This window comes from Pleurodeles waltl, chromosome 6, assembly GCF_031143425.1.
Source record: "Pleurodeles waltl isolate 20211129_DDA chromosome 6, aPleWal1.hap1.20221129, whole genome shotgun sequence".
NCBI lineage: Eukaryota > Metazoa > Chordata > Amphibia > Caudata > Salamandridae > Pleurodeles > Pleurodeles waltl.
In genome coordinates, this window is record NC_090445.1 from 1,090,272,438 (window position 1) to 1,090,560,795 (window position 288,358).

Consider the following 288,358-nt stretch of genomic DNA (forward strand, 5'->3'; position numbering starts at 1 on the left):
CTGCCACATAATAAATACCAAAGGCCCTAACCATAAGGAATTGCTGTTTAGAACTAACACCCTAAATACGCCTCTCCCTAATTGTAATTCCTAATGGTTTCCTAAACCCATTCTGTAACATGTTATTGGATCTCTAAATGGGCTTAGTACATTCAAAAAACCAATATTATTATGCCCAGCCCTTCAATTTACCAAATCGCAGGGTTTGCAATGAGAAAATACATTGGTGCATCTGGCCCAGGGGTTCCAAGACAAGGGTATGACTAGGGTGTTTTTTCTTTTGTGCCTTGTTAGAAAGCCATGAGAGGCAATTAATACAATCCGGTGTAATGGTCCACAAATAGGTTACAGATTAGTTTGAGATTTTGAAACATAAAATGATCTATTCGCCAGATTTGTGGCAATTCAATTCAAATCAAGCTCCCACAGGTCAACAGGATTCATCAAACACCACAAAAGTAATTAACAAAACAAAAAATGCTTCATCTATGGGAAAAGCTGCTCCTAACTCTATCTGGGTAAGATAGATAGATGGATAGATATATAAATATAGATAGATAGATAGATAGATGGATAGATAGATGATAGATAGATACCACTCTGTAGTTATAACTTTGCACTCATTTGACGGATATGCATGAAACTTTGCAGACCTGCTGCCCCCATTTAAATTTGGGAAAACGAAACGTTTTGCAGCGATTGGTCAAAGCAGTGCAAACAAAAACAGGAGCCCCAAAACAGGCTTCAGATCTGATTCATTTTCCTTAGACTTTTGTATTTTGCATAGCACAAAAACAGTCAGCTAGATTTTATGAAATTTGGCAGTATCACATATTAGGGGGTGCAGATGATTCTGTGGGGTACTGCAGGTAAGTAGATCAAGTGATGTTACGTTGTAAGGTTTTCACCTTGGTGATATCTTGTAGCACAATACTACTAAAAGTATAAAGGAAGCCCCAAAATATACTAGACTGCATGTGCAATGTTTCAGATTTACTACATGAACAACTGAAAGACCCATTTATGGTCACATGGTTATGGAAATCTATAAAGAAATCCATAACAAATAGTATACATCCTAATTAGGGCTCCCAGTTTTCTGTTTTTACTGATTTTTACAGATAAATACAGACAGAAAACTATTTATTATCCTGTCTTTATCTATTTTTAAATACAGAAAAATATGGAAAATAGGCCTTCTTTGGATGATTTTGTTTTTTCATGTATGCTTTCCTACAACGCAAGTGTTTTCAGATAACGCTAACGCACTGTAAACTAATTAAACCTTTTGGACATTCAAATGAGAGTATACATTTATCAGTTAAATAAATGTGGGAAAATACATAGCTTCATTAATACAGTAAACACAAAATAAAAATGAACAAATACAGAAAGAGTGAGCAGAAAACAAACATGGATAAATACAGACAGAAACGTAAAAAAAATAAAAATACCAGGAAACCGGGAGCTCTAATCTTAATATACATAATTTTTCTTTGTATGCTGTCTGCTCACAAAATAAAAATGGCCCAATAAGCCAAACAAAAACATCTGTCTGATTCACCCAAAATGAAAAATTGACCTAGCAGTGAACACACAAACTACAATTTGAGGACATGATTATTGGCTACTTGGAAAAAAATAATCCCAATTTTTATAACAATACCAATTATTACCTTTCATTCACTTTTGCATTTAAATGTAGCGCAATCTACTAAAAGTAGCAAGGAAGCACAAAAAATGAACTAGACTACATATGTAAAGTTTCAGATTTAGTACATAAACAACTGAAAGACCCATTTATGGTCACATGATAACAAAAACCTATAAACAAATACATAAGAAATATAATACATCTTAATCTAATACGTTTTCTCTGCATGCTCTTTGGCTCATGAAATAAAAGTGATCAACAAGCCAAACAAAAACTATCGGTGCAACAAAATGAAAAAATTGCCCCAGCAGTGAGCCACACAAACTACTATTTGGAGGACATGATAATTGGACATTAGGAAAAAAAGTCATATTCTTAGACCCAGATTTAAGAAAAATGACGCCCAAGTGCCCTAGTGCAGTTATGCATCAAAAATTTGAACGCTGGCTAATGACATTCCTTTGTGCCATCCATGCGTCGTATTTATAAAACAACGCACCATGGCGCAAAGGAAAGGTTAACATAAAAAAAAAGATGCTAACCTTTGCGACACGCCGTAAGGAAAAACTACACTGTGCTGCAAAAGGGTCGTTAGCATGATTAGTGGCACTTTTCTTATGCTAATCGTGTTAGTGCCAACATTGCAGCCTTAGCGTAAAAAAAAGCCCGTAAGCAACAAAAAAACATAAAGGGAGCCAAGATGGAGAATGCAGGCCATGAGAGATCCCTGAGAGATTGCAATCAGCCCAGGACAAGCCAGGATCGAGCAGGAAAATCACAGGAGGAGGAGAAAAGGAAGCAGAAGTGTCCCTTTAGTCAGGAGGAGAATTACATCTTCATGAGAGAGGTGACAGAGCACCAGCACCATCTCTTCGTTACCTCAAAATTGCCAATAGGTAAGAAGGAGGCCACATAGCAGTGAATAGTAAATAAAGTCAACAGTGTGGCAGAGGTGAAGAGGACTGTCACCAATTGTAAGAAGCGTAGGCATGATTACAAGCGCAGAACTAAAGAGAAACTGGCCAGGAACCGAAAGGTAGCACTGCAGACTGGAGGTGGAAGTCCCGCACCCCTGGAGGACCTGGATGAGCTGGAGGAGATGGTGGCAGTGGTCATCACGGAGGAGATGGAATTGCAGGAAAGGGCGTTGCAGACTTCCAAGACCTACCACAAATGTATGGTAAGTTGCAGTGGGGGATAATCTGGAACTTAACAAATGGCAGAAGGGGAGGCACATAGGACACACTGAATGCCTGCAAAAGGGTCACATCGGTACACATAGGGGGGTTATTCTAACTTTGGAGGAGGTGTTAATCCGTCCCAAAAGTGACGGAAAAGTGACGGATTTACCACCAGCCGTATTACGAGTCCATTATATCCTATGGAACTCGTTATACGGCTGGTGGTATATCCGTCACTTTACCGTCACTTTTGGGACGGATTAACACTCCTCCAAAGTTAGAATAACCCCCATAGTGCCAGAGTCAAAAGGCCTATCACCACCGGAGCCTCCCTGTTAGTGATGCTCCTGTGGAGCTATGCACTCTGCCATCTTTAAAAGGTGACATTAAGCCACTTTTTGTGGCGTAACATCACCTTGTAAATATGGCCTCTTCACCCGCAGCACTTTGCCTGCAAGGGGTGTGCAATTGCTGTTGCTGTGGGCGTGCCACAACAACTCCCATTGCATTTTGATGTTGCCCCAGATTTATGAGTTCATGTAAACCTGAGGCTGAGCCAAAATCTAACACAGCCCCATGGGTGGTGTTAGCATTGTTCAGCAAGGAGAAATACTTTAATTCCTCCTCGTTTCTTAGCTCTTCCTATGTGTGCTGCATCTTGCAGCACACATAGAAAGTGCAAATGACCATAGTAGATTGTTTTTGTGCACAAAGGCATCCCTTCCTGCACTAAAACAATCTTCCTTGCAGCGCAGCCATCCTTGGACTATGGTGCAAGGTTGTCAGCATTGGGGCTCTGCTGCAAAACTATCACCGGTGCAGGGGCCAACACAGGGGAGTGCTGTATAAGTTTTAAAATGATGCATCCCCGCATATTGCAGCTGATGGAGTGCGGCGCTGCCAAATGTGGTGCAGCATTGTGCTTCATCATTTTCCCTGAAACCTGGGACATAATGGTCAAACACTTCAGATGGCCACAGACCTTCCCCTCCCAATATGCACCAACCATTTCTCAACCATCCCAGCAATCTCTTTATTTTTGCCATTGATCCACCTGCCCATGTGTAACACTTAGGGGCAACTTATAGTACGCTTGATGCAGAGATTGGCCCAACAAGAACTGTTACACAACTCCATGCACCATTTGGTAATGGGCAGACATCTGAGCATATATAACATGTCTGTGATCATCATTTGTGCTGCTGTAGAAGTAGCTTCCATTTCACCATGTAGCAAGGTTGCCTGTGTTGTGGGAATTGTTGGTGTTGTGCACAAAGGGCACCTTCAAGCTACAAGTTGTATCAATGCAAACTGCCCATGTCCGTTGTGCTACTTCAACAAAGTCACACAGTGCATGCATTGATCCACTTTATACATCCTTCCACCACTATATGCCTGTGGCAGATATGATGTATTCAAGGAAATCTTCCTTACGCAGGGAGTGAAGAAGTAATGGGGCAGGCAATCCATAAAGGTTGCACTGTGCTATCTAATAACCTCATGTGTGAGGCCTGCCAAAGACAGATGACAAAGCAACGCAAGCATTGTAAGCAATGACCCTCCTCGTGCTTTGCTGCACAAGTGCCATACTTTATGGTGCCAATGCAGTTAAGCACCAATATAGTGACAAAACTCATAAGACTACTGTGGGAATGTCCACCATGGTGACCAGTAATGTCAATGACGTGCTTTCATGCTGTCGCTGGATGTGGCAAGGGGCCAGCATGGAAAATGGTGGTGTGGAATCAATGCACCAAATACATTGAAAGTTTGCCCGATGTGTGATGCACAATGCAGCACACAATAAACCACTACAATCTGCAGCATAACAAACTTTTCACACACCCACTTGTCACTGCCACACCACCCTAAGTTCTTGGACTACACTTAACCAATTCCAGATGTGCTGACCTTTTCAAAGGCATCAGAAGCTGGTTGGGTCATACATCTGTTGCATTGTTGCATGGGAATATCACAAATATACACATGGAATGCCTATTACATGCAGTGTCAGGTGTGAGGGGGAACATTGAAAATACACCACTATAAGGTGTGCAAGGAGCCTCACCTTGACATGTTAATTATGACCTATCACTATCCACTACTCAAGTAGAAGTCAATAAACTAATATGGTTGGCCAGAGCACTATGCTGTCTGTGTCTGGATATACTGGCACATAATTACCCATTTATGAAGAAACACGCAGTGCAACAGCTCAGCATTCTCCGCTGTGCAGCATCAATTCAAATGTACAGGGATGTGTACTTGTCACAGAAAGTCAATGCATCCTTCTACTAACCTTGGTAATGTCTAAATATATGACGGACCTCACCAACAGTGCCACACAGCCTGCATGGTGTAGGGGTGTCCCTCTTGCTGGTCCTAATGAACATCTGCAAGAAGGAACACATCCTGCTGAATCTACTAAGAGGAATGCTGTTTGCCACTTACAATATTTGAAAATGATTGCAACGCACATTGAAACTAGTTCACTATAGGATTACTACCATGTCTATCCTTAGTACCAAAACTGCATTGCCACCCCTGAAGTCATGTCCCAACATGATGCATCCACACATCAACAATCCTCAAAATGTATCAGGTCCATCTCCCACCACACGTGTGTTGACAGAGTGATGGAACTGAGTGGGCTTTTCACCTGCATCCTCCGAGCCACTTAGACCCAGATTAATGGCATAGTAAAACAGCACAGGGCAGCTCCAAAAATAGCAGTGCCACACTGTGCCACTTTTGAAATGCAGGGATGCACTATATTTACAGGAAAATGGCTCACCCCTGTGTTTCCCCCGTGCTGGTGATAAATGAAGCTTCATGTGCCAATGCAAGCATCCATGCACCATAGTGCAAGGGTGCCTGCGTTGAGGAGATAGATTGTTCATGTGCAGGAAGGGACACCTTCCTGTACAGAAACAACCATCCATGGCATTTTGCTAATGCTTTGCATGCTTCCAAATGCAGCACACATAGAAAAAGCAAAAAACATAGAGGTACAAAAGCATTTCTCCTCATTTTGCCATGCTAACGCGTCCCTGCCGTGGCATTAGTAATTGTCGCTGCCACAGATGCACAATTTTCTGCAAATCTGGGGCAGCATCAAAAGCAATGGAGTTTGTGCTGGAACAGCCACTGCAACACCCATTACACGCCCCTCTGATGCAGAAAATTGCATCAGAGGGGCCTATATTTACAAGGAGGCATAACACCACGAATAGTGGAATCACACGTCCTTGAAATATAGAGCAGTGAAAAGCACCTCCGGAGCATTGCAAAAAGTGATGCTCCAGTGGTGATAGGGCCTTGTAAATCTGGCCCATAGTCATGCGTTCTGCATCCTGCAACACACAACATAACAATGAACCATCTCGTGTGTATGTGTGCAAACAGAAAGGTCTACCTTCCACCAAAACCACACTCAGTCCAGCAATGCAAACATGCTTGCAGCTTAGCAACAAGGAAACCTGAGATGCACGGATGAGTATTGTCCAGCAGGAAGGGAGAAAATCCTGTTTGCTCAAATACACACATTTTGGTTGAATCTCACAATGGGTGGTGCAGGATGATGGGTACACCACCCAAAGTGCTAGGAGGATGCATGTGGACAGCTCACTCTCTACCATCCCTCCAGAAACACACGTAGGGTGGCAGATGAAACAGTTACTTACTCAAATATCTGTAAGAACAATTTCCAAGTCTCTCTGTACATCTCCACTTGCAATGTGGGCATGCATCCTGAACAACGTCCATGGCTTGCAAAGTAAACACAGACAAGTCTATGAAAGGGGTACATATGTTGAAGACCATGATCAAACAATCAAGGTAGGTGTAACACACTGGGAACTGTGGAATGGCACATTGTGCAAATGGTGACCATACACAAATGATGTTCATGTGGCACAGTGCGCCATAAAGGGGCCACAAATGTGTGGCTTGATGTGGGGGTCTGTACCATGTCACTGAGCCACCAGTAGAGAGTAAATAATGAGCCATGTCAACAGCCACCTTCAGTCAAATATTGACCTTTCACTATCCCATTGCAAAGGATGATGCCTTACCTCCTGTGGAAACTGCCTGTCCTGGATTTTATAGATGATATGGATGACCAGCTGCCGACCATCAATGCTGACACTCTCCAGGATGTTTTGGGTTCCTTCCAGACACCACCTCCAGTCACAGGGAGGACACACAGCTTTGCAGGGTCTCCATATGAACCACCCCCTACCAGAACACAGCACTAATGAGTCCGGCCACTGCCCAGGACTCTGAGCACCCAGACATTACCTCTCAGAGGACAGCCGTAGGAGTCCTGCGGTAGCTGGCATAGCAGGCACAGGTGGGGATGGAGACCATGGTGAGCAGCCTGAGGGGAATGCAGAGGTGCCTCAGTCCTAATAAGGACAACCCAGTTGCTTTCAAAGGTACCCATTCCCTACAACGTGGACTCCAGCAGTCTCTGGCCGACATAGCTTCTGTCATAAGTCAGAGGCTTCACCAATTCGCCCTCCCAAAGTGCCAGCAGCATGATTGATACCAGGCTACACAAAATGCCCTGGATTTCATACAGCGAGATATGGCCTCCCTCAGTGAAAACAAGGCTGCCTACCACTGTGATGTAGAAGCTGTTTTGCAACACCAGCAGATCCACCTTGCTGCAGTGAGTCCTTATGCATTCCCACAAATGGCAGCTGCCAGGACCTTTAATTCCACATCTCTATCCCCTGATGTGTGTGTGCCCCCCTCAACTTCAACAACAGCACCACCCCTGGCACAGGAGGTACCATACACATCAGAGGATGAAGATGTGCAAGGAACAATATTCACACAAAAAAACACACAGTAGCTCCAGTCTATGCCACACAGACAGTATCTCTTTAGTTCTGTGCTTAAGATCATGCCAATGTTCGGACAGCTGGAAATGTGCCATCTTCACTCTACTACTGTTGCCTTTTCATGTATGGACTGTCATTGTGTCAATTCCTACCTACTGTCAATTTGGACACCTCCTCACTAATGCACTCCCCTCCTACACATGTTTCATGACATGTCCTTCACTTTTGGACTCTGACTAAACATTCAATGGCTTGGGATCCCTCATGGGGTCAGTGAACAGTACATTGGACGTCATTGGAAACAAAACTTGCAGATGTAAATAAATCACCATAATCAAATGTGTTCTGCTTTTTCAGTGGTCTATCAACTCCTATGAATGTATGCATTGTGTGAAGCTATTTCAATGAGTAGAGAACCAAATGACATGTGTGGCTTACTGTCAAACACAAAGGCACACACTAGGATTCAAACATGATAAAGGTGACAATAGTATTGTGGACTACAACCAACTATCTGAGGCTTCAAAGCATGTTTCAAACAAAAATCCATGCAAGTTGACATATGGCATGTGTGGTTCAGAACACAAGTGACTGGAAATGACCCTAAAGATTGTATCTTTACAACAAATATGTGAGAAACAAAAGAGGCATATGTAGGACTGTGTGGGGCAGCTGTTAGTGTGCCAGTATCCATTCCCCAAATAAGGTGGAGTTTAATGTGCTAACTCTTTCTAGAATGATTGTCACAGACCTTATTGATGACAATTTATGTTGCATTATTACCTGTCAAAGAATTTGTATCCATACACAATCCCAGTGTCAGGAACTGCGCTGAAAACTATAGTAGCTGAAGTCATGCCGCTGCCAATCAGACAGTTCCTTGGTCATTGGGGATGTAAATCAAAACTGATTGCATACCCTAAGGCACTTCTCCAACATGGCCACTGCATGAGAAAATCCAGACAGTCAATCAGCATAGACACCTCATTGTTTAGAACTAACAGGATTTATTGTCACTTAAAAACACAACCGATTAAAAATCTAAACTATACACTAACCTACACTAAGCTAACCTATACTAACTTATCTTACCTCTACAGGTATCTATCCTAATCTAAACTTACCTTATACATGTAACGCCCCACAATAAACATTGTCCCCTCACCCCCTTAAGAGACAATGGACAAGTGGGACAACATGAACTACAGCTACAAATAGATTAACTAAACCTATTGCCTAAACAAATATATATATATTTTGTATTTTTATTTTATTTATTTATGTATTTATTTTACATAGAGCCCCATAAATAACTCCCACCCAAAAAAAAAAAAACAATAAATTACCAAAAGCCAACCCCCACCATTTATACTAACTATGTCTTAAAACTAACCTAATCTATGCTACCTGACCTACAACTACCCACCTAAAAAACACTAAAACTATATACAATAAGATAGTTTAAGGGAAAGAACTGGGAAAGTCACCATTTTCAAATTCATAGCTTTTTCAGCTTTTTCTTAAAGTACTTTAAAAGCTTGTAGTTGCGGGCATTGTCTTGCTCCAGTTTTGCCAACCTGGCCTTTACATCATCCATGTTCCGTCTCATGTCAGCCTCAAAGATGGAGACAGTGACAGCTGGTGGTGGCTGTTGCTGGGCTGCTGTCAATGGTTGTGCAGTGGATGTGATGTTGGGGGGACCTGCTGAGGCATCCCTGACCCTTGACCTAGAGCTTGAGGTTTTCTTGCTGCTGGCTGCTGCCTGTTGAGGTGGCCCCCCCATGTGGGAATGCCAGCCAAGACCCAGATGACTTCCCCCCATGATACCTCTTGGCCATCTTGCGGTAATCTGCTTACACTTCCAATATGTGGCGAAACGCTCGGCCCTCTTCTCTAATTCACACTTCTATGCTTGGGTCATTGTGGCTGCTAAAACACTTGGGAAACATGACGTCAAAACCTGCACTGGGTTGAGTAAAAACAACCATGAAATGTATACAGCATCTTCAGATGACACATGCTGTCCACCAGACATACTACAGCAATGTCCAGAACCAAATCAACACAAATATGCCTAACAGGCTTCTACGGTATCATGTCCATGTCACAGGGATAACAGCTATCTAATGTTGCACATTAGGGCCCAGAATTAAGTTGGACTAGTGCCTCCTTGCGCTGCATTAGCATTATCATTATTGTGAGGCTGATGTGGGCCAACAAGGTTAAAATCCCTGTGCCATAATAACAAGGTGGCTCAATGGATGCATTGTACCACTTTGTCACCACTTGTGCTACATTATGTCTTGGCCAGGCATCATGTATGCAAGGTGGGGTTCTTCAGGTGGGGGGGGGGGGCTTGAAAAATGGCACTGGGGATTCTAAGAGATTTCAAAGCATAATTTATTTTTTCTCCTTTTAACATCTGCTCACAGTAGGCATTAAAAGGGGGAACACCATTGGTTATAATTGGTGCCTATGTACTGTTCAGGGCTAGTGCCAATATATTTAGCACTAAGCCTGAACAGTACATCAATAGTGTCAAACATTTTACCCTATTCCCGCCTACCTTGTGGCATGGTATGCTGAATTTCTAATACGGCGCACTCATGGTGGGGGTAGGGGTGTGCTAAGGGGCACAAGAAAAGTGGTACTACACTGGGTGCAGCATCACTTTTCTTAAATATTGACCTATCTGTGCACAAGCCTTTTTGCATCTACGAATTACCAGGTAAACACTCACCATGCATATCTCATACACACATGCAGTGACCACGCGCGTTCACAATTATCATGATGAGTATATCATGTAGGTTAAACTGCACACATCTTGTTTGCTTCAATCTATTGACATGTCCCACATCCATCTGGAGACGAGCTGAAATCTCTCTGTGTACTCAACTAACTGTTGTCCATCAAAAAAAAGCTCCTTGCACTGCCGGTGCCTCACTTCATTTCTGAAGAGCAGTGAAGCACTGGTGGTGCAAGTATCTCATTGATAAGCCCTTTAGAGGCCTCAACGCATGCACATAAATTGTACCATGTCCAAAGTAAATTAGTGCAATCTGTGGAACACAGTGCAGCAACATTTGCTGTGACAAATATGTTGGCAACATCCATGCACTTCTAAAAGTCAGCACCTCTGACATATATCTTGAATAACATCACTGTGATTGTGGGTATAATTACCTTTTCCTAAGACCCACAGTTCCATTGCAGCACACGTTGGCACCAGTGCATCAACCAACTCAGACGTGATGTCGATACTCAAGCATAGATGACGATTTCTTAACTGTCACACATGCCATTTCAACATGGCGTTGCACACATCATGCCCTCTCACACACAACCCAGGATCTAGACATGTGACATACAAGGTGGCACTTACTGGCTGCATCAGGGTCTTCAAACCAGGAAACCTCTCCAACAGTGTAGGGCTGAGGTCCACCTGCAAGACATAACAGGAAAACCTAGCGTTGTGATTGTTAAACACATAAAAGTATGGACAACTGTTACAAATTCAGCTTGTTAAGCTGAGTGAGCTAGTCAAGTTAGTGTTAGAAATGAACAACTACTGACTATTACATGTCTGTCAGAAAGACAAAGAGCCATATTTAAAAGGCCCTAGAGCCACCGGAGCATCACTTTCAGTGATGCTCCCGTTGCGCTTTTCACTGCACCATATGTACAAGGAGCTGTAATGCCTGTTTTTGTGCCGTAAGCCCCCATGTAAATATGGGCCACTATGATGCAGTTTTCTGCATCAGAAGGGCCTGCAGTGGGTGTTGGAGTGGGCGTCCCGTCGCAACAACCATTACTTTTGACGCTGCCCCAGATTTACAAGATATTGTAAATTGATGGCAGCGCCACCAGAAATACCATCCCAGGGGTGGCGTTAGCATGTCAAAATGATGAGAAATGCTTGTATTCCTCATCCTTTCTAGCTTTTTCTATGTGTCCTGCATTCTGCAGCAAACACAGAAGAACAAAAATGCTATGAATGATTGCTTATGTGAAGGAAGTATCCCTTTCTGCACATAAAAACAAACACTCCCCTAAGGTGCAAGTATGCCTGTGTTGGCACAGACAGCTTAATCAGCCACCGGAGCAGGCACGGACAGCGCCATACTCTTGTAAATACGGTGCAGCCCTGCATTTAAAAATTGGCACAGTGTGGCACTTCTGATGTTGACCGCGCTGCGCCTGTTACCTTAATATCTGGCCCATAGTTAGCCCACAAAAACGTGTCAGATATGGAATGCAGACATATATACATGTATCAAATACATATGTTACACATTTTTGGGGGACAGGATTCTGTCCATTGGCAGAAACGTAGAATTTTGTAGTGAATCTATGTGAAAAAGCAACAAGCACTCAGATACTTGACTCTTTTAAACCCGTACTACCACCACATAACTCCATCCTGTGTGCGCCATATGTGACATATGGCACACCACAACAGATGTCAGGACACTGACATTGGGAACTATGCCATTATGCTTGCTCTTAGCATGTTTTTCACCATACATGCAGGTGCTATACCTGAAAAGTGATAAATAGGCATTTTGATAGCAATGCCTTAGTCACAAATACAAGTTAACTCCAAAAAAGGCACAGTGTAACCAATTTCATTTAAAGGCTCTTTTTTCATTTGCCACCTATGGCAGGAATAGACACCTTGCATTATTCAGGCCTGGGGCTGCCATCATGTGGCACCAGGCTTTCAAACTGCCACAAGTCTTGCAATGGACAAATTTTAACATATGGTTAGGTATTACTTACCTCGATCAGCAACATTACCTTCAAACACTAAGAGACAGATGTTGCATTATGAGGCAATCACTCCTTCTTACATTTGTGTTCTTGCCATGCCACTCTGCACATACATGACTCAAGGCACACACACACCCATGACTAACAATACTCCTGCATCACATGTGTCATCACTCAAACATTACTTGTCACATTTCCACAGTTGTGAAGCCCATGATGGATATGTACATTTGTGCCTGCGAAACATGAACCCTTGCATTGCACAATAGGTGATCCTGGAGATCTCCTTCCCAGGCAATGTGGTCTGCTCACTGGTGTTTGAGCTGGTGGTCTGTCTGCTACACTGAAAAGATCCTGCACAGCTGGTAGAGCACCTTGCCCCACTGCAGCTTTCTTGTCTCCGTTGGGTAGCCCTTGATGACCCAGCCACCCATAGGCACCATTATGGGGAGGTAGTGGCACATTAGCCAGATGAACCCTCCCAGTTCATCACCACTCATGCGATGGGCTCTCCCCTCCCTCGACATTTTGCAGGTTCCCTTCACTGCAAAAATAATGGCCCCCAAATAAATATAACAATACCCATCTAAATATATCATGTCAAGTGATGCATGATATGGTGGTGTGGTCAGGGATTAGACAAATACCAATTCTCAATTCCAGCTGTGCCATATGTAGGCCATTGTCTCAAGGCTGTGTACACATATCAGTGTAAAATATGTTTCACAATCTGGGGACATTTGTACTGCTCATGGTAAGTTGTAAGGTATAGTGTGACACCTACACATTTTATCATGTAAATTGTACTCATTTGTCCATCCACAAATAGACAGCACAACGCTTGGTCCACCTAGCTGGGACATGTGTAAAAAACTTTAGGTCTTATGTGTTGGTGTGTTGACAACATAAAATGTGAATGTTCAATGAGCCAAACTTTGTTGTTATTGCCAGATTGATAAAATGTGATACAATCTGTATGGCAGGGCTGCTCTCATGCAGTGACTCATTGCTCCTGTGTCACTTTAAATGGCCACACAGCCCTATTGTTGCATGTAGTAACTGTGGTTTACTGTGGTCACCTCAGCTCAGATCACTGTGCACAATCAGGAGGCGCCTGACTGTGTCAAGGGTCAATGTAGCCTCCTTTATGGGTTGGTGGGGGGGGAGTTGGGTGATGATCTGCCATCCTCCTAGTGGATCATCTGCAGTGTGATGCACAGTCCCCTGCAGACATACACCTGGACATTTGTGATCCCATGGCCAAGTATGTTTTCTTACCTTTGTAGTTCTTGATGCCAGGCATGCCCTATCATGAACTGGGGACAGGCCGCTTGTTTGTGTAGGACATGTCTTATCAATTCCCATGGTATTACATGACTAGCCATAAATAGTTGAGATTATTCCTAGGATGCTTGGTTAGGTCATCGATAGGTTGTGGACCTGGGTCAGGTATGTAGACCCCGGGTACAGTTACTGTCTTCCCTGGGATTTCCTTCTTTGTTGATGAACACTATTGAAGCCTGGCACTGGTCGAATGGCTCTCCTAATAGATCTGCTTCAGATGTCAGGCAAGCTTAGTTTCTGTCAACTTATGGAGATCTATTGGTACCCCACAGGGCCCTGGTGCTTTGCCTGGCTTCACATCCCTGATGGCTCGAACAATTTCCTCCTGGGAAAGTTCATCTTCTAAGGCTTTCCTATTCTCTTTGGGGAGGGTTGAGAGGGGGATGTCACCCAGGAGCTCACCTGCTTTGCCCTGAGTGGCAAAACACCTTGCATAATAGATTTTCCTACAGTAGTGGGCAAACGTTTGGGCTATGGATTCTCGACTACTTACAAGTTCCCCAGAATCGTTCTGGATCCCAGGAGGATCTGCTGCCTCCTACCTGTCCAGCTAGGCCAATATTTTTCCTGTCTTGTCCCCCATTTACTTGATGTGGTGCTGTGTTGCCCTACGTTTCATTTTAGCAGCTTTCTGGGCCACATCTCAGTATTCTTTTAGCTTAAGGGCTAGGTATGGGCTCCCTCTGATCCCTCCTCATCTAGTAAGCCAGCCTCAAGGGACAATAACTCATGTACAAGAGCCTTCAATTTGGCCCTTTTTGACTACTGTCTTACAGGCCGCCCACAACATGAGTGCAGACTCGACCGAAGTGCTGTATTTTTTTTAGAAAATAATGGTTTATTGCGGCTTACATCCCTTCTCTTTATTTTGGCACTTTAAGGTATCAAGAGCTCAATATAATGTGGCTAGTGTTCATCCTCCCATCCCGACCATTCACCAGACACAGGGGAGAATGGTCATCAATACCACTGGCTAAGTTGGTAATCTCCCTGACTATTAACAGCTGGAGAGTTGGCATGAGACAGTGATCAAACCAGGAGAGACTGTCATGCACCCCCCAAGTAAAAGGATAAAGTGCTGGGTTGCTGAGTCAAGGGTACACCATTCATCAGCCAATCCCTGGGCAGTTAGGAAGTCTTCACATGGTGATCTAACTGAGTCTAGGGGCCTGTGGGGTGTTGTTGAACGCTATAACTCAGCATTGGGTTAAAGTCACCTCACAGGAACAGTTCCCCATCTGGAAGACTGTGTACCAGAGCGGTCAGGGCTGGTAGTACCAAGTCATGAAGTCATATTGTAAAAATACTGGAAGTATGTTTAAGATTCCCCCCTCCCAGGTCCCAGAGTGCATCACATAGCGACCCAGCCGATGGGGCCATATTTGCCAAATGACCAGGGGCAGCTTTCTCCACACCAAGATTATTATTCCTCTGGGGAGGTGCTATGGGCCACATGAGCAGCCTTTTGTTATCCCCAGTGGTCAAGGGTGTGACACCTATTACCCAGGAGGAGAGTCTCTTGTAGGTGAATTATATCAGTTTAGTCTGGTTTGATGTGCTGGAGCACCACTCCCCGTTTGAATTTTTTGCGCAGGCCCTTGACATTTCAGGAAAGCATCCCTAGGGTGGAAATACTGACTTTAGACATCCCACTGCATGGTTAATGGACCACACCCAGGGGGGTGCCGGGCCAACGCAGGGTCGGATTTAGACTGTGAGAGTGAATATCCTGTGTGCCTCAACTATGTTGACCCTCTATATATATTTTGCCTGGACATATACTACAACAATAATCCCATTACCCCTCTTCAATCATGAATCTGCCCTCCCTGTTACAATGAGCTGTAGAATCCAAACTGCCCACCTCGGCAACTGCGCATAGCGCCTGTTGCCCCAACTAAACATACTACTAACTATGAATCGTCACTACCACCTTCTGGTCCCCACCCAGCCCCTTACTGAAATGTATTTACCAAGTTTGTTTCTCATATTTTCTGCCTCAATCTTGCCCCAATCATCGATTTAGGACCATCGGGGGCAGCTCCTAGCCCACCTGCAAGATTCTCCGGGTGCATCCCCAGTGCCACATTTGGAATCCCACGAGACCCTCTCATGTCCCCATGGGTCCAAAGATCCGTTCCAGTGATCAGGACAAGGACTCAGGCTAGGCCTTTTTTTTACCCCACATATCCACTTCAAGAGTATCACAATTCCCCTTTGCAGTGCTGCCAACCCGGCGCCTCTTAGGACAGTCTTGACCCTCCTGCCACCTGACATCCATCCAGCCAATCCCAAACAGCTTCTGGGCTTGATAAACAGTGTGTTTTACACGCTGCGACTAATCAAAGCTGCGCCGGATTAATCATTGAATACTTGTGGTCCCGTTCCCTCAGAGCCTTCTTCACCTAGAGAAAACTGCGGCACAGCCTTTGGACTCAAAGACTTAAATTGGGGAAGAAATTAACCCGAGTGTTACGTATATGCAATGGAGGGGCACTGCAAGCTGCTTGGAGAATCACATCCTGGAATCGGAAGTTGATGAGTCTTGCTATGATAGGATAAGGGTGTGCTCCAGGCTTTGATGGTGCACCTGGGATGCGGTGGGCTCTCTCCACCTAAATGATTTTGGAAAGTCCACGTGTTCGCAGCTGTTACAGGATGAGATCCTCCACAAACAGGTCCATGGCTGGACCTTGGTATTTAAAGGTTATTTTATCAGGAACAGCCCGCCAAGTCTTCCAAATTCGATCTCAACTGTTCTACCATAGATTCACATCATTTGTGATACATGGCTACATTCTCACATTTGCATTCCAAAACCTATGTCACATTCACAATGAGTGTTTTTTGGTACTGTGATTACTCATGTCAGCTATGAGTAGAGGGACTGACACAATCAAACTTTCTGTGTCATTCTTCACATAAAATTTGCCAAGGGTCTGTGACTTGTTTGTACATTGCTTGACTTACATGCACATTCCTAAATGATTGGGTGTGATACAACTAGACATTTACGTGTATTGGGCCATGTATGTCACTGTCTTGCTAAAACATGGGAATGACACTGAGAAGTATGCTCTCAGTACTCACATGTGATATTGTAATTCATACTTTGCCAGGGTACGTAGCAGACACTAACCTGCCATTGTAGGCAATTGCTAGCCTTTCCCTACCTAGCCCATACATCTGTACAGCAGTCTTCATGTATATTTCCAGAATTGACACAGGCATATGTCAAGCCAACACACTTATGTGATATGTGTGAGGCAATGTAACATGTATTTGCTACAGACTATGCCTACATTCCACCCACACATTCATGTGGAAGTGAATTCTTTTAAATTGTTTTTTGTTCCTGACAATGGGGCAGATTCAAGAAAAGTGGTGCTGGAACCAGTGCAGGGCGACTTTTCTTTTGGCCCTCAGCAACCCCCTACTGCCACCATGTGCACACATATTTTAAAGACTGCCCCGCATGGCACAGGGTAGGGGGCAATAGCATCAAAGTATTTGATGCAATTGATATACTGTTCTGGGTTAGAGCTAACATTTTGGCCCTAACCCTGAACAGTACTTAGGGGCCCATTTGGTACCAATGGTGTGCCACCTTTAAACAGCTGCTCAGTGCAGGTAGGAGCAAACTATGACACAGTTGATGTTCTTATATTCCACTGCACCATTTTGGCACCCCCCCTCCACTGGCTATACAACCCCCCCTTTTGCATACTTAGGCCCTGATTTATACTTTTTTTGCGCTGCATTTGCATCATTTTGTTTACGCTTGTTCATCCTAGGGGTCATTTGTGCATAGACAAATGTTATGCAATATGGCACACACAAGGATCATTTGGCAGACAATGGGTGGTGCATATAACTGCCCTCCTCTTGTAAGAAGTAGGCACCTGAATCCTTATTTGAGAAGGCCAAATGTCCTCTCCTCCACATTTCTGGTCCTTCTGTGGCCTTCATTGTAGGCCCGCTCTGCATCCATTGTAGGATTTCCAAAAGGTGTCATGACCCATGGCTGGATGCTGCAACCTTGGCTGTTGCAAATTAATGTGTGAACATGTGCCAATCATGCATATTAGTTATTTGCTAGGTCCCATGGCATGTATTTGTTTTGAGTGGGGTGGTATTTCAGACTTGTGTCTTGTATTGTGTGTGTTCCTGTTTGGATGGATGGTTGCATAGGTGTGTGGTGGTGCACTTTCCTATCATGGGTTGTGCCTTAGGTACCTGGTGATTGTACTTTAAATTCTTGTCTGACAGTTCACACATGCCAAATGTGTGTAGTGTTGTCTAAATTTGAACCTAGGGCCCACATTTAAGAGGACCTAGCACCTCCTTGCACCACATTAGACTAATTGTACACATACTATTGTGGGCCAATGGGGCAAAAAACACAGCGCCATGTTTACAAAGTGGCACCATCCATGCAGTGCAACACTTAGTGACCCTTTGTGCCACATCATGCCTGTGCAAGGCATCATGTATGCAAGGGGTGTGTTCCCCCTCGGGACAAATGCAAAAATGGTGCAGAGAAATATAAAAGGTTCCAGTCATTTTTATCCAGTACTTTTGACGCATGCATAGAACAGGCGTAAGTAGGGGGCACACGATTGCTTTCAATGGCCCCCTATGTACTGTGCAGGATTTGCACCATAAATTTGGCAATATTCCTACACAGTCCATCAATAGCATCCATTATTTTGACACTATTACACCTACTCTGCTCCATGGTGTGGCATCAATTCAATATGGCACACACATGTTGGGAGTAGGGCTAAGGGGCGCAAGTAAAGTGGCACTGCTTTAGTTGCTGCCCAACTTTTCTGACATGTGGCCCTTAGTGCCTTCACTTTAGACCTGCAGAAGAGTGATGTTGTGGAAATGTGTACCTATTTTGTGTTTTGTGTGTTGTGTGCCATGTAACATGTGTAGGGCCCTGTGTTGCATGTGTATCAGACCTCTTTGTCCTTGAAACACCTCCCTTGCACAAAGTGTTGTTGTTGGCAATTGCTGGCTGGCATCCTTATGTTCACGAGGTTCATATGCCTAGTGTGGCACAGTCATATGGGATGTATTGTGATGTATGCAAGATTTTTCAGACAGCTGTGGGACAGGAAAGCACAGGTCATGCTGTGCTTTTCAGCACTGCCCTGCATCTTCAGTCCAGCCCTGCTAAATTCCATCTATCCTCATTCATATGCATTTCTGGCCTCTCCTTGTACATTGTCAGTAGCTTGTCTGCCACATTCCACTGTTGGTACCTTTGTATCATGGTATGGAGATGTGGGATTTACGGGTATTTTTGCTGGTGTGCTGTGAGGTGCCCATTCCTGCCCATCATCTTTCATTGATGGCGATGTTGTATTTCAATGCGTGCTGCACTATGCACCACACAAGGGAAAGTTGAACACAATAAGTATATCTGTAATGTTTTGCTGATATGTAGATAATGATGGGACCACTCAGCTGGCACTTAATATAGGTTCTGCCTGAGGTTTCTATAGCATGGTAAATGGGGGGCAGTGCCATGTATGAGTTGTTTGACGGTGGAATGGCCGATGCAATTCATACTGCAGAACGATTCCTTGGTAAGTCTTATGTGTGAAATATCTGTGTTTTGTTGTCAACCTGTAGACACTTGTAGGTGTTTGAGGGCTGCTTTTGTATTCAAAGGGGACATTGCTCTACCTGTCCATCCTGTGATGTGTCATTCAGGTGGTGGCAGGGACTTGTAGATGTGGGCGTAAGTGAGGGTGATGTGCATTGAAAGTGGTGTAGTGTGGCATGTTGCATATGTGTTGTGGTCTATACATCTGGGTTTCCCTGTCCATGTGTGTTTAGTATGATGTATGTATTGTTTGTACTACCAGTTTAGTGTGTTACCTGTGTTATGATTTGAATGCTATCTTACTCCAAGTAGGCCATTGCCATATTGTCCATCCCAGAATCGTTGGTTTATAGTTTAGTGCCTGAAGAAGTACGCATCATGGACGCTGCCAGGATATTTAGCTAGGATGTTTGAGATAATTCCACGTTGGATCATGATGGCATGCACATTGATGGAGTGTATTTGTTTTCGGTTCCTGTAGAGGTGTTCGGTTGCAACAGGAGGAACAAGTTCAACATGGGTGCAGTCCATTGCACCTAGCACATGTGGGAAGCCAGCATTTTGATAGAAACCTGGCTTGGTTTCCTACTGCAGTTCCTGGGTGTTGGGGAACTGGATGTGGTGGGGGTGTGAGTCTGATGATGGCATCCAGGACCTTCAGGAGGAAGGCAGAAAGGGACGGTTGGGTGATCCCACCCACTTGTGACGCAGTCGTCTGGAATGAACCTGATGCCAGCAGGTGAAGGACAGCCAGTAGTTTGGTCATGGGTGGTAATGCAATGTGACTAAGCGCTCCTGCTGTGAGGCCTGACGCAATCTGATAGAGCAGTTGTACAATGGACTCCCCCCTCAGATGGTAGAGTATGATCCCCTCTTCTTCCCTGAAGGCCAGGATGGTTGCATACTGGCGAAAGATCCTCTCCCGCATTCTACACAGCCTTTGTGGCTGTTGTGTGGTGTTTGCAGTTTCTGCGGTGGTGCTGGTGGCACTTGGCATCATTGCTGTTGTCCTTTACGTGTGCTAGACTGTAGCAATAATAGGTCCATGTTGTCCAGTTGCTTGGAAATGTTCCTTTTGTGTGTTTAGCTTATGTAGTAGTGTACGGGACTCATTTTAACGGCTGGTCTAACTAAGCGTTAAAATTTTGACGCTAACCGGACTTAGTGTCATTTTTTGGACCCGATGTTTACGTGTGTCATTTTTTCCGCCAGGTTCTAAATAGGGCTCTAGCGCCCTAGCATCATTTTTTAGGAGGGAATGCCTACCTTGCATATCATTGCCTTTAAATGATTCAAGGGGAGGTGGCGCCCACAAAAAATTACGCTAAATCAAAAATTTGGATGCTAGGCTGCTCTAGTGACAAAATATAAATATAGTGTTGTGCTAATGCCACTTTTGCATAACAAATGGCACAAATGCAGTGCTAAGTTTTCATAAATCTGGGCCTTAATTTTTACAACAATGATTGGCTTCCATTCACTTTAGGCTTCATATGTAGCACAACCCTACTAAAAGTAGGAAGGAAGCCCAAAAAATAAGCTAGACAGCATATGTAAAGTTTCAGTCCTGTTTACTAAAGACACAATTATAGTGCACTAATTATGTGACTGGATGTCACCCTGCTAAAGGCCTACTCCAGTATATGCCATTCCATGCTACACCATTCCATTCTATGCTGTTCCACTATGTGACACGCTACTGTACGCTATTCCACTTTATGCCACTCCACTGCATGGCATTCCACTCTATGCCACGTCATTCTATGCCATTCGATTCAACCCCACTCCAATGTACAGCACTCCACTATATGCTGTTACACTCTACCCCACACCACTGCATTCCACTCTAGTCTAGACCACTTCACTGTATGCCACTGCCCTGTACGCTACTCCACTATGCAGTATTTAGTATATGCCAATTTACTGTACACCACTCTACTCTACGCTATTCCACTGTATGACACCCTACTATACACAACGCCACTTTATGCCACTCTGTTGTACACCACACAACTCTACACTACTCCATTCCATACTAGTCCATTGGACACCACTCCACTCTACCCCACTCCACTATAGGCTATTACACTCCACCCAGCTTCGCTGTGTGCTACTCCACTCTACACTACTCCACTATACAACACTGCATTCCATGCTATTCTTCTCAACTCTATTCCACTTTATGTTATTCTACTCTATGCCACAACATTCTACGCTATTCCACTATACGTCACTCTATTCTACGCTATTACACTGTATGCATCTTCAACCTTTGCCTCTCTACTGTATGGCATTCCACTCTACCCCGCTGCACTGTATTCCACTGCACTATAAGCTATTAAATCTTACCCCACCCCACAATACACCACTCTAATCTAAACCACTTCACTGTATGCAACTCCACTGTAAGCTACTACACTATATGCTATTACACTTTACGCCACTCCACTGTACTCTACTACACTATACGCTATTGCATTCTACATCACTCTACTGTTGGCCACTTCAGTCTATGCTATTCCACTCTATACTATTCTTCTTTACCCTGCTTCACTGTACACTACTCCACTCTATGCCACTCCAATGTACTCTCTCCACTCTATCCCCGTACACTCCACTGTCCAAATTTGCACTCAACTCTATGCCTGTATACTCTATTGTACATCACTCTACCCAACTCTAAGACAGTTTCCAACACTGTACAAACCATCACTCCATCCTACTGTATGAGATGCTATTCCAATTTATGACAGTTTCCTCTACTTTACGCTATGATACTTCAATGTATGCCACCCAAATGTACACTCATATACTATACCCTACTCCACTTTGCCACTCCACTGTACAGCACTCCGCTTTACATTATTCCACTCTATGCCACTCCTGTTTTCTATACTCCACTGAACAGTATTCCACTGTATGCTAATCAACTCTATGGTAATCCACTCTATGTCACTACAGTGTATGCCAATCCACTCTATGGGTCTCTGTTGTATGGCACTCTCCTCCACTCTATATAACTCCACTCTATAAAAGTCTACCACACTTCATAGCACTCTATGACATTCTACGCCACTCTATCCTGTACACTCCGCTGTCCAACTCTATAGTCCACTCTATGCCCATACACTCCAATGTGCAACACTCTATTCCACTATATATCACTTTTCTATAACGCACAGCATTCCAGCCTACTTTAGAAGCCCTACTCCAATTAGTAACAGTTTACTTCCTATGCTATGCCAGTACACTCCACTCCATGCCACTCTACTCTACGACGCACTTATACCCCCATAGTGTACTTTACTGCACTCTACCTTACACCAATCCACTCAACTCTACTCCACTGTACATGACTTTACCTCACTCTGTGCTACTATACAACAAATCACTCTATGCAGCTCCACTGTTTCACACACTAATGTACACTATGCAGATCAATTATACAGCGCTCTACTACACTGTATGCCACTCCCTATGCACTTTATCATCTCTATGCACTAAACTGTATACTTCACTCCAATGCACTATACTGTATGCCACTGTACAACACTCTGCTCCATTCTACTCTAAAATACTCTAGTCCACTATGCAGCAGTGTACACAACACGTTCTATGCCACTGCACCCCACCTAATGCCACTCTACTCTGAGACAGTATTCCACTATTCCATTGTACGCCTCTGCACTCTACACCACTCAATGATATTGTACGCTATAACACTGTATGCCAATCCATTGTACCACACTCTATAACACTGTACTGTACTCCACTCCACTCAAAATCAACTTGACTGTATGCCACTCTACTGCAGGGTACATCACTTTACAATACTGTACAACACCTCACTACACTCTACTGTACAACACAGTACTTCAATTTATGACACTATCCTTGACTGTATTCTACACCATTCCACTCTATTGCACTCCATGCCACTATAGTCTACAACATATCACTCCACTCTATGACACTTTGGGCCAGATGTAGGTAGCCGTTTGCATGGTGCAAACTGCGAAAACCGCAGTTTGCGCCATGCAAACAGTGTAACGCGATGCTCATTCACAAATTGCGAGTCGGTACCGACTCGCAATTTGGGAATGCGACTCGCAAATAGGAAGGGGTGTTCCCTTCCTATTTGCGACTCGCATCGCAATTCAGAATTGCTTTGTGACCGCGAATGCGGTCGCAAAGCAACTCGCAGTTACCACCAGTGTCACACTGGTGGTAACTCATTCGCAAAAGGGAAGGGGTCCCCATGGGACCCCTTCCCCTTTGTGAATGTCGACAAAAATATTATTTCAGAGCAGGCAGTGGTCCTATGGACCACTGCCTACTCTGAAAAAACGAAACCAAATGGTTTCGGTATTTTTTTCATTTTGCAACTCGTTTTCCTTTAAGGAAAACGGGCTGCAAAATGAAAAAAAAATAACTGCTTTATTTAAAAAGCAGTAACAGACATGGAGGTCTGCTGACTTCAGCAGGCCACCATCCCTGTGAGTGCAGGGACTCGCTAAGGGGTGGCAAAAAGTGACCCACCTCATTAATATTAATGAGGTGGGTCTTTGCGACCCCATAGCGAGTCGCAGAAGGTGTCTGAGACACCATTCTGCATATGCTTTTGCGATTCTGAAATTGCGAGTCGCACCAACTCGCAATTTCAGAATCGCAAAAGCATATCTTGCTACATCTGGCCCTTTATTCCACTCTACTTCCAGTGTACTTCACTCCACTATACTCCACTGACCACACTTTATCCCACTCTACGCCACTGTTCTATACTCTGCTCTACTCCGCTCCGTTGTCCAACACTCTATTCCACAGTATGCAACTACACTCTACAACACTGTACTGCACTGTACTCTACTCAAGTCCACTCTAGCAAGCTGAAAAGATTGTATAATGAGGTTTGCTACTTATAATAATTTGAAGTTGGTGGATAAATTGTAAATTAAAGTTATAAGTATAACCTTGGATGTGCAAAATTTGTAAAGTTTAAACTTGGTTTGTAGAGGCAAAATACGTTGTCCCCACTATAACCAAGCTTTGACCTATCTAGTGGCTTTATTTTTGAGTATTTTAGTTCCATGCTTCAATTGACTGTATTCTAGTGAGAGCCCAATCAGTCAATTAAAATGACAATTGTATCTGATCCTTTGCTGTTCTGCCTGCTATTTTCCAGTAATCCCTCTAGGCTTCTCAAGTTTATGTGTTTTGTTTTTAGTAATAGGTTTTGATATACTTCGAAACAAATGTCTGCTTGTGTGGTCCCTTCACCCCCAGGAAATTAACTGCCAAATATGTTGTGCAAATAAAACAATAGTATAAGAAGTTTGTACCAATAATATATGAAGATTTCAATGTTTCTTCTACAACCCATTAGTCATCTTTGCTGGCAAATAGAGAATGATTTTACAAATCTTGGGCCTGATTTAGGACTTGGCAGACGCGTTTATCCTCTACAATGGTGACAGATTTCCCGCCCGCTCAAATATACATCCCATTATATCCTATGGGTTTTATATTTCGGCGGACGGGAAATCCGTCAGCATTGTGATGGAGTAACTCGTCCACCAAGTTCTAAATCAGGCCCTTTGTTCTCTATGCAATGTGAATTTAATGTCCAAGGTTTAAAGATTCCTTAGTCCTTCAGTGTCAGAGTCCTAATCAAAGTTTTCGACTCTATAAGTAACTATCTTCCATTGGGAACTCCTTGAGGACTGGAGGACATTCTATGATGCTGTACCACTGCTTTGAAGTGGTGTAAGAAACTGTATTATCTTCTTTTAAATATCTTTGCCTTTAGTTTCTTATTATTATTCTAGAGCCTGGTTCTTGAAGATGGCACCAGTCCCAGTGTATATTCCTTTGTATCTTGGTTCAGGCCCGTCATGAACGTTGTTTCATCAAAATGTCAGGGTTAGTGACAGTGACATCAAACACCCTTTGACTTTCATAACATCACACAAAGTGACATTGTATAACCTTTGCTTGTGAATCTGGCCTGTAAGTGATGTTACATGACCTTAATTCTAATTGAATCAGAAGCGCGATCAGCTGGTGGAGGCTTCGGCGGCGGCAGCATTGTTCAGGGCAGGAGCCCTTGATCAGCTGGTGGAGGCGGCGGCAGCAGCATTGTCCAGGGCAGGAGCCCTTTAAATCTTTCTTCACGCTCCCGCCCCGTGGGAAGCGCGATCAGCTGGTGGAGGCGGCGGCGGCGGCGCAGCATTGTCCAGGGCAGGAGCCCTTTAAATCTTTCTTCGCGCTCCCACCCCGTGGGAAGCGCGATCAGCTGGTGGAGGCGGCGGCGGCAGCATTGTCCAGGGCAGGAGCCCTTTAAATCTTTCTTCGCGCTCCTGCCCCGCGGGAAGCGCCATCAGCTGGTGGAGGCGGCGGCAGCATTGTCCAGGGCAGGAGCCCTTTAAATCTTTCTTCGCACTCCCGCCCCGCGGGACGCACGCGGGCGGGGCCCGGGGAAAGCCCGGGCCAAGGTCAGGCACGTCCTGCGCCCGTCGGCGACCAAAGGAGGCTGGGCTGTGCCATACTATTTTCTTCCTGTTACTGGCATGGGGGTTGGTGACCAGCGATTGAACCCACTGCAGCCGTGAGGATAACACACTGCTATAGGTGAGCAGTATTTGTACTTTTCTGACGTTTCAGCTTTTTCAACAAGGCCCCAGGCCCCAGTGGGGTGGAAACAGGGTGGGAACAGGGGAGGCAAAGTGCCTACAGTAAAAGGCTGACTAAAAAACACATGCTAGATAAAAGGAGTCCAAAGAGCCAAGATGGGTAGACGGAAGGGGGGGCACCTTTGGAAAAGGTTTGCAATAACAAGACCCTAGACGGATTTCTCCAAAAAGCGGTTGGAGCACTAGAAAAGGAAATTGAAATGGTGGAGTGCCGTCTAACTCCCCCCCCACTGACGGTAGTCAATTGCCCATCCCTATCCCCACCGCAAATTCCAATACATCTCCATCCACTCGATTCACAGTCTCCCCCGGCTATCTCTCCTTTAACTACCCAAGAGTCTATTGTGGAGACCCAGGATAATGCCACACAGCCACCAGAATTTACACAGCCACTCTTAGATAGGCCTCTACCCAATTCAGAGCACAACACAAAAGGTAAAAGAAAATGAGGCGACGTAAATCTAAGGAACAAACGGGCCCGCATTTTGAGTTCCCCCAATCGCGGTGCACCAACTCGGAACAAGGACTCTATATTAACTCAAACATCTATCGGTGACCGTTCAGCAATTGATTGTATAATTGAATACATAAAAGATGAGTTTTCCAAAAGGCTACACCCTATAGCAACTCGCCTACAAGCCATTGAAGAGAAACTGGAAAGTCTTATCAAGTCCAAGCAGATGACCCCCCCCCTTTCACCGGATTTGCAGTTTCCCCGCCAAATTCTCCCCTCGAGCCTCCCAGGCAACAGCGCCAGTAACCTCCCCCTATCATTGGGTACGGACCACAACCCTTCAATGAATTGCCCTGATCCTCTGTACCAACCAGTGAGGGCTCCAACTGCTAGGCTGGCTACCGCCTCAAAGGACAAGTGTACCAAGACTGCCACCCTCTTTCTGAGGGGGAATGGAGGAGCTGCTTCTTCCAATAACATGGGATCAAAATCCTACAAAGATATCCTTGATCAGAACCATCCACCAACAGACCGGATGCATAGGGATGAAGGAACCAACCTGAGAACTTTACATCTGCCACCGGAATCCTGCCCATACGTTCTTGTTATCACGAGCGTCACTAAACTTAAAACTGACATTTCCGAATCATTCACAAAATTGAAAAATAAGGTCATACATTGGCTACATAGCAACGCCACATTTGCATTCCATATGGTACCCTCAATATTAATGGGGAGGAGGGTGGGTTGGGTGGGTCCACTTAAGAACCCCGGTACATGGGATTGTATTGTTATCAATTTTGACTCACCCACCCTTGTCCAGCAGCTCTCTCTGAATGTGTGCAAATCCAACCCTCTAGGGGGAGAAGTATCTTTGTGCAGACTCCAGGCTTTCTACCCTCATATAGTTTCATCAACTATTAAGGGGGCGCCAATGCCACTTAGAGGTTCCACTAGCTCTCAGATGCAGCCTGCCCTCCAGTCAGGACGTAGCTCCCTTTCACCTTCTCTTTCTGAAATTGACTGACTAAAAATCAGTCCCGCGCATGGCCCACCTAAGCCTCAAGGAACTAGAAATGGGGATAAGAATCATTTTATAACCGGAACTATCGAAATACAAGGAATAGGAATAGGCAGTCCTGAGGCTGATCAGACTCCTACTGCAGACATCAGAGGCTCCACACTAATCCTTTCACCAGCCCAGATAGAACTCTCTAGGATGGAAAACAGCTCCTCTCTTCTCCTTTGTGATCAGAGCATGGAGACCCGCACTTGGGGAGCTAGTAAGGAGGGCATGGCTTATGAGATCAACCCAGCCCCGGATTTAACAGGCACTAGCAACCACAGGTCCACTCCGCCTGTCCGGGCATTTGAACCGACTATGCCAGGCCCCGATCTAAATGGGGCGAGTAACACCATGGGCGACAATGTAGTAGAAAACCTAACTGAGGCCAGTCTAGCTATGATCGAAAGGGGTATTAAACCTCCCCATGGCACTTCATTTGCAAGAGGGTACTCCACGGCCAAAGCTTCTCAAAATAAGATAGATGGTTTAGACACAGTTCTTAGTTGGAACATTGCAGGGCTGAAGAATAAAATGGGTATCCCTGAATTGGGCAAATTTATAAATAAACACAAAATATGCCTCTTTCAAGAAACTTGGTCATTGGAGCCCAAATATAGAATTGGTTTCAAAAGCTACTGGGTCCCAGCAAGCAAGGCGACCTCCGGGAGACCCTCAGGCGGGCTGCTCATATGGCTTAGCTGCTCCCTCAAATGCCGGGTTGAAATAGTAGATATGGGCTGTCCCGATCTGATGGGTTTATCAATACCATCTCTTAAGGAGAAACCGCTCCTAATAATCAACATCTACAACAGGAGCCTGGGCAGTAAATATGAGTCAGACGCTTTGACTATTTTGGACAGTTTTCTTTCCTGCAAAACCTCCTCCCACTTTATTATTTTCGCAGGGGATTTTAATATTACCTTTGAGCCCTACTCGTTGGCCCAGGAACTATATAAAGAAGAGGACGCTTATTGGGGTATCCCCCAATTGGTGTCAAGAAAAAAAACGAGAATTAATAGATTAACACACCAAGTCGTGGACATTACACTGGCACATGGTCTTCGAGCCTGTAACGGTCGCTCCCGTTCAGACGTTGACCTTCATCCTACATTTAGACGTGGAGCCCAGAAGAGCCAGATAGATTATATTTTGCTTGACATTCGGTTGTGGGGTCACATGGCTGACATGAAGATTTTAGAACATGAGGAAAGTGATCATGAGCCACTGATTTTATCGGTTAGGAGCCTATTACCTCTACTTGAAGCTCCCTGCCCCAAGATTTACAAACAGCAGCTTGCACTGACAAACAATAGACAAAATGTTAAATGGGAATTCGTGAGCACTGATTCAGGTACCATGATATCCTTGTATAGCCAGCTGGCTGACCATATGGAGCGTATGCCCCTGCTTGTAGAAGATGGTGAAGGGCTTATAGCAGCCCACACACTATCATTTAACTCTTTAAAATATCTTCTCACCAAAGAGATTACTAGTAAAGCAACAAAAATAAAAGTGTAATGCAGGGTGGTTTAGTGCCGCATGTAGGGAAGCACAGCACAAACTACTGAGAGCTCTAAGAGGGGGCCAGACAGAGCATATCAGGCAAGCAAGGAAAAATTACAAACAGGAACTTAGTAGAGCCCACAGGAGATGGGATGAGCTTAGATGGGCTTCTCTTCTGGAGTCTGCAAAAGCTAACGATACCTCGAAATTCTGGAAACTGGTGGCCTACGCTAGTGAAGAACCTAACTGTTTGCCGGTGCCTCAATACTCCCTGTAGAGTGGACACATCATTTTGGCCGATTATATTCAGGGCCTACAGATGTTACTACCAGGGAATTGAACCATATTATGACCTTCGAGACCTCCCCAATCAAATTCACCCTGGCAGAAACCAATGCTGCGATTGTTTCACTGAAATGGGGAAAGGCCCCAGGCCTTGACAAAATCCCAGGTGACCTGTACAAGACAAGTCCGGATATATGGGCCCCATACCTGAACTTGGTCTCTAATGCAGTAGCTGCAGGAGCGCCTGTCCCGAGCTCCTGGAAGGGAGAGGAGATAGTTCCTATCTTCAAGAAAGGTAGCCCCTCTGACCCTGCCAACTACCGTCCAATCTCCTTACTTGATAATTTCCCAATTTTTTTTGCAAAGCAAGTCCTGTTTCATCTCGAAGAATGGATTTTAGAAATCAATGCCATCTCCAACTTGCAAGCAGGGTTTAGGCCAGCAGTCAGTACCATAGATCAAGTCTTAAGATTTTTTACAATCAAATGGAAGACTGTGGAAACAGGAGGGGGTAACCTGTTTGTGGTCTTCATTGACCTTAGAGCCACATTTGATCTGGTCCCCAGGAACCAGTTATGGCTGACATTAGCCAACATGGGCATCCCTAATGGTCTTTTGAAACTTATGGCCCGACTACACAAGAACACCTATGCACAAATTAGGAGTGGCAAGGATGGTGATCTAACAGATCCAGTTGCCATCGAAAGAGGAGTTAGACAGGGCTGTGTCCTAGCCCCCACCCTTTTCCTCCTATATATAAATAATTGCATTAACTATCTAGCAAACTGCACCAATGACTCCCCTAAGTTGGTCGGGAATAAAGTGCCATGCCTGCTCTATGCGGATTACACTATCTTGCTGGCCAAAACACCCATGGGAATCCAAAATCTGGTTAACCAGTTCTGTGCATTTTGCAGAGATTTTGGGCTGGACATCAATGCCAAGAAAACCAAACTCATGATATGTAGTACCCCGAATAAGAAGTTAAAAGCAAATATAATGATGGATTCAGCCCCTTTGGAGAGGGTAACAGAGTATGATTATCTGGGCATTAGACTATCAGATAAGGGCAGCTGGGATGCAGCCATAAGAAAAAGGGCACTCATTATCAGCCAAAGAAGCGGAGTGCTAGAACGAAAGGCTAATACTGTAGCAAGTCCCCCTCTGATTCCTATCTCCGAAATGTATAAAGTCCAAATCTGTGCTGCTGCCCTGTACGGAGCGGAACTCTGGGGTTCACACAGACAATTGGATACCCTCCAAACCAAAGAAAACAATCTTTTTAGACACATATCTAGGCTAGGGAAGGGCACGCCTATGATCCCCCTAAGATTAGACCTGGGTATAAATAGCATCAAAGATACAGCATGCTTAAGGCCGCTTCTATACTGGGTTCGACTTTGGAAAACGGAAGAACTTGAGCCCTTCAGCACAGCAATCAAAGATCTTATACCACCATTCCAGGGATGGGAAAAAGTTTGTTGGCTGAGGGAGATGAAATCTGCCTGGGTTAAGCTGGGCTTCTCCCATTATTGGGAAAATCCTGAGATGATTCCTGCTAATGCTAGATTGCTGATCAAAGAACGATACTGGGGAAAAATCCACGAGGAGTCCTTTCATTGTAATGGACCAGGTCAGCTGACAGCAGAGTTTCTGCTGGTCAAACACGAACCTTGGCCCAAAAATTTCCTGGACCTCCCCATACCAGCACGTGCCCGAGCCTTATTCCTTCAGTTCAGGTACGGAACACTAGCAGTGAACAGCTTTACGGCCTGTTGGCCGACTAATAGTCCCTTGTCTGACAAATGCATAAACTGCCACTCATGCAAGGAAACTCCTGAGCATGTTCTATTTTTCTGCCCCTTGTATAAATGTCCTAGAGGAAGGTGGATTATTCCCTTGTGTAAGGTATTGCTATTACAAAATCGAACTAGTGCCTACAGACTATGCAAATACGACACTTCCACGCTGATAGTAAGCTCTGTTTCTAAATATCTGTCAGCAGCATGGACAATTCGTAGCAGGACTATTTTAGACCCTATTCTACTGGCTGAAGAGAGGTCCAACAGCCAGTCGACGAGGATTTTTAGACAGTCAGGGAATTCAAATATAATTATCCGTGTTGATTTATCTATGATACCAGATTTTATTCTTGTCTGTATTTTTAGTGGATTTTCTCATCTAAACTGATTCACAGTATCTTAGCACATAGCACTTTGCAAATGGTAAGATTTAATCCCCCTGATTAATTTACTTAAGACCCAAGGCTAACCCTATGGTACCTTTTTAAATGCCCGGTTTCTAATTTTCACAAGTACGAAGTATTTTACGAAGTATTACGAATCATTTTTTATGTATAACTTGCTCTAGAACAGTCTATATAGGTATCATTAGAAATGATTTGGTGTACTATCTGTTTTAAACCGATTCATAGTATCTTAGCACATAGCACTTTGGAAATGGTAAGATTAAATTCCCCTGAATAATTTACTTAAGACATGAGGCTAATTTTATGGCACCCTTTTAAATGCTTGGTTTTTAAATTTCACAAGCCCGAAGTATTTTACGAAGTATCATGAACCACTTTTCAAGTATAATTTGTTCTAGAATAGTCTTTATAGGTAACATCAGAAAAGATTTGGTATACTATCTGTTTCTCTTTTAAGCTGTCCTGGTAAATGGTATTCATAAAGCTAGGAGGCACCAACTGAGGAGTACAATTTAACATTTGGTCCGTTGGACAAGCAGTGTATTAATTGTTATTGCTTTTCTCTTTCCGGGATGGTTATGATCTCTGTATTTTCTTGTATGTAAGGCTCATTTTTATGCTTTTTAATGGTCTAACTCTAGACCGAATAAACTAATAAAAAAAATTGAATCATACTAATTGACATCCCTGAAGCTCATTAACAACTGCATGGTTGATATAACACAACACAGAGAAATGTGTCTTTTTGGTACTACCTTTCTTAGGGTGCTGACATGACATGTCAGGGTAACATTACTTGTTTATCTTTGTATTAAATGAAAAACAGCCCTCCAAGCCTGAATTATTTATACTACAAACTGTAATGATTTAGAGTTTTCCTGCCGTGTGCATTAACAAGAAATGTATTGATATATCATAGGGGGAGGAAATAAACGTATTTAAAAATCAATAGTAGTTATGTCCACCTCCCTTATATAATATATAGACCATATATTGATGATGAATTATGTTACTAGCTCAAATTATTCTTTATTGTTAATGCAATTTTTGTTATGATCATTTCCAAACACTTTGACTTGTATGAAGAACAACGGTGATGGTTTATTCAAACACATCACTTGTGATGTAGTCACAATAATTCACAGTAATTAAGCATGGCAATAACTTGTGTGAACATGTGTTTTTTTGTTTTGTAAATTAATTAGAAGAGTGTGCAATATATGTTTGAACTTATTTTATAAAACATAAATTGTAATGTCACTGCCCCTTTGAAAACTCTGGAAAGTAAATAGTGTGTAAGTATGTGGCATTTTCATGGGATGAACCTAGCCAAAAGATAGGGGAGTGCTGCGCAGGTTATAGACAAGCATAGTCAATGAGCGAAAGGAAAGGTGACTAGTTTGTGGACTGCTAATGCACTCTGATGAGGTGATCTTTAAAGAGGTGCATCTTCATCCCTCCTAAATTGGAGCACCACTGGGGCAGATCTGATGCCTGATAGATAGTAGAATGATGTTCCCAATCCCTCAGGATGCATTGATGGAAGAGGCCTACTGCCTTGTGTTTTTTCACACTTCTTGGATTGCAGGCTGATGGTTTCATGGCTGCAGGCATGCCGAGAACCACCAGAGATGGTGATCTTGTCTGTAAGATATTCAGGGGTGATTGTTATGAGGGCTTTGTAAAAGATGCTGCTGGTTTTGAAGAAGGTGCTCACAAGGGGAGCCATTGGAGTTCCATTAAGATAGAGGAGATGTGTTCATAGTTCTTCAGGCCCTGGATGAGATGTGCTCATCAAGACACTGTTAACCTTCTTTTCTTGCTGTGGCAGAGGGTGACCTTAGAAAGTGGTGTAGCATAATAATTGCCTTTAATTATAGTGAGCAAGAGCAGTCCTAATTTCTTCTAACAAGGGATTTAGAGAGTTGTCCATGGAGAAAAGTTTGAAAAAAATGGGGTCAAATAGGACATTGAAAGCAAACGTTTCCGATAGATTTTTTTTAAAAAGCCATGGGCTCTGAAAGTGCATCAATTAAATATTAAAGTCTGTTCATGGTATGTCAATCCAATGAATCCTGGTGCTCCCCATGAGTTGACCCCATTTTTTCAACAAATATGCTATAGAATCCACCATATGTCAGAAATTACTTTTATTGTGCAAGGCTCAGCATTTTGTCATGGTTGCCCTCCATATGCCATGGGAACAATGTTAGGCCAAAACACATAATTTAGCCATTACTGAAATCCATATATCTTGATGACATTTATCTCAAAACATTCTGATAGCATCTCATGGTCAGCATTTTGTCATGGTTGCCCTGTCCCATATGCTACGGTTGTCCTCTCTTATGCCAACATTACATCCCGTCTTCCCTTACCAGTATTTTGCCATGAGTAACCCAAAGACAAAAATGTCCTTCAGTATGGCAGAGCCAGCATTTTACCTCATGTGTTCCTATGCCAAGAATTATCTCCAAGATGCAAGCACCAGCATTTTTTTTATCAGTGCCCCATAAGCAAATTATTGGCCTCTAGTATGTCAGTGGCAAGTTTTTGTCACAATTACCTGTCATACAAAAATTACCACAGGTATGTTAGTGCAGGCATTTTGCCATGTAAGTCAACATTTGCCTTCAGTACACCACAGCCAATATCAGGATTGCAAGCATAACACCATATTCTCACACTTACTTACATTTAATCACTCAAACACATTCTCTTGCATTCTTGCTTAGTCACATTCATTCTCACGCAATTCCACACACTTATTCATTCTCACTCACTTTGTTCCACTCACTCCTACTTCAACTCCCTCATTCTCACCCATTAGCCCTCACTCACTCTCACTGATTTACTCATACTTCCTCACTTGCACTCACTTTTACTTTCACTCATTTTCACTCAGTCTTAATTATATTCATTCATCCACTATTTCCATTTGTACTCATTCATGCACTCTTGCTCTCACTCATACTTTCTCACTTATTCATATTCACTTACACTCACTCTTATTCTCACTCATTCTAACTCAGTCTGATTCACTCATTCTCACTCATATTTATTCACTGACATTCAATTTTGCTCAGACTTATTCTTGCTCACATGCCCTCACACTCAGTAACAATCCCTCACACTTTTTAATACTCATTATTCCCACACTTGCAATCACTCTTTCGCTCAGTCACTCATTGTCACTCGCTCTGACTCTCAATGAGCTGAAGCTCACTCATTCTCACTTGCTACTTGTCACTCTCACTCACTACCATTCACACGCACACACATGCTCACGAACACAAACTGACCCCCCCACTCACATACACAAACACTCTTTCTCACAAGACAAACCCACACCCACATTCATTTACACACCATATATTTAAAACTATGTTATTTTAATTACCCCCTTGACACTGTTGTTCTTGTTCCAGCTACTTGTGCTTCATTTTTTATTATTACAACAACAGTAAATAATGGACTATAATTCACTATAAAATAATTTTAAAAGGGAAGAGTTAGATTCCCACTATGTTCCTGGCCTGATTTTGTCACCTCTGATCTCAAAGGTGTGACCCCTAAATGACTTCCATGAGATCTCTTTCACAAAATGTTTGGCGATCCGCTGGACAACATCTCAGTGTTTTGAGTCTGATTTAGAATTTTAGAAAACACTATTCAAATACTCCATATACCATGATAATCTATAGCCTGGTCCTCTTCATCTGTTGATAAACGTTCTGTCTTGATGCAGAGTGCTCATGAATGACTATGAGGTCCACAGAGTTCAAGGCTAGATTGGCCATATGGGACAAAGAGAAGCCACCCGTCCCGCCACCACCATAAGCTGAGAATTAGAGGGTAGCTTTTATGGATGTCAGAACAAGAGGGATCACCAAATATCCAGCCTAACAAACAGCCCTGCAGGAACTTTTCTTATAGACACATATAATTTACCTCTTGCACCTACAGCTCCTCCTGGACACACCTGAACTCACTGGAATCACTCATTCAGCACAATATGGGGCTAGTACATGCACATTTTGAAGAGCTGCTTTTCGGGCCCAGTCCGACACTGATTGTATTCTCCTTAAATGCAATAAAACATCTAATAAAAATGCATATCAATATTGCATTTAGTGTGAGGGTTTTTAAAGTCTAGCCTACCAGACAGTGGAGCTGTCTGGTTGTAAAAGACATATTGCAGGCTTAACCAGAGCATATGTGGCTTGAGCCCACCCATTGCTTACCATTGGTTGAATTTACTGTCACTCACATTTCCCTCTTTCTTATTGAATGGCTTACCTTGCAATACTTGTCTTTGTCTGTCTTCTGGAGTATTGCCAATATACTTGTGTCATTCCATTGTTCACTGTTAGGGAAGTACTTTCTTCTTTTATCTTAAGCACCACACAAGAGTGCATGTGTTTTCCGGCTTCCTCCCTAGTGTTCTTCTCTTCTCTCTCTGTGCTCGTACAATTGCTTCTCATCTGCCACCCTTCCCCTCAGTGAGGTGCTCATTCTAATGTGCTTGTTTCCTGCATTGCTTTCTCACTGATATTCTTCTCACCTTCTCTCCATTGGTCTCTCTCCTGCACATTTGTTTTCCCCAGGCTCTTTGTTACTCTCTCTCTTGCCTGTTTTCTTTTATATGTCCCTCACCCCACCTTCTTCTTTGTTTTCCACAGCCTGCTCCCCTCAGTATTGATGCCCATGCCCAAGCCCCCAATGTTGCTTTTGCCCCAACCCTTCTGTTTTGTTTCCATTCCCAGGGTTGGCTCTACCACCCGCTTCAACTCAGATCTGTAAATAAAAAGTAAAAAAAAAAGCTTCTGACTCATTTTGTGGTTACATGCATGCATGGTGAGCATGCCTACAAAATGAACCGAGTGTAATGTCTTTGATAATAAGCATGCTAGAACTCTCATCGTCCTGCGTGGAGTCTAGACAGGAATTATGTAATCTTATGGAAGGTGTTAAGGTGTGGTTATAAAAGTTATGATACAATGCAAGCAGAGTGCAATCCTGTGTTGAAGAATACAGATGTCTGATACAGAGTTCCGTGTGTGGCCTATTCACTTGCCTGCTCCCGGGCTGGGGAAGATGCTACAACTGGCAATGAATAGGGAATACATTCCCCAAAGAAACAAAGCTGCTCTCCCAAAGGGTTTGCCAAGGAGCAGCAAACTGCTCGAGCATGCCACGTACACCCCAAATTGTTGACGCGTCATCTGTGATTGGCATATGTGGAGTCAAAGCCCTACTCCTTTCCATGCACAGCCATTGAAGGTGACAGCCCGGCAGAAAAGCACATTCAAAAAGCCCACCAAAACTCTTTGATAAGGCTGAAAGAAGAGATAATACTCTGTCCCATAACACAGAGCCATCATCAATATGAAGCAAATGCTAAACAGGGTAACAACCAGATACAAAAACAGAAACTTACTTACCAGAAAAAGCGAGTGAAGTGCTATACAACCTCAAAAATCCGATGTGTCGACCAGGCCCAGGCAATGTGATGTTGTGTGAAGAGGTTGCCAATCCTGGTGTGTGAGAGGAATGCTGCCTGAATAGCACTTGCTCTCAATGGTGACAAAGTATGACGCAACCACATTCTTGAAGCCACAACCTTTGTTTGATACAATGAAGGAATAGAACATTGGTGCCAGGTGGACTGCATCGATCGAAACGTTAGTTGACTTCATAGATGCATTAAGAGAAGAAGACAATAAGAAAATCATTAAATATTTGAAAAACCGTACCGGTGATGAAGAGTAAGAAGTGCTAAAGAAAGTCTTACAAGCTGATGCAACATCATACCAAAAGATAAAAGAAGCGTTGAATGCCATTTTCAATCCAGTGTTAAATGTCAACTATAAGAGGTACATCTCCAAATAAGCTGGTGAAACGATGGATGAATTTGTTGAGAGACTTGATGCCCTCCTCAAACGCTGTACTTTCTGTGACTGTAATGCTGAAGACGACATGTGCCTCAGAGTTATTGATGGCTGCCTTTCCGAATCCTTCAGAAGACGCATGTTGAGAGAGTCACTCAGTTTAGAGAAAATACTAATAGCTGCTAGGGAAGAAGAGTGAGCAGATCGACAAGCTGCTGATATGAAGCAGGAACAGCGCATAGTGAATCAGCGTTTATCATGAAAAGCAAGCAAAAGCACAAAATAGATGTACACAAGTCGGTGTCGCCGAAGAAGATAACGTTATGTTTCCATTGTTGTTATTCATCTCCCCATGAAGGTAAATGTCCAGCCATAGAACAGGTTGCAGGAAACAAAAACATTTCCTAACGATTTGCAAGGCAAAAGAGAAACCAAATGCGTCACTGCGAGAGAAAATGGATGTCAGAAGGTGCCAGAAACTCTCCCAGCACGCCCACAAGGTCAAAAGGCAACATCAAGTACGACAAGTAGGAAACCAGTTGATCGTAGTCAAATTCATCATCTAATGGTTCTTAAATGTCATTATCAAGCACTAGTGAAGAAGACGACAAGTAGGAAACCAGTTGATCGTAGTCAAATTCATCATCTAATGGTTCTTAAATGTCATTATCAAGCACTAGTGAAGAAGACAAATGTGTGTTGATGGTATCGGCTAAGGAACAATATGCACATGTAGGATTAGCAGCTTGCAAAAAAGATCAAAAGTCTAAAAGGAATCCCCAAACAAAGCAGCAAAATTAATTTGGACACAGTCCTAAAATTACATTAAAGGTGAACGGTGCCACATAACCTTCATTATAGACAGTGGTGCATCGATTAACATCATGCCAGTAGAGAAGTTCAACAGTCTGTCTCCTGTGCCATGCCTTTCTCCGTCAAACATGAAGATATACACGTGGTGTGCTTCTAAACCGGTGCGGAGTCAATGGTCATTACAGCAACCTTACAACATAAATTGACATCAGTACAAGAGATAATTCATTTCCTTCAGGCAATTTCATGTAATGCATGCCTACTTAGCTTTGCCACTGCTGCTGACATGGGACTGATATCGCTCAACCACAGTATCTATGCTCAGACTGAAAATGGGAATCAGTTCCTGTCTTTGTTTCATGGTTTAGGAAGACTCAATAAGATGATAGTACAACTTCATATTATTGAGAAGATTCAACCTGTTGCCCAACGGCACCGCAGAGTCCCTTTTCACTTACAAGCAGCTGCTTAGGAGGAACTAGGAACATTGTTGCAGCATCACATAATTGAATGCTCCATCGATCCTATGCTGTGGGTTACACCCATAGTTGTGGTGCCAAAAAAAGGACAGTGGAGATGCAGTGCGCATTTGTGTTGATATGCGCCAGGCCAATAAAGCAATTGAGAGAGAAATACATTTTGGTCCCCACATAGCTGATATGATCATGCAGCTGAATGAAGCGAAAATCTTATCCCGCCTTGACCTGAACAAAGGATACCATCAACTTCAGCAGGAAGAGAACCGTAGGTACATTACTACCTTTTTGACTCGTGTTACTTCAACTGAGGTTTGGAGTATCTTTGTCTGCGGAGATATTTCAAGATGTTATTCACCGAGTAATTCAACCTGTAATCCATGCTTTCAATTACAGTGATGCCATACTGGTATTTGGGACAAAACAAATGGAGCATGACGAGGCGTTTTTGCAAGTGTGCCAGTTACTTGCTGAAGAAGGTCTCACTCTGAATGCAGCACAGTGTTAGTTTCACAAAACCAAACTTAAATTTGGCACATATTCTCTGATGGGGGAATGACTCCTGACCTGGATAAGGTGCAAGCACTGTCATTTACCTGCCCCCCACAGTATGGAACCATGCACCGATCCTTCATAGTCATGGCCAGTTATAGCTATAGATACATTTGCAATTTTGCCCTGTTGAGAAACTTAACAAAGTGGGTTCTCCCATTTCAGTGGTTTCCTGAATGTGAGCACAGTTTCAAATAAATAAAACATGCAACTGAGAATGGCCTAGTTTGACCTCAAGTTACATGCTGAGATCATAGTAGATGTGAACCCAGTGGGCTTTGGGGAAATTCTTGCTCAACACAATGGCCAGCCGAATGTCCAGAGACACATTGTTGCCTATGCCAGTAGAAGCCTGTCTGAAACAGAATGTGCTTACTCTCAGTCAAAGAAGAAGAGTTTGGCTGTAGTGTAGGGCAGCAAATATTTTGATGTGTTTTTAAATGGGAAACTTTTCATTATCATCACACACCACCGGACGTTGCTCACCATCTTTGGAAAACCAAAAGCATCAAGAGGTGGGGGTTGCAACTGCAAGAGTATGACTACGTGATTTACACAAGCCAGGGAAATACAGAAACCCTGAAGATTACTTTTCATGAGTGCTGCTACATCGCCAAAGTTCTACATCAAAAGCGGTTGAAGAGTATCTCAACTTCATTGTTAGGTCCAGCACGCTAACAGCTCCCTCCATTGAGCAGATTATTACTGCTACCAAAGCAGATAAAGACATTCTCTTAGTCAAAGACCTTGTTACAATACATTCTTGGAAGACAGGAATTCAACCTTTTGCTGATGATGTTGAATTCCAATAATTAAACAAAGTAGGGAATGCGCTATCCGTCACCCGAGAGGGAATTGTATTGAGAGGCTCAAGAATTGTCATACCTGACAGCCTGAGACAGCAGGTCATTGAACTAGCCCATTAAGGACATTGTGGCATTGTAGCCACCAAAAGAGCCCTAAGAGACTGAGGTGGTGGTTTTGACTTTGGCTGTCTTTTACACAGACCGCCGAAGCCGCAGGCACCAGAAGACCGCCATATTATGAGTACTGAAGGATTTCTGCCACAATTTGGGTGGAAATCCTTCAGCAGTCGTGCTGGTGGTCGGCGGCGCAGAGGCGGTTCCACAGCTGTCACTGCTACTCTAAAAGGACTCTGCCCGCCATATTCCGAACAGTAATACAGCGTAGCAGTGTCCTGATGGCAGGGCACTGCCGGCAGTGGAAGTGCCACGTCCCGTTTCCTGGCAGACAACCTCCTAGCCAGACAAGGTAAGTCGATCGTCCGACAGAGGAGGAGGTGGGAGGGTGGGGTGCTGTGTGTGCATGTATGAGTAGGTTTATGTTTGCGTGTGTAAATGTAAATGTGAATGCGTGTGTGATTGTTGAAGTGAGTGTTGGTATGTTTGAGTGAATGCGTATCTGTTGGTATGAGTGAATGCGTGTATGTATGCATGTTGGTGAATGTGTGTCTGTTGGTGTGAGTGAATGCGTGTATGTATGAGTGTTGGTGAATGTGTGTATGTGGGGTGCGTGTGTGTGTGTGTATATGGGGAGGATGGAGTGGGGGTGCTTTCTTGGATGGGGTGGTGTCTTGGAAGGGGGGTACTGTCATGGAAAGGGGGAGGGGAGGGGTATTGTAATTGCAGGAGAGGGTTGGGGGAGTCATCTGCTGGCGACAGGAAAGGAAGTTCCTGTCGCCGGCAGCCTTTCTGACAGGGTTTTCTTGGAGGTGCTACTGCCGTGGAAATCCGGGCAGAAAGCTGAATCATTACACTGGCAGTGGTCTGCAGTGGACAGCCGGCCCGGTGGTTCTATCCTCCGGCCTGGCTGTCCTACCACCATGGCGGCACCAGTGGCGATGTGGCGGTTTGGCTCAAGCCAAACCGCCACACTCATATTGTGGAGGCCTTCACTGCCAGCTCGTCAGCGGAGGGACTGCCACCTCCAGGGTGAAAATGACCACCTAAATGTGGTTCCCTTTTCTAGATGAATGAGGTGAGAGAGAGTTAAACGCATGCCAACTTTGTAACTGTTTATCCCCCAAAGTGATTTACCATCCATTGACATGTGCGTGCATGGAAGAGAGTTGCAGTTGATTTCCATAGGCCTCTAGAAAGTGGACATCATCTCATGGCAGTCATTGAGGAATATTTGTGTTTTCCTTTGGTAGAAGACTTGTCATTGACAACCCATGAAAAGGTGATCGAGCGGCTTGATGACATCCTTTTCAGTGTTGGGCCATCACCGCTTCTCTAAAATCTGACAATAGCCTGCATCCAATAGAAAAGAATTCAAGGAGTTTCTTTGTCGCGTAGGCTCTCATTATTCTAACGAGATTACTGGATTTGAGTGGCAGAATCGCATGCAGTGTGGGAGACAGAGTCTAACCCACTACAGGTGACACCTGTCACCCCAATCTGGGTTTTGCTCCAGCTAACTAGCAGTGCCTCATCACTACCCAAGAGCAGGGATTATTGGACAGCCAAGCGCATGACACAAATGACTCCTCAGGGAAATCGTGGTCACTCAGATCTCATCCGTTTCTCTCAGTTACATTAGTCTCACATATACAATGACACGCAGAGGCAGTATATGTTTCAATAAGGTTTTAATGAAGCAACTGCATCTTAGATAACAAAGCATGTACTTCAATAACCAGGATGATAAAGCATGACAGGATTAAAATTGTGACAAGGAGAGTGAAGCATAGAAATAACGCTATCTTATTGTCACTAGATTCAGTAGACTAATTCCTACCTAGGCTATTTTAGAGCACAGCATGTTCAGCTGTAGTTCTGCTTCTCAGGTTCCCCCGGGAAGACATCATCCCCCATACCTGAGCAAAGGCCTGAAGTCTGCATAAGCGGCTGTAGTGAAGCGTTCAGCAATCAGCATACAGCCGTGGTCATCTGGCTGGATTCTCCCTCTTACGTGTATGGGATAGGGAAGTGTTTTTATAATAAAACAACTGATGTTCTGAGAAAATGTCTGTACGCAAGGATGTGTTTGTTTCTATGAATACCAGAGACAAAACTTTTACTACATTTACCGGCAACCTATCTTACTGTAGCCTTGAGAGAAGCACAGAGTGAAAGAAATGTCTTGTTTAAGAACACAGTGCTGGCCTAGTCAAAGAACAACTAGATAGAGAGAAATAAAACAAGCCCGCAAATGTGGCTATTGTTAAAATAATAAACAAAGCTGAATAAAATATATCTAGGTTAAAGTGCACAGCTGCAGGCCTAGTGCGCAAAAATAACGTGCATGGAGCTATAACTAAGATGGCTACACAACACCCTCCCCTTGCCGGTTGACGTGGTTTAAAAGCCTAATTTATGTATAATGTTACTATAATTCAACCTAAGATAAGTATAAAAAATGTCACTAATGACAATTTAAAAGATACTTGAGCATATCAAAGGACAATTTAAAATGTTAACTTGTGGCGTAAAAAGGGCGAATTTCAAGAGTCATTTTGGAAGTTGCCAATTGAATCCAGGTCAATTGAAGACAGGAAATCTTCCACTTCGGCAGGTGGTAAAGTAGGAAATGCATCACCAAGAAGGACCAAGGAGCATTCGTGTTGCATAGCCTGAGCTTCAGCCAAGGCTGCAGCATTCCGTGGTGTGTCCAATAATGAGTTCAAAGCTGCATCCTCCATGAAGGCCAACTCATAAGCAGCTTCCTGTAACAAACGCACCCTCAAAGCGCATTTCTGGTAATGAGCCCTCACCGAGAACATCAACAGATCAGCGTCCAATGAAAGCAAGCGCTGTGTAGTAAGAGAAACTTTCAGTGCATATTCTAATGAGCACCAGAGGCATCGAAACACAGGCTGCACACAATGCAAAACCAGTCTGAATGACAAAGACCAGTCACACTCCAACTGCTCCAGGAGTGTTGCTCCGAAGTACTGCATCATGCGTTCATGACAGCTGCGCTGGTGGGAGCGCTTTTATTCCTCCTTGTTGCAGCGGGACAGCCATTGTGCAGAAAAAGTGGCAATAGCAAAATGCAGCCTCTTACAGCCAAAGTTATTGGAAATCCCCTGAAAATACTGGAGAATATTGAGTGGATGGCTGGTGGTATTAAACCAGATATGGAGGAGAAGGTGTTAACGAAACCAGAACCAACAGCCTTAAAGAAATTTGTGATTCCAGTAGTACTGGACGCATTAAATATTCGTCCCACAAGTTCACCAAAGTGTCTCGGAAAGTTGATACTTAAAAGGGGCTGTATCTCGGCTGATGACCTTGCCACTTGAAGTGCTTAGGTCTTGTGTGCAGATGTGAGTGCTATTTGTTTTTGGAACAATAAAGCCTTGAATCTGCTCAACTTGTCAAAATTCACATTTGAAGTAGCAATATGGGGCCAGATGTCAGCTACCTCTTTTTGTCTAGTGGGAGGAAAGAGTATGTTCCCGCAGCATGTAACAATCTTAGAGACCGAAACAACATAAACTATTCTGGCTCGCATCCCACAACAGTCTTCACTATTGAAGAGAACATAGCTGCCATTTGAAAGCACCTGGAACCCAAGTCTAATCAAGGGGAAAGGAACTACCTTCACACAACAAGCCAAATTCGCTGCCGAAGCGTTACACACCCCGTGCAAGGACATCTATTTACAAACCATCAAATGGCTGACAGAAGTCTCACATTCACTACCGCTAAGAAAGACCTCTTCCATGCCACTGAGACATTTGTACAAGAAGGGTAGCTGCCACAACTCATGGATGTAACTATCTCCCAGACTTTCATATCTTCCTACCGGAATGTGTTTTAAACAGGACGTGAATTGGAGTGTTGAACTAGGCAGATTACTGACCCCGTGTATTACCTACTCAGCAGATGGTATTTCAGCCACAGTAAAAGGCAACTTTTCTAGCTTTTCGCTGTTTAACATAACATAAGTTGCTTCTTTCTTAGCCATTAATTGTTGTTGTTGCGTCAAATTAAATTTCGAAAATATGTCTCTTGCTCTAACGCAAAGGTCTTCAAACTGGGGGGCGTGCCCCCCTAGGGGGGCCTCAAGTGATCCCAGGGGGGCCCCAGACTCTGGCCAAAATAAATATTATACAGATAACAGGCCTTTGTTTTAAGCAGAAGCATGTTATTGCAGTTTTAAAAAGGTAACAGTACTTAACTGCAATGTTTAAATAGGTTTAGACATATTTAAGCATTGCCATGTTTATAAAATAATTGTGAAAAATTCTGAGGGGTGGCCCAATGATTTTTATTTTTTAACTGGGGGGGGCGTGGCATTAAAAAGTTTGGAGACCTCTGCTCTAACGTGTTCCCAGGGAACGCAACCTGCCTTCAATGTTTGAAGGGTCCAACCCAACTGCACCATGGACCTTAGTTGACTCTGTCCATGGTGTAAAGAAGACATATCACTTTGTAGTATGTCTATTGCAGAAGAGACAATGTTATTTAGGGTGTATATCCGGTCGGACAGGGTATTAATCCCATTATCTACAACAGCTAATGCCTTCTTTAAGTTTTCCTGGTCTATTTGCCTTTACCGGGCAGCAACTTCTTGATGGGAAAGCTTACAAATTTCATGATATACTTCATATAAGAAGCGCTTTCTGTGTTGTTTTCTGGGGCCTAACAGGAAGTCCTGTAAGTCTGCGTCATTAGACAGGAGACTGAGGTGTTCTCTAACCGCATCTAGTGAGGAACTCTTCAACCATTGCTGGCATGGTTTCCCTACACTGTGTGTTGTTACTATACTCACATGTTCGGATGATACATAACGAGGGTCCGCCCTACTAGTTCTAAAACCCCCTGTAGAGTTTATAAACCGTTTATGACACCCATTGGTATCTCTTGGCCACAATAACCACCCGCCAGGACGTGACAGTGAAGCATTAAATGTGCCATTCTGGACCCATTCATCGAGCTGATCTTCAGTTGCATTTATATATTTTTGCCATTTATGAAATTTTGCAGGTGCAGGAATACCGGGCGCATTCAATTTCTTAATTTTTTGCTAAGCCTAAACAACTTGTTTGTTGTACAGGTTCATTTAAAAATATCATTTGAACAGGTATCAGGCATGCTCTAAACAAAACTTTCTTCCCTCTTATTTGCCATATTCGTGTTCCCTATACACTTTTTAAGTCAATCAACTTCAGCCAATATTCATAGCCTTCTATAGTCAACCGGGAAACAAAGGAATCCGAATAAATAAATGTCAATAATATGTGTACATTTTCCATTGATGGTAATTTAAAATATTCTGACTCAGCATTCTTAATATGGTGCCCAGAAAAATATGCAAACTTTGCAGAGTATGTTTTAGAACTCCCTTGTGGTGGAGTTGGACAATGTTCTCATTGTGTGAAGTTAAAAATAGTCTTTGGGGTACTTGCTCTGTGAGCAAAATGGTGTCCATAATAATTAAAGCAAAACATATCACCATAATTCTCTTTAGATTGATATACATCTTCACTTTCAAATTCAGTATAATACTGCAATTCAATCATAGAATCAACTTTTTTCACATCCCAGTCATCAGAAACAACTCCGGGTATTATTAAATTGGTCATTGAAAGTTTAAATACATATGGTATTTGAATGACCTCTGTCGGGCCGTATATATCAAATGTGACTTTATCCCAAACAATCCCGTCAGGAATTGGTATAGCAGAAATGTTCACGAAAGACAAGTCTCTGCGGACCTTATGAGTAGAAAAATTGGGTTTTAGGACCTCATCCACCAGTTCAACTGCTGATCTTTCTGGAAGCAAATGACTATGTATTAATAGAAAGAATGTTATGACAAAACGAATCCAAAGGAGGAAAGCTAATATAGTCAAAGAAAGCCACAGATAGTTCCATGGGAAAATAAAGTAATTTGTTTTAAGCCAGTTTATTAGCTTACATGTTTTTGACAGTTCAGATGTAGAAGAGGTGAATGAGTCTGAAAAGGTGTCGTTGACGACAGCAAAGTATCCAGAAGCAGTTCGTGCAAAAACTGGAGCCATGTCTGTAGATGGGCAACCGGTGGGGGTTTCCCGTTGTGGTTCAGAATAAATGACACCATCCGTCTGTGTTGAAGTTGTGTCAAATCCATCAGTTATTTCTGTATTATTTGTTAAAACAGATGTTGGCAGAACTAATGCAAGATCATTTCCCACCCTCCCCAAGCTCGGGAGGTGTCAGTGTTGCTGCTCACAACTTGTAAAGGGACTTCTTGACCATTAGTGAGAGGGATTCAGGAACTACTTGCTGTTCCTATTGGTCTGTTGTGCAGGATCGGCCACATGGTGTAATTTGACATTGTCAATAGATACAAAGCGATTTTCTTTACCATCAGCTAATAGTGGTAGAATGACAGTTCTGGTACCGTGTATTCCCAAGACTGGGACCGGTGCACGATAAGAAGGACCAAACTCCTTTTTCACAGCAACCTTTTCACGTACCATATCCCCAACTTTAGGAATCCAGCCGGTAGGTGTTACTGGCACATCCTTAATTCCTGTGGAGGCAGCACTGGCAGAAGCGTTGTCATCACACAACTGTTGTAATTCCTGCAAGACAGTGACACGTTCATTTATGTCAAAGGGTGTTTCTGCTGCCTCCATGCCAGGACTATCAAGATCTGGAGCATACCTTCGAGTTCCGAACAGGCACTCATATGAAGTACGACCCCCCAGGGACTTTCTAGGCAGATTTGTTAAGTTCTCTTTGGACTCCATACAGGTGGTTAAGTCAACTACGACCCCTACCTAAGACTCTGGTTGTTAAGGACTGCTCTAAATCACAGTTTCTTCGCTCCACTACAATATTTTCCTCAGATGAAATGGAGACAAGTAATGGAGTTGGATCCCTAACGAAGCCATGGCGTCCCTGAATGTCCTTGAGGCGAAAGCAAAGCCCTGGTCCGAGTGGAAAGCCGCAACCAAATATGTGCTGATGAAGACTTTCAAATCTTTAATAACCGTCCGAGCGTCAGCCGAACATTGTGGCCACACCCATGGAAATCTGGAGTAGGAGTCAACAGCAACTAAAATATATTTGTATGCACTATCCGGTGTTAGGGGACCACAATGGTCCAAGTACACACATTGTAATGGTTTGTTGGAAACTAGGAGGGGTGTCTGCGGTGGGCGTTTAGCGGTGGAACCCTTAATTTGTTGGCAGATGTCACAACAAAGGACATACTGCTTGGCCTGTTTGTATAGACTTGGACACCGATAACGCGCTTGCAAAAATGATATTGTAGCCGCCACACCAGGATGGGCAGACGCTACCCCCTCATGCGCTGCTTTATTCAACTCTGATCTTATGTCTGTTGGGAATTACTTGAACCCCCACGCCTGGTATTTTTACTTCAGCGTCTAGGCAGCCTCCCATTCGGGAGGAATATTTAGCAGGGAATGCTTTTGGATAAGGCGTGCCTTCTGCCGTAGCTTTCACGGCAGCCCTTAGGTCATAGTCCGGTTTCGCTCCTGAGAGGGTTACTGCAGCAATATTAGCCGTAGCTATTGCTGATTTGACAGCTTTATCAGCCAGTGTATTTCCAGCAACGTGTATTCCAACGCGCTGAAATCCAAGTGTGTGTACAACATGGATGTTTGGTAGCGTTTCCTTCAGATCCGCTACTTTCCCCCATAGAAGTCTGTGTTTAATGGTGTTGCCTTTAGAATCTCTGAACCCATTCTGGCACCAGTAATGCAGGTATTCATTGAAGTACTGGACACAGTAGTACGAATCACAATCAGTGTTAACTGTGCAGGATCCGTATGTTCCAGTGCCATCACCAGAGCTTTTAGCTCTACTAGTTGTGCTGTGCAATCCCCTAGGGTTTGTGTGAATGTATTCTGGGGACAGAACTTATTATCCTCCATGTAACACTTGCAACTGCGCAAGCAGCTGAGTATTGATGTTTCGTGCCTACTGGAGGTTGTGCTGAGCCATTGGTATACATGACTCTTTTATATTGATCAATAGGCAGTGTGTTTGCTGGAGCTGGGTATTCCAGTTCATATTGCAAAAACTTTTGAGTTTGTAACTTTCGGTCAAAAATGTAGTCTACATCAGTGGCCGTCAAAGACGTTGCCCATTAAATCCAACGTGGATGTAATGCCTTAGTGTTTGGAACGCTGGCTTTGGTAACAGCCTCAAGGGCTGGAATAGGAGAAACAACAATAATGCGTTTGCCCTGGGCTAGAGGTCTTTCCATAATGACAGCCATCTGAACAGCAGTAAGAATTTTCTGAGTGGGAGCAAAGCGTTGTTCTGCTGCTGAGTACAAATGTGATTTGCATGCTATCGGGACTGTCTCATCCTCGTTGAAAGTTACATAGGTGAACCCAATGGCACCAGCAATTACGCTGATGACCAAATGTGTTTTGTTGTCCCTCGTGTGTAAGTATTGTGCTATAAGCATGTCTGTTAGCAAGGCTCTGAGAATGCGTGTGTGTTTGAGTGTCCAAAATTTACTTGAAAAGTCAGGACGTATTAAGTCATATAAAGGTTTTATCCGTGATGCATACTCAGGAATGTATGTTCTGCCAAAATTTAGGAAACCCAATAGGGATTGGAGTTTTTTAATTGTATTTGGAGGTTGTAACTGTGCACAATTTTCCAAGAATTGTGGCGCTAGGCTCTTTCCTTCACTGGATAGCTCATATTCCAGAAACAGGACACTGAGGAAGGCTATATTTTTTTTTTTTAAATTGAATTTGTAGCTGGGACTCATCGGAAAAACGCAGTGAGAGATGAGTGCTCATGTCATACTTTAATGTTCTTCAGCTACTGAGATCACAAGTGAGGCAATCCCGCCTGAACATCCAGATCGCACATCTGAGCCTTTGTCATTGATAAAAAAAATGATGGTCCACCTCTTCTACCTCATACCATCCGATCTGGCAGACCAGTGCGATCGCCTCGGTGACTTATTGAGGAAAAATTAGGCTAATTGTAGTATCTTTGAAATCATGCTTGCTAAGATCCTTGAGGTCCTGGGAGGACCCTAGACAGGAATTACGTAATCTGTTGGGAGGTGTTAAGGTACAGTTTTAAAACTTATGATGCAGTGCAATAGAATAAAGATGTTTGTTGTGCGTGGCTTATTCACTTGCATGCTTCTGGGCTGGGGAAGATGCTACAGCAGGTAGCACCATCACAGGCTTTTTTAAAATTCTTTGTTAGCTATGCTGCACAGCATTGGAGACCTATGGCCGGTGCCAGTGTTTGTTTAAAAAGTGATTATAAAATGAATTACAAATTTGATCTTGCAAAAATAAGAAATAATTTTCAATACGTAAAACTTGAGTTTAATTTCAATACTCCTTTACACGAAAGAAACAAAGCGCTTAAGACAGATTAGGCTTAGGTTGGTTTGGCCTTTATACCACTTACACTTAAAGTTTGATTTTAACCCTGCCCTGGGCTGAGTTTCTCTATGTACTCTACATATATAAACACGTTGCCCCACTAGACAAATATCTATGTAAGAAACGTACTGCAGTGACAATCGGATGAAAAATAGAAAAACGCAAAACAATGCCTTGCAGAAAATGTTGTTCGCTCTCATTGATATTCTGCATCTTTTCCACACTCAGTGGTTCATACCACAGCAAGAATTATGAATTTCCTCTGCCGCCACCACTCCAGTCTCCCCCTCAGACAGCATGCATGAATGTTTAATAGAAAAAGGCCCCAGGATAATCTTTTGTGAAAACACTCAACTGACATTCCGTGCCAAAAATATGGCGCTGACGTAACACGGAGAAGCTGTAAACAGGAACGTACCTTGGTCGGTGAGATTTTCCAACAATCACGCTGGCATTTAATGTTAAAATAAATTATACAACAAGGAGGGTGCATGATATGGGTTAAGGGGCTGTGCAGAGGGAGAGGAATGCAGATTGGTAGGGTTATCAAATAAGAGAAAACAAGATTTTTGTAAAAATAACCAACAGAAAGCGGGACAGTATGTGTGTGCGTTTTATCTGTGTATGTCAGACACCTAACCATACCTGACTGGAAGCACCTGTATCCAACTATTTATCATAAAATCTACTTATTGGGGTGTGGGGGGTATAACACCCCAAGCGCCCCCACTAAAGCTGGGCCCCTGGCTGTAAGAGGCTCGCTCGGAGCCCTTTGGAAGGCCTGGGTGTCGGAGCTACAGTGGGAATTACTTTGTGCTTGTGTGCATGATCTGATCACAGTTTGAACACAGGCAAGCACCTGGTAAGCCACACTAGGGCACTCTCCAAGATTAATTTAATCAATTTGCTCCGGACAACAATGGTTCACAAACTTAATATGAACTATGGTGCTAGAAAGATACATTTGGATCCCCTCATCCTCACAACTGTAGATTACCCAGCTCATTGCAGTCAATGTAAGCGACATTGGAGGGTCCCACGGAGAGCAGACACGGTCTAGTCTCTCTGCAGGAACATTCAGGAGAGGAAGTGATGGGAAGCGGACAGGATTGGTCTAAGGTAAGTGTGGGGTGGGAGGTAGGGAGGGGGTTTACTAGGGCTGAGGGTGAGGGACCGGCCTCTTCCCCACTAGCTCATCGCGCAGTTCGGAAGTTGGCCGGTCCCCGGGGAAACTTAGTGGCAGGCAAGTTTATTTTTGTTGTAGCCTCGGCGCCATGGCAACAGGTCACGACGGGGAGGTTGTTGTGTTTTGGGCAAAGCCGGCTGAGCTGACCTTCTCAGGCCTGGTTTTTTGGACCAGGCCTGGGTCTGCATGACACGCCTGACGCAGGCCGCGTCTGGGAGAGTGGCAGCGGTAATTGCCACGTGTCGGTCGCCAGAGCGGCCCGAAAAGAAAAAAAATCAACAGGGGGGAGGGCGCACAGCGAGTCCACCCACCAATTTTTTAAATATGAAGTTATGGAAGAGCAGGATGGGGGGGATGCAGCTGGGGAGGAGGAGGGGAGGCCTACACGGGAGAGCCAGAACAAGGCCCGACGAGCAGGCAGAGGTACTGGAGGCCATGGGGGAAGCAGGTAGACAGGTGGAGGAGGAAGCAGGGCCCAGTACTGGCTTTTTGCCACTGGACCTTTCATTGCCCAAGAGTGGGAATAACATGGGCAAGGCAGGGGGGACCTACAGGGGAAAAAGCAAAAGTGCAGGTAGAGCAGCAGGAGGGACAGCTAAGAGCAAGGTACATGAGGTTGGGGGGATGGTGCAACCTAGGGTTTTGAGTGGGCAGGCAGGGCAGGTTGGGGGCATGCCGGGGGCAGCACAGGAGGGCACAGTGGATAGCAGGGCAGCACATGTTTGCAAATGGGGATGCTTGGGATTTGGAGGCCAGGATACAGGAACAGAGGCGCATAGTGGCAGAAACAGAGGAGAGGTGGGCACAGTTGTGCAGAGACAGGGAAGGGTCATGGGGAAGAGGAAGGCAGCTGAAGAGGCCATCGGTGGTAAGGGACATGGCGGGACCATCAATCTAGGCACTAGGGTGAGGCAGCTGGGTATGGGTGCCCCTGGTAGAGGCAGGGAGGGGGCAAAAGGGTTGTGCGGCCGGGGGGTCTGGTGGCGCGATGAGCACGAGTGGTGCACACGGCCATGAGGGGCGCGGAGAGTCAATGGCAGTAAACGAGACTGGCAGAAAGAAGGTGATGCCAACGGGGCGCAACACGGCCTGAGGATGTTGGTCTAAAGCATTAGAGAGGTCGGCGGCGGCCTTCTCTATGATGCAGGAATGGGGTCTTCGCAGAGATGGTTTGCGTCATGGGGGACAAGCGGCGGATCCATTATCCAATGTGCTGCTGACCGGTGGAGATGACAGCAGGTGGGAGATGGATGAGGTTGATGTGGTGGAGCTCGATTATGAGGAAAAGATGGATGAGTGGGAGGACGGGGAGATTCATGATGCTGAGGTGAGCGGGAGTAGAGGGAGGGGGAAAGGGTGCAGGAGCGGCGCAACCCCCTCTTCTGTTTCTGTATTGCAGGAAAACCAGTCTGGTGGGAGACAAAGGATGTGTTTCGTGGACTGGCGCGTGTTCACGGGGCAAGGAGACGAACGCGGCCTTTGGTGTCACGTGGCAAAGGTAAGGGCGATTGGTTGTCAGTGTGGGGGGAAGGAACAGGAGCTGTCGGGGCTAGCACACACAAGTCCATTGGGGTAGTAGATTTTTCAGTCCATGAGACTCCTGCGGCAGGGGCATCGCAGGAGGGTGACAGCACACAGACGAAGGACTCAGGTGCGACCGTGACGAACGTGACTAGGGGCAAGGCAATTGGGGATGGTACGGGGATGGAGGACAAGGAGGGGAGGGGCAGAAAAAACAGCTCCCCTGCATGGGATGGGCAATTGTTCTGGGCTCTCATGTAGCAGAGAAGATGAAGGCAAGGATATGAAGGCACAAGTATGTAGATGTTTTTAAACTTTTACATAGAGACATACAGGCCAAGGAAGGCTCTAAGGAGTAGGAGTGGGAGTTAGCTTGCCGACCACGGGTACCAACAACTATGGATAATTGGACCTCGGCTTTTTTTATATTTGCAAGTATCTATTACAAGAAGTTCCCGGAGAGGGCCATAGCACTGTTTAAATGTATGGACATTATTCGGAAGGCCCAGATGCATTTTGGGGGTTTTGCTTGGCTGAGCTACGATGAAGAGTTGAGGGTGAGAGAGAGTGTCAATCCGGATAAGCCATGGGGGGATGTAGATCCAGAATTATGGATGCAGTGGATGGTGTCTTCACAGTCCACTGCATCTACACACACCGCAAGTGGTTTTCCAGTAGTATACAAGCCATTTCAGGCTCGTCCCGTCCAAAGAGGGGTGGGTGTTGGACAACGGGCCCAGTACTGACGCCAGGAGCATGTTGGAACTTCAACAAGGGTTTTTGTTCCAGACATCCCTGCAAATTCAAGCATGACTGCTCTAAATGCGGGGGTCAGCACCCAATCACTCAATGTTTCGCACTCTCTAGTCCAGCTAAGCAGTGGAGAACGACCAAGGGTAGGGGCCTGCAAGACACACCTGCTCCAAAGGGCTCCTACACCAATCAGGCTGGATGCTCTTTTGCCCTGGCTGCACGGTTATCAGGATAAGGACATGGCGTGCAAGTTGGAATGGGGATTCAGAGAGGGTTTTCGTATAAACTACCAGGGCCCGAGAATGAAGAGATGGGTAGACAATTTGCGGTCTGAGAGAGACATACCAAAGGCTGTGAGGGACAAACTAGACAAAGAAGTGTCATTGGGCAGAATTGTGGGCCCCTTTTATGAATGGGCAACAGAGGATCTCATGATTTCACAGCTAGGTGTGGTTCCAAAAAAGACTGAAGGTGAGTTTTGCCTTATACATCACTTGTCATGGCCGGTGGGGGCTGTGGTAAACATTTCCATGCACCAGAAGATACTAGGGTGGTGTACGCATCTGTGGACGATGCCATTAGGCTAATTTGTGGGTGCGGCAGGGGATCAGAGTTGGCAAAATGCGACATACAATCGGCTTTCAGGCTGCTGCCCATACACCCTGATGATTTTGCGTTACTGGGAATGCAGCTTGATGGGGCTATCCATGTTGACAGAGTACTCCCAATGGGGTAAACCATCACATGTGCGCTGTTTGAAGCATTTAGTACCTTCTTACAGTGGGTTTTTGTCAAAGTAAGTGGGCATCGGGAGGTGACTCATCATTTGGATGATTTCCTTTTTGTGGGAGCGACAGGATCTGGGTCTTGTGGGCAGGCCCTGAATTCCTTTCAGAGGTTGACTCAGCATTTGGGGTACCTTTGGCTCCTGAGAAGACGGAAGGACCAAATTGTGTGTTGACATTCTTGGATATTGAACTGGATGCAGAATCCTTAATGGCAAGACTACCAGCTGGTAAAGTGGATGAGATCTTGGAGTTTCTGGGACACATAGCGAGCCCCGTCATCGCCCCCCAACTCCGCATGATCATCAATAGCTCCTCCGAGACCACCACCTTCCCGGAGAGCTGGAAGCACGTCGAAGTCAACGCCCTACTAAAGAAACCTAAAACGGACCCCGAAGATCTCAGAATTACCGACCCATCGCCCTCCTTCCTTTTCCCGGCGAAGGTCATGGAGAAGATCGTCAATGCCAACTGACCCACTTCCTAGAGGACAACAACAGGCTGGACAACTCCCAATCCGGATTCCGTAGGAACCACAGCACCGAGACCGCCCTCATCGCCGCAACCGACGACATCAGGACCATGCTCGACAAAGGCGAAACTGAGGCCCTCATCCTCCTGGACTTCTCGGCTGCTTTTGACACTGTCTGCCACCACAACCTCTGCGCTCGCCTTTACGACGCTGGGATCTGCCACAAGGCCCTGGACTGGATCACATCCTTCCTCTCCGGCAGAACTCAGAGAGTCTGCCTCCCTCCCTTCCTGTCGGAAGCCACCAAGACCATCTGCGACGTTCCCCAAGGATCTTCTCTCAGCCCAACTCTTTTTAATATCTACATGGCACCGCTAGCTAACATCGTCTGATCACACAACCTCAACATCGTCTTCTACGCTGACGACACCCAGCTGATCCTCTCACTCACCAAGGACCCCACCACCGCTGAAACCAACCTCCACGACGGACTGCATGCCATCGCCAACTGGATGGAGAAGAGCTGCCTCAAACTGAACTCAGACTAAACAGAGATCCTTATCCTCGGGCTCCAACCGCTCTACATGGGATGACTCCTGGTGGCCTGCCACCCTGGGACCCGCACCAACTCCCACCACCCACACACGCAATCTGGGCTTCTTCCTGGACTCATCGCTCACCATGACCCAGCAAGTCAACGCCATCTCATCTTCCTGCTTCAACACCCTCCGGATGCTCCAAAAGATATTCAGATGGATCTCCACCAAAACTAGAAGGACGGTCACTAACTACCATGTCAGCAGCAGACTGGGCTATGGCAACGCGCTCTACGCAGGAACCACAGCCAAGCTCCAGAGGAAACAGCAGCGTATACAGAATGCCTCTGCACCCCTCATCCTCAACATCCAACGCCGCTACCACATCTCAGCCCACCTCAGAGGCCTACACTGACTTCCTGTCACCAAGAGGATCACCTTCAAACTTCTCATCCATGCCCACAAAGCTCTTCACAACACGGGCCCTGCCTACCTCAACGAGCGACTCACCTTCCACACTCCCACCCGCCAACTCTGCTCCGGCAACCTTGCACTTGCCGCCGTCCCCCGCATCCATCGGACTACAGCCGGAGGTAGATCCTTTTCCCACCTCGCCGCCAAGACCTGGAACACTGTCCCCGCCCACCCACGACAGACCCAGGACCTCCTGACCTTCAGGAAATGCCTCAAGACCTGGTTATTCGAGCAGTAGAAGTCCTCCCCCCCTCCCTTTCAGTGCCTTGAACCCTAGCGGGTGAGTAGCGCGAGTTAAAATGATTGATTGATTGATAGGTCCTTGCACAAGATTGATATGCGAACAGCACAGAAGCTTTTTGGTTACCTCAATTTCACTTGTAGGGTTGTTCGGGGGGGCATGACTTTTTGTAGACGACTCGGTCTAGCCATGCCTGGAGTTGCTCTTCCGCACCACAAGATTCGCGTGTCAGTGGGGATGAGAGAAGACATCAGGATGTGGGAAACCTTTCTGACACGTTTCAATGGTGTTTCCTTGTGCTTCCGGGAGGAAGACATGGTCTGGCAGGTTCAGATATTCTCGAATGCAGAAGGGGCCACAGGTTTTGGGCTCTTTTGGGATGGGAGATGGTGTGTGGAGACATGGCAAAGAAAATGGCTTCAGCAAGGTAGGAGCATTGCTTTTCTGGAGTTTTTTTTTCTACTTCTGGTGGCAATGGCAGTGTAGGGAGATGAACTCATGAACAGGACTGTGGTTTTTCATGAAGACAACTTGACAGTTGTAGAACTTGTGAACAGGCAGAGAGCAAAAGACCTCAGGGTGCTGCGTTTGTTGCCGCATTTCACGCTTAGATGCTTATCATTGAATGTTATTTTCAAAGCTGCACACATACCTGGGGTGTACAACGAGATTGCAGATTCCCTGTCACGTTCACAGTGGCAGCGATTTCGCAGCCTGGCATCAGGAGCAGAGCAGACCAAGACAGCAGTCCCTGCAGACATTTGGGAGTGGGCGGCGTGATGACCACTAGGCTGGTGAAGATGTCTTTAGCGGAATCCACTCGGTAGAGCTACCGACTGGCATGGTTGGAGATTCAGAGTTATGAAAGTTTTGTGGGCAATTTCTGGTTACAGAGCAACAGAGAGCTTGAGTTACGCGCTTTGGGGCATATTTATACTCTGTTTGCGCCGGATTTGCGTTGTGTTTTTTGACACAAATCCGACGCAAAGCTAACTCCATATTTATACTTTGGCGTTAGACCCGTCTAGCGCCAAAGATCTTGGAGTTTGCGTAATTTTTTAGCATGGACACCTACCTTGCGTTAATGATATGCAAGGTAGGCGTTCCCTTCTAAAAAATGACTCTAAGGCATGTGCGCCTTATTTAAACTCCCGTGCAAAAATGACGCACGGGAGTGGACGGGCCTTAAAAAATGACGTCCAGCCGCTTTTGCGTCATTTTTTAACGCCTGGTCAGGGCAGGCATTAAGGGACCTGTGGGCTCGGAAGGAGCCCAGAGGTGCCCTCCCATGCCCCCAGGGACACCTCCTGCCATCCTTGCCCACCCCAGGAGGACGCCCAAGGATGGAGGGACCCATCCCAGGGAACTTAAGGTAAGTTCAGGTAAGTATTTTTTTTTTTTTTTTTTTGTGGCATAGGGGGGCCTGATTTGTGCCCCCCTACATGCCACTATGCCCAATGACCATGCCCCTGGGCATGGCCATTGGGCAAGGGGGCATGACTCCTGTCTGTGCTAAGACAGGAGTCATTTCAATGGGGGTTGGGCGTCAAAAAAAATGGCGCAAATCGGGTCGAGGCCAAAATTTTGCCTCAGACCTGACTTGCCCCATTTTTTGACGCCCAAGCTCCATTTTCCCCTACGCCGCCGCTGCCTGGTGTGAGTCATTTTTTTTGACGCACACCAGTCAGCTGCGCCGGCTAACGTCATTCAATAAATAAGGCGCCCGCATGGCGCTTTGGAATGGCGTTAGCCGGCATTAAAACTTTTTATGCACAACTGCGTTGGCACAGTTGTGCGTCAAAAAGTATAAATATGGCCCTTTGTGTTTTGTGCTTTTTCTGATACAGAAGGGTTTTTCGCTCGCCACGATTGGGGGCAAGTTGGAAGGGGTTTCTTTTTATGGGAAGTTATTCTTTGGTTGCGATCCAGCTAGGGATGACCTGTTGGGGAAGATGCTGAAAGGTTGGAGACGGGTCAGAGCAGGGTCAGTCAAGTCAGTCAGGGAACCGATTACATTTGATCTGTTATTGGAAATACTGCATGTTTTGCCAGTATGCTGTGCAGATGCGTACAAGCTGGCTCTTTTACGTTTATGTATGGTGTGGATGTTTTTAGTGCCTTTCAAGTGTCTGAACTTTTGGGAGTAGGAAAATCTGTGGGGGTGAAAGTTGGAGAGGTTTGTATGTATGGGGAGCGTTTAGGCATATGGCTTAGACGCTCAAAGACTGATCAGCTAGGGAAAGGGAAATAGGTGTGGTTGCAAAAAGGGGGAGATGCAGCGGCATGCTTGGCTTTGGAACGGATCAGCTTTCAGGTTTTGAGGAGGTTCTTTTGGGGGATGAGGAGGGGTTAATCATGCTGATGGAACAAGGCTTACAACTTTCCAGTTGTTGCAGGTGTTAAGGATGGTGTTGCGACAGACAGGACGTCAGGTGCAAGGTTATGGCACACATTCATTCAGAATAGGAGCAGCTACAGCTGCGGTGTATCCGGGATGGGACTAGGCACAGATTAAGAGAATTGAGAGGTGGAAATCTAGGTGCTGTGAGCGATACGTTAGGCCTTGATTTTCAGGTGTCAATCTTTTGGGTGTAGATTTGCTGGGGGGTGGGGCGTTTTGGAGTCTGATATATGAAGGGTGGTAAAGGCGATATTACAGTTTGTTTTCTTTGGAGGTTGTGTGTCTGGTCCCAGGAGAGAAAAAATAGTCACATGGCTGGTCCGGCATTCGTTTATCCACTGCGCTGCGAAATTTGCGGAGAAGCATATTGGCAGACGAGCCTTAGGACTGCCTAGTAATCAGCATGAAGTAGTCTGGTGGGGAAAGAGTGGCATGAGGTGGGGTAATTTGCTCCCTTTTATAATATCTGTCATGACGAATTGGGGTTGTCCTGATCTGCTAGTGATCCATTTTGGGGAGAATGATCTGGTGAAGCTGTCTGGGCTCACCCTACTGCAACATATGCAGCAAGACTTGGAACTGCTCAGACAGAAATTGCACGGCACATGCTTACTATAGACGGAGTTTGTGCCTAGACAAACATGGAGAGGCGCTATGAAACAGGGAGTCATGGAACGGGCTCGAAGGAAGCTCAATCGGGCTATGCGGGTTTTCTGTTGGGCTCATGATATCAAGGTTTTAAGACATGAGGACATCACGGAGCAAGATTAAATGCTTTTCAGGCCGCATGGTGTGCACCTGTCCGAATTGGGAAATGCTTATTACCTTACGGACCTCAGGTTACTCGTGGGTGACTTGAGGGGTGAGAAGATGTAGCTCAAAGAAAAGGTTTAAATATGTTATGTTGCAGTAGTGTTTGCTGGTGGGGCAGCAAAATGCCAATGGGATTTGTGCTGGGTGGCAGTAGATGGTGGAGAGTCAGATGCGGGCCTGGCCACCCTTCCAGTGGGAAAAAGAAGCAGGTGAAGGATGAGAGTGTGGGGGATGCCCTAAGCAGGTAGGCCATGAAAGGAAAAGGGGGATGTGTGGAGGAATGGAAGTGAAAAGTAAAGGGATGAGTGAAAAGGATGATCAAGGAGAAATTAAAAGGGTGGGGTTCCTAAAGTTGGATTTTGTTGGAAAGTTAAAAGGTATGTACAAGTTACAATCCTGTCCTAAATAAATGGCCTTTTACACTAAACAGATTGTGTCACTGAATGTGTCCCAAAGGACCTCTACAACCAGACACTTCTAATAAAACACCAATGACAGACGAGATGCAGGACATGCTGTAGCTTAGAATATCCTATATCAACTCAATGTAATCATCCATTCGGTACCAAATAAGAAGTGGCGACCAATGCCTGAAGAGATCTCTAGGTGAATCCTGGAGAACTCTGGTATCTTTGTATATCCTGGCTTCCATATTGTCTCCAACCAATCTCACTCATCTCATAGTCAAATTAAAGATGAGCATAATCCAGGCATTGCTGATTGATCTCTGGCTGTTTGCCTTTCCTTCCTCTCTCCACATGTCTGTCCTTTCCAGATTCACAAGACCTTACAGACTGGTGCATCCACTTGCTGCAGGCAGCATTGGAACTTATTTTTAAAATATTATGGAAATCCTAAACATAATACAATAACTGCAGACTAAAAAACAGCCCACAGCTAATCACAAGTGTAATTTGCGTTGTCTCTGTCCCTCTCACACAGTATTTCATCCACCACACCAACGTGCGAAGTAAAAAGACAAAATAATAGCACTTTTGTTTACTCATGAAGGACACTAAAACATTTCCAACACAGACCAATATCAAATACAACACACTTCCTGCCATGCACACTCCCACAGTCTTGGCTATCTGTCCAATTTAGCTCTCTATTCGTTACCATGCAGTAAGAAGTGGTATTTAAAAGCTGCAGTACAATACAATGTGCACAAGGATGAGAGCGACCAGCCATTACACTGCACAAAAATGTGAAAACCTAGTTTAAATATGATTACCACTGGTGCAAACATATCTAAATCAGAGGTAATACCACAAGTTCCAATTGTGTTAACGTAATAATTGAATTACAGTTTACCCATGTTAAAAAAAATGTACTCACATTCCAACCGAAGCCGAAAGGATTTATTAACAAAAGAAAAATTAATAGCCCGTGAATTACATATTCAGTCAGCCAGAGAGTCCACTAACAAACTGTCTGGCAAACTGTGTCAGTGCAAGGTTGACAAGAAAGGCAAAATTCACATTTACAGGATGGAATTCACTGGGTTGCAATGGGGAACAATTCATAAATAAAACAAAATGGAGCATACAGTTGTCCGAAGACAGAGGTCGTGCGAAAGGAAGACAATGACCTTCAGATATGTAGACAATTTGGCTGACCAAGTAAATCAACACTATCTCGTTCCGAGAGCCAAGATGTGAAAAAATAGGCTTGAGACTACTGGAAGACAGTGGCTAACATGCGCAGAAAGACATGGGTGAATCAAGTTACAGTTCTATGGTATTCAATACCCATGGTCATGATTTGGCATGAGGCTTTAAATGGTGGCTGGAATGAATTAAATTCAAAACTATGGCATTTGGGTGATAGTTAAGTGCCATAGAATGCTGGTAAGCAGGGTGGCTGTCACACGTTTGCTACCTGATTTTATGCTTTGGCACAAATTAAGCCCACGTAAATACCATTAGCAAAGTGAGGTGTGAGACAATTAAAACAATTGAAAAAATTAAAACTCAGTATGAGTGGCCTGATGAAAGGGCTAGATTTGTCCCACCCTTGGAATTACCAAAGCTGGGGTTGGGAAAATTTCTTCACATTACATATTGGACCCTGAATTAAGTATTTATACATAATTGGAAGTTCCTGGTCCAGTTTTACTGGTAATTCCTCATTTTGGGGGCAGACTTTCACTCAAAGATTTCGGTTGCTTTTATAGATCAAATCTGTTTATTAAGTTTTCAGTTTTAGACCATCGCACATATATATACTACATCACTATATTGCGAACAGGCGCAACATTAGCTTATTACATGCGAAACAATGAAAAAAAAAAACAAGAAAAAAATTATGCAGTTAACACAACTATGTTTCCCCACTGCTGGTTGGATATACATTGATCAAACGAGCTCAGGCTCTAATACAATGTGTTGCAAGTCCAGATTTAACCTCTCTTCGAAGGTGACCTCCCAGGCAATCAATTCAAGTTAAGAACCCTCAGATAGGTTGGGCATGTCAACTCTGAAAACTCCCCAGATAGAATACGTAGAAATGGTTGCCAAAGTTCCCTAAAGTCCCCGCCCCACAACTGTGAAGCCAAGGATAGCTTTTCCATGGCGAGAATAAACCATAGCTTGTGCAGCCAAGAGACTATTGACGGGATCTGCTCTGTCCCCCACACTGATAGCAAAAGTTGTAAGGCCGCATTCAAGGCCAAGGCCATCTGCCGACCCTTCAACGATCTTAGGGGAAAAGTGAGCGGGTTGGGGAGACCAAGCTAAAAAAAATGTATGCGGGGAATCTGGGGATCTGGGTATCAAAAGCCCTGTCCACGGTGTCTATTATGTCCTTCCAATACCTGTGCAACTTGGGGCAATGCCATAGTAGGTGCACAAGCGTGCCCCCCCCCACACCCTCTCCAACAGCTACTAGATTTATCATGATTCCAAGCATGGATCCTGATAGGGGTGTAATACCAGTAGGAGGCTACCTTATAAGCTGTCTCTGCACCTGCTGCGTTATAAGCTGTGTGATGCACCCTATAAAAAACACTCTCCCACTCATCCTCAGATAGTTCCCTCTCAAGCTCCTTCTCCCATCTCAATTGACCCCTAGTTTTGATTGGACAGGTCTCTCCCCGCAGGAGGGCATAGAGTTCTGAGACCACGCGCCTTTCGTCCTTTTTCATTAGAATCCATTTTTCAAATGGGTTAACGTCCTGTCGATTAATATCCTATTGTCTAGAAGCAGTGCCCAGTGTCTTAATTGGTAGTACATCATCCTATCGGCCTCAGCCAGGCCATATTGCTCCCTCAATCGATCAAAGGGGATAACCCCATGCTCATCGAATAAATATCCTACCCTTTTGCATCTCCCCTCATACCACCGACGCAATGCCTCCGGCTGTAAGCCCGGGCCAAAGTCAGGGTTCGCGCCCAGTGGAGTCAGTGGGGACGGGAAAGTCATCAAGCCCGCCCTGCCGGCCACCCGATCCCACACTCTCATCGTAACCTCTGTAATCGGGGATATACACAGCCCCTGCGCCCTATGACGGCGCCTAAGCCAGGGTTCCTTCCATATGTGAGAGCCCGCCACTGCTTGATCCATGAAACACCAATGCTTCTCCGAAGCTGGCCGGCTCCATTCCAAAAGAAAGCGCAGCTGCGCTGCCTGAAAGTATCGAAGGAGGCAGGGGACCGCCAGCCCCCCCTCCCTCTTAGGACGGTACAGAACCTGCCATGATATCCGCGCCGCCTTCCCTTCCCAAATAAATCTTAAGACCGCTGTTTGGAGGGACGCTATCGTTCTCGGGGGCAGTTCCATCGGGAGTACCTGGAACAGATAAAGTATACGCGGAAGAATTGTCATCTTCACCGCCGCAACCCTGCCCAGCCAAGAAAGTTTAAGCCTCCCCATGACTCCAAGTCGCGCTGCACCTCCCGCGTTAGTTTTGAATAGTTTAACCTTACCGTACTGGTAACCGTGGCGCCCAGCTCAATCCCCAGATATGGGAGCCCCGAGGAGATCCATGTAAAATGTAAATGGGCCCTCAAGTCCCTTTCATGCTCCGCAGGGATAAACCTGCCCAGGGCCTGCGATTTAAGCATGTTCATTCGGAACCCCGAAACCCGCCCAAATTCCTCAATAACACCCATTAGTGTCGGCAGTGAGTTCATGGGCTCCGCCAGAGTAAAAATAACGTTGTCCGCATATAGCAAGATGAGGTGTTCATACCCCCCGAACCTCATGCCCGTGATCAGAGGATTGTCCCGGAGCCTCTGCGCCAGTGGCTCCATGTAAAGCGCAAACAAGAGGGGCGAAAGAGGGCACCCCTGCCTGGTGCCTCTTTGGACGGCGAATGGCAAAGAAAGAGTCCCATTAACCCGGACCGCTGCCCGAGGTTCTTGATAAATGCATCAAATCCATGTTGGAAAACCTGAACCCAATCCATAGCGTTCGAGCACCCTGAACAGGTATGGCCAGTGGACCCTGTCAAAGGCTTTCCTCAGCGTCAACTGACAGGAAGAGCGCTGCCCTACGGGAACGCTCCGTTTTATCCAAGAGATGGAGCAATCGCTTGGTATTATCGCTGCACTGCCTATGAAGTATAAATCCCGATTGGTCGGGGTCCACAAGCCCCGGCATATAATAGTTGAGACGGCGTGCCAAAATGCCGGTAAACAGTTTGGCATCAATATTCAGAAGGGAGATCGGCCTAAACGAAGCGCATTCCTCGGGATCCTTCCCCGGTTTCGGAATAACAACGATAGTGGCGTCTAACATACTAGGCAAAAGCACACCCGTCTGCCAAAAAGAGTTAAAAAGTCGCACAAGGACGGGAACAAGTTCCGCACAGAAGGATTTATAGAAAAGCGCAGAAAAGCCGCCGGGGCCAGGTGACTTCCCGATCTGCAAGCGAGCAATCGCAGATATAACCTACTCAGCCCTTATAGGATGATCTAGCGAGGCAGAGTCCATCGCCAACATAGGTGTGATTGCTATGCCCTCTAAGAAGGATTCTGGGGCTACGTCACCGGGCTTCTCAGCCATATACAGACTTCGATAGAATTCCGCAAAAGCCTGCTCTATTTGGTCGCTCGTACGTGCCTCCGCCCCAGAAGGGGATCGTATCATTTTTATCAAAGACGCTGCACACTGTGCTCTCAATCTATGCGCCAGTAGCTTGCCGGCCTTATTGCTTCCTACATAATACTTTTGTTTGAGTCGGACTACTGCATACTCTGCCCTGTCCCAGTCCAACCGCCTCAGCTGCTTCCGGACCCTCTCGAGCTCTAGCCATATTCTGGGAGCGCCGGTGCATTTATTTGAGCACTCTAACACCCTCACCCGCTGCTCCAGGTCTCCCCGGAGTCGAGTCCTCGCCTTGTTATCCCTAGAAGAAAGCGACATCACCTCACCCCTCAGGACAGCCTTAAGTGCCTCCCACAATGTTGCAATGCTTGTTGTCCAGTTGTCATTAAAGCTAAGGTAATCTATTATTGCCCTTCGAATCGCCTCAACCGTTTCGCCATTCTGAAGCATCGAGTCTCTAAATCTCCATCCTGATGGGCCAACCCTTTCCATGTCTGTGTGAATCTCGACTGTTATCGGAGCATGATCCGACAAGGCCCGCGGCTCAATCGCCGGATCTCTAACTCTGGGGAGAAGCTCCTGGGATGCCAAAAAAAGGTCTAGTCTAGCGTATGTTTTGGTTGCCAGTGAGAAGAAGGAGTAGTCCCTGAACGTGGGGTGCGCCCTCCTCCACACATCCACCAGCCCACACTCCTTAAGCCACTGCCGCCAAGAATCCGACAAGAACCCAGTCTGACCATACCGTTGACCTGAGCGATCCAGGTCCCCATCCATCACCAAATTAAAATCACCTCCCAGCAATATGGCACCATCCGGGGCCTGCAAAATCGGTGTCAAAGACTGTTTCAAGAAGGCCTCCTGACGGGAATTGGGTGCATATAGGGAAGCGATCGTGAGAGTGAAACCCCCCAATCGGATCCGCAAGGACAAGAGCCTCCCCGGGACCTCATTCAATTTGGATATAAATTCCCCAGGGAATGTGCGTGAAAAAAGTATCGCCACCCCTGCATGCTTTGACGGCAGGGAGGACCAAAACTGCCTGGGAAACCACTTGGAACGCATACGGAAGGTATCTTTAAGGACAAGGTACGTCTATTGCAGGAGGCATACATGACTCCCGGATCTCTCTAAAGCTGAGAGAATAGCTAGCCTCTTAGTAGGGTTATTTAACCCCCTAACATTTAAGCTTATACATTTGATGGTCATAGCCTAGACTGAAGAAAGCAAGCTGGGGAGACAAGAGCACAGCCCAGGACTACCCTCCACAGTATCATCTAGACCGCCTAGTTCAAGCAGGCCTGAGGATGCCTTCTCAGAAGACCAGCATCATGGGGAAACCAACAGCAAAAAAAACAAACAGCACAACAGGTGCATGTGACAGAAAACTCCTTGATCGTCCATCCTCGCGAGGTAAAATCTCCACGGGGCAGTAAATTCCGCACTATCAGTAACTCAATCCATTGCCCACGCCGCCCCGACCCTCTGCAAACGTCAACATACTATGACAACTGTGGTTCGCAGTACTCCCGGGCGCCCCCGGACGCCCAGACTAGGCCGACGTGCCGGCCGCCACGCTGCTCAAAGCGGCTTCTCTCTCCGATCTCAACTCCAAGGCCGTCGGGCGTTGCAACTTCCTTTTCTTCTCTCTTCTCCGCCACCGAGGAGGGCCCCCCGCTGATAGAGCCGCCCCCTCACTCACCTCCCGGCATGAGTCCTCAAGGCCCAGGACGCGGCCAGTCACCGCAACTGATTTCACCTGCCGAAGCTGATCCTCCCAGCGGAAGACCAGGCGAAACGGATGGCCCCATTAATAGGACACATTGTGTGCCCTCAAGTGATCCGTGATCGGCCTGAACTCTCTCCGTCTCTGCAAAGTCCGCACTGATAGATCCTGGAAGAGCTGGAGTTCATGCCCTCGAAAGAGGACCGACGGGAGTTTAGGGGCCCGCTGTAGAATCTTTTCTTTGAGGACAAAATTGTGGAGACAGGCTAAAATGTCTGGGGGGCGGTCTCCAGGGGCCCCCGCGCGCCCAGCACGATGTACCCGGTCCAAGACTACCTCCTGTGTCTCTTCTGTGCCAAGCAGGGAGCGAAACAAATCCATCACGTAGCCCCCAATGTCCCCTTTTTCGGCACCCACCGGGGCCCCCCGAATACGGATATTTTGTCTCCTCAAGCGATTTTCCAAGTCCTCAACCGCCATCTGGAGGAGGTCCTGTTGCTCTCGGAGGCGGACTACCTCCTGTTGCAGGCCCGCAACCTCTTCGCCACGAGGGATCTCACTATCTTCTAGCTGCGATACCCGTTCACCCAGGGAGGCGACCTCTCCTCGTATCTCCTTTACCTCCCGTGAGATGTCCCTTCGCAGCTCCTGTATATCCCCTCGGAGCGACTCAAACAGGGAGGTCAGAAAACCCTTCGTCACTGAAGAACTCTCCTCTGGCTCCGTCTCAACTCGACTTTCCAAGGCCCTCGTCTCAGGTAAGTCCTCCATCATAGGCCCAGGCGTAGAGCGCGCCCCTGCCAACATGTCCCGCACTGAGCGCTCGCGTTTGGGCTTCGATGTCGCCATGGCGCGTAGGACTGATCTCAACTCACCAGCTCAACTCCGTGGGACCACCAAGATCACTTTACCAAAGCCGGTCTGCGTGCACCACTCCCTTCGAGACTACGCCAGGGCACAGCTTCCAACCGCCACCAGTTACTATGGTCCTCTCCTTTCGCCCAGGCGCAGAACTGCAGGCCAGCCCAAGCAAAAAAATTCAGGTGTTTGGGGTGTACAACCCAAAAGTCCGGGAACCAGATCCCCGCCATCCACCAGCTCCCGCGCCTCACCAATCTCACTCCAGGGCGCCCGGTAGTGGAGTCTCCGCCAGTCACCGCCAGTCTAGAAGGGCTCCAGAAACACCTCTCACCGCTCAGGCTCCACAAGCATCCAGCGCCAGGCCCCACAGCACACTCCGGTCATCAGGGGGCCACAGGAGGGCTCCCAGGCTCTCAAACCCCAGAGCCCCGGCTCCAGGGGGCCCCAGGGGGAAGGCCCGTCTCGCTGCCCAGGCAGCGCCCCATGCCGCGCCGCGGCCGCATCCAGACTGTCGGGCCGAGCCTCGCTCCTCCCGCCGACGCGGCACAACCCGGCTCCGACCGGCACCACCGCGTCCAGGGCACCCGAGGAAAGCCACACAACACAGGGAAAGCCTCCAGGCCTCCCCCAGGCAGGCCACAGGTCGCTTCTTCGGGCCGAGGCGGCGGAGCGCAATAAGGAACGTCTTAGCGCTCCGCCATCTTGACCACACCCCCTTCGGTTGCTTTTAGCAGCAAAATCTTCAGGTGAAAATTAAGAGAGTTATGGATTTCCAATGCATTTCATAGTTCTGTTAGCTCAATAACTGTTATGAATGTCCCCATTGGAATTAGGAGGCCACCCATAATAATGGTCGGAGTGAGAAGATCAGTAATGGAATTGCTTTCACCAGGATTTTCAAATGATGAAAATGGCTTGACCACTACCGAGATTTATAGATCGACAGATTGCTATAGATCAAACCACCCTGAGGATGACTCACAAATATTTTGCTGAGACTTACTCTTGCAGTACTTATGGCTTTCTGGTGGAATGCAGGAGTAGGCACTGAGTATTACAAGAGTAAGTCACACCTACTCACCTCAAAATCCTTCTGAATTGAATCCAATTCACAAAAACTTCGCTGTGACTTATACTTATGGTACTCTTTACATACTCAAGGGATTCAGGAGCAAGCCAGGAGTAATACAAGAGTAAGTTACACTTCCTCATAGCAAAATGCTTGTGAATAAGACCATCAGATTTTTGACTTACAACATAAATTCAAAGCATAGTTTCAAACCAATAGGCTACACATATAATGAAGGAACCAGGTCCTCAGGTTCAGATGACTGCCAACCTATATGTTACATGCTGGAATATGCACGTATTCCTGATTACCCATATGCGAGTGAAATTGGAATGAGGTACTGATGAAGATCGGGGTGCAGAGACAACTCTGCTGAAACCTAGAAAAAGAACATTCTTAAAGGCATCCTGTGACAAAAACATTTACCATCTCTGTCTGTCTTGAACAGGTGCCCAGCGAGTCCATGCAATGATCTCCGGTAATAATACATGTGAATTGCCTTTTGGTAAAAATTAATCACTAATATTTTCACTCAAATCTGTGGTGCACACTTTACTCACGTCTGTAGTGGCCCTCAATTTATCCACTTCTGGTGTGAAAGGATAAGTTGGCGTCATCCAAATTTATGCTTACTATTGACATTTGACATCTGATATCTCACCAAAGGTCATTGCCTCTAGAAATGCAATGTGCTGTGAACCTATTCTGTGGCGTGTTTCATAGTTATAGCACCTTTAATATTGCTAAGATTTTAAGTAACAAAGCCACAGAAATGCGTGGGGGTGACCTCAAAAACCCCTGAAACATTGCCGCTATCTTTTGCTGTGGGTAAACATTCAAATCTCTACTCTCAATCAACAATCCATACAGTTTCAGGTATTTTCTAAACAAAAGCTTGTGAATTTCCAGAACTTCTGCCTCTGTGTTAAGAAAATGGAATGTTCGATTAATTGTGAAACTCGTTTTCTAATCTTCTAGAGCTTTGCAAAGACAGATCCGTGCAGGAGCTGGCACACTATCCAGTATTAGTCCCCAACTACTGAGGGCGTTGGAGGTAAGCTAAACTGATTGTTCCTGTACTCCAAAGGTATTATTGCATTCTATTGCAGTCTGGTTTTCCACCAAACGTTCTAGCCTTCTAAATTGTTAGTAAGACATCAGAGCAACTGATAATGAACAATCTACATTGTGGCTACCAGGCTAAACCAATGTGTAGCCAACACAATTCTCATTGACTCTCATCAATCACAAGCATGGTCACTGAAACTATGCCATTATGTGGTTGAGGCGTTTTTTGCATATTTATAAATTCGCCATATTTGCCAAATAATCCATCATCGACTGCAAAATTCTCAGAATAAGAAAAATGCTTTTAGCTTAAACGGGTCAAAAGTTGCTATAAATGAGACAACATTTGTTACCCTTTCACAAAAGTTAACTGGCCAATTTTCAGTTGTTTATTTCTGTATTTGGGTGCTACAATGTTATAAGAGAGCCATTTGTCCATTCAATGTTTGCTTGTGTAAAAATGACAAAATAATGAAGCACTACTATCACAAAATGTAGTGCGATATGCCACATAATTTTCCTTGTCCTGCTGCATAATTTAATCAACCCTGCCGCACAATGTGGTCCTCACTTGTTGTGTAATTCGAGTGCCCCTGCTCATAAGACAGACCACCATTAAGTTTACCGTGATAAACCCCATGTACATTCCTGAACGGGTCACACTAGATGTTGAGAAATACCAATCAGGGCCAATGCCATGCAGCACAGCCTTTCCATGCCCTAGCTGAAATAAACCCACTGTCAGCTTGCATCTCGACTGAATACTATATTGAAAAGATTCTGCACAGGAAAGGCTTTAGAAAGGTTGTCCTACAAAGGTGGCTTGATTGCATTACACTTCTGAGACTATACATGTAAGGATAACACACTGCAGCAGGTATTTAATAATATAACATCTGAGAGTTGATTGAAGGTTATTGTGAGGTGTTGCATGTTTTCTGCGTCGTGACAGGCGATCAGTACACACTGCTGCAATAATTTGTGAGTCAAGTTAAAAGAGTTAGGGCCTAATCACGAATGGTCAGTTGATTCCGACTGTGTATAAGCCATTGTTTACTCATAGGTCAGAACTACGTGTTTGAAGGACGTTTCGTTTCAAATTTTATTATTATTATTATACAGAAAGTTCACTATAGTAAAGTACAATGACAATAGTGCTTACTATAAATAACGTAAGACAGAACACTGGTGAAATCATTGTGCTAAAAGATGCATGTGTTAAAAACATTATATGCTGAAAATCTTAAAATCTCTGAGACGAAGAGAGGGGGGAAAGCAGTAGAAAAAGAAGAAAAAAAGAAAAAAGAAGAGTAGAAGAAAAAGAGGAGGATGCAGATGATATGAATGAGCCATAATTAACAACAAACACTTGCAGAGAGTTAATCTTTTGTAAATATAAATCCAGTTTCGACCATAAAAGGCAGGGGGATTTGTTATTGACATTAACATATTGTAATGTGTTATACACACTCCTAATAAAACCCATACATGCCCACCAGAGATTTGAGATCCACTACTCTAGCTTTAGTAAAATAAAGAAAGCTAGATGGGGTGGGTCCTCTCTGAAGTTTTTAGGAGCCAAACTGTGGAACTCGCTGCCCCTTAATCTTCCACTGATGGTGCAAGAACTGGAATTTCGAAAGGCCTTGAAAACTTGGTTATTTTAGGTCAGTTTTTTTTTCCCTCTCTTGCTGTGTATCATTCTCATCCTCTCTGTGGTTAGGGTCTACTAGCGCTGGGAAACCCGAGGGTAGCCATGCGCTCTATAAATTGTGTAACATAACATAACATGTGTGATTGGAGATATTATTATAATTCGTCCAGTTGAAAAGAATTGTTTTTATGTCTCTTGATAGAAAAATATCAGTAAGAAAACAGTTCCATGAAGACAACGAATCCACTAAAGATCTATCAGAACAGGGGTAAACAAGTAATAATACTGACAAGTGAGTAAGAGAAATGTAATATCAAAAACATTAAAAAGCAAGTCCCTATATCCTTCCTGAAAGGTTGCATATGTTTGCAATAAAATAATAAATGTTCCCAGTCACCTGTAGGGTGGTCACAGTGCCAACAAGCAGCTGATGGCAATAGCCCTTGTCTGTGTAATCATTCATGGGTTCATTAAGATCTGTAGGCAGTCCAGAATTTACATTCCAATAGAAAAGGATATATTTTATGATGTAAGAGAGAATTCCATATGTCATCCCATGGAGTGGAAGAGATGGGCTCAGTATTTTATTTGAAGCAAGAATGATCCCATGCTCACTTAGTTAGAAACGTTTGCCGTTTGTGAATTTTTTGTAAGGTTTATAGATTATTGAAGCAGTATGTGTTTTGAACAAGAGTATTCCAAGCAATTGTAAACAGTCTGCCACATGTGGTTTATCAATGTCTCTTAGAACAACTTTTAGATTATAAAAATCCAGTTGCTGAAGGCTGAATCTTTGAGACAATATCGCAAAAGATATGGGATTGTGAGGTTGAACAATATCTCTAATAAAAAGTATACCCAAGAAGGCCCAATCTTTCCCGAAGGATAGGAGAGGATCTAATTTTATGGCAGAATTGAACCACAAGGAGGTGAGTTCTGAGCTTTCAATCTTCTGAGGCAAACACCCTCCCCAGATGTTTTACAGCTAAAACTGAATCTAATAATCTGAAAGAAATGAGAGACTTTCATATGATTAGTTGTAAAGCGTTAATGAGAGATACAGGGTAAACAGTAAACCAGATCTGATTCAATATTCACCAAGGCCAGGAGATTGATAGCTTGTGGATGAAGCCACCAAAGGTGGGCCAAATATGCTATTTGATACTTTTTGAAATTAGGAAGGTTTAAGCCACCCTGGCTTTTATTTGACTGTAGTTTTTGGAGCAAGATACTCTCTCTTTTACTCTTTCATATAAAAGATGTGATTAGCGCGTTCAGTGAATTATGGAAAATAAAAGAGAGGCTGGCTGGGAACATAGTTAAGTAAATGTTAATTTTAGGTGCAAACATCTTTTTGAAGTTTCAACCCGGCTCCACCACGTAATGAATTTTGGTGACCGCGTATCACTTAACTTTTTAAGTTTGGCAAATAGGGTTTCCTCTATATGTATTCAGGTTGCTTCAATTGATTTCGCAAATTCAAGACCACAATATTTTAATCAAAGAGGTTGCCACTTTAGATTGAAAATTGTAGGTATACGAGGAAGACAAAGAAAATTGAAAGGGAAAATGTCTGTTTTTTCTTTATTCGAAGAATATCCCAAGAGTCTGCGTAATTTGAAATGATCTTAAGAATTTCTGGAACCACTTTGTCAGCTTCCTAGAGAATATGAAAACATCCTCAGCGGTTAATTTATGGGCATCACTATTGAAAGGGACAACTTTGATTGTATCATTACATCTGACGGTGTGTAAAAGCGTTTCTACGAAATGCAGAAAAAGGAGAGGGGACAAAGGGCACCCTTGTTTGGTACCCCATGATATAAAAAATGTATCAGACAATTGCCATTAAGTTTTATTCGTGTGGAAGGTTGCTGATAAACCACAATAGATAATTGTATAAAACAAGGATCCAAATAAAATGTTCTATCATAGATCTGAGGAAAGTCCAAGAGACCTTCTCAAAGGCCTTCTCTGCATCCAAGGCCATGGCCAAAATGGGAGAAGGAAAATGTTTAGCTTTCTCAATTACTTGACAAAAATGTCTGATATTATCCTTTAACCAAGCAAGTCGGTGAACATTGAACAACAGATGGAAGAATCTTTTCTAGTCTAACAGCTAGGAGCTTAGCATATATTTATACTCTGTATTTTATCATTTGCAATAAGTAAAGAGATAGGACAGACATTTTTCATATCTGATGGACCTTTGCCCTCTTTTGGTATCACCACTATATTAGTTTCTGAAATAGAGTCTGTGAGTTGTTCTCGCTGAGTTGATCTCGCTTTTCAAAGGAACTGAAAAGACCTGTCAAATGGGGTAGTAAAATGTGTTGGAAACTCTTGTAAAAAGAGGCAGGGAAGTCACCTAGACTCGAAATCAGGCCCTTAGTGCACTGATTTCTTCTGATTGTATATTTTCAAATTACCATTAACCTGAGTTACAAAACTTCCAGGCATAGGTGAACAGAACACTTGATATGAAAAATTTCTCTGCAAGGGGCATGTTATAGATGTAGGTTATTAGCATACTTATTTTTTCTCACACCTTTGTATTGAATATCTGCACTGGGTAAATTTCACACATGCAGAGTTCTGAAATTAAAACTGCAACTGCATATTCAATTTCTTTTTTTTTCATAGAAAATATGTTTTGTTTCCTCATGAAATATTGTTCCTCTGTGAAAATCGTAAATTCTCCTGCTCTTTGACTAAACTGAATTACTTATCCACATCGATAATTTAGATCTTTCTACCTCTGTAAGTTTACACTATGAGTAGGCATGACTACCTACTCAAGGATCGAAATCCTAACTAGGTCTGTTGTTAGCCAAGATCTTTAGATTTTACTAAAATTACAAGTGTAATATACTTACTTGGAGGGGCTTTCATGCATCCCTCTTCCTCTATTTATCTGTTGTGGTGTCATTCACATTTTATTTCCGTCACTACAGCTTACAGCACGGGGCAATGGGTTACCCCACCACAGCCATTGGCTAACTTCATGGTGAGTGACAGCATTCTACCATTTCTCAAGAAGCACATCAACACACAATGTGGTGCCCTTCATTGTCAGTGTCTGTTGTGGCACTCTGTGCTTTTTTAGACCCAGAAATGTTTTGCTTTTAGGCACTGTCTTTTTAAAATTGTGATAAAACAACACAAACAGTGTGCAAAGTAAGGTGCTGACAGAAAACACTAGACCATTTGGCTTTGGCGAAGCTTGTTTTAAGCATGCTTTCTAAAAGGAAGTTGTATATTACTGGTCAGGTGAGCCTTTAATACAACATTTTGTGTGAAAGGTAGGGTTTGATTCTATAGGTGAAAGCATGAATGTGTGGGTGGGAAGTACTCCAAAACTCTATCTTAACCAAAATGCCCACATTCACTGGAATAGAGACTGTGTTAAACCTAAATTTAATGAGGTAATATGTCCCCACATTAAGGCACCACCCAAATACATTAACAACACAGGAAAATAAAATATTTTATGTAAATGGGACCACTCAATAACTGAGTCAAAGATCAATAGAAGAGTTGATAGGTTTTATAAAACATATTTTTATTAGTTTTATTTATTCCATGTAGATTTTTTAATACACTGCATGTACTCCGGTATTTGAGACTTATCACGGTCTCACATAACTGCCACTTTTCTTCCTTGTGACTACCATGAAAGAGTTACTCATAACCATATTCTGAAGCATACTCCATCTTCTTTCTACATACATTTGGTACTTTCCGGACCGCGCCTTTGCTTTGAGCCTTGAAAAAGCCACTTGTTGTGACAAAACACATGTTGGCTTGCTTATGCAAAGATGTTCATTCAGCTGAGTACAATGGCTGTGGTTAAGGAACGTTTATCACTCAATGGACCTATGCTGATGCCTTCAAATAAAGGATCATTTCGCAACTGTTTTCAACTGAAAGACTGATTTATATATTGACTTTCTGAGTGTGGCGGTGTCTGTTATTAAATTTGTTGAAGTGTTTGCTCTGAACACAAAAAATACACTCTAGGGTAGTGGAGTGTACTCAACCACATTGCACCTGCAGTTTTCTATCTAAAATGCCACATTCATACTGTCACCACATTTGGAAAGTCCATCTTACTTGCCACCACTACCCGGCTTGCTTTGTATAGACTTAAGGGGTCTGACTGTGGCGGTGATATTACTGTCCCCCAAGTACACTCCCAATGGCTGCAAGCTTTACAAAGTCAAAGGGCCTTGATGGGGTAACGATAGTACAGCTGTCTGGTACACCGCCTGGAGCAACCTTTGTGTAGTCAAGGTGCTCAGTAATGGAGGGCTAGTGCTGCCTGCTTGGTACACCACCACCTGGTGTAGGCTTCACACACTCAAAGAGACTGATTGCGAAGGGCGTAGCTCCACCATAAAGATACTGATTGCAGAGAGTCTACTCCCACCCATCTGGTACACCACAATGAGATGAAAGCTTCATGTTCTCAAGGTGACCCACTGTGATCGACTAGCACTGCCCATTCAGTGCATCACCACAAGTTGCTAGTTTCAGGGACACAAAGGGACTAAAAGGGGTTCAAATTGACCATGTGCCTCTTTGGTACACCACTACCAGGTGTAAGCTTCATGGTTGTGCATGTCCCAGAGGCATAGTATAAAGTGGTTTCAGCCAACGGATGCCCTCTGATGTGAATGTTTAAAGGCTGTGAATACTGAAGGCAGGAGACATCTACAAGGTGGGGCGAAGGGCTTGACAAGATGCCAGGCCCTGCAGGCAGGCCCTGCTGTGCAGTGCTGAAGGATGTCTGCAATGGGTGTCGAAATACAAAACAATAAACAGCCTAGGGTGCAGGATATAGCCAACATCCAGGCACTGCACCCACCACCTTGGCAATGCAGTGTACATCTTTGAGACCAAAGGTCTTTTCACCACTGAAGATAATCAAAGACCGTCCTTTGCACTGCCTATTATGTTATGTTATGGGTATTTGTAAAGCAATATATTATTCATCAAGGGCATCCTGGTGCTTAGCAGGTGAGGGTGTGCCTAGACCTTTCGAAGGTTGGTTGGTTAATTCAAAAGCCAGGTCAAGAAGATAGGAGGGGCTCTGATGTGGTGTGGGAGGTTGTTTCTCATTTTAGGAGTGATGTATTAGATGCTGTCCTCCTGATTCTGTGTATGCGTGGGATAGGGGTGAGTAGGAGTCCTGTGGAGCAGAGGTTTCTAGATAATGGGGGGAAGAAGATGCGACAGATAAGATAGCTGGAGCCTGAGTTGTGTAGTTCCTTGAATGTGTGTGTGAGGAGTTTTAAATGAGCACGTTTGTGCATCAGGAGTCAGTGGAGCTCTCTAAGGTGTGGTGTGATGCAAGTTCTGTGTGAGAGGTTGAGGATGAGTCTGGCTGCTCTTCAGGATGTTTTGTAGTCTTCTAATGGGTTCCTTGGTGATCCTGGTGTAGAAGTTGTTCTCATAGCCCAACTTGGTGGTGACTAGACCATAAATGGCATTTTTTCTGGTGTTGCTTGGGATGCATTTCAAGATCTTCTTCAGTATATTCAAGATTTGGAAACAAGATGCACTGAAGATGTTGACTTGTGCTGTCCTAGCCAGTTTACTATCAAAGATGATTTTGAGGTTCCTGCCGTATTTGATGGGATTGAGTGAGGGTCCAAGTTTGCTGGCCGTAGTAAGGTGTTCTTGCTGGTGTTGACCATGAGATAGTTGTATTTCTTCCAGTTAGTGACTTGTGTTGATCTTGTTTCCTTAGGGTTTTGTCAGAGAGAAGAGTATCTGTTGCTTGTCATCAGCCTAGGGAAGGATATTGATTTCATGTGCCGATAACTCTGGTAAGAGGGATCCTGTATGCATTGAAGAGGGTGGGTCTGAGCGATGAACCTTGAGGCACTCCGCAGAAGAGTATGCGGGCTTCTGAGGATTAAAGTGCCAGGCTAACAGCTTGCGTTCTACTCTTTAAGACGGAGCAGATCCAGTGGAAAGCAAGACTCGGATGTCAATCTTGTGCAGGCTCCTTGTTTGACCTGGCATCCTTGGCATGGTCTCCCCTAACTTTTTGCCTCTGCTTCCCAGGTTGTTGACTGTGTGTTGGACTCTGTTTTTACTGTTTTTGTTACTCTGGGCACTCTACCACTGCTGACCAGTGCTAAAGTGCAAGTGCTCCCTTTTTGAAATTATACGTGTCATTGACTTTTCCCCGATTGGCATATTTGTTTTACTAGTAAGTCCCTAGTAAAGTTCTCTAGAGGGGCCTAAGGCCTGTAAATCAAATGCTACTAGTGGGCCTGCAACACTGATTATGCCACCTACATGAGTAGCCCTGTAACCATGTCTCAGACCTGCCACTGCAGGGTCTGTGTGTGCAGTTTTGTACTGCCAATTCGAGCTGGCAAGTGTACCCACTTGCCAGGCCCAAACCTTCCCCTTTCATACATGTAAGGCACTCCTAAGGTAGGCCCTATGTAGTTCCATGGGCAGGGTGCGGTGTATGTTAATGGTGGGACATGTACTTATGTGTATTACGTGTCCGAACAGTGAAACACTGCTAAATTCGGTTTTCACTGTTGCAAGCCTATTTCTCTGATAGGTTAACATGGTGGCTGCCTTTAAATATCCTTAAAGTGCAGTTTCCCTTTGAGAGCAGATAGAAAAATTGAGTTTGGGGTCTCTGACCTCACAATTTAAAAATACATCTGTTAGTGAAGTTGTTTTTTAGATTGTTAGTTTGAAAATGCCACTTTTAGAAAGCAGACATTTTCTTTCTTAAACCATTCTGTGACTCTGTCTGTTTGTGGATTCCCTGTCTGGGTCAGACTGACAGTTGGGCTGTTTGTGAATCTCCTGTAGACAGTGACACAAAGGGATCTGGGGTGTAGCCTGCATACCCCGATGAGCCAACTTGGCTAGCATGGAGGGAGGAGTGGTCACTTACACCTGAATGGGCTGTGCGTGCCCTCACACAATCGAGTCTCCAACCCCCTGGTGTGTGTCTGGGGCCTGGCCTGGGCAAGGCAGGATCCTGTAAACAACAGAGACTTTCCTTTGAAGCTTGCCTATTTCAAAGGTAGAAAGGGGTATTAGTATTGGACCCAAAACCTCAGACTTTAGATCACTTCTGAAACGAAGAGGAACTTGTGCCAAGGAGAAGAGCTGAAGAGCTGAGGAGAAGTGCTGCTCCTGCCTGTGACTGTGCTTGTTGGGCTATCCTGCAGTTGCTGCTTCTGCCTGTGAAAGGGGACAAAGACTGGACTTTGTTGTACATTCCTGCTTGAGAAGAACTCTCAAGGGCTTGAACTGGGCTTGCCTCCTGTTTTGAAGTCTGAGGGCCATCAAAGACTTCCTCTGCCAGCACCTGGACACTCTGCTGAGACGCCTGCCCTGCCAAGTGGTGCCCTATCCAGTCCCTGGGCCCTTGAAAGGTGAAGTTGGCAGAACAAGGGCTGAAATCCACAGTCAGAACACCATGCAGGGAAATCTTCAACGCACCACCTGCAATGCAGCTAAAAAACGACACGCCACCTGCTTCGCGGCTGAAACCGATGCCCCACCTTCATCGAGGCTAGGAAATCAATGTATAGTGGCTGGAGAAACGGCAGAACACCCACTCGTGGCTGCTGATAATGATAGAAACCCCACGCAGTGCAGCTTTCTAACACCATGCAACCGGATTTTTCACGCATCGTCGCTGGGCATCAAAGTCATCATGAAACTGCGCAGAACAGAGGTCCCCTGTCTGGAAATCGAGCATTGCTCTCTTGCGGGGGAGAAAAAACAATGCATCGCCAACCCGACTAGAGAAGAAAATTACGCACTGCCTCACTTGCGAGTAAGGAATCGACGCATCACTGCGATCATGCATGCTTGCCCGTGCAGCTTTATTTTTGACGCAAACCAGATACTTTGTGTAAAATCAATGTTTCCATTGTTTTCTATGGAGTGAGACTCTTATTCTTTTGAAAATTCATATTTTGACTTGTGTATGTTGAATTTCTGTCGTTTTGATCATGATTGATTTAATAAATATTGCCTATTTTTCTAAACTGGTGTGGTGTCCATTTTGTATTGTTTTCACTGTATTAGTGTCTGTGTTGGGACAAATACTTTACACATTGCTTCTGGGTTGAGCCTTTCTGCTCATGCCAAGCTGTCAATGGGGTGAGTGGGGGTTAACCAGGTGTATTTTTCCTTTGCCCTGACTAGAGTGAGAGTTCTTGCTTGGACAGGGGTTAACCTGACAGCCAACCTAAGACCCCATTTCTAACACTCCTGATGAGAATAGCATGTAAAATGCTGCAGTGAGGTACAGGAGAACTAGGGCGACTGTGTCTCCTCTGTGAAGGATCATGTGGAATTCATCTATGATGGTGGGAGGGTTGGGATTACATCCAGACTATGTGGCATCAAGGAACTGGTAGCTGCAGAGGTGGTTGATGAAGTATCATTTGATTCAATTCTGTAAGACCTTGACTCGATATGGTAGGAAGAAGATGGATCTGTTTGAGTAATTAGGTTTCTTTTTTACCAGGGTTGGAACTGTGGCGTCTTTCTAGGTGTCTAAAAATGCAGCTGAGTGATGGAGGTATTGAGGATGGGCATTAGTGCTTCGCTGATTTGTGGGAGTCCTTTGGTGAAAGTGTGGAGGGTGAAAGGGTTAGACTGGGCCGCCGAGCATATGGTAGCAGTAGTTTCTATTGTGGCGACAGTGAACCACAAGGTCAGGGTTCAATCTTCAACTGTGATGGGAAATTGAATTGTGATTGTGGAAGGGTCTGGTTGAGGGGTGAACAATTTTGTTACAGAAGAATTCCAAGAGCTTGCTGCAAAGGTGGAGATGTTGCTGGAGATGGTAGGAGGCATGTTAAAATCTTTGATGATGACAAAGATTTCCTTCTACTGTTTGTGTCAGCATTATTGAGGTCTGCAAGAGTTGTGCACTTGGTGTTCTATATTTGTTGGTAGTAGTGTCGTAGGGCAGATTTGAAGATGTCTTTATCCATGGTGTCTTGAATTGTTCTCTATTTGCGCTCTATGCTTGCAGTGGTATTTTCTCATCCTGAGTTCCTCTGTGTACTTGCTGACCGGTGGTTGGGCTCTTGCCATTGGTTTGCACTTGAGGGGAGCCAGGGAGTTGGTACATGCAGTGATCCAGCTGTTCTTGATGGCTTTCAGCAAATTGCTCATGTGCTCAAGCTGGTGAGTGGAGAGGGAGGGCTCCCAGTCCTCTTCTGTGACGCTTTTCCAGTTGTGGGTCTGGTAGTGATAGGTTTGTGGTGGTGTAGGATAGGTATGCTGAAACAACCGTTTGATAATAAGGCAGATCATGAGCGGTTAATAGCAAAACCATTGTGATACTAAAATTGTGTTTATTAAAAATTATGCATATGACTTCATAAAACTAAACACATCAGGTCAAGTGATAATAAAAACTCTTGTATCTTACAATATTTTACTACACATGAACGCACTTTCATTGTATATTGTTTAACATGCCATTCTTGCTTGCACCACAGTGGTAGCATCGTCAGAAAATTTTAATCAAGTATTTCTAAGGATTCATGCTCTATCATGACAGGTGCAGCTACTTTCTTCAGAAAGATAAAGAAAACAGTTACCAGTGTAATGCATCGGATAGAAAAACAGAACAATGATAGGCCTACGAAAAAAGTGACAAATGGAAACGTGAAGGCTAAGATTTAGAAATGAGGTGGACTCAAGAGGCATGACGTCAAGAAGGAGATTACATGGGAAACGTTCCTGGGCTACATAAGCAGAACTGACTAGCAACTTCTTGTTTCATGGTCCATGTTTGTTCTTGTATTTTATTTTTTTCTTCTGTTTCCATCCCTTTTAGTTTTAAGTTGTTTGCCTGCACCTTATATCTTCCTTCTTTTGTACTGCAGTGTTCCATTCTGTTTCTCCCACATTTTAGGGTTATAAACCAGTCAAATTTAAGCTTCTCAGCATCCATACCATAGGGAAGAAAGTAAGATCACAAAGAACTGTTTGCCTAGTATTCCGAGTGGGGTTAATGGTCCAGTATAGATTTAATTTGAGGGCAAGGCATGTTTTGTAGTTGTAAGGCCTGCAGGGCTTATAAAATCTATGTGATCAAACATCATTATCACCCACCACACTCCCTCAGCTGTGAAGAAGATAATCTGATTACTGTTGAAACAAACCAGTCTGAATCTTCTTTTTTTCTCCCTACCGCCTCTATTCCCCTCTCAGTATATACTTGGGGGCAGGTTTATATTCATTGTTTTGGGTATTCTAAGGAGGATGTTAGAGTCTGCCATTTTATCCATCTGTGCAATCTCTAATTCCTGACAGTATTGGGGCACGTAGAGCAAATGAACTGTCTCATGTAGGTACACAAATTATACAGCATTTTGAGAAGTATTCAGAATTAATGTAAGCCTGTCAGTGTTTTGAACTGACATTAGAATGTTGTAATGCAGGCTATATCAGGCTTCTCCAACGAGAAGCTTGTGAGCTATTGGTAGCTCCCCAGTTACCTACCAGTTTTTCTCTTGTGTACAGCGCAGACTACTAAACTAGGAGCTTTTGCTTGATTGAATTGACATATGTATATCGAAATAGAAAAGTATATATATATATATATAAATATATAATGACAATTTGTGAATTTTCAGAAATTATAAACTTTTGTTTGGAGAAAAATTGTTACATTTCAAAAATATGTTCAAAGCTGATAATATAATCCATACTCATGTGGCTGTTATTTATTAGCATTTAGAGGCATTTCACATTGACAAACACGTTTTTACATCACTGCTGGCAAACGTGTCTGATGGACAGAGGTGACCACTGCTGGAAATCTTGTGTATGGTAGCCACCCATGTAATCTTGTCTGTAATGCTCAATATTTCAACACTAATAATATTAGTAGCTCCTGATAATGTTCATTGACCATAAACAGATCATATTACAGAAAAGAATCTATACGCGGAGTTGTTTTTCAGGGATGTTGTGTAAGGGTGATTTTGTGAAACAATCACATTATGCTATTGTGCTACCTAGGATTTACCCATTTATTAATTTGATATAATAATGTAGGATCAGTAGATAATTATTAGTGTAGGTAAGAAGCAATAAGTAGATGTAATAGTTGTTCTCCACATAATTAGATTTATTTTAAGTAGAATGGCACAAGTCAAAAGTTATCATTATGTGTCAGCTATTTTCCCTTTATTGGGCCAGGGAATACAGTACAGTGTAGTAGGGAATGGAACATGTAATTGAGGAAAATGTATATGAAGATGTGTACTAGATTGCGTTATAGTTTGATTGGTAGAAGAAGCCCAGGCACTTGAGCGAAACATCGGTACTAGGAAACAATTTCTGTTGTTTTGCATGGCTTTGAACATGTTTGCATGAATAACGCTGATTTTTAAGCATTGAAAAGTATTTGAAATAATACCTGAGTTTGAATGTATGTGGGAAGGCGCTGAGAGGGTAGCACAACATTGCTCTATGATTACGATTAAGTAGTTTCTTTCCATCCCAGGACGAGCATATGTGCGTGTGCTATTTAGTATGAGATGAGGGGTGGGGACAGGCCTAGTGGTTAGTAGGCTGCTGGCCTGGGCTGCCGAATCTTCTGTGGAGGCCAGTGTCAGTTCAGGATGGTACATAAATCAGATCTGAGTCAATTGCTTGACATTGGCTGCAGGGGTCCAATTGGAGGTAAGAATCTTATAAAATGAATTTCTTTGTTCGAACCACGAGCCAATCATGGGTGGCTTTAGGAGTTAATTACTGCAAGATGGTAGCACTTCTCTTGAACAAGAGTCCTTATAAGGCTGAAGGATTGATTGAAAGACTTTAAATTACTCTATGACATCTGCACTATAATCTCGGCAACTGGCGTAAATAGAAAAAGTAGATAGGTTACAGTAAGAAATCCTTCGGATGTAGAGAACTAGCCTGTTTAATTGCTTCTGCCCAGTGATGTAGATTTGTTGGCAGAAATTAGTTTAGAAACACCTGAAAATGTACACGGCTGGAGCTCAGCAAATAGGATTTCTGTTTTTTGTAGGAGGCTAGCCCTTCAAGTTTTCCAAGTCTTTTTCATTTCTCACCTGGAGCAGATTCCATCTGAATTCAAGAGCCAATGTTACCGGCAGACTGAAAATGTGTTTCTGGGTTCCACTATAAGGAAGGACATTTGGCACACTACAGAGAAAGAGAATTATCTACCTTTGTTCCTCCGTTCCATGCTTAGGAGACCTTGGCCCAGGTTTACAAAGGTGTATATTCCTGTGCAATCATCCATGGATTTTGACAAAAAACCCAATTTACTAATAATAATAGACAGGGATTTCCCCCAAAATTAACGCCACTTAAAAACAGGTGTTAAAAAGAAATACCTTTATTTCTCCTAACTTTTCCAACTTGCTATGCACATGACACAGCCTAAGTGGGAACAGTTTTAAAGTTTGTCCTTACATAGTATTTTGCACTAGAGGGTACCCTTCCACTACAAAACCTATGCTAGATTGATGCTGACACCTTTGCACTATGGTGAAAAGGTGTGTGTATGGTGCTTGCAGCCTGATTGTGCGGCAGCACTAAGAAGAGAGCAGGATAGTGCCTATGCACAAATGGTACTTTCCTGCTCTTTCCCAAAACACAGAACAGCAACTTGGGTGCTGCACTGGGTTGTGTGACAGGTTTGGAAGTCTGGGGCTGTGTGTTCCTTCGCATCCTTTTTACCCCTGTATAATTTCTGTATTTTCATGTTAGCTTCGTAGCTAATTGGTGGTATGTACTATTGAGAATCAGTTAATCCCCTGAAGGTTTGTTCATAGTGCACCATACCCACGTAGCATATTTATGGCTCTCTGCACTTCGTGAGAACAAGCACTAATTATTACTGTATCTTCTTTGTAAGGATATGAATTTGATTATAGAATCCCTGATAAAAAGTCAGAATTCCGATATTTCTCTTCTAGCCTTTATTTTCTCTGTCTAGATATTGCTCATGTAATGAGCAGCAGGCGTGGGAATAAATCCTCCATTTTGAAATCTCTTTATTTTCAAGTACTTAAAGATGGGGCACAATTAGTATTTTTTCAGGCAACGCAGAGCAGCAAGAAAAGTTGTTGTGCTGCATTGAGTTAAAGGGAGAGACAGAAATGCTCCATTTTTACAAATATATAGAGTATTTAAACTCTCTTTGTGCTGTGCGCTGTGTGCTGCCCCACAAGGAAACGCAGGCACCCTTGCACTATTACAGGCAGGGTTGTTTTGTGCAGGAAAGGACACCTTTCTGCACAAAAACAACTCTTAGAGGCATATTCCTCTTTCGATGTGTGCCACAGAATGCAGCATGCATGGAAAGAGGAAGTAATCAAGAGACATTAAGATATTTGTCCTTGTTACATCTCTGTTGGGTAGGTGCACCATGTTGGTGCAAACCCAGATTCAGAATTCTTTGTAAATCTGGGTTTGCATCAAAGTACATGGATAGATTAATGGGAACAGCCATTTAACACCTCCCGATAAAAAGTAATTCAACATTTCGCTGTATTTACTAACCACGTAAAGATACATTGCATGGCTCAGTAAATGCCCAAAAGGATTTTTTGTTGGGTCTGTGCCACAAAGTGACGCAGCCTGATGCAAAATCATAGTAAATCTGGGCAGAACTACAAAAGCTCTAATGTTATTGAGAAATGTGTTCTGTGCTTGAACGGTATGTTGAGCACCCTATGCACACCCTGAACTATAAAGAGGTGTATTACCAAAAGTCCTCTAGCTCCTCCTCTGTGTATTGATTGTCAACCACTAAACTTTCTTCAATCTGATATCATAGTGACCGATGATGATAGTACTATTGTTTGTGATCAATCAGAAGGACATGTCTAATCCTGACAAGTTTCCAAAATTTGTCTAACTGTTGCAGTGCAACTTTCGCTTTGTTGAACCTTTGCATATGCATTCAGACAAGCTTACATTAAGTTCTTGACAGACATTTGATGATGCAAGCTTGTTTAAGTTATGTAAATTGTGATAATATCACTGAGATGTTTCTTGACAATAACCAGCTATTATGTGTTGTAGAGGAGAGTGGTTTGACGTAGGGCCCTGGTTTGGCCACGCATTTTCTGAAGCCACAAGGTAGGACTAGGATTGCTGCAGGAGGAAACTTTCAGAGTGCATTTAGTCTGGTATTCAGGAAACAGCAGAGCTCTTGTCCACCATGGAAACCAAAGAACTCAAGAAGTCAAGAAACCTATACTCCAAGGGAAGGCACAGAGGGCACCCAGGCAGTCACACACAGCCACACTAAAATGATCGAGGGAACATCTATGAATTTGATTGGTGTGAAAACCAGTATCAGAAATTGTGAAATGTACAGTAAACAAAACTCATGTACTCTACAAACCCTGGGCCACACTTAGAATATTGGAAGTTAACTTGGTCATCGCACAATGAGGACTCACTAAAATATAGTACATTTAGGGTGTTATCTCTGGACTGAAAAGTGTGTAGACAATGGACTGATGCAGGTCTGGCTGGTCATGAACTGTGTGAGGACATCTTTAGAAGGAGACACTGTAATGGAGGGAACGTGTGGCAAGATGTAGATGCAAGGACTGAAAACCAGAATAAACATACCAGCAGCTGTCCTCTAAAACTGAAGGAAAGTATGTAATCCCATGTGGAGAAAATATTTTTCTGCAGTGCACTAGTATGCCTCTGGAGAACTCTAATCCTTTTCAGAAGACTCTCTTTCCTGAAGTAATGCTGAACAAGTAACCCCAAATGAAGATTTTTTTTCCTTCTGAAAATACAAATTGGAATAAAACATTTCCTGCCAAACAAGTGCCTCTACAGTTTTCCTGAAAAGAAGCTGTAAAATATACCCTTGCGAGATTAGATAACTTTAAAAAGTGTCCTTCCTTATTAGGAGTATTCGTCCCTCCATAGCTTCCCAAAACTTCATAAGTCCTGACTCTCTGTAACCTCTACATAGGTTCAGCTAAAGGACCATAGTGTAGTAGTTTAACCCGAGAGATATTCAAAATTCTAGGGTTCATATTAATATTTATAGAAATGTTTTCTAAGGAAAGGAGTTCGCCAGATCTACTGGCTCATTTGCTGACAGGATGATTTAGTTTGGACACACCACATACTTAATGAGCAAATCATATTGCCCTTCTTTTAGGTATATTCAAAACTATACACATTTTTACAAATCTAAAGCAAATATAAAGTAAAGGTTTGTGGTGGCAGGCTACATAAAGAAAATTAGGGGTGAGTGAAGAATTCTGCTCCGCTGGTGGAGTTTGTGGAGGTTTCCTCACTCTTCTTTCTGCACGGAGTTGGGAAAAACTCCACAAAGAGATGCAGATCTGAGATTTTTCTCTCAGCTGGTTTGCCATTGTTACGTTGGCTAGCATGAGCGAGAGAAAGTGCTAAGTTGGTGAGAGAGATTTCTCTCGCTCGCAATGAGAAAGCTGCTGCTCACGTTGAGGAAGCTGCCGCTTGAGTAGAAAATCTATTAGAGCAGCAGAAAGAAGTTAGCACCCTCTGGCACTCTGCGTGATGTAGTTTGAGCTGATTTTACAGCGTAGAAGAAAATCCTGGTGCTGAAAATCAGTGCAAACAGTGTGAATGATCGAAACTCAGCCGCATGCGGAACTCCGCGTAGCGAGGCAGAGTTTTTATGGGACTTTGCGAAGTTCCGCCTAGTGGACTTCAGGGAACTCAGCACAGGCCTAAAACAAATCCCTAGAAGAAAAGCACTTTTTTCATATAGTTGCCCAATACTAGTGAGCTTAAATTAGCTCCAATTGATGGCTAGCAATAAATGTGAAAATGCTGATAGTTTAGGATTTTTGCAAAGTGACCTTCACTTTCTGAATTTTGGGACATGGAGTCGACTATATATGTCTTGCCAAATTCTAACATAAACAGCCAAGGTTTTCAGCTTAGTCTGTTGGAAATAGGCATTGTCAGAGAAGCCCGCTGAAGGCATGAAGCCAGGATATAAACCTTATAAAAGTTGTGATTCATGTCACAGAGCATCAACCTGGCCATTTGTTTGGAAAAAGTTGCCCTAAAATACATCTTGATAAATGGAAGAGCTCATCACCCCTTACAAAGAGGTAGTTGTAGATAAAGGATTGCTCTCTGAGGCTGTCTAAATTGCTATATAAATCGTGACCAGGAAGCCAGCTGAAAAAAAAAATCAGGGCTCGAAAGAGATCTATGAAGCGAGGAAGAATGGTCATTTTTATATAAAATTAGAGCAATTTATTAACCGTTAGCGTACATTATCCTATTTCTATTTAAAAAGAACAGTATTCATATCAGTCAATAGGGCATCAACATTTAAAATAAAATATGTCTGAGGTTTCAGTAGAAAGTTTGACACATAAATTAGTAGCTGAAGATATCTATTTTTGCCCTCCCTGTCAGTTGATCGGTTTGTTAATATCTGAGTCCTTTTAGGATCGAAACGATAGTCAAATACTTGTCCGAACCTTAAGTATAGCATCTCATCACATTAATAGCTGAGGAAGGATCAGGTAGTAAAATAAGAATGTCATCAGCATAAGTTATAATTTTGAGCTCCACCCTATGGATTATTAATGGGAGAATTAAAGAAGTATTTTTGATTGGTTGCAAGAAAGGTTCCAGATGCAGGGTAAATAATTGTGGGGAAAGGAGACAAAACTGTCTAGGTTCTGCAGTGATTTGTAATTTGTCTGATTCTGCTCTCATACAAGAAATTCGGGCCCTAAGTCTTAATAAAGAGCTTGAAATTATTGAAGAAAAAGGTGCTAAATTCCGTATATTTCCAAAAGTGCAGGTCTAGAAGATCCCTTTGAGTATTCTTTTGATATGGGTCTATATGGTGCACAAAGCTTAGGGTCTTTTCCTTTCTTCTTGAAAATATCAACACAGGTCTCTCTCCAAGAACTAGGGCTACTGGTCACCTACTCAAATGAATTTGTGAAGGTAAGGAAGAATAATCTGTGAGAAATCCAGATCTGCTGCCTTTCCACCTGGCAAGTGAGAGATATCATTACCTAAATCAGAGATGGGACCTTATTAGGAGTTTGGCGATCTTGCGACTGGCATTGTTGTGTATGCACATAGACAATCATTAAATAATGACGATTTGCTACTTCTGCATTCTGCAGCACACATAAGATTAACAAATCACCAGTATTGGTTGTTTATGTGCCTGCGTTGCAGGGAATGACTGTCTATGTGCAGGAAGGTGTCCTTTCCTGCACATAAACAACCAATACTGGTGATTTGTTAATCCTATGTGTGCTGCAGAATGCAGAAGTAGCAAATCGTCATTATTTAATGATTGTCTTTGTGCATACACAACAATGCCAGTCAGTGTGTTCTAGTATAACTATTAGTCAACATCTGCGGACTATGGCATGTGTCCACAGAGCTAGCAGTGTCCTATTGGTGATTGTAGAGCACATGCCTTTCACTTTCAGTGCAGGTGTCAGCTGTTTGTCTTGAATGAGGCCTGCTACACTATTCTCTTTTCTTGGATGTCTAATCTTGGTGCGTCTTGAGTTTAAGGTGATGTCGAGGCTAGAGGCTAGGCAGTTATTTATTCCAGTGGAGTATCCAACGTGCTTGTACGTCATGATGTCACTCATTAATTTTCTTTAGTACTTCTGGAAAAAAACTGGTAAACATGGCACTCACCTTGCAATAGTTGTTTCATACAGCATAAGAAATAGCACTCCAAGATGGTTGATATGCATACAAACATGCACTCACAGGACGCCGTCTTATACTGGTTTAAGGATCATTCCAAGATGGTTTTCATCACTGTATTAGCAACAGATGAAGGGCAGTCCACTGAGGTGCACGCACACAGACCACTGAGGGGCAAGCACACTGTAATAATTACCCCAACATGGTATATTTAGATCAACTTCAAGCTTTAATTGAGTCCTGGTATGGATATGGCAAGAAGTGCTCCCAACACTGGTAAATCTCCTCTGCCTCGTAACAGTCCACCCCCGTAATATTCATATCATAATCCTTTAACTAATTATATCTTGCAATAGCAGTATACTTTCCCAATAGTGCAATTCCAAAAAAAATGGAAACTAAACATCATTCTACAAAAACTAAGAAACAAAAACATTAAGGTAATTTGGTCGCATGTCTCTATGTCCACTTCTACTCACACTACCTTCCCCAATTCTTCTTCCTTTCTCTTCATTGACATCATGTTGTCCATTCAGTTCTTTTCCTCCGCAAACATTCCTGTCTGCTCTTTTTTGAGAAACATTCTCTTCCAATCAAAAGTAACACTTCTTTTGGACATCATCTCCCTCCAGATCATTAAACATAGATCCACACTCTGATTTAGATATTTTACTTATATGCCATGCCCTGCCATCACTAAGTTTGACAGAATTATAAAACACATCAACAATTCTCAATGGAATTGAAAGTACACGTTCCCCTTTTCTGTTACATACAGGTTTCTTTACCTGAACTATTTGACCAACTTCCAATTTCACTTCCTTGGATCCATGTCTTCTATCAAACACCTTTTTATAAACATACTGAGCCTTAGAAATATTTTCCCTAACAACATTAGGTGACCATTCTTGCAACAAGGATCTACTGTGCCAAGCGTGATTATGTTTGCTAAAGGGCACTCTCCCCCTCATAATGATAAAAGGACTATATCCTGTCACCGTAGGTGTTATCCTACACTTCGAACCCCGTTTTTTAATTTCATTTTTCGATTGTAAGGTGCCTTAAATCATTCCACTTCTCCATTGCCTCCGGGATGGTACACTGAAGTCATATTATGCTGCACACCATTTATAGTAAAAAATTCCTTCACCTCATCAGCCCTGAATTGCACACCATTACCTGTAATTATCTTGTTAGGTAGTCCTTCTCTTTGAAACCTTTCATTCATGAATCTTACTACAGCCTGTGCATCTGCTCTTTCAAAAAAGTTAACCTTTGGCCACTTAAAGAAATAATCTATATTAACCAATACAAAGGTATTAGATCCATCTTCATTTATAACTGGTCCCATAATATCCAATCCAACGACTTCCGAAGCCATTCCAGGAATGGGGAGAGAGACCAATGAAGGCTTACACAACTCCTGTGACTTATCAGCATTGTTACAGTCCAAGCATTCTCTCACCACTCTTTCAATTTCACTATCCATAGCTGGCCACCAATAGTATTCTTTAACTCTTCTTTTACTCTTGACGATTCCTATGACCCTCATGGCATAGACACAGAATGTGGTTCCTCAAAACATCTGGTGGTACCACCTTCGCCCCCCTCATTAAGCTATTACCAATCACTGATATTTCATCCTGAATTTCCCAGAAGCCAAAACAATTCTTGTTTAAAGAGCCTTTCACTGGACAACCCATTTACTAATTAATTTCAATTCTTCACCCTCCCTCATGGCATCACACCATTCATTCTAATTTACTTCCAATCCACCCTTATACTTCATCCAGGTTATACTCAACTCTTCTTCCTCGTAAAGGGACACTTTTGTCAAAGGTAATGGCAATCTACTCAGGCAACCTGCCACTTTGTTTTTAACTCCTGGCATATACTGTAATGTATAATTGTAATCAAATAATCTCATTGACATGCAGGCTATTCTAGGGTTAGGCTCTAATAGTCCCTCAGACGTAAGAAACTTTAGCAAAGGTTTGTGATCACACCGTACCAAAATCTCAAAACACCATATGTACTGTCGGAACATTTCCAAATCTATACCACCGCAATCATTTTGTTTTTCTACTACAGAAAAGCACTCCTCAGTCGAAGTTAATGCCCTGGAAGCATATGCAACTGTCACTTATTCTCCATCCTTTGCGACCTGTGATAATACTACTCTCAGGCCTTTACAACTCGCATCAGTAGTCACAATGCATTTCAATTTTGGATCAAAACCCTGAAGTACTTTTGTAGAACAAATTTCACATTTAATATGATCAAACTCTGTGTGTAAACATGTATCCCATTTAAATTCAATTTTGTTCCTCAACAGTTGTCTCAGATTATACGTTTTTTCAGCAAAATTCCTTGACGAACTTTAAATAAAATTCAACTAGTCCTAAAAAGGACCTTAATTCTTCCTTACTAGTTGGTTTGAGTGCATCCTTCACTAACTCCTATTTAGGTTTTACACCTTCCTTAGTAATTGCATGTCCAAGGTAATTTAACAATTGTACTGCACATTTACATTTTGAGGCTTCAGCAGTTAACCACAATTTTCTACCTTTCCCAAGACTTTTCTCACTCTCTCATCATGCTCCTGTTTTGTCGCTCCCATGACCAAAATATCGTCTTAAAAGAACAACGCTCCCTCATTCCTGTCAAACAATTGGAACATAAAGTTTTGTAAAACAACCGCTGCAGAGGCTAGGCCAAACGCCATTCTAACAAAGCAGAAACATCCCAAAGGTGTCATGAATGCAGTCAAATCTCTACTCTTCTGGTGCAAAGGGCCTTGATGATATGCAGGGGAGAGGTCTATTGATGTAAACCACTGCATACCTTTGGTCAATGACAATATTCCATTTATTTTTGGAAGGGGAAACCTTTCCACAATGATGCTCCTATTCATACCCTTCAAATCTACGCATAGACATATTTTATCATTCGGTTGTCTTGCCAAAACTAATGGTGCAATCTATTCGGTTGCCTCCACACACTCAATAATACCAGCCTTCAAAAGTTTTTCTGTTTCACATTTTACTTCTTCTCTTTCAATCACAGGTAAGTCACACATTTTGTTAATTTTTGGTTGGGCATCTTTTTTAAAATTATTTCACCGCAAAATCCTTTTAACATTTCAATTTTTCCTGAAAACTGTTTTGGAGCTCTCTCTTCATGCACTTTTCAATGTCATCAAATAAGTCATCATTCATTACTAAGACTTGTTCTTTGCCATTAGGATTCAATATTACATAAAGTTATCTTAGGTCTTTCCATCCCAAAACACAGAGACCATCCTTCGCCACCTATAACTTTCCTGTGGCCCTCCTAGTTTTAAATTCAAATGTGAGTACCCTGAACTCCAACATAGAATGCATTCCCCCGTACAACTTTCTGGGGAAATATCTAGGGGATTGAGTTCCCTTCCTAGTTTCCCCACAAACGTCTGCTTCCAAATACTCTCATTGACAACAGTGAACTCGGACTCAGAGTCTGCAACAATCAACATTTCAACTCCACCTAACTTTATTTCACACACCGGATTATTTTGTGTATCTCTTGTCAACAGACATACAGGATTTTCTTTCACACAAAGAATGCTATCTCTCCTATCATCACTTTTCTCATTTTCTGATTTGCTAGAATTCTTTTTCTGAAGATTTACCATTAGATTCTTTAATTCATTTGACTTTTTCACCACGCTTATGTTTCATGCAACTCTTGCAAAGTGCCCTTTAATGCCACACTGCACATTTCTGGTTAATCGCTGGTCAGGTTTTACTATAAGCAAGATGAGTAAACTTACAAGGGGACATGTATAGGCCGATTAACCTTTTGGCTCGCATGGAGTATCCTAGCTATGTAGTAATCGATTACCATCAATAATCAATGTACGAATCAATAAGCAAATCATCAATCAATAATTAATAAATCACACCATGACCTTTAGTCATGAATAACCACAACGCAATGTAAGTTTTAGCTATTTTATTTCCCTACTTGTTACAATGCTAAGTCATAAGGTTAATTTAAACTTTATTCAATTCACTCAGTATTAATTCATTAGTGACCACCAATAACATAATCTAATCAGAACTTGAGAAAATATACATTCTAATGCCTCAACATAAGTCAATAACGATGCATGTGTTAACATAAGTAACAGAGTTCTGCAAATCAGTCCGTCAATCATTTGTCACTGTATATGTCAACGCCTCAGAATAGGAACCCTTCCTAACCCAGATTAGCATTAGCATGTGGGACTTCATGCAAAACCAGTTTAGAACATGGATTTAGAAAAACATATAGCTAAGAGAAAAAACTATTTAAACAGTGCAGTTGGTACCTAGAAAGAAAAGTTACAAAAGTCAATCAGTCACATTGTCATAGCTACCTATCCACAGAATGGATCAGCAACAAAATCAGTCTTCGTCTTCAGGTCATCAGTCGATCAGCAACGCATCAGGCTCTCAAGAGCATGAGCCCAATGACAGAATCTCGAATCTCTTTGAATGTCCACGCCTAACCTCAATCATCTCGCATCTCATCTCATCTGAAGTTTGTGTCCCTTGTCATGTCATTTTATTAAGGTTACCCAGTCCATTCCCCTAATTCCTAATTGGTCAGTTGATCACCATATGTGACGCTAGCCAATGTCTTTTATTTTACAAATCTATGAATTCTAATATTTTGTCGCTCTCAGTTTGTCAATTGGTTCACTGTACGATGTCCTCATCATCCGGCTCATCAGGTATCGAAAATGCTGCATCTTCTTCTCTAGTCGGTGTCTCTATTGTTCGAGTCCTTGGAAAGTACATCTTGTCTGCTCTACACAGACTTTGATACAAATTTGATTCCCTCATCCCCTGTCCGTCCGTACATTGCAGAAAATTCTAGCTAAGCAGACTTTATTAACATCAAGTGGTTCAGGGTCAGTTCAACACATTAGCTTCTCTACGTTGCACTAATAATTCAGCTTCTGCATGAGGCCTGGCAAAACTAGGCCACAACTTCAGCTAAGTTAGCTCTACAATATAATGCAAAACATAAGTTATACATCTTAATATGACATAGTACTACATTATTATAGCACATTTTCAATATTTGACGCATTTTTAGTGAATTCTGGTAATCACTCTTCGTGGGCACATTTTTCAAACATGCACATTATTTCTCTATGTTATTTTTCTAACATTTTCTTGTTAATCAAAACGCATTAACATTCATTAATAATCTCTAATTAACATATCTGCTTCAACATGAGTCACCATGAGGCCATAGCCTTTTCCTGTAACAATTGACTATGCACATGCATTATGATTTGATCCCTTACACACATCAAGTAATGACCCAAACTTACATGTGATAGCTAATTTCTTCAGAGCAGAAACATATTCATCTATGGGCTCGTTCTTTTTTTGCTTTCTCAGAAAATTAGTAAACCTATCAATTGCAATACAAACACTTCGAACATAGTACTCATCCAAGTCTGCTTAAGTATTTTTAAAAACATCTCCCGCGGTTTTCTTATCAATCCTGTTGTACACTTTCAAACCTTGTGGTCCCAATCTAGGTAGTAAAATGGTCTTTTTCCTTTCTTCATGATCAATAGTTTCTGTATAATTTAAAAAATATTCCTTCTATTCCTCCCATTTAACGGGTGGATCTGCAGGAGTAGCAAGGCAAGGCTGAGGTGGTGTTAAGGAGAAGGTTTGAGAAGCACACGTTACTATACGAAGCCTAATATACACATATTAGAATAAAACACTGTTTACTTGGATGTTTGTATATTAATATTAGTGCCAATAAATTGTTTCCCTTGTTCCTGTAAAATGTGTCACCACTACTAAAAAGTTTCCTGAAAGATGTGGAAGTGTGTGAATCACTGTAATTATCAATGGGATGTGATTTGCTAACTCTCTAGGTGTGTGAATCATCGTAAAGCTTTTCCTGCATTGATGCCGTGTAAACTCTCCATTTCATTTGACTGGTGGACGAATAACCGCTCGCTTTGATTGGGTGTGTGGATCACTGCACGATGCTCTAAAGATGGTGGTCGGTGCGTTTGACGATAGGTGTGTCACTCACAGCGACGGACGGTGACTCTGGTGTGCGAATCATCGTTCACTTTGATTTGGTGTGGGGATCACTGCACGATCCACTAGAGATGGCGGTCGCTGCAGATGATGACAGACGTTTTACACACAGCGACAGACAACCTGCGCCTGCACATAATTGTGTCCTCGTCACAGAGGTGGCAGTGCGCTGATTACCAAAGTTGCTCATGGGAAATAAATAGAAGGCTCAAACAGTCTTCCCCAAGGAGACAGCAGAACGTGCAGAAATCCGTGGCTAGTAAAAGCCCTCAACACAACACACATGCTGGGGAAGAACACATTTTATTTGAAGAGAGCAGGGCACTCGTGCGGGAGAAAGAGAAGAGAGAGGGAGAGAAAATAGTCTCTCAAGCACTACAAATCAAGGCACTGATGTAAGCAGTGTAAAAGCCGTCAACACAATATACACGCTGGGGAGGAACACATTTTATATGGAGAGCGCACGGCACTCATGGGGAGCAAGAAAAGAGAGAAGAGAGAGAGGGAGAGAAAATAATCTCTCGAGCCCTTCAAATCAAGGCACTGGTGTCAGCAGTGTAAGAATTCAACTCATCTAATGATAACATAGTGAGACCCAAATGCTTCTTGGGTGGGACAAACGCATGAATAGGTAGACAACACTGAAATAGGCACAGAGAAATGATACAGACATAAAGTTCATCAAATCATGAGCAAATGGTTGATCCAAAACCCACAGCAAGTATGTACTAAATAGGATAGGTCTGTTGCAAACATGTAGCCACGGCTTTCTGTCTGCAACACCTTAAAAATATCTACTGTCACTTAAAATCATCAATAGATAGCATCCTCTCTCAGCCTTGAACCATGCAGTGTAAATATTAACTGTTAGCCTATGTCAGTTGTCTTCAAACTTTTTAATGTCACATCCCCAAGTAGAAAAAATATCTAATCAGAGCCCCCCTCAGAACTTCTCACAATTATTCTATTGCATTGGCAATGTTTAAATATATCTAGGCTCATTTAAACGTTGCAGTTAAATTGTGTTACCTTTTTAAAAATGCATGAATACCAAATACTGTTCTGGCCAGGTAGGCCTTATTAAGGTGTAAAAGTATCCTCAGTGTCATTATTTGAAATGGGGTGGACGTTTTAAAGAATATGTGGAGTCCCTTCCCTGTTGACACACACACCCAGCTAGGATATAATTGACAAAAGATGTTAGTGATGGCTCATTACAGAGTGGGTTCCTGCCGCTCATTTTCCCCCACTTTAAACAAAGCACTGTTATCAGCATAATGCTTCTTTTGGCCAGAGCCTGGTGCCCACCTAGGATCACTTGAGGCCCCCCCAAGAGGGCTCACCCCTCAGTTCAAAGACCCCTGCCCTATGTGAACCTGATGCTTGTACTGCATAATGTAATCTTGTTGTTTGTCCATCTATGCTTTTAACAACACAAGGCAGCATTTTTTCCTAACCAATTTCCATCTAATGCCCTATAATAAATCTGTGTAATGACTTATGTAACGAAATGAATGTTCTCTTCATCAATCTTCTTTTAAAAGAAACATATTCAACTGCTACAAATAAAAATGAAAATATATTTCTTTAAGTGGTTTAGTCACTTTTCAGGAAAGCCATTTGGACTGAAGACCTCATCTGAAACTTTCTAGAGTTTGGGTAAACTATGCCATTGCTTGACTGAATGACTTCAATGTCGTCTACCTAAACTAGTGTTTAATTTGTGCCAGTGTTTGCTGAGCATTGGTACTTATTCCTAAACACCGGCATCTATTTATGCCAGTCTATCATGTGGTGGCAACGTCTGTCATTGAGCAGAACTCATCAACAAAGTGTTCAATATACTTTTAATACTTTAAAAAATCAGCTTGTTCAGACATCTTTATAGCTCTAGATGACCTTCAATAGCACAAAATATTACTATTGTGCAATGTTTACTATTTGGCAGTGATGACAGAGATAGTGGTGGTGTCAACTATGGTGGCATCCTGAAAAACACCTACGACTCTGGCACGTATATTTTTACAAATAAAACAAAGACCTAAACAATCTAGCTGCCTTCAGGAGGAGCTGTGAATTCTGCTTGGTCCCACCCAGAAGGGTTATGCAGACCTACTTCAGAACAAAACACATCATGTAGCCAACTGTTTTCCAGATGGGGCAAAGCTCTATGGTCTACCTTTTACAAGACATAGCTGGAAAGTACAGCATATGTAGGCCAAGATACAAGTTATTTATTGGGATAAACCCACCACCCAAACCCATTTGTAGATATTCTTTAGATTCACATACTGCTGTCACAGCTTTTGTTGATCGCTGTGGTGCTATAATTGCTTCCTTGACAATGCTATGCTCCAAACCACATCCCAGGAAAGGCACCTGGGCTGAGAAGCGTCAGCAGGCATTTCAGAAACGGAAACAGATTATCTTGCTTCAGTCAGCTCTTTTTTTGGCGGTCTGAGGCATCTAGTCCTACGGCTGGAGTCACACTAACTTTACAGGATGACAAGGCAAGTCAACACCCTGATATTTTTGTCAACCACCAATTGCTGCTGTACAGTTGAAAGCTATTACTGCACCAATGTGCTGGTTCTGAAACTATTCTGTCCATGCATGTTGACTGGCTTCACAACTTGCCTCAGAAATAGTACATGTTTATACAAGGAAATCCTGATAACACTAAAGGGGTCTGCCTCACTGCAAGGAGTTGACTTCTTATGTTTTGTAGCTTTTATAATTAGAAAAAAACCCTAGGCATGGATTCATCGTGCCGCTGTTAAGAAGGTTGAATAGCAGGTACGCCCAATTTTGATGTATTTGCAATTATTACCCAATGTTTATGCCTGCCCCTCTTACTTGCCAGTTTTTTAGTAGCTGCTGTTAAATAAATGAAATTATTGACTGTACTGTCTTACTCTTTTATATATAACATAAATTAGAACATTAGAATTTTGGGAGCTTCATTGAAAACAATGGAGTGCTCCGGGCTCCTAATGGAAGGTAGAAGCCCGGAGCTCCAACATTTCAATGTTGTAGTTCACAGCTGTTGCTGTGAGCAAACATCTCATGGAGTCCTGGGAGATTTGAATCATCTCCCTCTCCGTGAGACCTCTGTTTTATTTATTAGAACATTTTCCCCTCTAGTGGTGGAATGTTCTAATAGCCTAATAGCCCTCTGTAGCTGGGCTGTACTGGCAGTAAAGTTTTGCTTCCTTGTTAAAGGCCCCCTCCTTCAGCTCAGGCATTTAACGATGGAGTGGCCCTTTAATGACCGGTATAGCCTATCAAGGTGGGCTACAAGGCTATATTAGAGTACTGTATTTGAACTTAACATTGCTGTTTTAGATGTTTTAAGGGTATTTTATGGTTATGATTCTTTTAACTGAATAACGGAAATTTAATTAAATTAACTTCTCTGTAAAACTCAAACCTAGAACCTCTCCTTGAAACACTGATCAGTATAGGGAAAGGTGCGGAAGACATTGTGACGCGAAGGGTTAATTAGCTTGAGCAGTGTAGATGAGTGTGATGCCAGCTGAACCCCCCTCCCCCAAATAACGTGGAAAAGTTAATGATATTATTTTCAAGCTTGTTTGTGTAGAAGACTCCGTCTCAACCTTGAGAACGAGAGTACAGGGAGAAGATGGAATGAAAACAAAGGCTGGAGAAGGGCAGAGCAGCCAAGTACTGATAACATAGCTAGAAAATGCCAGAATGCGATAGAATCCAAACTTTGAGTTATTTAAGCACTGAAGTGTAGGTGTGGGATTTGAAGCTCGCAGATGGAGTTGTGAAAGCTGCCATGGCCCAGCGCTGCCTCCCTGTTGTGCTGACTGTGATGCTTGAGGGGGAGAGAGGTCCAAGCAGGCGGTAGAGGCTTCCCAGCATTTCGTGGACTAAGTTAAGTTCCACACAGGGATGAAAGTCCTTTGTTTCTCTGCTCTATTATTGTGACTGATTAGTTATGCTCGCACTGTGTTTATAACCTGAAGTATTCAGCTCGTTTATATTTTGCTTTCTAAACCTCGTAGTATGAACCTGCTACAGTATCTGAAACATGCATTTTGGTGTGCAGTAATCAAAGCTTATCTGAAGTATTCAGTTTGTTTATATTTTGCCTCCTGAACATCGTAGTGAGAGCCTGCTGCAGTAATTGAAACATGCATTTTGGTGTGCAGTAAATCAAAGCTTATCTGAAGTATTCAACTCATTTATACTCTGCTTCCTGAACATCGTAGTGTGATGCATGTTGGTATACAGTTAATCAAAACTTATATCTGTCAATGAACTCTTTGTTAAAATATATATATGCATAGATGCTCTTTGTAGTGTACTTGTATATACATAGATGCTTTTCATTGCTATTCTTATTCTACTATTGTTAATGTGCTAAATGCCTACATTTACCTGCAATTCTAGTAAAGCTAAATCGTATTTATAATTGGCGTGTGGTCCTTCATTGAGCGTCCTTATTGACTTATACCGAACAGGTGTCGACCAGCCACCTGGATAAGACAAACACCATAATTTTTTAGAACGTGTGATCAATGAAAAGAAGGAGAGTAGCTTGACCACCTCAACTCTAGTCATTATGAACTGTCTACAGGGAGTGCAGAATTATTAGGCAAGTTGTATTTTTGAGGATTAATTTTATTATTGAACAACAACCATGTTCTCAATGAACCCAAAAAACTCATTTAATATCAAAGCTGAATATATTTGGAAGTAGTTTTTAGTTTGTTTTTAGTTTTAGCTATGTTAGGGGGATATCTGTGTGTGCAGGTGACTATTACTGTGCATAATTATTAGGCAATTTAACAAAAAAAAATATATACCCATTTCAATTATTTATTATTACCAGTGAAACCAATATAACATCTCAACATTCACAAATATACATTTCTGACATTCAAAAACAAAACAAAAACAAATCAGTGACCAATACAGCCACCTTTCTTTGCAAGGACACTCAAAAGCCTGCCATCCATGGATTCTGTCAGTGTTTTGATCTGTTCACCATCAACATTGCGTGCAGCAGCAACCACAGCCTCCCAGACACTGTTCAGAGAGGTGTACTGTTTTCCCTCCTTGTAAATCTCACATTTGATGATGGACCACAGGTTCTCAATGGGGTTCAGATCAGGTGAACAAGGAGGCCATGTCATTAGATTTCCTTCTTTTATACCCTTTCTTGCCAGCCACGCTGTGGAGTACTTGGACGCGTGTGATGGAGCATTGTCCTGCATGAAAATCATGTTTTTCTTGAAGGATGCAGACTTCTTCCTGTACCACTGCTTGAAGAAGGTGTCTTCCAGGAACTGGCAGTAGGACTGGGAGTTGAGCTTGACTCCATCCTCAACCCGAAAAAGGCCCCACAAGCTCATCTTTGATGATACCAGCCCAAACCAGTACTCCACCTCCACCTTGCTGGCGTCTGAGTCGGACTGGAGCTCTCTGCCCTTTACCAATCCAGCCACGGGCCCATCCATCTGGCCCATCAAGACTCACTCTCATTTCATCAGTCCATAAAACCTTAGAAAAATCAGTCTTGAGATATTTCTTGGCCCAGTCTTGACGTTTCAGCTTGTGTGTCTTGTTCAGTGGTGGTCGTCTTTCAGCCTTTCTTACCTTGGCCATGTCTCTCAGTATTGCACACCTTGTGCTTTTGGGCACTCCAGTGATGTTGCAGCTCTGAAATATGGCCAAACTGGTGGCAAGTGGCATCGTGGCAGCTGCACGCCTGACTGTTCTCAGTTCATGGGCAGTTATTTTGCGCCTTGGTTTTTCCACACGCTTCTTGCGACCCTGTTGACTATTTTGCATGAAACGCTTGATTGTTCGATGATCACGCTTCAGAAGCTTTGCAATTTTAAGAGTGCTGCATCCCTCTGGAAGATATCTCACTATTTTTGACTTTTCTGAGCCTGTCAAGTCCTTCTTGTGACCCATTTTGCCAAAGGAAAGGAAGTTGCCTAATAATTATGCACACCTGATATAGGGTGTTGATGTCATTAGACCACACCCCTTCTCATTACAGAGATGCACATCACCTAATATGCTTAATTGGTAGTAGGCTTTCGAGCCTATACAGCTTGGAGTAAGACAACATGCATAAAGAGGATGATGTGGTCAAAATACTAATTTGCCTAATAATTCTGCACTCCCTGTATAAGCTTATGAATGTTTTACCTACAAATCATTGACTTCAGTTTATTTAGTTCAATGAAGCAAAACAGGACTACAATACCCAGAATGAATTAGGCTGCCACATAAAAGTCCCGGACTGATAACCGTGGGTTTAATCCAATAGCCGGTTCCAGAATGGGGGAGTGAAAAGAATGAAAGCTTTAGCTACAAGTAACAGCCATCTGCACTGTGTTTTTTTAATTTTCTCACAGTGATTCCTCACCCTCTCTCGCCTACTTTTTTCAGTCCCATAAAGTACTGCGGTACTTATTCTGAAGGAGGAAACTAGAGCTTAATTTGGAAAAAAAAACTACAGAGCACAATGTTTTTCTTATGAGATTGCCACTAATGCTGCCAAGTGCCAGGGTTGCTGAATAACAAGCTACCTACTTGTAATTCAAGCTGATGACTCGTTTTGCTTCACAGTACCCTTCCTGTCTCTATTGCACTCTTGCAGTTTATTTTTCCTTTCTGGTTTCTACCTTTGTCACTATTTTCGCATTTTTCCCCTCATTTCTCTTTTCTAGTTTTCTGTCTTGCTCTGGGTCACAGTGTAATGTTGAAAAATAAGTCCTAGTCCTCAAACATTAGGTGCAGCCTTACCACCCACCTGTAACTAGTAACAATATTTCACCATTGGCCTTAATAGTTTATTGCTTCATGAAACAGCTGTTTCTTGGGGTTCACAGCTCAAACATGGGCTTGCATTGGGCGGGAGTGCTATTCTTTGGGGAGCAGAGCTCTTCCAGACCCTCACTGCTCAAGCAGAGTATCCTAGAAGCACATCTCTGAAGGGTCTTATAAGCAGGCAGCAGATTAATCCTTCAGTGGTGCACAGCTGTAAAAGGATTTTGTCTTGGATAACAGAGATATCGATTGAGGTGCACCGCACGTTTAGGCCATTACAGACACGGCTATCAGTACTAGTCTTTTGTGTTGCAGCTTAATTCATTCTGAGCCCTGCACTCTTTTTTTTTGCTTCCATTGAACTAAATAAACGAACACACCTGAAATTAGTGATTTGTAGGTGAAACTTTAGGGGGAACAGCTCCTTGACGCAAGCAGCAAGTCTATTTCCACGGAGTCCTCAGCTTCTGCATATCATTGACGTAGACAGCTGAGAGATGCTTTGAAGCCCACAGCTCTAAAAAGGCCTTGCATTAAACTGCAACGCTGTCTTTCGGATGCGCATTTCTAAAGGGGCCCTGCCTTATGCATTAGAACCATCGCTGTTGGTGCCCAACTTCAAAACAGCCTTACTCAATACTTAATTTGAGCCAGTGCTGGGCACTTATTTTTCTCCATCAGATGTTTAAGAGAGCAAGAGAGGTAAAGACACACAAAGCAGAAAGATGGAGGAAGAGAAAGTCAGAAAACCCATCACAAAGGGAGAAAGCAAGAACCTGCAAGTGCGAGAAAAAGGGGTATGGAGTGTCTGGTAGTGAATTAAAGGCAAAAGCGAATTTAATACTACCTAGCCTTTGCAACATTTAATAGCACTGCATACGGTTTCTGAGAAGTTTCTTGGGCACCCCATACTCATTTTTTATCACTTAAGGTGCAAGCTCTTATATGCTCTTTCCATGGGCAGTAGAACTAATCAACAGGGTGCGCAACTTTAAAAGGACATCCATTTAGTTTTTTCTAATAGACCTTGATAGCTAGTTGAATGATACTGAAGTAATGGTATAATCGGATGCGATTTTACTGTTACCATGTGGTAATTCCACACCATTACTTTGAGATTATGAGTAAAGCTCAATTGAATGGGGGATTGCCCCAAGGGACCAATTTTCCGGTAATGAAACCACACAAGTTCCCACTTCCATGGGGTTTACCCATAAATTGACCACTTTCTCCGAGTAGGTGATAAATGTTTGCACAGACGTGGGTGAGGTGCTGAGGGAGGGGGACAGGTGGAGTATGGCAGGGAAGGGGAAGCTTTTTTCCTAGTTGCGGGAGATAAATCCTTCTAGAAATAAAATCACTGACTGAGGTTTGTTTGCAGCCAAAGCCTCGTAATTTTTCAGGCTGGAATTAACACCCAGAAAAATTGAATAGGCTCACCCATACCTAGTAAAACCAGATGTGGAAAAACCTACCAACTCTGAATCAGGCAGAGGGAAATGCTATCATGTAATTTTGCTCGCCTAAACATGGAATAAAACCCATGATGTGTAGCTTTGTTAAAGCAATTTCTCAGGGATCAGTGTTACACCTTAGGGCACAAGATTAGGGTCCTCACTTTTAAGGCAGAGCTATTCTTTGCCATGAACAACTAGGGCCTTGTCTTCTACAGCATATTTACCCTTCGTGGTGCACAGGGCTTTTACCAGGGCAGCAGTTCTCTCCTGAGGGCGCACAGCTCCGAAAGTGGCCATGCGTGGAGCGGAAGAGCGTCCCTCTGGGTATATGGCCAGGACTTCCCTCGGACAGCAGGGGACCGAAGCCCCCTCCAGTTAATGCATGCTTTCCCCTGACAGCGACAGGAGTGCGCGCTGGCTGCTGCTGCCGTGAACTGCATTAAACACTTGTACGTGTGGTTAAAGATGAGTTACTGCGTAGTTTGGGTTAATGGAGGCAGACAGACCTCCCTCCCCTGCTCCCCCCCAGACATGAGCACGCCTGAACATTAAAAGGGTATGGGTACTTTATTATGGCGAATGACTGATTTCCATGCTGTATTATCGTCTGCCAGCTTTCAGACAGAAACTAATAAGCCGTTCTCTGCACTCAGCCCCTCTGGGCACGTTCTGATGAGGAAAAGCATTGATTTTCGCACTATCTGGCGCGTAAAGTGTGTGAGCGGATCCCAGTATTATTCTAGCCCCGGCGGAGCTTTCTGTGGGGGAGCGGTGATGCTGATCCGTCCGACCGTAGTCGGGCTGCCAAGCTCTTATCGCTGTTTTAGGGGTCGACGTCTCTGTATACATTCCCTGATCCCTGACAGAACAGCCAGCGAAGCACCAGTAGAGTTGGGACGGAGTCAGTCGAAGCACTCTATCAGAGAGCTATGTGAAACCCTCCGGTCGTAGACGTTTAAACATCGGGGCAGAATGCCTGAGCCTTTCACTGGCATTCCGTGGGCAGTAATCAACATAAATAATAACATTTTATATTAAAAATAATAATACAACAATATTTGAGCGAGTATGTTGCGTAAAGCCAGAGCTGGTGCCCTTGGAGTTGGGGTACCAGGCTGGAGCCTCGCGTCAGATCAAGATCGTGTGATTCTGGGCAAATCACTTAATCTCCACATGCCTACCAAAAAACATGAATGCGTCCTTGTGTAACATAACTGGTGCGCAAGTAAAGTGCTACATACCTTCGGGTCGTGTTCGCGCTATATAAAACTGAATAAAACAAACAAAAAAAAAAAAATATATATATATATATATATAATAATCCTGGTTTGCAGGGCCATGAAAGGGCAGATGTGTGGTAGCAACCTGTATTTAAGAAAACAATTATTATTTCCACTAGAGTCAATAGTCAAGCGTATATGCAAGGTGGAACTTTTTACCAGAGGCTTCTGCCTCGGTCGGTTGGGTTAGAGTCAGTCGAATTAGGTATTATAACATGCAACATAGGAAAGCCAGATTCACGAAGGGAACTGGAATTTTGGAAAATTGTCCTGCATGACGCTTGCCTATAGGTTATCTGTTCAAGTACTGGTAACCAAAGGCCTTTTCTGCTGCAATTGGGACTCTTTTTATGACTTTGAATCCGGCATCGGTGTTCATTGATCATGCTGTACATAGATAACATTTCCACTAGGAACCCCAAAATTTGGGGACACTTGGTGGCAGGAGGGGCGGGAAGGTGACAGGAACGCCCTCTCCCCCAGGCTTTTCATACGTGGTGGTGCAGTCCATAAATTGCTTTAATTTAATTGGTTCGGGAGTGGGTGGGATGACGTTTTAGGAGTTTTAACTATAACTAGAGAGAGGCCTGAGCGCCATGTTGTATCCGGCCACACATGCGTCACCTGGAGCGAGAGAGGGCTCATGATAAGGGGCGCAACTAGACCCACATTTCAGGGTGTGGGGGGTTGACGTCTCAAGTGCTGGAGATGAAGCCAAATTCAGCCTCCGGCCTAAAATAGTTTACAGTTTTATATATCACGAGCGCTACCTGAAGGTATTGAAGTGCTTTATATGATCACCAATTAGATTAGACACAGTCACATTATTTTTTTTCTTTTGAGGCATGGGGAGATCAAGGGCCTAATTTAGAAATCAGTGGACAGGTTACTCCGTCACAACGGTGACGGATATCTGTCCGCCAAAATATGAATCCCATTGGAATGAATGGGATTTATATTTTGGCAGACAGGATATCTGTCACCGTTGTGACGGCGTAACCTGTCTACTGATATCTAAATCAGGCCCTAAGTAGTTTGCCCAGAATCATAGGATGCTGAGTGATGTTGAGACTTGAACCTGGTTCCCCAGTTCCTAAGTTGCAGCTCTGGCCCTAATGCTACATCCTCTCCTTTTTATAGTTACTGTAGTAGTAATGTGCACAGGTATATTTTTGTGGCCAATACATGGCAGATAGTGTGCACAGTGGGCCTCTAACACATTTTAATGGAAGGTTATGCCTTTCATTCCAGGAATTTTAGCACAACAAATGGTAAATGTGATATTTTACTACACATTATTCAGGTTTAGGCAGTAGACTGTAACATTTCTGGTTCTAATTCTAGTTTCATCAAAAATTTGTGACAAATGATAACACTTAACACTTCCTAGTCCAACAGCACAATCCCAGATTTCTCTTAAATTTCTCTATAGTAGTCCACTTTGGCTCACAGTCCCCAGAAAAACTGCATTCTGCAGCTCTGCCACCAACAGTTTCCATGTGGGAATGCTCATGGGCAACATACTGCAGGCTAGAGTAACGAGGAGAAGACAATGGTTTGATATTGATTATAACAAGTACACAGCTACAGTCACTAATGTAATCTTCAAGGAAGTTTCCTGGCATGTCTGTGTCACCACCAATTGCCAATGAGCTGCCTCCCGAATCACTGATGCTAGTCAAACTCAATGATTCATGGAGTGCAACCATGCTGCAGGAACCCTCTCAGCTTGAGCAGAGTAGATGGCCTGCCAAGTTACTGTGGTTTTGTCCTTCATATCGATCATAATCTTGGCCTGTAATGGGATTAGTGCATAGGTCTTCCACGGTTTGTAAGTGCTTCAGCCCATGTCTACTCTGCTGATGCAGCAGTGAAGAAATTAGATTTCCTGTTGTGCAGGAATTCAGGTGTGCCGGAAATGTTAATATGTACTTGATGTGCAATTAAGGGAGTAATTTCTTAACTTCTAGAAACGTTGTCTTTTGTTGTTGCACAACTAAACAGTTATCAGGAAAAATCAGTACTTCTGCATCACTAACCGTGTAAGCAATCCAGGCTTGTCAGAAGCTTTTGTGGGCCTCAAGGCAAAACTAGTTATGGTTTCCGTCGCTAAGAGAGTCTGGTTTCCCAGCTTGACCAATCTGTGTTACCCTGAAAACTGTTTTTTCTTTATTTTTAGTCCTTTTCCATTATCATCACATTTAAGAGCACCTTGCGATAATTCAGTCCATGATGCACAATGTACACAATCCTTTGTTATATGGTTTAGTAGACCATAATGTTGCTCCAGCTATAACAACAATAAAGACCTAATATAGGGGGCACAAGCCAACTGATTTACCCCTTGGGTCAATAATAAAATTGTCATCAAAGCAAAAGATGAAAAATGTGATAGCCATTTAGTATTGTCGCGTAGGCTCTCATTATCTTAATGAGACTACTGGATTAAGAGCAACAAGATCGTCCACGATGTGGGGGACTGAGTCTGGCCCACGGTAGATGACGCTTGTAACTCCAAATCTGGGTTTTGCTCCGGCTAACTAGCAGTGCCTCATCTCTCCCAAATGGTAAAGACAATTGGGCAGCCGAGGGCATGACATCTCAGTACTTCTCAGGGAAGTCGTGGTCACTCAGGTCACAAGCGATTTTCTCATACACAGTGCGGTCTCATATATAAATGACAATAGAAGCAGTATACGTTTTAAAGATTGGTTTAATAAAACAACTGCATTTTGGATAACAAAGCGTGAGCTGCAATAACCAGAACTACACAACACAATAATATTAAAATAGTAATGATGAGAGTGAAGCACAAGAATAAGGCTATCATAGTGCCACTAGATTATTCTCTCGCTAAGTTACATTTCGAGCACAGCATGTTAAGCTCTAAGCCTGCCTTTCAGGTTCCCCCGGGAGGACATCAACCCTCATTCCTGAGCAAAGGCCTGGAATCTGCATCAGCATCTGCAACGGGGCATTCAGCATACAGTTGTGGTTCCCTGGCTGGAATCTCCCTCTTGACGTGTACTAGGACTAGAAAGTGTTTTTATAACTAACACGCAGATGTTCTAGGAAAATGTCCCTATGTAAGGATGTGTATTTTCTATGAAAGCTGGAGACTAAACTTCTACCACGTTTACCGGCAATTTACCAGACAGTAGCCTTGACTGAAGCACAGGGCGATCAAGAATGCATTATTTGAGAACACAGTGCTGAACTAAGCTAAACAGTGTGATGGAAGAAATTAAAACAAGATCTTAAAAACTGGTTATTGTAAAATAACAGTGCGAAGCTGAATAAAATATATCTAGGGCAAAGTGCACAGCGGCCTAGTATGTTAAACTAACGTGCATGGAGCTATACTAAAAATGGCTACACAACAGTATCATAATTCCACAATGTGCAATAAGGAAACCCAGTTTCAGTGCCAGCTTTGCAGCTTAACCAAACTATTTAACCCTTCACAATTAATTTTCTTCTCTGTGCCTCGTTTTCCATAAGCATACCATTTGACAGCACCTTGAAAGAAATCAGTTCAGGCTGACCGCTCTATTGTATCAATTTTATATTGCTTAGTAGACAATAATGTTGTTCAACCTGGAACAGAAGACACAAGACAGCTGACTTTGCTCTCAAGTCATTACTACAGTCCTCCCTTAAGAAGCGTGAACTTAAATTCAATGAAATTCACTAAGTGCAGTGAAGCCATCTAGTATGTTTAAATGAAACAATCCAAATTACACATTTTTAATTCAAAGTTTTGTATCTCCGTAATAAACAAAGTGACAGTCAACCAGCAACACTTGTAACAGGCAGGGGGGAAGTTGGAAGGACGAGATGCAGGTGAAAACTGTACTCCTCCCTGGCACTGTTCTGCTGTGGAGAATTATGGGACATGTCAGGGCCTCACTACCACAACCTACTGGTGCTGGCTGGTAGTGAGGCAGTAGATACTTAGGAGTGACTGTGGAACTAGGAAACCAGGTTTGAGTCTCAGCATTGGTCTAACATCCCGTGATTCTGAGTAAATCACTTAGGTCCATATGTACCAACGAATTTTCCCATAGACACAGAATGGGTAAAACCCTTTGCTACATCTGGCCCTTAATCTCTCCATGCATATAAACAATGCGTGCAGCATTGTATTATGCAACATGCTCCAATACCTTTGGGTTGAGTTCACACTATGTTTTAGAAACTGCAGAAAAGTGAACTAAGAGGTAAAAACAAAGCCTAAACATAAGGAAAGGCAAATAGATATCCTTTACTGGCTGATTTGTGAACCCATGGATACATTGTGGCTTCCCAGCTTGAATCATGTTATCTTATGTTAATAATTTATTTCACTAAAACTCTTTTTTTCTTCTTTTTTTTGCATCTGAAAGCACTTTCAAATACATGAGAGCAGACAAGTTGTAGAAAACGATCACTTTTAACAAGTACTTCTCAGTGCCGTGCTATAACATGCCCTGTAATGTCAAAGCTTCCACGTTAAAGAAATACACTTTTTTATTTAAAAGAGATTTTATCATACCTTACATGATGTTTGTTGTATAATTAACATAGCAAATATTTTCAGGACTCAGTTCTTTCACATGCTCTATGAATCGAGCCAGACTCTTGGCTCAGCTATCCTTGTTAATTTGTTGGCTTGCCTATCTCTATCATACACCCATCTTCCATGTTCCCTTTATCTATTACTTGTTATTGTTTGTTCTGCTCCTCATACACTCATATTTCTCTTTGACCCTTTTCTTACTCCCCCAGCTTCTTACTTTGTCTCAATGGTTCTGCCCCACTGACATCCAGCTTTTCCTTCCAAGATGCACTGTTCCATAGGAATGCCACCTGGCCAATCTGTTAGTAAAGTGGATAGTATTTTTAAGAAAATGCGGATAAAAGAAAATGTGGAACCTCAACAAGGGCTTGTATTTATTCCTGTTTGAAATAAAAGGTTTAAACAGTTAATATAAGCATAAGTCGTACATAAATTAGTTGCCAGCAATGCACATAGGGCCAGATGTAGCAAAGGGTTTTACCCTTTCTGTCCTTATGGGAAAATGTGTTCGTACATATGGCCCATAATCCCTAAATCATTATTGAAGGCAACGGTGGTGGATTTGGTGAATTAAAGGCGCTCGTCGTATTTTTTACACAAACTCATATTCAAAGTCAAGCTCAGTGTCTTTATTTGATATGAAAAATGTGGTTAATCTATATACAGCTATCATTTCTCCACTTTAAATTCACCTGCCCCAAACCCTTCTATCTGTGCAAAGTAAGCAATGCCCATTGTGGCTGGAGCTATTCCCTTTCTGTGTTTTTAGTGCACTTTGCAGGATACCCTGGATGGTGAGGTCTGAGGTCTGCTTGACTTCACACCTCTGCCTATCTTTGAGCCCACCTCATCAACATTGTCATGCAGAGAAGTGGGTGTAAGCCATGAAAGGGCTCGCAAGGAAAGCTGTTAAAAGAAAGGGGGGAAAAATACAAACGCAGAGGCTTGTTTTCTGCATTGTGAGTGCTAAGTATTTAGGACAGCCTACCTGGGCTACCGTCTGGCCGCCCCAGCCCAGTCCATTGCACATGACGGGTGGGGAGTGAAGAAGCCCCTTCTGCCCAATAGCCGTTGCACGCCTGCTCGTGATCATACCCTCCCTCCCATTCTAGAGATGGGTCTCTGTGACTCATGGTGGGCTGAGATGGGTTAGGTCTGCAGGTTTTGTGTTTGTTGTAATTGTCGCTGATAAACAGGTGCGTTTAGTAGGTAAGATAAGTCAAGCATGGTGATGGTTTACAGCCACAGTATGGTTGGTTATACTGCTGGGCAGGCGGATCAGCTTTGTAGAGGTTTGTGATAAAGGGCAGGGGTTTCTTGTGAGTATAGAAGTGCAACAAATGAAGTTTTTTGAGAGCAAGGACGATGAGTTATAACAGAAAACTGGGGAAATTTGTCTGTGTTGTTCTATAAAATGTTTACAGGGGGTCTTCAGAGGAGAGGGGGATGTATTGCACAGGATCAAAACATAACAGTGAGGCATTGTTAGTCTGTAAGGCTTTAGTAAGGTATTTGTGTTTCTAACGTGATGCGTGCGTCTCATTAAAAAGGCATTTTCCACATATACGGTGTAATGATTTTGTTGGGGTGCTCCATCTCGGCGGTGGAGAAGGGGTAAAATTATGAGGGGCGGATGAAGAGAGACATCTTGAGGCACAGAGTCAATGACACTGCATCTACACTTTATTGTTTGACACTGTTTCTCAAAGTAATTGACAACATGGATGTAACATTGTAAAATTAAAACTGTTCTGGCTCGCTTAATAGCTATAGCTAGATTGTATTTCAAGACAGACTAGTGGGGTAAGGTACCTGCTGTAGATATCTATTCATATTATTTCGGGATGTAATACTGGAAAGATAACCCAGGGCTATGTAAAACTTACTTGAGAGATCTGCGTGCAATTACTGAGTGACATGTTTGAACGATTATTAAAAAATTAGCTCAGAGGGTTAATGGGCATGGTGCAGAGTACAGTGTGAGTATGTCACAGATTTATACCTTTGGTGGTCATTGATCTGCGCTGACGGTCGACAGAAGACCGCCAGCGCGTAGAACCCCTCGCTGGCCATATAATGAACTTCCAGCTGGGCCAGCGGGCGGAAACAGTGTTTCCGCCCACCAGCTAAGCTGGAATCAGGGTCTGAACATTGACGCCGGCTCCAAGTGGAGCCGGTGGCAATGTGGCATGGTGGTGGGTGCAGCTGCACCCTTCACGTAAAATGCGTTACGGGGCTGTGCATGGGGGCCCCTGCACTGCCCATGCCAAGTGCAATGGGCAGTGCAGGGGCCCCCAGGGCCCGAGTCACTCATTCTGCCAGCCTTTCCCTGACGGTGTAAACCGCCAAGGGAAGGCTGGTGGAATGCGACTCATTATCCAGAGGGCAGCGCTGCTTGCAGCGCTGCCCTGTTGGATCTGACACATCGCCACTGCCAGGCTGCCTGCTGGCGGGAGCCTGGCAGTGGCTGCATTTCAACCGTGGCGGTTCAGCCACGTTCGTAATATGGCGGTCTGGACCGCCATGCCGTTGGCAGCAATTACCACCAACGCCGGCGTGGCGGTCCGGACCGCCATGTTCATTATGAGGGCCTTTAGGTAAGATTCAGTTGGCTTTTGTTGATTTTGGTTACCTGCAGGTCACAAGTTACTGTCCACTGAAGTGTAGCTCAGTGAGTTACAAAACAACTGCATGTAGTACGTAGGGAATATGTTCTGTACATGCAGAGCACGCATCTAGTATTCTTTTATGAAATTCCACAAAATGGTAGGACAGTTATACAAAATGATGTGTAAATTACAGAGAACACGTCTGCTCTCCAAAGTCACTGGACATACCAGCAAGGGGACTGTTTCCAAGATAAATCGTCTCATGAAACAAATGTTCTGCTCAGACCTGCATCCCAGAAAACATCTTCCGCTTGGACCAGCACTCTGCTGAAAAATATTATGTGAAAATTCTCCTCGTTTTAATTTCGGACATTTCCTGAAATTTTCGTAACACAAATTTGCACGAAACACACAACAATAACAGGAAATTTTGCACAGGCCTAGCATTCGTTTGAAGTCTTGCAATTTGCACCTCAAGCTTTTATTGTTCTAAGGTTAATAATAGGAGCACCACTGACAGATACACCTGACATTATTACAGAGCATACATAGACCTACACCTGTTATAGAAATTGAGAAAGTCAAAAATAAACCAAACTCTCCACATCTTTGCAGCTTGTGAAGTGACACATTGCATGTCTGTGTTTCCTCTGCCTGGTTTGTGTCGGAGGCTGGCAGCAAGCTATTTTGTTCCAACCTCCAACTGCTCCCAGCAATTATTAAAACATGTAATAAATTAATTACTGAATGCCCTTTACTCAAGTCATTTGTATCACCCAAGGTTTGAAAGGAACATGATAGTTCTTCCTCAGCCCCTGAAGATGGCTACTATGCATGATGAAGCACAATGAATTTGCAGGCACTATTGCAGGAGCCCTGTTGTCTCCAAGCTGCACCAGGCCAAGTCAATAGCGTTTGGTGGGGCCGGTCCAGAACCTAGATGCATCTCGATAACAGTTTAGGTAATTGGACACTGAATCCAGTTGGTTCCTTCTCTGTACCAGCATTGTCACTGAGGGCCAGCATGTTCTGGCAACAAAGTGTGGACGAAATGTTAATGTTGCTCACTCTGAATGATTCTTGACAAGCTGGCACTGGTTAAGCAAGCAGGATGGTAAGGCTGACCAGTCTTAACTGGAAGGATGCAAGTTCATCCTGGCAGTCATAGAATAGAGACCGTTTCCAGCGCTGTAACACGGCCAAAGTTGAGAGGACTGAAGAGACAAATTCAGCAGCAGGTTCTCCCTCTTCAGATATTCTCAGAATATCAGTCAAAAATGTATTACAAACACAAGCTCAACGTCATCTAGACAATGTGCAAACGTTGTAAAGGTACATGATCACCAACGATTGCACAAGGCGTCAAAATAGATTTAGGCGAACTAACATTAATAAAACTAAGCTTTGAAGAAGAATAATGCATATCATCAACAAGAATATCTGAGTTACAGAGCTGATAATGTTGCTCAGACTTAATAATCATCAGTCAATTCAAATTGGCAAAATCAATAATCTTTGGCTTTGTCTGGGCACAGGTCAACCCTACAACTAACCAAATCAGGAAAACATGTGCAGGGAGAAACACATGCAGGCAAAAAAAAAAGCGCAGGAGGACAAAAATAATTTATAACAAGATAATCTCGGACTACAAGTTACTAACTAAGTTAGGCATGGGAACATCTTTCATCTGTGTGACTCCACGCACATTTGAAACAATTGTATACAATACCAATCCATGTGTCACAATGTTCTTCCGTCAAGGACACTACGCTACATTCTCTCTATACTTAAACGTAGAGCCTATTACTAACTTGCTAAGCTTTTCATAAGAACATGACCTAAAAGAAATTTCATGTTAGAAAATGAATGACCTTTTCTAGCACAATCACAAATTACAAGCTTCAACAGGCCTCTCTCATGCTAACACAAGGGAATTCTAATACTGTATTTAATTGATACATTTTAGTAAAACACGTGTAATGTGCAAACTTATAAATTCAGCATTAATAATATTTCATTAATATGAATAATACATTTCATTTTCAAATGGGAAAGCTTTGCTACTGCCTTTCATTAGGTACAACAGACAGCTGCACTTCTATCACATTTCCACATATTTTAAAAACATTAATCATTAAACATTCAATATCTTTTCTATATGCACTGTTAGTCTAGATTCTAAATTACATTATAACATCAATTTTATCCCACTGACATGTGGTTTAATTCAAATGCCATCTAAGTTGAACTCTGAAATACAAGCAAATGCACATTTAAATTGCGGTTCCAGACCAGCTTCCTACATTTAATCATTAAAACTGCGATTAACATAAACCATAAACTGTCAAATTCTGATGGCCTTTGTGACAGAAGGGGCTCTACTAAAGGTTAGACTACATCAGTATTAATAAGGGGAGTAACAGTGATCAAACCAGCTGTGATTATGCGGTCTATATGGCTGAAGGTACAATACGTAGAAGTTGGAACGAAGTGAAACACAACATGGCTGGGGGTGGAGTATTGCTGCCCTAAATGTTAAGCTGAGATTACTGTTTTAATACACGGCTGCCATAAAATGGTGGATAAGGAAGTTACTTACTTGGGCAAATATGCACTGTGCCAACAGTATTTACAGTGCAAGCATCTGGCAGAACACTTTTGTGAGTATTGCACAAGGATTGGAAGCAAAATACAAATGAGACCACAGTCACAGAAAGATATAGCACACTACGTATATTTTCCACAAGCTATGAGCTATTGTGTTCCTATACTGAGCTCACATTGGAACTGTAGATTCAAGAATTTATTAATTGAGTGGCTTTTATGTGGTTGAAAGAGCCCCACAGACATTTTCCATATGAGCCCATCTCATTATTTGAGATCAATAGATAACTTATCTGAAGGTTAGGCACCAGGGAAAGATGGGCTAACTGCAGAATTCTATAAGATATATGGGGAAAAACTGGCTCCAGCTCCTCCTAGCGTATATTTTGAATCCATAGCAGATGAGATTCCACACCCAGTTATTAGGGAAGTGGACATAACAGCACTTCCTGAAGCAAGTAGAGACGGCAAACACTGTGGATCCCATTGACTGCCATTGTTACCATATGTAAACAATAAAAATTAGCCAAACTGATAGTTAATTGATTGACTCACTAATGGGAAACTTGGTACTGTCAGACCAATCAGTTTTTTTTTTCCGAAACAGGGCTGCAGCAAATAATTTAGGCACAAGATTTGCAGTACTGCACAAACTGGAGTCAGAGATTAAAGCCCTTTCAATGTTCTTGGGTGCCCAGAAAGCTTTAGACTCCTTTGCATGGCCTTTCCTGCCAGCCACTCTTCACAGTTTGAATGCATATTAGAAGCTGATCACATTGCTTAATGTAAGTCCGATGGCCAGAGTCCTGAACAAGGGGGCTGATTTGTGATCTTTCTGAAACTGATATAGTGACCGGACTGGGATGGTCATGCTCTCTGTTACTAATTGTGCTCGGTATGGAGCCATTAGCTTGTTAGTCATCACATATCCAAAGGTTTGATTTTTGCAAGAGGTAAACTACTCACATCCCTGTTTGCGGGCAACATTCTACTTTTTTTATGAGTCCGACCTCGAACCGCAACACTATAATTAAAGAAATTGTATGCCTTGGTGGGTACTCCTGGATCTCCATTAATATCGGGAAATCAGACATCTTACTACGTACACTGGCTGGCTACAGTAGCAGTAGATATCTAATTGTTGGTTGCAGGTAGAATTGTAAGAATTAAAATGATAATTTTACCAAAGCACATATATGTATATAACTCTGTAAGGAAGGAGGATGGTTACAACAATCATCGACTATTGTAATAGAATTGTCTTGATATGAATTGCACGGCTCAGTTGGGGCACAAGGGGAGACAGCTTAATTGATTTTGATATGAAACTCACACCCTATTGAACTAGGTGAGATGCTATTACCATATATGGATATTTTTGACTGAATACCGCACACAGCGACACATAAAGGCTATGGAGGCAACTAAATGGTATATGCTGCACTATAATAATACAGAGCTAGGAATCACTGACCACCTACTTCCTTCAATTATGTGGACAGAGTGAAATATGACGGCCCAGGGTATGATGGAGGAGCATTACAAATTGATGGGGTGTATAAAAGCACCTAGAAAATGCCCTATGTATAGAGAGTTTAGCAAAAATGGATTGCTTGAGAAACTTAAGGGAAATAGAATGATTGACTTAAGTTAATAAGGAAGTGTAGAATTGCTCTCAACAAACCTGCACTAACTGTAATGGATATAAGCAGCATGTTAGATAGGTTAGAGGTGTGGGGTTATTGGGTTCAGGTATTTGATTCCTTATTAGTCACCACTGAATTTAAAATAATAACTCCTCCGTTAAATGGATTGTCGGGCTAAGTCTTGTGCATGCCAAGATCCACCAGGAAACCTGCTGTTTTGGCTTTTTACTTGTAAAATGAACATTCGCTCTGGCTTGGCTCAAACGCCCAGCTCTGCCACTTAAAGATTGGCTGCATGACATCGCTACTTGCAATTAGAGGGTGTAAACATATGCTTCGCTTCAACCTGTATTGGCATGGCTCAAAGATATATGAAGGTTCAGTGTTCTTGACCAATATGGATCTTCTGCCTCAATCAATGAAAGAGGGACAGTTCAAGGTCTAGCACAGCTGATGCTCAAAGCAAAGCCTAACTGTCCCTGACCAAAAAACAGCCACTAAAGTAACTGTACATGTAGGCTCTTTGGGATATATGGGCACCAATGCTATATGCCATCATTTTTTATAACATGATAATATATAACTGGAGTATCGTGATTGTGATATTTACAGGTAGACTGACAATCTGTGCTGAATGCGGTAAAAAAATCTCAATAATGCTGTCACAGGTAGTTGATGCCCTATCTGTGGTAAATGCTTGTGAATGTTTGTCATGGTTGTTCCTTTTGGTATGAAATTAATATGTAACAATGCAATACAAATACCAAGAAAAAGATCAGATGAACTCAATCACAGAGACAAGCTATGTTGCTCAATTTAATTTCAAGTTAACAGAATGAGGTAGGAGTTTATAGAGTACTCACCTATTTAGTTGTGATTACTTGCCGACAAGGAGCAATCATAATTAATTACCAATATTTATAACACAGTCAGAAATAGAATTTACCTTAGGAATCTGCTATTTAGAGCTGCGGATATGCACATAATTGAGTGACAAAACACAGTTGGTTATACGAGAGAGATCAAAAGGGACTTGGAAAATTAAAGCAGCTGCCATTTTGATTTTGTGTTTGAAGGGCACTGCTACTTGTGATGGGTGTGGTCCTCCTGTAAGTTGTCTTTTACGTAATAGATTGACATGATTACTGCTGTAAGCTGGTTGTAAGGTAGCCAGTAACAGAAAGAGGGATTTAGCATCTCTGAACTGATACCGCTGAGAATATTGGATTATCATGTTTTGGTAGGAAGAGGACCACATGTAAGGAGAGAGAACAGGCATACCCACAGTAATTCATTCACTCAGGTTTCGGATACGCATTCATAGTTGGAGACCTTCGTTCTTTTTAGCACAATTACTATAACACACCCTTGGCCGTACATTTCTACATACCATCTATTATTAGCTGTTTATTTGGTGACGAGAACAATTGTCCCCTGGACTACTATCGTTTTCTATTGAGGTCAATCGCACCTTCACAAACTCTGCCTCCGGGAGAGATTCCGCTTTGTAAATGGATTACCACCCATGTTGTCAGTGGTTTGCAACTACAATTACGAATGCAATGCATTGAAACATGGCATTACAAATTGCAACAAGCATTTGCAATGCTACGGGTCTTGCATTTGCTCGAGTTAGAGCTATTAGCGTTATACACTCCTAACCGGAGTTTTCTTGCCACATAAATTGAAAGAAAAAAAACGAGCGCGATCGCGCTATGTAAAATCCAGCACGATCACACTGAAATTGAAAATAAAAAAACTGAGCGCGACCGCGCTATGTAAAACCCAGCGCAATCGCGCTGCATGGAAAATAAAAAGATAAAGTAGTGCAGAAACCAGGCTGAAAACTTGGAGCCTCGTATGTTTTCAGTAGTTGGCCAGTGCACTCGAGGAGGGCTGAACACCGGAAAAGGCATGACGTATGCATGCCTTTCACTAATTAAATCAAGTGGATTTTAAAAGCAAGCCTAGGAACCAATGAAAGTGACAGGTGTGACATGGGCTTGGCTAAAAGCCCAAAGAGCGCTTGTGCACTCGACCCTAAAAAGAAGTGTGCCTCATTCAAGCCTTGCTCTTTGCAGTTTTTCATTGGCTGTAAAAGGCACTTTCTAAGTCTGAAACATTATTGTGACTCATAAGGTATCTGTGTCGTTGTAGGCCTTGCAAATGAGGAAAGTTTGACAAGGAGGCAGGTATGTTGCAGAAGTAACTAAAATAAGCTTGAAATAAAAATCTCTCAAATGATGGGTGGGTAAAAGTGTGTGTGTGTGAGGGGTTGTGTGTGAGTACATGTGGGTGAGATGAAAGAGTGAAGGTGAGGTGGTGTTAGGTGGGGAAGATACGCAGGACTCACAAAAGAAATTGCAGAACAAGCTATTGTCTTTGGGAATGTGTTTTAGCCACATTGTACACCAGTGTAGCTAAAAGTTAGTAGCGTAGAGTGGGGTGAGGTAGATAGGCATGGTATAGATTGGGATTAAAATGAAATGAGATAGAATGGGGTAGAGTGGAGTGTGGTGGGGTAGTGAGGGGTATTATTGAGTCGCTGTGGATTGGGTCGATTGGGGTAGGTTGAAGTGGAGTGGGGTAGAGTAAAATGGGGTATATTGGATTGGGGAGATGGGTAGATTGGCATGGTAGACTGGAGTGACGTAGATTGAGTTTGAGTGGGGTAGAATGAGGTGATGTGGGATAGATTGGGATGAGTAGATTGAATTGGGGTAGATTGGCGTAGAGTGGGGTGAAGTGAGGGAGTGAGGAAGATTGGGATAGATTGGGGTGGGCTAGATTGTGGTGGGATAGATTAGAATGGGGTAGCTAAGAGTGGGGTGGATAGGAGTAGGGTAGATCAAGGTAGATTGGGATAAAGTAGAGTGATATATACTGGGGTAGATTGGAGTGGAGTGGGGTGGTTTGAGGTGCATTGCGGTGGAGTGGGGTAGATAAGAGTGAACTGGGGAGATTGGACTGGAGTAGGGGAAATGGGTGGATTATATTAGGGTAGAATAGAATGGAGTAGTGGTAGATTGGAGTGGGGTAGGGAAAATTGGGGAGTTTGGTAGACTGCGATGGGTGGAGTGAGGTCAATTAGGGTGGGGCGGATTGGGGAAGATTTGGGTAGAGTAAATTGGAGTTGAGTGGGGAGATGGAGTGGAGTGGAGTAGATGGGGTAGTTTGGAGTGGGGTTGATTGGAAAGGGGGAGTGGGGTAGGTTGAATTGGCGTAGATTGGGATGAGTGGGCTAGATTGGGGTCAATTGAAGTGGAGTAGGATAGATTTGAGTGGTGTTTGGTGGACTGGAGTGAAGTGGAGTAGGTTAAATTGGGTGGAGTGGAACGGAGTGAGGTAGATTGTGGTAGAGTGGCGTGGAGGAGGATAGAGTGGAGTAGAGTAGAGTTTTAAGTGGAATGAGATGGATTGGCGAAGAGTGGAAGGAGGTAGAATGGAGTGGAGTGAAGTGGGGTAGATTAGAGTGGAGTGGGACAGATTGGGTGGATTAGAGTAGGGTATATTAGAATGGAGTGGAGTAGATTGGAGTGGGTGTGCATTGGATTGGGTTAGATTGAAGTGGGGTAGTTTAAAGTGGGGTAGTTTGGAGTTGGGTAGTTTGGAGTTGAAAGGGGTAGATTGGAGTTTAGTGTGGTGGTTTGTGGTGAGGTAGAGTTGAGTGGAGTGGGTAGAGAGGAGTGGAGTAGATAAGGGTAGATTGGTGTGGGAAAAGTGGGGTTTGTAGATTCAAGTAGGGGAGAATGGGGTTGGGGTAGATTGGAGTGGGGTGGGGTGGAGTGAGATGGAGTGTGTTAGATTGGAGTGGAATGGGGTGGATTTGAGTGGGGTAGATTAGAGTGAAGTGGAGTGATATAGATTTGGGTAGAGAGGTGTATGGTGGAGGGGAGTGGGATAGATTGAGTGGAGTGGGGTAGATTGTAGTAGATTGGAGTGGGGTAGATTGTGGAAGAGTGGGTATACTGGAGTGGAGTTGGGTAGATAAGAGTGAAAAGGAGTTGGATAGATTGCAAAGGCGTTTGGAGTGAAGTGGGGTAAATTGGAATGGCGTGGGGTAAATTGGACTGGGGTAAATTAGAGTGGGGTTGGGTAGATTGGAGTGGAGTCTGCTATTTTGGAGTGATGTAGAAAGGTGAAGGTTGGGGTGGGGTGGAGTACGGTACATTGCGGTGGAGTCTGGTAGATTGGAGTGGAGTAGGTTTGATTAGGGTACATTGGAGTGGTGTGGAATCAGGTAGATTGGGGGGGGTAGGTTGGAGTGAAATGGATTGGAGTGGAGTAGACTGAGGTAGAATGGAGAAGAGTGTGGTAAATTTGGGTGGAGTGTGGTAGATTAGGGTGGAGTGAGGTAGATTTAAGTGGGGTGGGGTTCACTAGGTTAGATTGTGTGGAGTGGGGTATATTGGTGTGGAGTGTAGTTGGGTAGATTGGGGTAAATTGTAGGGGAGCACAGTAGATTGGAGTGGGGTAGACTGTAGTAGAGTGGAGTAAATTGGATAATAGTGCAGTGGATTGGGGTAGGTTAAGGTGGAGTGGGATAGATTAGGGTAGAATGGAGTAGATTGAAGCATGGTAAATTGGAGTGGGGTAGATTGGAGTGGGGTAGATGAGGTGGTGTGGGGGTAGATTGGAGTTGATTTGATTGGGAGATATGAGAGTATTGTGGGGTAGATTGGAGTGGAGTAGGGTAGACTGGAGTGGAAAGGGATGTGTAGATTGGAGTGAGTGGTGTAGAGTGGAGCCTTGTAGAATGGAGGGGAGTGACATACAGTGCAAGGGATAGAGTGGAGTTACGTAGTGGGAAGTATGCATGTGGTAGACCATTATATTTGCACCAAAATGCAGTTATACTATGCACAAATGATAAAGTGTACAAATGTCATCACCTAGTGTATTAATGTATTTTGATTGTATTCAAATATTTGTTTCCACCATACTTCACAACTAGAAAAAAAATGACTTCACCTGTGCTAATTAAGACATAGTCCTAAACATCAGCACAGTTCATTTTTTGTGTGCCAGAAAAAGAAACATCCTACACCATCTCCACTCACATGTCCACTCAACAGGATTGTTACATAAATTCTCTCACTCTGAAGTCAAAGAAAAAACATCAAACTTCCTGGAAGACAGAGGCAGACATTAGACCTCTGTCTTTGAATGAACTGCAACTGTGACACAATAATAAGATGATTTAAAGGTCTGTTTACAGAAAAGGAGTTCATGGAAGAATGCAGTAAACATGGTTTGGGTAATGAGAGGGCCGAGCTCAAGCTTGACAGGCTAAAACAAATAATGCCAGCATATGAAAGCCGGAAAATGTGAGTTACAAACCACTAAGCCAATGGCCAGCAAGGGGCAGAATGCATTCCCAGGGAAGCTTTCTGAATGCCCATAAGAAGTTGTAAGCTAGTAGGTTTCAACCTAATAAGGGCGTGCCTAGGCAGCCCATGGACTAGTGCTGCTCTATATAAGAGCAGTGAGGACTCTCTCATAGAGGGGGGGCAAGGACTCTCCCAGATCAGACGCAAGCTATCAATAGTGCAGCAAATGCAGAGGTACTGTGACACAGGTCAGAGGGGCTAACGGCACCTCAGTTGATTATTGTTTTGTTTCCACCACTCAATGAAATGAGGACTCACATTCCTTACTTACATTACAGCACGTGTCACTCTTCCTACACTATTATCCCAGAAATTAAGAGATTATTGACTCCACCACTTCAAGCCTGCCAGAGCGTACGAGAGACTGAGAATTCACCCCAATGCCCAACCCCTGAGAGAGCTAGAGAGAAATTAGACAGGATCACAGTTATGAATAAGGTAGCGGAGCTAAGATAAGAAAGTCTATTTGTAAAGTGCATGTTTGCCACTTGAGGCATCTTGGTGGTGAACAACTGATTACCCAGGCAATGGTATTCATTTTATTGACCTTGGAAGAATGAAAGGCTGACTGAACAGATCTGGATTTTCATTGGTCACCATGAGCATCATTACACTGAGCCACCAGACCCTGGCCCAGGAGTATGGTGGGTCCGCTGTAATCCAATTACAGCTATTTCTAACCACCATACAAGGGGGTGAGGCCAAATTTCTTTTTTTGCATTAGGGTAGACGGAGACATAAAGAGTCGCCTGCAGAGAGGGAGAGATGAAGGCCTCTCAATGACAGCGTGACACAAAGCTCCCACAGAATTAGAAAAGTTTACTTTGAGAGGACGAGGTAAAGTATATCTACACATGTGCAGTGTGTATGTATGGATGTGTGATGAATGTACCACCTACACCTGCCCTTAGCATACTGTTGTTAAGCATTTTGAGCCAACACCCATTTTAAAGCAATATATGGCAGGGCCGTCCCTACCTGGACAAAATGCTGACCCTGTCATACTGGTGGTAAATTCTAACAATATGGGGCCACTCGTGGGATGCTGGTGTTAATTCCTGCCATTTTGGGGCCACTCGTGACAGCACAGTGCCCTCTGAAGTAAAATATTTGACCTCCCTTATTGATGGCTATTATTGACCCAATGGTGCCACCTCTGCACTAGATTCTGATACCAGGACGAAGCAGGGTGTATCCTTTTATTCGCACAGAAATTGTGAGTACCTGAGGAGAATAAACATCGATGCTTGGTGACTGAACATGTATTGACGAGACAAAAAAAGGTGGTATTTCAGGACAAATTTATATTCAGTGGGAATCTAGTTAATTGTCACAAAAAGAAGAGTTTGAATTTGACAGCAAAATGTTCGCATTCCCATAAACTGACTAATTAATGTTTGGGGATAAAATATTGCAGTTTGAAATATACATACGTAATGCAGATAGATGAGTTATACTCAGTTCTATTCTCTGAAAATCTAATCTGTAACATTGGTGTCGCTGTAAACTGAGTGACAGCAGTGTGTATGAGCCTATACAATCCGTCAAGCACGCACTATGTGTACTGCCTGAGCTTTTGAGATTGCTGTGTTACTTTAATTATTTTTTTCATCCTTCCCTTTCCCAGCAAATTCTCAGTCATAACATATGGTGATGAATCTGCTTGAAGGGCAGGATAGAAAAAATAAAAGGGAATGAAGTACAGATGTGTAGATTGATGCTATGGTAAATGATAGGCCAAAAATTGTTTTCTTGTTTTTTTAATCTTATGGCTTTTTAGACTTTTTGGGAGGCGGTGCTGAAAAATACACTCATTTGCCACCATTTTCTTGAAATTAGCAATTGGAAAGCAAACCTGCAGCACTCTCGGGGTGCTTTATTATTTTCCACACCATGAGAGTAATGGAAAATTCCACGTGTGCTAGTGTACAGCCTTTGAATTTTAGCAACTTCGTTAAAAAATGTGTTGTAATAATGTATTGTTTTGCTTTTCATTTTTTCACACGTCTATGAGGGGGAAAACCCATTCCTAGACTCATCGTGCCAAAGTTGAGCTCGTTCACTTTGGGGCAGATGTTAAAGCCCATCCATTTCAAGAAGCACCGATGACTACAGTACTTCGGGCCCCTACTCCTTATACCCTACCTATATCTGTTATTCAAACATAACAATAGATTGAAGCTATGCACGAAATTAATTCTATTGATCTTGACCTAAAGTATTCTTTTAAAAATATGTATTTCTACATTAGCCAAATTTTTAGTTCTGTCAACATCAGTACAATTCACATTTTCAGTGACCCCAAATTAAAAGTGTAAGTTTACACAAATTTAAAAGCATTTGTCTTTTTCATTTAGATTCTTGTGTGACAGATTTTGCCCACATACAAGAAAGTCTTTATTCGTGGTTCTGGCTAGTTGGCATGTTTCTTTAAACTAAATAGCACCTTAGTCATTCATGTTTGTGGAGAGTAGGTACTTGGCGGAAATATTACCCGTTATTTATGTTTATTGACACCTAATCTATTTTGTTTCAACTCAAAAGTGTATGTTTCAGTGCAACTTTTTTCTATGGTTATAACCAGATGTGGTCGGAAAAGCTTTGGGGTTACGACTGTATGGCTATCTTCTTGCTCTCATTTCGCCCGTGCCTCTCTTATCGACCATTAATTCGATGTCTCTTTTTGTTCTTTCAATTATTTCTGATAGAAAATCAAACAAAGCATTTATTAGGGCATCGGAGAAAGAGGTTATTGGACCATGGACCATTACCTTTTCCAGTGACTTAAGGAAAGTTCGTTAGTCCCCCTTGCAAAATACATGAAGTTGGCCTCCCCAAGCGGGGCCTGCTTTAGCGCTTGTGGCGCCTGGCGTGTCAGTCTTTTTTGGCACCCCACCATGACCTCCTTCTCCACCAATTTCCTCTCTCTCACTCTCCAACAGTACCCCTCACCTCTCCATTGCCTCTCTCTGACACAAATTTCTTTTTCTTTTTTGAAGCGCTATTCATAGTTTACTCACAGTTTTGTGATCTGCATGGTACACGTTCTTTGCGGCAGGCACATACCCATCCGCACTACTTTATGATGAGTAAATACTGGCACTAGACAAAATTCGGATCTCACACAAGCAGTAACATTAGTCACCTGAGTTATATTGCCATTTTTATTGTTGCCTTAAAACTGCTGGATGCACAAACAAGTGTACCTGCTTCTAAACCCATAAGTTATTTTAAACACATCTCCCACACCAAAGTCAATGCACCGTTCGTACTGCCCTAAAGCTGGCACTGCCCCCTCGCACCGGACCCAGTCAGGGACCCTCAGGCTATGGGCACATGCACAGTGCCTGGGTGGTACTGGAGCTCAGCCACCCCCGCATTGCAGGGGCTGCAGGGACTATTATCACACCACTGCCCTTTTCTCCACCGTGGTAGAGACCGTGTTTGTTTTTGCAGTATGAACAGTGTGTAAAAGTAGGTGATTCTCATTCGTTGTAATCCAGTTTTACCCCAAGACTTCTTCCAACATGGACTTTATAGATTTCACAAACTAAAAATGCCAATAATAACCAGGATGTCTTACTAATAGACACACCAGCACACAATGAAAATGATCTTTTTAGATGTATCACAACAAATACATCAATTTACAATACAGTCAAGAAATTTGTCAATAGAAATTGGACAGTGCTCAATAACGTGAGATCACCAATGGAGAAACTGCTATTCTCCTGTAAAATGAGTAGAACTGTAACTAACTTCCTGGTGTACACATGTCCCCAAACAAATAAACATTATCCACCTATCACTAACATTTAGGGATTAAACCCACTGAAAGGGCATCACTTTGTGGGAGATGTGGTGTACGCGCCTTTAAGAAATCTACAAATGATATTGATTTGGGGTTTGCGTTATCCTTTATTCCTCACACATTTATCAAGTTGTAATACTGAGAATGCGATTTACCTAAACACAGGTAAGTGCAGTTAAAGGTATGTAGACAACCACCAGAAAGGTCCACATTAGAATCAATGAACATCGTAGCACTACAAGATGCAAACTCAACTCAACCAAACTCACAAACCACCTTCTAGAGAAAGGACACCGGGACAGAGACTGAGAATGGGTGGTTCTTGAGAAAGTAATGACCATAAGCTAAGGAATGGACAAGGATTGATTGTTGCAAAAAAAAAAAAAAAAGAACAGCAGTAGGTGTGTAAATTACACACCCATGTTTCAGGCCTATATAACAACATCCCGTGCTCACATGTCAATAACAGACCTTTGGTGGTGTCCTCTCTTTCTTTAAGCAGGTCACTAGCACTAATAGTATCAGACTTATTTACAAAGTAGACGTGAATATCATGGCCCATATAGATGCTGTTTAGATGGCTAAAGAAGCATACATTCGTTTCAGTTTTCTAATAACTTTTCATGACATAAATTATTTTGAAAACCATACTAAGTATCCCAGCACCCACAATCGTACCTTAACCATACAGTATCATTGCATTGTAAATGTCACACAACTGCAGAATATTTAGTACACTTTGTTAATATTGACCTTCATATCGATTCGAATTGCTGTGAATAACCATTACTACAGACTAACATTTTTGTGTGCATGTTAGAGTTGAGCCTCACACTCAAGTGACTGAAGCTTGTGTGCTCTCCTTTTGTTTCTACTCTGAGTGCACGTGTCCCATTGGCCTAAGGAAACAGTTTTCAACCAAACTTACACTGCCTGCATGTTTCACATGTACGACGTATGGATAGGTGCTACTAGCCAAGAAACACTGCTGCAAAGTTGACATGGCCCTGTCCTCTGCATCCTCTTCAAGGACCACTGTTATTTAAACCTGTTGGTACCAGCACTCCTCAAATTTCCAGATGTGGCGATGGACAATGTATGTCCTTTGTTTGAGATACACAAGCTTGACAGCTGTTCTGAACATGTCTATGAGGCAGTAGTTTTGGTTCCTTAAGTTTTGAAAGTGTGTGACTACAGGAAGACTTCACAGTCACCTAAAGCAATACCACTCGGGTCTCAAGAATCAATCCACAAATTGAGATAAAGGTGCTAAAACTGAGTCGATACCAGAAACAATTGGGTGACCAGGTGGAGAGATTCTTTGTTTATGGATCTTAGGTAGGGGATAGAAATAGGGACTACTTGTTTTAATAGTGATTCAAATTCCTCCTCTTTCCTAGTGATCCATCCTTCTTCTTTTGGTTCTTCTACCAGAAATGAAATTTATTTTTGTACTTCTTCCGTTGGGATCCTTCTGAAGTATCTAGTTATTTCTTGAATCTCTGAGATAGGTCCAATATGCCTCCTGATAGTGCTCTTTTGACTGAACAATGATTGCTCCCACTTCATCGGCTTGTTTGATAACTAGGTGAGCCTTTTTTGCAGTGTGTCTTAGGCATGTTGTCTCCTTTCTAGAAAGGTTGTGGGACTCAATCTTCTTTACATCATGGTTCTAAATCGCTCTTATGATTGCTTCTTCAAAGGCAGTGACTTCAGTTGGGACTGTCGATGCTGGTGGATTGAAGTACAATTGTTTCTTCAAACTTGTATGGTTTTCATCTTGCAGTTGTTCTGGTGTGTTGAGAACAAACATTGTTACTTTAATGTTCCTGAAGAATTCCAACAATTCACACCTTTATTAAGAAATATCAATCAATTTTGCTGGAACAAATCCTAAGCCATTGTTAAGCAGTAATAAGAGAGAGTCAAAATACTATTATGAAGAATCGTCGTATTGTCACATCAAATTATCTCAAGTTCACAAAATGTAACTTTTCATTCAAACGTAACACCCTTCTTAGAGACTTACTAGTGCATACTAGGCCAAGAACAACTGTTACAGAGTACTATGACACCCTACGGGCCTCCCTAAGGTAATAGCGTATTTCCCATGTGAACAGGGCTCGGTGTGTCCGTTGACAAAACATAACACTTCCCACTTTCCTTTTATGTGAATTTACAAACACCATAGGAACAGAGGACAAACACTAAATGCAACTCTAACAACGTAATCTACTTGTTAGAGGGCTCATGTAAACTACCGTACATAGGAATGACATCAAGGACAGTTAAGATCCAAATTAGGGAACATAACAGCAACATCTGCTCCAAAAGGGCTTCTACAAAAGTAACTAAACACTTCCTAGAAAAAGGACATTAGGACACCGACCTCTTTGGGCTGTGATTGACAAAGTTAAAATAAGCAACTACATGAAAAAACCATTTTACAACGTGAACGGAGATAGGTGTATAGGCTGGGCAATTACAAAAACAGGTCTGAAAGATGGCATACCATGGAATCAGTTGAATTCCTTATGATTCAGTTGAGGTGCCCGACCCAAAGTAAAATGACCTTTCCATACAATTAGCGATGAATCACTGAGTTCTAATGGTTTATGCAACAGTCTGATTCTTATATCGGTGCAATCTCAGCAAAAATTTGGGTAGAAAAATAGCTCAATTTTTAACTTATTTTTTTAAGTGAGACCAAGTTGGTTGATTTTCTCTCACAACATATCTTGCCACAACATATATGGTTTTGAACATAAAAAGAAGTTTTTTCCATTGAGGCTAAAAGCGAGGAATTATCCTCATATTGGCTAACAATGGTGCCCTGTTATTGAGAGCAATGGATGACCAGAAATAACAATATCTGTTTTTGACCAGTCAACTAACAGAATTTGGTACATCTGCCCTTATTTGTCCAACTGAGAGTTACAGTTTCTAAGATTAACAGTTTTTTGGAAACAATCCATTTTTACACAGTGTTGTTCATTGCCCAAAAAGTTTTTTCCTGCATAATGTCATGGCCATGTTTTGAAACCGAAGCACCATATCAAATGAGTGGGCTACATTTCCCACGGTTCTTGAAGGCATGCTTCCCCGGGACGACGCAATCACGCAGTCGCTGCTGTGATCATTCAGTTACTCTGAGTATCTCTCACATCCTCCATGGGCAGCCGGCTTCAAAGAACAAAAGTTGCGTGGCTTTCACTCATGTCGTAGTTGGCAGGAGAGAGGGCCAGCATAGGTATTGGGCAACATGATGACGTAAGAGAAGCAGTGAAATACCCGCCTGTTCTGTTGATTATTGTCTTGATAGGGTAATAGGCTCATTATATCCCTTAATTTACTCCTCCTTATTGATGTTTTTTATCATATCTGAACAACCACTAATAAAAGGGATAACTTTGTTGTTCTAGGTATTTTTAATCAGAGAAGACACTGGTTGCATTTCATATTAAAAGTGCTTCCTGCAAGATGGTCAAGCCCAAGTCCTGGTTTTTAGGTACTAGGATGAGACCGGATGATGAAGCACGCCAGTACTTAAGTGGGAGAGGGTCTAAAAAACATTTTGGTTTGTCCATCTCGCATAGAGTGACACTCCGTGATTATTGAAATAACCAACATGCTTTTTCAAATAGGGTGGGATAGCTATAGATGATTCTGATTGTCGGAAAAGTGAGATTGCTATCCCATTCCCCTAAATAAATGTTATCCCTCCGCTCGCCTGAGGGATACTCTGCATCCGATTGGGTTTTGTAGTACAGATAAAGGAAAACATCCCCAATTTCCATTCTCCGGGGCAAGTAGCCCACTGTTAGCGTCCATAGAACATTTCCTATGTTTCCATTTGTATATGAAATATTGTGCTTGGGCCACGTCATTGAGGTGGTAAAGTTCTTGCAGGAAAAGCTGTGGTTATCACTGTATTAAACATTCAACCACGCATTTCCACCATTTAAATTGTTATGCAATTGTATTGCTTTTTCTGATTAAAGTCCTTCTTTGCAATATAAAGACAGATAGAGGAAAGCATATATATATCCTTGTATGATATTGCAAGAAGACAGTTTTGCAACAGTTGGAAAATTATGAGTGAATCAGTGCAAACAAAAGATTGGGTTGAAGTAAAATAATATTTGTGTTGGTGATTTTGTTAAAGTTAAAAATCCTAAGTCTAGCTTTAAGTGTTTGTTCAAGTTTTTCAGTCCAAAAAAGAGTTAGTTACAAGATATGCACAGGTGTTTAAATCGAAGATGGTATTTGGTGGAATCTAGATAGAGTAGTTAAATGTCTCAACAATTGATGTGTTCAGGAGGTCTGAGGGAGTCTGAAATGTTTGATGCATCAGTACCCACAATGTCTGCATCTTCCAAATGGTTTGCATCTTCCAACTCTAGTCAATAGGAAGTAGGTACAAATGGTGTTCAGGAATAGGTTGGGGATCGTATTCCTCAAGATTCACACAATATTGAGTTTCCTTCTAAGGGTCTATCTTTTTATTTGAGACATTGCACAAGATTAGTTTATTTATTTTACAGATAGAGATGAGTTATCATTTTCAACTCTTTAAGATTACTACTGATAGCTCTGTTTTCTCTCATTTTATTATAGTTTTGAATGGCATTTCAATAATTTATTAATCCTTCATGTTGCTGCTTGTTTTTCTCTTCTGTTTGGGCGCATACACTCAGTTTCTCCAGTCCTGAAGACCTTCCCTCCTTGTTGCATGCATTCCTCTCATTCATAGTCACAGCTTTCCACTGGAGTCAGTTGTGAGACTTCTTACTGGCTGGGTGACGCAGTAAAAGTCCTTACTTGATTTATTCTTCTGTTCCTCTCATTTTTGCACTTTGCACCATCATAAAGTGATGCAAAGTGATTAACAATAACTACAGGTGATGTATTGATACTTACTTTTCCAGTGCAAAAGATATTTTGCAGTGTGAATGTGATCTTTTCTCAAAACAAAAGATCACTTTGCGCTGCTTTGTGTTATGGGGGCACTATATATATATATATATATATATATATATATATATATATATATATATATATATATGTATGTATATATATATACTGTAGATAGATAGATAGATAGATAGATAGATAGATAGATAGATAGATAGATAGATAGATAGATAGATAGATAGATAGATAGATAGATAGATAGATAGATATGGATAGTTAACTATATTGATATAGAAAACAAAAGTCTGTTCCTGCTCGGGGGAAGCTGGGAAGGGTGAGACAGTGTAGTACAGAACAACAGTAATAATTTGGTAGACCTTCAGACTAGCATTTCACAATAACATTTCCTTTGCAAATTATACTTTCCCTTCCCTCCTCTCCAAGAGATTAGAATGCACAGGTGAGCATAGAAGAGTGTACATAGGAAGAGATTGTGAGGGTGAAGGGGGGTAGTGATCCACATCCACAATAAAACTTTTCATTGCTCAAGCTCAGTGGTGTTTCAAAAATGAAAGCCATTCTTTACTCTGAGTACAAGAAGGTTGTTTGTTTATGGAATGCAAAGTTATTGTAAGGTGTGATAGTGATAGTTATTTGTATTATTCCCTGTATGAAAGAGCCACCGGTCTCTTTATATTTAGGCAGTTGGTTATTTAACCTGCACATGATTCTCTCCCATGAGGCCATGGGGGGACATGTTTGTCAACCATGTGTTGTATGTTGAGAATATAGCCATTTTGCAGAGCCTTAGGATGCCAATCGGGGCTACTGCTAGCAACGTGGAATACCATCTCCTGTGACAGTGTATAATTTCTCCAATGGTGTAGACATTTTAAATCGGTGAAATATATGGAAAGAGGACATGTTGACCCAAGAGTGACCCATAGTTTCCCCAACACAGCTGACCAGCATCATTTTACGCTTGTACATTCTAACAGAATGTGAACAATGTTGCACCCCTATTGAGAACAACTTCAACACATAGGGCCATATTATAGCCTTAGAACCCGCCGTAGCGGGCTCTACCGGCTATAAAAAGGCCCGCTCCCCGCGTTAAATGCCCGAGCCGAAGGCGAGGGCATTTAACAAGGGAGAGGGACTTTAATAGCCGGTAGAGCCCGCTACGGCGGGTTTTAAGGCTATTAGAACATTCTGCCACTCAGGGCAGAATGTTCTATTAAAAAAAAAAATGTTCATGGAGCCCGAGGGGATTAAAATCCCCTCGGGCTCTGTGAGGCTTTGTTCACAGCTGTTGCTGTGAACAAAGCGAACATTGGAATGTTGGCGATGCGGGCTTTTACCGGCCAGTAAAAGCCAGCAGCACTCCATTGTTTTCAATGGAGCTACCAACATTCCAATGTTCTAATATGAGTTTGGCGGACAGGAAAGCCTGTCTGCCAAACTCCCGACAGGGTGATCTCCCTGCTGGGGTCATTGTAAGTTTTCCGCTAGGTCAGCGGGCGGTAAATTGAGTTTCTCCTGCCGGCCTAGCGGGAAACGGGCAACAGCATTGTCTCTGGCTTGTAATCGAGCCGGCGGCAACGCTGTCGCCAGCACAGTGAACATTGAAATGGTGCTGGACGAGGGAGGCCCCTGCATTGCCCATGCCAAGTGCATGGGAAGTGCAGGGCCTCCTTTTGACCCCCTGCACTTGTTCTCCACCAGCCTTTTCATGGCAGTGTTAACACTATAAAAAGACTGGTCGTAATCTGCAGGGCAGCGCTGCCCAGGCGGATTAAGATCTCTGCCACCAGTAGGCCACGAAGCTGGCGGTTTCCTGGCGGTCAGACTGCCGGGGTTGCAATGTGGCGGTCGGATCACCGCATCCACGGTGGCCCTGACTGTCACCGTGAGTGTGGGGGTTGTAAGACCGCCACACTCGTAATGACCCCCATAGTGTTAGGTCATAGCTTTGATGTTCCCGTTTCTATGGGGACCAATGCAATGTTGTAAAACATTACGATACCCAAATTTAAGTTATGATTTCCCGATCCTCTTATTTTGATAATTGAGTATGTTGTTTCAGTCTCTGTCTGCTAATTGAATATTTAACCTGTCCTCCCACAGGCCTTAAGTTTGCACACGGTGGGACAAATTTAGGAAAAGTGGCTCTGCACCCAGTGCAGCGCCACTTTATCTGCACCTCCTTACCGCCACCATGTGTGCACTGTATTTAAAATACGGCTCACCATTGCGCAGGGCAGGGGGCAATCTTATACAATAAAATTGACGATACTGATGTACTATTGAGGGTTAGCGCCAAAAGCGTTAAAAGTAGCTGCAAAAAATGACGCAGTGGATTCTCTTAGATTCCACTGCACCATTTTTGCAGTCCCCCTAATAGGGTAATGCCCCCTTTGAGTACATTATGCATGGTGCATGCATAAAGTGGCACAAAGTGTTACAAAATGGTGCAATGCATGCATTGCACTACTTTGTAAATAAGGTGCAGCGATTTATGAAGCCAAACGCCACATTAGAGTAAAATAAAATTACACTAATGTGGTGCTAGTGGTTCTTTAATCTTGGCCTGTGAGTCTTGAAAGGGTGTGGTATATAAGTACCCAATAAAAGCCGAGACCACTCCTCCATAAGTCCCTCCTTTCAGCAGATAATGACGGATGGTAGAATTTAGTATTTCGATATGGAATGGACCTAGTTTTCTTCCTTTCATTTAATACTCTGTCCCATCTGTCTCCTGTCTTTAAAATGTATTCTCCTCTCTTTCTTCTCCCCATTCTTTTTTTGTTCCTCCTTTATTTTCTACTTTTTGTTCACCTCACTCCTATTTTTTCATTCTCTCCTCTTCTTTGTGTGGCTTTCACTCTCACCGTGCTGTGTCTTTTTCTTCCCTGCAGCTCCTGAACACTGGGTCCTGTGTGCTCAGTCTCTTTTCCAGGTTATTCAATAAATCTCTGCTTGAGTGACTCTAAGATCAAAGATTGGATGGCAGTGATCACTTCAATACTTGTAATGCGATCCAATAGCAATTGCCTGCCCTGCACAGAACTCTCTTCCAGTGAGTAGGTAAAAATCAAGACCAACACTAGATTCACTTGCACGCACAACAAGCAAAATACAGCTGGCAGCATTGCAAACTCTAGGTACACACAAAACGGGCACAGCACAGGGAGGTGATGTTTGGGAAGGTGTGGGAGAGTATGTGGCCTTGTGGCTGGAGTTGCCGTACTTGGAACCTGGGGACCAAATTTAATGTGTGTAAAATGTATTTGTGTAATTGCCACTTGATGTGCACAGTTTTCTCGATCGTCTCCCAACCGCTCATGTAATGTTCAGTACTCCTATGCATCAATAGATATGTTTGTGCTATGTAAATAATAATGCATACATACATTCCCTCCCATAGAACATTTAGCATCAGCAGTAAAATTTGCTTTCAATAACAGGCACAGCACATGGATAAGTTCTATGAGCCTTCTACAGACAGAAAAGAGAAAAGAAGTAACTGTAAAAACAAACGTAGGACAAGAAATATGGCAGGATACGTAGCAGTGCCTTCCTGGCTCACAAACAGGTACAGCATGGAAAAGAGCTTTGCTAGCCTCCCTCCCAAACAGAGCATGAAAAGCAGCACTATAATCCTCCCTCATAAAACAGGAAGAACACTGAAATATGCTCAGGAGGTCCATAAAATACTGTCAATACTTAATGGTACACAGCAGCGCAAGCCTCCATTGCAAAATATGAGCACCACAGAAAAAAGCCATCCAATCCTCCCTCATAGAGAACATATACTGCATTACCTAGCAAATTGAAGTCATCACCTGAAATGACATCACACAAGCTTTAAGCTTGTCACAGGAAACAACACAAAATGGGCTCCCAACCAGATGAAATGGTTGTGTGACTTGTGCCCTCGAAAACATCATTAGATACAACGGACAAGAAAAATTAGCCTCTTGATGACCTGTCAGCTTTATCTTCTTAACACAATGTCTATCTGCATTTCCAGCAGCAGTTGCAAGGAACGTGCTTCAAAACACTGTGTGGTCTTCTGTTGTGGGTTATTCATGTAAATCAGTAACTTTATCAAGTATGTGGTATTTCCAGATGGTCTGTACACATAGATAGTGCTGCCACACGTTGCGTATCATCATGCACCACCATTCCAACCATCATTGGTACTCCAGAAAGCATTCACTGCACCTCATTCATGATCAGAGGTGCTCCTTGGTATTCCAGTATTAGGACACAACGACTACCTCTGCCAAAGCATCTAATTCTTAAAGAGGATTTAGATAAAAATACAATTACTTTTCTAATACTAAGTCCCCATACATATCTCTGTTCGATAACTAGAGCCTCAACCTTCAACAAACCCGATTCTGCAGTGCTCTGCTCCACGAGAAACATTAATAATGCACGTCTTTCTTGCACAGTGCATGCTGCTGTTCCAAAACTGTAACTCCAGACCCAGGTCTGACAAAGCACTCCAGAGACGGGCATGTTAGCTCTGACAGGCCACCTCTATCTGCCCTATATCATCCATTTCTATTGTAAAACTATGGCAAAAAAAATCAACTTTGACGATATGTATTTTTCAGACGTGAACCACTGTTTACTTTGCTAGTGACGGCACCTCTTATTATTCCACCAGGGCACCCCAAAACAAAATACTGACACATATTTTCCCGCTCTCTGAGTCAGACATAGTAGTCAAAAGGCACGCCAGTTATGACCTGGTCTCTCACAGCAGAAAATGACATCATAACTCTTTTTTGTGACCTGCTCCTCAATGATATTTTGGTTAAAAGCCAATAATGCAACAATCAAATAAGAAAAATATCAGTGCGTCTTTGGTTTTTGGGATCAAAGATCCATGATAGTTTGCAAATTTTTCACACTGTGCTGGCAGGATCAAGTTTTGGCATTCAATGCTCATTATAACCATGCAAAGGTTTGTTCTTTCCCTCAGAAATGCTTCCTTTTGCCCGCGGATCTAAATCTATCTTTCTCCATAGTGGTCAGGCCTCAGATGAAGTACTTTGAGCACCTTGTGAAGCCTCCAGTACCTGAGCGTATCTCAAACCAAAGTACTCCATCTGCGGCAAACACAAGTAGAGTGGAATGAGCCAAAGGTGTCCATCTAGCACATTTTGTGTCTGCGTTCTGGAGTGCCATCTGCCAGTCTTTGTATCTTGAGGATGGGGTTCCAGAACCCTACCAGCCTCTAATGTATGGGGGTGGGGAGGCAAATGGGCAAAAACATTTTTGGGTGACGAGGGGCAAAAATCTGTAAAGTATTCCCATCCTTCTCCCAAAATTGAAAGCTACTGCAAGTCTTCAAGGCTGCAGGTTTTTCTGTGTGGCTCCTTCCCTTGACACACAGATGCCAGGGTCTGTGTACTGTATATACGCTACAAGGGTGTCTCAGCTCAGAGATGGAAGAGCAGCACACTTACTTAAGAGTCAGTGATTGGTGCTCAACCCTGCACCCAAAGGCTGGTTAAGTCTCGGCACATGCCAGTAGAAACCCAGTGACTGCCAGTTTCTGTCTGGGTTTATCCAGCACGGCCATGTTCATGTACAATTCTTGAAGTCCACATAAAAGCAAATCATAGTCAATAGTGGCACCAGTAAAGTGGTGGTACACGTCCTAATCGGTAACTTCAATGAATTTAGGCAGGACAGGAGCCGTGAATACCCCCTTTGTACCATAACATAAAGAGGGTAGGAATCAAAGGTGCAAGCCTCCCTTGCAGAAAACGTGTGCCGTACTAGCTGATTGGCCCTAGCAAACAAATAAGATATAAGAGGGGTAAAGCCAAATCACTGGTGTAGCAAGATTGCCACAACCCCTAATTCAAGCAAGGAAAATGGGCCCTCAGTCTTGTGGCTGTGTACAAACACCGGTTATAATTAGAGTGAAATATGCCCCTCTCAGCCTGGGCCCTATGACGACTGCATCTGCTTGACTATTAATAGCATTTTCCCTGACCTAAATGGAAACTTATCAAAGGGAAAGGTATGAACAGTTGCCAATCTGCCACCTTCAATCACTCCAGGCAGTCCTGGTAAAAATAAGGGTCACAAAATGCAAACTGTTGATGGCTAAAAAAGGCTATGATTGTCTTAAGGCATTACAAACGACTCAGGGCCACTTGGAAGCTTTCCATCCCTTCTAGAAATCTACGAAACATGTCTGGCATTCTTCTTTCAGCGTGCCACATTACCTGCTAAAACACTTACTGACAATGCTATTCAGTGAAGTTCATTTTAATTTTTAAAATCAGTGTTTTGAGCCTATCAACAAAGCTCTGCGATCTTCAACATAGATTGTTCTTATGAATATGAAAGACTGAGACACAGATTTCCTAAGATTTTGCATTGGGTTGTGCCACATTGGTGGCACAGCACCGACGCAAAACCCATGCAATCAAGATTTATGTGGATTTGTGTGGGGTCTTATCCCAAAAGTAACACAACACAGTGCTTAGTGCTACCTTGCTTCACCTTGCATTGGGTAGACATTACTGGGTGAAGCATGGGCATTCCTGTGCAGCATCTTTCCTTGCTGTGTTGTGCCAAAGTTGAGTAAATCTGATCCAAAATATGTACATATTAATTACCATTTATGTATTTTCAATCTTTTCAATGTTCTAATAGGAGATGGGACTGACAGTTCAGCACAGTTGATCTAATGTTTCTACTCTTGGCAGTCGGCAGAGTTGGACTGGTTTATAGGGCAATCTGGCAGTGCCCACAGGTCTAGCCTCATAGATCAGTGTATGCAGCCCTGCCAATTTTCCTATGTCCATGTGTGATGTGCCACACCAGTCCAGTTTTTTTCTTTTAATTCTGTGACATGTAGTTTTGTTTGTTTCATTATAAAACAGGACTACCACTCCCAGAATTCAAAGAAAAAAAACAGGACTGGAGCAGTACATCACGTATGGACATGGGAAACTTGGCAGCTATTTGTATGGGGTGTGTTTTTGACTTTTTGCGTGTCTGTTTTATGGTCTGGTGGGTCTGTTGTCCCTGTTGTTTTCCTTAATATTACCTCAAACGTTGCTTGCAGCAGGCAGAAATGCATGCAATCCCCCATATCTTTTAAAACATCTTTACAAGTTCCAGACTGCCCTGATTTGCACATGTGGGTCCCTTTTAAGTATCTGATTCACTAATGGGCCACTTTTAATTGGGTGCCTGGACATAAATTCTGTCTCAGTCGACCTCTGAATGAGGTCATTTAACTTAAGTTTAAAAATAACTTACATTTACCAATAACTGTTGAAACAAGTCTGCCAGGGATCTCGGCTACAAGTGCTAACAGATCTGGGCAGCAGTCCGCCTGTGGCTCTCCCAGTTTCCAAGACAAGCTGCAAAAGAGACACTTACTTTTGGCCTTAGCGCTCTTCCCAGCCCTACGGGGTACCCGGGAATACAACAGTAGAGAAAGTGAAGCAAACTCTGCTGCTGCTCCTGGAGTGCGGCACCAGATGAAACAGCACTTGTACCAGGGCACAAGTCCTAAAAAACAGAAAGGGGGGACTAATCAAGTTAGACAGTATACAAATGATATCATGGCACATGATATCACAGCATGTGACATCATGACGCGTGACATCCCAAGTGGCACCACAGGAAGTTACATCACAGAAAGTGGAATTACAACCCATAACCTCACAGTAAGTGACATCACAAGTAATGACATCTGACCTTAAGGAGTACATTTTAGCGAATTACGAGATTTCACAAATTAGATTTTGCATTGTGGTTGTATCAAAAAAGTGACACAACCCAGACGCAAGATCTGGGCCTCAATTTCAACCTTTTTTTTTAAAATCAGTGCCACAAAGAAATTGACACAAGGAGAAATTTGGCAATAAATCTGTTCTGCTTAATTGGTTGCAAAGACTGCATTTTTCAAAATTTTATGAAGTTAAGGCATCTGCTGCAGAGAGCTTTGAATGCCCCCCAAATCTCAAGGAATAATAATAATAATAATAATAATAATAATAATGGTAAGATAACTCTGGCGGTTAACACATTTCCTGGAGAGATGTGTGTTGTGTCTTGTCCCAATTTTGAATCAAGGTACCCTAGAAGATAAACATGTCTCCTGCAAAGCACATCATGACAGATTCTTATTTTATGTAGCTAGGTAAGTAGGCTTCTGCTTTTAACTTGGAGATACTTTTGTTACTTGCTGTTAATAAATTGTAATCCTTCTTATATTGCACAGCGAGCTATGAAGGACATGTGACTCCTACACCTCGTAACCCTCACTATCCTATGTAACATATTGTGTACATAGATTTACACTTATACAAATTACTGTCAGTGTATAGTGTGTACATGTGTTGTAAAGCACTCTAAAACCCTGCATTGGGATAAGTAGCGCTATAAAAGAAATAAAACAAAATAGTGATATTTACATTGCTATTTGTGTACATACAGGAACTGACCAGCCTATCTGACATTCTCAATGTGCATGCATATCTCTTATATCCAGGGACTGACCAAAGTCAAAATCATGCCTCTCTTAAGTATTCCTGAAGTGACAACAAGCTGTGTGCCTTTGTTTCCCCTCCATTGTATTTGCAGGTAGGTGTGGGGCTCCAGATAGCTCCAGCAAGAACAAAAGGAAGCCTGGTGGCCACTTAAATTCGGCTTTTGTTTTGGCCTGAGCTCGAATTTTAAATTAAAAAAAAACCCTCACTGCTGCCTCCACCTTGCTGCTCAGAAGGAAAGCAGGGAATGTGCAGGAGCTGCTGAATGTATTGCGATGTTTATACATTACACTGGGCGAGTTCAGCATATTACAGTGAGGCACAACTACTTGGCAGGGTGGACGGAGAAAATAGTGGGTGGCGCCGAGTACCTGCAGGTACTCCCCACTTGTACCCTGGCTTGTACTCAGCAAAGATCCTCCCGAATCTCCCCTTAAAGGGGCCAACTCCAGAATGCCTCGCCTTTCATGGATGCCATGAAATGTGTGTCTCAGAATGAAGAGGGCCCATCCAGCAGGCCTTTTTCCAAACAGTTTGTAAAACATTACTTTTCCTTACAGACAGTTCAGGGGATTCTTTTCCTCTAAGTGGAGCTCCTGAGAACAGTGGGGCCTGGGGCTGTGTGTTACGCCCCTGTAGTGAGCAGTGCATGAGTTCATGGCTTCTCGGTGTTAGCGAGAGGGCGAGGAGTGAATCAGACCACAAGGGTAAGAGATTAGAACAGAAGTGTTTGCAGTTGTCTGAATGCCTGAATGCCAGGAAGACGTTAGAGTCAAATAAATGTTGAGCCAGGCTGTTCCACAGGCGAGGTCCAGCCACTGAGGAGTGCCTGTTTCTTTGGCACTTACAATTTATTTTAAGGAGCGCAAGGATGTTGAGCTTGCTAGTGTGTAGCTGTTGATTTTGTTCTGTTGGTGTTTTAGGACTGGGTCATCAAGGCACTTAGGGCCATATGTATGAACACATTTTCCCATTGACACAGAATGGGAAAAACCCTTTGCTACATCTGGCCCTTAAACACATGTCAAGCTATTGTCAAGGTGAACATGTCCTTTACTGCTAGCCCTAACAGGTTTCTGTGATGGTTGTGATGGTGGGTGATGTTTGTGTTCTGCCCAGACAATAGATAAGGTGAAAGGCTGAGTTTTCACCCTTTTCATGTCTTTTCATTTCCTAGGCCAAGGAATATGGAGTTGTAGTAGCATAACCAGAAATTTACTAGCATTCCAGCTACATAGGGTTCTTTGGGTATAAATGGGAATATTTGTTATCAATTTAGTTGGAGGAACAAGGATTTGACCACTGCCCCAAATTGGATGTTAAAGCATAGTTCAACGTCCTGGCAGGTGCCTAGGTTTATAGCCTTAGTTTGAATAGGCAGGATTTATTCAAAGACGACTGTAGGGGGAAAGATTATGGGGGTCATTCTGACCCCGGCGGTCATGGACCGCCGGGGCCAGGGTTGGCGGGAGCACCGCCAACAGGCTGGCGGTGCCCCGCAGGGCATTCTGACCGCGGCGGTATGGGGTGTCGTGGGGCCCCTGGGGGCCCCTGCAGTGCCCATGCCAATGGCATGGGCACTGCAGGGGCCCCCGTAAGAGGGCCCCACTTTGAATTTCACTGTCTGCATTGCAGACAGTGAAATTCGCGACGGGTGCAACTGCACCCGTCGCACCTTCCCACTCCGCCGGCTCCATTCAGAGCCGGCGTCCTCGTGGGAAGGTTGTTTTCCACTGGGCTGGCGGGCGGCCTTTTGGCGGTCGCCCGCCAGCCCAGTAGAAAACCCAGAATCACCGCAGCGGTCTTACGACCGCGGTGCGGTATTCTGGAGGGGGGAACTCTGGCGGGCGGCCTCCGCCGCCCGCCAGAGTTAGAATCACCCCCTATGTAAATACTCTTCAGGAGGTGCGACTGGCCTAGTACTAGGATGGCCTTCTTAGAGTGGTTGAAAACCAGGCTGTTTTATGTCATCCCTGTTTTAATTGCTTTTAAGTCAGACAAACATCTTTGAACTGGCTATCTGAGCGTGTGCCTCAAAGGTATGTATGCACGCCATTTGTGTAGAATTGGAATTGGGGGTTAGTGGGTTGAAGGCAGTCCATGAGCCACTTTAGGTAAACATTGAAGGGTAAGGGAGAAAATTGAGAGCCCTGAGATACTAAAGTACTGAGCAAGGGGTGAAGATGGATGCTCCAAGTCTGAATTCTTGTATTTTGACTTTGAGGGAGGACCTGAACTATTTAAAGGTTTGTCTGTGATTTGAGCTTGTGAATGAAGTTTTTAAAGTAGAAAGTCATGGTTCGCCATATCAACAGCTGTATACAGGTCGAGGCAGACATAACAAACAACATAATAGATTGCTGTCCATATTATGGATCTCTGTATTTCTGGTGAAGGGAATGATTGATATAACTTTTCAAACATACATTTTGATAGAAACATTTTACTCAAAGATGCACATATCACATTCCATAATAGTATTAGTTTAATGCTTTTGTTTGAAAGCAAAAAAAAATGAAATACAGCTAACCTTTCTCCCACAGTCACTTCCGCCTGTCTCCACACCCTTCGACTCCTATATTTTCCAATTGTGAACCTCTTCCTTTCTTGCCATCTCTATTCTTTCACTTCTTCCCTCTCCTGCCTCTCTCTCAATCATACACCATCAGGTCACTTTCCAAGTTACTAGTGCTATTTCTTCTAGCTTAAAAACTGCAAAATCTATTTCCCTCATTTACCCTCATTAGCTTCCCTTGTACCCACAGTGCTTCTCCAAGCCTTAGAGCAGATGGATGTCCTGATCATCTTCAGACTTTGCTACTAGAGTCCTGATTAACTTTTCTTATTATTCAACTCAACCCTAATCAATATTAATTTCAACAGATTATCACCTTTCCCTCCTGCAGTCATATTTCTCCACCTAACCAGCTTTCCTTCTGCCAACCTTTTGAGTTGCTTTATCCTTAACTTTGCCAGCTTTTGCTACAATCTTAAATTCCAAAATTGTAATTCGGTGTTCTATCACTTCCCAATCCGTTTGTCAACTTTCTTCCTTCTTTAATGCACTTGTGCTGAATGAACGTTCATCTTATCTACATCACCAGTCTTCTTTCCATGTTTCCCTTTAGATGCTCATTCACAAAGACTTGTCTAATCTGGTTGTATGTGAAATGTTCCACACTATCACAACAGAAAATGTAGATTCTATCAAAGATAAAGTGACAAAGATTATCACTATCGTCTTCACTGAACTCTAGCGGCAAAACACCATACATACTAAGATTTTAACATAGAATCCCAATATTCTAGTAGAAGGTTAATAACATCACACCAAAGACCAGATTTACTAAGCTCTTGCGTTGTCATTGTAACGCATGGGCTTAGTCAGATTTACTATGCCATGTAGAGTCACCTTGCATAGCTCTGCATGGCTTAGTAAATCTTGAGTACCACAAGGATCTTTGCTGCATTGTGTGAAAGTGGAAGAGGAAATGCACAATATCTACTAAAATGCGACACACTTCTGCTCTTTCCTTGGACTGGCACACTGTGTGCTGCCTAGAACCAATGCAGAAAATTTGCAGTGTGCTTGCGTTACAGACAAGATTGTTTTTGTGCAAGAAGAGATCCTTCCTGCACAAAGAACAATCCTAAAAAGCAACATCCTCTTTCTATGCGTGATGCAGAAGACATCACACATAAAAAGAGTCAGTAACAAGGAGAAATTCAGATCTACTCGTTACGCCTTTCTGTAGTAGGCAAACTTGGAGAAATCCCAAGCTTTCTGCCTTTAGTAAATCTCGGAATGCATCATATCCCATGGGTAGATGCATGGCAATGCTCATGCTCCACCCATTAAACGTCTACCACTATGAAATGTAAAGCAGTGCAGCATAAGCTGCTGCATTGTGTTACATGTCTTTACAAAGTCATGCAAAGTTGCTGTGCGAAACTGGGTTAATGATTGACTGCGGTTTGAGTCTTGGTCAAGCAGCAAACACAATCCTTGTCAGGGAAAGGGACAAGCAAAGTCCAAATTAATCTGTGTTCAACCCCTTGGTAGCATGGCACAGAGCAGTTAGGCTTAACTTAGAGGCAATGTATAAAGTATTTGTGCAACACTTCAGACAGTAACACAGTGAAAACTCCACCCAAAAAGGATACCAGACCAGATTAGAAAAGTAGAGCTGAATTTATTTTAAAAAACAAGACCAAAATGAAAAACATCCAATCAGTAGAACAGGAGATATGGGGCCAGGTTTACAAGGCCCTTACGCCCCTTAGCGCCACATTTGTGGTAAAATGTTTGCCACAAATGTGATGCTAATGGGCCACTACCATAGCGCCATATTTACAAGGTGGCCCAAACTAGGTTTGCACCACCTTGTAAACTCTTTGCTCCACATTATGCATAAAATATGCATGATGTATGCAAAGGGGGCGTTGCCTCATTAGAGGGTCGCTAAAAATGGCACAGTGGAACCTACAAGATTCCATTGCACCATATCTAGCATCATTTTTAACACTTGCTTAAAGCAGGTGTTAATATGAGACTTCCATTGTTTCAATGGGCCTCTTAACACTATACTGGATTAGCGTCATTTTGTTTACGTTAATCCAGTATAGCATTACAAGAGCGTAAAAAAATGACACTATTGTCCTTAACATGTGCCATGGTGCGCCGTATTGTAAATACGAAGCTACCATGCTGGCGTTAGGGGACTCAGTAGTGATGCGCCACTTTCTTGTGAATATGGCCCATGTTGTTTTCAAGAATAAAGTGTAAAACAGCCCCTAAAAACACACAGCGCTAACTGCAGCTATTTGGTAGGCCTAGGCAAGGCCAAAGTCAAACGTTCAGGTTGACCGCCATGGAACATAGGTCGAATACAGTCCCAGATTACTCCAGCTAAAGTTTTACTTCCTAAAGTTTTGTTCCAAGTGTCCTATTTGCATGGAACAGTGCTACGAGGAGCAAGTAGAGTGTCAGGGAGGCTTTTGGCAAGGTGCAAAGAGCAGGTGTCATAGACGAGCGGGCTGAAGCTGCTGGTTAGTGATGTCCTGCAAGCAGTCGATGCTGCAGTGCGAAAAGACAGTCTGGCAACACTCCGCACTGATTTTCGGTGCAAGAGTGGCAGTTTCGGTGCAAACGAGCCTGTTCAAGGATGCAAAGACCCCAAAAGCCTTATTCCAGGTCGCTGAGCCATGCCAAAGGTCTAGTAACTGAGGGGTACCACTTGGGGGGTCATGAACTCACTGCAGCTGAGTCCAGGAGCTGCTTGGAGAGCCATTTATGTCCATGTGGCTTGGATCAGGAGGCCAGCAGACTAGCCCTTTGAGTCACTCTGGGGTCCTAGGCTCAAGATGAAGTTACAGGTCCAGTTCTTCATCCCCAGACAAGAGAGCAGCAGGTCAGCACAGCAGGGCAGTAGCTTCTTCAGAGAAGAAGTCTAGCAGAGTGTTAGCCCTTTCAGCAGCACAGCAGACTTTCATCCTGGCAGAGTATCCACAGGGCCAGAAGTGTACTGAAGAGTTGGTGTCTGTGGCCCAGTTAGTATTTATACCCAGTTGTGCCTCTGAAGTGAGGGAGATGTTCTAGAGGTTTCCCTTTGAAGTCTGGCCTTCCCTTCCCTGGATCCAGACTAGCTAGAGGGGGTTTACCGTCTTTGTGTGGAGGAAGGATGCTGCCTGTTCAAGTGTAAGTCGGGTGATGTCCAGCTCCTCTCTCCCATCCTGCCAGTGATGGCCAATCCAGGCACACCTAACCTCCCATTTGTGGCTGTCTAGGATGAATACACAATGTTTACCTGTCAGCTACACCCAGTTTAGTTGACCAGAGACAGATGAAAGGCATAAAATAACTATGGTAGGAAAATGTAAACTTTCTAAAAGTGACATTTTCAAAACTGTAATTTAAAATCCACCTTCACCATAAATTAGGATTTTATATCCCAATTCCAAAGACACCAGACATGAACTGATGATCTCTTCCTATTTGGAAATTACACTTATGAAATGGAATAAGATGACTCAAATGTCATCCTATCGGAGATATAGGCCATGCAGTAGTGAATGATTTTTTTCACTACCAGAACATGTAAAACTTAGAAATACATGTCCTACTTTTTAAATACATTGTAACTCACCCTCTGGGCTGTCCATGGCATACCCTGGGGGTGACTTATATGTATTAAAAAAGGTTTGAGCCTTACAAAAAACGTATTTTTGCCAGGTCTAAATGGCTGTTTAAAACCGCATACGCAGGCTGCACTGGCAGGCCTGAGACATGTTTTAAAGGGCTACAGAAGTGGGTGGCATAATCAGTGCTACAGGCCCACTAGTAATCTTTAATTTACTGGGCACATGTAGTGACACTTCATTAGAAATTTACAAGGAAACTAAATATGCCAATTGGGGATAAGCCAATATTACCAAGTTTTAAGAAGGGAGAACAAACACTTTAATACCACTTATCAGGGGTAAAGTGCACATAGTCCTAAAGCCAGCAAAAACGAATTCAGCAAAAAAGTGGGGAGTAAAGGCAAAAGATTTGGAGGTGACCCTGCAGAGAGGACAGGTCCAAAGCAACCCCCTCCAGCCTAAAGCGAAGGCAGAATAATCAGTTCCGTAATTAACTTTCCTGTCTAGAAGATAGTACATGAGCGAAGTCCCTAGTTTGTAGGGGCACTTGTCAGTTCTATGCCTCTGTAAACTCAGTTGGATCCTTCTGTCTATACTTCCCTGGGCCACTGAATTGACCCGTGGGGAACCATTCTCCTCAACTATGGACCGCATCTGTGCAGCACCTAATCTTAACTTGCTCACAGACGCATTCGAGTAGGCAAACAGTACTACCATGGCCAACAAAGTGATGTGGCTCATTTCATCCCTTTGATCAGAATTCAGCCCCCAACTCACGGAAAATTCTGGCCATAAGGACAGTATCCAAAAGAGGCCTCTGACAGCTGTCATAATCGGCATCTTTGCCCAAGGCCATCCAATGTTAGGTGAAAGCTCTAAGCAAGGACATTGGGTAAGCTTCTCTTCCAGCCTTGGAGCTGGCAAGGAGTGCGGTATGGGATACTGAGGGTTCTCTGACCTCTGAGGATTCTTAAAACGGTGGGCCACAGCCCTGGGTGTTAAGCACCCTACCACTCCTCTACCGCCCTCCAAATCAGGGGTGGTATCATGAGACTGGTTCTTCAACCCAGGGTCTGTACCTTGAGGCTGAACAGGAGACAGAGGTGAGTTCTACCTCACCCTGCACCTCCATCTGGGCTCACATACCCTCCTCCTCCTGGGAGTGGTACCCTCAGAAAATGGAACTGATAGGGCACCTTGGGAGCCACCCCACCCAGCTCTCCTGACACTGTGGAGCTTCCACCAGTATATGGTCTTGTGGTACAGACCCGGTCTCCCCCTTCCTGTGTCCATACTGGGTGAAATCCTAACACTGGTGTTAGAAATGGGGAACCCTAGGCCTCTGCCTACCAAACCCTCCCCTCCCACACTTAGGAAAGACATGGGAATTATTTACCCCTACAATATACTGCAACCTCTCTGGGTCACTGTGTACCTTCCTTCTACTCTGTTGGGGTAACCAGAACCAACCTTCCCACTTTGGTAGTAACCCAAATGGTTGCCTCCTTTGCAAGTTCCCTGGGATCAGTAAGCTTGTAATCAATCAGGTGTTAGCATAGCTCTGGAAAACAGTGATCGAACATGTGCTCTCTCGTGAACAAACTGTACATCCCCTTACTACCATTCACCTAACCATCCAATTTCTTACACAAGTAACCCACAAAATTGGTGAGACAGTTTCTTGCTGACCCCTGAAGCTCACCCTGTACTCTTCTGGGGTGAATCCATACTTCTTGACAAGGGTCTCCTTCATGGGGGGATGCATCAATCTGTCGCCCTTCTTTAGGGCAAGGGGGAATCCATCCCATCCCTAGGTATATGCCTCCAGGGGCCTGCTACTCTCTCCTCCTCAGGGGTCCTGTGCATCTCTAGAGCTACTTCATAGGGTTCACACCACCTGTCGATGTCATTGCCACATCAAAGTCAGGCATCAACCCCGTGGCTATGTGGACCCTTCCTTAAGCACTGGTCACATAGTTTTGCTGCTACCATTGCTGCTGGTCTCTAACAGCTGTTTGACATTCAAGTCCAGTTCTTTAAGACTAAGTTCATGAGGCAACAAAGTATTTCTATCTTTTAAGGCAGAATAGGTATTGAGCACTTCATTACTCCAACAAGGTGTCCTCTTTGCAAAAGCTATACAACATATTAATTGAATTCTATGTTCACTGCTTAGAAGCTCACATTATCATACCAGTTCTATGCTCACATATCTTTTATGCTCAGACTCTCAGATGCATTCAGCATTGGGTGACTAATCACAACCTCAAACTGAATCTTATCAAAACTGTGGGGCATATTTACAAAAAGGTGACTCATCAGCTATGATGCACCACTTTTCTTGCACCCCCGGAGCCCACCTGACGTCACCATGGTAGCACCATATTTACAATAGGGCACACCATGACGCACGCTAGCACAATAGCATCACCATTTTTCAGGCTATTGTGGCGCATTAGTCGACTAGCGCCAAAAATGATGGCGCTAGTCCAGCAATGCATGGGGAGGCCCATTGGAAACAATGGGAGTGTCACGTTAATGTCTGCCTAGGGCAGGTGTTAAAAATTACGGTAAAAACAGAGCAGTGAAATCTCGTCAATTTCACTGCGCCATTTTTCTGGTCCTCTTAATGGGGGAATGCCCCCCTAGCATACATTATGCCTGGCACAGACTTAATGTGGTGCATAGGTTACAAAGTGGCGCAAATCATGCATTGCGCCACTTTGTAAATATGGCAAAAGGAAATTGCCTCCTTAACGCCACATTATCATTCAAAAAAATTACGCTAGTGTGGCACAAGGAGGCAAGAGGGCCTTATAAATATGCCCCAGCGTTTCTATTGAATGCCCTTCCAAACAGATTCATTACCTTCTAGAAGTGCCTCCACATTGTTACTATGCTTAACCACTTCAGGAAATTGTAGAATATGCAAAATCTCTTGGTTTTATCATAGAAAGGAGACCTAACGTTCAAGATCATATTAATAGTGCAGGGTAAGGGGCACAAGACCAACTTAGATTACTTCGAGGTAGAAAACCCTTAAGGCCTGAATTAATCTTCGACTAATGCATCAAATAAGTTACCCAATCCTTGGTGCTATCGAGATTGGACTGTGGCAACTTCCTGCTCTTAGGAATTCCCATGGTCTACGGAGTCTGTCTCAAGACAGCCCTTCAAAAGCACAGAAAAACTAAAATAACTTGCTGTTACAATGTCCGAAATTCCTATAAATGGTCCTGTACAGTAGAGATCTTCTGACTTAAATGACACATTGCTAATCACCTGTTTGGAAATAAAGCATAGGTGTTAAGATTTGTTTTCACGTTTTTATCCTCCCAGATCTCCCCACACTAATATATTGTTGATATATCCTTTCACTGACCTTATGTTATTTTCATCAATCAGTCATTTGTTCAGATTCACCACATGAAACTGCCAAATAAATGTAATAAAAAAGGAACAAAAGATGAATGGATGGAAGGCTGATTAAATATTGTGAGCACCAATGAATCTGTGGGTGATGGAAATTCGTGATTTCTTATGCAGGAACTCAATGGGGGTAGAGAAAGAAGGGCAATCTCAACGCCCATGCTTTCCTCGGTTTGTCCCCGGAAAGGTCACTTCTACTGTGGATGGAATGCTTCAGCCTACATGTTCATCTTTTTGGAGCCCTCATTGAAAGTTCACAAGTAGGTAGCTGTAAAGTGTACTCTAGAAACCCATCCTATCTTTGCCAACTCAGCATAAGTATACATATGTAGCACTACAATTCAGTAACTCGATATCCTTAGCTCCCAGATCTCTCTAGTACGTCGAACAATGTATGTTCAGTACTGGGCTTTCCCTTCACAAATGACTGTCATGAGGTGTTTTAGTTCCTGAAGCAAAAAGAAGACTACAGCTCCTGAAATGCACTCTATTGTGCAATGAAAGCCCACAGCTGGAATGGCGTTTTTTGACAACAATGAAGCACACTCTTTAATGAGGGGGTAATCCTGAGGCTCCTATCCTGAGCGCCCCAAGTTTTACAGAGTGCTTATCCTTCTCCCTAACACCTCTGCCACTGGGTCTAGCTTGATCCATTTGCGCTTTAAGGCTGTCACTAGAGAGCGCTAATGAATCGGGCCCCAAATGTCCCTTAGCCCCAGTGTTCTTTCTGCTGCTCCTTAAAGAGTAGGTAAGACCAGCACTTTTACTTCCCCTCAAACCTTTAAGTGTTAACATAGCACAGCTCTTCTCTCCAAAAACAGTCTCAAAGATTTCCGCTGTTGGGGGGGGGAGAACAGCACATTACCTTGCCGGTGCTGCTTCTGCTGTGTCTGCTCCTTCTGCTGCATCCATTCAAAGTGCTCCAAGAGCCCTTTATTAATGTTACTACTTGTGCTGCTACTGCCACAGATGATCTTTCCACCCCAGAAGGAGCCCCTCGAGGCAGCCTCTCTGCTCAGTTGGACCCCAGCTGCAGCACACGCCCACAGATTGAGCGCGTCTCTCATCTCCCACGTCTCTCTCCACAGATCGCGGAGCACCAAGGAGCCGCCAAAGGTATTTTTAGTTTTAATTCCCGTTGAGCCGCATTTAGCAGCTTGCTACTACGGGGAATGGTTGCCGTGTGCCTCTTCTCTTCTGGACGCCGCTCAGAAGTGGCATCTCCCAAAATGACTTCTGCCCGATGCGAGCGTCCCGCGGCCGCGACCTACGCGGCTGCCATGTTTTCCCCGCCGGGATCCAGCCCCAGGGTATGGAGAAATCAGACTTAACGCAGCAAACAGCACAGATGGTACATTTAGTGCACGAGGGAATGAAGCCTTAGAAGACAGCACATGTAAGGGGGGCAGGCAAGTCTCTTATGACATTTGTAGCCCCAATAGATTTCAGTCACTAGAGAGTGTGGAGAGTGAGCAAATGGCGACCAGTGGTCTTCCCCGGGTTTCTTCGCTGGAAGGCCTTGGGAGGAAGAGGCTTAGTGGAGAAGTTCGAGCTTTGGAGACAGAGAAGGAGGACCTCAGACCCGAGGGGGACATGGAAGAGGCGAGACAACAGAGTCATGGTCTTCAGCCCCAGAATCCCTCTCCCCAGGTGCGGACTAGGACACCCCTCAGAGAAGACGACATGCAACAATGGGAGTTTGATGGGGAGGAACTTCCCAACCACTCAATCGCCGTAATGTTAAGGGCCCTATCTCTGGAGGTTAAGGGGGGGTTTGATACTTCGATTTCTAAACAAAAGGAGATAAGAGGCCTATGCGAGACCCTTGGGGAACAAATCGATGATCTAGCGGGGAGGACCACTGCCTTGGAGGAACAGGTGGGGGGGTTGAAGTCGGCAATGGAAGTGAATAAGGTTGAGATTCAGAGGTTGAAATCTAACAAAGAGAATGTCTTATAGAAACTCGAGCCTTTTGAGAATATGCAACTTGAGGCTCCTAATAGTTCCAGAAGAGATGGAAGGAAGTGATCTGAAAGGCCTTGTGACAAGGTTAATAAAGCAGGGCGTGCAGATTGCAGATACAGTAGAAGATATCGCAAGAGACATCCAAAGAGTGCATAGGGATCCATTTAGGAAAACCCCGAACAGGGATAAGCCCAGGAAAATATTGGTTAACTTTTAAACGTATGCGCTTAAGGAGCGTATCTTGGTAGAAGCACTGAAACAGAAGTTGTTAGCAGCTGAAGTCTGACATTGATGAAATCTGACATTTGATATTAGGTCGGATCTGTTGAGTGTAACCTTGAACAAACAATGGGAGCTGGGAAAAAGGATCGAATCTTTGAAAGGTTTGGGGGCTACGGCCCAATTGAAGTTCCCTGCTTTCCTGAGAGTCATGGCTAACAATAAAATGTACAACTTCAAGGATTGGAAGAAGGGGGATGACCTAATTAAAACTCTCATCAAAGCTCGCTGGTAGACTAGGATAAGACCTTGCTGTGTCCTCTTTTCGCTTGTATGATTTTGTAGGAATGGCCAGTGATGGGCATCCTGGGGCGAGATAAATCGCCCAGTTAGAGAGATAGGATGGGTTTTCCCAGGCACTTAGGGGTAGGGGTAGAGGGTGTGGAGTTAGGGAGGGTGGGAGGTGGAAGGGTTGAGCACTGAGTGGGGAGCAGAGGGGGAAAACATCCAAAAAAAAGGAGAAAAGGAAAAAATAAGCTCCTCATCTAGTAGTGTATTGGAACAGTATAGGAAGCCCTACCAGTTACTCCTGAAAAATGGCATACAGATGGCAGGGATGAACGAGTTAAAACTATTATCCTGGAATGTTAATGGCTTAAGATTAAAGACTAGGCAGAGAAGGTTGATGCAGTACTTGAGAGATACCTGTGCGAATGTTATAATCTTGCAAGAGACGCACCTGTCTAGTGAAGAATGCACAGAATTATTTAGTTCATGTAGATGGCTTTAGCAGTTTTTAAGCACTACACAGGCGGGGGGAGTAAAGGGGTGGCCATTTTAGTAAAAAATCACCCCAACGTCTCCTTCCAGGGTGGGCCAGTGGACAAGACGGGTAAATGGGCAATTGGAAGGTTGTCGTTGTTTGAGGGGGTCTTTACTATAGTAGGCTTTTATGGGCCTAATAGAGATGACCCTTCACCTTTGTTGGACCTCTTTCATCTTGTGTTGCAGTATCCTGACCCCATAATATGGGTGGGGGGCTTTAATGTAGTACTGAATTATATTTTAGATAGGTCCTCAGGTAATAGGGTGAAAATAAACAAAAAGATGCGGTCTAAAGTATTAGCAATGATGTCTCAGTTAGGGTTACATGATGTTTGGACAGAGAGGATGGGTCAAAAATGTGGGTATACATATCATAATAAAAATTTCAGGCATCTGTGTAGGATAGACTACGCTTTAGTAGATGGAAGACTGAGGGACCAGGTCAAGGAGGTGGTACATGTTGCGTCTCATATGTCGGACCATTCGGCAGTAAGAGTAGATATTTGGCTGCAGAAGAGGGTCTCTCAGAGTAGGTGGACATTAGAGAGGAGTCTATTATTGGATGAGAACTTAGTAGCAGATTTAAGAACTGAGGTGGATGAGTTTTTTAATATAAACTCCGGTTCAGCATCTCCGGCCATAGTTTGGGATACCTTCAAGGACTTTCTGAGAGGAAGGCTGGTAAGAGCTTCTTCTATTAAAAGGAAGGCCCACAAAGGAGAGGTTACGGGCCAGATGTAGGAAAATCCTGCATTGCGACTCACAGCACTCACAGGGATGGTGGCCTGCTGGAGAAAGCAGACCACCATGTCTGTGACTGCTTTTAAATAAAGCAGTTTTGTTTTTTTGTAATGCAGCCCGTTTTCCTTAAAGGAAAATGAGATGCATTACAAAATGAAAAAATTAAATGTGTCACTTTCATTTTTTCAGAGCAGGCAGTGGTCCATAGGACCACTGCCTGCTTTGAAAACATGTTTTCAATGCCATTCACAAAGGGGAAGGGGTCCCATGGGGACCCCTTCCCTTTTGCGAATGGGTTACCACTAGTGTGACACTGGTGGCAACTGCGATTGCTTTGCGACCACGTTCACGGTCACAAAGCAATCCTGCATTGCGCTGCGACTCGCAAATAGGAAGGGGAACACCCCTTCCTATTTGCGACTCGCAGTCCAGTTTTGCAAGTCGGTAACCAGGTTACCGACTCGCAAGATGGGAATAGGGCATCGCGATGTGGGTTTTGCGCATTGCAAACAGCGAAAATCGCTGTTTGCGACACGTAAAACCCTTGCTACATCTGGCCCTACATGTTTAGAACAGCGGTTATACCTTGCAGAGCTAGAGTTGATTGCCGTGGATTTTAAAGGAGAGAAGGCTGAAGAACTAAAGAGGCAGTGTCGAGATCTAAAGCAGGAGTTGTTAGCTATAGTTGATAATAGGATGAAAGCAAGGTTTGAAGCTAGTAAGCTTGCACAGTTTGAACATGGAGAAAACTGTGGAAAATTACTGGCGTGGAAAATAAGGACGAATCAGATTAGGAATAAGGTGGGAGAGATCTATGGTAGGAGATCAGGTGAGGTCTGCAGTAGTACTAGGGAGATTGGGGATGTTATCCGGGATTATTACAAGGAGCTTTATTCAGGGAAGTTGATAATATCACCAGCGTCAGTGAGGTGTTGGCTAAAGGACCTTGACTTGCCGGCCTTTGAGGAGGAGGATAATAAGGGTTTAAATGATCAGATATGCAAGGTTGAAGTAGAGCGAGTTATGCAGTTAGGTGGGTCAGGGAAGGCCTCGGCCCCAGACGGCCTACCTTTCGAAGTATATAGAGAACTAGGGGATAGTATCATTAGGTTTCTTGTGGACTTATGTAACAATATTCTGGAGGAAGGGGGTCCATTACCTCCATCCTGGAAGGAGGCCACTATTACTTTAATCTTAAAACCATGGAAAGACCCTAGAAGTTGTGATTCATACAGAGCAATTTCTTTGTTAAATTGTGATTAGAAACTCTTTACAAAACTCCTGGCAGAAAGACTTGGGAGGGTCTTAGGTAAGCTTATCCAGGGTGATCAAAAAGGTTTTTTTTTAAATAGGTATCTGCATGAATTGACTCATGGCGCAATAGCATCAGCAGATGTAGCTCAAGTTGGTAAGAAGCCATTAGCTCTCATTACAATCAACGCTACCAAGGCCTTTGATAGGGTTAACTGGGTGTATCTGGATACTCTATGTCAAACCTTCAACTTGGGAGAGAGGTTTACAAGGGTATTGCGGAGGATTTACCACGACCCGGTTGCTAAAGTCCTGGTTAATGGTTCATTAACATGCCCTTTTAAAATTGAAAGAGGTACTAGGCAGGGCTGTCCATTGTCTCCGTTGTTATTTAATTTGTACATAGAGCACCTTGCCTGTATTATCAGAAGAGATCAGAGGATATTGCCATTCATTTGTGGAGGATGGGGCAGGAAGGTAGCTTTGTACGCAGATGATTTGATGATATATACTACAAATTTGCAACAAACTCTACCAATCTTAGAGGAACAGACGAATGAGTTTGGGCAGATTGCAGGGTATGCAGTCAACAGGGAAAAACAGAAATTATTGCGTGGAATATGCAGACGGAGAATATCCCGATTAAGAGCGAGATTAAATATTTAGGGGTCACAATAACTCAGGACATAGCAAAGTTAGCGGAAGTAAACTTTTTGAGAATTATGAGAGATTCATGTAAGCTAGTGAAAAGTTGGTCAAACCTCCCTCTTACAATTATAAGAAGGGCAAACTTGGTCAAAATGATTATACTACCTAAACTCCTGTTCATCTTTAATGCGATCCCTTTAAAGTTTAATAAAGAGTGGTTGAACAAATTGCAGGGTAAAATCAGCAGTTTTATCTGGGCTTCTAAAGGGGTATGCGTTTCATGGAAGAAACTGAAGAGGAAGAAGGAGAAAGGGGGGATAGCGGTCCCGGATCTTCAGCTCTATGCCTGGGCATCCTTCATGAAAAATATGGCTGGGGTAACGAATGGCACGGGGGCCACAGAGTTGGCATTAATTTTGAGAGAAATGATGAAGACTAACCATGGAATGCAGGGCAATTTCTTGTACAAATTTGGGGATCCCAGATATTTTAAGAAAGTTAGGTTTAAAATTATGCAGGACGCCGCAAAGCAGTGGTTTGCAATAAGGCAAACCACTAATTGGCTATACCATAGTTAACATGCTCCCATCTGGGATTCCCCGGGCTCACCGTCCTGAACTAGGGATGTTTTTACTAAGCCATTTAGAGAGGCAGGCTTAGGGTGTTGGGGGCAACTGTTCAAGGTCGGAAAGCTTATTCCGTTTGAAGATCTGGACTCAGCGCTGGAGGGCAAGTTGTCTAGATTCAAATATCTCCAGATAGCAAGCTGGGCGAACAGTGTGAAGGAGGGAATAGGCGACTCAAATAGGGCAGAAGAGTTACTTTACCAATCTAAACCTTGGAGGAAAGGTCTGGCGAGATGGTATTGGACTTTGATGGAAGTCATAGATGGAGAGTTTGCCAGAGGAGATTTGGGGAGAACGTCTTCCAGGACCACAGATTAAAGAACTATGGCAAGTATCTACAACCCTTTTATACTCCACAGTTAAACCTGCCCATTTAAAAAGGAATCATCTGTTTTCAATTTGCAGAGCCTTCTGGACCACGGAGAAGCTATCTAAATGTGAACAAGGCAGCTTGATGAGGTGGAAGAAGTGTGGCTTGGCCTTAGCAGATGACGGGCATATGTTTTGGGAGTGCCCTCCGCTCTTTCGATTTTGGAGAGAGGTGGGGGAAACAATCAATATATCCTATCAATCTCGTGCAAGTTAAGCCTTTCAGTGATTATTTTTGGATGTCTCCCAGACTCAGAAGGTTTGAATAAAAACCACGCTAAATTACTCTTTTTCATGTTGCTGTTGGCCAGGAGGGAGATATGTAGGAAGTAGGTTAGCACCTTCCCCCTACGAATGTGGAGCGGTTTGAAGCCTTGATGTGTAATATGTGTTTGGACTTAAGCACTACAAAGAGAGAAAGTAAGAAAATTTAGTTTTGGGCTCCATTAAAGAGGTGGCAGGAAAGGAATAATCAGTGAGGTCGATTATTATACCACCGGTTGGTTCCAAAGGCTCTTGAGGAGACCCTTCTAAGGCAAAGAGCTAGAGACTTAGTTGTCTCCAGAGGGGTGCCTGAAGCCGAAATCTTGCTTCGAGGCTGGCGGTTCTCGATGAAATGCCCCCTATGAGGATACCTGGTAAACTGGAGGCTAGATGAGGACTAAAAAAAAATAAAAAAATAAAAAACAACAACAAAAAACAATGAAGCACACTCGCAGTTCTTATTACAACGCATTCTGGCTGCGGTAACTTTGCCAACGTAATTTGTTGCACAAAACTTACATTTGAAAAGATTAACTGTTAAATGTTTCTCTGTTAAAGGAGTGAGATGCGTTTCCTTTTGCCATTTTGCAAGTGTGCCATTAAAAAGGCAATTATTGTTTTATCGGATTTGGTTCAGCAAGACTACAGAGTGATACACTCAGATGATAATAAGAAAGAATATTGTGCCAAAGATGTCTTTGGTGCAGAATTGAAAATATGCGTTATTTTTAACACTTATATTCCCCTGTTGCTGCAACGTTCAGAAGGGCAGATTTATGAAAAGAGGCACATCATGTCATGATGCGCCTCTTTTCTTGCACCCCCCCCTAACACCACGAGGTGTGCGCTGTATTTATGATACGGCGCACCATGGCACACGTTAGCGAAGTAGTGTCGAAAATGTTGATGCTAGTTTGTCACTTTGAAGGATTAGTGGCAAAAATATTGACGCTAATCCTGCAAAGTAAAAGGAGGCCCATTGAAAACAATGAGAGCCTTTTTTTAACACCTGCCTAAAGCAGGCGTTAAAAATTATGCTAGAACTGGGCAGTAGAATCACATTGATTCACAGGCATAATGTTGCGCAATGGTTTACAAAGTAGCTGAATGCATGCATTGCGCCACTTTGTAAATATGGGGTGAGGTTTTGCCAACCTAAAGACACATTAGAAAAATTATGCCAATTTGTGCTAGGGGGCGCAAGAGGGTTCTTAAATCTGGTACAGAAAGTCGTCAATTCCTTACAGCACACCAATTCCTTTGTGCGATACTCCGTCAACGTCCTAGTTTCCTCTTATTTTTTTATTTGGAACTCAGATTTTTTCTATCTGTTCTCAGGTCCCGGACCTGTGACACAGGCCTACTATTTACCGACCAGTGGTAGGGGACCGTACCGTTTAAGCAGCTTATGCAATTCTGTCACTAGGCACCAAGGGCTGATGAACTGGGCCCTGCTGAACAGTTATTAGTTGTTTCTGAACTGTGAAGCAAAACCATGGTAGAGGGCTGTGGTCGGTGAGCTGATATGCACAGCAAGGGAACTAAAGAATGAGAAATTATGAAAACTGGAAACACTGAGAGAGGGACAAAGAGAAAGTGAGCATGAGAGAAAAATGTAATAAAAAAGTGAGGATGAGCGCTATAAAATGAGTAGGGCGAAAGAAGAAAGAAAGGATGAAAAGAAGGGAACCCGGAAACGAAAGTAGGTGCTGAACAAAAGGTGAAAGGTACTAAAACAGAAGGGTAAAAGTGAGGGCAAGGGTGGAGGAATGAATAGCTGAAAGTGTGAAAGAGGTAACTGAACAGTGGAAGTATTGTTAAGTTAAAAAGTGAATAAATGAAAGGATGAAGACTCGACAGATGGGAGGAGAGAAAGTATGGACAGATGGATACATGAACATCGTAATGGGTGGATGCATAATTACATGGATCTATTGATGAAAGGATGGAGGGATGGATGGAATATCAAATAATTAAGGTAACTCTCCTAAGGAGGGTCGGGTTTGCTTGCTTCTTGTGCTCAGTGCGGTTAGTGTTATGGTTCAAGTGCAGGATATTTTAATTTTCGGATTACTTCCTTGTGCCAAACTATATGCATCCCTCGATTTACCACAGCTGCTACAAGGTCAGACTACCGATAAAAAGCAGTTGTGACAGAAAAGCTCAAACCAGCCGTGCTCCCTTTCCCATCTCCATCTCTCTCTCTCTTCGACCTTCTATTTTTTGTCTTTCTTCTGTCCTCTCTCTTTTCCCTCCCTGAACTCTTTCTCTCTTTCACCTGAATTAGCAGTAGTGCCTGCTGTAATCAGCCCTAAGGGGACAGGGGCCCGGACCTGGGCCTTCAAAAGCTCACCTCCAGTGGCTTCTGGCCCTCCCTACCTACAGGGACAAATGCACAATGAGATAATGACGAGTCCCGCCCTGGCTCCTGCTACTGTATGGCTCTTTGAATCTCTTTAGAGCATACACCTCTCTCATTTTAAGAGTAGTATTACTGTAGTAGGGATTGAAACCCGTGATGTCATTCCCAAAGCGTGTCTCTTTCAGTCAGCTGCACCAAAGCACTGACAAATTTTGCTGTGGGCCCTAGTTGTTGATTGAATAAAAGTATTATTTCAATATTATTTAGGAGTGCCACGTATACGAGCTACCTATGTTAGGTTTGAGACTTTTGAGAAAAAAAATCTGCAAACCACATCCAATCAGGAGCCTAATATTGTAGCGGAGGTCCTTTTACGATATCTACACCCTTGTGTCCCGGGACCTAATTTCACCTCACACCTATTGACGGTGTCATGCTTACTCCTTTCTACCTGGCTTGTGTGTGTCAAATTTAAAGTGCTGAAAGCTTTAAATGGCACACGCATGAGCCAGTTAGAGAGGAGTAAGGATGACTTTGGAGTACTGCCTGGAGGTGTGTGCTGGAGCTTGAGCATATCACACTGGGTTCCATTCATGAGGTGTTCATCTGCAGGAACCAGTGACTTGGCTGCTCACCAGTCCTTCTGAGATAATGTTTGCAGATGTTGCTAGATGCCCTTTGAGGTGGACTGGGCTGAAATGTTTGGTGAGTGTTGAGAGGTGGGGCCTGAGTCTGTAGCACTAGGGTGTCTGTAGCACCCTTTTATTTTGATTGCTGGAAAAAGTCATACTGGAAGACTTTGTTGCCTGTTGGCACACTAACAAGATGGTCATACTGAAGTAAAAGGAAGCATGCAGAGAGTTTCTACAGATCTGCTATGGGTAACTTGCTAATGGTACAAGGAGACGAAGCCTGTCTACTTTGTACAAGATGAACTTCTTTTACCTGCCAGGGGAAGAATGAAAGATTTAATTCTTACCATTGACTTGGAAATGTGTGCCCATGCCCTGATCCGGAACTGGGAGCCAGTGCCATAGTCTGGCCTACAGGGCTTCCGAAGAGCCCTCTGTGAAACTGCCTGCTTGTATTTGCCTCTCCCAAGAGCTCTGTGCTGGGCATTACCTCCTCCTCAGTCTTCCTCCTCCACAGTGTGAGCGTCAATCTCCTGCCCTCCAGACGTCCTCTAAACAACCAAAAAACAACTTCATCCCTAATATGACTGTCTACAATTGTTCGATATTCTTGATGTCACATAAAGACAATGAGTATAGCAGTATTTTGAAAGTGGTCTGTAGTGGTCTTCAGTTCTACCTGAAGCAATCTTATGGAGCTTTGGAATATGCTAACTGTTCATGCAATTACACATCTCTATGCATCACATTTCTCTTACATGTATTTCTATTGAAACGTATAATATGATTTACAAGGGGGTAGGCACTTTCTACTGAACAATCTCGAATAATGCTGAATTATGGGTGAAATTCAACTGTGAAAAATGACATTGAATGAACTGAATGTTTGTCTTTAAATTAATTCTGTGATGTTTGTGGAGATACTTTGGGCTTTTTATAACACTTCACAATGTAAAGACGTATGAATTTGATGTAATCTGTGAATCAATCTTGAACTACTTTCCAGGTATTATGGGTTGCAACACTCATTTTCAAATTAAGATCCCATATAGGTAAAGTATTGTAATAGTGTTTTACTAGGATTTTGTACTACTGTATTTTTGGTTATTTAGTTGGAGGGGGGTTACTATCTAACTAGGTGTGCATAGGGGATATTTACATTGTTTTTATTCAGCCTTGATAAGAGGTTTGGAATCGCGGCCAGTTGTATTTTATCTCGACATGGTAATCTGAATTAGATGATTTACTCCTGGTTTAGTTGATCGAGATTCAAAGAGAATGGTAATAAACAAACTGGTTTTCATTAGAAAAGTTCAAACTTATTTAGGTTTTCAGATATTTTTGTAATAAAAAGTTGAATTGTAGAAATATATGTATCTATTTATCTTATTGTTCTTGAAAGTTCGTCTCTTACAGATTCAGTAGTCTGAATTGATTTCTATATGAAATATAGGAAAACACTGATGTTTTGATTCAAAGAATTAAAAAAGGAACAGTTCCATTGGACGGAATGATGAACACGCACAGGTACAAATTTCAGCCGTACTGCTGAAAATCATGGTTGTTTTTTCATTTTCATTTTTTCTTCCAGCCTTGAAAAACGACAGTTGTTGTGAAACACATATTGACTGTATCAAGATTTCAACACCATTTCACCCAAGATAATTTGAGAATTTTATCTGTTTAATATTCAATGAATATTTAGAGACAAAATATTGTACGAAATCTAATTAGTATGAATAATTGTTATATTCACAACAAAATTAATATATTGTGTGAATTCATAATGAAATACATATAAGAGTTTTGTTTTTTGTAAAATACCCATGGTGATAAAATAAAAGAACTTAAGTTTAAAAAAAAACTGAAACAGAATTCTGGATGTAAATAGGTGCCTCTTATATACTTGTTTTGTTGTTAGCATTACACTATCAGTGAATGGGAGGGTAACCATCACCTTAGAGAGCACTTCTAAGTGGTCGACAATTATCTCTTGTTCCCCTATTTTTTCTGTAGCTTCTGAGGGGAATATTGGTAGGTACCTGGGGAGCAGTCGGTAGCTTTGCAGAAGAATTATGATAAAGAATGGAGCTTGGCAGCAAAAATCTGGACACACAGGGCTTGGCAATGGTCGCCCGGGCATTAGGAGTGTGGCAACGCCAGTGAACGCAGAGCTGTCAAACATCTTACGTGGAGAAGTGGCTCACGGCGGAGTGAGGTCTTGGCAATATGAAAAATCAGGAAATACAACAAAAGGATGATGGAGTGATTGGCATGGTGCTGCGTGAACTGCAACAGTGGCTGTGCTTTCTGGCCAAATTTGTGTGAAGGGCTGAATACATGATGATTAGAGTCTGGCTGGTCTTGATGCAGAATTTCCAATAGAGACCTGGCTCTGAAAGTCTTGTTGGGTTAGCAGAGAGTGGGTAATGTGCCAGACCCTTCTCTGAAATCCTTACAGAGCTCTGGCAGTGTTGGGCTCTTTGTGTTGGACAGGGACACCCAGTACCGGAGCCGAAGGTGAATGCACAAGGTAAGAAAGAACAAAGCACAGGTCATGGGACAGGATGCATGTGAGAGATTCAATTAATATCCAGGAGTGTCTTGCCTGGTGTCGTGTTTGTTGCTCACACAAGAAGATACCTAAGGTTTCTTGTTTTTACGCTACTGTCTTGGACCCAATGCTGTGGATTATCTTCAGTGGAATGAGCCACATATCTATGTGATGCGAATAGCTATTAAAAGGCAGTCGAACACTTACTCACATAAGGTGGCATGTTTCATCTTCAGGTTCGCTCTTGTTTGTGACATGACATGAAAGGGAGGTTGTGATAGACAGGGGTCGCTCCAAATGTGGGTATACAATTAACGCCATTTTTCGACATGTTCTTATGCATTTTACTTTGTCCAATCTTTCTCAACTCTGTATATTACTGAGGAGGGTTATCTGGATACTGATAAATAAGTAATTGTAATACAACTTGTTCTGCAGCATTGACAAATGGTAGAAATGCAGTTAGTAGCAGTCTATAAAATTTAAACAAAAGTTAATTGAAGGTTGCAGCAATAGATTACAGTTACTCTAGGTCTGTCATGTGTACTGTTTGCCAGTAAATGTTGTATGTGCGGCTCCTTCGCCAAAACTTCGCATGTAAACAAGATAGCGCAAATAACAAATTACTTACCTTTGATAAAATTATTTCTAGTTTATAGTACATACTCTTTCTGTAAATTATCCAAAGTAGAAACGCTCCATTCCAGACTCTTTAGAGCTTTCACTAGCAGGGACTCTTCAGCTCCGCAAGGTGGTACCAGGTGGCTCTAACCACGATTTCATTGCCAGATGTCACATCACCAGAGGTAAAAGCCACCAACCAGCATGCTGACATCTGTTTCTTAACCACTCGCGGCACCTCACTGAGGCGTGCGAAGAGGACCCGAAATAGCCACAACAAAGACAAATACAGTATGTAATGTGTTTGCATGTCTTGCGGTCCTATTTTCTACGGAACTAATGCGTTTGGTGAGGAATCCGTGGAAAGGTGATGTATCCAACAGAAGTATCTCTTTCGAACTTGAATAACGTTTTCTTGTGATGGATACAACTTCCTGCAGATTCCTCCCTTTATGAACGAATCCCAAAGCAGTACCTCCATGTAGGTGGGCTGGCCTAGTGGTGATTTACCAGGAACTCATGCAACACAGCTCAGGTAAAGTTCCTGTCTCTGTCTGCTTGAGACATGAGGCAGTAGTGCTTGGCAAAAGTATTGCAGTAGTAGCTTGGAAGGTGTTGGTAACCAGGGCACCTTTGGAAAGTGCCATGGAAACGGAAATAGCTCCAGCGGAAAAAGCATACATGCCTTCCGGGGGATCTTTCATGGCCAGAGAAAACAAAAGCTTGATGAGGACCACATGCCACAAAAGGGAGTTTTTATCACTATCTTGCTCTTTGTAGCACCCTAAAATCCCAGAAGGAGCTGGACATCAATTTTGTCCTGTCACATGAGGTTGGTGTAGTATGGCACTGCGTGTTCTATGCAGATGTTCCTTCTTAGCTGAATGAAGACGAAGAAAGAAAGCTGTGTTAGTGAAACAGTGGCCCTAGTATCAGTTGTTACTATGCATATATTTAGCATTTAGTTATTTATTTATTTTTAAGTTTGTGAAGTGCATCTGTGACCTGAAAGGTATCCTTGCACTTAGCTAGCAGCAAGATGGATCAGCTACACACAAGATAGACACCAACACATTAAAGAGCCATGTCTTTAAAGCCTTTCTAGAGGCCAGTAAATTAGAGGTCGCTCTCAGTGAGTGAGACACGCTGTTCCACCACTCGAGGCCAGCATCGAGAATACATATCTTCCTGCTCTAGATTTCTTAAACTTGAGGTCCACTAAAAAGTTGGCCATTGCTGAACGCAGAGTTCTTGGAGGCAAATAGTAATGAATTTTGTGATGACGAAAGCCTGACCCAATCTTATGAACTGCCTTGAACATGATGCGGAGTATTAAAATGCACTCTCTTTGGGACAGGGAGCTAATGCAATCTAGACATTGCAGCAACATAGGAGAAGGGCTTAGGGAGAGAAACAGACTGCTTTGCAACAGCATCTTGTACCCGGTACAAGCGATTGAGCAAATATGCTGATACTTCCAAGAATAAGGCGTTGCAATAATCGTCTGCCCAAGATAGAACTCTATACCAACAGTTGATGAGCATGACCTGGCAGGAGAGGAAGAATCATATGAATTACCCGAAATTAAGAAAAACAAAGAAGAGGAAAATGTATTAACATGAAATGCAAGTGATAGATTCCCATCCTAGTGTAGTCCCTGATTCTGCTCGGAAATGGTAGCCACCGGAACCAAGCTATCTTCTGAGGGTCAGAAGTCTGCTGGTAATGCACATAGAAAAGCTTTGCAACACAACAGCACATCACCTCTGTTTTGCCTGTGTTAAAATTTAGACAGTGTGCTCTGAGCCAGGGGAAAACTTGCTAATACATTTATGGAAAGGTTCTAAACCTGCCTGATGAGAATTGTCCACACTCTGAATCAGCTGAGAATCATCTGCATAGTCTATAATATTGATGCCATAGGAACAAATCAAGAGGGCCAAGGAACACAGATAGACAATAAACAATGCTGGGATCTGTGCTATGGCCTGGAAAATATCCTGATCGATTGACGTAAATGTAGACTGAAATGGGGGGAGGCACAGAGCTTGGCTCTATATTCCAAGTAGAATTTGTACCAGCTTAAATCCTTACCACTGACACCAACCTCTCACCACCTAGAGATCAAGATATTGTGATTCCTGGTGTCAAGAGCAGCTGACTAGATCTAGTAGCTTAAGGCTTATGACGGGACTTTAGTCTACTGCCATACTCAGATCGTCCCTGACCAAAACCAGTGCGGATGGCATACCATGTGCCTGCCGGAAACCCACCTGCCTCATTTAGTAGGAAGCGGGATCCGAGATACTCAAATGCCTTCTCATTGACATATCTTTCCATCATCTTAACTGTAAAGGGTAACCGAGAAGTCAGCCAATAGTTACTAAAGACTGTAGCATCGGCCGTTGGTTTCTTTTTCCACTGTAAAGGAACAATTCCAATGACTGATTGCAGAGAAAAACAGCAATCCATCCAGGCCCATGTGGTAGAGGGTCAAGAGTAGAACGCGAAGAGATAGAATTGATCAATTTCAGAAGACCCAACTCCATTGTCTGTTGAAAGTCTACCAGGACTGATCGAATCAGCAGTGGATGACTGGTGAGTGCTCCTTTGCATAGGGGACAAAGAGTTAAAGTATTGATTCATATTAGATGAATCAATACTTTATTGTAAATAAAAATCTGCTAAATAATCGCATACATTGTGTGACGGAATGAAAGATTGGATCAATCTCATAGAATTGATTAAATTCCAGGCAGTATCAAATATCTTCTTTGTCCCATTTCAGGCTTCTGCTATCTCATTAGCAAAGAACTAAGCATTGGCAGTTTGAGTACTTTTTTTGTCATCACTTAATGCTGACTTTAATATCTGTTTCTTTAATATCTGTTTCCAATATATAGAATAATTGGCCTGCCAAGATTTTTTCTATTTTTGTACATTGACACTTGGAAGATGTCAAGATGTCCTTATACCAAGGTGCAGATGGCCTCTGAAGAGAGATTTTGTATTTTGAGAGGCAGGGACAAACGTAAATCTGCAGTAATCTAGTGTTGGTAGTTGTAGATATCTTCATCTAAAACTGCAAGAAGATTGGACAGAAGGGGATGAAAATAGTTCTACCCAGGATTGGTGATAACATTTAAACATTGATCCTTACTGGAATCCTGTGGAAAGGGGTTTCCCAGGAACCACAATATTGAATATTATTGGAGCCTGATCAGTACAAACTTGGGGCACGATTTTCATCACAAAGATCAGATCTTCCCAGCAAAAAGTAAGTCAAGACTGTGATCCAGACTGTGAGTAGAACATTAGGTAAAGTGCTGCTGTCCAAGGGCATCTGGAAAGTTCAAGAGATCTGAAGAGGAAGGTATGTCAAGACGTCTGCCCAGACCTTAAAATCTCCAGCTGTAAGAAAGTGAAATGTGAGACAATTAGAAGTTAGAAAATAACAAGCCAGTAATTGTACAAAACCCCTTGAATGGCCAGCAGGGCAAGAGCAAACAATGTCAGTGAGTTCTTATAACTTCGGTGCTATTTGATGCATATTCAAAAATGTGAATGTTTTGAGATTATCTGTCAATCAGGGGCTACAAAAAAGGGAAGGTCCCAAAATGCATTTTTTTTACCCATGCGTTTTCCATAGGAACTTTATACACACTTACAGCCGAAAGGGCTGATCAGGATTACACTAAATTTGACAGAAAGCTAGATCTTGATTTTGAGCCCCAAGGCAACAATAACTCATGCCTTTGCCATGCACTGCATGTACCCTACATATGATATAACTTGTGACATGTTTACTGACTGCATTGATAACATCCCTAATGACGTCTGAAATTACATCATTGATAACAACACTGTGCATGGCCAGGATGCATATTAAAGTTAGTTGTGACAACTGTAACCAGTGAATTTCAGTGATATATATATATATATATGTGTACATATGCGTCAAAAGGGAGGTCCCAAAATGCTTTTTCCCTAGCAATTTCCCTTAGGGATTTTGAACAAGACTACAGCCGTGGGCAGCATCACACCAAATTTGACAGAAAGGTAGCTCATGGTCCAGAAAGAGTAATTTTTGTAGTTTAGTGTAACGCCTTCCATTAAGTAGTTTTTGAGCTATTAAAGGAAAAATAAATTTGTATCTGGACATTTGGTGTTCAGATATGCTCTGATTGGCCAATTTAAAGGAGGCTAGTCAATCCTGATTGGTTGATGACAACCTGAACAATATGTTGTGGCAGCCCTTACAGACTTGTTCCCCGTGTCCTGAAAATTAATTAAAAAAATATATAAGTGGTCAGTGTGAGCACACCCAGACCTCAAAGGGCATATATGGGAGTCCCAAATTGACCCCTCCGTTCCCATTTATTGTCTGGCCACAACATGGACAACATGATGTGACAGCACTTACAGGACTCTGGGTCCTGGTCCCATTGGAATGCATTGTAGTGAATGGCAGGTTTTGAGGGTTTCAAAAAGGAGAACATATAAAAAGGTGCTAACAGATTTTAGTTACATTATAAATCATTTGTTGATGAGACCCTACTGATTTTAGAAATTGTGGTGTGTTTTAAGGTGATTTTGCCCTGTGAAAAAGCCTTCGGCTGGGATTTTGTGAATCATGTTTCAGAGAAAACTGTTTTCTCATGATTTTCCCATAGAGGTTATGAAAGGTGCTCCAGAAGCTAAAATGAGAGCACATGTTCTGTAAATTCACACTAGCTTTCTCAACTATAAGAGAATGAAGTCAGACATTCTCAGTAAAACATGTACTTTCAGCAAGTGCAGCCTGTCAGTTGATTCGCTTGTGTTCTGCTACAGCCTCCCAGAGTATTCTGAAAGTACAAGTAGAGCGCGAACAGTCTTACTTATAACAAAAGTGTGGCACACCTGAAGCCATCTTGATTGAATCGAACTGATAAAACAAAAAACATTTAATTCAGAAAGGAACAAAAGAGGGGGTTCATTTTGTCATAGAAATTATGATTAGTGCTATAGAAAGAAAAAGTAGGACATGTTTTAAGTGAGTTCTAAAATATCTTCCTTTCTATTTCATAAAAATATTCTGACATGCATACTGAAACATACACTTTCAACACCAGCAGCAACGCCAGTTAACTCCCTAGTGATCAGCAGCTTTACTACAGTGTTCTAATGGGCAGCTAGAATGCTAACATTCTGAATCTAAGCCAAAAGCGTGGCACAACTGAACGGCATCTTGATGGAATCAAAGTGGAAAATTGAAGTATTTTCTACTGAGGAAAATTCAGTAAATGAGGAGATGAGGGAGCTTCATAACAAAGATGTCTTGCATGGTGCCCACCAGCGAAAAAGGAGCCCAAATGTAAAACAAATTTCAACCAAATGTAGCCCAAGGATAGAAAAAGAATGATGGAAATGTGCAAAACACTTAGGGCCTTTTTTAGAGTTTGGTGGATGGCTTACTCCGTCACAAACTGGACGCATATCCCGTCCGCTGTATTCCAATTTCCATAGGCTATTATAGGATCGTAATACAACGGATAGGATATCCATCACGTTTGTGACTGAGTGACCTAAATCAGGGCCTTCATTTTTTAGTTTTTTTTTGCAGTTTTATATAGCACAGAATTGAACTGAGGGTATTGGAGTGCTTTACATGATCATCAGTTACATTACACAAGCACACATTAATTTTGGCTTTAGGTATTTGGAGTTTAAGGGATTTTTCAGAATCACAGGATGTCGATCTGATGCCAAAACTCAAACCTACTTCCCCAGTTGCAAAGTCTCTACCTCTGGCCGTAACACCACATTCTGTCCCCTAAGTGTAACATATATAGTCAAGGGATCAACCATATAAAAAAACCACATCAAGATAGTGTTGGCGCGTCAGACCTTAATTAGTAAACTTACAAGGGGACACAAATAAGTCGATGAACCTTTTGGCTCGCAATTAAGATTATCCCACCATAACTCCAGTACATGCAGCTCAATAATCAATAACATTAATAATCAATGATAATCAACAGCATTAATAATCAATAGAGTCAGTAATTGTCACGCACCATGACCTTTCAGTTATGAATAACCAACCTTTAGTAAAAGTTACAATATTTATTTCCCTATATTAACAATGCTAAGGTCACGTAAATTAATCTCAAAATCAAATGATACACATATAGAAACAACACTGGCGGTCGAAAGCGCCGAAAGAAACGCAATCTAATCAAAGCTTGAACTATTACACATTCTAAGGTTACAGTGCAAATCAATAACAAGAACAATTGCGCAAACGATACCACATACATCTAGATTCAGCAAAGAAAAGACATCAAACGTTATTCCCTATAGCAGACTTTCATTAGTGAGAATCCTTTTTTTAATAACTGTTTTTGTTGAGTTTTATGAACTGTGAACATACAGTGCAGTGCAGGCCATGCAAGATAGAATATTCATATTGTATTACAATGCCAAAAATATTATTGAGCAAATACCAACCAGGGACCATTTGCCTCCACTATATTATTGTGGCCAATCCACCACCCCAAACCACAAAAAATCCACATGAAACCAAACATGAAATGTAGCTTGTAAAATATGGATAAATGTCAATACCATAGTTGGTCGTCACCTGATCGAAAGGCTCAATGTGTGATTCCCCCCCCCTCATCCTCGGGACTATCTTCAGAGCTTGCATCCTTCACACCCACGAACCGGTCCAGTAAGGTTCCCCAAGCCGCCAAATCAGTGAGTGCCTTTTCATGCCTACATGCCAAGCGCATCTGTTGCTCTTCAGCCACACCTCACTCCATTAAGTCCCTTATCCAATCGGGGAGCAATGGATTCCAGGTGCTCATCCATCCAATCCCTACCCTGCGCCTGGCCAGCACCAACGCCAGCTGTGCTTATTTATATGGAATACTCAGACCCAGCGGTTTCTGCACCACTCCCAGTAGGCAGGCCATTGGTGTTACCTCTATACGCAAGTCTGTCACCTCCTCTACTTTCGCTACTACTTCGTGCCAAAAATTGTTTACCAATCTGCAAGTCCAAGCCAAATGAAGGACGGAAGCACCCAGCACACAACACCTGGGACACCTGCTCTGTGCCCCGGGTCAATCTTATTTAGACAACTGAGTGTGAGGTACGTTCTGTGTACAAAGTGCAGTAGCTTAAATCTGTTATTACATAATATTTTATGACCCATGGATAGGGCTAGATCCCAATCAGTATCGGAAAAGGGTGCCCCCAGGTCCCTCTCCCACACCCTGCAACTCACACCCATTACAGACAGCTGATCCTCCCAAAGAGCTTTATAAAACCAGGTGATCAAGTGCAACTCCTTGCCCCAGTTAAGCAGGCCATGTAGCACTGCAGAGGCCCCAGGGGCCACCGGGAAACCACTCCAGATCTCATGTGCCACACTTTCAAGTTTAGCCTATTGCAGGAATTGACCAGATCCCACACCGAACAAGTCCCTGGCCTCAGTGAAAGAAATGAAGAAATTAACTCACCATTAGGATAAAGATCCCCAGCTACCTCGCAACCACCCAGTCTCCAGGCTTCCACAGACATTAACTGTTCCATTTCCCGAAAGGGTGCTAGATCCCATATTCTCAGTTCCCAGTCGAAATGAGTTCATCAGAGCATGCATTTAACTACCTGCTGCAAGATCCATGCAGTGGACCTCGCCAAATAGGGAGCAACGGTGGCAGACCTACCCCCGCCGTCAAAAGATACATCAATGCCTACCTATCCAACACTCCAGTAAACAGTCTCTTCTCCCAATTATCGGTATCTCTCATCCATTTAGCAGCGAATTGCAGGTGTGCTGCATAATAATAATGTCTAAGATTGGGACTTGCTAGTCCTCCCCCCTCGAGATCCCCCCGCAGGACCGATAGAGCCACCCTGCTACGTCGTCCAGCCCACACCAAAGAAATTAAAAGGCTGTCTAGTCTACGAAAGAACCGAGCAGTCAACGGATGCATGGAATTCTGGACCAAGTACAGGCACAGTGGCAGGAAGACCATCTTTGCCACCACAGCTCTACTCACAACAGAAAGAGGTAATCTATTCCAAAAGGAGACTAAATGCTCCATACCATCAACCACCCGCTCAACATTATGTTTATTGTGTGCAGCCACAGTGTGTGTGACCCAAATGCCCAAGTATCGGAAACTCTCGATTGCCAGCATCAAGTAAGTCAGCCTGGGAGACACCGCAGAGGGATCCCAAGGGGAACAGGAGCAATTTTTTCGGATTGACCCTGAGGCCAGAAACAACCCCAAACACCTTCATCCTCTGTGACAACATCGGAACCGAGACACTGGGCTCCCGGAGATAAACCAGCGCATCATCTGCATATAGAGAAACCACATGAGTGACCTGCCCCACCGGATCCCCCACAGAGCCATGCCCTCCCAAAGATATATTGCCAGCGGCTCTACAGTGAGAGCAAAGAGGAGAGGCGAGAGCGGACAACCCTGCCTCGTACCCCTACCAATCTCCCAGGAGTCAGATAGTTCCCCCCCACCCGAACCTGCACAGTAGGAGCAGTGTATAACAGTCGCACCCAGGCACAGAAACCAGGACCAAACCCTAAACCACGCAACACCTCCAGCAGATACCCCCACTCAACCGTATCGAAGGCCTTCTCAAGGTCCAAGGACACCAGCGCCAATTCAGTTTTCTCACCCTCCGTCTCATGCAGAACATGCACCAGACAACGCAGATTGTAAGATGTGCTGCGACCAGGGATAAACCCACACTGATCCTCGTGTACTAGACCCTGAATCAATTCGCGTAGTCAAGAGGCCAGGAGCTTGCAAGGTATCTTAACATCGCTATTTAACATGTTGAGCGGGCAATATGATGAAGGATCACTGGGGTCCTCAATCGGCTTAAGCATCAAGTACAATATGCCCTGTCGCATAGCGTCTGGCAACCTGCCACACTCGTGGGCTTCCTCAAACACTTCCAGAAGCCTCTCCCGCAGGGACAAAGAGAACGCCTGATACAACTCGATAGGAAACCCGTCACCACCCGGAGACTTAGACTTAGACATCGCAGCCATTGCTTCGCTCAACTCCTCAACAGTAATCGCCGCTTCCAGGGCCTCCCTACTCTCCACACCCAGCCGCGGAAGACACATCAGCTTCAGAAATTCCCCTACGCCCTCTTCCGGGGGTACGGGGCCAGCCCTCGAGACCTTCCGCAGGTGCTCTACCAAGACCCTCAAAATATCCGTACGCTTTGTAAATGTCTCACCCTCCACATCCCGAATGGGCAGTATAGAAGGGGACTCCACCTCCCTCCCCAGAATCCACGCCAGGAGCTTGCCAGCTTTATCCCACTCCCGATGCAGGCGCTGCCTGTATGCTTTGAGGGTGACCCAACTCAAGGTATCCCAACAATCTTTAACTTCCTTGTATAATCTAAGTTCCTCCCTTTCAGCTGCTCTTGTGACTGGAAGCTTTCGCTGCAGAGCCCCTAGACTCGCCTCTCACCCAGTGAGCTCTCGCTCCATTCGCCTGCACACCCTGCATGCCGTACCAATGCAAACCCCTCACACCACAGCCTTCATAGCCTCCCACTCCAATACCCTAGAAGCTGTTGTATTCCAATTCAAGTTCACGTAACCAGTAATGGCCTCCCCCACCCCAGCTCTGCACTCCACATACATAAGAAATTCTGCAGGTAAGCGCCAACTACGCGCTGCACTGGTGCCCGCTGCCCCCTATTGTAGTTGCATCAAGACAGGTGCGTTATCAGACAGAAACCGACCCAGATGTGTGACCTCCAATACCTGAGAACCGTGTAGACCGGCAAGAAGAAACCTATCCAAACGAGTATGAGTATTATGGGTTCTATAGTGACAGGTGAATTCCTTACCCTCCGGGTGTAACTCCCTCCAACTATCCCATAACCCTAACTGGCTCATCACATCTGTAAGTGATCTCACCATTAGGGGCTTGGTCCCCAGCTTCAGCGGGAGGCGATCCAGTTCCCCATTCTGTATGCAGTTGTAATCCCCTGCCCATATAATAGGCTTATCCACACTCTCCCCCAGGATCTCCGGTACGTTGGTGTAAAAGGAGGGATCATCAATATTGGGTGTATAAGTGTTAAGAATAATGATGGGTGAGCCATCCAGCATGCCCTCGATTAAAACATATCTCCCCTCAACATCAGTCTCACTATATGTGTGGGTAAAAGGAACCCCTGAGCTACCCACACTGTCACACCCCTCGCATAAGAGGAGAAGGAGGAAAAAAACATTTGACCCCGCCATTTCTTAGAAAGTTTTTGTGCCTCCTCCTCCGTCATGTGTGTCCCCTGAAGACAGGCGATGTGCACCTTCTGTCACTTTAAGAAGGAGTGTACCCTATATCTCTTGGTGAAGCTCTTCAACCCCCTGACATTCCACGTCAACATGCTAATCTTGTGACCCATATTGGTACTGAATTACCAACCCCCCGCACTCATGCCTCCCCCTGGCGTCCATCCCCCCATGTAGAGGTAAAGAAGGTACATCATGCATGTCTCACCATTATACCTGCACTGTAAAACCAACATCAAACATTGACGAACTGTGCCAATCGAACCCCTCAAACATTCAACCCCCACCTGGACATACAGTATAACAACCGAAACAAACCACCATACTGCAGATCCAGTCCATAAATGCTGCCAGGACAACAGCCTAATCCCCACCCACCTATTTAAAGACCTACCACAAATGTGGAGTGATCAGCCCCCACCCTGGCATCAATGTAGTGCTGCCCACACGTGAACTATCATTACTACATATTATAAGCGTTGCCCCCCCTTAATGTCCGGCATCGGCCAAGTGCCGATGATTCCCCTTCAGGACCCAGTTCACCATCTCGCAGCAGAGCCGCCCAGAAGCAGACCGCTCCCACACAGACCCAGGCCCCCCGATAGAGGGCACGACAAGCAGCTCCAAGTGTCGCAATAAAATCAGACCTGCGCGGAGGCCAACAAGGAATCCGGCTCCGGCCTTCCGCCAGAGCCATCCGCCGACCCAGCAGGCACCACAGCCTTTGTCCCATCCTGTTGTATCTCAATCCTGAGGGCAGGGTCCTCCACCGACCCGAGAGCCACAGTGTCCTCTGATAGGCCACCTCCATGGATCCTCCAGTCAGGGCCTTCCGCTCTAAAGGCCCAATGAGCCACTCCGCCAGTCCCTGCTGAACTGCCCGGAGCGGCCTTATCCCACATCTCCAGCCATCTCCAAACCTCCTCTGGGTGCTTGAAGAAATGGGACCTGCCTCCAGAGAGTACCTTTAAGCGTGCAGGGTATAGAAGCATATATCTGATATTCATGGCCCGGAGCTTCGCCTTCACTTCGAGGAAGCTCTTCCGTGAGTTCTGTACCTTGTTGGTGTAATCAGAATAAATGGAAATTTTCCCGTTCTCAAATACAGCCTTGTCCAAGTCACGGGCCACCCTTAGAACACAGTCCCTATCTCTGTAGTTTAGGAGCCGGGCGACGATAGCCCTCTAGGGTGCACCAGGGTGCGGAGGCGCCACGAGCGCCCTGTGAGCCCTCTCCACCACAAACACTCTGGAGAGGCCCCCTGGTTGCAGCACATCCTTAATCCAATTTTCCACAAAGGTTTCGGCCGCTGACCCCTCCACACGTTCCGGGAATCCCAACAGTCTTATATTGTTCCACCGAGTACGGCCTTCAGCATCCTCCCACTGTGCCTCAAGTCTTCTGGCCATGGAGGTAGCCTGCACCATCTGCTTACACAAAACCCCCACCTCCGTCTGCCGCTCCATGATAGAGCCCTCCGCCACCTTGACCTTGTCAGAGATCTTTCTGAGATCCGCCCTGAGGAGGTTCACCTCCACCGCCACTGTTTCCATCTTGCCTTCAAGAACCACTCTCGGGCCCTGAATAGCGGCAAGAATCTCTGCTCGAGACGGTTCTTCAGCGGTCATCATCTCACTCTGGCCATTGTCAGCACCCCCCAGCCGGACAGGGCGCTGCAGCAGGGGTACCGGAGTGGTATATTGTTTCATAGTGCCCCACCCTTAGGCAGCCGTAGAAGTAGACCGTATAGTTCTGTGTTTAAGCCCGGGAAGGCAAGAAGACACCCACAGATCACTGAATCCGAGGCCCCAGTGTCACCTCCACAGTCTCAAGGCGCCAAAACACCCTGGCACCTGTTAGGCAGTCCCAGACCAGGGAAGGTTAAGCACCCACACCACCAGGCCCCAGGCAGGTGCCCTGATATCTCCTTTGTCCTTAGCAACTCCAGGGGGTCCCCCCCTTCAAACTGCACTCCAACCTGTTTAATCGCAACCAGGCGCATCCTCAAATGTCTCCTCACCTGCTCTGTTGGCCGATAGGGGCCACTCAGCACCAGGCGGTACCGAAACAATCACCAGCCCACACCGCTGCCATCCACTGTAAGCCAGCATCCGCAATGTGCCAAGGCAGAGCCCAAGCAATGTCCGAGGGTCCCCCCCTTTTGCACAGGGGTCAGCAGTTAGCTCCTGAGCAGGTACAGCTCTAAACCTGCAGCTGCGGTCTCCCAATCTCATTTGCGAACCCCAGGGTCCTCCTCCGTCGAGCGCAGGGGCCACACCACCTCCAGGCGCCGCACAGGCCTGGCCGGGCCAGCCAGACTCAGGTCCCTGCAATTCTGACCCCCAACCAGGGACCCCCGGAGACCACAACAAGCCCCCAACCGGCCGCCAGCAATCGAAAATTCCACAGGGGAGAGGGATCCAATCTCCGGATTCAGCAGCCGCAAGAGGCCATCACAGCAGCCCAGCGTCTTCAGCCAGCGCCATCTCACGCGCGGCTCTAGGAGCACCTCTGTGCCCCGGAAAAGGCCAATTCCAGCGGGCAGCAGCAGCCCATGACCCTCAGGGCTCTGGTTCACATTGCTGGGGGGGTGCCAAATGTCGGGGGCACCCCAGGATCAGTACAGGATTCTCTGGGATGGCGGGAGCTCACTAGAAGCACGTCCCGCTGGCCATCATGCCTGGCCACACCCCCCATTAGTGAGAATCCTTAACGAACACCAGATTAGCATCAGCATGTTGGCTTCATGCAAAACAATTCAGCAAACAAATTTGGAAAACATCTAGCTATGGCTCCATCAAAACAGCACGGTTGGTACCCAGAAAGAAAAAGCAAACATACATTGCAAGTCACATTTAGAAATTCATATACCTCTATTTGATCGGCAAGCTAAGATAGTCTTCATCAGCAGGACATCAGTTCGGTCAGCAAGGCATCAGGATTCAGCATCAAAGTTCAGAAAACCGCAAAGTCTTTAAGCAATAAACTTAAGCATGTCTCTTGTCAAGACGCTCGAGAAATTATGACGGTGGCAAAAGGCAAATGCACAATACTAATTTCTTCTCAGTGCAGTCCGGCTAAGTTAGATTCCCTAAAACTACTGCCCAAGTCTCTATTGGTCAAGGGATTGCATGTTCACACTGTCCAATAAAACTAAAACTTCAGATCTATGAATTCTACCACTACTCCGTTCACATGTCGCTGATTGGCTTTTCTTGTAATGTCCTCATCATCCGTCTCACAAGGTAACAATATTGTTGCAGCTTATACTCCAGTCAGTGTCTCCATTGTTCTCCTCCTGAGAAAAGTCATTCTTACACATATTATATTCATAATGTTACATATGGCAAAAACAGCATCTTCTAGCAGTCTGTTCTCATGAGAAAGACTTTTAGCTATGAGCACATTTAGACAGTACAGTGGAAAATCACAGTTTAATTCTCTGAACAGCCATTTTATTAAACGTTAAGAAATACAGCTTGACATGAGGCCATGCAACTAGGCCAAGACCTCCGCTAAGTTAAGGCCTACAATTAATCAAACTAAATACATAATGCTTAACCCTTAATATGATGTATTACTACATTAATCAAACATATGCTCAACATTTCATATTAATAAGCCATTAATAAGTATACTTCGTGAACATTTTCAGCCACTCATCATGATCACATTTTCCAATGTGTGCATTATTTTCCTATGTTATTACATTTTCTACTCAATCCATTACTCAGAATACATGAATACTCATTAATATTTTTATTAAAACACCTGCGCTAGCAATAGCAAATAATTTAAAAGTGCTTTGTCGCTATTTGAGAATTCAGGAAATATGTCCCCCTTTTAGTTTTTTAGAGCACTAGCTAAAATCTAGGAATAAGACCCTCTAAATATTATAATTTCTAAAGTAAATGCTTTAGATATTACAGTTCTGATCACATCAAGGTGACATCAGGCTTGCCAACCTTTGTAACAAAGATATAATGTTAGCAGTCTAGTTGTTCATTAGAAAACTATGGTGAGGCAGAGGTCAGGGGCATGGACTCAGAAAATTAAGGGCAGGGAGGAGGGTGCAAAGGAAACAAGTTGACCAGGCTGGGCAGGCTGGAGGGGCATTCCATGCTATCTCTACAAATCTTTTGTTCTGCAGGAAAAACATTCAAATAGTTTAAAACAATCTGCGTAGTTGATATTAACTTTTGAAAGCATTCTTGAGTTGTTAAAGAGAATTGTGTCAGCATAATAATTTATACTTAACATAAAAGAGTGTGTGCACCACATACTAGCCTATATACTTGGTTTACTTCAGAAATGGACCATCTATAAAGTATACAGTATAAAAGGTGCAGGTAGTATGATCTTTAGCACCCGTAGATCTTTTTTTTTTTTTTTAACAAGTACTGTCTTTTTGACAACTGGTGCATAGAGTGTGCACCATTCTTTGAAGATTCTTTTGAGTGGAATGTGGTGTATTTACAATAATAGTTTCACAATTTTCAAACAGTGTGGTATAGAATCAACACAGTTCATAGAGTAAACACTGTTTACACTTCTCAATTCTCCTTTGACATCAACTTTATTTCTTGATATAGGTTTGGTGTGTGTCTGAGATTTGATACAGATGAAAGCTATCCCTGGTAGGGCATTTATTTTGGCATTCACTATTTTAGCTTTCTTTGAACAGTTGTGTAGATATTGAACACCTTGTGCAATGAACCTTTGGTTTTTTTCAGTGCATTTCTAGGGTTTTTTTTAAAAATTGAAAACACACATTTTTACTATACCTAACGTCAACGTTAGTTTAACCTTTGTTTTTTCAATGAAGTTCTAGAGTTTAAGTAAATTAAGGAATTAGATGTGTGTGTAGGTAGGGTAGAATTATTTTGTAATATATGTTGTGCAATTTTGTAAAAATATTTTTTTTCTTTGTAACATGAGACAGTATTAAACACATATATATATATTCAATATTTCAGAAGTGAATGTGTATTTGCTAAGTTCCTCTAACTCTCATATGGATACATGATACCAGCAATCTATTTTTAAAGTGTCATTATTCTCTAAAGAGCCTTTTACAGAGCTACCCTCTAGTTTTATCATGCATGTTGTTTTGTACTGTTTCCCATTTTTGTTCATAAATTCACTCGCAAGCCAGAGAAGCCCATCATAATTAGCAGTTCTCACAATCCTCTTGTGACAGTTTGTGAGAGCCACGAAGGCAATTCCTCTTGTGCTGTCCAAGACGGGCAATGCTTCCTGGTTTGCTCTACTGAACCCGTAAAGAGATTGTACTTGTTTATAAGTGAATTGCATTTACACAGAATTATATCCTGATGCAGTATTTATAACTTATATACAGTAGAATAGTAACAGTGTGTTTATTTTAATGATCGCAATTAATTATTTTATGAAAATAATCATGTGGCTTATGGAGAGAGACTCGTCTCTTCTGTCAGACCTCTCCCTCAGATGACAGGTGTATTATTAGGTTGTGTACATGGATTGGCCTATCCTGTCAGACCTGTCTCTCAGGGGACGGGTCAGCATAGTTAGGTGTGTGCATGTGTAAGAAAATTGATGTACTATAGGCAAGGTTGGGGCCTTGTCATGCTGTACACTTGCATTTATCTCCTTGGGTCCAGTCAGAGTTATTTGCTCAACCCTCCGCTCAACCCTATGGTAGCTATGGCACAAAGCTGCAAGGCTTAGCAAAGGAACAGTGTGTAAAGATTTTAACACCAAACAATGAAAAAAAGTCACCAACAAGAAAGAGACAAGACAACAATTTATAAAAAAATACTGCATTTTTCATGAATTTTTATAGTCCTTGAGGACTGAAATCCACAAGAAGGTTCCAGTGATATTAAAGCATTTAAAAGTATTAACAGCAAGTGCAAACAAGCACTGGCAAGTCAACATTTTTCAAACTTTGGAAAACATTGGAAAAAATTGCTACACTGAGTCCCACAACTCCAACCCAAGTTGGGGAACAAATCCATCATAATAAAGGTCTAGTAGTCTAGAATGAAAACTTTGGACAGGTACCTGGTCACCAGATTGTCCTACAAGCAAGTCCCAAACTTTGCAGGCTTAAAGGTGCTCAATAGATGCACCTGAGGTTATGCGGTCCACGGGGTGAAATCTGGTCAAGTTTTGGTTTGGTCCAAGGTTGAGTGGGGGTAACTCTGACCATGGATGTTCAGCTCCCAGGAAGTCCAGGGGTCAAAGGGCTGCTGATGCATACCTTTAGTTCCTGCAACACTGATGTTCGAGTGCAAGCTTTTGGTGGGGGCTAGTGTCCTTGTAGCCCAATGAATCCAGTCTCTGACAGATCTTCCAGGTCCATCAGACTCAGGTGCAGACTTTGGCTATCTTGGATTCCTTTGTTTATGTGCCCGGCGACTGGTAGCAGGGAAACTTTCACTGTGGTTACCACTCTGTCACTTTGGGCTCTTTCCACTCTTGTGTCCCTCAAGAAAGTTGCATGGGACCAGCCAACTGATACACAGAGCCTATGCAGTAAATTGAGGCTGGTAATCAGCTTTTCCTTAGGTGAGACATGCTGAACAGGGTCCAAACTCCACTAGCTGAGTGTGCAGCAGGTGCAGTTGTTCCAGCACTACAGCCTCTCTCTGTACGCTTTAAAGGGATGCAGAGTGGTCTCCTTCTTGTCTTTGGTTGTAATCCAGTGAGTATTACTTCTAGGGTGCCAGGGGTATCCATTAAATCTCATTAAAATGTCCCAATGGAATACTGTGGACACTAGCCAATGGGCTGTTAGATCCCTCCTACATTGTGACACAGCTCTGGTGATGTGTGGCACCTGGCTATCCCAAAGTGCACTTTGCATGCCACAACCAAAATGGCTGAGGTCTTCCTCAAGTATGAGGCTTTCGTAGCCTACTTTTGGTGGTGTGGCTATCACAGGCAGCCCGCCCATGGAAAACTGGTTCTAAAACGGATTTTCCTCCTTTGGCCTTGGCTCTACCCTTTCTAGAGGAAACAAAGGGCTTCCTGCTCTGGAGTGTTGCCACAGCGGCCCTTCAAAGTGGCATTACCCTTTGATGACTGCCTTTTGGGCTAACACACTTTGCAGCCCATCCTATGGGTGGGAGTCACACCTCCAGTGCCGCAATAGCCTTTGTTCTCAGTCTGGGAAGTCATTCACACATCTCTCCAGGTGGGGATAATCCTGTCTCAGTCCCTGTGACTCTGTGAAGACACTGGACTAGCTGGATCAAAGTATGGTTACTTCCCAAAAAGGGAACAGCATTAAAGTGGGCATCAATACAGACTGCACCATGGAGTCACATTTGATGTCCCCTTTAAATTTATATCTTACATGATAAGGTAGGCAGCCTCAGTCAGAAGTTAGACGCATTAAAGTGCCAACCGTTAACTCTGCAATGACCTTCTCAGGCCACTCAACCATCCTCACCGAACACTGACAATTTAGGGCTTTGATGCATAGGCATATCAAAAATATATATCTATCTTAATAATTTACAGCTCATTGACATAGGACTACATAGGCCTGCATTGGAGGAGACTTACATATATGGTTAAGGGACTTACAGTGACTTTGACATTAATGGTAATGGCAAAGTCGGCTGTGCAGTGCATGCACAGCCTTTTGAGCCTGCAATGGCAGATGAAAATTATAGTTGCACTTTGTCACACACAGAGTGGCACAACCAGAGCTACAGCTCTTGTGTGGACAGCCACCCTTACATACCCTTAGTACCTAGGTACCATATACTAGGGACTTATAAGTAAGTCAGCACATGCAAAATTTTAGCATCCAATTCAACATATACTTTTGAAAAGAGAAAGAACACTGGCACTAAGGTCTGGACAGCAGGCCTCGGTGCACTCTCAAAGTTGAAAACCAGCAGCTAGTTGTCCAAAATGGGGAAAAAAATTCAGGGAAACCTACAAAAAGCTTGTTTACTTACAGCATGAACTAGCCTCTTCTTTCAGATCTCCCTCCAGTGATGGGTGTGCAGCTCTGTGGCCTCTCCACTGATACCTCTCTCTTGCATGACAGGTGTACTTAGTATGATCTGTCCAGGAACTGCCCTCCCCGCTAACACCCCTCTCTCTGATAATGGGTGTGTATAGTAAGGTGTGGAAAGAGACTGTACTTTACCATGCCAGTGGGCATAAATAGTAGACTCAGATAAACACCTTCTCCTAGAACACTTCTTTCCACAGTAGCAAGTCTGTATACATAAGTGTTTTCAATCACCTACTTCTTTTGCTTGAACATTACTTTTTATTTATCAATTTAACTCAGATTTATAAATGAAAAGAAAAAAGCACCTGCATCATTTTGTTGGCACATACATGCATGATGCTCTAGCCGTAACGTAAGCAAAAGGAACATATGATGACGAAATGCTGAGCAAATCAAACATTTACCCCAGTCACAGATCTGGGTTTAATCCATCGTTTTTTTGCTCACCATGCCATCCCAGTTTGAATCCAGTCACGTGCAAACCTGTCTTGACCCTGCTCCCCATGGAAATAGTCCAGCCCTAACTACCAGGCCAGGTCCTCCCTTAACTGGACCAGTTCTGGGTTATCAACCCTCATCAGCCAGGCTAGCTTCAATCCAAACTGGATTGGCATGGCAAGCAACAACAAAAAAAGCTATAGATTAAACCAGATCTGGGACTGGGGGTGTATGTTTGATTTGTTCCGCCTTCCGTCCATCATCTGTTCTTTTTATAAAATGACGTAGCAGGCCACTTCATAGGCTTTTTTTAATTCCTCTGCCATCCTGCACAGCATCGGAGATACTGCACTGCATGGCTAAAACCATTTGCAATGCCACTGGTTCCAAAGACGAGAATTGTTGGGTCTATCAATTCTCGTTTTTAAATAGTGAAAGTTCCTTCCTGGGATGGCGACGCTTCTCGACTGCTCTGCTCGACCAGCTTTCAAGCTTCTGACGACCAAGCAAGGCCCGAGGTGCTGTCGCCGAACCACTGGGACGAGAAGAAAAAAAGTGTCGCTCATAAAAGGCCTTTAGAAACATGGAACAGGAATCCATTATATAGGAGGCAGTTGGCAACCTGGACTTTTTCCAATTAAGAAGATAGCATCTGGGCCATTGTAATCCTCCAGGTTGTAAATGGTGCCAGCGAGAGCCTCCGAGGAGCAGAGCTGCTTTCAGAGCTCTGTTTATAATTTATCTGATTATTAAAAAGAGAAAAGCTGGCGATCGGTTTACCGGGGCTTGACTGCCGCTTTGATTCCTGCAGGCGCCATCCTGAGAGAATCGTTGAGCCCATAGACCGGGGAACTAAAAGGAATGTGCAGGAGTGTGGATGTCAACAAAGTGCTGTAGGTCTGAGCTCGGAAGCCCGTCGGAAACTACCACCCACTAGTGAAGCGTCTTTGCCCAATCCTGCAAATGGTGTAAAAAGCGGCCATATAAATGTGATGATATGGTACTTAATTAAAGACAATAAGGGGCTGGAGTCAAAGTTTTTCCTAGGAACCCACCGTTGGTGACACTTAAGGGCATATTTAAGAAAAGTGGCGCTGCAAACTGGCACTGCACCCAGTGCAGTGCGACTTTCCTCGCACCCCTTAGCGCCCCCTCCTACCGCCACCATGTGTGAGCCATATTTAAAATACGGCGCACCATGGCGCAGGTTAGGTGGCAAAAGCAACAGAATTTATAATGCTATTGATGTACTGTTCAGGGTTAACGCCACAATTTTGGTGCTAACCCTGAACAGTACATAGGTGCCTATTATAAATAATAGAAGTCCCATTTTAACACCTGCTCTGAGCAGGTGTTAAAAATGCCAGAGAAAAGAGGCAAAGAAATCTCTTAGATTTCGTTGCACCATATTTTCAGCCCCCCAATGGGGTACACCCCCTTTCGCATACATTATGCCTGGTGCAATCATAATGGGGCGTAAGGGGTTACAAAGTGGCACAATGCATGCATTATGCCACTTTGCAGATATGGCGCAGCGTTTTTGGCCATCTAACGCCACATTAGCGTCTAAAAAATGACACTGTGTCGTTCGATTGCAGTAGGCTTTCTTAAATCTGGACCTTAGTGCCAGATTTACAGACTACTAAGGCTGTGTAGTCTTTCTTCCACCTCATTCTTTCACCTCACTGCACTTATCTCACTCTTGAAGTTTCTTTTTCATCCACACTTTCTCCTTGTCACTATATTTATTTTTCTTGCTACTTCTTTGTACCTTTTCTACTTTACTTTCTCTTGATCTGTACCAAAGTCTCCAAACTAAAATAAGTCTGGGTACCCAAAACATAGTGCATGTGTCCAGCTGCAACCTAAACTACAAAGTATATTCTGACCTCATCTGTTCTCTTTTGCACAGAGCAAATGAACGTACTGAGCGAGTTGATATCCAGCGAGTTTTAGGCTAGCTGGATTTCCCAACCATTTTTTTATAAGTTTGGCCAAATGATGTATTGTGCATCAAAAATTCTATGACCAAGTCTGCTACAGTAGCCAGGACCATTATTTCCAGTCCGTATCATAAAATATATGTAGCTCAAATACCCGTATATCTCTTTATGTACTAGGTTCAGCCACATATGTCATTTTGTTCTTGATTGGTTCCACAATTATTATTAAATGTTCGCCATCTGTATGAAGACGATGAAGACAATGGTGATGCCACATGTGAGATTAACAAATATATACTGCTAATCTCAAAGATGGTTTCATTTACTCCGATATTGTAGGCATAGGCACATCGTAATGTTAAGGCTCCCACCAATAACCTAATGGGGTTTTCACTGTTAAATCTTGTCTGGCTTAGTAGAAGGCTGGCGAGAAGGCCACTCAGGCCATCTACATTGTACATTAAAGAGGAGGACACGAGGCCAGAAGTTCAGATATATAAAACAAATTTCTCTCATCTCTGTTTTCTGCTCACTATTGTCGCTTGCTTTTTGGAAAAAAAATGAAAAGCATTGGGTGCATTAGATTTGCAAGGTTATGCTGAAGGGGGTGCACGCGTACTGCTGAAATTGAGAGGAATTTCTGACACTTATCACAAAGTTAGCTTTCACTATATTAAAAAGTGTGTTGAAACGTCTTTTACTCATTGAAAAATTATCTTTTTATGTCTCGCCTGCACTCTCTGATTCGACATACTTTGAACTTACAGTGGGCTTACAGTGGGTTTATATCTCGCCCATTCCTTACGATTTCTTTATCTTCAGTCTCACTCTCATTTGCTGGTTTCTTATTCAGAGGCTTGACTTCCTCTTATTGTATTTTCACCCCTACATCCCCGCCCCTCCCCACCCAGGAGCATAGGCTCTTTACCATCCTTTTGAGTGGCTGTCTTGTTCTCTTCCACTGCTCTATCATAAGGATCTGCTTTCTAGGTCTGACGTTTACGAAGTCCTTTTGAATATATTAAAATTAGATGTAATTTACTTATTTATAGGGGGTTGTGCCACCCTCACGATCCATTGGCCTGTTAATGTGTCATTCACATTTTAATTTCAACCACTAAAGTAGTGGGTCAGCCCACCGCAGCCATTCTTTATTTTCCCTGTAAGTGATACATAACTGCCAGGACTGCTATTGCCATATGTGCTTTTTAAACCTAAAAATACAATGTTTACTTTTAGCCAATTTTTTTCTTAGATTAGATTGGGGGCTTGGCAGTTTACCCAGCAGTGGCGGCCGGCAGCTTTAGGAGGGAGGGGAGCGGGCGGGAAGCACACACACACACACACACACACACTCATTCTTTCACACACAGACACGCACGCACATCCATTAACAACACTCATACCATTCAAACATGAACACACGCACCAAACATTCATTTTAAAACATCACACACACTCATTCTTTCACACACACACGCACGCAGGCACGCACATCCATTAACAACACTCATAACACTCAAACATGCACGCACGCACCAAACATTCAGTTTCAAACATCACACACACACACACACACACACACACACACACTTACCTTCAGCCTCGGCGGTCCCAGGAGGGTTGGGACTGTTGCCTTCCCTCACTGGCTGACCTTGGGTCAGCCAGTGAGGGAAGACAGCAGTACCAGCCTCGTCACAGAGTGGGATGGGGTCAGTGAGACTGCTGACCTCACCCCACTCTGTGACGCAGTGTCACTGATTGACACTCGCCCTGGCCGCTTCAGGGCTTAAACCTGAAGCGCCCAGTATGAGTGCCAATGGGTGACGCTTTGCTCGTCACCCAGCGGAGGGCCTCGAGGCACCTTTGCTGAGCCGAGGAGTTCACGCCCATAGGAGCTGTGACCTCCTCAGCCCAGCAAAATTCAACTCATGCAGCCAGGAGTCTGCGCAAATCGTGCATGGCTCACTCCTGGCTGTCTGAGCTGAAAATGAAGAGTGTCTGTCAGGCTGGCCTTTGTTCAGCCTGACAGACACTCTTCATGAGGGGCAAAAGGTGGGGGGGGGGCGTGGCCCCTCCGCCCTAAAGGACGGGCTGCCACTGTTACCCAGTAGTAAAGTTTAGCAAAAACAAGCACAACAGCCTGAACTCGATCGGCGGTATTGAAGCAATGGTCATATTTTTCACAATTACCTAATCAGAGTCATTTCTTGAGGCTCTCCCCTTAAAACACTTGAAATAGGAAATGCTTTACATAAAACAGAAATCCTCAAAGCAAAATCGGCTCTCCCGGCACAGCGGGACAGTTGTTACTACAATATCCACTACACTCAGGAAAACGTGACCCATAATGCTTTGCAAGCATTCTTTTTCACAACCTTTTTGTGCATAACTCAGCCTGTTGTGGTCCTAGGACAATGGGACCACCACCAATACGTTCAGCAGGACGTGTTCTGTAGGCCATCCTTGGGTCCATACACTAGGTTTGTGGGGACCCCAAAATAATAACCCCTCCCACCACTCAGTGTGTTTTTAAGCATTCTCATGGCTGGAGTGTTTGTTTTCCAGCCGGGAAAAGCTTGTGTTTTAAGGCCCTTGTTTCTAATATCTTTGCTATAAGCCTGCTACTCCTGAAAATACGTAATGCACTCTGGGGGCTAAATTTATGGTTACTTTGCATTATTTTTTGCATATTTATTTTTGTGTGGTTACACCCTATAGGGGCTATCTATTTAGTTACAGGATCATGTTTCTTACAAATGCTATTTTCATTGTGGTGTCCTCTTGTGGGTGTTCTAAGCATTACAGTCATATCAACATATTAAAATATTCATGGCATGGAAACGTGATGGTGGAGTGGTGAAAGTGATATTCTATTGGAATTAGCATGGAACATTTATATTAGGATGCTAAATGGCAACTTCTTCATTTTTGTGCTGCAGATAGAGGAAGAAGGTAAATGAAAGTGCTTTAGTTATATGCAGAGCCACTGGAATTATATGGCAGGAAAAGATGAAATTATGAGTCAGTGTTGACCAATTTTTATGGCAAGAAAAGTCCAGTTATGAATTTACAATGCCAATAGCTCTAACTCAAGGAAATGTGAGACCTATTACATTGCAAATGCTTGTTAGCTTCTGTTTTTGCCAATGCTGTGCAACTTTACCGATTTGTATGCCATCTGCAAACTTTATTGTCAAAGCCAATTGGTCCAAAATGCAGGACACATTGTTTTGCCAAAGCTTGTTAATTATAACAACCTAGTTCACCTCAACCTAGGTTTCAAATCTTTTCACTTTGTGTCACTTTACAGCTGAAGTACCCCTTAGCTTCTGGGAAAAACAAGTCTTTAAATGGGTAAAAATACTTTTAAATGTTTTTGACATTTCCATGCCTTTGCACCCATTTTGTTATTTTTGTGTAGTGGTCACAAAAGCAAGAAGCTGCTTCAAAGCACTAATGAAAACAGAAGGGAGGGGAAAAGCAGCATTTGAGGGAGGAACACATAAGCGAGAAAGCAATGCAGGATGAGGAGAACATGAGGGTGGCACTACTCAGAGAGAGGCAGGGACGAGCAGTCGGGTTGGTCACAGCAACATAGAGCACTGCAGAGTGGGGAAAAGAGAACGACACAAGGAAGACAGCTCGAAAACACTTGCACTCCTCTTGTGCAGTGTCTAAATAAAACAAAAATGTAGTTCCTGAAAAGTAAGCATTGAAAGAACACAGGTAAGAGGCTCTGCTCCAAGGGAGGTCAAAACACAAAAGAGGAAAGCAAGCTTACACAAGAAAACAAATAAAAAGTAAGCTAATCAGTGATAGTTGAGCTAAACAATGGAAAGCCATGGGTGCCCTGATTGCCCACTGACAGTTTCACTGGCGTTCCTTTGCAAACAGATAGCTTGCACTATCTGGTAGGCTTCACAAAGAAAGGGCCGTAAGAAGACACAACCTTAGACTGCTAACAAGAGAGTCAGTTGCCGTGATAAAAAGGGTTAATTGCAGTGACAAGATTGGAAGATTGGTGCATGTTCTTTTAGGAAGTGTGATGATTTCTCCATCAATATCTATGCCTCGGAAAAATTAACATGCTATCTTTTTTATTGTTCACGTTGTAATGGGGGTATGGAGCAATGTGCATTGAAGAATAGAAACAGAGAAAAATAGAAAAAATATGAGTAGAAAAGGAAGACGTCAGATACAGCAATGAGCTGAAAAAAGTAGGGTCTATAACTATATAAAATGTGGAGTCAAGCATGACTGCTTTTTGCTTTTTCGAGTAGGTGCCTCCAGGGTATACATCTACTTCTTTTGTTTCATTGTGACTATGGGACTTGGCCCTTTCTGTAAGGTCATCCCCAAACATTTTGTTTTCCTCCTCTTCTTTATCTGACATCATTTTTGTTGGCTTAAGGAGTCATATCCAGCGAGTTTTAGGCTAGCTGGATTTCCCAACCATTTTTTTATAAGTTTGGCCAAATGATGTATTGTGCATCAAAAATTCTATGACCAAGTCTGCTACAGTAGCCAGGACCATTATTTCCAGTCCGTATCATAAAATATATGTAGCTCAAATACCCGTATATCTCTTTATGTACTAGGTTCAGCCACATATGTCATTTTGTTCTTGATTGGTTCCACAATTATTATTAAATGTTCGCCATCTGTATGAAGACGATGAAGACAATGGTGATGCCACATGTGAGATTAACAAATATATACTGCTAATCTCAAAGATGGTTTCATTTACTCCGATATTGTAGGCATAGGCACATCGTAATGTTAAGGCTCCCACCAATAACCTAATGGGGTTTTCACTGTTAAATCTTGTCTGGCTTAGTAGAAGGCTGGCGAGAAGGCCACTCAGGCCATCTACATTGTACATTAAAGAGGAGGACACGAGGCCAGAAGTTCAGATATATAAAACAAATTTCTCTCATCTCTGTTTTCTGCTCACTATTGTCGCTTGCTTTTTGGAAAAAAAATGAAAAGCATTGGGTGCATTAGATTTGCAAGGTTATGCTGAAGGGGGTGCACGCGTACTGCTGAAATTGAGAGGAATTTCTGACACTTATCACAAAGTTAGCTTTCACTATATTAAAAAGTGTGTTGAAACGTCTTTTACTCATTGAAAAATTATCTTTTTATGTCTCGCCTGCACTCTCTGATTCGACATACTTTGAACTTACAGTGGGCTTACAGTGGGTTTATATCTCGCCCATTCCTTACGATTTCTTTATCTTCAGTCTCACTCTCATTTGCTGGTTTCTTATTCAGAGGCTTGACTTCCTCTTATTGTATTTTCACCCCTACATCCCCGCCCCTCCCCACCCAGGAGCATAGGCTCTTTACCATCCTTTTGAGTGGCTGTCTTGTTCTCTTCCACTGCTCTATCATAAGGATCTGCTTTCTAGGTCTGACGTTTACGAAGTCCTTTTGAATATATTAAAATTAGATGTAATTTACTTATTTATAGGGGGTTGTGCCACCCTCACGATCCATTGGCCTGTTAATGTGTCATTCACATTTTAATTTCAACCACTAAAGTAGTGGGTCAGCCCACCGCAGCCATTCTTTATTTTCCCTGTAAGTGATACATAACTGCCAGGACTGCTATTGCCATATGTGCTTTTTAAACCTAAAAATACAATGTTTACTTTTAGCCAATTTTTTTCTTAGATTAGATTGGGGGCTTGGCAGTTTACCCAGCAGTGGCGGCCGGCAGCTTTAGGAGGGAGGGGAGCGGGCGGGAAGCACACACACACACACACACACACACTCATTCTTTCACACACAGACACGCACGCACATCCATTAACAACACTCATACCATTCAAACATGAACACACGCACCAAACATTCATTTTAAAACATCACACACACTCATTCTTTCACACACACACGCACGCAGGCACGCACATCCATTAACAACACTCATAACACTCAAACATGCACGCACGCACCAAACATTCAGTTTCAAACATCACACACACACACACACACACACACACACACACACACTTACCTTCAGCCTCGGCGGTCCCAGGAGGGTTGGGACTGTTGCCTTCCCTCACTGGCTGACCTTGGGTCAGCCAGTGAGGGAAGACAGCAGTACCAGCCTCGTCACAGAGTGGGATGGGGTCAGTGAGACTGCTGACCTCACCCCACTCTGTGACGCAGTGTCACTGATTGACACTCGCCCTGGCCGCTTCAGGGCTTAAACCTGAAGCGCCCAGTATGAGTGCCAATGGGTGACGCTTTGCTCGTCACCCAGCGGAGGGCCTCGAGGCACCTTTGCTGAGCCGAGGAGTTCACGCCCATAGGAGCTGTGACCTCCTCAGCCCAGCAAAATTCAACTCATGCAGCCAGGAGTCTGCGCAAATCGTGCATGGCTCACTCCTGGCTGTCTGAGCTGAAAATGAAGAGTGTCTGTCAGGCTGGCCTTTGTTCAGCCTGACAGACACTCTTCATGAGGGGCAAAAGGTGGGGGGGGGGCGTGGCCCCTCCGCCCTAAAGGACGGGCTGCCACTGTTACCCAGTAGTAAAGTTTAGCAAAAACATGACAAAACAAAACGAGCATTCACAAAGACAAAAGGGTGTCTGGCAATGTTAGACCTATGGCTTCGCCATTCTTGTAAATATTTGTTAAGCACTCTAGAGAGGTCACCTGTTTTTCAGCTCTCTTCTTGGGTGCTTCTCCCCTTCCTAGAAACCATGCCCTGCAAGTCCCCTGCTGTTCTCTCCCTTGTGTGCTACTGTGTTTCTCACTCTCTCTCTCTTTTTTGGCCTTCTGTCCTTAAATTCAATCAATCAATCAGAGTTTATAGAGCACGGCTACTCACCCATTAGGGTCTCAAGGGTCTAAATTCTACCATTCCATGCTTTTTGTACCCTCTTTTCCTCCTGTATTGCCCTTCACACACCACTCATGTTCTCTTCAACGTCTTCTGCTATCTTTCTCTTTCTCTCAATCTCTTTCTCTCGCAATCTCTCTCATGTGCTTCTTATCCCGTATTCTGTGTTATTCTCTCTTTCATGTGCTTCTCCTACCCAACCCCATGCTGTGCTCTCCCTGATGTGCGGCTTTCCCCCCTTTCTCTCACCCAGTCCTGCATCCACTCCTGTATTGTGCCCCCAGCCCGTGGACCTTTTGCATTTTTATTTTGCAGATAAGGAAAATGTTCACCTGAACCTGAGCGGTGGTGCATGCGCAGTCCTACAGAACAAGATGATCTGCAACAACGGTTACATCATGGCACATTTTTAGGTCGAGCGCACAAGCGCTTTGACCTGTTGTAAGTATTGTGGGCTTTTAACCATGCCCACCTCACACCCATCACTTTTACTCGTTCGTGGGCTTGCCTTTCAAAAATCACTTGATGTCATTGGTATTTGCTTTACATTTGTCCCGTTTTGAGGCTGTTTTTGTCACGCCTTGCAGACTGCCCCTGTTACATGAATCTTTGAACAATTTCTGAAATACTTCAGGGTGGGCAAACTATTTTTTTTTGTCTCTCCCCTTTGTGCTGCATGGCGGCCATGGCGCTCACAGCCGAACAAGCACAACAGCCTGAACTCGATCGGCGGTATTGAAGCAATGGTCATATTTTTCACAATTACCTAATCAGAGTCATTTCTTGAGGCTCTCCCCTTAAAACACTTGAAATAGGAAATGCTTTACATAAAACAGAAATCCTCAAAGCAAAATCGGCTCTCCCGGCACAGCGGGACAGTTGTTACTACAATATCCACTACACTCAGGAAAACGTGACCCATAATGCTTTGCAAGCATTCTTTTTCACAACCTTTTTGTGCATAACTCAGCCTGTTGTGGTCCTAGGACAATGGGACCACCACCAATACGTTCAGCAGGACGTGTTCTGTAGGCCATCCTTGGGTCCATACACTAGGTTTGTGGGGACCCCAAAATAATAACCCCTCCCACCACTCAGTGTGTTTTTAAGCATTCTCATGGCTGGAGTGTTTGTTTTCCAGCCGGGAAAAGCTTGTGTTTTAAGGCCCTTGTTTCTAATATCTTTGCTATAAGCCTGCTACTCCTGAAAATACGTAATGCACTCTGGGGGCTAAATTTATGGTTACTTTGCATTATTTTTTGCATATTTATTTTTGTGTGGTTACACCCTATAGGGGCTATCTATTTAGTTACAGGATCATGTTTCTTACAAATGCTATTTTCATTGTGGTGTCCTCTTGTGGGTGTTCTAAGCATTACAGTCATATCAACATATTAAAATATTCATGGCATGGAAACGTGATGGTGGAGTGGTGAAAGTGATATTCTATTGGAATTAGCATGGAACATTTATATTAGGATGCTAAATGGCAACTTCTTCATTTTTGTGCTGCAGATAGAGGAAGAAGGTAAATGAAAGTGCTTTAGTTATATGCAGAGCCACTGGAATTATATGGCAGGAAAAGATGAAATTATGAGTCAGTGTTGACCAATTTTTATGGCAAGAAAAGTCCAGTTATGAATTTACAATGCCAATAGCTCTAACTCAAGGAAATGTGAGACCTATTACATTGCAAATGCTTGTTAGCTTCTGTTTTTGCCAATGCTGTGCAACTTTACCGATTTGTATGCCATCTGCAAACTTTATTGTCAAAGCCAATTGGTCCAAAATGCAGGACACATTGTTTTGCCAAAGCTTGTTAATTATAACAACCTAGTTCACCTCAACCTAGGTTTCAAATCTTTTCACTTTGTGTCACTTTACAGCTGAAGTACCCCTTAGCTTCTGGGAAAAACAAGTCTTTAAATGGGTAAAAATACTTTTAAATGTTTTTGACATTTCCATGCCTTTGCACCCATTTTGTTATTTTTGTGTAGTGGTCACAAAAGCAAGAAGCTGCTTCAAAGCACTAATGAAAACAGAAGGGAGGGGAAAAGCAGCATTTGAGGGAGGAACACATAAGCGAGAAAGCAATGCAGGATGAGGAGAACATGAGGGTGGCACTACTCAGAGAGAGGCAGGGACGAGCAGTCGGGTTGGTCACAGCAACATAGAGCACTGCAGAGTGGGGAAAAGAGAACGACACAAGGAAGACAGCTCGAAAACACTTGCACTCCTCTTGTGCAGTGTCTAAATAAAACAAAAATGTAGTTCCTGAAAAGTAAGCATTGAAAGAACACAGGTAAGAGGCTCTGCTCCAAGGGAGGTCAAAACACAAAAGAGGAAAGCAAGCTTACACAAGAAAACAAATAAAAAGTAAGCTAATCAGTGATAGTTGAGCTAAACAATGGAAAGCCATGGGTGCCCTGATTGCCCACTGACAGTTTCACTGGCGTTCCTTTGCAAACAGATAGCTTGCACTATCTGGTAGGCTTCACAAAGAAAGGGCCGTAAGAAGACACAACCTTAGACTGCTAACAAGAGAGTCAGTTGCCGTGATAAAAAGGGTTAATTGCAGTGACAAGATTGGAAGATTGGTGCATGTTCTTTTAGGAAGTGTGATGATTTCTCCATCAATATCTATGCCTCGGAAAAATTAACATGCTATCTTTTTTATTGTTCACGTTGTAATGGGGGTATGGAGCAATGTGCATTGAAGAATAGAAACAGAGAAAAATAGAAAAAATATGAGTAGAAAAGGAAGACGTCAGATACAGCAATGAGCTGAAAAAAGTAGGGTCTATAACTATATAAAATGTGGAGTCAAGCATGACTGCTTTTTGCTTTTTCGAGTAGGTGCCTCCAGGGTATACATCTACTTCTTTTGTTTCATTGTGACTATGGGACTTGGCCCTTTCTGTAAGGTCATCCCCAAACATTTTGTTTTCCTCCTCTTCTTTATCTGACATCATTTTTGTTGGCTTAAGGAGTCAGGGCACTTTACCACTGCTAACCGGTGCTAAAGTGCATGTGCTCTCTGCTTAAAACATGATGATATTGGCTTATCTACAGTTGGCATATTCAATTTATTTATAAGCACCCTAGTTCACTACCTGTGCCCAGGACCTGTAAATTAGATGCTACTAGTGGGCCTGTAGCACTGATTGTGCCACCCACTTAAGTATCCCCTTAACCATGTCTCAGGCCTGCCATTGCAGATCCTTTGTGTGCAGTTGTAAACTGCCACATCAACCTGACAATTTAACCCCGTTGTCAGGCCCCAAACTTTCTTTTTAATGCTTATATGTAACCTCCAAGGTAGGCCCTAGATAGCCCAATGACAGGGAGCAGTGTATTTAATAAGTAGGACACATACCTTTAAGTTTTACATGTTCTACCAATGAAAAACTCTTAAATTCATTGTTCAGTACTGCAAGGACTGAATCTTCCATATGATAACAATGGGATTGCCTTATTACATTTTATAAATGTAATATCCATTTGGGAAGAGACAAGACCCCCAAGTTTGGTGCCTCTGGAATCCCAATTTAAAATGACAACTTATAGTGAAGTGGGATTTTAAATTGTAATTCTGAAAATGCCACTTTTAGGAAGTTAGGGACATATTTAAAAGCCACTACCACCATTCTAACACCACCTTAGTGTCATTTTTCAACGCTAATGTGGCTTTAGAAGGCCTAAAATGCTGCAACATATTTACAATGCATGCATGCATTGCACGCACTTCGTAACCCTTTGAGCTACTTTATGCCTGCGCCAGGCATAATGCATGCAAGGGGATGTTTCCCCGTTGAGGGGGCCAAAACATTGGCGCAAGGACATCTACGAGATTTCCTTGCACCATGTTTTCAGCACTTTTAACACCTGCTCAGTGTGGGCATTAAAAGGAGGTTTCCCTTGATTATAATGGGCCTCTGGGTCCTTTGCATGATTAGCTTCAGAATATTTGACGCTAATCCTGCAAAGCGCCTGACTAGTATAAAAAATTCTGATGCTAGTCCCCTAACTACTGTCATGGTGTACCGTATTTTAAATATGGTGCACACATGGTGGCGTTAGAGGGGCGCTAAGGGGTGCCTGCAAAATGGCGCTGCACTGTATGCAGTGCCACTTTTCTTAAATATGCCCCTTCGTATTTTTTTACTTTAATCATCTGGTGCCTTCTGCCTGTCTCTGAATACACGTTTAGGTGTGAGACAGCTGGGCTTTTGTGCATACCCTTCAGACAGCCACACACAAAGGGAGCTAGGGTGTGACTAATGGGCCATCCACTGCCTGATGAGCCATCCTGGGCAGGAATGGAGGGAGGAACTGGCACACCTGAATGGGCTGTGTCCTGATCCCACACAAATGGTTGCATAACCCTCTGTAGTGAGTCTGGAGCAGGGCAGGAAGGGCACAGACTCTCTGCACTTAAGAGGCCTCCCTTTGACGTCTCTCTCACTTCAAAGGCACCACTGGGTATAAGGACTGGTCCTCAGACACTACCAACTCAATACACTTCTGGATCTGTGGATACTCCGCCAGGAAGAAGGATTGATGAGATGTTGAAAGGACTGTCACTCTGCTAGACTCTGCTGGACACTTGCTTTGCTGTGCTGCCTGCTGCCTGTTGCCCTCCTTGCCTGATAGTGAGAAGGACTGGACCTGAATCTCTCCAACCAAGAAACACAGGCCCAGATTTAGGAAAAGTTAGCGCCGCCTTTGCACTATTTTTTTATTGCAAAAACAGCGGTAACTCAACGCCATATTTATATTTTGTCACTAGAGCATTCCAGCGTTAAAATATTCAACTTAGCGCAATTTTTGGGGAGTGCCACCTCACCTTGCATCGACAATGATATGCAAGGTAGGCATTCCCTGCTAAAAAATGATGCTAGGCCGCTAGTGTCATATTTAGAACCTGATGGAAAAATGACACACGCAAAGGACCGGGTCCAAAAAATGACGCTATGTTTGATTAGCGTAAAAATTGTAATACCTGGATTGACCAGGCGTTAAAATGAGGCCCACTATTTACTACCTAAAGGAAAAACACAGAAGAAATATTATCAAGCAACTGGTCAACTTGGACCTGTTATCGCTACAGCTTGCTACCTGTTGAAGACGACAGCATCAACACCAAGTACCACCAGCACCACTGAAGCAACCGCAAACACCACCACAGCAGCCACAAAGGCAGCGTAGAAGGTGGAAGAGGATCTTTTACCAGCGTGCAAACATCCTGGCCCTCAGGGAAGAAGAGGTGATCAGAATCTACCATCTGAAGCAGGAGTCCATTGTACTGCTGCTCCACCACTTTGCACCAGAGATCACAGCAAGAGTGCAGAGTCACACAGCATTACCACCCATGACTACACTCCTGGCTGTCCTCCACTTGCTGGCCTCAGGTTCACTCCAGAGGACTGCGGCACAAGTGGGTGCGATCTCCCAACCATCCCTCTCTACCTTCCTTTTGAAGGTCCTGGACGCTATCATCAGACTCACATCTGCCACATCCAGTTCCCCAACACCCAGTAACTGCAGCTGGAGACCAAGCAAGGTTTCTATCAAATTGCTGGCTTCCTGCATGTACTGGGTGCACCGGACTGCACCCATGTCCAACTTGTCCTCCTGCAGCAACCGAACACCTCTACAGGAACCGCAAACATACCCACTCCATCAATGTTCAGGCCATCGTGGAATTATCTCAAACATCCTTGCAAAATATACCAGCAGCGTCCATGATGCGTACATCTTCAGGCACTCTACTATAAATCAACTATTCCAGGATTGGCAATATGGCAATGGCCAACTTGTAGGTAAGATACCATACAAATCATAACACAGACAACATACAAAACTTGCAGTACAAACAATACAAACACCACACTAAACACACATGGGCAGGGAAACACAGATGTATAGACCATAACACATATGCTACATGACGCACTACACAGCATTCAATGCACATCACCCTCACATATGTCCATATCTACAAGTCTCTGGCACCACCTGACTGACACATCACAGGATGGACATTCGGAGTAATGTCCCGTTTGAATGCAAAAGCAGGCATTAAACACAGGTTGACAACAAACCACAGATCCTTTACACAACACTTACCGAGGAAACGCTCTGCTATGTGAATTGTATCGGCCATTAAACTGTCAAACAACTCACATATTGGGACTGCCCTCCATTTACCAGGCTGTAGAAACCTTAGGCAGCACCGTTATCAATTGCCACCCGAGTGGAGCCATCAGCATCTACATATCAGCAAAACATAACAGATATACTCATTGTGTTCAACCTTCCCATGTGTGGTACATAGTGCTGCACACATTGAAATAAAACATCACCATCAATGAAAGATCATGTGCAGAAATGGACACCTCACAGCACACCAACAAACACACCTGTAAATACCACATTTCCATACCATGATATAAGGTTACCATTAATGGACTGTGGCAAATTAACTACTGACAATATACAGGCAGAGGTGAGAAATACATATGAATGAAGATACATGGAACTTAACAGGGCTGAACTCCTCGTGCAGGGCGGTGCTGAAAAGCACAGCATGCCCTGTCCGGTCCCACAGCTGCCCCAAAAATCTTGCATACAACACATCCCATTTAACTGTGCCACACTGGGCATATGAACCTCATGCACATTCGTATGCCAGCCAGGAATTGCCAACAACACCTGTGCAAGGGAGGTATTTCAAGGGCAACGAGGTGGGATTTACATGCAACACACAGGGCCTACACCTATTACATGGCACACAACACACAAAATAGGTACACATTTCCACAATATCACTTTCCTGCAGCTCTAAAGTGAAGACACTAAAGGCCACATGTCAGAAAAGTTGGTCAGCATCTCAAGCAGCACCACTTTACTTGCACCCCTTAGCCCTACCCCCAACATGTGTGTGCCATATTCAAAATATGTCGCAGCATGACGCAAAGTAGGTGCAATAGTGTCAACATAATGAATGCCATGGATGGACTGTGTAGGATCATTGGAACCTCTTATATTCCTCAGCACCATTTTTGCATTTGCCCTAACGGGGGAACACAACCCTTTCATAGATGATGCCTTGCACAAGCATAATGTGGCACAAAGGGTCACTAAGAGTTGCACTGCATGGGTAGTGCCGGTTTGTAAACATTGCGCTGTGTTTTTTGCCTTGTTGGCCCCCAATAGGGCCTATACAAATGAAGCTAATGGGGTGCAAGGAGGTGCCAGGTCCTCCTAAATTTGGGCCCCAGGCTCAAATATAGATAACACCACACATATTTGACATGGGGGAACAGTCAGACAGGAATTTCAATTACAATCACCAGATACCTGAGGCATAACCCATGACAGGAAAGTGCACCACCACACACCATCCAAACAGGAACACAGACAATACCAGATGTAAGCCCCACTCCTCTCAAAACAAATATGTGCCCTGGCACCTAGCAAATAACTAATATGCATGTGTTGCATCTGGCCCTTTTTGCAGGGTCATCCCTAATCTTTTTGCCTCCAAATGTTTCTGACCCATTTGTGTTGGCCTTAGGACTCTGGGCACTTTACCACTGCTAAACAGTGCGAAAGCGCATATGCTCTCAGTGTAAATTGTACTGTTGATTGGTTTATCCATAATTGGCATATTTGTTTTACTGGTATGTCAACTTCTGGCACCTGGAGTACTACACGTTGAGGGAACTAAAGATTTTCTGCAAGGAAAGGGGGCTGGCTGCGAAGAGAAGGTCCCCGAGGTGGGTCTTTGAGACAACACTGTTTCAGTATGAGATGAAATACTGGAAAGTAGCCATACCAGATCATTCTGAAGAGGAGGAATACTCTGATGAGGAGGACAGTGGCCCTGAAAGGGAACCAGAGAGAGAACAATGGCTCCTAGCCCAGGAGCAGTAGATGAGAGAGCTGGATGAACAGCTTGAGAGAGCTGAGGCTAAGAGAGCCTTAGACAAGGAAAAATAATTGTTCGCAGCTCAGGAACTGAGCTGTAAAGAGCTGAAGCTGGAAGCCATGAGAGCTGAGTCCAATTCAGATGGTGGCTGCAAAAATCTTATGTACAATGCTGATGAAGAAGTGCACATGCCCAGAGAACTTGGGGGTGGCAGTAGCCAGTGTCCCACCAGTTCTGGTGTCTGGCAGTACCACTCTCAGTGAGGGGGTGCAGAATTCCAGACAGAGGGTTGAGAGGGGGTTGTGGGCCCCAGTGGAGAACCTGGAGGGTCAGGGATTAGGTCTGAGGTCATAGCCCCCAGGAATGGCTTTGGTGATACCATTTCTGGGCTGGAGGGGGACCAGGCTCTGTCAGATGGGCAGAGGTTAGGGGATCAGCACCTGTCAGACTCTCATATGGCCACTAGGGAAGGTGATTCCCTTGTGGGGGGTAGGTGTGCTCCCCAGGAAGTCCTGGCTTACCAGGCAGTGGTCCATCCTGAGGGTGGCGACTCTGGGTTGGATGGTCAGGTTCAGGGTGTCCCCCCTGGCCTGGAGGAAAGGCTACTGCTGACAGTGCCCCTACCATGTTAAATTCTGGGGGTCTCACTCCTAGTGGGGGGGGGTGCAGGACCCCAGAAGGAAGGGTAGGGGGAGGGAAGCCGCACCACTGACCCTTGTCCAACCGGAGGGTACAGACCCCAGGTTGGAAGACCATTTGCAGGTTAACACCCCTGCACTGGAGTGAGAATTGTGCTGGACTGCTTCTTTAAGCACCCTGACAATTATGGATTCTGGGGGGGGGCACTCCTAGTGGGGGGATGCAGGACCCCAACAGGTGGGGTAAGGGAAGGGAAGCCTCACCCCTGACCCCAGTTCAACCTGAAGGTACAGACCCTAGGTTTGAAGACCAGTTGCAGGTTAGCATCTCTGCACTGGCGGGAGAATTGTACAGGACTACTTCTACAAGCAGCCTTACAATTCTGGATTTGGGGGTGCCGCTCCTAGAGGGAGGGTACAGAGCCCCAGAGAGGAAGACCAGTGTCAGGCTGTCTCCCCTGACCTGGTGGAAGGGAGAGTGGTAAAATGGTGCCAGGCACCTGGGGCTATTGCCCCTCTTCCCCACAGTCACAGTGGTTGGAGAGCCTTGAAAGGCCTGGGGACTGGCTCTCATCCCTGACAGCTGGCCACTGTGGCTTACTGTCTTGGTGGACAGAGTTGCCCTTGGGGCGGGAGCAGGTGTTACACCCTGGGGGTAGAGTGGACCACACCACTGTGTTGTTCATAGTGGTGCTATCTGCCCCCTGGGATACATCTGTGAGCAAAGTAAGGTTAGGTGCTGCACAGATGGTATCGAGAGGAGAAGGGTTCCCCATGGGTTAGCTTAGTGGGCCTTGAGAGTATGGACAGAAAGATCCAACTGGAGTCAGGAAGGCATAGAACTGGAACATACCCCTGCTGTTGTGGGCCAGGGACCATGTTCAACCGCCCTAATCAGGGAAGTCCATCAAGGTATTGATTGGTCTCCCCTGGCTTTAGGCTGGTGGGGGGTAGTGTTGCACCTGGCCCTTTTTCCCACCCTCCTCTTAATTTTTCTGACCCGTTTTTGTTGGCTGTCGGACTCTTGGCACTCTAACAGTGCTAAAGTGCATATGCTCTTGGTGTAAATTGTACTGTTGATTGGTTTATCCATGATTGGCATATTTGATTTACTGGTAAGGCCCTAGTAAGGTGCACTAGAGGTGCTCAGGGCCTGTAAATAAAATGCCACTAGTGGGCCTGCAGCACTGATTGTGCCACCCACATAAGTAGCCCTGTAAACGTGGCTCAGTCTTGCTACCCCAGTGTCCGTGTGTGCAGTTTTAAACTGCCAATTCGACCTGGCAAGTGTACCCACTTGCCTGGACCAAACCTTCCCTCTTGGTACATGTAAGGCATCCCTAAGGTAGGCCCTAAGTAGCCCCGTGGGCAGGGTGCAGTGCAATTAAAAGGTAGGACATGTACTGGTTGGTTTCATATGTCCTAATAGTGAAATACTGCCAAATTCGGGTTTCACTGTTGCAAGGCCTATCTCCCTCATGGATTAACATGGGGGCTGCCTTTAAATAACTTTAAAGTGCAGATTCCCTTTGAGGGCAGGTAGAAATATGGAGTCTGGGGTCTCTGAACTCACAATTTAAAAATACATCTTTTAGTGAAGTTGTTTTTTGGATTGTGAGTTTGAAAATGCTACTTCTAGAAAGTAGCCATTTTCTTGCTTAAACCATTCTGTGACTCTGCCTGTTTGTGGATTCCCCATCTTGGTCAGTTTGACAGTTGGGTTGTTCCCAACTCTCCTCTAGACAGTGGCACAAAGGGAGCTGGGGTGTAGCCTGCATTTCCTGATGAGCCACCTGAGCTAGAGTGGACACTTGCACCTGAAAGGACTGCGCCTGCCCTCACACAGTGCAGTCTCCAACCCCCCTGGTATGTGTCTGGAGCCTGGCCTCTATAATGGAGGACCTTGCAAACACTTGAGACTTTGCTTTGAAGTTTGCCAACTTCAAAGGCAGAACGGGGTAAGAAGAAGACCCAAAACCCCAGACTTTTAGAATCTTTCTGGAATCAAGAGGAACCTCTGCCCAGGAGAAGAGCTAAAGAGCTGGAGGAGGAGTACTGTTTCTTTGCTGTGTTGCTTTGCTGGTCTGGCCTGCAGTTGCTGCTTCTGCCTAACAAGAGTGCAAAGGGTGAACTTTGCTTTGTGTCCTGCTTGAGGAAGTTCTGCAAGAGCTTGGAGTAGAGCTTGCCTCCTGTTGGAAGTCTCAGAGATATCAAAGATTTCAGGTTCCTCTTCCTACAGCAATGGGAATTGTGTGTTGTGTGCTTTTCAAGGAGAAAAACCACTGCGACGCCGTCAACGACGCCGCTGGTCTGCACCGTGACCTGCTGACACCGCATGGAGCCACACTGCCCCACTTCGCACTGCGACCCTGGTCTCACCAATGCTGACCTGTGGGCCCTGCACTCCAGCATCACCTGCTCACATCGCAGCCTGGGCATCCCTGACGACACTGCTCCTGCTGACACTGGCATCGCTGCCTGGACACCGCTCGTGAGCTAAACAAAGCACCGTCCCGTCCCGCACCACAGCCCCGGTCCATCAACTCCAGTCTCGTCACCAGGCACCCCCTGCCTGCATCGTGGCCTGTGAACACCGCTCGTGAGGGTCACGAAGCACCGTCCTGTCCCGTATAGCCGGCTTGGGCCTACCGATGACAGCACCTCAGCAACGACACAGCCGTGGCCTGCACCGTGACCTGGTGACACCTCACGTTGCACCGCTCCACTTCACACAGCAGCCCTGGTCTCACCGACGCTTTTGTACGCCGTCACTGAACCGCTGCCTGCACCGTGACCTATGGGTACCGCACATCGCATCATCCTGCTTCGCACCGCAACCCCAACGCCATCCACTCCAGCGCTTCTGACTTAATCAGCCCAGAGTTCGATCTGCAACACGAGTGACTTCAAGGGCTAGGTGACCCCCGCAATGACTCTGGAACCGACAACGCGACATCAGCGACTCTGCGCTCCGGAGCTTACCGTGAGGATCACAACGCCCTGCAATAGCGAAAGGTACTGTTTTGCGGGCCTTCACAACACTGTAGCTGCCCGGCAATGCCGCAGCTGGCCTGGACTGGTGTTTTTGTTGATCACAACGCCGTGATAGTCCCAGGTGGAGCTATTGACTTCAAGGAACAGTATTTTTGAGTAAATCTTGCAGAATTCATATTTTTAACACTGTATGTTGGATATTTATCATTTTGGTCTTGTTTTACATAGATAAATATGGGGTATTTTTCTAAAACTGGTGTGGTGTCCTTTTGTAGTGGTTTCACTTATTACTGTGTGTTGTGTGCAAATGCTTTACACATTGCTCCTGAGATAAACCTGACTGCTCCTGCCAAGCTACCAAGCGGGTGAGCAGGGGTTATCTGAGTGGGTATCTCCCTTATTCTGACTGGAGTGAGGGTCCCTACTTGGCAGGGGTGCAAACCAACTGGCAACTAGAGACCCCATTTCTAACACTGATTGACACATGTTCTCACAGTCCTTTGCAGTGGAGAAAGGTTATGGCATCCAGCCATGAGTCATGACACCTTTTGGAAATCCTACAATGGATGCAGAGCAGGCATACAATGAAGGCTACAGAAGGACCAGAAATGTCATGGAGAGGACATTTGGTCTCCTTAAATCAAGGTTCAGGTGCCTACATCTTACAGGAGGACAGTTATATGCACCACCCGTTGTCTGCAAAATGATCCATGTGTGTGCCATTTTGTCTACGCACAAATGTCCCCTGGGATAAATAAACAGATGTCCCCAATGAGGAGGATGACAACAATGGTGTACAACTGGAGGAGTGGGAACAACAAAACACTGCTGCTGAAGTCTGCAGAAGAGAGCTAGTTGTGCGAACTTTTTCCACATTGATCTGTACTTCAAGAATCACCATGTAAATAATTCAATAAAATAGCATAAACTCAGAATGCTCATAGCATACTCATTTACATCACATACCATTTATAAGTTGCCCATATCTCAGAGAGCATGACTACACCAAAACAGTGGTAAACAACTTTGGAACATAGGCCCAGATTTAAGAGAGCCTACTGCATCCTTGTGCAACATTAGCGTCATACATCTTACACTAATGTGGCCCAACGATGCCAAAAATCTAAGCACCAGTAACTAATAGTGGCACAATGCATGCATTGTACCACTTTGTAGCACCTTGTGCCACAATACGCCTGTGACAGGCATTAAGTATGCAAGGGAGTGTACAGCCAGTAGGGTGGGTGCCAAAATGGTGCAGTGGAATCTAAGAAAATCAACTGTGTCATATTTTGTTGCTATTTTTAACAACTGCTCAGAGCAGCCGTTTAAAGGGGGGCACTCCATTGGTAACAAAATGCCCCTAAGTACTTTTCAGGGTTAGGTCCAAAATGTTAGCTCTAACAATGAACAGTGCATCACTTGTGTTAAATACTTTGATGCTATTGCCCCCTAACCTGTGCCATGGCGCTCAGTCTTTAAAATATGGCATACACATGGTGGTGGTAGAAGGGTGCTAAGGGCCGAAAGAAAAGTGGCCCTGCACTGGTTACAGTGGCACTTTTCTTGAATTGGCCCCATAGTCAGGAACAAAAAACAATTTTAAAGAATTCACTACCACATAAATGTGTGGGTGGAATGTAGGCATAGCCGGTAACAAGTACAGTTTACATTATCACACACATATCACACAAGTGTGTTGGCTTGACATAAGCCTGTAGCAATCCTGGAAATGTATGTGAAGACTGATGTACAGATATATGGGCTAGGTAGGAAAAGGCTAGCAATTACCTACAGTGGCATGTTTGTGTCCGCTAGGTAACCTAGCCAAGTCTGAATACGAACATCACACGTGAGTACTGAGAACATTCTTCTCAGTGCCACTACTATGTTTTAGCAAGAGAGTGACAGACAAGGATCAATACACATAAATGTCTAGGTGTATCACACCCAATCATTTAGGAATGTGCATGTAAGTCAAGCAATGTACAAACAAGTCACAGACCATTGGCAAAATGAATATGTGAAGAATGACACAGAAAGGTTGATTGTGTCATTCCCTCTACTCATAGCTGACATGAGTAATCACACTACCAAAATATACTCATTGTGAATATGACATAGGTTGTGGAATGCAAATGTGCGTATGTGACCATGTTTAACAAATGATGTGAAGCTACAGTAGAACAGCTGAGAGAGAAGTTTGAAGACTTGGAGGGCTGGTTCTGCTGAAATAATGTATGGATACTAGTGGTACCTTTAAATACCAAGGGTCCGGCCATGGACCTGTTTGAAGAGGATCTCATCCTGAAACAGCTGCAAACACATGGACTTTACAAAATCTTGTAGGTGGAGCGAGCCCACCTAGGTGCACTATCAAAACCTGGAGCACACCCCAATTTCAGTCTTTGGGTCCAGAGGCTGCACCACAGTTTCCTCTAGGTGAAGAAGCCTCTGAGGGAACTGGATCACAAGAATTCAATGATTTATCTTGAGCAACTTTGATTAGTCGCAGCGAGCAAAACTCACTTTTTATCAAGCCCAGAAGCTGGTCGGGATTGGCTGGATGGATGTCAGGTGGCAGGAGGGACAAGAAACCACAAAGGAGAATTGTTATACACTTGAAGTGGAGATGTGGGGCAAAAAAAAAATCACCTAGCCTGGGTCATCGTTCTGATTCCTGGAACGGATCTTGGGACCCATGGGGAGACGAGAGGGGCTCGTAGGATTGTAAAAGTGGCACTGGGGATGCACCCAAAGGGTCTTGTGGGTGGGCTGAGAGCAGCTCTCGATGGTTCAAAATCAGTGACTGGGGGCAAGATTGAGACTGAGTATTTGAGAATCTAACTTGATAAAGACATTCCAATAAAGGGCTGGGTTGGGGCCAGAAGGTGGTAGTGACGCTTCCTAGTTAGCAGTATGTTTAGTTGGGGCAACAGGACCTATGTGCAGTTGGGGAGGTGGGCAGTTTGGATTTCGAAGCACAGTGTAGGAGGGAGGGAGGATTTATGATTGAAGAGGGGTTATTGGATTATTGTTGTAGTTTATGTTCAGGCAAGATACATATGGCCAGTCAACATAGCTGAAGCAAACAGGACATTCACTCTCACAGTCTGAACTCCACCCAGGGTTGGGCCGCCACCACCCGGGTATGGTCCACGAACCGTACAGTGGGATGTCTAAAGTTAGTATGTCAACCCTAAGGACACTATCCTGGAACATCAATGACCTAGGTGACAAAGTCAAATGGGGACTGGTGCTCCAGTACATGAAACTAGACTCCCCAAATATAGTTCTCCTATAAGAGACTCACCTCCTAGGTAATAGATGTCACACCCTGGACTATTGGGATATAAAATGGCTACTCATGTGGGCCATACCACCTCCTCTAGAGGAGTAGTAATCTTGGTGAGGAGAACACTGCCCCTGGTCATTTGGAAAATATGGCCCTTTGAGCTGGGTTGGTATGTGGTGCTCTCTGGGACCTGGGAGGGGACATCTTAAACAGACTTTCAGTATAGATCCTAATAGGACTTAATGACTCTGTACTACCAGCCCTGACCGCTCTGCTACACAGTCTTCCAGATGGGGAATTTATCATGCGAGAGTACTTTAATGCAACGCTGAGTGATAGCATTCACCAACATCCCCCCAAGCCTCTGGACTCAGTTAGACAACCATTTGCATACGTCCTCACTGCCCACAAACTGGCAGATGTATGATGTACTCTTAACCCAGGACTTTGTCCTTTTTACATAGGGGTGCATGGTAGTCTCTCCTGAATTGATCACTTTCTCATGCCAACTCTCCAACTGTTAAAAGTCAGGGAGATTATTCACTTAGCCAGGGGTGTCTCTGACCATTCTCCCTACTGTCTGGTGTATGTTTGGGGCGAGAGGCTGAACATTAGCCGCATTATATTGAGCCCTTGAAACCTCAAACTGCAGCAACAGTCCATTATTTTCAGGAAAACAGCACTTCAGTCGAGCCTGCACTAACATTGTGGGCGGCCTATAAGACAGTAGTGAAGGTGGTGAGTTTCTCCATAATGGTGCAAGGGAAAAAACTGGAAAGGGCCAAATTGAAGGCTCTTGAATGTGAGTTATTGTCCCTTGAGGCCTGCTTACCAGATGAGGAGGGATCAGAGGGAGCACACATCCTAGCCCTTAAGCAAAAATAATACTGAGACGTGGCCCAGGAAGCTGCTACAATGCACCATAGGGCAACACAGCACCACATCAATGAAGTGGGGGACAAGACAGGAAAATTATTGGCCTGGCTGGACAGGTAGGAGGCAGCAGATAGATGGGTTCCTGGGATCCAGAAGGAGTTAAGGAAACTTGCTAGTAGTCATAAATCCGAATCCATAGCCCAAACTTTTGCCCACTACTATGGGAAAATCTATTATGCAAGGTGTTTTGCCACAAAAAGCAAGGCCGGTGAGCTCCAGGGTGACATCTCCCTCCGAAACCCTCACTACAGAGGATAGGAAAGCCTTAGAAGATGAACTTTCCCAGGAGGAAATTGTACGAGCCTTCAGGGATGTGAAGCCAGGCAAAGCATCAGGGCCCAACGGGGTACCAATAGAACTCTATATAAGTTTGCCCTACATCTGAAGCAGATGTATGAGGAGAGCCAGAAGGGGGTAGTACTCCCGTTAGACCAGCGCCAGGCTTCCATATTGCCCATCCACAAAGAAGGGAAGCCCAGGGAAGACTGTGGGCCAGATGTATCATCACGGCCCTTTGCGATTCGGTAATAGCGATTTTTAAGAAATCGCTATTACCGACTCGCAAAGTGCCATGTATCACATTTGCGATTCGGTAATAGCGATTTCTTAAAAATCGCAAATGCTATTGCCGAATCGCAAATTGCGATACTGGCCCCATTCGCAGCTATGGGCCTGTTGGCCCATAGCTGTGAATTTTTTGCATTTCCAAAATTGCGATTTCTGAACCAGAAATTGCAATTTTGGAAATGCAAATCCCCAGGGTGCTGGGGGCCTATGGCCCCCTCTGCTGCACCCCAAAAATGTTTTGGGGGACATGTAAAGTACACACATGCCATAAGGGCATGTGTGCTTTACATTTTCAATTTAAAAATGCATTATAAATGCATTTTTTAATTTTGCACCAGGTTACCACCTGGTTGCAGTCCATGGTATTTTGCATGTGCAAAATGCCATTCTGCGAAAAATTGCAATTTGTGATTTTTTGCAGCATTGCCTTGTGACCTGGAATTTGCGAATCACAAATTGCGACTCGCAATTTCCAGGTCGCAGCGCAAGAAATCGCAATTTTAGCGATTTCTTATTTGTGGTCTGCGAATGCCTTTCATGCATTGCAGACCACTGTTTTGCACTCGCAAACGGTCGAATTTACCGATTCGCACCATTTGCGAGTGCAAAACTTTTTCATACATCTGGCCCAGTATCTGTACCCTGGGTGTACAGACATGACCCAGTTCCACGACCTATCAATGACCTAACCAAGCATCCTAGGAATAATCTCATCTATTTTTGGCACGCCATGTAAAACCATGGGAATTGATGAGACATGTCCTACACACACAAGCTGCCAGTCCCCAGTATATGATAGGGCAAGCCTGACATCAAGAACCCCAAAGGTAACAAAACATACAGGTGTATGTCTGCAGGGGACTGTGCATCACAGTGCTGATGATCCATCATAAGGATGGCAGATCACAACCCAATCCTGCTGATTGGGCACAGTGAACTGAGCTGAAGTGACCACAGTCAAACTGTGTTAGTTAATATTGACCTTTGTGGCCATTCAAAGTGTCACATGAGCACTGATGACTAGGGTGCCATCACTGCATGAGAGCAGCTCTGCCATACAGATTCTATTCAATGTTATCAATCTGGCAATGACAAAACATTTTGAGTCATTGAACATTCAAAATGTATGTTGTTAACACATAAGATCTAGGGGCATCTTTATACCCGTTTGCGCCGAATTTGCGTCGTTTTTTTCGACGCAAATCCGACGCAAAACGAACTCCATATTTATACTTTGGCGTTAGACGCGTCTAGCGCCAAAGTTCATGGAGTTAGCGTCATTTTTTTGCGTGAACACCTTCCTTGCGTTAATGATATGCAAGGTGGGCGTTCCCGTCTTAAAAAATGACTCCGATGCTATTGCGTCGGATTTATACTCCCGGGCAAAAATGACGCCCGGGAGTGGGCGGGACTAAAAAACCCGCATTTGCGCCGGATTTTAGCGCCTGGGTCAGGGCAGGCGTTAAGGGACCTGTGGGCTCAGAATGAGCCCAGAGGTGCCCTCCCAAGCCCCCAGGGACACCCCCTGCCACCCTTGCCACCCCAGGAGGACACCCAAGGATGGAGGGACCCATCCCAGGGAAGAAAAGGTAAGTTGTGGTAAGTATTTTTTTTTATTTTTTTTTGTGGCATAAGGGGGCCTGATTTGTGCCCCCCTACATGCTACTATGCCCAATGACCATGCCCAGGGGACAGAAGTCCCCTGGGCATGGCCATTGAGCAAGGGGGCATGACTCCTGTCTTTGCTAAGACAGGAGTCATGTTAATGGCATCTGGGCGCCCAAAAAAAATGGCGCAAATCGGGTTAAGACAATTTTTTTTGCCTCAGCCTGACTTGCCCCATTTTTGGACGCCCAAACGCCATTTTTCCCTACGCCGGCGCTGCCTGGTGTACGTGTTTTTTTTTCACGCACATCAGAATGGCGTTAGCCGGCGCTAATTTTTTTGGCGCAAAACTGCGTTAGTGCAGTTTTGCATCAAAAAGTATAAATATGGCCCCTAATTTTTCCAAACATGTCTCAGCTACGTGGGCCTGGCTTGGTGCTGTCTATTTGCAGATGGATGTGTCACATGATAACTTACAAATTATTATGCCCAGTACGAATGTCCCCACATTGTGAAACATATTTTATACTGATATGAGTACAAAGCCTTGAAACAATAGCCTACAAATAACACTGCTGGAATCAAGAATTCTGTTGTGTCTAATCCCTAAACACACCACTGTATCATGCATCTCTTATTAGACATGATACATATATTTTCACACACAAACATGTCACACATAAAGCACACCATCTCCAACATTTTGCATGCACAGGAAACTATATGTTACATGTGTTGCTTTGTATGACTAAATCTGTTCCTTACAACCCACCAAAGTGTGCACATATGTGCACTCACATTATATTGGCTTACAGGATGTTATCCCAGCCTTACCCTTAACAAATCTTTAGCAAAGGATACTGTTGTGTATCACATGCCTGAACACGTATTGCACATGGCCCTTCCTATCTTATGTTGTGTTTTGAAATGTACAGTCGTAATTCTGGCATGACAATGTGGTTGACCCACAATATGAGTAGTATTACATATGTACACTCAGCACACATGTCTAAACATGAATGTGGTGAAGAGTCTTCATACACATGCATATTTGCAAACAGTATCAGTCATCGCATGCATCACACACACATACAATCATATGGTAACACATTCCTATGTTACCGGTACACAATGAAATGAACTTGCATACACATGTAGCCATACCATACAAACTACATAGATGTGTAGTCCCTGTGCCAAAGTATGTTAATCTGGAAACACTGTCAGCCTTTCCACCAAAATCCACACATGGTAATCATGCGTCAAAAAATTGACACATACTGTACTTCTCCATACATTGCAAATCACTAAAATGACGCCTGGCACCTTGTGCGTCTAAACTGTCTTGCCTTCTCAGCCTCCCCTTCAAAATCATGCATGCCCAGTATGCATCAGAAGATTTGATGCATGCGATTGTCCTACAAACATAGTGCAGGTAAAAAATGATGTCTGGTACCTGCGCGTCAATCCTAAGTTGACAGACCTTGTCAGCCTTCATAGAAAAATTCCATGCATGGCCGGCATGCGTCACAAAAAGCGACACATTTCAGAAAACGTGACACATACGCCCAGGAAGTGATGCAACAGGACTTCCTTGCTGCACACATGGTAAAGTGATTTAACTTTCACTTTTCCTTTAGCGTCTTCTAGTCTGTGGTTGTGAGAAGTTGTGTGGAGTTTGTGCTGGTTGAGGAGTGGTGGTTTTTGAGAGTTTTGTGCTGTGTGGTGTGTGTGTCAAATCCAATTTGTTATATTTGTAAGTTTTTTGTACTTTGTTGTCCTGTTATTGTATATGTATTGCCAGGTGTTTGTCTTGGGGTAGTGTAGTATGTTGGGGTTAGGTGGGGTATTATTTTTTGGGGGTGGTTATTATATTTGCTGTGGAGGGAACCTGCAAAAAGTTGGGGCAGGGGAGAGCTCATCGCATGAGTGGTGATGAACTGGGAAGGTTCATCTGGTTAGTGTGCCACTACCTCTCCGACATGGTGACTATGGGTGGTCGGGTCATCATGGGCTACCCAGTGGAGGCAAAGAAGCTACGGTGGGGAAAGGTGCTCTCCCAGCTTTGCAGGATCTTTTCTGTGGAGCGCATGGACTGTCAGCTAAAACACCGGTGAACAGACCTCATTGCCAGTGGAGGAAATCTACTGGATCACCTGGTTATTCAGGTTGGCAGACATATTGATAAGTAACCCTTTTACATTGCAACGTCCTCAGTTGCATGTGCATGACAGTAGGACATAAGGATAACTGCAGCATGTAACGACAAGGGTCAGGACAGCAAGGTTCGTGTCTCAACCAACCTGCATTTATGAGAGCTCAGCAATGCACCGGTTGCAAACAAATTGCACATTCCACTTTGTGTACCTTGTGTATTACATATACATAATAGAGTGCCAAAAATCATACACACATGCACAATGGTGCAAGGGTTCATGTTTCCCAGGCACAAATGTACATGCCCATCATGGGCTTTAGATCTGTGGAAATGTGCTAAGTAATGTTTGAGTGATGACATACATGACACAGTAGTATTGTTAGTCATGGGTGTGTGTGTGCCTTGAGTCATGTATGTGCAGAGTGACATGACAAGAACACAGATGTAAGAAGGAATGATTGCCTCATAATGCAACATCCGTGCCTTAGTTTTTGAAGGTAAAGTTGCTGATGGAAGCAGGTATTACCTAACCATATGTCAAAACTTAGCCAGTGCAAGCACTGTGGCAGTTTGAAAGCCTGGTGCCACATGATGGCAGCGCCAGGCTTGAAGAATGCAAGGTGTGTTTTCCTGCTGTATGTGGAACATGAGATAAAGAGCCTTTAAATCAACTTGGTTACACTATGCCTTTTTTTGATTTAACTTGTATTTGTGCCTAAGACAGGTTGGTTACATGACAATTCCATTGTTATCAAAATGCCTATTTTCACTTCGCAGGTGTTGCACCTGCATGTATGGTGCAAAACATGCTAAGTGCATGGCTTCCAACATCAGTACCGTGGCATCTGCCATGGTGTGCCTTATGTTACATATGGCGCACACATGATGTAGCTATGTGGTTGTGGTATGGGTTTTCAAAGACTCAAGCATCTGAGTGGTTGCTGCTTTTTCACATGGATTAACTAAAAAATGCTAAGCTTCTGGCAATGGACATTATCATGTCCTCCAAAAATGTGAAAAGTATGTTTCTGAAACATGTATGTATGTATGTCTGCATCCCACATCTGTACATGTGTTTGTGGGATAACTATGGGCCAGATATTAAAGAAACTGGTGCATCACAATGCTGTACCAACATCAGCAGCGCCACACTGTGACAGTTTTTAAATGCAGGGCTGTGCCGTATTTACAAGAGTATGGCACTGCCCTGCGTCTGCACTGGCGGCACCTAACTAAGATGCCTGCGCCAATGCAGGCATACTTGCACCGTAGTGCAAGTGTGTCTGCATTGAGGGGAGTGTTTGTTTACGTATCCCTTCCTGCACATAAACAATCTACATTGGCGATTTGCCACTTCTATATGTGCTGCAGAAAGAATCTCTTAGATTTATTTGCGTCATTTTTTAGGCCATGGCTAATGGGGAAACGTCCCCTTTGCATACATTATGCCTGGCGCAGGCATAATGTAGCACAAAGGGTTACAATTGACGCAATGCATGCATTGCGCCACTATGTAAATTTGGGGCGTCGATTTTGGCCTCGTTGGGCCACTTTAGCATTAGAAAAAATTACGCTAATCTAGATAAAGGGGCTCTTAAATCAGGTGCTGGGGGCTCTTAATTCAGCCCCTAAGTTGAGTAGCTCACTCAGCTAAACAGGTTGAATGTGTAACAGTAGTCCATGCTTTTATTTGTTCAACAATCACAAAGCTATGTTTTCCTGTCATGTGTTGCAGGTGGACCTCCACCTAACACTGTTGGAGAGGTTTCCCAGTTTGAAGATCCCAGTGCAGCCAGTGTCACCTTGTATGTCACATGTGTAGATCCAGGGTTGTGTGTGAGAGGGTATGATGTGTTAAATGCTCTGTTAAAATGACATGTGTGACAATTAAGATACTATCATCTATGCTTGGGTATTGACATTATGGCCCATATTTATACTTTTTGACGCTAAACTGCGCTAACGCAGTTTAGCGTCAAAAAATTTAGCGCCGTCTAACGCCATTCTGAAGCGCCATGCGGGCGCCGTATTTATGGAATGGCGTTAGCCGGCGCTAGCAGACCGGCGCTGCCTGGTGTGCGTGGAAAAAAACCACGTAGACCAGGCAGCGCCGGCGTAGGGGTAAAATGGCGTTAGGGCGTCTTAAAATGGGGCAAGTCAGGTTGAGGCAAAAAAATCGCCTCAACCCGATTTGCGCCATTTTTTTCGACGCCCAGACGCCATTTAAATGACTCCTGTCTTAGTAAAGACAGGAGTCATGCCCCCTTGCCCAATGGCCATGCCCAGGGGACTTATGTCCCCTGGGCATGGTCATTGGGCATAGTGGCATGTAGGGGGGCACAAATAAGGCCCCCCTATGCCACCAAAAAAAATTAAAAAATATAAAAAATTATACTTACCTGAACTTACCTGAAAACTTACCTGAATGTCCCTTGGGTGGGTCCCTCCATCCTTGGGTGTCCTCCTGGGGTGGGCAGGGGTGGCAGGGGGGGTCCCTGGGGGCAGGGGAGGGCACCTGTGGGCTCATTTTGAGCCCACAGGCCACTTAACGCCTACCCTGACCCAGGTGTTAAATAGTGGCGCAAATGCGGGGTTTTTTGACCCGCCAACTCCCGGGCGTGATTTTTGCCCGGGAGTATAAATACGACGCATTTGCGTCGCCGTCATTTTTTTAGACGGGAACGCCTTCCTTGCATCTCATTAACGCAAGGAAGGCGTTCACGCAAAAAAATGACGCTATTTGCCCATACTTTGGCGCTAGACGCGTCTAACGCCAAAGTATAAATATGGCGTTCATTTTGCGCCGAATTTGCGTCGAAAAAAACGACGCTAATTCGGCGCAAACGGAGTATAAATACGGGCCTATGTCTGATGTTATATTGAGGATGTGGAATGAGTTGATTGATGCACAGGTGCCAACATGTGCTGCTAAGGAACTGTGGGTCTTAGGAAAAGCTAAATATGCCCACAAACACAGTGATGTCAGTCAAGATATGTGTCAGAGATGCTGGCCTTTAAAATTGCATGGATGTTGCCAACATATTTGTCAAATCACATTTTGCTACACGGTCTGCCACACTTTGCACTAATTTACTCTGGACATGATACAACTTATGTACATGTGTTGAGGTCTCTAAGGGGCTTATTAGTAAGATACTTGCACCTCCGGTGATTCACTAGTCTTCAGAAATGAAGTGAGGCACCGGCTGTGCAAGGAACTTTTTGTGATGGGCAACAGTCAGTTGAGCACACATAGGTGGTCATTATGACATTGGCGGTGACAGTTAACATGGCGGTAATACCGCCAACAGGCTGGAGGTAACTACCCCCAAATTAGGACCATGGTGGTGAGAACTCCCATATACAGCCAATGTATCACACCTACCGTCAGGGGGTTAACACCACGCACCATAGCAGTAGCCACCAACAGCCAGGCAGAAGACAAGGTACCGCCCACCATCTCATGGCACTGCAATCCGCTATGATTTCCAGGGAGGTACCAACGCCATCAAAAGCCTGGCAGAAACACTGCACAGAAGACGAAAGACTCACCATCAGAGACACAGAGAAGAACAACGCCGCAGTGGAACCGGAACTGCAAGTCTTCCCGATGCTCTTCTTCACCATGTTGCACGTGGAACACCAATGCCGACGAAGACGACGATGGTGAGTACAGACACCTAGCACACAAGGGAGGGAGGGAGGAAAAGGAGATTGACACACACACTTACAACACACACCATTCACACACACACCATACACACAACCTGTTGCAGAGGAAAAACAATGGCACACGACACATGCAAGGACTACAGTAAGGCAGTGCTGAGAATGTATTGAAAAGGAACAGCCACCAAATGAACCAATTGGATAACAAAGAGATATGTACATTCGTCCACAAAGGGCCAATGCCCAGTCCACAGTAAAAAGGGCCAATATGGCCGCAAGGCACAGTCCAAGGCCCAACTGGTTTCCTGTCAAAATCTGCACAGAACTGTGCAGGGCCATCATTTTGGAAGTGGGCAGGCATCTCAGGGGGAAGGTGGGTGGGGGCACTTCAGCTGAAGTTGGGAACTTGCCCACTGGTTCTGGAGGGAGCTCCATGCTCATTATCCTTTGCTGGGGAGTGCAAGGTCACAGTCTCACAGGTGGGGTACTTGGCCACTGGTTCTGGAGGCGGCTCCATGGCCATAACCCTTTGCTGGGGAGTGCAAGGTCACAGTCTCACAGTTCGGTTACTTTCCAACTGGTTCTGGAGGGGGCTCCATGCCCATTATCCTCTGCTGGGAAGTGCAAGGTCACAGTCTCTCAGGTGGGGTACTTGCCCACTGGTTCTGGAGGGAGCTCCTTGTTCAGCAGTCCCTGGAGGGTGGCCTACATGCCCTCTGCTGGAGGTGAGGGCTGCAATGTCTCAGCTGGAGGCAAGGGCTCTTTGACCACTGGTGGTGGTGATGGTGGTACCCTGCCAGCCTCTCCTGGAGGTGAGGGCTCTAGTGTCTCAGCTGAGGAAGGTGCCTCCCGGGCAGCCTCTGAAGGAGGTGAGGGTTGCTGTGTCTCAGCTGGTGAAGGTGCCTCCTGGGCAGCCTCTGCTGGAGGCGAGGGCTGCTGTGTCTCAGCAGGAAAGAGTGTCTCCTGGGCAGCCTCTGTTGGAGGCGAGGGCTGCTGTGTCTCAGCTGGAGGTGAGGGCTTCTTCCCTTTCATGGTAGGAGGTGAGGGCTTTTCCCCTTTCATGGCAGGAGGTGAGGGCTTCTTCCCCTTCCTGGCTGGTGGAGTGGGATCCTTCACTGTCTTGCCTCCACAACTAGGCGGTGCCTCCACTGTCCCGGTGGACTATTTGGCTTAGGTGCTGGGCTGGGTATTTGGGACCCTACTCTTACGGGTAGGACGGGGGGAGAAAGGAGTAAGGAAGAGGTCAAGTTGGGCAAGGAAAAGCTTCTTAGAGACAGTGGGATGGGATGAGGGAGGAGGGATAGGAGTGGAGGTTGAGGGAGTGGTTGTTGGAGGAGTACGTCTGCTGGTCTTGGGTGCAGGTGCTTGGGCAGTGTGTGGATGTGAGATGGATGGCTGTTGGGTGTCTGAGTGCCTGCGTTTGTGTCCTTAAGGAGGGGGGGCAGACAGGGTGGGAGAGGACACAGGGAACGTGTGGATGTATGTTGTGGAAGTGTCTGCTAGTGAGGTGTGCGTGCTGCTTGGTGTAGTGATGTTGGTGGTGGATGTTGAAGCAGTGCATGCAGGTGTAAGTGTGGATGTGACTGTGAGGGAGGTGGAGGAGGAGGAGGGGGAGACAGTGGATGTGGTTGTGTGTGCAACTGTCTGGTGTTTGCGTGAGTGCTTGTGGACTGAAGTGTGGTGCCTGTGTTTGACTGTGCCACTCTTGTGTGATGTCTTGTGTGCATGCCATCTGTATGTGTGCATGGGATGGGTTGGAGTTGAGAAGACTGGCACTGGGAAGTGGTAGTTGGAGGTGGGATGGTAGGAACAGGGACAATGGCTGCCATCAAAGAGGAGGCCAGGGCCTGAATCGATCTCTGTTGGGCTTCTAATCCACCGTGGATGACCTCCAGGAATGCATTGCATTGCTGCATCTGGGATGCCAGCCCCTGGATGGAATTCACAATGGTTGACTGCCCTACAGAGATGGAACTCAGGAGGTCAATAGCCTCCTCACTCAGGGCATCAGGGCTCACTGGGGCAGGGCCTGAGGTGCCTGGGGCAAAGGAGATGCCCACCCTCCTGGGTGAGCGGACACGGACAACTCACTGAGGGGTTACTGGGAGGGCGGTGCTGGTATGGGGGATGGCAGCTGTACCTGCAGCTGAGGTGGTCACAGAGATGTCCGCCACCACCAGGGGGCTTCCATCGGAGGAGATATCTGGGTCAGTGTTGTCACCTCCAGTCTCCGCCGTAGTGCTCCCCTCGCCCTCCGTCCCACTGGTTCCCTCAGCATCGGTGGACTCTGGGTCCTGTGGGATGCATCTCCCTCTGTCGCTGGTGCCCCAGGTCCTCCGCTAGATGATGCTAATGCACACATGAACAGGATGATAGAAGGAGAAAGGGGGGAGGGAGAGAAAGGCAGCACTGGGTCAATTACAGCACCGACACCACAGTTGGCATACACAGTACCGTCGCACACAGGGATCAGGATTGAGCACTATACATTGCACTGGCATTCAATTGGCTAGATGCCACAGCAAGATGAGGGCCAATCATCGCCAACTGCACCCCTCCTGGGACCCACTAAGCCCTGTCTGACATGGAATGAAACGTCATTCTAGGTTACCTGATTTGCTATACACCCATTACCCTTGAGCTGGATTACGCTGCAATGTCTGACCTGGCATTAGGGGGCACCCACTAACTCACACCCACCACCCGGATTCCCATGCCACCTACCAATTATTGTTGTAACACCCACTGTACCCACCCCCTTGAGGCTGCTGTGATGCCCTTAAGAGCCCATCCAGATCTGAGAAGGCCACCGCCAGTATGCAGGCCATCAGGGGGGTCAGGTTCCGAGGGGCAGCCCTTCCTCGTTGGGAGGCCATCCTCAGCTGGGCCTCCGCGGTCTTTCATGCCCAGCATCTCAGTGGGTGCTCCTCCTGCTGTAGACCCCAGGGTCCGCACATACAATCCAGCCTGTCACACATATGGCCCACAAATCCCGTTTCCATCTCCATTGGCACACACATCGCCCGGCGCCCACCATGGACACTACCACCAGACATTCCCCACCAATGACACAATGCTTGCACACACATCTCCATGCATAGTTCCCACATGCATTGTGCCCAAGGTGTACTCACCTGTTGGTCTGGAGGCCCAATCAGCAGTCCATACTGGGGTAGGACCCCATCCACCAGTCGCTCCAACTCCTCTGAAGTGAAGGCAGGGCCCCTTTCCCTGGTCACACGGGCCATGGTAAGTCCCAGACGCAGGTCACAGCAGCGCATGCAGTGTAGGTGTTGTCCTGTGGAAAGTCAGGAAACAAGTGAGGATTTAAATAGAAAATGACGGTCGCGTCCGCGGCGGTGTACACCGTCACAGTCCCCGTGCTGATCCCCATTGGCCACTGTACTCCATGGAGCCCCATATTAGACAAGGAGGAATTGCACGGCGGTGCAAGCCCGCCTTCCGCCACAATGCCCAACGTCAGCGGATTTACCTCACTTCCAAATGTCCCAAGATACAGGACAGGCGGTCGCAATTTCATGGTGGTGGATAACGATCAGATTATCCATAACTGCGTCATTGCCTAGAATTGCACATACATTGCCATTCCCACTGTCCCACCACATTGATGCTGTATGTACACTGAGGTGGTGGTTCCATTGTTCAAATTGTGACAGCCTACTCACTCTTGTGTCCCTTAGATAGATACCGCTGTGGATGAATAGGAGGAGGAGATAACCCCCCATGTACAGACCCCTTGTGGACTTGGCTACACTGGAGGACAGGCACATTATACTCACCTATAGACTGGACAGGGCCAAAATCACAGAGCTGTGTGACCAATTGGAGTCTGACCTGATATCAGCCATCCGTCATCCCACTGGGATCCCCCCTCTTGTGCAAGCGCTATCAGTGCTGCATTTCCTGGCAACTGGATCTTTCCAAGTGACAGTGGGCTTGGTAGCAGGAATGTCACAGTCAATGTTCTCAATCGTGATGGCAAGGGTATTGTCTGCCTTGGTGAAACACATGTGCAGCTACATTGTTTTCCCCCAGGTGGAAGATTTGGCCACTGTGAAGGCAGGATTCTATGCAATGGGACATATCCCCAATATTATTGGGGCGTTTGACTGTACACATATTGCATTTGCCCCCCCCCTCCGCCAGAATGAACAGGTGTTCAGGAATCGGAAGAGTTTTCACTCACTAAATGTGCAAATGGTGTGCGTGGCGGACCAGTACATCTCCCACGTCACTGCCAAGTGTCCTGGGTCGGTGCATGATGCCTTTGTCCTGAGGAACAGTAGCATCCCAAATCTGATGGCCCAACTACAGAGGCACATGGTGTGGCTAATAAGTGAGCCAGAGTTCCCACCCACTGTATGTCAGTGCATGCCTCCAGGTGTTATCCCCATAGCATTGTGTTAGGCTAAATTTGGTCCCTCAATATTTGCAGGTGACTCTAGCTACCCAAACCTATTGTGACTCCTGACCGCTATGAAGAATGCCAGGACCGGGGCTGAGAACCGTTATAATGAGGTACATGGGTGAACCAGAAGAATAATCAAAAGGACCTTCGGCCTCCTGAAAGCCATGTTCAGGTGCCTCCGTCTGACATGTGGATCCCTGTGCTACTCACCCGGGAAGGTCTGCCAGATAGTAGTGGCATGCTGCATGTTGCACAACCTGGCCCTCAGACAACATGTGCCTTTTCCGCACGAGGAAGAGACTGGAGATGACCCTGTGGCAGCAGTGGACTCTGAGGACAGTGAGGGTCAGGAGGCAGCGGATGAGAATTTGGACAAGAGAACAACTGTTATATGTCAATACTTCCAATGACACACAGGTGAGACAGTGGAACTGATCATTGGTGATATGACAGTGTCCTGATGTGATTCCTACAGACAGTCACAGATCATTAGTTGTATGCTATCACAATGTTCATATCATTTGCACTAGATGTGACTGTTCCCCTAAATGTACATTCTCAACACATAAAATACTATCAGTCAAGTTTCATTCAAGGGTGTTTATTGTAGTGCTATCAAATTGAGGAAAAGTGCAATGGAATGGGGTGATGGTAGAGGAAAGTCCAGGGTATTGTTCCAGTCTGTTTGTAGCAAAGGTCCAGTGTCCAAGTGGCCATAGGAAGGGGAGCAAAGGCAGTTCAAAGTGGACAAGGTGACAGGGTGGGACACAAGGGGGTCAATCAGGAGAGTCTCATATCCTGGCGGTCGTCTTGGTCTTGGAAAGTGTCTCTGACTTCTGTCTGGGTCGCAGGGAACGTTTACGGGGTGGTTCACCTTCAGCAGTGGGAGAGGTGCTGGTGGCCTGTGGGTCCAGTGGCCTGGCCTCCTGTCCACTGGCTGCAGCGTAAGAGGAGGGCTGGTCAATAGACTGGCTAGTGGTAGGGGCCCGCTGCTGTGCTGTCGATTCCCTCATGATGTTGGCCATGTCTGTCAGCACCCTTGCTATGGAGACCATGGTGGTGTTGAGAGCCTACAAGTCCTCCCTGATCTCCTGATGGTGTTCCTCCTGCAGCCACTTGTTCTCCTGCATGTTGTCAAGGATCTGGCCCATCGTGTCCTGAGATTGTTGGTAGGCCCCAGGATCTTGGTGAGTGCCTCCTGGAGAGTTATTTCCCTGGGCCTGTCCTCCCTCTGGTGCACAGCGGTCCTCCCAGTGTTCCCCTGTGCCCCTGTACCCTGAACGGTGTGTCCACTGCTACTGAGTCAAGGTCCCTGATTGTCTTGGGGGTGAGGTGTGGACTGGGGTCCCTGTACAGGTGGGCACACTGCTGATTGATGTGTCCTGGCGACAGAGGTGTGAGGACGCTGGTTGGGTGCTGTGGTGTTGGATACTGATGGGGGAGGCTCTGTGGTGGACTGTGAGTGGGCTGGGGTGACTAACTGTCCAGTGGTCCCTGTTAGGCCAGGTTGTTGATTCAGATCCTGAAGTCCAGAGTTACTGTAATCACTGGGGGCATCTTCTGTTGGGGCACTGGATAGTCGTGGCACCTCCTCTCCACTGACATTGGCTGGGGTACCTGTGGGGATGTAAGTGATATATTATGCGTCATGCGTGTGACATATTGTACATCCCTAGCTTCCCCTATATCGTTGCTGTTGCCCTGCCACCTTTGTTTGTGTATGTTGATGTATTGTGGGATTGTTAGGTCCCCTATGCTGTGCATGCTTTGGTGGTGGGTGTCCATACAGGGCTAGGAGGGCTGCCCATGCATTAGTATAGCATGCTGGGCTTGGCACTGGAGTTAGTCAGATGTGTAGGTGCAGTATGTGGGATGGAGTGGAATGCTGGGAGTGAGGGTGTAGGACGGCATGCAGGTATGGGGGTTGATAAGTAGTAAATGTTGATTCACCAGTGTCCAGTCCTCCGGCAACTCCAGTGAGTCCCCCAGGATGCAGTAATGCCAACACTTTCTCCTCCCATGCTGTGAGCTTTGGGGGAGGAGGTGGGGGTCCACCGCCAGTCCGCTGTATGGACAGCTGGTGCCTTGCTGCTATGGAATGTACCTTCCCCCGTAGGTCGTTCCACCTCTTCCTCATGTCGTACCTTGTTCTTGGATGCTATTCCATCGCGTTCACCCTGTACATGATTCTCTGCCATAGCCCCATCTTCCTTGCAATTGATATTTGCTGTACCTGTGCTCCAAACAGCTGTGGCTCTACCCTGACTATTTCCTCACCATGACCCACAACTCCTCATCTGTGAAATGGGGAATCCTTTATGGGGACATGGGTGCTGTGTGGTGTGTGTAAGTGTGTGGGTGTTGGGTACTGTGGTTGGATGTGCGTAGTGGGGTGTGTGAGGGATGTATGGGTGTATGTGGTTTGTGTGTCTAGTTGTCGCAGTGGTCTTGGTGTCAGTCTGGTGGCAATAATTTGTATTCGTAAAGGTTTTTGGGTGATGTGGGTGTGTGTTTTATAGTGCTGTGAGTGGGTGGGTGGATGTGTGTCTGAGTGTCAGGTGTGTTTTTTTGGTATTGGCCAATGTTGTGTGGTTTAGTTATTGGGTGTCCATTCTGAGCGTGCCGGTGTGTACCGCCAATGGTTTACCACCATCGAATGTCTGCTGTGGTGATTCATGGGTCATGATGTGGTGGACGTTGTTTTGTTGTTGTAACGGTATGGGTGTTGGTACCGGCAGTTTAACACTGACCTTTGGGCTGGCGGATTTGTGTATATGTCAGTATTCTGTCGGATTGGTGTGTGTGTGTCATAATATGGCAAACGGATATTCGCCACCACAGCGGTATGTTGGCAGCTGTCACCGTGGTGGTAAGCAGAATTTACCGCCAATGTCATGATGGGGGCCATAGTGATTTCAACTCTTCTCCAGATGGATGTGGGATATGACAGCCAATTGTAGTAAACAAGATGTGTGCATATTAACCTACATGATCTACCCATCATGACAATTGTGAGCGAGCATAGTCACATCACGTGTGTATGAGATATGCATGATGAGTATTTACCTGGTACGTAGGAAAAGGCATGTGCACAGATAGGTTAAAATTTAAGAAAAAGTGATGCTACACCCAGTGCATTGCCACTTTTCCTGTGCTCCTTAGCGCACCCCTACCGCCACCGTGTGTGCCCCGCATTAGAAATTTAGCACACCATGCCACAGGGTAGGGGGATAGAGTAAAATTAGTAGACGCTATTGATGTACTGTTCAGGCTTAGCACAAAATATATTGGCACAAACCCTGAACTGTACATTGGGGACCATTGTAACCAATGGTGTGTCCCCTTGTAAACCCTGCTCTGAGTAGGTGTTAAAAGAAAAAATAAATGACACTGTGGAATCTCTCAGAATCCCCAGTGCCATTTTTCCGGATGAATCCCATCTTGCATACATGATGCCTGGCCAAAGCATAATGTAGTGCAAGGGGTGACAAAGTGGTGCAATGCATGCTTTGGCAATGGGATTTTGGGCTTCTTGAGCCACATCAGCCTCACAATGATGATGATACTAATGTGGCGCAGGGAGGCTCTAGTCCAACTCAAATAAAGGTCCTAATGTGCAATATTAGATAGCTGTTATCCCTGTGACATGAACATGATACCATAGATGCATGGTAGGAGGTTTTGTATTGAATTGGATCTTTACATTGTTGTAGTGTGTCTGGTGGACAACATGTGTCATCTGAAGATGCTGCATACATTGCATGGTTGTTCTTCTTCTACCCAATGCAGTTTTTGAAGTCATATTCTCCTCATGTGTTAGCAGCCAAAATGACCCCAGCACAGAAGTGTGTATTAGAGAGTAAGGTACAGTGTGTCCACCACATATTGGAAGTGCAAGCGGGTTACTGCAAGATGGCCAAGAGGTATCATAGAGAGAAGTCATCTGGGATTTGGCTGGCATTTCCACATGGGGGACCACCTAAACAGGCAGAACCCAGTAGCAAAAAAGCATCAAGCTCTACACCAAGAGTAAGGGGTGCCTCAGCAGGTCCCACTGCCTCCACAGCCACAGCACAAACTATGAACGTGGCCCAGCAACAGCCACCACCCCCTGCCACAGTCTCCACCTTTGAGCCTGACATTGAAGGGACATGGCTGATGTAAAGGCCAGGTTGGCAAAACTGGAGCAAGACAATGCCTGAAATTCCAAAATGTTGAAATACATTAAGAAAAAGCTAAAACAAAAAGCTAGGAATGCCAAAATGGAAAGCTTCACAGTTTCTTCCCTTCCACTTTTTCTATTGTAAATAGTTTTAGTGGGTTTTAGGTGGGAAGTTATAGGTTAGGTAGAATAGATTAGATTAGTTGTAGGACATAGTTAGTGTAGTTGGGGGGTAGGTTTTTGGTATTTTTTTGTTTTGGGGGGTTTGGGAGGTGGTAATGTATGGTGCTCTATGTAAAAAAATATGTACAATTAAAAATGCAAATATATATATTTATTTAGGCAATAGGTTTGGTTAGTCTATGTATAGCTTTAGTTCATGTTGTCCTACTCTTGTATTGTCTCTTAAGGTGGGTGGGGGGACAATGTGTATTGTGTGGCATTACATGTATAAGAGAGGTATAGATTAGGATAGATAGCTGTAGGGGTAAGTTAAGATAAGGTATTATAGGTTAGCTTAGTGTAGGTTACTATTTAGTTTAGGTTTTTAATAGGGTGTGTTTTTAAGAACAATAAATCCTGTTTTTACACAATAAGGTGTCTATGATGATTGACTGTCTGAGTGTTCGCATGTCTGTACTGGCCATGTTAGAAAGGCTTTAGAGTATGCATTCAATATTGATTTACATGTCTGACTATGTATATGCAGTTCCTGACACTCGGACTGTGTATGAATACAAATTCTTTGACATGTAATTATGCAACATCCATTGTCATCGCTAAGGTCTGGAACAATCATTCTTGAAAGGTTTAACACATTAAACTCCACCTTATTTGGGGAATGGATACTGGCACACTAATAGCTGCCCCTCACAGCCTTACATATTCCTCTTCTGTTTCTCACATATTTGTTGTACAGGTACAATCACCAGGAACATTTCCAGACACTTGTGTTCTGAACCACACATGCCATATGTCAATGTGCATGGATTTCTGTTTAATACATACTTTGAAGCCTAGACTAGTTGCAATCCACAATACTATCGGTCACCTCTATCATGTTTTAGCCCTAGAGTGTGCCTTTGCGTCTGACAGTAAGCCACACATGTCTTTTGGTTCTTTACTAATTGACATAGCTTCACACGATGCATACATTTATAGGTGTTGATGGAACACTGAAAAAATAGCAGGACACATGTGAATATGGTGATTTAGTTACATGTGCAAGTTGTGTATCCAATTAAGTACAATGTATTGTTCACTGACCCCATCCCAAGCCAATGAATGTCCAGTCAGAGTCCAAGGGTGATTGACATGTCATGAGATAGGTGTAGGAGATATGAACATTAGTGAGGAGGTGCCCAAATTGACAATTGGTAGGTTTTGAGACAATGACAGTCCATACATGATAAGTTTACAGTGGTAGAGTGAAGAGGGCACATTGCCACAACACTGGCATGATCTTAACAACAGAACTAAAGAGATACTGTCCATGTGGCACAGACAGGAGCTACCGGGTGGCTTATTGTGGTAAAGATATTCCTTCCACATATTCATCCTCTGATGAGTTTGGTGCCTTCTGTGCCATGGGTGGTACTGTTGTTGAATTTGAGGGGGGCATACACAGATCAGGGGAAAGAGATGTGGAATCAAAGGTCCCGGCAGCTTCCATGGGAATGCAGAAGGCATCACTACAGCTAGGAGGAACTGCTGGTTTTGCAACACCGCTGCTACATCACGATGGTAGGCAGCCATGTTTTCACTGAGGGAGTCCACATCCTGCTGTATGGACTCTAGGGCATTTTCTATGGCCCCTAACCTGTTATCAATCATGCTACTGGCACTTTGGGAGGGCAATTGGTCAAGCCTCTGCCTCATGACCTCAGCTATGTCGACCAGGTACTGCTGGAGTCCACGTAGTGGGTGCCTCTGATGGCAGCAGAGTTGTCCTTATTCAGACTGAGGCACCCCTGCACTCCCTGTAGGCTGCCTGCTGTGGTCTCCATCTCCACCCGCTCCTGCTGTGCCAGCTCTCACTGGACTTCTACTGCTGTTCTCTGAAAGGTAATGTCTGGGTCCTCAGAATCCAGGGCTGTAGCAGGACTGGTCAGTGCTGTGTGTTGGTTGTTCTTTCTGTGGAGACCCTGCAACTCTGTGTGTCTTCTCCGTGACTAAAGGTGGTGTCTGGAAGGAACAAATAACATCCTGGAGAGTGTCAGCATCTTTAGTCGGCAGCTGGTCATACATATCATCTGTAAAATCCAGGACAGGATGTCCGAAGGAGGTAAGGCGTCATCCTTTGCCATGGGATAGAGAAAGGTCAATATTTGACTGTAGTGGCTGTTGACATGGCTCATCATTTACTTGCTACTGCTGGAGCAGTGACATGGTACATCAGGCACACATTTGTGGACCCCTAATGGCGCACTGTGCCACCTGAACATCATTTGTGTGTAGTCACCATTTGCACAACCTGCCAGTCCACAGTTCCCAGTGTGTTACACCCACTTTGATTGTTTAATCATGGTCTTCGGCATATGTACCCCTTTGCTCATACCAGAAGTGGAGATGTACAGAACTACTTGGGCCCAGATTTATGGCAAGAAGATGCAGCACGGTGCTGCTCCAAAAAGCGCAGCGCCACACCACTTTTGAAATGCAGGGATGTGCCATATTTACAGGAATAAGACGCACCCCTGCATTCCCCACTAAGCCGGTGCTGAATTAGTAGACAGATTTAGCAAAATGCCATGGATGATTGTTAATGTACAGGAAGGTGTCCCTTCCTGCACATAAACAATCCAGCTCCTCAATGCAGACACCCTTGTACTATGGTGCAAGAATGCCTGCTTTGACGCATGCAGCTTAATTCAGTGCCGGCAGAGGGGGAAATGCAGGGGTGAGCTGTATTCCTGTAAATACAGCGCATCCCTGAATTTCAAAAGTGGCAAAGCACGGCACTGCTATTTTAGGCACAGCACAACGCTGCGCCACTTTGTCATAAATCTAGGTCTAAGTGGCTAGGAGGATGCATGTGGAAAGCCCAAGCACTTCCATCACTCTGTCAACACATATGTGGTGGAAGGCGGGTCTGATACATTTTGAGGCTTGTTGATGTGTAGATGCATCATGTTGTGACATGACCCTAGGGGTGGCATTGTAGTTGTGGTACTAAGGACATACACTGTAGTAATACTATTGTGGACTACTTTCATTGTCAAACATTGTAAGTGGCAGACAGCATTCCTGTTAGTAGATTTACCAGGATGTGTTCCTTCCTGCAGATGTGCATTAGGACAAGCAGAAGGGACACCCCTACACCATGCTGGTTGTGTGGCAATGTTAGTGAGGTCCGTCATATATTTTGGCATTAACAAGGTTAGTAGAGTGATGCATTGACTATCTGTGACAAGCACACATCCCTGCACATTTGAATTGATGCTGCACAGCGGAGCAAGCTGAGCTGTTGACTGCGTGTTTCTTCATAAATGGGAAATCGTGTTCCAGTATATCCAGACACAGATATGATAGTGTTCTACCCAAGCATATTAATTTTTTGACTTGTGCTCGAGTTGTGAATAGTGATAGGTCATACTCAACATGCCAAGGTGAGGCACCTTCCATACCTTATCCTGGCATATTTTCAATGTGCCCCTCTCACACCGGACACTCCATGTAATAGGCATAACGTGTACATTTGTGATATTCCCATGCAACACGTGTGATGCAACTAGCTTCTGATGCCTTTGAAAAGGCCAGCCATCTGGATTTGGTTAAGTGTAGTCCAGGAACTCAGGGTGGTGTGGGAATGACAATTGGGTGTGTGACAAGTTTGTAAATCTACAGATTGTAGTGGTTTATTGTATGTTGCATTGTGCATCACACATTGGGCAAACTTTCAATGTATTTGGTGAATTGATCCCACACCATCCTTACCCTTGCAGGCCCTTTGCACCAGCCAATACCAGCATGTAAACACGCTATTGACATTACTGGTCACCATGGTGGACATTCAACAGTAGTCTTATGAGTTTTGACACTATATTAGTACTTTACTGCATTAGCACCATTCATGATGGCACCAGTGCAGCTAAGCACAGGGAGGTCCATTGCTTACAATGCTTGCGTCACTGTCATCTGCTTTTGGTAGGCCTCACACATGAGGTTATTAGATAGCACAGTGCAACCTTTATGGATTGTCAGCCCCATTAGTTCTTCCCTTCCTGTGAAAGGAATATTTCCTTGCATACATCATATATGCCAAAGGCATATAGTGGTGGAAGGATGTACAAAGTGGATCAATGCATGCATTGTGTGACTTTTTTGATGTAGCACAAGGGGAATGGGTAGCTTGGATCCACATTGGCAACAATTTGTATGATGCTAATGTTGCAGTACAGGCTTGTAAAATTGGGCCCCTACTGCGACATTGATAACACTTGTAGCTGTTGTTATGCATGAAGGTGTCACTTTGTGCATAACACCAACCATTACCACAACACAGGCAGCCTTGTTACATGGTGAAATGAAATATATTTTTACAGCAGCACAAATGATGATCACACCCGTGCCCTATATGTTGTATATGTTCACTTTTGTGCCCATTCCCAAATGGTGCATAAAGATGTGTGGCAGTTGTTGTTGGGTCACCCTGTGCAACAAGCATACTAAATGTTGCCCACTGAGTGTTACACATGGGCAGGTAGATCAGTGGCAACAGCGAAGCAATTGCTGGGATGGTTGAGAAATGGCTTGTACATATAGGTGAGAGGTTGTGGGCACATCTGAAGTGTTCGGCCATTATGTCCCAGATTTCAGTGAAAAAGACAGAGTTAGCACTGCTACGGTACATTTAGCAGCACTGCACTCTGACATTTTCAGAACGCAGGGATGGACCGTTTTAAAGCGTATACAGTGCACCCCTGTGTTGGCCCCAGTGCCGGCGCTATTTTTGCTGCAGAACCCCAATGCAGACAACCTTGCACCATGGTGCAAGGAAGACTGTGCTGCGGGGGAGTTTTTTTTGTGCAGGACGAGGCACCTTCCTGCACAAAAACAATCTTCTGTGGCCATTTGAATTTTCTATGTGTGCTGCAGGATGCAGCACACATAGGAAGAGCAAAAACACAAGGGGGAATGAAAGCGTTTCTGCTTGTTGCTCAATGCTAACACAACTCCTGGGGTGGTGTTACATTTTGGCGCAGCCTCAGATTTACAAAAACTCATAAATCTGGGGCAACATCAAAATGCAATGAGTGTTGTGGCACGCCCACAGCAACATCAATTGTACACTCCTTCCAGGCAAAGTGTTGCTTGTGAAGGGGCCATATTTACAAGGTTGTGTTAAGCCACAAAAAGTGGCTTAATGCCACCTTGTAAATACGGCGGAGTGCATAGAGCCACCGGAGCATCACTAAAAATGACACTCCGCTGGCTGTAGGGACTTTTGACTCCAACACTATGGGGGTCATTCCGAGTTTGGCGCCCGCCAAACTTCCCCCGTCGAAAGACCGCTCCGCGGTCAAAAGACCGCAGGGGCCATTTCGACTTTTCCGCTGCCCAGCGGGAAAGGCCCTGCAACATTGAAGCCGGCTCCGAATGGAGCCGGCGGTGTTGCAGGGGGGCGACGGGTGCAGTTGCACCCGTCGCGATTTTCACTGTCTGCAAAGCAGACAGTGAAAATCCTGCTGGGGCCCTGTTAGGGGGCCCCTGCACTGCCCATGCCAGGGGCCCCACGACACCCGTTCCCGCCATCCTGTTTCTGGCGGTGAAAACCGCCAGAAACAGGCTGGAGGGAAGGGGGTCGGAATCCCCATGGCGGCGCTGCAGCAAAGGAAGCACAGCCAGCCTGTTGGCGGTGCTTCCGTGGTCGTCGACCCTGGCGGTCGATGACCGCCAGGGTCAGAATGACCCCCTATGTCTCCCGAAGCAACCCTTTTGCATGCATTCAGGCCCATACTCATACTTTTTTTGCACTGCATTTGTGTCATTTTTTGATGCAAATGTGGTGGAAACGAACAAAATATAATTGTATTTTGTACGTTTGCGCCACTTTTGCGTCAAAAAGTGACGCAAATGCGGTGCAAAAAAAGTATAAATAGGGGCCTCAGTGTGTCCTATATGCCTCCCCCTCCTGCCATTTGTTAATTTTCAAATTGTCCCCCACTGCAACTTACTGTGCATTTATGGTTGGTCTTGGAAGTCTGAGCTGTCCTGCGATTCCAGTGACCAGCTCCTCCGGGATGACCGCTGCCATCATCTGTTTCAGGTCATCCAGGTCCTTATGGGGTGCTGGGCTTCCACCTCCAGTGGGCAGTGCTGCCTTTCGGTTCATGGCCAGTTTCTCTTTAGTTCTGCGCTTGCAATTGTCCCAGTGCTTCTTACAATCAGTGACAGTCCTCTTCACCTCTGCCACACTATTGACTTTATCTACTATTGCCTGCCATATGGCCTCCCTCCTTCCTACCTATTGACAGTTTGGAGGTGACAAAGAGCTTGTGTTGGTACTCCGTCACTTCTCTGACCACCACATTTCTGAAGCTTTCTTTTCTCCTTCTCATTGGGCTTTTCCTGGTCCATCCTGTCTGGCGTTGGACTGATTTGGATCCCTCTGGGGTCTCTCCTTTCCTGCATTTTCCATCTTGGCTCCCAGTTATTTTATTTTTTTTGCTTGCAGCTTTTGATTTACGCTATTGCTGCAAACATGGCGCTAACACGATTAGCATAAAAAAAGTGCTGATAATGATGCTAACGTCACTTTTGCAGCATTAGCGTCATTTTTCCTTACAACATGTTGCAAAGGTTATCATAATCTTTTTTACGCTAAGCTTTCCTTTGCGCCATGGGGTGTCATTTTCTAAATACGACGCATGGATGGTGCTAGGAAAACCGCTAGCTGGTATTACATTTTCTTTTACACACAACTGTGCTAGCTCAGTTGTGCATAATGTTTCTTAAATCTGTGCCACAGTGACTCCAAGGGCTTACCATTTTCTAATGTCCCAGGGACACAAAAGACATCTAAGTCACCTGCTACAGCACCTCGAATCTGCCTTCTGTGAGTCTACCCTACCAAGTGGTGCCACCCCAATCCTGAAAGCTTAGAAGTGGGCCTAAGGTGCTCTGCCTTCTGTGGTCTTCATCGGAACCATTGCGAAGCACAACAAAGCCCCACAAAGCCTTGCCGCACAGTTGCCAGCCTCACCAGAATTGGCAGTGCGAAGCCCTGCAAAGCCTCGCTGCGCAGCTGGCAGTCCACCGGAACCAACGCACAGCAAAGTTGAAACCTACAAAACCTCCCCGCACAGTTCCCAGGGACCAACGCTAAGTGACACAAAGCCCCACAGAACAGCTTCTCAGAACCAATGGCAGACGAAGCGAAGCCTTGCAAAGCATTGCCTTGCAGACCGTGCACCAGGATTTAAGGTACTGTGTTCAGTGGGCCCCTGTGGCAGGCCTGTGCTCCATCGTGGTCACCTTGACCTTGTGACTTTGTCCCAGTCCGGCACAACAAGATGGCCACAATTGGCGCTTTGCGCTTCTAGGCGATATTTTCACTTAAATCTTCAAAAATGCATATCTTAGCATCTACTGATTGGATTTTTGTTAGTTTTATTTATTAATTAAGGTCTATTTTTAAAATCAGGTGTGGTATCTTTTTTGTGTGGTGTTTTCACTGCTTTACTGTTACCAGAGGGTGAGCACAGGTTAATTTATGGTGTGATTAGACACCCTGACTACGATTATGGTTCCTGCCTGGCCAAGGTGCATAACTCTGCCAATCAGAAACCCAATTTGTAATACTGGTGACAACAGAGCAAGAGCTGTGATAGGAATTGTGTTTGTGCACTAAGTTACAGTGACTTGGTATACACTACCATTACACACAGAAAACCATTATGACTTTCAACATTTCTCCCTCAATTAGTCATTTTTCTAAATATGACTCCCACTTCACCTTCAGACACATGGGACTCTCTTGTTGTTGCACCAGTGATACCTTGAATGAATGAGGATAACCCTGGATCTCAACTGACTATCATCCTACAACATGAAGTTGCTGAAGTATTTCTTCAAAAACATGGGGCTCGCTATGATGAGGAGGTCCACGAGGCGGTATCTCCAGACAGCTCTATATGCTTATGAGGAAGCACGCTGACTAGAGGCTTCAACCAATGACTGTGGGCATGAGTTTGAGGATGAGAAGGACCCATTTCCAGCTCCTGGACTAGAGAATGCAGAGCTGCAGTTACACCTGGACTCTCTACCTGAGATACAAGAAGGAAGTGGCCCTGAGAAGGAGGAAGAGAAGATGAACAAGCATTTGCAATGTTATAGGTCTCACATTTGCTTGAATTAAAGCTATTGGCATTGTAAATTCATAACTGGACTTTTCTTGGCACGTAAATTGGTCAACTCCGACTCATTATTGTGTCTTTTACTGCCATATAATTCCTGTTGTCCTGCACATTACTAAAGCTCTTTCATTTACCTTCATCCTCTACCTGCAGCAAAAAATGTTGCCATTTAGCATCCTAATTTAAATCTGCCATTCTAATTCCAATAGAATATCACTTTCACCACCCCACCATTAGAGATGCAGGCTGACTAGCACAATTCCCTGAAAAAAGACACAAGACAGCCACAGTGGAGAAATAAACTAAAAGGGACACCCAAACAGAAAGTGTTCAAACAGTCATAGTGTAATACGGATGTTAAGTTGGCCTGAATTCTGGTCAGAATTGTAATAAGAAGATATTATTAAAACATATACAATTATTATTTAAACCTTCATCAGAAATAAACTTTTGGCATTAGACTGTAATGCTCAAAACAGCCCCTAGAGAATACCTTAACAAAAATATCATTTGTAAGAAACATGGTCATAACCATATTGTTAACCCCTAGAAAGCACAGCCCCACAAAAAAAAACAGAGAAAATAATGCAATATAACCATGTACTTAGCCCCTAAAGAATGTTTTAGGACTAATAGGCATACTAGAATTATAAACAAGGCTTTTAAAACAGAACTACTCTTAACTATAAAACAAACATTTTAGCCATGAAAATGCTTTAAAAAAGTTGAATGGTGGGAGGGGTTATTATTTTGGAGTTCCCACTAACATAGTGTGGGGACCCGGAGATGATGTAGGCAGAAAGAGCACATTGTGGTCAATGTTTTGAAGGTGGTCCAATTGTCCTAGGACCACCACAAGCTGAGTTATGAGCAAAAAAGTTTTGTAAAGGCAATGCCCTGCAAAGCATTATGGGGCAAGTTTCCATGCCACAAATATTTTAATATGTTGATATGACTTTAATGCTTACAACAGTCCCTAAAGGAAACCACAATGAAAATAGCATTTGTAAGAAACATGGTCACATAACTATATAGTTAGCCCCTAAAAAGCTTAACCACACAAAAAGAAACAGACAGCAAATAATGCAAAGTAACCACATATGTAACCCCTAGAGAGAATAGTGCAAGGTATATTTTCAGGGATAACATTCCCATAGCAATAATATTGCTAACAAGGCCCTTAAAACATTAGCTATACACAACTTGAACATAAAAAAAAAAAAGCTCCAACCACAAGAAAGCTTTAAAAAGATATTGAATGGTGGGAGGGGTTATTATTTTGGGGTCCCCTCTAACCTAGTGTGGGGACCCAAAGATGAACTAGACAGAACAAGCATGTTGTGCTGAACATTTTGATGGTAGTCCCATTGTTCTAGGACCACCACAGGTTGAGTTAGGGCAAAAATGTTGTGTAAGAGAATGCTTGCAAAGCAATATGGGTCGCGTTTTCCAGAGTGTAGTGATTATTGTAATATCGGCTCTACCCTGTGTCGGGAAAGCCACTTTCGCTTCGAGGATTTCTGTTTCACATAAAGCATTTACCAATTTCAAGTGTTCTAGGGGGAGAGAATCAAGAAATTACTTTGATTAGGTAACTGTTAACGATATGACCAGTGCTTTAATATCGCAGATCAAGTTTGCACTGTTGGTGCTGTGAGCGCCATGGCCCCCATGCAGCACGAAGGGGAGAGACAAAATAAATAGTTCACCAGAGCTTTAGTATATCAGCAATAGTGCAATAATCCATGTAACAGGGTCAGACTGCAAGGCATGAAAAAAACAGCCTCAAGGCGGTACAAAAAGAAAGCATTTTTGAAAGGCTAGCCCACGAATGAGTGTAAATGATGGACGTGAGGTGGTGTGGTTAAAAGCCCACAATACTTACAACAGGTCAAAGTGCTTGCTCACTCGACCTAATGACTGGGCAGAGGCTCCTGAGGAGAGAGGGAAGCCCACAGAGAGGGAATTCCCAGCTAGATCCACTGCTGGAAGCAGTGTCTCCTCCCAAAGAATGTCTCCTGAGGATTTAAAAGACAGACAGGCTGAGAAGGACCTGAGGCTGCAGGTGATCCTACTGGTTGCAGAGGATAGTAGAACTGATTCTGACAGAGGAGAGGAGGGCTGAGGCTGAGAGAGCCTTAGCCAGAGGAATAGTTGCCATGGAGGCAGCTAAGGCTGAGAGCTCCATGGAAAAAAGAAAGATCTCACTGGCTCATGAGCTGAGTCTCAAGGAGCTGGACATGAATGCCAAACAGCTGGTCGAGTCTAGCAGAAATAGTGGCAGCAATACTACAGTGTCCAATGATGAAGAAAGGATCCACATACCCATGGATGTGTTGCTAGACTTCAAGGACAGTGATGACATAGACAGGTGGTTTTAGGCATATGCACAGGATCCCTGAGGAGGATTGGGGAGCTGGCATATGGAGGCATATATCTAGAGATTGTAAGGTTGCCCTACTGGCACTAGAGAAGGGAGATAGGCTGTGGTATTTAATATGAAGGAGACCCTTGTGAAGAGATATGGATTCACCCGAGAAGAGTGCAGGTTGAGTTTCAGGGGCAGCCAGAATCTGTCTCACGAGTCATGAGGGGATTTTTTGGGGTAATTCTGCAAGGCACTGGATGGTTGGGTGAAGGGTAGCAAAGCAAACACTTTTGAGAGGCTGTACATTTTGATTGATAAAGAACACATGTTCCTTCACTGTTTGCCAGAGCTACAACAACACCTGGTTGATTGCAAGGTCCATGACCCCAGGGAGCTTGCAAAGGAGGTAGTCGTCTGAGTGACTTCCAGAGTCTCCAAAAAAGGCATTGTGGAGTGATCCTAAGGTGGGAGATTCAGGTTCCCTTCAATAGAGTGAGAGGGGGGTATGCAGTGACCCCAATAGGTCCAAGAATTGTGATGGGGTAAGGGTCCCAAGCCCCTTCTAAAAGTAGGAGGACCGGTGGGGGTGGGCAGAGCCCCATGATGCACTATTTCCAGTCCCAGAGCTTGGATCGTTCCCAGAGGGAACGTATAGTATGTACAGAGAGACCATCCCCTGGTGAGAGCTCTATAGTATCAGGAGAGGTGGGTGGGGAGGCTACCACAAGCACCCTACTGGTTCTGTTTTCTGGGGATACCACTCCACAGCGGAGGATGCAGAGGTGCAGATGGAGGGAATGAAGCAGAAACAGTCCACAGTGGGAGGAGACAATGGGACAGAGGGTTGGGGGCCTGCACCAGGCAGACTCTTGCATGGCACACACAGAGTGTGTCCCCCTGTGGGAGCAGTGGTACTCCCCTGGAAGTCTGGATTTTCAGGCACCTGTTCAGTCTAAGTGTACAGACCCTGGGTAGAAGGACCTTTTTCAGAATACTACCCATGGATTGGTGGGATGTAGAGTGGAAAGAGGGTGCAATTCACCTGGGGCTACTCTCCCTCATTCTGTTAAACGTCACAGGACAGAGAGCCCTGGATGGCTTGGAGCCTGGCTCCTGACACTGACAGCTGTCAGTGATCTCTTTTGATTGTTGTCCTTGTGGAAAGAATTGTTCTTGGGTTGGGGAAAGAAGTCTGATCCATGGGGTGAAATGGGCCACATCCTTTGAGGGCCATGGTGGTAATGTGTGCCTACTGGGATGCATCTGTGAGCAAGTTAAAGTTGGTGCTACACAGATGGGGTCCACAGTGAGGAGAAGGGTCTCCAATAGGGATCCAATGGAGTTCAGAGAGGCACAGAATTGTTAAGAGCCCCTGTAGTAGTGAGTCATTGTCCATGTTCTATCGCCTAAGCAGGGAAGTCTATCAAGGTATTGATTAGTCTACACTGGCTTTAGGCTAGAGGAAGGTCGTGTTGGACCTGGCCCTTTAAGGGCCATCCCTAATTTTTGTTGCCTTCCTCCTCCCCTTTTACTGACTTCATTGTTGTTGGCTTAAGGGCTCTGGGTACTTTACCACTGCTATCCAGTGCTAAAGTGCATGTAGTCTATGCTTAAAACATGGCAACGTTGGCTTATCCACAATTGGCATATTTAATTTACGTATAAGCCCCTAGTAAAGTGCAATACCCGTGCCCTGTGTCTGAAAATTAAATACTACTACTGGGCCTGCAGGACTGATAGTGCCACCCACATAAGTAGCCCCTCAACCATGTCTCAGGCCTGCCATTGCACAGCATGTATGTGCAGTTGCAAACTGCCATTTTGACCTGGCAAGTTAACCCTCTTGCCAGGCTCAAACTTTCCTGTTTCATACATATAAGTCACCCCTAAGGCAGGCCCTAAATATCCCAAGCGAAGGGTGCAGTGCATTTAAAAAATCTAACATGTACTTTTATGTTGTACATGTCCTAGTAGTGAAAAACTCTTTAATACATTTTTCACTACTGCAAGGCCTGTCATAACATTGGAATTGCTTTATTACATTTTATAAGTATAATTTCTAATTGGGAAAAGATGAGACCGCCAAGTCTGGTGTCTCTGGAATCACAATTTAAAATCATAAGTTATGGTGAAGTCAGATTTTAAATTGTAATTCTGAAAATGCCAAATTTAGAAAATTGCCATTTCTCTCTTTATCTATCAGATGCCTTTTGCTGGTCTCTGAATACACGTCTGTGTGGTTGACAGCTAGACTCTTTTGCATTCTCACTTGACAGTCACGCACAAAGGGAGTTTAAGTGTGTGAGTGATGGGCCATCCACAGTCTGATGGACCATTTTTGGCGGGATACGAGGGAGGATCTGAGACTTACACCTGAATGGACTGTGTCCTGATCGCACAACCCCTTGCAGTGAGTCTAGAGCTAGGGCAGGAAGAGCGGGCATTTCAAAGGCCTTTCTTTGAAGTCTCCCCCATGTCAAAAGGCACCACTGGGTATAAGAACAGGACCTCAGGCACCACCATCTCAGTACACATATGGATCTGCCAGGAAGAACTGCTGTGCTGCTGAAAGGACTGTCATTGCCAGACTCAGCTGGACATCTACTACATTGTACTGATCGGCTGCCTGCTACCCTCCTTGCCTGGTAGTGAGAAGGACTGTACCTGAATCTCTCCAACCCAGACCAAGGTGACTCCAATGGCTTGCTGGCTTGCCTCCTGTTTTCTGAAGTCTCATGGACACAAAAGACTTCTAAGTCACTTGCTACCACACCTAGACTATGCCACCTCTAAGTCTCCCCTTCCAAGTGCCAAGTTGTGCCACCCCAATACTGGACCCGTGGAAGTAGGCCTATGTTGCTCTGCCTTCTATGGTCTTTATTGGAACTGCAGTGAAGCAACGCGAAGCCCTGCAAAGGCTTGTCACACAACTGCCAGGCTCACCGGGTAATGATGCCCGGTGGCTTGAAGCCCCCGAAAGTCACACCACGCAGCTGCCATTCCATCAGAACTGACCCACTGCAACATCAAGCACTGCAAAGCCTCAGTGCACAGCTTACTGGGATTGATGCAAAAGGACGGCAAAGCCCTCCAAGCCTTGCCACACAGCTCCCTGTGACCAACGCAAAGCAATGCCGAGCCCCGCAATGCATTGCTGCACAGCTTGTCAGAACCAACGTCGGACCATGTCCAGCCTCATAAAGCACCGCCACGCAGACCGTGCACCAAGATTTAAGGTGCCTTGTTCAGTGGGCCCAAGTGGGTTCCTGTAGCCGATCTGCGCTACATCGCTGTCGGCCTAAACTTGTGACTTTGGTGGTCATTACAACCCTGGCGGTCGGTGTTAAAGCGGCGGTAAGACCGCCAACAGGCCGGCGGTCAAAATTCTGCAATTACGACCGTGGCAGAAACTGCCAACAAAGACAGACACTTTAACACTCTGACCGCCAGGACGGTACAAACAAACAGTGCAGCGGTCACTGCCAACAGACAGGCGGAGGACAAAGTACTGCCCACAGTATCACAACCTACCAATCCGCCACCTTTTCCGGGGCGTATTCCCCGCTGATAAAAACACGGCGGAAACAGGATTCCGAAGGGAAAACGCTCACCTCCACACACCCCACGAGGAACTAGGACACCATGGAGCCAGAACTCCAAATTCTCCCTGCAATAGTCTTCCTGTTCCTCTACCAGGAGCACGAACGCCGGCGGCGAAGACCACGGTGAGTACTGCACCTATGACACAGGGGAGGGGGGAGGGAAAAAACAGGGACACACACACAACACCCCCACCCCCACCCTCACCCACTACAACACACACAGTAATACAGCATGACTCATTGCAGTTACACCCCCAAACGTCCCCGGAAGAATGCAAAGTCAAAAGGATATGAGTGGAACCATTGTAATATATTAAAAGCAAGTATGCAAAAATATACATATATACACCCTTAACAAAATATACACCAAGCATAGTAGTCCAGGTTGTGCTCCAATTAAGTCCGTGGAACACTGGGCCCACACGGTATGGGCGAGGCCCACACAAGATCCCCGACCATGACGGAGAGAACACTGCAGGGGCATCAGAGAGCAAGAAAACAGGCACCTCAGGGGGAACGAAAGGGGGGGCACCTCAGCCGGTTGAGTGCACAACGCCAAATCCACGGGAGGGCCAAACGGCGACTGTTCAATCCTGGGGAGTGCAAAGCCACAGTCTCTCAAGTCTCTACAGTGGGTGGGTTGCCCACTGTTCAATCCTGGGGAGTGCAAAGCCACAGTCTCTCAAGCCTATACAGTGGGTGGGTTGCCCACTGTTCAATCCTGGGGAGTGCAAAGCCACAGTCTCTCAAGTCTCTACAGTGGGTGGGTTGCCCACTGTTCAATCCTGTGGAGTGCAAAGCCACAGTCTCTCAAGTCTCTACAGTGGGTGGGTTGCCCACTGTTCCATCCTGGGGAGTGCAAAGCCACAGTCTCTCAAGTCTCTACAGTGGGTGGGTTGCCCACTGTTCTGTCCTGGGGAGTGCAAAGCCACTGTCTCTCAAGTGGATAAGTCTCCACTGGTTCTGGAGGGGGCTTGGTGCCCAGAGTGCTTCATCCTGCTCAGGACAGAGGTAGTGGATGTAGCTCTCCACTGGTTCTGGAGGGGGCATTGTGCCCAGAGTGCTTCATCCTGCTAAGGACAGAGGTAGTGGATGTATCTCTCCACTGGTTCTGGAGGGGGCAGTGGGCCCAGAGTGCTTCATCCTGCTAAGGACAGAGGTGGTGGATGTATCTCTCCACTGGTTCTGGAGGAGGCATGGTGCCCAGAGTGCTTCATTCTGCCCGTGACGGACTCAGTAGCGGCACTTCCCTTGGCACTCATGGGCCAGCGTTGCTTGAGGCGGCGGTGCCCTGTTCAGCGGTGCTTGAGACGGTGGTGCCCTGTTCAGCGGTGCTTGAGACGGCGGTGCCCTGTTCAGCGGTGCTTGAGGCGGTGGTGCCCTGTTCAGCGGGGCTTGAGACGGCGGTGACATGTTCAGCGGTGCTTGAGACGGCGGTGCCCTGTTTTAGCGGTGCTTGAGGCGGCGGTGCTCTGTTCAGCGGTGCTTGAGGCGGCGGTGCCCTGTTCAGCGGTGCTTGGAGCGGAGGGCTCCTTTGCAGTGACTCAGCTGCTGGCGGTCCTTCATGGCCCAGCGGGGCTTGTGCTTGCGGTCCTTCATGGCCCAGCGGGGCTTGGGCTGGCGGTCCTCTCTGTCCCAGTGGGGCTTGTGCTGGCGGTCCTCTCTAGCCCAGTGGGGCTTGTGCTGGCGGTCCTCTCTGTCCCAGCGGGGCTTGTGCTGGTGGTCCTCTCTGTCCCAGCGGGGCTTGTGATGGCGGTCCTCTCTAGCACAGCGGGGCTTGTGGTCCTCTCTAGCCCAGCGGGGCTTGTGCTGGCGGTCCTCACTAGCCCAGCGGGCCCTGTGCTGGCGGTCCTCTCTGTCCCAGCGGGGCTTGTGCTGGCGGTTCTCTCCGTCCCAGCGGGGCTTGTGCTGGCGGTCCACTCTAGCCCAGCGGGGCTTGTGCTGGCGGTCCTCTCTGTCCCAGCGGGGATGATGGCTGTGGTCTCCTGGGCAGCGGGGATGATGGCGGTCTCCTCTGCTATGCTGCTCTTCCCAGACTTTCCTGGTTTCTTGTGGCCCTTCCCCACCTTGGAAGGTGTTGCAGCTGACTCCACACTCCCACCGGGACCCCTGGGAGCGGCTTTGGTGGCTGGAGTCTTCCCCCTCTCCCGCCGGGCACTGGCCAACTTCTGATGCTTCACAGGTCGGGGACTGTCTATGCTGTGGCTCCGTGCCACACTGGCTGCCCTGGTGGTCAGTGCACTCCAGATTCCGGTGACTACAGGCACCAATGGTCCCAGAGATGTTGTGGCTGAGGTGCTAGTTCGGGACCTAGGAGACGGACGGGGTGGGGGAGGTGTGGGAAAGAGGTCAAGGTTATACAGGAAAAGTTTTTTGGAGACACTGGGACGGGTAGCTGGAGGGGGTTTGGGAGTGGAGGAAGAGGTTGTGGTTGTAGGAGGTGTTCGTCTGCTGACTTTGGGTGAAGGTGCATGCGCTGGAGGCTGTCGTGAGGTGGATGGCTGTTGGGTGGGTGTGTGCCTGTGTTTGTGTATCTTGGGAGGTGGCGTCACAGACACACTGGGAGAGGACACAGGGGACGTGTGAATGGTAGTGGCAGTGGTGACTGCACGTGAGCGGGGTGTGGTGGTGGGTGTGCTGGTGATGGCAGTAGTGGCTGTAGAGGTAGTGCATGCAGGTGTGAGTGTAGACGAGACTGGGAGGGAGGAGGGAGACGAGGAGGAGGGGGACCCAGTGGAGGCAGTGGATGTTGGTGTCTCTGCATGTGTCTGATGCTTGCGTGAGTGCCTTTGGGATGTGTGGTGCTTATCATTTGCCTGAGCTTCCGTTGTGTGTTGTCGTGTGTGCATGCTGGTCTAGAGGTGTGCTTGGGATAGGCTGGGGTACAGGGGATTGGGTCTGGGTGGAGGAAGTTAGAGGGGGGAGGCTAGACACAGGGACAATGGCTGCCATCAGTGCTGAGGCCAGAGTCTGAAAAGCTCGCTGAAGGGCCGCCTGACCAGAATGAATGCCCTCCAGGAATGCATTGGTTTGTTGCAACTGCCTTTCGACACCCTGGATGGCATTCAAAATGGTAGACAGTGAGGGACCTGAGGAGGTCAATGGCCTCCTCACTGAGGGCAGCAGGGGTGACTGGGGCAGGGGCTGAGGTGCCTGGGGCGAAGGTGATGCCCACCCTCCCAGGTGAGCGGGCACGGGGCAAAGGCTGAGGGGCTGCTGGGAGGGCGGTGCTGGAAGGGGGGGTGGCGTCTGTACCTGTAGATGCGGGGGCACAGATGTTGCCGCCACCACAAGGGAGCTCCCATCAGAGGACGAGTCTGTGTCGCTGGTCTCAGCTCCTGCACCCGCCGTGGAACTCCCCTCTCCCTCCGTCCCACTGGTGAAGTCTGATTCCGTACTGCGGCCCTCCATAGCCATGTGGGATGCAGCCCCCTCGTGCTCCGGTGCCACTGCTTCTCTGCCTGATGATGCTATTGCACACAAGAACAGGGAGACCACAAAAAGGGAGGGGACGACAGAAGAAAGACATGTTGAGTGCATGCATTACCGTTACCGTTGGCGGACATGACAGACACACAAGCCCCCTGCACTACGCCGCGCTCTTGGGATCCACTGTTCGATTCCTGGGAAATGGCCTACTGGGCTATGGACGACATCTGCACACATGGATGACACAGGGGCATGACTAGGTGTACTTGGCACTCTACAGAGGTGCGGTGGGTTGCCACATGGCCTGCCTTACGGAGGGACCATGCCTACGGAACTCTCCCTGGCCTAAGGAAACCCACAGCCCCCGTCCCCCACCCAGACCCCTCCACTGCACGCAAAATCAGCAGGAGGAGAGTGTACTCACCCCCTTGTGGCTGCTGTGATGCCCTCAAGCTCCCATTCAACTCCGGGTACGCCACCGCCAGGATCCTGAACATCAGGGGGGTCATGGTGCAACGGGCACCCCTCCCACGTTGGGAGGCCATCCCCAGCTGAGCCTCCGCCGTCTTCTTGCTCCAGCGGCGAATGTCCTCCCATCTTTTCCGGCAGTGGGTGCTCTGTCTGTGGTAGACCCCCAGGGTCCGGACGTCCTTGGCGATGGCACGCCAAATATATTTTTTCTGGTGGGCGCTGACCTACATGATTTGTACAGGGGGAAGAGAAACTGATTACCAACTGCACCGTCACAGTCATTGGCCCCCATCCCTACCCCTGGCATGTAGCACATGCACTCACTGTCGTTTCATGCACGCCGCACTCTCCCCCCTTCCTTCTTACATCCACCCCTCTCCACACAGGCATAGCCCATACAGCATGCTCCCAGTATACTTACCTGTTTGTCTGGAGGACCGTAGAGTAGCGTGTAACCGGGGGGTACCCCATCCACGAGTTTCTCCAACTCCTCCGATGTGAAGGCAGGGGCCCTTTCCCCAGACACTCGAGCCATTGTCTCTTCCAGACCGAGGTCACAGCAGCACTTGCAGTGCAGGTCCTCTCCTGTCGAAGATCAGGTATCGAGTGATTGAAGTGATAGAAAATGGCATTCACGTACACGGCGGTGCGTACATCGTCATTGGCTCCTGGGACCCATAGGGTCCAATGTTAACCAATGCAGCATTGCGCCGCGGTCGAAGGACCGCCTACCGCGACGGTGTACAACGCCAGCACAGTTACCGCACATCCAATTGTCCCATTTTAGAGGTCAGGCAGCCGCCATTTCAGGGGCCGACATGGCTTCATTTTTTACTGCATCACACATACCTAGGCCTAGACTCAACACACATACAGGCCACTTTTTAGATTATGATTGGTGTTCTGTGTAAGCTGTGGGTACGTACCTCTGAGTTGTTTGACTCTGTGCTCGCTGTTCTCCTCCATAGGCACTGTCCGTCGGGGCATGTGAGGAATCCCCCCTCAAGTGCAGGTCCTGTCAGTGCTCCATTTCCTTGCAAGTGGGTCATTTCAAACAACAGTGGCCATAGCATCAGGGATGTCCCAGCCTATGTTTTCCAACGTGTTGTCCAGAGTGTTGTCTGCCCTGCTGAAACACATGCGGAGCTACATCGTTTCCCCTCAGGTAGAGGATTTGCCTACAGTGAAAGGTCATTTCTATGCCCTGGGACATATCCCGAACATCATAGGTGCCATTGATGGGACACATGTGGCTTTGGTCCCCCCCACAGGAGTGAACAGGTGTACAGAAACCGGAAGAGTTATCATTCTATGAATATACAGATGGTATGTTTGGCAGACCAGTACATCTCCCATGTGAATGCCAAGTTCCCTGGCTCAGTGCATGACGCCTACATCCTGCAGAATAGCAGCATCCCTTATGTGATGGGTCAACTCCAGAGGCACCGTGTGTGGCTATTAGGTCAGCACCTGGAAGCAAGACAGTGGGAACGGTTATCTGGGTCTGGGGATATCCCTACAGGTTAGTGTGTGTCTAACAGTTGTCCCTCGCCATTTGCAGGTGACTCTGGTTACCCCAACCTGTCATGGCTACTGACCCCAGTGAGGAATCCCAGGACAAGGCAGAGGAACGCTACAATGAGGCCCATGGGCGAACTAGGAGGGTGCTCAAGCGGACCTTCGGCCTCCTGAAGGTCAGGTTCAGGTGCCTCCATATGACAGGTGGATCCCTATTCTACTCACCAAAAAAGGTGTGCCAGATCATCATGGCCTGCTGTATGCTTCACAACTTGGCTTTGCGACGACAGGTGCCTTTTCTCTAGGAGGATGGTCCAGATGGCGGTGTTGTTGCAGCTGTGGAGCCTGTGGACAGTGAAGACGAGGAAACAGATGAAGAAGACATGGACAACAGGGACTCAGTGATCCAGCAATATTTCCAGTGAAACACAGGTAAGAATACAAACCTGCCGACTACATGTACTTAAACACTACTACCTCTCTACTGTCTGTCGTTTTCACCCAGTATATGGTCACTGAGTTGTCACTTTCCCTTACGATTTCACAGATGTGGGTCCCACTGTGTGACATCTGCTTTGATTCCTCATGGACTACAGCTGTGTGACATAGGTATGTTGACATTACAAATGAAAGAGCTTTTTGCCACAGTAATTGCTAATACACTATTCCGAAATCACAGACTGACTCCAGATTGTTTTGTGCTTTAAGGGTGTTTATTTAAGTGCTCAATATTGGAGGGGGTAGCAAAAGGGTGAGGGGTGATGGCGGAGGAATGTCCATGGCAGAGTCCAGTCTATTAGTCTCACAGGTGCATTGCCCTAATGGACAGAGGAAGTGGAGCTGGGGCAGTTTAAGGATGGACAGGGTGACAAAGTGGGACAGTAGGATGACATTCAGGGTGGTCTCATTTCTTGGCGGGGGTCTTGGCATCATTCTCTGTCTTTGTCCTGGATCTCAGGGACCGTTTGCGGTGTGGTTCTCCCTCTACCGGGTGGTGGGGTGCTGGTGTGGTGGTCCTGTGGCGTTGCCTCCTGTCCACTAGCGCCGGCGGAGTTGGTGGGCAGTTCATCGTCCATGCTAGTGTCAGGGGCCCCTTGTAGTGCCACTGAGTCCCTCTTGGTGTTGAGTACTTCCTTCAGCACCCCTAAGATGGTGCCCAGGGTGGAATTGATGGCTCTGAGTTCCTCCCTGAAGCCCGAATACTGTTCCTCCTGCATGCACTGGGTCTCCTGAAACTTGGCCAGTACCGTTGCCATCGTCTCCTGGGAGTGGTGGTAGACTCCCATGATGTTGGAGATGGCCTCGTGGAGAGTGGGTTCCCTGGGCCTGTCTGCCCCCTGTCGCACAGTAGCCCTCCCAGTTCCCCTGTGTTCCTGGGCCTCCGTCCCCTGGACCGTGTGCCCACTATCACTGCCCCCAGGTCCCTGTTGTTGTTGGGGTGGTGGGTTAGCCTGGGTTCCCTGCAGCAGTGGACACACTGCTGATTGACGTGTCCTGGGGACGGAGGTATGGGCCCGTTGGGTGGGTGCTGTGCTGGTGTTTCCAGAGGGGGGAAGGTCTGTGGTGGCCTGTGACTGGGTGAGGGGAACCGACTGTCCAGAGGTCCCCGATGGGCTGGGCTGGTCATCTAGATCCACTTGGACAGAGGTGCTGTCATCACTGTGGGCCTCTTCTGTTGGTGGTGTGGACATGTGTGGACCTTCCTGTCCGGTGACATTGGGTATTGGTCCTGCAGGGGTATAAAAGGATGTTTATTACATCTGTGTGTGCCATGGTGTGCAATAGGTGGGTGACCGTGTACCCCAGTGCTTGCATTCCTGTGTGGGACCTTGTGTGATGATGGTTTATGGGGATGTATGGGTATGTGCAGTGGGCATGCTTTAGTGATGTGTGTCCATGCTTTGTTGTTGCATGCAGGGCTTGGTGTTAAGGTGTGTGGTTTGTGATGTTGGGACATTGTGAGGAATTAGAGTGAGGGGGTATGTGCTGGCATGCAGGTAGGGTGGGGATGTAACAGTTAAGATTTGACTTACCAGAGTCCATTCCTCCACCTACTCCTGTGAGGCCCTCAGGATGCAGAATCACCATGACCTGCTCCTCCCATGTTGTTAGTTGTGGGGGAGGAGGTGGGGGTCCGCCGCCAGTCCGCTGAACCGCAAGGTGGTGTCTTGAGACCACAGAACGCACCTTCCCCCGTAGGTCGTTCCACCTCTTCCTGATGTCATCCCGATTTCTTGGGTGCTGTCCCACTGCGTTGACCCTGTCCACTATTGTTCGCCATAGCTCCATCTTCCTAGCTATGGATTAGTGCTGCACCTGTGCTCCGAATAGCTGTGGCTCTACCCGGACGATTTCCTCCACCATGACCATGAGCTCCTCCTCTAACCCTGAGCTCCTCCTCCGAGAACCTGGGGTGTCTTTGCAATGCCATGGGGTGGTGTAGGTGATGTGTGGGGTGGGGTGTGTGGTGATAAGTGTGCTGATATGTAGTGGTGTGTAGTGTGAGGTGCGTTGAAGTTATGTGGGTAACGCACTCGCTAGGCGTCCTGACACGAAGGTGCCAATATTCGTAATACGGAAATGACAATCGGGAATATTGGGTTTATTGGAACTTCCAATTGGAGAATTTTCACATTGGAACATATCGGTTTTGGATTTACTGACATTACTGTTTAGTGCTTAAGTGGTAATGGATTTTCAAGCCCTGAAGAAGTCGTAGAGGATATAAACAATTCCTAAAGACGAAACACGTGTTGGCTGGAAAGCTGGAAGTATAAATTTCTTTGGATTGCAGACTGTTCAATGTGAAATCACATTCTGAATAAACTTTGGACTGATCAATTGACTTTACTGGTTGACTCCAAGACCTATAGGCTGCAATATGGACTGATATGTGAAACTATTTCTATGTGAATTGTATATTTTAATGTTCTTTGTGTATTTTAGGGGCCCCTCATTGTGCATTTTTTATGTGGGTGATGGTGTTGTGTGCCTGTGGATGCTGGTATTGTTGATGGTGGTGTCTCTCTCTGGCCTTCTCTCAGTAATTGTGGTCGTAGGGGTTTGTGGGTGATGTGGGTGTGTGTTTTATATTGTAGTGGGAGTGGTGTGTGTATGTGTATCAGGTGTGCGTATTTTGAATTGTCCAATGTGGTTGTGTTTTGTAAATGTGCGTGTATTTTGAGCGCAGGGGTGTGTACCGCCAATGGAATACTGCCGTTGAAAGAACCCCACTTTGATTCGTGGGTCGTGATAGTGTGGGCGTATTTCTGTTGGCGTGACGGTGGAGGATTTGTTTTCGCCAGTTTATCACTGACCTTTGGTGTGGCGGACTTGTGTGGGTGTCTGAATTTTGGCGGATTCCGTGCTGTGGGTCATAATAGCTGTGGCGGATTTCTGCTGCCGCGGCGGTGTGTTGGCAGTCTTCTGTACAGCGGTAAGCGGCTTTTACCGCTAATGTTGTAATGACCGCCTTTGTCTCTGTTCGCCACAACCAAATAACCACAGTTGACACTGCATTTCTATGCGCTATTTTCACTTAAGTCTTTAAAATTGCAGATTCAGCATCTACTTATTGGATTTTTGTCGTTTTGGTCTTGTTTTATTTATTAAGTTAAGTTCTATGTTTTTAACCTCTTGAAGTGTCTGTTTAGGGGTGATTTTTACTGTTCTACTGTTTGAATTATTGCACAAATGCTTTACACAAGTACTTTACAAGCTACCAGAGGGTGAGCACAGGTTAATTTATGGTGTCTGTCTGACTTACCCTGACTAAGATTGTACATACCTCTGCCAACCAGAAACCCAGGCTCATTGTTTTTACAGTTTATGGCGCAGTGCACCATGGACACTACAAGGTTGTATTCCGTTGTATTTGTTCGAATACCGATTTATATTTTTTATAACTTGTCAGGTTAAAGGAGGAGAAAAAGACAGTAGAGACACCAGTAAGGACCTCATGAGTGGCCTCTTAATTCCGATGGGGCTGGAAAAAAACAGTTATCAGACACATGGAAGATACAAGCTACACATGCAAACTCTAGATCTCTTTACTTTCATCTAGAGAGTTTGTCTGAAAACAGCTGCTATTCCTGTGCAAAAGTACTCCAGGGGTGGAGTAAACCCACCCATGTACCAGGCCACTCATAGTGCAGATCTAAGAGTTTAAGGAGTTTAATGCCTGATTTATAGCCTGACCCACAGGGCTCCTGTGCCAGATGTTGCCACAGGCTACTCTAAACCATGGGATCGGTATGTATCCCTTAATCGAGTAAAGGTGATACTAGGTACTAGCTGATCCTAGGTGGTGACAGACCCATTGAGTATTTTGGGAGCCCAGAGCAGACACACTCATAAAAGCATACAAGCCACTGGATCACCAGTGAAAAGCTGTAGAAAAAGATACTAGGGAAGATAAAGGCCCTCAAAGGAGGATAGACAAGAAAAAGTACCTCATCAAGAAAAAGTGCAATGGCCAATGCATTGCCAAAAGTAGGTAAGCTCGGTGTCTCAAGAGGCATTGTTCCAAAGGACTAGCAAGGTACCTGAGCACCACGTCCACTCATAGGGCTGATGTCAACATGCTGGAGAGCGACAGTGTAAGGAGGAAGAAAGGCCTAGATAGGCCCGACACGTGAGTTTTATGCTTGAGAAACAGAAGGGCCCATCAGCTGAGTTGTCCATTTTGACAATTGAATTGATTTAAAACTTTAAAGAAAGCACACTACTAGAAATCAATTGTTAATACCATATTCTTGACTTTATTTGCCACAATCATTGCATCAGTTTTGGAGTATTTTAGAGCCGGTCCCCAAGGAAGGATAATCTAATTATCATACAAACATCTGTCGATAAGCACAAATTGTTGTCACAGTATGGTTATTCTTGGTAAAGCCTTAACCATTATTTTTTTTTATTCCATAACGCTTACACATTACAAAAAATATGCTTAATTTTTGCTTTCTCAACTGCTGATATACTTTGCACTATATGTACAGTTCATTTACAGGTATTCACATTTTGATGTGTGTTAGAAAAACAATCTGGTATCATACAGCTTTTCTTTCAAACTCCCTGTACCACTGCACGATTGTCAGATAGTTTACGTTACAAAATCCTCTAACTGCAGTCAGAGAAAGAAAAGTAAACACTAATATCCATGTTAAAAGAATAAGCAGCAATTTGTCAGAAGCCACAGCCCGGCGTTTGACTTATGTCTTTGGAAACACAGCAAACAAGTCAAGATAAAAACAAAATGTAAAGTAATTTTTATCTCTCATTCACCTTCAGGGCTCCAAGATTGTTATTTTGGGGGTGCTGTGGCAGCTCCACCCCTACATCCAGTGCCTATGCACGACTGGCTAGGGGAACACCCACCCCACTTTTAATCAGCTCCTAAGGTAATCTAAGGAGAAGTGGAATTATCAGTCATACTGAACAGGGAGCACTGTTGTGGGGGAGAGGTGAAGGATGGAGGAAGGTATTGGCAAAAAAGTGGCAACATAAGGTCAAACCAAATCAATAATCACGTGGGAGGGAAAGCAGGAATGGAGTGGAGAAAAAGGCAGAGGGATGGAGGTGAGGGCCACAACTGCACAAGAGAGAAGAAAAGGAACATGGAGCAGCAAAATGGGGAAAGTAGGGTACAAAAGGGAAATGGAGTTGAGAGGGCTTGGGCAGAAAGAGCTTTGGAAGATGATGACACATATGTTGCTTGCATAATACAAGCAGAGAAGAGCAAAATGATTTCAAAGGCCAACAGCAGCAGGCAAAGGAGTGTGACCAGTTAGCCCCTCTATATCAAGAAAGATAAGGAGGATCAAAAGGGACTGACCCTCAAGACAATGCAGAAGAAAGGGTTAGAATGAAGAAGTCTAATAGAAGAGATTTATAGAAGCAGTGATCCCTAAAAGGGTGCAGAAGTAAATGTATGTGGAAGGACCAGATAGAGTGGGCAGGTTGTAGGGCAAGGTTTAGCAAGGAGAACTAGTCAGATGAGGAAAGTCATGAACTGAAGTGTTTATTCCCCATGGAGCTTCAGGCAGTTGGCAGTGACATGAGGAGCAGAGTTGGAGAGAGATGCAGTATGATTTCCCAATTGAGGTGACTGTGGCACAGACTAGTCAATGCCTTTGGAGAGTCCTGTGTGCCCTGGTTGGTGTTAGTGTACTGCAACAATTTCACATCACTCCATCTGAATTCAACAGCCACATGTGCTATGCCCATTCATCCCTTATGAGACAGCTGCATTGCTATATAGGCCAGCAACACCTGGCAAGCACGAATCCTGGTAGGCGCATGAGGCCTGACTATGTGTCACAACAACAGAACAGGGTCTCTAAGAGCACAGATTAAATGCATTTCACATATTTTATGGCAGCCAGCACCAAGAAACCAGAGGAGGCGATGTGGCTTCCAGCTAGCACTGTGGTCAATGTGATGGACAGAGTTGTGACAAAGCACAGCATAAAGGAAATGAGGAGTTTCCTCTCAACCTTGAATCAGTCAACACTGGAAGAAGAGGGTGTAGTTTTAGCGATAGAACAGCTAAACGTGCTTGTGATAGAGCCTCATTAAACCTAGGATACCAGACCTGGCTGTTGGAGTGGATGCATTGGTGATGTAGGCTTGAACGTCAGGAAGCAAAGTAGAAGGGCTGATATTTGATTGGGACAAGTGTGAAAATGTTGAAGAAGAACTACCCAAGGTGTCCTGGTAAATTTAGATTGAGAAGTAGAACTATATTTAAGGCCTGGTATTTGTCCAATTGCAATATTAAAATATCACATTCAGTTAATTAATCAGCTGAGCTATTTGGCATTCATGGATTATGTATTATTCTTCATGCCTTTGTTTGAAATCTGCCTTGCATCCCACTTACCGTGAGGTAAATTAGGTAGAAGAATAATTTGGTTGGTGATTTTCCAATACATCTTGTTGGTAATGCCTGTGTCTGTTTGGCATGTTTCTGTGCATACTGACTTCTTTTGTTTGGGAGTATGGCTGTGCTGTGCTGAACGTTTAGTACTGAAAGACAGGTTGGAATGTTTAAATTATCCACCTGTAGGTTGTTTTTGAGAGAACAGAGTGAGCACTTACTTTCAACTACATATATTTTGATCTGGTAGAGTCCAGTTAGCAGTGTGTGAAAGCGTGAGTAGGACCCATCCGCAAGTCGTTGTGTAGATTTCTGCTGGTTATGTATGTCCAAATGTCATAGATGTGAGGAAGTGTAGTACCACCACAGCAAGAGATACAATTGTAGTACACTTGTGTGTTTACTGGTGTGAACTAGGGAAAGAATAGTGCCTTGTCTCTAGCCGACAATATGCGGGGAGCACCCTGTGGTATACGCAGCTCAAGAAGAGTAGTTCCCTGCCATGAGAAGTTGCATGGGGAAGTGCCACATGGTCCGTTAAGTTGGGATATAGGTAAGAGGTAGCAAGAGGAAGTAGCTTGTTCAGCAAAAGTGTGGAGACATGTAGTACTCTGTCATTGGAGGTTGCTTTGGAGTGCTTCAAATTGTGCTAACTTGTAGTAAGTTGGGGAAATTTTAGTGCCCTGTTGTGACAAGTTGCATGGGGGACTACCACATGGGTGTAATGTAGTGTACCATGTCATGAGAAATTGCAAGGGAAAGTACCCTGTTTGATGAAAACGTGGGAAAGTGTAGTACCATATGATGTTGTGGGGGAGACACAAGTTTCCCTGGAGTGTTCTTCTAGTATCATTTTCATTCTGTACAAAGGGAAAGTTTTGATAGGTGAGTGGGGCACGAGGCACAGTAAGTTTGTATTTGATGTAACTCGAGTGCATTGTAGGTGAGTACGTCTTTACCTGCTGACATGGTCTAGTGTTAATAGTTGTCTTGCTGGACTGCTCTGTTTGACTGTGGTGTTGGAATCAGAACCTTTACTGTATGTGCCTTCTAGATGCTGTCATCATTGTGTTTGGAAGGTGTCTCAATATTTTCTGGTGCAGTTTCCAGAAGGTCCAGCACCAGGTGCAAATTAAGTGCTATCTTTGCCTGACACTTGATTATGTTGGTCTTGCCAGCTAGTGTGATTGAATATGAGACATGTTAGAGAGCTGGGCTGCACTTTTGTGTGTTAGCGTGCTGTGCAGTATGTTGTCCTTGTGGGGATGTGGGTGTAGCTTGTGGAAGGTGGAGAAAGTGCAACAGTTTTTGTGATATATAGCTTAGTATTGCAAAGTAGATGTCTGGAAGCATTGTGTATGAAGGTACTGGTAACAACAGGTTTTATGTGGAAGTCTGTTCAAGGGAATTTTGAATTCAGTTGATGTATAGTTACATTTCCTTTTCTGATTTTAGTGTATTGAATGTGTAAACGTAGGGAAGATGGAGAAATTCATTTTTTAAGGAAGCTGGTGATTTCCATGCACTGGCTGTCGCATGATTGAGCTAGGCTTATTAGACATTGAGTGCTTGTGAATGATTGTCCCTGTACTTTATATGCATGGGAAGGGCTGTATTTAGTTTTCACGTTTGTAAGAAACAGCAGCGTGGCTTCATTTTCTGTATGCCTGAACTGGTATCTGGAACGTTGTGAATGCTGTGAGTGAATAATGTAATAGAATGATGATGTGTGGTGCAGAATAGGAGCAAGAAGACAGGCACAGTTGGAGGGAGGATAGAGGCCTGACAGGACCTAACTACTTAGCCTAAAGGTCTCACAAATAATATAGAATGCACTGCCTACCTCAATGGTTGCATATACGTGCATGAAGACCCTGCCTTCCAACTTCAATAGAAGATAGGAAGGGGATTGTGAAAACAACCCCAAGGCATCCACAATTAACAAAATATGCAATGCTGGATTTCAAAGTGCACATTCAAAAATGATGAATTAAAAGGTTCTCAAAGTGGCCATGACCTGTCATGTTTGCCATTGGAGATTTCAAGTATCTCCAGGTACACTGTGTTGGAAGTAAGAGGAATTACAGGGGGATCTGGACCTAGAATTACTGTTCTCCTGGTACTTCCTCACATCAGCGACGAATATGAAGTTTCAACCTGTGATCCCCATTAAATTCTCAGCTGTGGTGTTAATAGAACTCGGTGAAGATTTAGGGCCGATTATGAGGCTGGTGTCTCAAGACCGCCAGCCTCGAAGTGGCAGTTGGACAGCTATGGCAGTGGCAGTCCAACTGCCACATTACGAGATTGATGGGCAGACCCACCAACCTACAGCCATTACCGCCCGGATCTCTGATCGGGCTGACAGCAGTCTTGGTTGTGATCAGCCAGGGTGGCGCTGAAGTCAGTGCCGCCTGGCTGATTACAACCATGTACTCCACCAGCCTTTTCATGACGGTTCAACCTCCAGAAAAAGGCTGGTTGAGAACAGGTGCAGAGGGCCACATGGGGGCCCCTGCTCTGCCCATATATTCACACTGTCTGCTATGCAGACAGTGTGAATTTCAATGGTGCTGGTGCACCCTGTGTGGAGCAGCATTACCGCTGGCTCAATTAAGAGCCAGGGACAATGCTGCTGCACCTTTCCCACTGAGCTGACAAAGTGAAAGTTGTAATAAAGCAGGTGGGGAGACCACCAGGTCTGCTGCGTTCTCCTCACCACAGGTCTGGAAATCAGGTTTTTCCGACCGCCAAATCTGTAATCAGGCCCTTAATGCTCTCTGAAGGCTCCCTCCTGACAATGTCCTTCGAAGCAAGTATACATATGCCCTATACAACCGACCTCTCTGCCTCCTCAAATGATGTAATCACCACTGTGTAGTTTGTCTGTGATGTGATGATTCACAGAGTTCTCTGCTGAGTGGGATAGGTGGTAAATCATCTTAAAAATGACATTCTTTTCTCGGGCACTAACCCTAATGTGAGCATGTTGAAATGTTATAATTTCCTATCAGAAAATGCCAAGATACACACGCCAGATTACTTTTTCTCACCATTTTCTCTTTCAGTAGAACTGACAAAAAACAAAAAGGGATACTACCATATAAAAAACTAAAAGACTAAAGACTGACACAGTCAAAATATATCTGAATCTCAAAAGCTGAGACACAATGCCACCTTTTGTCAAAAGCAAAAGCACACAACACTTCAAAACATATATCTACGGAGGAACTGAAGTAAAGAAAACATCCAAAATGTAAGTAAACATGTGTTGCCCTATTGTTAAAATCTTTAAACAAACATTAAAACATGTAACATTTTTTAATATAGTTAATATGTTACTGTTACGGTCTAAAACCCACAGATTTAATGTCAGACAGAGCAACATACATAAAAACTGAAAAAGGAGAGCTTTTTTATTAAGTTATGGAGGATATATTTACAGTAAGGTGAAGAAACACACTGGAAATGTTCTTGTTATAAATCAAACCCACATTATGGCAGGAATACACTAAAAATAACATCATAAAAAGTGGTGGGAAAATAATCATCCCCTAACATTGTAGAAATAGAATAAGGAATGCCCCTAAGGACCTAGAAGAAGCCAGTACTTGCTCACAGGAACAATATTTTTAAAATACTGTTTCGGATCATGCGACATATGACCTGCCCACTATACCAAACCTAAAAAGATAAATTACCAGAACACATAGAACATCTAGGGAAACATAATTAGCATATAGAGGTTACAAAGAAATAGACACATGTCAGCATTTACTAAACACTCATAAACATGTCATCTTATTATTATGTTGAAATCACAGTGACTACAGAAGACTTATAATGTATGCTGCTAACATCAATGTACTAACCTTAACACAGTGTAACTCATGGATGATAAATGACACATGTAAGTCGTACTCTCAGCCATTCAATCAAATATGAACAATACGTTGTCAATACAAATTTCATTGTTGCAACTTACAAAGAAATGCTAACAGATATAAACCAACATACTAAGTACAATCCTCAAAGAAATAATCAAAGATATTTACCTTGGAGTGACACTGAAAACTTACTCATACAATGCTATTCAAGGGTAATATTATCCTTTTAACCTGAGCATATGGATGCACCTGAAACATATATTATCACAGTAAAGTATGCACCTAACATACAATATGCATATGAGACTAAGAAAGTTAAAACTTGTCCCTGAAACAGAAGTCAATAAATATTGTGATGTTCAAATTGAAATGCCCTATTATGAAAAGCACAAAACAAAAATAACCCCTTATATAGATTACTTTAAGGATACTCTGGTTCATCAATCAATAGTTTATTCGGTCCAAATTTGGGCCATTTAAAAGGTTTAAAAATATATACATACATACAGAAAGATAAAAACCATAAACCAATACACAGTAAAAGGAACAATAGTAAAAAAAGTAGGGGTCCAGTAGCTGCCTGAGAAAGATTTCATAAATAGGTGGGGTGAAGGAGGTGCTCGGAATAGTCTCTGGATCTTACCCTGTACATAACCCTGAACAGTAAAATAACATAACAATAACGTATAAACTGTTGTGTAGCACATCTCTATATAAAATCAGGCATTGAAACTCCAGACAGTAAAACCGATTAAAAATTTAAGAAGTCAGACAGTGGTAGATGATGCTCTAGGTTAATTAGTTCTTTTGGGTTAATTAATCCAATAAATTGCATCTTGACAATTATAAAATTAAGTATAATTTTAAATTTATAAAACACTTTAGTTAAAATAACTCAATGTAGCACTTATTCAGAGATACGGTCTTTTGGGCTCAATAAGTCGCGGTTTACAATTAGAGCCCAAGGCTAATATAACAGGATGCTGATTTACTATTTTCTAGACAGCTCTTCAAACAGTGAGTTAAAATCTAAGATAGTCCTATTACGAATTTTCCATGCTGCTGCCAGATATTTAGAAACAGCGCTGATTATCAGTATGGAAGTGTCGTATTTACATATTCTGAATAGACTGTTGCGGGATAGTGGTTGGAGTGTTCTGCACAAGGGAATAATCCACTTCCCTCGGGGACCTTTGTACAGAGGGCAAAAAAATAGGACGTGTTCAGCAGTTTCCTTGCATAAGTGACAATTTATGCATTTGTCCGATGGGGAACTGTTAGTCGACCAACCAGCCGTGTAGCTATTGACCGCCAATGTCCCGTACCTGAGCTGGAGTAATAGAGAGCGAGCACGGGCTGGTATGGGTAGATCCAGGGAGCTTTCAGGGAAGGGAACGTGTTTGACCAGCAGGAATTCTGCTGTCAGCCGACCTGACCCATTTGGACCGAGAGATTCCTCGTTGATTTTTGCCCAATAATGTTCTTTGATCAGGCGTTTAGCACTGCCAGGAATCATCTCGGGGTTCTCCCAGTACTGGGATAGACTCAATTTGGCCCATGCCGCTTTCATCTCCCTAAGCCACCGTACATTTTCCCATCCGTGATGAGGTGGTAATAGTTCTTTGACTGCTGCCCTGTAGGGTTCAAGTTCATCTGTTTTCCATAGTCTGACCCAATACAGGAGTGGTCTTAGATATGCTATGTCTTTGATACTATTTAAGCCCAGGTCCAGTCTGAGGGGGAGCATTGGTGTGCCCCTCCCCAGTCTAGATATGTGTCTAAGGAAGTTATTTTCTTTGATTTGGAGAGTATCCATCTGTCTGTGTAATCCCCAAAGTTCTGCTCCATATAGGGCCGCAGCACGGATTTGTGCTTTATATATTTCAGAGATAAGGATCAGAGGGGGGCTTGTGGCAGTGCTAGCTTTGCGTCCTATTACTCCACATCTTTGGCTAATTGTTAGTGCCCCTTTCCTTATGGCTGGCTCCCAGCTGCCCTTGTCAGATAGTCTAATGCCCAAGTAGTCATATTCCATTACTCTCTCCAGGGGAGTTAAATCCATCTTTATGTTTGCGCTGAGCTTCTTGTTCGGGGCGCTGTCTATCATAAGTTTAGTTTTCTTATGGTTTATGTCTAATCCATAGTTTCTGCAGTATACACCAAACTGGTTTACCAAGTTTTGAATTCCCATGGGTGATTTAGACAAAAGAATAGTGTCATCTGCGTAGAGTAGGCAGGGGACTTTGGTTCCAGCCTGCTTGGGAGAATCATTTGTGCAGTTTACTAAGTACTTGATACAGTTGTTTATGTATAATAGAAAGAGAGTTGGGGCCAGGACGCACCCCTGTCTAACTCCCCTCTCAATAGCCACTGGTTCTGTGAGATCACCCTTCTTGCCGTTCCTGATTTGGGCATAGGTATTTTCATGTAGGCGGGTAATAAGTTTCAGAAGGCCATGTGGGACACCCATATTGGCTAGCGTCAGCCATAACTGGTTTCTGGGGACCAGGTCGAACGCGGCTCTGAGATCGATAAAAACTACGTAAAGGTTACCCCTTCCTATTTCTACAGTTTTCCATTTTATTGTTAAAAATCTTAGCACCTGATCTATAGTACTGACTGCTGGTCTGAACCCTGCTTGTAGATCAGAGATGGCATTTGTTTCTAAAATCCAGTCTTCTAGACAGGACAAAATTTGCTTTGCAAAGATTTTTTGGAAGTTGTCGAGTAAGGAGATTGGGCGATAGTTGGCAGGGTTAGAGGGGTCGCCTTTCTTAAAAATGGGGACTATCTCTGCTCCCAACCAGGAGCTCGGAACAGGTGCTCCAGCAGCTATCTCATTGGAAATGAGGTTTAAGTATGGGGCCCATACATCTGGATTCGTCTTGTAAAGGTCTCCTGGTATTTTATCAAGGCCGGGGGCCTTTCCCCATTTCATTGAGGCAATCGCAGCCTTGGTATCTGCCAAAGTGAATTCAATTTTGGGGGTCTCGGTGGTCATGATATGGATCAGATCCCGGGAAGCAGCATCGGTGGTCCCCAGGTATAATTGGGAAAAATGGTCGGACCATTCTGCAGGGAGTATTGAGGCACCAGGCGAACGGTGTGGTTCATTGCTGGCATCAGCTACCAATTTCCAAAATTTCGTGGTGTCGTTTGTTTTAGCAGATTCCAGGAGGAGGACCCATCTTGATTCATCCCATTTCCTACGGGCTCTACCTTGTTCCTTTTTGTAGTCTTTTCTAGCTTCCCTTATATAATCCATCTGGCCACCTATTAGGGCTCTAAGCAACTTATGCTGTGCTTCTCTGCATGCAGTGTTGAACCATCTTGCGTTAGAGTTCTGTTTAGGCTCTGATGCCGACTCTTTAGTAAGTAGGGTTTTTAGAGAGTTAAAAAACAGTGTGTGGGCTGCTATAAGCCCACCACTATCTTTCGTGGGTTGAAGTATATATTCCATATGATCCGCCAGCTGCCTGTACACTTTTGCCAAAGTGGTTATGTCAGTGTTCAGGGATTTCCATCTAACATTTCGCCTGTTGTTGGTCAGTGCGAGCTGCTGTCCATAGGACTTGGGGCAGGAGGCTTCAAGTAGGGGTAGTAGGTTCCTGAGAGATAGAATCAATGGTTCATGGTCGCTTTCCTCATGTTCTGTGATGTTCATATCGACCATGTGGCCCCAAAGGCGGATGTCGAGCAAGATGTAATCAATCTGGCTCTTCTGCAACCCACGCCTAAATGTGGGGTGAAGGTTAAGATCCGAGCGGGAACGGCCATTGCAAGCCCGGAGGCCGTGTGCCAATGTAATGTCCATGAGCTGGTATGATAGTCTGTTGATTTTAGGTCTTTTGCTTGACACCAGCTGGGGGATGCCCCAGTGAGCATCTTCATCTTTATATAGTTCCTGGGCCAGCGAGTAGGGTTCAAAAGTGGTGTTAAAATCTCCGGCAATGAGAATAAAATGAGAGGGTGATTTATCGGTGAGAAAATTGTCTAAAATAGTCAGTGCGTTGGACTCATATTTATTGCCCAGGCTCCTATTATAGATGTTAATTATTAAAAGTGGTTTCTCTCTAAGGGATGGTATTGATAGACCCATTAGATCAGGGCAGCCCAAGTCAATTGGTTCAATTTGACATTTGAGAGAACAGCTGAGCCATATTAGCAGGCCACCTGAGGGTCTCCCTGAATTCGCCTTATTTGCTGGAACCCAGTAGCTTTTGTAACCGATTCTATATTTAGGCTCCAGCGCCCATGTTTCTTGGAAGAGACATATTTTATGTTTGTCTATAAATTTTCCCCATTCAGGGTTGTTCATTTTACTCTCCAACCCGGCAATGTTCCAACTGAGGATGGTATCTAAGCCATCTGGTTTGTTATGGGGAGCTTCAGCCACAGGATTCTCTCTTGGGGCTAGGGTACCGTGGGGAAGCATTGTGCCCTTCTCAGTCGTGTCTAGGGTGCTTCCAGCCCCATCTAGGTCGGGGGGTGGCCTAAGCCATTCAAATACCTGGAGTAGAGGTGGGTCTGCGGGTTTGCTGTGATCTAGTGGGTCTGTAGCTAAGTTAATCTCAATCACCCTGCGCTCCTTATCTGTTCCCCCGATATGGATTTCAGAACATTTAAGATAGTCTGACTGGGCGAGAGCGGGAGTTAGAGTAGACTCACTAGTGTTGCTAATGGGAGTATATTCGGCCCCACAGTTGATTTGCCCTGTTTTATAAGTTTCATTTTTCCCAGCTATAGGATAGTTTTTGTTCCAGTTGCTTGAACCTCGGGAATTAGGAAAAGTCATGTGTAATAGTCAATCGTTTTCGGGGAGTGTGGGCGAGGCAGCATTGCAACTTGGCTGGAAATCAGTTGGCATCTGAGCCCTAGGAAAATCTCTGGATGTCATTGTCACCCCCTTGAAGCCTGGTGCAGCTTTATGGGGGTAAAAGGCCTGAAGCCTGCAAAGTGAAGTGGCCCCCCCTAGGGGGTTGGGATGACATGCATTTAGGGAAAGCTGTTCGACAAGGGAAGGCGCATTAAAGTTAATAACAATACAATCCCCAGTACCAGGGTTTTTGAGTGGACCCACCCAACCCACCCTCCTCACCATTAATATTGAGGGTATCATATGGAATGCGAATCTAGCATGTTTATGCAACCAATGAATAACCTTATTTTTCAGTTCTGTGAATGATTCTGGGATGATGGACTTGAGCTTAGGGACATTCGTAATAACAAGCACGTAGGGGCAGGCTTCTGGTGGTAGATGTAAAGTTCCCATGTTAGTTCCTGGGTCCCTGCGCATCCGATCTACTGGGATATTTGGGTGGGTTCTATGGAGTTTGGCGCCCGTGTTTGTGGAAGGGGCAATTTCACCAGTCCGCCTTAGGTAAAAAGAATCGCTCTTTGGGTACCACATTTTAGGGAGATTAGCCAGACTAGGTGTAGAGAGCTTCGCTGGTTGATGTAGTGAGTCAGAGCAAGGTGGTTTTGGCTTGTGAACCATAGGTGGTGGGAGAAGGGGACTGCTGGCATCATTGACAGGGGGGCCAAGGATAGGGTGTTGTCGCAAGCAGTGCAAACCCGATGGGGAAGGGGGGATTGGCTGGCTGGGTTTAATGAGGGCATCGAGTTTCTCCTCGATGGCTGATAAACGGATTGTTATAGGATGTAGTTGTTTTAGAAACTCATCTTTAATAAGGTCTGTGATAGAAGTAATATCCAGATTGCCATAGTTGGTAGTTTGGGCAGGTATATGATCCTTAGAACTGGTAGGTACGGCATGGACAGAGGGGTCCAGGACACGGGCCCGTTTGTTCTTTAGATTCGTCTCCCCCCGTTTCCTTTTGCCCTTTGTGCCATGATTTGGGGAGGGTGTAGGCCTGTTTGGCATAGGCTGGGTAGATCCCGAAGAATGTATGGTTCTGTCCAAGGGCTCTGCGTTGAGTGTTTGAATTGTGAGGGTGGTTGGTGCTGGTGGTTCTGCAGAGGGGGACTGGGAAGCTGGTGAAAAGAAAGATGGGGGAGCAGTTAGACGGCGCTCGACCAGTTCAATTTCTTTTTCTAGTGCCCCTACCGCTTTTTGGAGGAAGCCGTCTAAGGTCTTGTTGTTGCCTGCTTCTTCCAAAGGTATCCCTCCCTTCCGTCTACCCATCTTGTTTTGGTAGGACACTCAGATCCTGTGCAAAAGTTTAACAATCTATTTCCTGTGAGCACTCTCCCTCTCTTTTCCTCACCCTGTTTAGCTCTGCTGAGGTTTATGTTAGGGAGTGCTGAGATGCCTAAGAGGCATGAAGGGCTGTTCACCTATGTTTGAGAAGGTGTCCGGGTAGGTAGGTAGTTGTCAGCCACTGCCCAAGTCCTGCATCTGTGGAACCTGTTTAGGGTGTTGGAGTTCCGAACTGTTGGAGATCTTTCTGGGTGCCTCACTCCACCCACAGCACCATATGGTGCTTCCTTCAGGCAGCCTTTACCTATTACAAAATGTCAGGGGGGTGGCCCTGCCCTGGCTCTTCCGGGCAATGACGGGCAAGGACGGGCCCGCCCTTGGCCCGGGCTTCGCCCGCGCGCGTCCCGCGCGCGTCCCGCGCGGCGGGAGCGCAAGGAAAATTTAAAGGGCTCCTGCCCTTCTAATTGGACACTGGGCTCCTGCCCCTCTGGTTGCTCTGACGATACACGCGTGTGGATGGTTTATAAATATTTTCACAAAAGCGTTGTAATTCGCTGGCCAAAACCTGAACAGAAAGTTAAGGCCGCCATTTTAAGGTCCCAAGAGACAGTCCCTGGTCGTGCTTGGAAAAAACACGGAGTAGAATGTGAAGCCGTGAATCCGTAGGCTGAGGTTTAACAGGAGACTCTGGTTAGTCGCCTGCACCAATCCGGAAATAGACGCCAATACAAGTATCATATTCCTTGATGAAAGGCCTACTATAGCACCCCATCCAAAAAAGCAAAAACAAATAATGGAGTGGAAGGGTGGCACAACTCTATCCAATTAAAAAAGAGCAAAGCTACCAGGATCCTAAAATGGAGCAAATCTAGCCAAACATTCTAAACAAACTAAGGAAATGTATCAAATGTTAGAAAATAAAGAATTAACATTGACTAACAATGAGACCTACCATATCTAGATTTAAGAGCTAGAACCTTGCTATAAAACCACCACATTAAACAACAACGCTTGAAAATTTAATCACCACCTAAAAATGCCACTTCACAAATGTAGCCATGAAAATGAAGACATAAAAATGCAAAAAACACAGCAAAATAAAACATCTATTACAGCTTCATTAATACAGAGTAGTCGCCCAACCAGAAAAAAAAACGAAAATACATAAGCGTAGAAAAACGAAAAATCATCGAAAAAGAGTAATTTAATACTGGTAAAAAACAATGATTTATCCTAGGAAAGAAAAGAAACACATCCAGATTAAAGCTTTGTTCTCTGATATCAGAAACAAGGACCTTTAAATAAAGAAAAATATAAACCTACCAAAACAACATTTACGCAGACGTACAAAACACAGTACAATCGAAATTCATTAAAAACATGTATACAATCATATACAATGCCTACAAAGTATTTAAATGTATCATAATGTATTACACATTTGAATAACCCTACTACACTGGCTTACAATATTTAATTCAAATTATACTAATATACAACACACAAAAAATAAACTAACAAATAGCACCCCAATTGACTCCTAATAGCCCCCTCAAACACTAAGGCCCATATTTATACTTTTTGATGCAAAACTGCATTTGCATCAAAAAGTTTTTTGCCGGCTTGCGCCATTCCAGGATGCCAGCTGGGCGCCATCTTAATGGCATGGTGCAATCCGGCACAAAGGGTGGGCTAGTGTAACAAAAATGACGTTAGCCGGGTGGGGGTATGGGAGAATGTTGTGTTGCACCAAAAAATTATGTTAAGCTGCTTAGAGTAAAAAAAGATGACTCTAACCAGCCTAGCATCATTTCTTGATGCAAAACCATCCACACCACAGGACTCCAACAGGAGTCATGCCCACTACCCCAATGGTCAGCACAGGGGACAAGGGTCCCCTGGGCATGGCCATTGCACCCAGTGCCATGTAGGGGGCCCATTTCAGGGCCCCCAATGGCGCTTTAAAAATGTACTAAAATACTTATCTCTACTTACCTACACTTACCTGGGATGGGGTCCCATGAATTAGCATAAATAAATTACGTTAATTCAGTGCAAACAGAGTATAAATATACCCCTAAGTACCTTATTGTGAGTCTGGAAGTCACAAGACCACCAGACTCACAGTGGCGGTCAGGCTACCGCGGCTGTGGAGGTCCGACTGCCACATTACAAGTCTGGCAGTTGGACCGCCAAAAGACCTCCATCTCTGCTAGGATCTTTGACCCTGACGAGATGGCGGAGGTCGTTGTTGTAATCAGCCATTGCAGCGCTGAATTCAGCATTGCTGTGCTGATTATAACCATGCTCTCTGCCAGCCTCTTAATGGTGGTTCAACTGCCATGAAAAGGCTGGCAGAAAACAAGTGCAGGGGCCACAGCGGGGGCCTGCACTGCCTATACCCATGATGTGGGAAGGGCAGGGGCCCCCTACCCCATCCTTGTCAGAATGCGCACTGTCTGACCTACAGACACCGCGCATTCTGATGGTGCTAGGGAAGCCCCTGTGAGGTGGCATTGGACTCTGCTCCTTGTAGAGCCCAGTATAATGATGCAGCACGTTTTCCACTAGGCTGACCAGTGGAAACCTTGGTTTCTGCCGGTCTGCCCAGTAGAAAACTAGTAATGCGGGCGGTGGGGAGACCGCCAGCACCGTAGCAGTCTCCTCATCAGGAGTTTGGGGGTCAGGTTTTTCTGACCACCAAACTCGTAATCAGCCCCCTAATCCTTAGAAAGGAAACCAGGAATTACTCTTATCTGAAATGGAAATAAGGGCTGGAAAAACAGCAACACCAGCATGAGCAGCCCAAAATTACAAAGACCGACTATAAAATCAAACAAACTGTAAAAAATAAATTAGCAGAAAAATACACATAAAAGAAGACTTACACCCCATAGAAAACAATGGAACAAATGATATATATAAAAAAACCTGGAAACAAATGCTACAATCCACTTTCTACAACTTGTAATATATATATATATATATATATATATATATATATACATACATATATATATAAACATTTACTAACAAATGCTGAAAAATAAATGCAAAAATTATTTAATGATATATTTTAATATCAAAATATATAATCAAGAAAAATAATGTGAACAAATTATTGTCAGCTAGAAAGTATTGTAAGCTATGATTAAAAATTGTGTAGCAAAGTGCAAAAATGTATGTAAACTAATATTGTAATTAAAAGGTTAATTTGTTTGTACTAAAAAGGAAATATTATTTTGTATAAATAAAAATTATGTTACCAAAAACTTGGTGTGGTAATTTAAATATTTTAAATAACAATTGTTTTAATAAAATATGTTTGTACAAAATGGGTATAACAAATATATCTATACTAGAATAAATACAACTATTTAAGGAAATTAAACAATATTTCTAGCAAAAACTGCCACACTTATAAAAATTGAAACATGTCAAATATTGACAAATTCTAACATTTTATAGAGAACATTTGCACTATTTTCACTACACATTTACTCACACTGGGGACTAGTTGAACAAAAGTGAGGTCAGATTTACTCTTCCCAATCCAAACGTAGCCACATTGGGGAAAGAGTTTGACTTTGGGAAGGTGACATTCATTATTACAACTCCAAATGTAATGACATTAGGGAAAAGGTTTGACTTTGAAGAGAGCAGTTTTTTCATTCCTACTCCAAATTTAGGCACACTGAGAAAAGTGTTGGACTTTGGGTGGATCATATTTACTATTCCCACTCTAAACATAGGTACAATGAGGAAAGTATTTGACTTCGGGAAGTACCACATGGAGAAGGCGTTTGACTTTTGCAACATCAGATTTACTATTCCCATGCCATAATTAGCAATAGTGGGAAAAGTGTTGAACTTTGGAGAAGTCATATTTACTATTCCCACCTCAAACTTAGCAACACTGGAGAAAATGTTGGACTTTGGGGACATCATATTTAATAATCCTATTCCAAACATAATTACAGTTAAGAAAGTATTTTTTCAAAATTAATTTGCACCCAATAGTAATAATAATAATAACACTGTACTTCAGGTTCATTCCTTGTGCAACATCACGTTCAAAACATGTTTTTCTAGTCTGGATATCTTTTTAAATTTTCATGTATCCTTTATTCTTTATTTTTGCAAACTCCATTAAAAATTCACAATATATAAATTCATTGGCAGCCAACACATTTCCTCCCCAATTGGACTTCTTCTAGGTATATACTTCGATTAACTTCGATTTTTGTTCATCCATTCCTTCACATTCATCGTACTTATCTATAACACTACATATTCAAATGTTTATGTTATAATTGATGTGTGGATTATAAGCACCCAATATTCAGAGTGTTGCATTTCCTCCCATTCAAATTGTATGCCAGGCACTTTGATTTTTTGGTGCATACAACCCACACACCAATAATAACAACTAAAATTGGATACAACTTGTTACAGAGATGACAAGAGACAAATTCAGTTCAAGATTTGAGTGGCTCTGGTTTTGGATGCCAGCTTGGCCGCTGTGGTAAAGAGGCTTGCTCTATCATTTGGATTTAAACATTGTGGTTACTATTTCTTTCATTTAAACTCTGTTTCCAAAATGGCAGTGATACTTGAGAAAACCCATCGTGAAGATGAGATTTGCATGCTTTGTATTTTCAAAGTGAAAATGGTAGAGAATAAGCAGAACTTTATCCTTGGGATATTTTCTTGGTGAAAGAACTCAAGACAATGTACTTTTGAAAAGCTCAATGAGCCTGGCATTGATGTGAATATTGATATAGGAAGCTGGCTCTCTATAGAGTGCACTAACTAGTAGTACACTGTGCAGAGAGTCTAGTGGATCCCCAATTGGTTTACAGAGGCTAGAGTAGATAATACTACACTTTCTTTTGTGGTAGTGTGGGTGAGCAGTTAGGCTTATCAGAGAGCAGTGATATATATTGTTGTACTCAAAGAGGCAATAAATGAGACACAGACTCAAAGAATAAATCTGAGGCCAAATTAGAAAAATTACACTTCTTTTTATATATGTTCTGAAAACAAGAACTTTGTTCAAAAGTAAGTTTTATTTTTGCTATCAATGTTCACAGGTAAGTAAAACATTCAAACCTGTGCGCTTTTATGCACAATGCAATCCTAAGGAAGGAAAAGTCAGAGAAGCAAAAAAGATCGTTACATTTGGTTTCAGGGTTCACCTTCTGAGTTTGGAGTTGCAGTGGGCAAGATCCAAAGTACTGCCAGAGGTTCATTGGGAGTAGCCCAAATTTCACCAGGAGCAGCGAGCTGGTGAGGTTGTAGCTGGGTGCACTAAGATGAAGGGGGGGGCACCTGGAAACAAGCTGCACAGGGGTACTTGGGGACAAGTCTGAGAGCTTCCAAATGAGGTCTTGGGTCACAAGGGGTCCAGGAGCAAGGGGGCAGAGCTGGTTCTTCGGAACCAGAGCCGGGCGGCTCGGGTGCAGAGTGGTTAGGGTGGCTGGGCTGGTGTGCAAAGATGCTCCTCACGGTTATGGCCACTAGCTGGCAGGGGAAAATCAGAAATGCTGGGCCACTCACATATTGGGTCTCAATAGCGCTGATGTCCCTCAATGCTTGGTTATGGTGCATTGGTAATCCGGACTGGACTCTCACTGTTGGTGCTTGGTACAGGGCATCTGGTTCCCCAGAGGTTGTTTGCACAGCTCTGATTGGTCCTGGTTTCTTCATACTTGGTGGGAAGACAGAGCTGGTCCTCCAGAGCATGAGTACCTTCTTCTGGGTATCTGCATTGTTGGTCAGGCCAGGGAACTGAAAGGCAGTGGACCTGACTCTGCTTGTTAGTGCCTGCAGGGAAGAAGTTCCTCTACTCCAAGGGAGACTGGCAGTGATTTTTGAGGAGCTGGCAGACTACCTGAGGCTTTGATAGTTCTCCTGCTTGCAGGACAAGTCACTCTGTTGTGATTGTCAAGAGAGTTGCGAGCAAGCAGGGTTTTGGGCCAAACGTTCTCAGTTCTTTTGTGGTTCTCACCAGGCAATAACTCTTCCTCCTCCTTCTTCTCTTGATCCATTGAATCGTAGAGCTTGGGTTCAGGGGTGTCACCTACATACTCAATTCAGGGATGTTAAGGGGAGTGAAAGCTAGCAGCTAATGGCTTGCTTACCTTAAGAGTGTCTACACCCTCTATATGACCACTTCTGGTGGGATGTGGGCCGAGCTCTGACCCTAGAATGCTAATTACATCCAAAAGAAGATGGAGAAATCTGAAAAGTGGTTTCCACATCAGCTGGTCCACCTTAGGGTAAGGACTGACCTCATGCGGGCACACCTCCTAATCCTACTAATTGTCTTAACTGTCTTGCCTCCAATAAGTGGCGTAAGAACGGGGGTCATCTCCAACATCTGGAGAGACCTGGGTCGCATAACAAAGGCGGCTAGGCCTTTGAAGCTGCCAGCCCTGGAATGCACGTCCTGCATTGAAGAGGTGTCAACACCTTCAACCAGAGCAGTCTGTGTTTCTGGCCTCTGAGAGCATAGGCTCTCACCTCAGGAGGGCAGAAACATGTCTATGATGGCTGGACCGGTTGAGACCAGTCAATCAACACACTAGCAGTCCGTAGGTTTTTCAGAGGGCCCCTCTAAGGAGCCCTCTGGGTCCTTTTATTAATAAATCCAGCACTGGAATCAGTGAGGGTTTATTAATCTGAGATGTTTGATACCAGACATCCCTAGGTTCAGTGAATTCATCCTGTAGCTGTGGAACTCTTATTGATCTGTGTCCAGCACATGTAAAATAGTTTCAATGTCCACTTACTGTGTCTAAGAAACGACAGAAGACATGGCAGGGGCATATCTGCTGATGCAGATATGTCCTCACACGTGATAAAATGCACCCTGCCTTAGGGCTGTAAAGCCTTCTGTAGGAGTGACCTAAAAAATATCACAGCAGTGGAAGGGGACCTGGCATATTGGAATGTGTGACAGGTCGTGTTTTCACTTTTGTCTGCACCAAGACACATAGCATGTGGTGACAGCACTGTGTGTGTTTGGTGAGGGGTCCCTTGGGTGGCACAATTAGTGCTGTAGCTGATAGAGATCTTTATTAGTGCCCTAGGAACCAGGGGTACCATTTACTAGGGACTTACAGAGGGTGCTAAAGGTTGTGCCAATTGGAGAAAACAACTGTACAATTTTGGGAAAGATATCTGCACTGGGGGCGTTGTTAGCAGTGCACTGGTTCCCAGTGCACTTTCAATTAAAATCACTTCATGTATCTGGCAAAAAGTGGGGTTAACGATGCCAGAAAGGGGTGCTTTCCTACAATGGACCATGGGATAAATGGAAGACCTTTTAGGAAGAATAGTTTTATTGTCCATCAATCAGTTTTTGACACTACTGCTGGCATAACAGTTCTTGGTTGTGAAACCAGCACCTAACAGCCTTGTGGTATGTTATTGTATTTTGGGCTTTGCAGCGTTGAATGTTTGTTTCTGATTGATCATGATTCCACAGAAATCTAATCATACATTCCATGTCACAGTTAGTATTCTTCTAAAGATTTGAAGGTCCATCCACTCTTTGAGCCACAATGATACTACTATTCAGGTGACACAGCTATTATGAAAAGTGGAGATTAGGTTCATATATACTGGAAGATGTTACTAGAAAATAATAAACTCATTGTTTTTTCTTTACAGATCCCTCTTCCTGCAGTTCCTTCACCGAATACATATTTGCTCTACTGGTCATTCAGCTCTCTATGACGTTACAATAGGCAGAATTGATGATGCCAGAAGATGAATCTTTTGCATTGATTCTAGGGACCAATGGATTTAATAGAATAGTTAACTGTAGCAAGAATATAGTATTATGTGGTATGACTTGGGAGTCTTAGCATGTAATACTAACACATCACCCAGAAGTGGACGTTATGTTCACACTAGTCAACCTTAGCACAGTCCTGGTAGTGTGGCAAAGATCAGTCAGGATACTTAAAAGCATTTCAGAACACACACATGGATGATAAGTAAATGACACAACTCAAAAGAAGTCCGACACCAATTTAGAAGAATAAAGGCGATTTTTATCTTGATTCAGACACCAAAACAAACTTTTTATCTTACATACAACTGGAGTTGAGAATTTTTAAAAAGTAAAAAAATAGGGCATACGACTTCCATTGAAGTCAATGGGGAAAATCACAGTGTGCAATCCGTCACCTATAGGGTGAGCGCCTGGGAACACACTTGGAGGTACAGTCTTGGGGGTCCCTAGAGCAAGCCTCAACAGTAATTTTCTAGATACCGTGCCAAGGGAGTCCGGCTGCAGAGGTGGTCTGGCTGTCCTTGGTCCTGACGGGATCTGTGTAACACTTGACAAAATAACACTTTGGGGTGGACTCACACTCTACCCTTGAAAAGTAAAGGCCTTTGGGGTCCCATGACCTGGATTCCACAGCTGGAACTTTGCCATCATGTCCAGCAGCTCAGGGTGCAGAGGTGGCCTTGCAGGTGTCAGTCACTGGGATTGGTCATGCCAAAGATGTTTTGCTGCTCCTCTCGAAGATGCCTCCTTCAGGATGCATATTCTCAGTAGTGGGGTTGCTGCCAATGTCGGTCACAAATCTTGGCAGTGGCAAAAGTGGTCTACGGTTACTTTGTTGACTGGTGGTCGTCCGGAAGGGGGTAGCGGCTTAAAACTTGGTGAAGCCTCACTACCACTCTGGGGTGCAGGTCACTGACTTTCTTTGGGCTTGCTCAAGAGGGGCATGGCAGGTTGCACTTCTGAGGATGCAGCACAACGATTCTTCTGCAGGTTGCAGGTGACTGGTACCAACAGTCAGGGGAGTCTGCTTTAGTTTCTGGCATCCACGTGAGTTCCTCTTGCTGGGAGCAATGAGTTTTCACCATGGACACACGTCAACCACACAGTTCCAGTATATGGTCTCCTCAGGGCACTTAACGGGGTGGTAAAGTCCTTTCCAATCAGGTTTGCAAATGTCTCAGTATAATTCAAGGCAAAGGGCACTGGTACTGAGTTCTGGTTAGCAGGCCTCAGTACACTTTCAGGTCAAAAGCAACAGCCTCAAGCAGCAAAAAGTGAGGGGTGACAATCCATAAAGCCGATTCTACAACACTAGCCCATAGATTTAGCCATCCTGATCACTGCTGGGTTTCAAAGATGAAACTTTTTGAGGATATATTGAAGACCTTAGCTGAACTGCAGAGAGAGCTAGCTGATTCTAGGACTGCCATTGCTGTCTTGGCTGACAAGGTGGCTCAGCTCTGGGCTAAAAACACTTTTGTAGGAGTCCCAGATGCCAGAAATCATTTTAATATTCCTATAGGATGACTCCTTGGTGTAGTTCATACAGTGGGAATTAGTCAGTCACCTATCTTTGGAACCCCTGTAACCGCCCCTCCTATTTTGGTAATGGCCCCATCCCAGGTATCATTAGCCATATCATGTTGTTCATAAGCTCCAACCAAAGTTCAGGCCTTTCTTATCCAGAAAGAACTGCATTTTTTTCATGCAGGCCTGACACATTCCAGGTCCCTTAATCTCAAGTGGCATTTTTAATTTCTTACCTTGCAAGAGTTGCAGCCACATGGGCAGTTCTGTTGGTGCAACAAGGCAATCCAATCATGACTGATGGGAAATAATTTGTTTTTGGTTCAGGGTGGGTATTGATGGATGTATATTTAGTTTTCTACAGATAGAGAATTGTTAGAAATATGACAAAGAAACAGGGATTTGGTGACATATCTAACGCACTTCAGTTGGTTATTAGTTGAAACCTCTGGGTCAGGGGAGGAAAAAAAGGGCAGCCTTGTTCTTTAAAGGTCTAAAAATGATTTAAAAGATGTTTTAGCTCAGCTAGATGTCCAACCTAGTTCCTGTGCAGACAAATATGTCTCACACTGTGTTTAGATCATCAGTTATCTGAGAGAAAAGGAGATATGAAAAAGGAGGAGGGTTTTGGTCCACATCTCGACTGATTCAAATCTACTGTGTCAAACTGTGAAAACTTCCATGAAGCAACCAATATTGGTTTGGTTTAAGTCTCCATTAACTAAGGAAGGAAAAGATTTGAGAAGACCTAATGTTCAATTTCTTTATCATAGAAAAAGGATACTTTATTCAAGAATAGCCCATTAAACCAAAATTGGAAGTGTCAACCTCTAGTGAGGAGAAATCTGCATCATTAATTCAGAATGCCTCAGGGAATTCGACCGCTCAGGTAGAGGAGAAGGTGGTCACATGGGTGAATTGAGTATACTTTCAATTAAACACTTTTATAGTGGTGACTGTACACATTTGTTACTACAAATGACTTTGACTATTCTAAAGCTGAGAAGAAAAGTATCTTTGAAGAAAGTGTTAGAAACTTTTGTTAATGAAGGAATAGTCAAGGATTTACAAATTTATGGTTTACCCGTTTAGGCACTTGACGGTACTTCTTTGTCTTCAGGAACCATAACCATACACACAGCTTAATTAGTTCTAGAATATTCACTCAAACTAGGCTTACATACTGAAAGCATTAGATTTAATGTAATTAGCGCTCTTCAATGTGTTTTTTTCCTTGGGTTGCCCTAACTAAATAAACCCTACTCCATGATAGATTGAAGTGTAAAATTAGTACAATTTGCATTCATCTTTTGTCATTTGAACTGTTTCATCAGTAATTAACAACAGACATTAGCAAGCATTTATCAGGTAGCAATTGTGGAAGAAATAGACACAGTCCTGCCTGCACAATAGCTAGAATTCACTGATGTATTAAGTGAAGACCATAATGAGGTTTTGCCACCTTGTATACCTTTTCAGAAACATAAGTCACACACTTTAGTACAGACAAATATCTGGCCTACACCTTTATTCATTTCTCACAGTTTCCAGATGCTTCACCATTGTTTTTTGTTGCAAAGGATAATGGTGAGTTACATGCTACTATTGATTACCATTCTCTGAACAAAACTAGTCAACAATTAATACCTGTTTCAGTGCATCCCTGTTTTGCTTCCTCATGTGCAAAAAGCAGAAGCAATTAGTTAAACCAAACTAAAGTGGGCTTGATTGTTTTGTCATACTCTACATATGTGGCATATTCATTTATTTGGAAAATAAGATAAAGCATGAACTACATGTAACTGTGGTGCTCTTGGCCCTATGTGAAAAACATTTATACAATAAGCTCATTAAATGTGATTTTCATGCAACTAAGGTAGAGTTCTTGGAAGTTATTCTTTGTCCTTCATGCTTACAAATTGCAGACAGAAAGGTTAACGCAGTTAAAAGGTGCCCTGTTCCAAAATGGTGCATGATGTGCAGTGCTTTCTCAGATTCACCAATGTCTATCATCGGTTTATTGACCTCTTCTCCTATGGATCCTATTACAAAACTGTTGTATAGGAATACTGCATTTCACTGGTCTCTGGGAGCAGATCAGGCACTTACTAGAAGAGGTATTTTACCACCACACTAACTTTGGCTCATCCCACTCTAGGTCAAACCCTCCTTGGTGAGGCCAGTGCCTCATACGATGCCATGGGGCCAATTTATCTCAATGACATGTGCAATCTGGTCAAGTTACATCCCATAGCCTTCATTTAATGAAAAATTAGTGGAGCTGAACAAATTTATGCCATTGCTGAAAAAGAACTGCTGGCTACACCCAGCTCTTTTAAAGAATTGAGACACTGTCTTTGGAGAGCTAAACACACCATTCCGGTTTATACAACAACTGATATCTAGGTCTCTGAGGTGCACTAAAGAATGGAGTATATCCATGAAGTAGGGACTCAGATTCGCAAACACTTAGAAAAAGCAAAGATTGAATACAAGCTAGTTGCTGACAAACATAGGAAGGAAGGCACCTTACATCAAGTTGGAGCTAGAGCTCGACCAAGAACATTCCTTTACAGTTAAATCAGCCTTTCAATCTAATTTCACAAGGCCCTATACTGTATCACAGCAAGTTAACCTGTTCTACAAAGTAGACTCACATTAAAAATTTCGTCCAGAATTCCATACTTCTTTGTTGAAACCAGCAGAATGAGGGATAAAAACTTGCCCACACTTGTTTTAGTCAAAGGTCAATGGGAATTTGCGGGCTTTAAGTTATGGATTCTTGTGTCTTTGATGCATTGTGGTCTGGCAGATAACACTTGGAAGCCCACTACTGCTTTTATGTTCTGCACCAGGGTCAAGAATTCCACTTCGGAAATGTTCTCAGGCCAGTCCACACATGAGATGGGAAAGTGGTGCCAGATCTGCAGCACTCGCATGTGTTGTCCCTAGGGTGATGAGACAAGGTAGATGTGGCATGCAACATTTGGGGGCCGTTTTACCAGTGATGGTGGTTTCATGGCCATCACAGGATCTTCATACAGCACGGTCTGGCTTGAGGTGGACTTTGAAAGGTCCTTTGGAAAGGCTTGCCACCCTGGTGGTGGATCAGCACACATTGGGAGTGCACAGTCCAGAGTTCCAAGCTCAGCAACAACCTTGGTGGGTCGCCATTGTAAAGGTTATCTCGTACAAGACACTGCATTTGTTATTTTGAGAGAACTCAGAATGGTGGCAATGCCGAGCGATGGCTTCAAATCAAGTGCTGAGTTGATCCTTATTTGGAGGTTCACCTGTCCTCTGTGGTAAGGGTGCTTGCACCGTCATTTGTAGTTAAACATATTGTGGGAAATGTTGCATGGATTTAAACCCTGGAGCATATTTATGATTGTGTTGCACTGCCCTGCACCACGCATGTGGGTGCGAGAGTGACACAACTACAAAGTGAGATTTATCAAGTCACGCAAGGCCACTTTGCATGGCCCTGCATGGCTTGATATATGTAGAGTAACACAATGCAGTGCAAATTACTGCTTTGTGTTACTCTTCCCCACAGAGATGTCACATGGCTGGAGTGTAGGTATTCCCACACATCCACCAATGGATTTTAACGAATTCCCAGATTTACCAACACTGGAGAACCTGGGAATGCATAAAAATGCTATGCCTTCCCAGGGGAGGTACAAGAGGAGAAATACATTTATTTCTCATCGTTGTTTCCTCTTTCTAAGTATGCTGCATTCTGCAGTACACTCATAAAGAGGAAAATACCTTAAATTATTGTTTTTGTGCGAAAAGGGTTTTTTTGTGCAGGAAAGTGCCCCTTCCTGCACAACAATAATCCTGTCTACGACGTAGGCACCCTCGCACCACAGCACAAGGATTCCTGCATTGGTACTAGATAGGGAAAAGGGCGCTAGTGCAAGGAAAGGACAGGAATGTGCCATATGATGTTAAATACTGCACATTCCTGCCCGTTCCACTTCCAGCAGTGCAGCAAGGGGCCTTGCTGAGCTGCATGAACGTTTGATAAATGTGGCCCCAGTATCCAAACTGGTGGTGACTATTACTAGAGAAAATCCTTCCTAAAGGTGAGATTTTAAAACTGCTGAGCTTCTTAGTGGGAGCAAAGATTTTCATTTGATTATTTTGTATTTTCTAAGAGAACATTCTAGAGCCTGAACATAAGGGTTGTGAACATTTCATGGTGAGAGACACTGGAGACTGTGTATTTTTTTAAAGACTCAAGGACTGCTGGGAAGCTTCAACTCGGGAACCATTTACAATAGCTTGAGAACAAACACTTTTGTCGAGAAGAGTAACACAGCTGGTGCTATACAAGTGTCTAGTTATGAAATAAACGTGCCGTATATCCTTCTTGGTATATCACCGTGGTTTGTGCTTTATAAGCTTGAACGTTTGTTTGTGATTGGTTTCAATTCCACTGAAAACTAATCTTATATGGCATATTGCAATTTGTACTCATGGACGTCATTTAGGGGTCGCCAGGGGTCGCAGCTGCAACCCCTAGCTTGTCCCTTGCGACCCCTGGCGCTGCCTTTGCGACTCCTGGCCTCAGAGGTAGCAAAACAGTGGCAGGAACACAAGGGCAGCTCGTCCTGGACGTTAGTTAGTGCGCCACTTCCTTGCTTTAAATCAGTTATTTTTATTGCACTAATAGTGAATATTATTATATTATTCACTATTGTAATAAAAAATGGAATACAGTTAGCACAAATATGACCTTACTTGGTAGCTGAGGTAAGTAAAAACACTTTTAAATATCTGTTGTGTGCATGCTTGCGGAAGAGAGTGTTTTTAAGTAACAGAGTGTGTGCATGAGTGAATGTATGTGTATGTGTAAGCAAGTGTGTGTTAGTTAAAGTAAAGATGAAATGGCGTGTGATGTCACTTCCGCTACTCCTGGCATTTTGGTGAATGGACGTCCATGTTTGTACCTGACTAAATATCTATAGATTTATCCACTCATCAATCCCCAAGAAGATTAATTTATCAGATTAAACAACTGTTTATATAAGGGAAGATTAGAGTCATGTACCTTTCAGGAAATTATTAGAAAATAATATCTGTTCTTCTTTACGGGTGTCCCTCCGCTCAGCTCCTTCCCCAACACCGTTTACTTTACCTGCCCATTCCAATACCCTGTGCAATTAGGAAAAGCAGAGTTGATGGTGTCAGTAAACTGACCTTTATAAGCTTCACACTGATCCTGAGGACGAAACCTTTGACATTTGTTTGGAAAACCTTCCAGCAAGAATATATTTTCTTCTGTATCCATAAGATGTCAAAAACTTGCTTCCAAGTCAGTATTCAGGTTCCTACCTGCTCACCTGAAGAACGTCCATTTGTTAATTTTTTTAAAGAGTCCATTTGCTATGCTTTGCAGCACAAGCGTGTTGCTCAACTTCTGAGTATTTTAAATCTTCCCTAAAAGGGGGGGGGGGCGGGGGGGAGAGTGGTTCACTTCTGATGGCTTGTTTGTGGTTTGGAAGACATGGATGTGCTACGGATTTATGGGTGCATTCCACACAATGATTTTGAAAGATGCGATGCTTTTATTTCTGTAAAATTATGAGGGATGTTGTGATGTAGATAAGGAATGTTTACTCTTAACCGTAGTCCGTGACCTGCTGGGGAATTGTATTTATGCATTTATTAATTCGATTGCTATATAGTGAAATTAACCACCTCGCATGGAGGAGAAACAAAATCGATAGTGGTACGTATCATAAGATGTCATCAGGAGGGGGCAACACATTTAACAGATCATTAGTTGTGCACAAAACAAATTTGTGGAACATAAAATAACACATATGGAGCAAACAGGTGTGCAGTGAGCCCTTCTTTAATGTAATTTTGACCAGAGTAAAGGAAGAAGCCATGAATAGATTAGCAGATAGGATGCTCCAGATCTTGGGACCATTTCCAAAATAGGTACATTTTAAAGTGGGCCCTTCTCTGAACTTCTTCTTCTTTAGAAGATCAAAAAGCAGAGAGGAATTCCCAGTTTTTGCCTACTCCAGGTATTATCAATGTATTTACTAGATGTATGGAGACACCATATCTAATATTTTGTTAGTGATAGAGGCAACCATGCAAATGTTTCATGCCTCTAGATATTGTATGTTTCAATATCCCATAAGAAAATGACTGCCTGATATAAATATAATGGCTTAAACGTAGTTCACAAAAATATCCTGAATTGAGTGTACATTTCTATTATTAATTCTAATTAGGTACTTCTTAGAGTTTAATGTTCACAATAGTCTTGCCAGAATATATTAGGCAGCAATATTTTGGTACTACACCAGCAATAGAGTGAAGGGCCGCTTTTAATGGTGCTGGTCTTGGAGTGTAAAGGCCGGTAAATAGTGTGTTTTCATCATCAACTCTTGCTGTGCCCGTGACTCAAACCAGGTTAATGATCATCCTTAGGAAGGAAAAATCTGATGTGTTGTATAATTTTTAGATGGTGACTGTCACTTTTTACTATTGGGTCAAGGTTTTTTTTCATGTTCCAGATTCAAATCAATGATGACAGCCAGAGATTTGGCTTATGAGTTACTTTTTTTGCGGTTGATAACCTTTCTTTCCAGCTGCTCGCTTCAATCAACATATAAATTACCGTTCTAGATCATAATTGGGAATATTATTTAATTTACAGCTTTATATTTTTCCATATTTATGACACACTGGTGGAAAGCATCAGAAGACTATTTGGGTTGTGCATTTTCAGTTATAAGTAGGAGTTGCCCTAGGTATTGCCCAGATATATTGTGAAAGGATTTTCTGTGCTTCAGAAGGACTTCACCTAGAGGTTCACAGAATAAACAGGGTCGAGACCAGAGCAGAGCTTTGTGGAACACTGAATGGCACAGACATGAGTTTCAACTTGAGTTAATAATTTTCACTTGCTTGAGTCAATTTCAGAGGTAGGACCAGAACCAGTAAAGAGCAATGTGGTCAGACCCCATGGTCTTTTTTTAGAAGAATTTCGTGATTGAATATGTCGAAAACTGAGATTAGATCAAGAAGCATTAGAAGACATGCACTCTTTTTTTTTAGAGTTGAAGTGAGTCATCTTTTATCGTGAGGAGACGTGTTTGTGTACCGTGCCTACTCTGAAACGTGATTGTAAGTACCAAAGAACTTGGGGGGTCATTACAACCTCGGCGGTCTTTTAACAAGACCGCCGAGGGACCGCCGTGCTGAAGACCGCCAGTAGTGGCGGTTTGCCGCTCAGCGTATTATGACTGTTGGCTGCTCTCCGTCCTTTTTACAACGGAGAGCCGCCAACAGCCATACTGGTGGGAGGCGGGGAAGTGGAGGTTGCTCCACCTCCACCGCCATGCCAACAGAACACCGCCCAGCGAATCACGTCCTGTGATTTGGTGCGGCGGTGTTCTGTTGGCAGTATGGTGTCGGCGGAGCAGCCCCCTTGGCTCCCGTCCCCTCCCAGAGGTTCGACGGACAAGGTAGGTCGATCATCCGTTAGGGGAGGGGGGTGGGGGGGTGTTGTGTGTTGTGTGGGTGCATGGGGGTGTTCGTCTGTGTATGTAGAGGGGGGTGTGAGTGCGTGTATGCTTGCGGGTGTGTTGCGTGTGTTGGGAATGAGTGCGTGTATGTCTGTATGTATGTCTATATGGATGTGTGCATGTATGTCTGTATATGGGTGTGCGTGTCTGACTGAGTGTGTGGATGTAGACATGTGTGTTGGTGTGTGTGCGTGTATGTGTGTTGGTGGTGCCTGCGTGCGTGTCGTGTGTGTGTGAGTTATGTGATGTTGGGGGTCGGGGTGGGGAGGGGGGCCCTGCCACCTTTGGGGGGTGGCAGGGGTGGTGGGGGGTGTAGGGGAGGGAGTCGGTGGGGGTGGGGGGTGGAGGAGACCCCTATCAGTGCCAGGGAAGGAATTCCCTGGCACTGATAGGGCTTACCGCCATGGATTTCATGGCGTTTCCTACCGTTGGAAATTCACGGCGGTAAGCCGGGTTGAAATACCAGCGGTGGTATTGTGACGGCCGCCGGGCTGGAGACCCAGGTCTCCAGCCCGGCGGGCGGAACGGTGAAGCGGCGGAAGACCATGGCGGTAACCGCCATGGTCATAATACTGAAAAAAAGACCGCCAGTCTGTTGGCGGTCTTACCGCCGCTTTAACACCGTCCGTCAGGGTTGTAATGACCCCCTTGGTGTTTTAATTTAGATGGCCACCAAACCTTCCTAATGTATTTCTATTCTGACACTTTATGGGAAGCCAATGAAGGCTTAAGTTGTATACATGGTTAGGAGTCACCATTGGCTTTTTTTTAAAATTGTCGTATGTGACACATTTTTAACAGGACAGGAAAAACATCAGTCTAGGAAGAGGCAGTTTAACCAGATTCGTGTCAGGCATTTCTGTACTCTTTTGCTAGGTATTGGTTATGGGGCACATGAAAACTGAAATGGCTTAATCACGATTGCATTTTCAATGTACTTCAGAGAGAACAGAGTAACAATGTCCTATGTATTCTTTGGTGTGAATTGTAATATCTCTCCTGTGGTAGTGGAGGGAGCGTCCATCTCTTTCTTGAGGATAGTGATTTTCTTAAAGAAGTAGCTGGCAAATTTATCACACCTGGATTATTTCGATGGATGGGGTGAAACTGGTGGTTCGTGATTCGCGGCATTTTGCACCTTTTTATTACCTGTGTTAGAAGAAAAGGTGCTTAATGTCGTACAGACATCCTATATGTGTCTTGAGGAGTTAAGCATGGTAAGGCTGCAGGCACGGCCGTCCTTTAGGGTGGAGGGGTCACGCCCCTCCCCCTTTTGCCCCTCATGAAGAGTGGCTGTCAGGCTGAGCAAAGGTCAGCCTGACAGACACTCTTCATGTTCAGGTCAGGAAGCCAGGAGCTAGACATGCGCGATTTGTGCAGACTGCTGGCTGCCTGAGCAGGACTTTGCTGGGCCGAAGAGGTCACAGCTCCTGTCGGCGTGACCTCCCTGGCTCAGCAAAGGTACCTCAAGGCCCTCCCCGGGTGACGAGGAAAGCGTCACCCATTGACTTCGACCTGAGTGTTTCAAGTTTAAGCCCTGAAACACCCAGGGCGAGTGTCAATCAGTGACACCTTGTCACAGAGTGGGGTGGGATCAGCAGTCTCACTGACCCCATCTACTCTGTGAGGAAGTTCGGACTGCTGCCTTCCCTCATTGGCTGACCTAAGATCAGCCAGAGAGGGAAGACAGCAGTCCCAACCCTCCTGGGACCTCCGAGGCTGAAGGTAAGTGTGTGTGTCTGTGTGTGTGTGTGTGATCTTTTTAAATGAATGAATGGTGCGTGCATGTTTGAATGTTGATGAGTGTTGTTAATGGATGTGCGTGCGTGCGTGCATGTGTGTGTGTGACAGAATGAGTGTGAGTGTGCCTCCTGCCCGCCCCCCTCCCTTCTAAAACTGCCAGCCGCCACTGCAAGGCAGTCATCAGAGTCAGCTGATCACAGCGATTGTCTTTTAATTTCTGTTGATGTGAGTACTAATGGAAAATGAATCTCTCTCTTTTCATTTTGGTGAGAAAGAGCATTAGCTTCTAATATACTAGTAAGCATGAAGATGAATTTCTGAACAAGAAACGTTCGATCAGTATTTGAAATCATATTAGCTGTTAAGAAGGCAATAATTTCCTTGACAATTGTAAAGCTAAAAAAATGTATGATGTCTAGTGGTTCTCAGGATTAACGTACTTGGAGTGATCTGTGTGAGAGAAGAACATATGAGCAGTGGAAGGCACTGTCAATCAGAGCAATCAACTTGAAGTGGTAAAGACTTTATATGCTATCAAGTCAGGTCATGAGGAGGTTGATGATGGATTCTTTCCTATGGGTTTGGGATTTGGAGTGTTGGACGAGATAGTCATCAAAGAGAAAATACTACATTTGACAAGATGTGTTGATACACTCATTCAAATGTATATTCATGTCACCAATGTATAGATTGTCATGAGAGGAAAAGACTTGTGGTTTGACCTACTAAACAATTTTTTTTATTCGGAACTACTTGTAATCATCAAACTCACGGGGCTTGCACATACAAAAGTGCAATGTACAATTAACTAAATCCATTTTGCAAGTCAGAAAAGGCTTTTCGACTAATAAAATGGATGTTCCAACCCATTACAAAGTGCAATTAGTAAAAGGGTAAGAGAGGCATCCTCTTCTATTTGTCATTCACATGGTGTGTGCCAATGCTTTGTGAATGGAATGACAGATGCAAATCTTTGGCAAGTTAACAACACTTCAAAGGAGGTGGTTACTGATTCTCAAAGGGGAAGTTGTCCCTCAGGACATCTTCATCTTTGGTATTCAAGTTGTGCAGTCTCAGGGGAGCAGACAGTGAACCGGGGGAAATTCCTTGTTCAAATGTGAACACTGGAATGATCACAGTGACCAGCCTCAATCACAGAGGGTCACAAATAGTAACCTATAATTAATAATCATTAAGCAGATCATTTTGCAACTCTCTGCAAATGTGAAACTTGTGATGTGTTGTATTATTACATACGTTGCAATGAATCTCTATTCACAAGCCATCCAGTGTGAAACGTGCACATCCCTGGGTTAAGAATGGCATAGTATATTAGGAACCTTGGTCTTCAATGAATTTAGGTAGATAAACAATGAAGGTTCTTTTTTACCTAGTGTGTGATAGATGTTTATTTTGATTGCTTTGTTTTTGTTGATGGAAATGTTGATGGTTAAACATTCAAAAGAGAGAACAGGTGGTTAGGCTAGGCTAGTGGTAGTGATATTTGTGATATAGACAAATAAGAAAGGAGGGGTCCTTGCGAAGTTATAGCTAAGAAAAGTAAACATTGGTCTGTGGGACGTTTCAATAGTTTCTTCATAGAGGGAGGCAATCAACATGCATTCACTGCAAGCTATAGTAGAGACCTTTTTACTGGAATGTGCTATACTTTTCAAGAAAACACTTTCATTCGTGTATGTGTGAAGGCCTTTAAAGGCACTGCGCAGTTTAGTGACAGTCAGGTCTTGTGGAAGAGGACATAATCACAAGATTCCTAAGCCTGACATGTATCAATTATAGATAGATGAGTGGGTGGGTGTTGTTGGGAACAAGTGCACAGTGAACACTGTACCCAGGTGTGATAATTGTTACATATTTGTTGAAGAGAACAAGCATTATGCAAGGCTCTTGCTTCAGCAGGATGTGTTCCCATTAAAAAATATATCAATTCTGCATCTGAATGAAAACAACAATCCATTCCAGTGTTTTGGGGGCACAGGCAGGACAGTATCAATTTCTTTAGAATTAGCTTCTAATGTGAGAGAGTAAATGTGATCATAATTGGACCTGGTGGTACAACAGGTATAAATGCTATGTTCGATCAAAATATGGCACAGTGGCTAAACTGAAACATGTATGTGATTAGGCAAACAGGGCCAAGGTGACATGGAGGTGATTTTGCCAGACACAGAGCCACAAAGTAGAACAAAGTATGGTTGGATTATGATAATCAAGGCACAACATGAATTTGGGAAATACCAGGTCAAGGATGCCCAAGACTAGGTGGTGATTCAACGCGTAGTTGGGTAGGCTGGGTTAAGAATTCAATAAATAAGAACTTGCTCATTGGTTAAGTATACAGCCCCGTTTATGGATATCCAGAAAAGAACAGATATTGAGGAAGGACAAGGCTACACAGATATTTATGCATAATTTCGATTGTGGTGTGTAGTACTGTTTGCGAGAAAATGTGAGTCATTGTTAGGGAACTTTGTAAATTTCATGGCCGACCCAAGTAAGGGGGAGAACACCAACATTTTAAATCAGACAAACATGGGTTTAAACAAGCTGACAGGACAAATAACTAAGAAACAAAGAGTGATAGTGTGGGTTGAAAAAGTACCAATGGGCACCAGAAATCAATCTTCTAAAACTATGGTAAATCAGAAATCTAAGAAATTAATATGAGTGATTCAAAGACCCAACAATCGAGTGATTTAAGTACACAAAGGTTGTGAAATTAAAGGATATTTATCTGTCCTTGTTATCCTTTGGTTTTTTAAGCAGGGGTTGTTTTGCCTCTGAAGAGTTGACTTGAGAAGCACTTTCAAAAAGGCAAAGAAAAAAGGCAGGAAGGCACAACGGTGTACTTTTTCACATACAAAATGTGTTTTTGGTGACAGCTATACATAAGGTCCTGAACATGGGTTGGTGATATTTTAAATAAGTAAGTGTGCGAGTAATTGATGTATACTTTAGTGCAGTGGTTCCCAACTTGGGGTCTAGGGACCCCTGGGGGTCCGCAAAGCTTTCTCAGGGGGTCCGCAACTGCTTAAAAATTAAAAAAATATTAACAGATTAGGGCCCATATTTATACTTTTTGACGCAAAAAAGCGCCGGCGCAGTTTTGCGTCAAAAATATTACAGCCGGCTATCGCCATTTTGGTGCGCCATGCGGGCGACATATTTATACTTTGACGCACGCGGCGCAAACAACAGGTGGGAGTCATTATTTGTGACGCACACCGCGGTATCAAGTCGTACAGGAAAACGACGTTAACGCGGCGGAAATGACTGTGGGTCAATTTACGACATCGCAAAGATGACAGCACACCAGGAACCAGCCAGGAGGACCCACACAAGAACCAGGACACTTTTAACAAGAAAAGAAAGTGTCGCTTTAGTGCAGAGGAACAGGAAATCCTGGTTAAAGAGGTGATGGAACACCAGCACCAACTGTTTGTCACATCAAAGTTGCCAATCAGTAGGAGAGAGGCTATATGGCAACAAATTGTCGACAAGATTAACATGCTGAAGTACGCAGAACAGTCATCGAGTGCAAGAAACGCTGGCATGACTGCAAACGCAGGACCAAGGAAAAGATGGCCAGGAACAGGAAGGCAGCACTGCAGACTGGAGGAGGGAGTCCAGCACACCAGGACGCCCTGGACCACATGGAGGAGATGGTCGCAGCCTTCATCCCTGAGGAGATCGTCACAGGGATTCAAGGACAGGACAGCGCAGATCACCAGGAGACAACGCACATGCAGGGTAAGTCGCATGGGGAATTAAAATGCACTAATGTTAACTGCAAGCGGGGGGATACCGACCACAAAATGCATGGAAGTCAACATATACATGGAGTGGCATGGGTAAAGGGGCATGGCCTGCACAGACAGAAGCTGGGGCACACCATTACACTACACCAACAACAGTCCCATGGGGGCATGCTGTCATGCCAACGATGGAGCAAAGGGAAAGCCACGACAGGAGGGAAGGCCACTACGTCAAACTTACATCCTGGCACTCGTCAGCCAACATACGTCCTACATTAACTAGGGCCCTATTAGAAATCCTCTAGCCAAACCGATAACTGCAATGTAACTGCGACAACAGTTGCCACTACCACCTCTGATCTGTGTGCAGCTCAAGTAGCCAATGGCAGTAACCTCCCCATGGATCATACACACCTACATTAGGGGGTGAGGATGACAACTGCAACAATCCCCAGAAACAAGACAAAGGCCCCAGTATACTCAAATGTCAATGCCCATAGTTGTCACAAACATCAGCCAAAGTAAACAACAATAGGAGCGACACAGCACTAAGGACACACCCATGCTGCATATGTCAGGGTCCATCCTGTGCCTGGGTAACAAGGCAACATCCCAAATGTCATACTGCTCAGACAACAGCATAGAGGAGGGGACACATGTAACTGGTCACTGAAATACACCTGCACAGTCAGAAGAGGAAATAGGACACTGATACCACTATCAGGGCAATCCAATGTAACACACATTACCCAACATCAGCAGGACCCATTACAATGTCAACATCCATATCGGATCATAACATTGCCATGCATAGGATATGCCACATGTCAATTACATTTAAGTCGATGTGAACAATCAGGGATTGGGGCAAGTCCAGATTGTTAAGTGTGCTGCCAGGGCCATCAGAACACCCACAGCCAGTGAAAGGTCTCACCATGAGAATGGATGTACACGGAGGGTCGCGTAGGAAAAGAAGGCGGCAATTCTCTATTTGGCTAAAATCAACACCTAGAGGATGTGATGCTGACAAGTCTAATAACTCAATAACATACATGTGACACACAGGTGGGCCATAGGCCTGAAACAATGCCCATCTGAAGGACTGCAGATATTAACACAAAACAAGATCACAAAGTGAATTCATCAAAAGGCAGGCACGTCACATCAAAATTGCCACAACACAGACACACTAATTGTACCCTGTTTCATTGCAGAGGAAGATGAATCTCCTGCCGATATGCCTGTCCCAGATTTCCCTGATGACATGGATGACGAACCAATAAACATTCCCCAGGAGACTATCCAAAAGGTCCTTGAAACCCTCCAGACCCCACCTTCAGTCACAAGGAGGAGCACAGAATAAGCAGCCATCGCGGAGGAACCACCCACCACCCCAATTGTAAGACCTGCCAGCTCCAATACAGCTGAGGACTCTGACGACACTGGCACCAGCTTTGAGAGAACTGTATTTGGAGTACAGTGGGAGCTGGCCAAGGAGATGCGGGTGGGGATGCAAAATATGGCAGCCAGCCTTGAGGGGGTGCGTTCGTGCATGATGTCATTTGCAGATCAGGCAGCAGCTATGCAAGCCCTAACATCTATCTTGCAGGAACAGCAGAAAACCCAGAAGGAAATCAGCACAGCTGTAATACAGTTGACCCAACACCTACAACAGCAATCCTGTCAACGCGTGCACGAATGCAACATTGAACCCCTCAGGGCCGACCTGGCTGCCTACCATCGTGATGTGGCTGCTATTCCCAAGAACCAGCAGGCCCTCCTTGCAGCAGTACTGCCATTAAGACCTACACAGGTAGCAGCGACCGGGATGTCTGACTCCACGTCTTCTAACACTGAGGTGTGTGTTGCCCCTTCACAACCACCACCACTAAGAACAGAGGAGGCAACACACACATCAGAAGAAGAAGACATGGAACAGATCACTTTCACACGGAAAAGTACTCGGAAGCACTAGTCCCTGCCACATGGCCAACTATTACCAAGGTCCTGCGCTTTGTAACATGCCAGTCTTGCAACAACTCTACTTAATGACTGTTCTGCTTACCACTGTATACCTTGTCAGCCTGCCCACTGATTGTCTCTCTCCTACTCATTGGCAAATCCTGTCCCTCTGCACTGTCTGAAACATCACCCCAGCATTTCAAAAGCATTTCCGTAACCCCTTGTGTCGGATCACAATGTAAGATATCACTATAATGGACTCACAATCATGGACAATGTACGTATAGCACTACAGCACTTTTCAATAAATAGCACTTACACAACAAATCTGTCTCTGGGTAATGTGACATATCAACTGTGCAGTAGATAACTGAAATGTGCCTACTGTCAAATTACGTAGCTTGTCAATACAACTGTCCAGATATTATGTAGTTAGAGAAATCTGCACAGTGACCATGATTGCATCATACTCTGCCCATCCTGAGGGAATAATCTGATGAAGTGAGAAACCATACACCACCATGCTGTGTAGGACAGAAGAATGCTTCCTCAGGGGATAAGTAAGTCATCAAATAGTGCCCGCTAAATGTTGTCAACATGCACAAATAACACAATAAACATGCCACACTAATCTAAGTAAATACCAAACAAAACTGCACAAATGAAGGTGTCTGAGTTAACATACAAATAGGTAATCATGCCAAACTGTGTCACAAATGATGTATGAGGGTCGTGAAGACAAGAATACAAGATTGCCAATGAGAACTAGTCTTATAAGGGTGTGCATGATCATAACACTGCAGTCAGACCTAAAACTGTTTCCCCAAATCTCAAGTCTGGAAGCACTGTTAATGACTTTGAAAACACACTTATCAACAGAAACACATTGGGAACCATATTGACTGTGATTGGTGGTTGCAACAAAGGGTCGACACTTTGCAAGGTAGCTCTGGGCTAGCTGCCAATTGTACAGCTCAGTTGGAATTTGTTTGTAGCAGAGGACACAGATGTTATAGTACAAAATTGATGTACACTGAATCCAAGCCCATCATCAAGTACCATTCAACACATACTATTAAGGGGTAACCAAATATTTATTATAAGCTAACCATAGATGAGGAAACTGAAGGAAAATTGTTACCTACCCTAATCTACCTTGAGTACTCATTACCCACAACTGTCCCTAACTAACCTAAGCTACACTTACTAATCACATGTAACGAAATGTTCTAAAGATCTACCCCTCACCCCCCTTATGATACGGGACACATTGAGGACAACACATACTAACCTAAACTCATACTATACTATCCTAAACAAATAAATATTTTTTTTTGTATTTTATTTTTTTTCTCGTTTTTTGGTATTTTATTTTTTTACACACAAGAACCCCAACATAGCCCTACACATGTAATAAGTCACAAAAGAAACAAGCAAGACCCCCCACCCCCCACCCACTAACACTAACTAAACTAACAGCCTATACTAACCTAACACTAAGCCCCCTAAGCCCACTAACTATAAGAACAAGGAAAGAGGAGGGAGGGGAGGGTATCATGTCTATCAAATCAACTGTCTAGAGGTTGGCCCTCCAGAGGGTCCTCTTTATATCCTTGACCCGCCGTTTAATGTGCCGCACGTCCAGGCTCAGGTGGCTTACCTTGCGCAGCACTTTGTCCATCTTATGTTCAAGTCTATTGAAGGTTGCAGGGTCAACAGCTGGAGCAGTGGCAGTCTGGGTACCGGTGGAGGAGGTCTGTGTGGGCTGTCCTGCACTGGTGGCAATGCTGGGGCCAGGAAGTCCAGCAGATGTTGGATCAACAGTGGAAGCTGTGGGTGGGGCCATCTGGCTCTGATTGGTGGTTGTTTCTGTGGTGGCTGTGGTGGGCAAAGTAGGCCCACCCTGTGGGAAGGCTCGCCATGCCCCGGAGGCACGTTCATGGCGATATCGCCGGGCCATCCTCCGGAACCCCGACTCCAACAGAAGGATGTGCTGGTATCGCATGGCCCGACGCTGAAATTCATGGACCTGGTCTGGAGTCATGTTAGCTGCTGTGAAGACAAATGCAGATATGCTACATTAGTAACTGCATTGTGTGAAACGGCACAGTAAGTTAATCAGACATTACATCTACTGTACTTGTAACAGCTCATATCACGATACAGAGCATTGAATGTCCCTGAGGAAGTATATGGCAGGCCAGACAACAAAGGTGACATCACACAAAGCACATCCATAACCCACAAGATGAGTAACAACTGGCTTTGACTTGCAATCTGAGATCTGACAGTTAACATCTAAGAATCATGCTGCATATCCTCCACCAAGAGCTGGGCTACAAATGTCAATGTACGGAAAGCAAAACTACAGCCACATGGTCTGCAAGTTGTAACTGGACTTTCCAGTGTGGTACCAAGTGCCAAATCTGAGTGTGTATACTAGTATGCAACCAAACCATCACTTATTCACAGGTATGTATAACATACTGGTAGCATCAATAATAGGTACCCCATTCACAAACCCCCATGGCCGTGTTGAAGTAAGCCTCAGCAAGGCCTACTAGTGCAAGGGGTTCACCTTTCTCTGCACAAAGTCCTCAGACCATGTAGGAAGAAGTTGGCACAGAAACTGGAGTAAAAGACAAACGTTTATTAACCTCATGAGGTGGTACTACAGTTCAAACAGCACCCTAGGGTAATGTCTGAAGTAGCACACTGAACTGAGAGAGCATGGTCCTTTTATACCCACACAGGTGCTAAAAGGAGATGGTACAATTATGGAAACAAGACTTGTATACATGAAAGGTCATGTGGAAAATGCACAGTCGACAGGTAGGAGGAGCTAACAGTTTCCAAGGACTAACAGCTGCAGACCTTACTGAGCATGTGCGAAAGTAAGAGATGCTAAATATAACTTGTCACTAGGCAGCTTTCAAGAGCAGTTAACAGAAAGGTAGGACAGAGCACATGGTGAGCACATGGCAGCATGTAGCAGAGAAAAGGGCTGCCATGAATACAAAATGGATTCCGCACAATGTTCACAATAGTTACTAAATACAAGATGTCTTCTGCTAATGCTTAATCTAATCACTGCTAAATTACAACAGACGACCCTTTCAGCATTAGCTGAAGACATTCGTCTTTCTGGGATAATCTAAATATTCATCCTGTATATTTATGCTCATCATTTCAGCTATTTCCTTATCTAACATATGTTGTGCCTTCATTTCTGTAATATTTCTTTTGGTAGGCATACAAGCAGTAATACACATGGAGCAGAACATTGGACCACACTGAATACAGATACAGCATGTAAAAAATATTGCAATTATTACACAGGATAGTCAGTAGTTTCCAGCCCCAGGCGGAAACAAGAGCCCAAAACCATCCAGAAAAAGTCCAAGTACCAGTCTCTGTATGGATTTCGGCAGCAATTTTATGCAATTTAGATATTGCATCAAATACTGAAGGTGAGTGATCTGGGATAAAAACACAACAACTACTACCGATGATTCGACATGCACCACCTCGATCAGCTAATATCACATCTAGTACCATACGATTTTGGAGCGCTACAATCCTCGCAACTTGGAGCTCCTCAGTAATATTCCCAAGTGCCAGAGCTGCCTGATTGGTAACAGCTTCCACAACCCTAGTCAATTGTCTCACTTTCCTACTGTTTAACGCAACACCTACAAAGGGGAACACTCCTAAATTAAAATCAACATATTGTTGCAGGTTAGTATCCGTTTGGTCTACCTCATTTGTACTTATTTCCCTTTTATATCTATTGTTAATGATGTAATTGAACAATTTTAAATCTCGGTGATATGATGCAGGAGCCAAAAACACAGGGGGTAATAGAAAAGATACATAACACACACCTGACCACCCAACAGGTAGTTGGTAATATCCATAGTTACCACAAACAAAATATGTATTATGTGAAGCTGTAAAACTACTATTAGTCTCATTAGTTAAAATCAAGGTACAATCGCTTATCCCTACTGGAATTCGTCCAATGCTTCGTATACATAAATCTGCTTTAGTTTTTGTAACAGAAATCACAAATTGTTCTTTCTTGTCAGAGTCTCGTATATTTGTGAAGACATATGGTATTGAAACATTGTCCGGTTGATACTCTTCCGATTCCCATTTAGTTCCTTTAGTTTGGGGATACCCATCTTTGTCTTGGTAGCACACTTTATTAAGGCGAAAAAGAAGTCCGCCCTCTGTACGTTTTCCAGATGCAAACAAAAGCATGTACCAAGCTTGACAAGAACCATTGTGTGAAAAAGGAAGAGGAATGAAAGGTGTTCCTCCTTTCTTTTGATGCGCAGGTATCATTCCACATACCCAACAGTTAGTAGTATTTGTAGCATTATGAGTATAATGCAACATCTGAAAGAAAGTATTATTGAAGTACGATTGACGGTGCTTCTGCTCCTGATAGGGAAGCGTAAAGTAATAGTGATCCTCTGGTACTGGAGTAGTGGCAACAAAAAACTCACGAGCAGGAGACTTCTTTTCAATAAACCAGGTGATTGTTGCTGTAACCACCAAAACAACAACAAACCCCATAATACTAATGATCAATTTGTTATTCATTTTAGCAACAGTGATAATCGACCCTTTCAGAAATGAATTAAAAACAATCGTTGGAGCTCTTATCCCTGGGCAGCCGCTGATTTCTTCACCACGGGCCAAGACGGGTGTCACTACTCTAATGCACGGCTGATCCACCCCCCTTGCCACATTGGCTCTCCGTTTCACTAACCCAGGGCGGTAGCTCAACCAGTCTTTTCAAAACAATTTTCAGATTCTTTCCTTGGTCTCAAATTATATCGCAACACTCCAGAAGTCGTATGGTCCGGGAAGACCTCTGCAGATTCGTCAGGTGATATAGCACGGCCTTTCTCCATAGTCAAAATCTCTCAATGATCGGTCAGCACAGCAGGTTCCACCAAGGTAGGTAGCACTCTCTTGCAGTGAGTACTATGGACCCAATTCTTTCGGTTCGTGACTCGAACTTCTGTCCTTGTCGCAAGGAGCACCTGTTCTGGGCCTCGCCACCTTGGTTCCAAGCTGCTTGATCTTTCAAAAGACTTAATCATCACCTGGTCACCAGGTCGGAGTTCATGGCCTTGACCTGTAGATCTGTCAGGAAGTGCTTTTCGAACCTGTTGATGAATAGAAACCAAATTGTCGGTTAACTGTGCCAAATAATCATTCATCAGGACACAAGGTACATCATATACAGATTTTGGTTTAGGAACTCCCCAAATATTCATTGGTCTCCCAAATACTACTTCATAGGGGCTAAGGCCAAGTCGGGAGTGTGGCACTGACCTAATAGACAATAATGCCAATGGTAATGCATCCGGCCAAGTTAAGGATGTGGAAGCCTGTATCTTCGCTAATTTCAGCTTCAATGTAGCATTATACCTTTCCACCAACCCTGCTGATTGTGGGTGGAAAACCGCATGGAACTTCTGTTTGATCCATAATCCTTTCAGGACATACTTAATAACTTCCCCAACAAAATGAGGTCCGTTATCACTCCATAAAAGTCTGCAAACACCAAACCTAGGGAAAAATTCTTTCAAAAGCACCTTCGCTGTGGTAATGGCAGTATTATCCTTTGTGGGGTACGTCTCTATCCATTTACTGAAGGCACAAACCACCACCAAGACATACTTTAAATTGTTGCAGCGTTCAAGCTGAATATAATCCATTTGTAGAACTTCAAAAGGTGCAGTTAGTGTAGCAAACCCTCCTGCAGGAGTACGTGTCCCTTTTCCAGGATTGTATTGGAAGCAGATCAAACAAGACTGTACTACTCTCTTAGCTGTACTGGAAATTTCTGGATGCTCCCAATCTTGCGTAAGCAACTTCGTTATTGTTGAAGCTCCAACATGTGCCAGCCCATGTGCCATCTGAACCATAGGTTGTATAAAAGCTATAGGCAATTTCCATTTATCCATCTGCTTATTCCGCCAACAGCCCTCATCGTCCAATTCTCCATCTTTAGACCATTGCTCACGTTCTTTCACAGAAGCAGATTTCTGTATATCTAATACGTCTTGTCTAGCATTATGCCAACGTTCAGCTTGTGACTTCACTACATACATAGAAGTAGTACTTCGCTGCATCGCAGTCTCACGTGCTACACGGTCTGCAAGAGCATTACCTTGCCCTATCTTATCTGTCACTTTCTTGTGTGCACTACATTTCACAATAGCTAGTTTATTTGGATATGTCAATGCAGTCAAGAGGTTATGCACTAATTCTCTGTGCATTATCTGCATCCCGTGGGATGTGAGAAAACCTCTTTCCTTCCAAAGCAAACCAAAATCATGAGCCACTCCAAAAGTATAGCAGCTGTCTGTGTAAATGTTCACACTTAAATCAGTACTAAGCTCACATGCTCGTGTCAAAGCTATTAGTTCATCTGCTTGAGCTGACTTCTGTGGTATACAAGCTGTCTCCACTACCGTGTGTATTGTGGTGATTGCATATGCAGCTGAGGTCGTACCATCAGCAAATTCAAACAAGACCCATCAACCCACAGTTCCCCGTCTACATCTAAAAGGGGCGTATCTTGTAAATCAACACGACCCTTTGTCTGTTCTTCGGTAAGGAATATACAATCATGTGTTTCTTGTGACTGAGGCTGAGTCACCGGATATGGCAACAAAGTAGCTGGATTTAGTGTTGCACATCTCTTCAGTGTAATGTGAGGAGCCAACAATGTCAACTCATAACCTGTCATACGGGCGCTAGTTAAATGTTGTGTCTTTGTTTGATTTAAAAGAGCATCAACCGCATGGGGTACTAGCACCAACAACTTATGTGACAAAACTATCCCTTCACTCTGACGTATTGAGACAGCTGTTGCGGCAACTGAACGAAAACACCCGGGCAACGCTCGAGCGACAGGATCAAGTA